This window comes from Schistocerca cancellata, chromosome 5, assembly GCF_023864275.1.
Source record: "Schistocerca cancellata isolate TAMUIC-IGC-003103 chromosome 5, iqSchCanc2.1, whole genome shotgun sequence".
In the NCBI taxonomy this organism is placed as follows: domain Eukaryota; kingdom Metazoa; phylum Arthropoda; class Insecta; order Orthoptera; family Acrididae; genus Schistocerca; species Schistocerca cancellata.
Window position 1 is genome coordinate 182,375,503 of NC_064630.1, and position 288,358 is coordinate 182,663,860.

Consider the following 288,358-nt stretch of genomic DNA (forward strand, 5'->3'; position numbering starts at 1 on the left):
AACTCTCTCCATCAAGTGCTGAATGGAAACGATTACGAGAATCGTGTTAACTGTTGTACGTGGGCGTAAAGACAGGATACCCCAGGTGCATACTGTATCTCGTTTAGTGATGAAGACGCATTTACCAATCATGGCCAGCTAAACCGCCGAAACATACACATTGGTCTCTTGACAGTCCCCATTGGCTTCGTCAGATGAAATGTCAGCGTCCATGGAGTGTGAGCAAGTGGTTTGGGGTAGTGATAGTGGACAATCAGCTCATAGGCCGGTTATCCATAGACGAAATGCTAAATGTGTGCCGGCCGCGGTGGTCTAGCGGTTCTGGCGCTGCAGTCCGGAACCGCGGGACTCCTACGGTCGCAGGTTCGAATCCTGCCTGGGGCATGGGTGTGTGTGTGTCCTTAGGTTAGTTAGGTTTAAGTAGTTCTAAGTTCTAGGGGACTTATGACCTAAGATGTTGAGTCCCATAGTGCTCAGAGCCATTTTGAGCTAAATGTGTAAGAGTATTGCGGCCCCAAAACAAACGATCTTGCAGGGATGATAGAAGACGTTCCTCTGCAGACTAGGAGGAACCTGTGGTACCAACATGAAGACTGTCTAGCCCATAGTACACCAAGTACTACAGCGTGTCTTCACGAATTGTTTCCAAAGCGTTGACATGGACACAGAGGACTTGTAACTTGGCCGGTCCGTTTTCCGAATTTGACACAAATATACTTGTTCCTGTGGGGAAGCTGAAACATGCTGTCAACGAGGACGTACCAACGACACTCGATAATAGGCAACGACGTATTACTGCAGCGTGCTCGGACATCTCTGCTGAAATGCTAGCACGTATGCAGCTGTCGCCCTATTCCAGACTGCCGGCGGTCAATTTGAATACAACCTTTGGTGGTCAGTTATCTCGTTACGGGCAGAACCCACACAACTAGCGTATGCAACTGTGTTGTTTAGCGTGTGCTACTACAGGTATTGTACAAGTGTCCGTGTGGGAACTTTGCGAAATACGATCTCTCGTAAACGACCAGCACTAGAATTCTGCAACAAACACCACCAACATTCTAATTTACCATACTCTTAGTTTGTTAATGTCAATAGGCATTGTTCCATTTAAAAAGTGTTTGTTTGCACAAAAAATACACTTCCTAAGTCTTATTATTAGGTCCACAACTTTGCTTCCGCCGTTTTGCAATAGACGGCAGTAGTGGAAATTATTGGTGCAAGTCGTTCGTCGTCAGTGTCGTACAGTAAGCTTGGGCATTTGAGAACATAACGCCATCAAAAATCAGTCGATTTTTGATTGAATCATAAAGTTATTCTCGACTGATTACGTCAACTGATGAGCCCAATTCTCGTCATCTGCGGGAGGTTTTAATTTTCTGCTTTGATATGAAGAAATCTGCGGCTGAGACTAATAAAAAGCTGGGTAAGACCTATGATGAGACGCCTGTTAGTGACAGAACTTCGTAGAAAATGGTTTCCATGCTTCAAGAGTGGTGATTTTGACGTTGAAGACCGGCATGGTTGTGAAAGAGAGAAAGCTTTCGATGTTACTGCAACCGACAGGAACAATCACAGAAGATCGTTATCGAAAGCAATTGATGTGTTTGAACCGAGCGCTGAAAGACAAACGGCCACACTACAGTGATAGACATGAAAAACTGATTTTGCAGCATTACAGTGCACGGCCCCATGTCGAAAATCCTGTCAAAACATACTTTGAAACGTTGAAATGGAAAGTTCTACCCCACCCGCTGTATTCTCCAGATATTCCTCCCTCTGACCGCCACCTTTCTCGATCTATGACACACGACCTAGCTCACTAGCACATGTGGTCATATGAACAAGTGCCAAATTGGATGAATACATGGCTCCCCTCAAAAGATGCCCAGTTTATACACTGCGGGATTCGTATGCTACCCTAAAGTTAGGAGAAAGCAGTGGCCAAAGATGGCCAGTACTTTCAATCGTAAATTTTTGTAAGTTTTTCGCAATAAAGTCTCGAACTTGGAGAAAAAACGGCGGAAGCAAAGTTGTAAACCTTGTACAATCTGTTGAATTTCTAACAATACAAGCTCCTGACTACCATCCATTCTGTGAAAACCGCATATGAGTAGCACCATAAAAAAAATATTTGCGTTGCAAGTTTCAGGTCATTCACCCTGTATACAGTATCTTTTCCTCGCTCAGTACGCGAATGCTAAAGTTAATCGACAGTATTAGACCTAACTGCTATGCGGAGTATTCATGTAGATCTAGATGTACACTGTAATTCCGATCCACGACCTCACTAAAGCGATGAACTTATGGATAAAATATGAGGTGCGACTATAAAGTAATGACACTGATTTTCTTCCGAAGATGTGGCAACCCTGCAGGCTTGCGTAAGCACAATATCTTTGACCTTGGTCTATAAGCTACTTCTAGTCCAAGCGGCATCGATGCAACTGCTCAGTCATGAGTTGTGCTGTAATAAGTTAACCCGTGTTTGTATTTCTCGTCACAGAAATGGAATTGCATAATATTGAGCTACGGTATGCCATTTCTTTTTGCGTTAAATTGGGTGAAAACGCGACGACAACTTACGGTAAACTTCAGAAGGCTTTTGGAGAGGAGGTTGTAACCTCCCCGCATGAAATTAAAAATGGAGCCAAATATCGTTAAATTGAAATGCAACCATGCGTGAACTTCCCACAAAATTGATAAATGAAAATTGACCATAAACCACACTAATATCGTTAATTAAATAATGAAGCATGAACTGAATGTAACATCTGAACAGAAATAATTAAACCTTATAAATTTTATAGGCACAGCAGCGCTGACCTACGGCCCTGTGAAATAATCAAACCTGATAAATTCTTACGTCAGTAAAACTGTATGTCTATCTGCTCTTATTTTTGGCACAGCTTCGTGCAATGCTGGCGTATATTTAATTCTGATTCTTGGAGGAAATGCATACGAAAAATTCTTGAAATTGAAATGAATGCTTTTTCTTCAAAAGGGTGGAAAAATTCTTTAAATTGAAATGATTACTTTTCTTTAAAAGATTTACTTTATAAAAATTATTATTGGGGCAATTCTTGAACAAATTAATTACAATTAACATATGTTATTAGCTGAGCGCAATGCTGCTTCATTACCTTCGATAACAATATACCTCGTCCTGAATCGTGACCAGAGATGGAGGGAGAGCAGGCCGCCGACCCATGTCGACGCTCGCTCAGTACAACCGTCCACTCGCTACAACTACTGCCGACAGAGTGCCACTCGCAACTGCACCATTCTCTCTGCCGACTCCACACACACTACTACTGTCGTCTTGCGCGAGCTACTACTACTGTCGTCTCGCGCGGTCAAGCGCAGACTAGCAACGATAAATAACTCTCTGGTCAGAGATTCTGTCAAGCCTCGCCATCGCTGGTAATGAATACATATGAAACGTACGCGTTTCAAGGTTATGTCAAGAGCTCAAGTTTCTCGTTGGCATAAAATGTTTAGTGATGGCAGAACGAATATTGAAGATGAAGACCGCAGTGGACGACCATCAACCTCACGGACGGATGTCAACTTGGCCAGGGTGCGAAAACTCGTACTATCTGATCGAAGATTATCCGTGAAAATGATTGCAGAACTGAACGTCAGTCGAGAAACGGTTCGTCTAATAATAACTGAAGATCTGGGTATGAGAATGATTTGTGAAAAAATGGTCCCCGAAATTCTCACACCACAACAGCGAGAAACACGGAAAAATGTGGCAGCCCATCTGTTCGAGAAAACGGAAATCAATCCAGAATTGTTGAGCCGTGTTATCACTGGTGAAGAAAATTGATTTTTTCAGTACGATCCAGAGACAAAACACCAAAGTTCTATATGGTGCTCAAAGGGATCACCCAGACCAAAAAAAGCTCGCATGTCAAAGTCAAAAGTGAAATGCTTGCTTGTGTGCTTCTTTGATTCCAGGGGAATTGTTCATAAAGAGTGGGTGCCTCCTGGACAAACAGTTAACCGATATAACTACAAAGAAATTTTAGAAAGACTTCGTAAAAGAGTTCTTCGTGTCCGTGCCAACATTGCTGACAACTGGATTCTGCGTCACGATAATACGCCATCCCATACTGCTCCTTCAGTGCAGCCATTTTTAACCTCAAAACAAATTTCAGTGCCGGCCGGAGTGGCCGAGCGGTTCTAGGCGCTACAGTCTGGAACCACGCGACCGCTACGGTCGCAGGTTCGATTCCTGCCTCGGGCGTCGATGTGTGTGATGTCCTTAGGTTAGTTAGGTTTAAGTAGTTCTAAGTTCTAGGGGACTGATGACCTCAGAATTTAAGTCCCATAGTGCTCAGAGCCATTTGAACCATTTGAACCAAATTTCAGTACTACCACAGCCACCTTATTCACCAGATATCGCTCCATGCGACTTTTTTCTATTTCTAAGAGTCAAAACGGCGGTCAAGGGACACCATTTTCAAACAACACAAGATGTTCAAAAAGCTGTGACGAGGGTCTTGGAGGATTCATAGAAGATGAGCTCCAGAAATGTTACCATCAATGGCAGAAGCCCAGGAAAAAGTGTGTGCAATCAGAAGTGAACTACTTTGCAGGAAACAACACTAAACTTGACTAAAACGGTAAGCAACATTTTTTTGTATCAGTCTCATTACTTTATTGTCACACCTCGTAGTTAAGGACGAACCGTCCTCGATGTCCTGTTTTATACAGAACTTACGTTCGTCTGATATGTTACGCTCACCGGATATGTTAAACAACCTCACTCGGCAACAGTGGATTACAAAACACAATCCGACTTTAATTATCTCGCAAAGATTTTGCAAAAGTGAAATTCAGGTTGCGTCTCTCAAAACCCAAGAGCCGTTACGGATGTGAATACGGATGTTTGGATTAATATCCCGTTACTTTGACCAAGAGACTCACTGAGTCGCAATAGTTGGCAAATCAAATGTGTCCCGGTGGCTGCCAAGACATGTTGCTCGTCTATAGCTTTTGTGTGCGTGTTGTTGTGGAACAGCTGTTTCGAGGAAGACGTAAAGTCAGAGCTCGACGACGTGGATAACGGGCCGTCGTCTGCTGTAATTGCCGAGTTGCGACATGCGGCAGTTACCCGCGTCTGCAAGTAGGCGTTTCACGACTTGACTGCACCAGCTATGAGCGCAGCGGTCGGTTTTCTTCAATGAAGCTCAAAACCGCCTTACGTAACGCTTGGCAAAATCCGTGCTTGGCTCCAAATGACATCCCTTGACGCAGTTTAGATTGCAGACGTAGTTAATGCGTGGTTAATAAAGATGTCGCCAGGCTTATTTCAACGGCATTAATGAAGGAACTCACATATTGTAAGCAAGTACATGAAATGAAGGAGACAGTTTAAAGTCCAGGCTGTAATTCTAATTTCATTAGGAAATGAGAAGGTTCTCAACAGAATCGACGAGGAAAGGAATACGTGGAAAACATTATTACAAGGAATAAGACGCCAGAACAGGTGAATAGCAATAATAATAATAATAATTATTATTATTATTATTATTATTTTTATTATTATTATTATTGCTATTCACCTGTTCTGGCGTATTATTATTATTATTATTATTATTTTATATATTTTTTTTCTCAGACGTTATGTCTGGTCAAAAATAGAAAGTGACGTGGACCTTGATCAAGCGTGACTTCCTTTTAACTGTACGGTATATGTTATATTGCATTTAGGAACTTTAGGGTGATTGAACATGTATCAATAATTACGGATTTCTGTAGTTGCATATATATAAGTTTGGGTGTAGCTGTATTGCATTGATGTACTGGTGGATATTGTGTGGTATGACTCCTGTAGTTGATAGTGTAATTGGTATAATGTCAACTTTATCCTGATGCCACATGTCCTTGACTTCCTCAGCCAGTTGGATGTATTTTTCAATTTTTTCTCCTGTTTTCTTTTGTATATTTGTTGTATTGGGTATGGATATTTCGATTAGTTGTTACTTTCTTCTTTTTGTTGGTGAGTATGATGTCAGGTTTGTTATGTGGTGGTGTTTTATCTGTTATAATGGTTCTGTTCCAGTAAAATTTGTATTCATCACTCTCCAGTACATTTTGTGGTGCATACTTGTATGTGGGAACGTGTTGTTTTATAAGTTTATGTTGTAGGGCAAGCTGTTGATGTATTATTTTTGCTACATTGTCATGTCTTCTGGGGTATTCTGTTTTTGCTAGTATTGTACATCCGCTTGTGATGTGATCTACTGTTTTCATTTGTTGTTTGCAAAGTCTGCATTTATCTGTTGTGGTATTGGGATCTTTAATATTATTATTATTATTATTACTGTAATTACTTCCATGGCACTAGAGCTACCTGTAATGGGAAAAAGTGGCAGAGGAAGACAGAATTTGAAACACAACAATTATTCAGGACATTGGGTTCAGTGAGACAGCAACTTCCTTAAAATTATCCAGCAATGTGGACGTGTAAATGTGACCATGGTTCTGATGCTTGTGGCTACGGAGAGTATTGCCGCGGAAGAGATGTCTGGTGTTTTTGGTATAAGTGGGATAGAGCCAGCATCGTTTCTATGTTTCCTGTAGAAGCAGTCTGTGGCAATGTATTTGGTAAGTAAGATTCCCCAGTGGCACTGAAGCAGGATTTGAAGCAGTTTGGGTTTAAGCACTTCACGTGTAACCAGTCGCGTCTCTGCTGATTAAGAATGTACCAGAACGGCACCTTTATAGTCAGTGAGAGCATGTCTTTTTTGTCAGAATGGTTTAACTTCCTGTCAGTTAAGCAACTTTTGTCTAAAGACCACTCCACTTGAAAGTGTTGTTTAATCTTAGATAAAACTAGATCGCTTGGTGGTATGCAATACCCGCATCAGGCTGTCTGTGGTAGGAAGGACAGGACCAAACGGAGATTGAACATCATTCGTGTTGAGAACTTTATCTTAACAGAGGACACTAAGTTAGCTTTGTTAAACAGCTGGTGGAAAAACGCTTCAAGTGGTATTGATTACTAAAAGACAGAATGATGTACAATCGTAAAACTATACCAGACTGATTAATAGCAAACAGATAAAATATAATAATAAAAACTGTAGCAGTACAATAAAAGAGATTAACAGCCCAAAAGACAAGTATACTTCGCAAATAAGCAGCATATAAGAAAATTACTATTACACCGGTTAGTGGAGATGCGCCAGACACGCCAGATAAATATACAGACAACATTGATGTTAAATATAGCGTCCTGAATGGCACAAAAATTCAGTGAGAACGTCCTTTAAGTGAGCAGATGTTAAATCTCCAAGCGTTTGGCGATTTCGGAAACCAACAGTACATACAAGAATAAGATCAATAACCATTCAGTTAGCCGAGCCACACTTCCATAAACACATTTAAGTAAATAAATCTAAAAAAATAAATGGTTCACATGGCTGTGAGCACTATGGGACTTAACGTCTGCGGTCATCAATCCCCTAGAGCTTACAACTATTTAAACCTAACTAACCTAAGGACATCACACATATCCATGCCCGAGGCTGGATTCGAACGTGCGACCGTAGCGGTCGAGCGGTTCCAGACTGAAGCGCCTAGAACCGCTCGACCACACCGGCCGGCTAAATAAATCTAATAATTATGGTTGCGTAAACTATCCCGGCGTAATAATTGGTTGTATTCATATCGGGCCTCCCGCTGGAACATATCGTCATCTGGACACACTATTTCAGCGGTCCACCTGGCCTTTCTTCAGGTGAGTAGGCCGTCACCGTTCCGCGCGAGATAGCGCGACGGCCTACACAACTGAAGATGGCGGCCCGATGGACCGCTGAAACAATGTGTCCAGATGACGGTATGTTCTGGTTAGAGATACGACATGAATACAACCAAATGTAGTAATTACTCAGTTGGCAAACTAGCCGGTTAACGCTTCAACAAGTTACGGGAGCTAGAAATAAAAAAATCTAAAAGGACTAAAAGGAGGGCAGTGATTGAGACACAAAGAAATACATAGACGTGTTATACAACCCTGTCTTGGCAAGGCGTAGTGGCCTCGGAAAAATTAAGTGGTGCAGGACCACCTGCACCGGCTGGCTGTTCAGTCGAGAGCGGATTTGGCTCCGTTTTCGGACATTGCACCTGTTCTATCAGCCAGGCAGATTTTACCCAAATCTCACCAGAAGAAACACAGATAGTGGTCTAATAAACAGACGAATACAGAATTTAGTACATGAATTGGGCCAGGCGTCTACCACCGAGCGAGGTGGCGCAGTGGCTAGCACACTGGACTCGCATTTGGGATGACGACGGTTCAATCCCGCGTCCGGCCATCCTGATTTAGGTTTTCCGTGATTTCCCTAAATCGCTCCAGGCAAATGCCGGGATGATTCCTTTGAAAGGGCACGGCCGACTTCCTTCCCTGTCCTTCCCTAATCCGATGAGAGCGATGACCTCGCTGTCTGGTCTCCTCCCCCACACATTCCAAATCCAGGCGTCTACCCTAGACCGAACGCCGCCGCACGACAGTCAAAAATTACGGCAACAAGAAAAATAAGTAAATAATTTTTCACTGAGTTAACGAAGTCAAATCTATGTAACTTGTAAGGCGGCCTAAATCTAAACACAATTACATATACAGTTACCGCTAAGGAAGTTCAATTGTCGGCCACAAATTGTACTAAACTCATGCCGCATGGGCGATGGGAAAACAACCGCCACGCGGAGCACTGAACCCAGCCACGCGGAGCACTAAACCCCAACGCGTCTGGTTGGCTAACGAAGCCCTGACTAACAGTAGACTGTATATAAGCTTTTGAATAACATTACAGCCACTTACAAGATAGTAGTAACAAACGCAAAATAAAGTCCTCACTGAGAGATATTTAATAATTAGGATAAAGAGTCCCCACTCTTAAAAATAGTAAAAAATACAGTCAAACATGGTAGTATAAACACCCAACGAGATAATAAATGAAATTGTGCGCACCAGTAACAGTACACGCAGAGCGCGGCACCTGAAATGAATCCACTTGATATATAAATGCGTGCCGCCACAAATTCGATGCCTCACAGCAGCCAAAGGTGAGACCGAACTTCGCAAGTAACGCTCAGATTGAAGAAATAAATTCAGTAGTCATACCTGTATAGGAGTACGCACGCAACTTCCCTGCCTTGAGTCCGAAGAGGGATCAATAACCAATCAATAACCGGACGTGAACCTCGAACAAACGACCAGAAACCTATCGAACTAAACAGTCACAGTGCTGGTACAAAAATGGCAATAATAACTGTGGTTACTGCCGATGGTCGGCTCACTCGCATCCGATAAACCTCATCGGACGCTCACCAGATACGGGGTTGCGACACTTGTGAGGAGCGACAGTTGTGAGGAGCGACATTTGTGAGGAGACCCGGCCGAACAGGTAGCGGGCGGTCTACAGGGACACCAAGCAGGTAGCACACCGCAGTTCAGTACTGCATCTTCACATCACTGCCATCAGACAGGAGTGCAAAACGATCGCTGCAACGCATCAGGCAAAAAGCATGGGATCTACACAAGATCCGACCGATGCTACAGGAATATTTCTGCAAACACATCATTTGCTAATGAATGATGGGAACAAATTTTTACTTGCAGATGACGACAGAGGACCAAATTATAGGATATTGGTGGTCGCCAGCGAAAGGGGAAAATCCTAACAGACTGCAATTCGTTCTTTGTCGATGGATCGTTCAAAAGCTCCAGCAAGCAGTTTGGATAGTTGTTTATTGTTCATGTCGATATTTCTAGTTCTAAGGAGGAAACAAGCACAGTTCCAACCGTGTACGCCTTGCTACGTAATAAAAAGCGAGAAACTTACGATCGCTTTTTCACAGCTGTTGAGAGAAACGTACCTGGATGGAATCCTACAGCTATCATGATAGATTTTGAAGCTGCAGTCATTCAATCAGTAACACATTTGTTTCCTGATGCAAAGATTAATGGCTGCAACTACCATTTCAATCAGTGCTTGTGGAGGCAAGTGCAAAATTGCGGCCTTGTTGCTGCCTACAAGGAAAACGAAGAAAGTCGTTTTCACATACGATTGTGTTCCGCTTTGGCTCACATTCTCCGGACATGTTAGATGATGGGTGGCTATGTATTCAGGCGAGCATGCCAGATAATGAAAAACTGCAGGATTTGTAGGACTATTTTGTTGAACAATGGCTGGATAATGAAGACATGCCAAGAGATTTATGGAACTGCGCAGGAAGGCGTTACCGCACCAACAATGTTTCAGAAGGATGGAATCGGAGGATAAATACATTAATTTCGATGGTTCATCCAAATTTTTACTCCTTAGTAAAAATTCTCAGAGAAGCCGCAGAATGCCATGGGTACCAACTAGTTATAAAACTAGGTGGGAAAAGAAGAAAGACGTCCGCAATTAAGAGAGATGAGATAGTTTCTAAGACCCTTACCAGTTGACGGCAATATAAAATCATTTCTTACTTGCGTGGCTTATGCATAGAAATTACAATGAAAAGGAAACGGCTGAAGCTACAGCAACTCTTGTAAATATTGAAAAGGGGTTAAGTTCACGCCGATAGCCCTATTGTAAAAATTGTAAATAAATAATCATCCCGTAAATATTGTAAATAAATATAATGCGGGACGAATAGAGACTACCTCCTCGTGGTGTTCCCTAGAAACAACAAAAAGTCGCCTAAATGTCTCTTGCAAATTGTAAAAGATTCACTAATGAAGTCTGAAAAGTCATAGCTCTTCTAACAATCAAAATCAGCATTTTTGTGTAGAGAATTTTAGAAACAATGTCTGTTTGACATATTGTTTCAATACATAAATTGCATTCCTTAGCGCTAATTGCTAGCAGGACTCACATTAGACCTCAGTACACTTCCCTGCGTGGTACGGAAAAATTTAGGTTTATTTCGAAATAATTAAAGAAAAAGTTTCTACCGAGAACCTAATTCTTTAGTTGGCTCCTCTTAATATATGATAAAAGGTTGCCACTCCTATCATATCAAATTTTGTGAGAGGGGTTGAAAGATAGAAAACATTTTCGGTTTCTATAGTTTCTGTAAAATACATCGTTAAGTATGAGGTCGAGCGAAAATTATGCCCTATGTAAGATCAGAACAAAAATTCCAATGAAAAAGGTCTTACGCGTAACTGTGCTGCAATTAATGGTTGACATGATATCGTGAGGGCAAAATAAGCTCCGATATCTGATATGACTAAGGCTACTCTTCCTTGCCCAAAATTCTGAAATAATGTAACCTGGCTGCACTGGAGGAGTGTGAACGTCCCTCGGCAGCTGCCCGGGCCGGCACAAGCCGAGCGCTCAGTCACCCTAAGCGGCAGCAGGTAGTGGCCGAGCAGGTAGTGGCGCAGCATTTGCGACACACCCTGTGGCGGTCCCTTACCATTCAGGATTTCTCACAAGTGTCGCTTCTCACAAGTGTCGCTTCTCACAAGTGTCGCTTCTCACAAGTGTCGCTTCTCACAAGTGTCGCTTCTCACAAGTGTCGCTTCTCACAAGTGTCGCTTCTCACAAGTGTCGCTTCTCACAAGTGTCGCTTCTCACAAGTGTCGCTTCTCACAAGTGTCGCTTCTCACAAGTGTCGCTTCTCACAAGTGTCGCTTCTCACAAGTGTCGCTTCTCACAAGTGTCGCTTCTCACAAGTGTCGCTTCTCACAAGTGTCGCTTCTCACAAGTGTCGCTTCTCACAAGTGTCGCTTCTCACAAGTGTCGCTTCTCACAAGTGTCGCTTCTCACAAGTGTCGCTTCTCACAAGTGTCTACAACTCACCAGATACATCTGCACAATGATCCAGGAAGGGCAGCGTGGAGCCGACACCTAATTTAAAGGCAGTGGGCGGACTGCCTCCCGCCTCCAAGTATGGTCGATCGCTAAAGCACACAATGTCCTCCTTCCTTCGACACTCGCCACACGTGTCCAAAGGTTTGTAGCCGGCCGCCAACGAAACAATAATGGTCCGCAATCCAGGAATACCTTGAGTGCGTCTTCCTGGTACTGCTGCTACATTCAGAACTGGTGACCGTTAAATGCCGAACTTGTACTAGCCATAAGCTGATGGCACATAATCGCCTGGCGCCAGTTTCCAGCTCGGCCACCTCAACACAAGCGAACTGTTTCATCTCCCCGGTCTCACTGTTACTCTCCCCTCCCGCGCCGCCGACCATCGCGGAAACCACGCCCACTTAAGGCAAAGATGTTCTACTAGAGACCGTGGCGCAACCTATCGATCTCGCAACGGTTCATGTGGTACAAGCTTTCCAATTAAATTGGAATGCAATAGAATATTTTCTACAGTGTCTTGGCTTATTAAATCTAATTCAAAGCATACGTCAGCAGAAGAATTAAAATTTTTATCCCTTTTTTTTTTTGGCACAACTTGACTAGAAGAAGGGATCGGTTGGTAGGACATGTTTCGAGGCATCAAGGGATCACCAGTTTAGTATTGGAGGGCAGCGTGGAGGGTAAAACTCGTAGAGGGAGACCAAGAGATGAATACACCAAGCAGATTCAGAAGGATGTAGGTTGCAGTAGGTGCTAGGAGATGAAGAATCTTGCACAGGATAGAGTAGCTTGGAGAGCTGCATCAAACCAGTTTCAGGACTGAAGACCACAACAACAGCATCCTGCGCTGCCGGCAGCAATGATAGCAAATCTGCATTTGCGTGTCGAGCTCACATGAAAATTATTTCGTTGTCATAGTTTGATACAAGCACAGCCCAACGCTGCAGTTGTTGAGCTGTCCGAGAAGAAACAGTATTATTTGGTCCAAATAGCCACCAAAGGCTTGTGGTCTGTAATTTGAGGTGAATCTTCACCTGTAAATGTATTTATGAGACTTCTACACAGTGAAGATCATTGCAAGAGCTCCCTTCTCAATCGGTAGTTCGTCTGAGCAACTTTGTGTTTCGGATTCGAGCGCGAAACCTGTTGTGCATGTTACGACATGGCTCCGATTCCATATTTGGAAACGTGTGCGCAGTTCTTAACATCTGATTTGGGTCATATGTTATGAGACATCTAGGATCAGTAAACTTTTAGTTTGTGAAGTACATGTTGGCATTCACTGCTTCAAATACACTTTGTGCCTTTCCTTAAAGTATGTGAAGCGGTTCCCTTAAGGATGCCGCTTATAGAATGAACTTTCTCTAATAATTATTTTGCTCTGGTACAGCACATAATTGCTTGGAGTCTTTAGAAGCCAGAAGGTTTTAGCTTCTTTCAGTATGTTGCAGTGTGAACCCGATGCGGTGTTCTGACAGGATGTCTCCTAAGTATCGCACCTTACGATGGAAGAAATGCACGTTTGTTCATTACATTTTTAATCTGCTGCTTGTAAAATTTGAAGAAATGATTCCAAATTATGTAACGGTTTTTTCTGGAGTTTACCTGAGAACGTCATTCACGTAGTTCACAGCGGTAGTAGTTTTCATAAGTAATCGTTCTAAGTTTCACTGAAACAAACTCCGTACTCTGGCAATGCGAAATGATGATCTCTTGAATCGGCAAATCAGAGCAAATGTGTAATGTGCCAATTCGATTTTTGTACTACCACGATTTGCGTTACCCATTGCCTACTGGTAATAGATTCGATAATGCCTTTCTCTTTAGGCAGTAAGTTCCTGTTTTAAAAAAATGATTCAAATGGCTCTGAGCACTATGGGACTTAACTTCTGAGGTCATCAGTCCCCTAGAACTTAGAACTACTTAAACCTAACTAACCTAAGGACATCACACACATCCATGCCCGAGGTAGGATTCGAACCCGCGACCATAGCGGTCTCGCGGCTCCACACTGTAGCACCTAGAACCGCTCGGCCACCCCGGCCGGCTCCTGTTTTAAGTTAACCTTTAACGCAAAGGGTATATTTCGGGCTTTGCAAAATTTTGTCACGGGTTTTGGCTTCAATTTGATCGTTGCTTGTAGTATTTAATACTAATTAATTGTTCTGAGAAAAATATTAGTATATTTTACGAGAGCTTTTGCAAAATTTTTATCGGAACATCAGTGTGAATCTTTTCGCTTCTTAATTATTCGTGAAGCTGAGCATATTTAAGATATCAAGGCCAGAAAAATTTGTTGCTTTCGATGAACTGACAACTTTAAATGTGGTCTGTTTGTAAATGGCGTGCATGCAACACCAGTTAGGAAGTGACCTTTGGCTAGATTTTATTTGTCGCTACTGCTAAAGGGCAACCTCTAAAAATCAGTTAATTTCGGCAGTTATAATTTCTTGCCTGCCTGTAAAGTAAAGAAATTGACGAACCTGTGTCAATTTGAAATTTCAGTGATCCTTCATTTACTCGGTCACAGATAATAGTCTTGCCATTTACTGAAAAGATAGCATTCGCTTTGCATATTGCCCAAGATATTTTATTGATTGATTTATGTTGATTGTGAACATCACTGGAATTTTCATTTTTTGTTATGAATCACTTTTGTGTGCATGATTGTCTTAATACGTTGCCTGATGTGCTTCGTATTGCACACTTCTCATTTGTGTGCTGATTATTTGCAGTAACTCCACTGTGCACTGTGAAATAAACAATCTTCGCATTAGTGGATAACGCCACAATGTGCACCATACCTAAAGTTTCACATAATCAAACTGCTTTTGAACTGTTAGTTCCATTTCTTGACGTGTGACGCATGCGAACGGCCACGCTGTTGACCGTGCTGTTTGCTTATGCAGCATAAACATAAGAGCATCGTCGTATTGAAGTGCATCTGCTGCCGCTAGCATTTATTCATGTGGCTAGATTAAAGGCAATCAGTCTTGCAATGTCGGATTAGGCAAACTAAACACGTCTTTCTTTAATTTATTATCATCCGAACAAAACACAGTTGCCATTTCTTACGTCAAATTTGTCATCATTGATAGGAGAGCTGAGGAGGAGTGGAGGTAGACAGAAATTCGAAGTCCTTCCTTAGCTCGTTCTTCTCGCCTCTCCATGGTATTCTCAGGGTTCTAGCTGGAGACAATGTCCTAACGACATTAAGGAGCCAGTGTACATTATATGTGACATTGCTGAAAAGTTCACCGAACACGAGTATGACATTCTTCATAGTGACCGATGACATTAAAATTCATGGAATCAGAAAATGCGATTATCTAGTAGTGTCCTCCTAGATATCGATGGTAGGCAGTGAAAACCTTGTAATTCCAGTTTGTTAAACTTTTCAGGTGAACCAAATACTGCAAGTGGTGTATTCAAGATCAAAAATGGCTCTGAGCACTATGGGACTCAACTGCTGAGGTCATTAGTCCCCTAGAACTTAGAACTAGTTAAACCGAACTAACCTAAGGACATCACAAACATCCATGCCCGAGGCAGGATTCGAACCTGCGACCGTAGCGGCCTTGCGGTTATTCAAGATCCCGTGTACGTGTGGTGAGGTCTACATTAGAACTAGAAAGAGCAGTGTCCATACACGGTTGAAGGAACATAAAAGTCTTTGCCGACTAGGGAAAACAGACAAGTCAGCCATGGCGGAACATGTTCTCCAGTCAGGTGATCACGTAGTGGAATTATCGGAAACTGAAGGTTTATGTACTATGACGAACTATTATCCACTGCTATATGGAGAAGCCATCGAAATATATAAACATGGGGATAATTTTAACAGCCGGCCGGGGTGGCCGAGCGGTTCTAGGCGCTACAGTCTGGAACCGCAGGTTCGAATCCTGCCTCGGGCATGTATGTGTGTGATGTCCTTAGGTTAGTTAGGTTCAACTAGTTCCAAGTTCTAGGGGACTGATGACCTCAGAGTTGAGTTGAGTTGAGTCCCATAGTGCTCAGAGCCATATGAACCAATTTTAATAATTTTAACAGAAAGGAAGAAGCCATGAAACTCAGCAATATATGGAGAGTGGCGCTACAGAATCGATGAGAAGTTTTTATCTTTGATGTACTATGATCGATAGTTATATTTTATCTTTGACAAGGTTTATCTCTGCTATCACGTGAAATCCAGACCACGCCCACTTTCCACGGTATTTAGGCCGCTCTTCGACGTCCGACTCGTCAGTCAGCAACACTCAGCACAACCAGGAGCACTTCCGAAGATGTCCAACGTAGCCTTGGACGAAACGTCAGGGACAGAAGAGTTCCATGGACCACGGCCGTAAAACCCGGAAGAATTCTCCCTCAGTTTTAGCTTCAAGATTTATGACCTTTTGTTGCAAAGCGTTAAACTGAGCTATTCCTACATTGACCTCTTTTAATCCCTTATCTATTTCCTCTATTTTATTGTGTGTTTTCCTTGATTCCTCTTTTAGTTCTTTTTGTGCTGTATCTAATTCTTTCTCTGTTTTATTGTGTGCTTTCCTTGATACCTCTTTTAGTTCTTTTTGTGGTTTCTTTAATTCTTTATTTTATTTTGTGTTTTTCTTGAACCCTCTTTTTGTTCTTCTAAAATTAGTTTTACTATTGACATTTTATCCTGAGTTGGCAAAGTGTCAGCTGATGCTGTACCGTGACTTCATGTACGTTGCTCTTCCGCACATTCCATTCCTGCTGTACACCGATACTACTATCATGGTAAGTCCCTTAGAAATTCACACACATTTGAACTACTTTCATTGTAACTGAAAATTTGATTTTGTGGCACCAGTTATTATACAGGGTGGTCGCTAGTTATTGCCACCGAGAATGACTCCGAAAGTATGATAGTAGCTGAAACGTCCTTGGGCCAAATGTTGCGTGGGACAACGGGGGCAGTAATATGACGTTGGTTTTTTATTGTTAGGTGGGGTGGCGTCAGAGATATGAAGGTCAACTTTGTTTTTAAAATTGGATGCTTTAGTTTCATACTTATTTTCTGATAGCGGCTATAGAGACAAATCCAGTGATGAGTAACAGTAAGGTCTCTGAAGGTCAACGAAGTTCAAAAAGGTAGTATGAACGAAACTGACAGAAGGTGTTCGAAGTGATGTCCATTGACATCAATACAGTGCTGCAATATTCTTATCAAGGATTGAGTGGTATTCCTTATCACTTCGGCACTTATTGAAGCATATGCTCTAACAATTCTCTCTCGTATATCGTGGGGATAGTAAATATTTGCCGAATACGGCGTATCATCTAACGTGCCATTGACATGTAAACACCATTCGACGGTTTCGCAGTACAACACTAATAGGAACGGTAAGACCAGTATCGTCGAATCAAGCGAATGTGAATCATGTATTCCTTCGAAGAACAAGTCGATATGCATCTCATTTACGGAGAATGCCAGCGAAATTCAATGAGACCTAGAGACTTACACGCTGAAAGATATCCTCAACGAAGTCACCTTCACGTCGTACATTTCAAAAAAAATGGTTCGGAGCACTATGGGACTTAACTGCTATGGTCATCAGTCCCCTAGAACTTAGAACTACTTAAACCTAACTAACCTAAGGACAGCACACAACACCCAGCCATCACGAGGCAGAGAAAATCCCTGACCCCGCCGGGAATCGAACCCGGGAACCCGGGCGTGGGAAGCGAGAACGCTACCGCACGACCACGAGATGCGGGCACGTCGTACATTTGAACAATTGTATGGTGAATTGACAACAGCTGGATCTTTAACGCATCGGAAACATTTCCGGCAAAGGAAATTTACTTACGACGAAACGGAAATTGGTACACTTGCCGCTGTGGTTCGAGATCCTTGTGTTAGTTCGCATCAAATCACAAGGGAATCTTGCATGAGACAGAGTAGTTTTGTTCTTGTTCTGCATCGCCATAAATATCATCCTTACTATATCTGTCTCCACCAAGAATTAACTGGTACGGATTGTATGCGTCGCATTGAATTCTGCCGATGGGCTCAACTTCAGATTCAGAGGAATGACACATTTATTAATTTGATCTTATATACTGACGAGGATCCATGGAAATGTTACATTGCATTACATGCATTATTGGGCAACTGAAAAGCCTTGTTGGCTGCAGCAAGTTGCACACCAATAACAGTGGTCGTTGCGTGTATGGTATGGGATTCTGGAGGACAGAATTATTGGCCCCTATCTCATCGAAGGAAATCTTAATGGTAGGAAATATACCACATTCCTGGAAGAAACATTTGGTCTGTTTTTGGAAGAAATACCTTTAGGAACATGGAATAGAATGTGGTATCAGCACGGTGGGTGTCCGGCACATTTTTCGCTGATGCCTAGAAATGAGTTGCAGAGATAATTCCCAAATCGTTGGATTGGACGCGGAGGACATGTGTCGTGGTCGGCTCGTTCGCCAGACTTGACGCCTCTGGATATTTCCTTGTGGGGATTCGTAAAAGACATTGTTTATAAAGGCGATCCAACTACACCTGAAAATATGCGAGAGGGAATCGTCAGAGCATATGCTTCGATAAGTGCCGAAGTGATAAAGAATACCACTCAATCCATGATAAGAAGGTTGCAGCACTGCGTTGATACCAATGGTCATCACTTGGAACACCTCCTGTCAATGGACGTTTATGCCACCGTTGTGACCTTTGTTGACCTTCAAAGACCTTACTGTTACACATCATTGGATTCTTCTCGATAGCCGCTATCAGAAAATAATTAGCAAACTATAGCATCCCATTAAAAAAAGAAATAAATAAGTTGACCTTCATATCTCTGACGCGACCCCACCTAGCAACAAAAAACCAACGTCATATTATGGCCCCCGTTGTCCCATGCAACTTTTTCCCACAAAACTTTCAGCTACTATCATACTTTCGGAGTTATTCTAGGTGGTAATAGTTAGTGACTCACCCTGTATAGTTCAACTAAACTTTAAACCAGTTCAAAAACAGTTTTAACTCCACTAATCACAGTCCTTACACACTTCGTTGGTCGGTTAAAGCTCACAGTTCTCGCTAATAAAATCTAGCCTCGTAATTTGCAAGCACTTCGACTTAAAATATTATCCCCACAAGGGATGCCATGTACGGCAAGTTAAAAAAAAGTGAGAGGGAGAGATATAGGACTTATGATAAATCCCTTCCTTCAAAATATTTCTCTCCTTCATACCTCATCTGTGTTACCACAGATGACGTGTCACTGATTCATTTGTACTAAGATTGCAGTACACGCGAGGTGCCTATTTGCCTCCGCCGCCCTAAGTGGAATGCATACGTTCTAATAAATGTTCACCAGCCTGCAGTTTTCTATAGTTGTTCTCCCCTGCGCAGATAACAGCACTTCGGTCGTGAATCCGCTTCGTCTGCCTTTCCGTTTCGCAGATACTTGTTATTCTGCTGATCATTAATACTTGTGAAATAATGGAATTTTAGCTGTAGTTTGGATTTCAAGTAAATACACTGTTTAATTTCTAAAACATTCATAATAGATCACCATTTTGGCCCGCAACTTCCGAATGCAGCAGCCCATCGCGGAGAAGGACCACAATTTGGGCGTTCTTTCTTACGCTACCCATACCTAACAAGCCATCTGTCATCGGTAACTCAAACCACATTACGTCATCTTTCCACTTCTGCCTTCTCAACTGCTCTAAGAAGAGCTTGTTTCACCTAAATATGATGGCTGCCAAGCCAGACGTATTACAATATACACAGCGAAAAGTGAAAAGAAACGTTTGTGACAGTGAAATACGAGGAAAAGAGAAGAAAAACTAGAGATGTTACTCAAAATAATTGTGAAACTCAAAAACGGCTGTAAATTTTCATCAAAACTTAAGCTGATTTTTATAAATATAAATAAAAATTTCGCTGAAATTTACCTACATTATATTATGTATTAAAACAGGGCACGTTTCGTCATTCTTTGTTGCTCACATCCTTTTGGATAGCACAGTAGGAAGTAAATCTAGAGTTCCGAACGTCACGACAACTTCGAGGTGATCAGAGTCGCAGCACCAGGTTGGACTCGATAAACAGTGCGAATATTTTCGTTTGTGGGTAAAAAAAAAAAAAAAAAAAAAAATTGAGGCGAGAAGAGAAAGAAGGAGACATTTTATTTTGCGAATTTCCTGATTGCAGTGCTTGTGGATCATACATAATTTGGTTTATAAATAAATTTTTTGCAGTCTGTTTTTGAGTTGTGAAAATGTCAGTGATTGCGCATAGGACGTTAACACCCTTTCTCGTTTTGTATTAGACCTTCATACATTATTTAGTGTACATAATTTTAGACGGACGTGTTCAATTTTGTTTTTGTTGCTTGTAAACAATTTTCACGCTGCAAAACTGGTCGCTCTGCACAGTTTTTCCCATCGCTCTCACCGCCTGCAGTGATTATTCATTAAACATTACTTTGAATAATTAACAAGTGTTATACAACGGTTCTAATTAATGTTGGAAACATACATATATTATGGTTTAACAATGAATAATTACAGACCCAATATACTGCATAAACCGACAACACTGTTTTCGTTATGTAAAGAATGGTCCGGGACAACACGTGTCTGAACAAATTTTTGCCTGATTACCAGATGCGTGTCCTTGTTTTGCCAAGTCGTCATACCTACTGGAAATGCAAAACACGATATCGAACAACGTTGTGGGTTGATTTCTTTCGTAATTATTCAGTGTGATTACTAAATTGTCACTTTTGATTAAGCTATTCTGACAGCCCGCTGAATTCTTGTATGTGTGTGTGAAATCTTATGGGACTTAACTGCTAAGGTCATCAGTCCCTAAGCTTACACACTACTTAACCGAAATTATCCTAAGGACAAACACACACACCCATGCCCGAGGGAGGACTCGAACCTCCGCCGTGACCAGCCGCACAGTCCATGACTGTAGCGCCCTAGATCGCTCGGCTAATCCCGCGCGGCCGAATTCTTTTATATCCACGCGATTTTTTTAAAAACCTGTGTGCATTCTTCAGGTTTCTTGAACTCCCTCGCTGGCGACAATGCCTGGTGTGATCAGTTCGTAATTCTGTTGCCTCAGGCGAACGTTATTCTAAACTTTTGTAGTATTTATGTATTTTTATTTTGTATAAACCTAAAAAGCTCATGTATGCATAAGTTATGTCGTATTTTTTCACATGTGACGTATATACAAGGGTAAACTAAGGAAACGATAGGGGCTCTTGAATGAAACTGTTGACAAGCAAACCACACACACACACATATATATATATATATATATATATATATATATATATATATATAAAAGAATACCGAGAGCTTCCTTTTTCACGAGGAAAAACAAAGGAGGAAAACTGGATGAGTCAAGATATATCACACGAAATAAACAAGAAATAGTTCTTCTTATAACGACAACGATGATGGTGATGATGACGCTAGTACGCAGTCGCGAATAACAGCTTCTGCTGCTTTTGCTGAGGAGAGCTTATATATACAGGGCTATTACAAATGATTGAAGCGATTTCATAAATTCACTGTAGCTCCATTCATTGACATATGGTCACGACACACTACAGATACGTAGAAAAACTAATAAAGTTTTGTTCGGCTGAAGCCGCACTTCAGGTTTCTGCTGCCAGAGCGCTCGAGAGCGCAGTGAGACAAAATGGCGACAGGAGCCGAGAAAGCGTATGTCGTGCTTGAAATGCACTCACATCAGTTAGTCATAACAGTCCAACGACACTTCAGGACGAAGTTCAACAAAGATCCACCAACTGCTAACTCAATTCGGCGATGGTATGCGCAGTTTAAAGCTTCTGGATGCCTCTGTAAGGGGAAATCAACGGGTCGGCCTGCAGTGAGCGAGGAAACGGTTGAACGCGTGCGGGCAAGTTTCACGCGTGTATCTGGACATGCTGGAAAATTGGCTCATGCAACTGGAGACCGACAGCGCCGACTTCATCTTTCAACAGGATGATGCTCCACCGCACTTCCATCATGATGTTCGGCATTTCTTAAACAGGTGATTGGAAAACCGATGGATCGGTCGTGGTGGAGATCATGATCAGCAATTCATGTCATGGCCTCCACGCTCTCCCGACTTAACCCCATGCGATTTCTTTCTGTGGGGTTATGTGAAAGATTCAGTGTTTAAATCTCCTCTACCAAGAAACGTGCCAGACCTGCGAGCTTGCATCAACGATGCTTTCGAACTCATTGATGGGGACATGCTGCGCCGAGTGTGAGAGGAACTTGATTATGTCTGCCGAATCACTAAAGGGGCACATATCGAACATTTGTGAATGCCTAAAAAAACGTTTTGAGTTTTTGTATGTGTGTGCAAAGCATTGTGAAAATATCTCAAATAATAAAGTTATTGTAGAGCTGTGAAATCGCTTCAATCATTTGTAATAACCCTATATATATATATATATATATATATATATATATATATATATATATATATATATACACCAGCGCCATCATCACCATCATCGTTGTCGTTATAAGAAGAACTATTTCTTGTTTATTTCGTGTGATATATCTTGGCTCATCCAGTTTTCTTCCTTTGTTTTTCCTCGTGAAAAAGGAAGTCCTCAGTATTCTTGTTCCGTTGAATCATACGGCGAATTCCATTTATTCTCATGTTTTTGTCCACTCATTCTTATGGTTTTGCTTGTTGTCGCGTGCAGTAGTGAGCATCATATCACTCCTGCAAATAATATTCTGTACTCGTTGTTCCTCTGATTTGTTATTTTGTAAGCGCCCAACATTCACATCCACAAAGTCGTGTTGGCAAGTCGTTCTTTGTACAGGAATTCAGACATTGTTTCATATCTGCTTCCTTTGGTATGTTCCTGGGAGATCCTGCACTGGGACAGTCGTTTGTGAGATCAAATTCCTATTTGACGGGATCCCACACTCTTGAACAATATTCTGTGTTGGAAAGTTGGCAACGCACAAGTCATTTATGAGCACTATCTTTTGTAGACTGTATTTTCACTGAACGAAGTCCCCCAGCTGGTTTACCTGCGACTGAGCCTATATGATAATTCCATTTCGTATCCCTACAAATCTGAAGAAAAAGTTATTCCCTGCAAATTGTTCCATTCAAGTATTTGTAAGGGTCGAATGATCTCCAATCTGACTGACTAAGTCGTAGTCATAGCATACTGTTTTCCTGTGCTTTGGGAAGTGCACAATTTCAAGTATCCCAGTCTGGACCACGCCGGAGCTCCTGCGTATAATAAATACATGGACTACACAGTTCCACGTGTGAGGGTGACGATTGTACCCTGACAGAGTAGATCTGTAGTAGAGGTTATGGTTTAGCGGCCTCGGCGATGCCCCGTCAGAAGGGGCAGGAATAATATGAGTAATACGGGCACTCTAGGACAACTACTATGGACATCGTGAGCAGTGGCTGAGATTTTGGCAGTGAACTGTTCCTTGTCGGCACAGGGCATTGGTTCTCGCTGCTACCCAGTGGCATTCGAAGGCTCAGACCATGTAAGAGTATGACCATTCTGCGCTAGTTTGCAAGACGGTGTGTGCAGTCCTCGCTATATACGCAGATATATGACTACCTACAGACTGACTACTACATCAAGATCTAGTCACCCTGGAGAGAACATCTCTGTCATACTAACCGGAACGTCAACATAATGTCACGTCGCGTAGCACGATACTGAACGGTGGATGCGAGTTCGTGAGATACCGCTAGTGATACAAAAGATCGGAATATACGAGGTGCATTCAAGTTCTAAGGCCTCCGATTTTTTTCTCCGGACTGGAAAGAGATAGAAACATGCACATTGTTTTAAAATGAGGCCGCGTTCATTGTCAAAACGTCCCAGAGATGGCAGCATCATACAGCAGATGGAAGTTTACTGCCAGTGGCGAGAATGAGAACTCTTTTAAATACTTAAAATGGCGACGTTTTCCTTACTTGAACAGCGTGCAATCATTCGTTTTCTGAATTTGCGTGGTGTGAAACCAATTGAAATTCATCGACAGTTGAAGGAGACATGTGGTGATGGAGTTATGGATGTGTCGAAAGTGCGTTCGTGGGTGCGACAATTTAATGAAGGCAGAACATCGTGTGACAACAAACCGAAACAACCTCGGGCTCGCACAAGCCGGTCTGACGACATGGTCGAGAAAGTGGAGAGAATTGTTTCGGGGGATCGCCGAATGACTGTTGAACAGATCGCCTCCAGAGTTGGCATTTCTGTGGGTTCTGTGCACACAATCCTGCATGACGACCTGAAAATTCGAAAAGTGTCATCCAAGTGGGTGCCACGAATGCTGACGGACGACTCATGGCTGCCTGTGTGGCATGTTGTTGAAACGTGGATGCCATTTTTCAGTCCATATACCAAGCGCCAGTTAGCTCAATGGAAGCACTCAGATTCACTGCCGCCAAAAAAATTTCTGGTAACCGCCAGTGCTGAAGAAATGATGGTGTCCATGTTCTGGGACAGCGAGGGCGTAATCCTTACCCATTGCGTTCCAAAGGGCACTACGGTAACAGGTGCATCCTACGAAAATGTTTTGAAGAACAAATTCCTTCCTGCACTGCAACAAAAACGTCCGGGAAGGGCTGTGCGTGTGCTGTTTCACCAAGACAGCGCACCCGCACCTCGAGCTATCGTTACGCTACAGTTTCTTCGTGATAACAACTTTGCAGTGATTCCTGATGTACCCTACTCACCTGACCTGGCTCGTAGGGACTTTTGGGCCCGCATCTCGTGGTCGTGCGGAAGCGTTCTCGCTTCCCACGCCCGGGTTCCCGGTTTCGATTCCCGGCGGGGTCAGGGATTTTCTCTGCCTCGTGATGGTTGGGTTGTGTGCTGTCCTTAGGATAGCATCTAACAATATGTGGAAGGCCACACAAAGCGCCTTTTTATTTCTTTTTCTGCGTCATGTTTTCTTTCTAAATGCTGAGCACCAGAGAAAAATTGTATTTTTCTCCTTCATTGGAGCTAACTTCTCGCAATTAAAATCATATTTTTAATGAAAATTGTGTCATGTTTAAATGTCCACATTTATGCACAGCGTAAAATTTTTCGTTCGTCCACGGATTTTGCACCCTAAACCATTTTCGCTTTCAGATAGGTGACATATTTTGTGGAAGATCGCTCATAAGAAAAAAAATGCAAGCTGTCGTGCGCTCTTCGCGATGTGTCACGAAAGCAAAGCAAGCAGTAAAAATGTATGTGAGCGCGACGAGAATGGGCTGACATCCCGTACCAGCAAGTGACGCCGCTGCCACTGCACCAACGTCAACGTCAGCACCTTCTTCCCGAGAGACCTTGACGGTGGGCTTCAGTCACGATTCGTCCGGTGGCGTTCTGTTGTCGAATGTGTAAGTGTTGTCATTTGAAATGTACTCTGGAATGTCGATCGAAGTTGTAAGGGTACAGATGCCGATCCGGCATTCGACGGATCGAATCCGCCCCTAACGCCTCTAGGTCACAGGACAGCGCGCATCTTTGCTACGACAAAGAGGTATCGCTGACTGGGATGCCCCATAGTTAGGGAAGGTTCGAGTGTTTGGTCGGAGGGATTCGGGAGGCAGTGTGTCAGTCACACCCCAGCCATACCCGGAGTCATCACGTGAGCAGGACGGGAATATGTATGAGAGCGCGGTAGCGGAAATTATGTTAAAATATTAATCTGTTGATTGTGAAACGTTTAATACGGAAAAGGCGACCGTAGAGAAAAAGAATGGAATGGCTAACTCATTTTATTGCGAATGATGCATGTACATAAGCGTGATGCCTGTGCGGTTAGAAACAGTGTTAGTGATTGCAAAGGATCGAATAAAACAGAGTTTTCCGTACAAGTGTGTTAGCTAATTTATAACCTAAATCAGGTTGATAACTTTTGGATTGGTTGTTTTGTAGCAGTGTGAACGGAGTATATCGCGCGTGTGTGTTAGGCGACATGGTTGAGATTGTAATTGCCGACGCATGTGCCATGGGAGTAAGGTGGCCCCTCAAGAAAGTGACTAACGTAGATGTCCGACGTCTTTAAAAGCATCAAACAGGCAGACCGAAACATTTCCACCAAAGTAGTGTAAAAAAGTGGACAGCTTATAAGAGACTACATTTCTGAAATGTATCCGGGAATGGAAACCACTGAGTCCATAGAAGCAAATTGCAGCAATATATATTTCTCATAGGAATTCCTGCGTACGCGCTAGCAGTAAATACTCTTGACCATGTAAAGGTGAAACAGCACATATCTCAGTATAATCAGCTTCAGGGTTTTACATCCCGGTATAGAGAGACGCATAGATTAATTAAGTGGCCGGCCGCTGTAGCAGAGCGGTTCTAGGCGCGTCAGTCCGAAACCGCGCTGCTGCTACGGTCGCGGTTTCGAATCCTGCGTCGGGCATGGATGTGTTTGATGTCCTTAGTTTAGCTAAGTTTAAGTAGTTCTAAGTCTAGGGGATTGTTGACTTCGGATGTTAAGTCCCATAGTGCTTGAGCCATTTGAACCATTTTTGAAGATTAGTTAATTAATTAATTAATGCGTTTTCATAAAACAACACCGTAACCATCAGTGACTTAATGAGACCGATGCCAAAATTGTTTAGTTAAACATTTACACAACTGCACTATGTTTAACATGGAAAGTTTAATCTTCACGTTTAAAATCCAGAAATCACAAGCATTATTACAAAGAGCACTGCGGGAAACTAGTTAATATCTCCTGAACAACGAAGGTGAACTATTTAAAAAAAATTAAAAAAAAAACAAACATCAAATATACGCCAGCCAAACAACAGGTCCGCCGTATCGAGGCCCATGTGGACCAGGTTACGCGTCCAGTACGTGCAAACAGGCCGTCGCCCTACGGAACGGGCGCGTAACAAGAAGAAAATACACTTTCTAAAAACAGAGAAACACCAATTTCAAGGATGATGACACTTCAAAGACACGACGCTAGAACACACAAGTACTGTCGCCACAACCCTGCCTTTTTACCAACAACTTTAGTTAACCAGGTCCTTTACTGCACAGTGTAAACTACAGCACAGTTACATTTAAAATTATGTAAAAGCAGTCTTGATCGTAGCCGATGTTAACTGCTGATCCGTTTCAGCCTTTTAATTACGGGTCATCACAAGAGTTTGCACCATCTGGTTGACGGCGATGGCGCCTGTCATCCAGATGGTGCAAACTCTGATGATGACGCGTAATTAAAAGGCTGAAACCGATCAGAAGTTAACATCAGCTGCGATCAAGACTGCTTTGAAATAATTTGGTCACAATAAGATCGCTCTTTCCGGCAATGTTATATAAAATTATGACCATTACATTTGCTAATGACCGGCGCTTTGCCATTGCGTTGTATGAGAACAGGAGTAAAACTATTGAGTGCACGAAAATAGATGTTGCACAATTAATTTTGATAGCGGCGAGCCTCTTGCCTTCAGAAAAGATGAGCATTTATTACCCCAAAAAACATTCACCGTAAAAAGGGTGCCGCGTAATTAAACTGATTACCGGCAAACAGGTTGCCTTAAAACTACCGTTAATTTTCTTTGAAAAAATCAACAGTGTTTAGTGACCCGATAAGAAGCGCTGCAGCTTTAAAAACTTAAGGAACGACGCCAGTAAACTGAAGTCGTCAGAGAACCGCCTTTAGGAGTGAGTCAAAAGCATTAAATAAGCTGCAATAGTTCGTAATCCCGGCTTAAGACACTTTAAGAACCGGCAAGGGCGGAATGACGGCAACGTCATGTAGCACAACTGCTCACAATCTCACAACATTTACGACCAGATATCACATGTCATAAAGTCTGAGCACAATTTAACACAGATATTCATCGTTTCTAAAACACAAGCCCATATATGGCTGGCGCTCCTGTAGGTGAGCATTAGGGAAAATACAGGCGCGCGCGCTCGCACACACACACACACACACACACACACACACACACACACACACACACACACACTCGCGCGCGCGCGCCCCCAGACACACCATCGTTGGCGACAGCCCTGTGTTCCTCTAGCAAGCCTTTCCCTTATTACATCAAGCCGCTCTTCCCACGTTGCCCTTTCCTGCCCGCTGCCTTCACATGACGTCCCTCCACTGGGGTCCACCTCCGTAGCAATTTCTGTACACGAAGTTTAGTTCTTAATGACAACCCGGAACGAACTAGGGCCCTCCGCGTATGGACTGCTAGTTTCTACCTTCTTTTTCTAGCCAGAAGTTGATTATGAAACTTTCTAATGTTATCATCTTGCATGTCTGTACTGTACTGCCGTCTGTACATTTTATTGGCATTTTCTGTTGTTTAGTTCTTAATACCTGTAACGGAAGGAAGTATTGAGAGACAAAAGAAAAGAGATCAGTGAAAAAAACTTACGAAAATTGGGGACTACTTACAAGGGAACCTCCCCATCGCACCCCCCTCAGATTTATTTATAAGTTGGCACAGTGGATAGGCCTTGAAAACCTGAACACAGATCAATCGAGAAAACAAGAAGAAATTGTACGGAACTATGAAAAAAATAGGCAAAATATACAAACTGAGTAGTCCATGTGCAAGATAGGCAACATCAAGGATAGTCTGATGTCAGGAGCGCTGTGGTCCCTCGAGCGAAAAGTTTACTTTCATTATTTTCGAAAAGTTATGATCTGTCCGTTCGTTCATTGACGTCTCTGTTCACTGTAATAAGTTTAGTGTCTGTGTTTTGCGACCGCACCGCAAAACCGTGTGATTAGTAGACGAAAGGACGTGCCTCTCCAATGGGAACCGAAAACATTTGATAGCAAGGTCATAGGTCAACCGATTCCTCCACAGGAAAACACGTCTGATATATTCTATACGACACTGGTGACGGCATGTGCGTCACATGACAGGAATATGTTGTCGACCCACCTAACTTTTACACTTGGCGAATGGGTAAAAAGATTCTTCTACCTTGCCCGATTTAGGTTTTCTTGTGGATGTGATAATCACTCCCAAAAGAAAGTGATGAAAACATAAGAGTTTGTCACGTAAACTGCAACAAATGAATGCAACAGTTCCACAGTCGCACAGTTTTCCATGTTCTCTGTCAAAACATATGTTTTTAATGTTTTCAAATTTTTCCGTGTGTAGACCGTCAAATCCTGCATATGTCCAAGCAAATCTGAAAATGTCCTGGAATTTTTGAGAGCCAAGTTAATTATGTGTGAGTGCCTGAACTTTGATAATTGTCTGAAAATAAAAAAAAAATAAACTTTTCACTCGAGGGAAGACTTGAACCACGGACCTCTCGTTCCACAGTTGCTCACGCTAACCACGGGACCACGGCGCTCCTGAGCTCACACTATACTTGATGTTGCCTATGTTACACATGGACTACTCAGTTTGTATATTTTGCCTATTTTTTCATTGTTCCACACAACTTCTTCCTGTTTTCTCGATTGATCTGTGTTCAGATTTTCAAGGCCTATCCACTGTGCCAACTTATAACTAAATCTGAGGGGGTGCGAAGGGGAGGTTCCCTTGTTAGTAGAGGAAGGTAAGTCTGTTAGCATGGAAATAGCATAATAAGAAGCAAGCTAGAGCAAGCAAAGACAGCATCCTTCGCCAAAAAGATGTTACTAATACTGACGGAATAATGTCAGTGTTTCTAGAGGGAGACGCAGTGAGAAAATATTGTAGATGAGACGAGACAGGCCGGCCGCTGTGGCCGAGCGGTTCTAGGCGTTGCAGTCGGGAACCGCGCTGCTGCTACGGTCGCAGGTTCGAATCCTGCCTCGGGCATGGATGTGTGTGATGTCCTTAGATTAGTTACGTTTAAGTAGTTCTAAGTCTAGGGGACTGATGACCTCAGATGTTAAGTGCCGTAGTGCTTAGAGCCATTTGACCATTTGAGATGAGACAGAGTGGAATATATACAAGAAGTTGTGGGTAAGTACTGTTCTAAGATGCAGAGACTGACGGACAAGGAAGAGTAAACAGTAGTGAGCGTCAGTAAGCAGGTTAAAAGGGTGACGGAGGAAAAACCGGATTTAGTTATGTCATGATTTCGGTATTTGTGGTAGAGCTACTCATATGCATGTTTCATAAGCCTCTCTAAGCCCATATTGAATTTCGTGCTGTGGTTAATTTAATTCGCCGTCTGCTCCATTTGATCATATTAACAGTAATGGTATCAACATCAAATTCTGCAGATACATTCTTCAGTTGTCGATATACATGTTTAAGAATGGAATTCGGGGATCATCGTTGTATGCAATCTTGTACTGGTTTTCAAAACTCTGACGTAAATTTTGTGGAATGTGCTTTGCTAAATTCTTACTTCACGGGAGACAGTGTGTGTCATCATCGGCTGCGATAGCGGTAGGCCCACCCAATCTATACGAGAGATAAGCTGACGCTGTAGCGCAGATGCAATAACACTACCAGATTGCACTAGCGAGACAAAATATGACGGACGCCGAAAGGAAGGGAAGTCAAAAGATAATCACACAGCATTACCTATTTTTGTTTCCACGAGCAACCATTTCCATATCATACTCGTGTTACATCTTTGCCAGTATCTGAACTACTGCATGTAATTTTGGAGGTTAATGAGGAATGCATTAAAACGAGTGAAATCACAGTCTATTACGTCTCAGTCGTAACCATACTTTACAAGTAAATGTACCCACTGTCGTAGCCGATGTAGCTAATGCATCCATTAATGATTTAGTCCGGCTCGGATGTTGACGGTACAAATCTTGGTGATGTAAGAAACTTTCGCTATCCTTACTTGTCCGTCTAGACGACGGTGATGTTGTGCGGCAATTCCTGTATTAAATATGAAACCTCTTAGCTGTTTCTTATAACATCAGGGCATGCGACACTGATAATGGTGTCTCTTTCGTGGAACGGAAACATTAAGCCCGGTGATCGCCATCACCTTGGTGTTATTACAGAGTAATTGGGCTACGCTTAGACACAGGGTTTCACCCTCTTTTTTACCTTTATGCATAAAAAAGGAATCGGAGGCAAATTATCTTCTCTAGGCCTTCGTCGAATGCTCGTTTCATGAACGTGGGGCGGACAAATGTGTTCTTTGGCATCTCCCATATACGAGTGTAAAGACCGATGTTTTCTCTGAAGAACAAGTACATATTTTCTATGACTTCTTTCATAAAGTGTGAGATTTTGTCGCCTATCATATTCAGAGAGACGAAGTGGCATAGAGTCAAAACGTTCTCTATGCACGACTGCATAGTCTCCCCATGATGTTGGGAATCCGTTTTTCGATTGTTCTTCCAGGAAACGGACTTGCTGCTAGTTGTCGCCGGACGTTTGTTTCAGTATAGCATGTCCATTGGTGTGCGCACGCCAGTGTAGACATTATGCCGTGTGCTCCTTGTACCGCGGTTTTGTTAGTGTGGCCCTTTCTTGCACTGGCGCGGTGGAACCAGCTGGTGTGCTCAAGGTAACAAACGATAACCGGGAAAAAATTTTCCGCTAAATACTTGATGATGATTGGTTTGTGGAGCACTCAACTGTGCGGTTATCAGCGCCCGTACAAATTCCCCATATCGCCTCTTTCTTGAATGATGATGAAATGGTGAGGACAACACAAACATTCAGTCATCTCGAGGCAGGTGAAAATCCCTGACCCTGCCGGGAATCGAACCCGGGACCCCGTGCTCGGGAAGCGAGAACGCGACCGCGAGACCACGAGCTGCGGACCGCTAAATACTTGTGCTTTCTTGACATTATTCTCGCTGTTTCTCTCCTTTCACTAGGTCCACTTCATGCTTCAGATGTTTCATGACGAATTATATATTAATTGGTTACCTTGGTGTCCATTTTACATTATGTGGGTCCCGTATCCAACTACTCTACGTAAGTTTTTATTATTTTTGGTTCACGTTGTCTGCATAGCCGTGCCCTTTTTCTCCATTTGTATGTAACTGAGTGATTTTTTGTTTTTGTAGATAATCCGGTAATGCCCCAAAAGGGTGAAACGTTTCATTGAATTGACATTCAATAATTTCGTAGCCGAGTCTGTTTTTGTTCTGAAACAAGATAAAGGGTTAACATGAAGTTGTATATGTCCATGATTGTTTTTGCGTTATTTGATGCTGACCAACAGTTTGTTCCGTCCGCGACCACAGTAAAGTCGACCTACACAGGCGTGTATATTATTTCTTGTTTTAAAAAATTTTTGTGTTGCAATGCGTGGGATAAAGTAAAGGGTGCATGGTGTCATCAGCAATATGAAACAGGATTTCAGTTCCCCCAATATCTCTTAACGACAAAGAAAATACGCTGATCGTCGTACAAAGAGAGGTACCCAGCGATCCATTGCGAATTCATTGAGGGTGTTGCACGCCATCAGCTACTTTTGCACAGTCGGGCGCGCACTCGTGGAGCGTAGTTTGGGCTGCGACGTCGTGCCCATCGAGTCATAGAACAGGGACTCAAACGGCCTTATCGGCCGCGTACAACAGCAGGTAGCGTCATTAGAGCATCACCTGAAACTGTACCAAGCCCAGGCGACGCGGTCGGCAGCGGGTGACAGGCTAGATGAGCCCGGGAGGAAACGCATCATGGGGCCGGGGGAAGCGGGATGGTCCTATCGCAGCACTACGTGCCACGCGGGTCGTACGGACGCCATCTTTGCTCGATTATGGCGATACTGAAAACAACATGGCACGCGTGCTCGACATGTAGCATGTAGACGTCCGACGCATACCTCAAGGAGAGAGGACAGACGGATTGTTCGCCACAGTCGAACAGATCCAGCGGCAACGATAAGGGCCATTCGGAGAGCTGCCGTGCCTTTTATGCAGCATCCTATAGTACCGTTGGCAACGGCCTTGCCGCAGTGGATACACCGATTCCCGTAAGATCACTGAAGTTAAGCGCTGTTGGGCGTGGCGGGCACTTGGATGGATGACCATCCAGGCCGCCATGCGCTGTTGCCATTTTTCGGGGTGCACTCAGCCTCGTGATGCCAAGTGAGGAGCTACTCGACCGAATAGTAGCGGCTCCGGTCACAGAAAACCATTGTAACGACCGGGAGAGCGGTGTGCTGACCACACGCTCCTTCTATCCACATACACAACTGAGGATGACACGGCAGTCGAATGGTTCCGGTGGGCCACTTGTGGCCTGAAGATAGAGTGCTATAGTACCGTTAGCAGGCGGCTGCATGATGCAGATCTCAACGTACGCGGACCATTAAGACGCCTGTCATTCACACCCGTGCAGGGCTGCGCCCGATGTCTTGTGCGGCAGGGTCCCTGCAGACTTTTAGCAGGTTATATTCAGTGACGAGTCTCGCTTCTGCTTTTGAGGCGACGATCACGTGGTCCGTATCTGGAGGCTCAGTGGGGAGCGCCACATGGAGAGGTTTGTCGTATCTCATTACATGTCCCGTCAACCTGGTGTGGTGGGATGAGGAGCGATATCCTATGGTGCCAGTTCACATTAATTGTTCCTAGCTCTGTGACAGCTCCACGGCACGTAGAGGAGAGCCTGCGACTGGTGGCTCTGCTGCTCGTGAACACCCACACTCACACCCAGACCCATGTCGTATTTCAATAGGAGAACGCTCGTCCTTACATCGTAACAATCTCCAGAGAGTGCTGTTGTTGGTTTAGGTTCTTATTTAGATTATCTTATTCCCAAAATTGATTTATCAATCAAAGGCTCTAAGCACTATGGGAGTTAAGATCTGAGGTCATCATTCCCGTAGACGTGTAACTACTTAAACCTAAGCAACCTAAGGACATCACACACATCCATGCGCGAGGCAGGATTCAAACCTACGACCGTTGCAGCAGCGCAGTTCCGGACTAAAGCTCCTAGAACCGCCTGGTCACAGCGGTCAGTATTGATTTATCTTTTGTTAGATTTGCAATTGTGGTTACTCTGATATTGCTTGTCGCATCGCCCGATCTCTTCCATATACAGAATGTGTGGGATGCCATAGATTGTGCTACCAGTCTACGGGAATTACGCGACCACTACATGACATGGGTTAGAGCATCGCAGTACAGAAAAAAAGTTCCTGGGGGGGGGGTTTGAAATTTAGAATTCTTAAAACATTATTTTAACGCTTTTCCGAGCATTTTAAAAGGATGAAATCAACATTTGTGTTGGTAAAAATGAAACTCTCATGTGCACCAATAATTTTTTGTTGCACGTTTTATTAATTAAGTTAAACATTATTTTATCAGTGTATGAATTGTTAAAAAAAAAGAAATTACATGAATATGAATACATACGAAATTGAAATACAACATACTGAACGAGGGAAAAATCTTAAATGTTTTAAATTACAGTTTATAGAACTGCCCAAAGCTTTGAATGGATTACGTTGTACCTACCTCCTGCCTCCCTTTTCTTGCTGTTGGTGTTGAAAGGGTCAAAACGAGTCAGTGGTGAGCCATTCTACTTCGAAAAAGTTGTGAAGGAGCAATTTTGGTAACAGAGAGCCTTTGCTATCCGTGATGATTAGATTCACGTTCACTAGAGGACAATGGAATTGTCTTGATGGTAGACGTCAACGGAAGCAAATTTGTAGGATTCTTTGCTTTGTTTTCACAATTTCCACCGAAGTTCTCGCAGTTGTCAAAAACATACGATTTGCTTTAAACGTATCTTGGTTGTTAAACTGAAAGCTTACTGCAAGTTTCTCCAAGATATTTTTCCTCAATTTCTCTCGTACCACACGTCAAAATCTACGGTTCTAATTTTTTTCGTCAGAGGTATATCGATACGCAACACTGGTGCATACTGTCACAAATGAAGCACTGTCTACAGCCATGGCGGTCCGATGCCGTACTAGCACTTACGTTTTGTGGCTGTGTAGAGCAATAAATATTGTTCCTTCAGAGTTGACAGTGTAATCTTTCCGTCTGTGAGGTACCACCCTCCTGACTGCCAATAACGATCACAATACTCCTTGTCCTTCTGCGTGCAGCTCTTTGTATAACAATCTGGTTGGTACAGATTCTAACTCTAAACCGGGAGATTCTGACAACACTGCTTTAGTGCCATGAAAATACGGTGGCGGTCAGAATGCGTGAGTGTCATGTCGGCACATGTCTTACCTGAGGTCAGTGGGTCGTCTTATACCGCAGTGTATCAACTCGGTTGTCGCTCTCCAGGGTACAGTAACGCCAGCTCCGCACTCCACAGTGTCGCTCCCAGGACACCGCTCTTTACACAGAGTAACTTCTTTTTACGGGGTCGCGTAAAAGATAAAGGTTACGTCCCACCGCTGAAGCACGATATAGCCAAAGTGTAAGAGGAGAGCGGCCGCTATCACGGGACCGTCGCAGCCCACAGTGCCGTATGAACATCAGTATCGCGTTGATGTACGCTCTACCAACATTCATCGTTACCTCCCAATGAGATGAATTTGGACCTCTTGAATGATGGTGGTGGTGCAGTGTTTAAGGCACCAGGTACCCGCGAGTAGCTAGTATCACTCTCTGTCAGTCGGTCAGATTCGGTCTGGCTTTGGGGGATCTTTTTTTGTGGGGGGGGGGGGGGGGGGGGGGGAGAGGTTAGAGGGATGACTGCCCCAACCACCAATTCCTCCGTATCTTTCCCGCTGAGCTAACAATGCTGTCTCTCAAGGCATCGATTTTAAATTGAGACTAGCCTTCAGATCCACATTGACTGAAAGCTGTTTTTTGTACCATACATATCTACTGTGGAGATTAAATGTGTTGATCTACATGTAAACATACATTAAACATTACTCATCTGTGTCGTATGTTCTCCATATTACTCTGACCTGTGCGAGGCTTTCGTCTCCAAATAACTACTTCAATCAAAATCCATTTGAACCTATTCACTGTATTCATCGCATGATCTCTATCTACAAATTTTGCCTCCGACACTTCCCTCCATTACCGAATTTACGATTCCTTCATTCCCAGAATGTGTCCTCTCTATCGATCCGTTCTTCTAATCAAGCTGTGTAAAAAAGTTATTTTTTCCCAACTCGATTCAGTACTTTATTATTAGTTACTCGATCTACCCATGTATAGACGCTATCCATTCCACTTAACTGATCTTCCAATTCTTAAGCTCTCTCAGACAGAATTCTAATGTCATAGGCAAACTTATATCTTCTCTCTTCAAATTTGTCGTTGATTTTCTTCACTGTTTACGAAACGTACAGATCGAATGGCATGGCGAATAGGCTGCAACCCTGTCTCACCTCTACCTCTGCTTCCCTTTCTTGTCCATCACTCTTGTTACCGTTATCGTTTCCTTCTCTGTTACCATCATCATCATCAGCATCATAATCTTCTCCCCCCCCCCCCTCCGCCCCTCGAAGTGTGTGTGAGAGCACGCAAGAGCGCTCGCTTGTGTGTGTGTGTGTGTGTGTGTGTGTGTGTGTGTGTGTGTGTGTGTGTGTGTCCTTCATACACAGAATAAAGCATCTATCTTTCTCTGCATCTCTACTCAGCATTAATAAATCCCTAAATAGGATTTTCTTGAAAGAACATTACTGATTACTTCCACCATCATTAACCGGTTCGAACTTGTGTGTGTGTGTCTCTAATGACCTCGTCGGCAATACTTACAATCCAAATCTTACTTTTTTTTCAGCGTTATCTTTTGCAAGTCGTTTACAATATAGCTGTATAGGCTAACTACAACATACTATAGTCAAGCTTATTGTGTACTTTATTTCCGGATTGCGTTTCATAGTACTTTTGAGAAACTATGCAGCTTTCCCTGTCATACTTTTCATCTTCCTTGTACTTTCATGTAGTACATATTTTAGAGTGGACACACTGGTTATAATTCAGAAAGTAATTGAAGTTGTTGACGCCTTACAGCTTGCAGGTTGTTGTTGTTGTTGTTGTTGTTGTAGTCCTCACTCCTCAGTCCACACTGGTTTGATGCAGCTCTCCATGCTGCCTGCTGCAACCTACATCCTTCTGAATCTGCTTAGTGTATTCATCTCTTGGTCTTCTTCTACGATTTTTACCCTCTACGCTGCCCTCCAGTACTAAATTGGTGAACCCTTGATGCCTCAGAATATGTCCTACCAACCGATCCCTTCTTCTGGTCAAGTTATGCCAGAAATTTCTCTTCTCCCCAATTCTATTCAATACCTCCTCATGTGATCTACTCATCCAATCTTCAGCATTCTTCTGTAGCACCACATTTCGGAAGCTTCTAGTCTCTTCTTCTCCAAACTATTTATCGTCCATGTTTCACTTCCATACATGGCCACACTGCATACAAATACTTTCAGAAACGACTTCCTGACACTTAAATCTATACTCGATGTCAACAAATTTCTCTTCTTCAGAAACGTTTTTTCTTCGACCATCATCAGTTATTTTGCTCCCCAGATAGCAAAATTCCTTTACTACTTTAAGTGTCTCAATCTAATTCCCTCAGCATCACCTCCCGACTTAATTCGACTACATTCCATTATCCTCGTTTTGCTTTTGTTGATGTTCACTTTATATCCTTCTTTCAAGACACTGTCCATTCCGTTCAACAGCTCTTCCAGGTCCTTTGCTGTCTCTGACAGAATTACAGTGTCGTCGGCAAACCTCAAAGTTTTTATTTCTTCTCGATGGATTTTACTTCCTAGTGCAAATTTTTCTTTTGTTTCCTTTACTGATTGCTCAGTATTCATCAGGAATAGGCTATAATTCTGCCTCACTCCCCTCCAGACCACTGCTTCCCTTTCATGCACCTTGACTCTTGTAACTGCCGTATGGTTTCCGTACAAATTGTAAATAGCCTTTCGCTCCATGTATTTGACCGCTGCCACTTTCAGCATTTGAAAGAGACTATTCCAGTCAACATTGTCAGAGACTTTCTCTAAGTCTACATGTACTAGAAACGTAGATTTGCCTTTCCTTAATCTGTCTTCTAAGATACGTCTTAGGGTTAGTATTGGATCACGTGTTCCAATATTTTTACGGAATCCAAACTGATCTTCCCCGAGGTCGGACAGCAACGCCTGACAGCAACGCCATCATGTTGAATAATGCTTTTCGTGCAGCCACAGGACGTCGTGTTACGACTCAAACTGTGCGCAATATGCAGCAAGATGCGCAACTTCACTCGCAACGTCCATGGCGAAGTTAATTTTGGCCACCACGACACTATGCAGCGCGGTACAGATGCGCCCAACAACATGCCGAATGGACCGTTGAGAACTGGCGTCACTTTCTCTTCACCGATGAATGTCGTATATGCCTTCAACGAGACAATCGTCTGAGACGTGTTTGGAGGCAACCCGGTCAGGCTAAACGCCTTAGACACACTGTCTAGCGAGTGCAACAAGGTGGAGGTTCCTTGCTGTTTTGGGATGGCATTATGTGGGGCCGACGTACGCCGCTGGTGGTCATGGAAAGCCCCGTAACGGCTGTACGATATGTGAATGCCATCCTCCGACCGATAGTGCAACCATATCGGCAGCATATTGGCGAGGCATTCGTCTTCATGGATGACAATTCGCGCCCCCATCGTGGCACATCTTCGGAATCACTTCCTTCAGTATAACGACATCGCTCTACTAGAGTGATCACCATGCTCTCTAGACATGAGCCCTATCGAACATGCCTGGGATAGATTGAAAAGGGCTGTTTATGGACGACATGACCCACCAACCACTCTTAGGGATCTGTGACGAATCGCCGTTGAGGATTGGGACAATCTGGACCAACAGTGCCTTGATGAACTTACGAACAGTATGCCACGACGAATACAGGCATGCATTAATGCAAGACGACGTGCTACTGGGTATCAGAGGTACCGGTGTGTACAGCAATCTGGACCACCGCCTCTGAAGGTCTCGCTGTATGGTGGTACAACACGCAATGTGTGGTTTTCATGAGCAATAAAAAGGGCGGAATTGATGTTTATGTCCATCTCTATTCCAGTTTTCTGTATAGGTACCGGAAGTCACGGAACCGAGGTGATGCAAAACTTTTTATGATGTGTGTATGAAGCAACGACGCACATTTTTCTAACCGGAGGCTGTACACACTTTTGGCATTGTTGCTGTCAAGCATTACACAGCGAGAAATACTCGTTCTTCATCTGCAAAACTTGCGTGTCCTAATATGTTTCCGAATTCACATTTTTTCATATAAAATTGAAAAAACTGGTCTTTTTGTTTAGTGCGAGAGACTAATTTACCGTTGCGTGACAAACATTAGAACAATTCAGTGCACTCCTTCACATTTCCTTACACGACTCAGCAACCGACTATTTTCGAAGCAGACTCTCCTAATACTTAGTAGCAAAATGACGCTGCACCTGTCTTTCCGCCACTGAAGAGTTCATCTCTCTCTGAAGTCTCTCAGATTCACCTGCGATTTCCCTGAGTTTTACAATAAATTCAATTTCCCTTTGAAGTCTAGACTTTCCTGACTTTTCACCACTACGACGTAGTGCCGATCTCAGGAATAGCTGTCTAACGCTGGTGTCGGCTTTAGACGCATTTGCATTTGTATTTAGTTCTCCATTTCAACATAAGCTACGAGTTTAGATCTGTAGCAACATATAGGAAAGCTTATATCTATAAGACTGTACGGTGATTTGAGGCCCGGTATGTGGTAATGCCCACTTCCGCCGCTAGTCGTCTGAAGGCAACATCCATGCTATGCAGTATGCGGCCAAAATATTTACGTAACGTTAGACCCAATAGTGGCCTGGCCGCACACCTTAAGATTGCGAGCCAGATTCTCCCGGCCAGCTTGAGTGTGACATTAGGTGGCTTTCCATGTTCATTTAGAAATATGTTGGTTCGGTCCCCAACCTCCGCCTCAGAAAATATAATTCCCGAGGAGTTAAAACAGAATAACATACACAATAAAGTTTATTCTATTCATAGCAAATGGTGCACAAGACTTCCGTTTGGTTAACCGACAACTTTCACGATAGGAAGTGTCCAAACTGTGAAACAAAGGTACCCTGTTTTGTGGGATACACGTTCCGAAAGAGGTGAATACTAAGACCGTTAGGAATTCAAAGCATCGAAGGAGTCCATATTACCAATCACTCCGCTACAGCGTTATCTAGCCTGTGTCAAGAGCCACGGGAGATAAACCCGGAGTTCAGTAGGCCACAAACTGTTACTTCTGACAACCAATCACGACGAAGAGACATACAGGGTGTTTCAAAAATGACCGGTATATTTGAAACGGCAATAAAAATTAAACGAGCAGCGATAGAAATACACCGTTTGTTGCAATATGCTTGGGACAACAGTACATTTTCAGGCAGACAAACTTTCGAAATTACAGTAGTTACAATTTTCAACAACAGATGGCGCTGCGGTCTGGGAAACTCTATAGTACGATATTTTCTACATATCCACCATGCGTAGCAATAATATGGCGTAGTCTCTGAATGAAATTACCCGAAACCTTTGACAACGTGTCTGGCGGAATGGTTTCACATGCAGATGAGATGTACTGCTTCAGCTGTTCAATTGTTTCGGGATTCTGGCGGTACACCTGGTCTTTCAAGTGTCCCCACAGAAAGAAGTCACAGGGGTTCATGTCTGGCGAATAGGGAGGCCAATCCACGCCGCCTCCTGTATGTTTCGGATAGCCCAAAGCAATCACACGATCATCGAAATATTCATTCAGGAAATTAAAGACGTCGGCTGTGCGATGTGGCCGGGCACCATCTTGCATAAACCACGAGGTGTTCGCAGTGTCGTCTAAGGCAGTTTGTACCGCCTCAATTTCACGAAGAATGTCCAGATAGCGTGATGCAGTAATCGTTTGGGATCTGAAAAATGGGCCAATGATTCCTTTGGAAGAAATGGCGGCCCAGACCGGTACTTTTTGAGGATGCAGGGACGATGGGACTGCAACATGGGGCTTTCCGGTTCCCCATATGCGCCAGTTCTGTTTATTGACGAAGCCGTCCAGGTAAAAATAAGCTTCGTCAGTAAACCAAATGCTGCCCACATGCATATCGCCGTCATCAATCCTGTGCACTATATCGTTAGCGAATGTCTCTCGTGCAGCAATGGTAGCGGCGCTGAGGGGTTGCCGCGTTTGAATTTTGTATGGATAGAGGTGTAAACTCTGGCGCATGAGACGATACGTGGACGTTGGCGTCATTTGGACCGCAGCTGCAACACGGCGAACGGAAACCCGAGGCCGCTGTTGGATCGCCTGCTGCACTAGCTGCGCATTGCCCTCTGTGGTTGCCGTACGCGGTCGCCCTACCTTTCCAGCACGTTCATCCGTCACGTTCCCAGTCCGTTGAAATTTTTCAAACAGATCCTTTATTGTATCGCTTTTCGGTCCTTTGGTTACATTAAACCTCCGTTGAAAACTTCGTCTTGTTGCAACAACACTGTGTTCTAGGCGGTGGAATTCCAACACCAGAAAAATCCTCTGTTCTAAGGAATAAACCATGTTGTCTACAGCACACTTGCACGTTGTGAACAGCACACGCTTACAGCAGAAAGACGACGTACAGAATGGCGCACCCACAGACTGCGTTGTCTTCTATATCTTTCACATCACTTGCAGCGCCATCTGTTGTTGAAAATTGTAACTACTGTAATTTCGAAAGTTTGTCCGCCTGAAAATGTACTGTTGTCCCAAGCATATTGCAACAAACGGTGTATTTCTATCGCTGCTCGTTTAGTTTTTATTGCCGTTTCAAATATACCGGTCATTTTTGAAACACCCTGTAGTTTCCTTCTAGTATAATCATTTATATTCACTTTATCGTTTAACCCTTGACTATATTCGTCACTCAATTGTTCAAAATTACGTTCTTAGTGCAATGCTGCCACTCCACTTCTATGTAACCTTAGTACCGGCTTTAATTTTGCATTGTTCGGGCACGTACTAACAGGCGACCTTTATTTCCGCAGGTACGTACGATTTGGGGTCGAAATATGCCCCTGGAAGCTACATAGTTACTTTTCTTATTTGCGCCAGAAACTGTTTTAATTGTTTTAAACTGAATACAGCGACGTTTGAATAATGATAAAATTTTGTAGGTATTGTTAGGTAGTGAAGCCTGTTGACTCACTGGACACACCAGTTCTTTTTAAGATGTATCCGAGTTTGGTACCAATGAATCAAAAACGTCAGGTCATGAAACTGACAATGAAATAGAGGACGATGAAGGGGCAGAAAGAGAGAGGATGTTTGCAAAGTGAACCAACAAATGGTAAGACAATCAATTTTATGGAAAAAATAGTTCCAAATAAGAATATCAAGGTGGACATTTTATATAAAAACTAAGCATGACATTGATCAGAGCAGATATCAAGGAGAACCATCTTGTGACGTATTGAGATGAGTGGACTTTCCTTTATGCACAGATTCTAATGCTGACTCTGTCTCTGTTTCTATCCAGGTGATACGAGATCCCAGGTTGTAGGTTACCCATGGAAAGACTGTACAGACGTTTCATGTTGCCCCTGCTGTCCTCCTAGAGTTTCTAGATGAATTTCTGCAATGTCTTGCTCTTCTCTTCCCGTATTTGGCCTTTCTTACTCTTCGTTGAATAGACTGACTGTAATTGTGCTAAATCACGGGAGACGAATACCAGAAGCTAGCAGCCAGGCCCTTTCTGTACCTTTTCCAATCTGATCTTTCTCACCGTCTGTAATGCCCTACAAAGAACTATCAAGCCTAATGTTCCTGATTTCTTTGCATTTCTCTTACTTCAGATGCCGTCCTGTATCTCTTTACGGAAGTGAATAACGTTTCGCGTTATCAGTGATGATATCGAATATCGGCAGAGGAATCTTGCTTCTGCCATAACTGCGTGTGACAACTGTTTCAACGGAACGCTATACCAAATAAAACTACATTAACAACGATTTTTTTATAAATTATACCACTATCAGGCTTAAAAATTAGGAAATCAGTTGCATTTGCTTGTCCATAACTGAAAGGAAAAGATTTTTATCTAACCCTAAACAACACTCGCGGTTTAGATTAACGTGAGTAATTTCGTGTGGTATTTTCCAATCCCAAAAACAAGAGCCATCTGAAAATTATAATTATTTACTTTTTTGTTTCTCTGAATCTGAAAATTATAATTATTTACTTTTTTGTTTCTCTGAATTTTTGTTAAAGAACCAGCAATAGAAACGCTTTTATTAATGAAAAACCCGTCTTTATTAAAAAGAAAACATAATCTTACCACAAATTAAGGCTCGTCTATTAACATTGGCCTCTTAAACAGTATTTGTGAAATTAAGTTCAACAATATTAATAAACATGTTTTGAGATAAAATAATGATCACTTAAGTACACTACAAAGAAAAAAATAAACATTGACTTTCAGTTTAAAAATGACGATAGGTACATGAACGAATAACTAATCACTAATTGTCGTTCATCAAAATTAACACATAAGTGTTTGTCAATGGAATGCATTTTGCAAACGTATCTTTGAGGTTTAGAACATGTTTTGGTAGTTTCTGTGTCTTTAAGGCATGTGACATTGTGACGCCTTTGCCTCTTTTTAACTGACACGGTTCCACTTGGAGTGACAGTGCAAATTGGTAATCGACGCTGCTGCCAATTTTCACAATTTTCGCATAGAAGTTCGTCCATCGCTCTCTACAGGTCTACAGAAAAATCCTTCCGCAGCGAGCCTTATTAAGTGGCGATGCAGTGAGCAGATACGCCCGGGAAGTGTTTATTTTTCATAGAATGAGTTAACATGACACAGAATACAGATATTACGGGTAGTTGCTAATGAAACTAACGCAAGAAATGAATACGGGCAGAATATACATCCATCTTCGCACATTGCTCTGCTATACAGGAAAAAAGCGATTCTTAGATATCCTGCAAGACACGTAACAAAATTTTAAGAAAAAGGCTCCGCCACAAGCGCGTTCACTCTTCATTTTACACACAGAGATTAGCTCCCCAGCATTCTCAGGCCAGGTCTCTTACGTGAGCTGGCAAATTTGCTTCATTGTACCCATTTTTCTTTAGTGGAGATACTTTCAGTTTATAAAGTGGGTACAGCTATTCATTTGGTTCAATGGCCATCCTTCTTTGTTAAAATGAATCCACTTCTCTGTAAGAATCATGTGAAGCTATAATGGTTGTAATTTTGGCAACATAGAACATTTTAAGAATAACTGCGGCGGCGCGGTTCTTTCCGCCCCTTTACGACGAACGTGCACTTTACCTGTGAACATTGTCTCCGCAGATCATCAGTAGGGAAGCCGAGCGAAACCTACTGTACTTCGAAGTGAGCCAGGCACAAATAAAGTCACTAATCTAAGTTTCGGGAGAAAGTTTTCACACGAAATGAAAGTTTGGAAATTTTGTACTTAATTAATATATTCTGAAACTTAGGTGAACAAGTATCACTGCCAAGCCCGTGCTAGCCTTAACACAGTCACTCACAATCCCTTTCACTCACGTTAGCAAGTTTATAGTGTTGCATTTCCCTAAAACGTAATAGCTACAAAAATACGGATTGTTTTTGATTGAGAATGCTCGCCAAATATTAAGTCTGTCGGTACCTAATGAAGTCACAGTCTTTAGCCACCGACCTGCTCAATACGCCACGCGGAATTTGTCTTTTCACGTCACAAAACTCACTTAAAAATTCCGAAATTTCTACACACCAATCGGAATAATTATGCCGTCACTTTACAACACTTTTGATGTAAGAAACACTGCTAGATCCGGCAACTTATCATTACCATCGGAACTAATACTACACACGTCCGAACTGTTTCATGGCTAGGCTCCGACTCCTCTCTAGAATACTCCTAGTCTTCTCTACCAGCAGAGAAAGGCGCGCGGAGAATATTGCTTTACCATTGGTCGGTTTACTCAACAGCCAATAGCAAAACAACACTCTCCAGCGTCAGTCCGCGCTTTTCATCAGTAACAAATCGCAAAATAGTAAACCTAACGACTTTACTTTTTACCGACGTAATTATCAAAAAAATGTTAAAATGTGTGTGAAATCTTATGGGACTTAACTGTTAAGGTCATCAGTCCATAAGTGTACACACTACGTAACCTAAACTATCCTAAGGACAAACACACACACTCATGCCCGAGGGAGGACTCGAACCTCCGCCGTGACCAGCCGCACTGTCCTTGATTGCAGCGCCCTAGACCGCTCGGCTAATCCCGCGCGGCAATTATCTAATATGCTGAAGTTTTGTTTATGCATAAAGCTATTTACTATACTTATTTATACCTGTATTAACTTTCCCTTTACCGTAAACTTACTTTACAGATCTATTCAACAAAAGTCCCCTTTGTCCACATCCATACTTCTTCGAAATGTTCCCACAATAAATCCCACTACATAACTCGTTAAACAATTATCTTCCTATTAACCTTAAACCACACTCACGCATCATTCATACTGCTAAAACACATTTATAACATTTTACATACACAAAAAGACATAACAACACTTTATGAAAATACTAGAACAGTTTATGAAAAACATTCTATTACTTTAGTGCACTCTAGTGGGCACAATCGAAACTAAATCACAGTCCCACTGTCCTCTATCCGCTGATACATAAACTACGCGCGCGTCCAGTCTCGCGCCACCATCTGTCACTATCCATCTCTGACAAGGGAACCTCCCCATCGCACCCCTCTCAGATTTATTTATAAGTTGGCACAGTGGATAGGCCTTGAAAAACTGATCAATCGAGAAAACAGGAAGAAGTTGTGTTGAACTAAGAAAAAAATTAGTAAAATATACGAAATGAGTAGTCCATGTGCAACACAGGCAACATCAAGGATAGTGCGAGTTCAGGAGCGCCGTGGTCCCGTGGTTAGCGTGAGCAGTTGCGGAACGAGAGGAACTAGGTTCAAGTCTTCCCTCGAGCGTGGTTAGCGTGAGTAACTGCGGAACGAGAGGTCCTTGGTTCAAGTCTTCTCGCGGCTGAAAATTTTACTTTCTTTATTTTCGCAAAGTTGTGATCTGTCCGTTCGTTCATTTACGTCTCCGTTCACTGTAATAAGTTTAGTGTCTGTGTTTTGCGATCGCACGGCAAAACCGTGCCATTGGTAAACGAAAGGACGTGCCTCTCCGATGGGAACCGAAAACATTTGATCGCAAGGTCATAGATCAACCGATTCCTCCACAGGAAAACACATCTGATATATTCTATACGACACTGGTGACGGCATGTGCGTCACATGACAGGAATATGTTGTCGACCCACCTTAACTTGTACACTTGGCGAATGGGTAAAAAGATTCTTCTACCTTGCCCGATTTAGGTCTTCTTGTGGATGTGATAATTACTCCCAAAAAATGATGAAAACATAAGAGTTTCACATAAACTGAAAATAAAAAATTAAACTTTTCACTCGAGGGAAGACTTGAGTTCCATTGTCCTTGATGTTGCATATCTTCGCATAGACTGCTCAATTTGTATATTTTACTAATTTTTTTCATAGTTCCACACAATTTCTTCCTGTTTTCTCGATTGATCTGTGTTCAGTTTTTCAAGGGCTATCCAATGTGCCAACTTACAACTAAATCTGAGGGGGGTGCGATGGGGAGGTTCCCTTGTAAGTATTAAGTCTTAGGCAAAAAACCAATAGGGCGATTTTGTAGGAAATTTTGTACGGGATTACATTTCCGCTAGAGGCTGTTACTCTCGTTATATTTAAGAAATATGTGAAAAGGTAACTTTTAGATACTCCCAAGCCCCACGCTCACCTGGTCAGCATTTTTAAAATGTTGTTCATGGCATTGACCGCTATCAGTGCACAAAAAGTTGCGACTACCGAATTATTTCCCGCTATTTTTCCTTCGTTGACTGGACTGCAAAACTGTTCCTCCAGAATAAGGTGCTCCATCACTCTGTTCGGTATAATATAAAATTTTAAAGTATTTAGTCATGCGTATCACGAATAATGTAGTCAGTATCTACTAACCAGTCACTAAATGTGGAAACAAAGAAATTCGAAAGTGGAGATACGGCCTATGCTCCGTCCTCCTGGGGCAGACGATAGGGATCGTGCGAAGCTGCGCATAGTTAAGGCATTTCACTCGCATCCAGAAAGATGGTAGATTAAATTCCTGTTCAGTCATCACGACTTAGATTTCGATAGTTGCCTTAAATCGCTTAAGGCGAATTCCACGATGGTACTCTAAAAAGAGCACGGCTGATTTCCTACTAGAAACCCAGTTTTTAGTCGACGGGGCATTAAACATGAAGCTCACTTTTTATTTAGATGACATGACAATGAATAAACAGTTTCATAGCGAGGTGAAACCCCTGCCTCCTAGAGTGCGTCAGCTCACAGTTTGTTTCCGTTCAGTGGCGACACAGCTCCTCGTTACCTTAAAAATGGCTGAGTGCTCACATTATATGTCAAACTTCAAGTATGCATTCCCTTCATGCGCAACCGACATGGGGTATAAGAAAGTTAAACAACTGAAGGTGAGCTTACTAACAAGTAGTCTAAATGTGTTGCACAGGAATATGGAAATAGCACGTTTACCTGCACACAAGGACACTTTCGCAGCTGTAGAGAGCTGGAACAATACGAACAACTGAATTTATAGAAAATCACGTTGTACCAACGTCAGCCGCTAAGGACATCTTTATTACTGTTACCGGTTTCGATTGTTGCTGATGAACAATAGAAACAAGAAATTTTTCAATTGCAGCATCTGTGTGGATACATACATGACGTCCCATCATACTTTACATAAAGTCATATTATCGTGACTAAGTTCTGCTGGCCAGTCTGTGTGCAGTGGGACGGTGCATTACGTGTATATCTACACAATGTAATTTAATAACTTCTTGTTTCTGATGACGGTTAGTAAGAATCGATACTGGTGACAATAATAAACATTGTTAAAGCAGCTAATAGTGATGCAACATGATTTTCTACAAATACAGGAAAATTGAAGAGACCTTTGGAGAAAAGAGAACAACTTGATGAATATCAAGAGCGCAGATGGAAACCCAGTTCTAAGCGAAGAAGGGAAAGCAGAAAGGTGGAAGGAGTATATAGAGTGGACGTGCGGATTCGACGATCTCCTTGTACCATTTCATTGTAGATCGGCTGGCTTTAAGATTGCCTCGCGGAGCGAATACTCTGCCATTTATTTATTTAGTCATTCATTAACGTCCACTTTTTTTATAACAACAGTCCAACGTTACATAGCAAATAAAATTCACGTGAATTATTACGGCAATGTTTTTTCTATATTAACGGAATAGATAAAAAGTACTTGCATCACTGAAAAGTTTTTTATTTCTCAATGTAGTCTCCTTGTAAATTAATGCACTTGGTCCAACGATGTTCCAGTGCCTTGACACCATCTCGAAAATGAGTTGGTTCCCGGGTTCGATTCCCGGCGGGGTCAGGGATTTTCACTGCCTCGTGATGACTGGGTGTTGTGTGCTGTCCTTAGGTTAGTTAGGTTTAAGTAGTTCTAAGTTCTAGGGGACTGATGACCATAGATGTTAAGTCCCATAGTGCTCAGAGCCATATGAAAATGAGTTTCCTCCAGGCCTGCAAAATAGTTGTCAAATCCGGCCATCAATTCTTCGTTTGAAATGAAACTTCGTCCACCAAGAAAAATTTCCAGTTTTGGGAAGAGATGGAAGTCTGATGGAGCCACATCAGGTGAAAAAGGCGGTGTGGCAACAGTTCATACCGTTGTTCGTGTAATTTTGTCATGGCGACGGCACGTGTGTGCGGGCGCGCATTGTCTTTTATGGCGTGTCTTTGGTTGCAATTTGTCCAGGAGGTTAGCATAGTATTCTCCAGTAATTGTTTGCCCAGTGGGGAGATAATCTACGAACAAAATCCCCTTCGCAACTCAGAACACAGGTGCCATGAGCTTTCCCGCCAAGCAACTGCCTTTGCTTTCTTTGGTGGCCGAGAATCAACTTGTTTCCACTGCTTTGACTGTTGTTCTGTCTCTGGGGTATAGTAGTGTACCCACGTTTCATCTGTGGTCACAAACCGGCGCAAAAGATCTTGTTCGTTTTTCCTAAAATTTCAAATGGCTCTGAGCACTTTGGGACTTAACATCTGAGGTCATCAGTCCCCTAGAACTTAGAACTACTTAAACCTAACTAACCTAAGGACATCCCACACATCTATGGCCGAGGCAGGATTCAAACCTGCGACCGTAGCGCTCGCGCGGTTCCAGACTGAAGCGCCTAGAACCGATCGGCCACACCGGGCGGCTGTTTTTCCTAAAACGGGGCAAACATTGTTCCGATATGACCATTCCCATGCGTTTTTGATCCAGCGTCAAGAGTCGCGGCACCCATCTCGCAGATAATTTTTTTCATTTCTAATTCTTCAGTTAAAATGTGATATACCCTTTCAGATGAAATCTGAAAAGCGTGAGTTATTTCACGCACTTTCAATGGCGATCCTCCATGACCATTTTGTGCGCTTTTGCAATGATTTCTGGAGTAGTGACACTTATTGGCCGACTACTGTGCAGATTATCATATAAGCTTTCCCGAACAAATTTAAATTCATTTGCCCACTTGGAAACAGTTGAATGTGAAGGAGCAGAGTCCCCCAGTGTATTCTGGAAATCGGCTAGACTGTCCGTTACTTTCATACCTTTCTTTACGAAGTACTTAATCACTGCTCGAAATCTCGATTTTTTCCATCTTCGCAAACCACTACGCAGGAACAACAACAGAACCACGTCACCGCCACCGCTCTTTACCAAGAGCACTGACGTGGCATATGTTCATAGGCAACAGTCCAATGAAAATCACGTGAACAACTCGTTGCGCTAACGCTGACCTCTCGTCATGATTCGGAGAACTTTTCAAACGACCGTCGTATTTTAGCACAAAATATTTCCAGGCTCTTTCATTTGTGAATGGCGTGGTGTACTACGTTCGTAAGTACAGGGTCGCTCAAAAAATGCTGTTTCAGTTTCAGAGAAAATGAATGTATAACTACACGTCACTTGAGAAAGGCTTAGAAAAATTTGTGCTCGACATAAATATCCTACGCACATTAAATCGTAGGACGGTATCATATTTACAACTCAGAGATCAATGTCTCAGGTCACACGGGAAAACACAGTTGAAACAAATTGCCCTCTACATCTCACTATAGGTGAAACCATGTGATATAAGATGATGAACAAGAAGTAAGCCTCGCCTAATCCGCGATAGAGCTCTGAGGAACTTCCACGCAACAAAGAACTGGCGTAACATGGTGTCGTGAAAAATATTTTTTGACTGCAAAGTTTGCTTACTGAAACGACCGAGAAGTTTTTATGTCTGAACCACTACCTTCACAAAGTGAGTAGGGTTTCGTACCCTAGACTACGGAGATGTTCCCTCAGAGAGTTAGGGACTACTACCGTGGAAATCTAATTATTAAAAAAATGCCGTTGTAGCCTGCAGCAATGCTAAGCAAAACATGTTTTTCAGGTATTGCATCTATAACTTCCGTGTATGTTCCTGCGTTGTCAAGACGACTTGAGGTATTTCTCAGGCTTCCATCTTTAATAGAGTATTCTGATTTTAGCGCTGTAGGTTTGCTTATAATCGGATATTGTATGCTGAAAGTGCGTGATAATTGTATTCCATTTCGGATCTATTGGATCATGTTTCGCAGACTTCAGTAATGAAATGACTTCGTAGTGTTAGTGCCGCAATTATCTTGGTGTGTAATACTGAATGAATAACTTATTGTACAATCCTCCAGTGGAACTTTACTGAGCTCTGTTATTCGCAGTGACCGTTTCCCCCATATCAATAACTCGACACCAAATATAAGTGTCAATAATATTGGTATATACCAACTCAACTTTTCCATTCGATGACCCGTTTTTCATCATGGCCGTCTCGTATTTTTCTCATTTTCGTCTCTGACATTAATCTTATTGGTTACATTTCTGAGCAACGTTAAATCCTTTACGGTATTGTGAAAACGACGGTAATTTTATTTGTCAGATCACTTCTTTAAAAAAAAGTAGCATTTAAATCATCTTTCAGGTCGTAGTACAAAAACGCTTCAGGTTCGTACAGCGTGTATTATCAGCTACGTGCAAAGCAGAACCTGAAATGTATTATGTGGTTTCGTGCTAACACAAGAGTATCTTTCACTGAGAGGAGAGAACGGTCTGCGTGCACGATACGATGTGCATTGACCAAGACAAATGGCTACGCTGTGGATCGCGCGATGAAAATGATAGGGAAAACTGTGTCATGTGCACCATGCTTACAACAGGAATCTTAATCTTGATGACTTTCTCCAGTAAACGCCGTCGTAAGTCGAAGGCAATCTCATAGAGAATTAGTTCACTTAGTTATTTGTCGATCATCATCATTTCCCGCTTTAAAATAATTCGTTTTACCTTATTCCTAACGGCTTTAGTTATTTCTGTGAGTAATAATATTGCATGGCATTCCTAGTTATCAAGAGGTGCAATTTTCTTTAATTTCTGTATGTCCTATCGTTGCGCCATGTATATTACACTTCATTGTCATAAGATTGTCATCTATGGCGTTATTTGTGCTGGCGTTTGCAGTACGTTCTGTCTGTGAATCTCTGTTAAGCATGAAGCAGTTGCATTGGTATTTAACGTTAATACTGTATCTTGCAGGGTCGCGTGAGTATTCATCATTTGCTCTGTTTTTTATTGATAAGCTTTGGTAATAAGTGGAATTTGTAGTTTATCTCCAGAATTTTCTCTCCTGTCTCTTTTATTTTATGGTTAGTTTTGTTCGGCTTGGTTCTGTTCCTCCTTTACAGGATTTCAATTTTTTTCTGTTTCGATACAGAGCTAGTTTGTGTTTTCATCTGTCATAGTGTCGTGGGCGTGCGAAAATTTCGTTACCCGTTGTCATGCCCTTGGTGATATAGGTTATTATTGAAATAGAAGTAGTAAATAGTGTATGTCGATCTGGCGTGTTATATTAGAAACTACTGTCCTCAGGCTGGAACGATATATGAATACATTTTTCTGTTGCTGCGTAGTTCCTTTCAATCGTAGAAAACTCAGTTTTCTCTCGCATTTGTTCCCTTCGAGAAACATGTTACGATACTTCCGAATCATCAAGAACACATTCTCCATTTAAATCATGTGATACGACTTGCATCTTTAAGTCACTTAGAAACTGAACTTCATTCTTTACTTGAAAAGCTTATGTTTTCCTTGTTCTAAGGCTTGTAATGTATGTAAACGGTCAGCGCCCTTGGAATAATCGCAATGTTCAGTCGGCATATGGTTCGGGGTTTGTGTTTAGTATGGCGGTTGCAGCTTTTTTGTAAATGCAGGAACACATAGGCGTGTATTTGTACACAAATAGGGAACTGCCTCATTATCCGTAAAGAAACTATAAGAAAGACCGACTCCCTGCTTTTAGCATTTGATGCAGTTTTGTACGCTGTCAGAAATCTCAGAGAAGTCTCATTGTATTTTGCAAACATTGTCATGTGAAGAAAGTATCATCATTGTGTCCTTCACTCGTTATGCTAGAACGCTCTTATCAACTGCGCGGTCCTTGATGGCTGGATGGAACCGGATTTTACTCTTCCATTATCGACGACGACAACAACATCATACGCGCTACAGAACGTCTCAGCAGCCTCTTACACGTCTGGTATGTGGAACACACAAGCAGCGCAGCCCATGAACCGCTCAGTCCGCCATGAGTTTTCGTGGCCAACGGTCTCTCGCCATGTCAGATGGACGACAATCATGCAGGGAGATTGTCAGCTGTCCGGCTAAACAACCCGCATGGACTTCCAAGCACCCGCAGCCGTCACCGCCAGGCGCACCAACCTATCACCCTCAACATTCCAGAACACACATGCACAGTGATTGCCTGACGAGGATGACTCCGTATGGAAGTAATTTCCCGGGTTAATATTCGACAGACCTATTGTCTTTTAGTTCGATGTTTCCTTCCGTTGTGTGATGTGTTTTCAGGATGACACCTCTCCATTCAGCCGGCTGCTGTGGCCGAGCGGTTCTAAGCGCTTCAGGCCCGAACCGCGCTGCTGCTACGGTCGCAGGTTCGAGTCGTGCCTTGAGCATGGATCTGTGTGATGTCTTAGATTAGTTAGGTTTAAGTAGTTCTAAGTTTAGGGGACTGATGACTTCAGATGTTAAGTCCCATAGTGCTTAAAGCCATTTTAACCATTTTGAACCTCTCCATGCAAACTTTGACTTGGGGCTCATCTTCGACTACTTAAAAGAATCAGATAAAGTCACACACATTGAAAAATAATGGCTTTTCAGACAAGACTTAACTAAGCGTAATGAAGTTATGGCTAGTGTTACATTGTACCTGCTCAAGCCTCAGCAATGTATAGAAGGCTCAGCCTCATTTCTAGGTCTACAGTAACCAGAAAAATCCTATCCTAGTAAACATCAATTTACGATGCGAAGTTAATGGATAGTACGAATGTGTCAGTGGGAAAGCCATAAACCACACAGCTGTTCTTTGGAAGTAAACTTTGTAGTTGCGAGATCTAGACGAAAGGAGTTGCTAACTATAAAGTTATTATTTACCAGTTCCGCCTACGGTTCTTATAAGGGACTGACGATTTCAGAGTAGCAAAATTACTAAAGGAGGGCTAAGCTTTGAAAATATTCTCAGCAATCTTCTGAGAAAAATTAGGCGGCTAAGATGACGCGAGTCATTTCTTCAGGCTTCAACAAAGGATCGCATTAACTTACTGCTGATTACAGACACAGGTATTCACAGGTGGTCGTTTATCACGCAGAATCCTGGACAATAACACTGTATTATCACTAATGAATAATGAAATTCAGTATGCTGGCATTATCTTGGAATGCCATATAGAAAGCAATGATGAAATCTGTGGGAACGTTACGTCAAAATTACTGCGTCATAATTTTCGGAATTCAAATAGAAGCCAAACAATACATACGATCGCCACTTGGTTGACGCAAAATTTTTCACTGTTTTCCAGAACTTTTTGCAGTGTATAAATATATCCAGTTAGGAGGGGAGCAGTGCATGAAGATAAGAAATGATAAAGCTGCTATCAACTGGAAGGCTTTTTTTTAACAACACAGTAATTGCTACTCTACATCTACATCTACATTTATACTTCGCAAGCCACCCAACGGTGTGTGGCGGAGGGCACTTTACGTGCCACTGTCATTACCTCCCTTTTCTGTTCCAGTCGCGTATGGTTCGCGGGAAGAACGACTGCCGGAAAGCCTCCGTGCGCGCTCGAATCTCTCTAATTATACATTTGTGATCTCCTCGGGAGGTATAAGTAGGGGGAATCATTATATTCGATACCTCATCCAGAAACGCACCCTCTCGAAACCTGGACAGCAAACTACACCGCGATGCAGAGCGCCTTTCTTGCAGAGTCTGCCACCTGAGTTTGCTAAACATCTCCGTAACGCTATCACGCTTACCAAATAACCCTGTGACGAAACGCGCCGCTCTTCTTTGGATCTTCTCTTATCTCCTCCGTGAACCCGACCTGGTACGGATCCCACACTGATGAGCAATACTCAAGTATAGGTCGAACAAGTGTTTTGTAAGCCACCTCCTTTGTTGATGGACTACATTTTCTAAGGACTCTCCCAATGAATCTCAACCTGGTACCCTTACCAACAATTAATTTTATATGATCATTCCACTTCAAATCGTTCCGCACGCATACTCCCAGATATTTTACAGAAGTAACTGCTACCAGTGTTTGTTCCGCTATCATATAATCATACAATAAAGGATCCTTCTTTCTATGTATTCGCAATACATTACATTTGTCTATGTTAAGGGTCAGTTGCCAGTCCCTGCACCAAGTGCCTATCCGCTGCAGATCTTCCTGCATTTCGCTGCAATTTTCTAATGCTGCAACTTCTCTGTATGCTACAGCATCATCCGCGAAAAGCCCGCATGGAACTTCCGACACTATCTACTAGGTCATTTATATATATATGAAAAGCAATGGTCCCATAACACTCCCCTTGATATTCCGTAGGCTCTTACTTTGTTTATCAGGCGACAGTGCGGAACTGTATCGAACGCCTTCCGGAAGTCAAGGAAGATAGCATTACCTGGGAGCCTGTATCTAATATTTTCTGGGTCTCATGAACAAATAAAGCGAGTTGGGTCTCACACGATCACTGTTTCCAGAATCCATGTTGATTCCTACAGAGTAGATTCTGGGCTTCCAGAAACGACATGATACTCGAGCAAAACACATCTTCTAAAATTCTACAACAGATCGACGTCAGAGATATAGGTCTATAGTTTTGCGCATCTACTCGACGACCCTTCTTGAAGACTGGGACTACCTGTGCTCTTTTCCAATCATTTGGAACCTTCCGTTCCTCTAGAGACTTGGCGGTACACGGCTGTTAGAAGGGGGGCGTGCGTATTTGAGGTGGTATGCATTTGCCTTCATCCGACTTTAGAAATGACTGATCCAGTTATCTGTGTGGGAGACGTACATTTTAACGTGGGCTAGAAACCGCGGTGAAACTGGGCGTATTTCACATTAGCAAACAGTTACAGAGAAAAATCCAAGAACACACCGAGGAACCCACACCTCTGGATGGATAGTAGGACACTTAAGTACCGAGCCACACTATAACAGAGGTTAGTCAGTGACAAGAAGGAAGACATGGCTGGAAATTCATGTTTTCTAAAAATATCGCTAGAATCTGCAGTCTTAACAGTCTGTTACATCCTTAATACGTTGTCATTACCGCCATAGTTGAAAAAGGCGTGGACCGTCCTCCCTTTTCTGTCCGCGAGGTGTTCAGTTCATTGCTGGTCTAATCTTTCAACTGGAAGGAATTTCTAGGGGCAGATGACTACTCTTACCATGATTTCTTTGTTTTGAATTTTATATTACAACTGAAGAAATTGCCAAAAGTTTAGACATTAAGGAGACGGTACCTGGATGAGTCGAAACAACGAGAGGTTGTTGGCAATTTAAAAGTCAGAATTAGACAACGATTGACTGAAACAGAGAAAAGGCTTACAGTAGAAGACGAGTGGGTGGATTTAAGAGTTTCGAAGGCAGCAGAATATCAAATAGGTAAAAAAACAAGGCTTAGTAGAAACGCTTGGTTATCACCGGAGATGCTGAATTTAAGTGATGATGTACAACTAGGGCAAAGACAGATACCGCTTGCAGAAAAATTAGAGAGCATTCAGAGATAAGACAAACTGCTGTATGACTAGCAGGAGCTCAGATGGAGAACCAGTGCTAAGCAGAGAAGGAAAAACAGAAAGTTGGAAGGAATATAAAGAGTGTCCGCACCAGGGAAACCAATTTAAAGGCAATATTATAAAAGGAAAGAGGAAGTAGATGAAAATGCGATGGAAGATATGATACAACGAGAAGAATTTGACGGAGAAGTCAGAGAGATCTAAGTTGAAACGAGGCCGTCGGAGAAGACGACATTGCCTCAGAACTTCCGAGATCCTTTGGAGAGCCAGTCATGATAAAACTATTCCACGTGATGTGCAAAATGTAACAGGGAAAATACCCTCAGACTTCAAGAAGAATGTAATAATGCCAATTCCAAAGAAAGCAGGTGCAGACACATGAAAATAATACCGAACTATCAATTTAATGAGTCATGGTTGCAAAATATTGACTCGATTGTAGCGGCAAAACTGGTAGACGCCGACCTTGGGGAAGAATGGGTTCCAGGGTTATGTAGGACACGCGAGCCAATACTGACCCTATGACTTATCTTAGAAGATGGATTAAAGAATGTCAAACATACAGTTACAGTATAGCTTACAAAGCATACAGTTTTGGCTGGGATACACTTTTTGAAATTCTGAAGGTAGTAGGGGTAAAATGCAGGGTGCTAAAGCTTTTACGCAAAATGTACAGAAACCGGGTGGCAGTTGTAAGAATCGAGGGGCATGAAAGTGAAGTAGTGGTTGAAAAGGGAGTGAGACAGTGTTGTAGCGTACCCCGATGTTATTCAATCTGCACATGGCAAAAACAGTAATGAAAACCAAAGAAAAATTTGCAGAAGGAGTGAAAGTTCAGGGAGAAGAAAAACTGGGATATCTACGACGGCACTGAAATTCTTTCAGAGACGGCAAAGGACTTGGAAGACCAGCTGAGAATGGAGCGTGTCTTGAATAGCAACGTAAGGATGATGGAAAGTAGTCAAGTGATGCTGAGGCGACTTGTTTAGAAAATGTGACACTAACAGTAGTTGAATTTTGCTATTTGGACAGCATAAAAATATGATGGCCGAAGCTTAGATGATACAAAATGCAGACTCGCAATGGAAAGTAAGGCGTCTCTGAAGACATAGAATTAACAACGAATATGAGCGTAAGTTCTGTCCGACATGACACCACTCAAATTTTTACATTTCTGTAAGAGCATGATGGCTCCTTGACGTTTGTATCAGTGCGGATGTACTAATATCGTCCGAACTCCTGCGGATAAATTCGTGAATAAGAGGTTAATGGACGAGGGACGCTACGTTGCAGCGTGCTATATGATGGAAATTTGAGTCGGTCACGGACTGCGTCCAGATGGGCGAAGTGGTTAAAGCAACAGCTCAGAAGAAGCGGTAAATCCGCTTTCGGGTCCTGGTCCGGCGCAAATTGTCAACTTTCCCATTGCATTACCACAGTGCCCTGTGCGGCTGGAAGTCACGAATTCCTACCTATCCCTTCCCTTTCTTTCCCCATTCTTTATTTCACACAAACTTTGTGAAAGTATCTGTCCGTAGTGTAGTCTTGTACGGAAGTGAAAAGTGGACGATAAGCAGTTCAGAAAGAAGACAATAGAGTCTTTCAACTGTCATACTACAGAAGAATGCTTAAGATGAAATGTCCGGATCGCGTAACTAATGATGTGTTGTAGAATTCCGAAAAAAAGAAATTTATGACATAACTTGACTAAAACAAGGGATCGGTTGATAGAAAACATTCAGAGACATCAAGCATTCGTCAGTTTAGCGTTGGAGTAAAGTGTGTTGCGGAGGAGAGGTGGGGGGGGGGGGGGAGGGAGGAGGGGCGGATTAAAAATTGTAGAAGGAGACCAAAACACAAATACAGTAAGCAGGTTGAAATGGATGTAGATTACAGTAGATTCGGAGATGAGGCTTCTATAGGACAGACTAGCGTGGAGAGCCCCACAAACGAGTCTTTAAAGTGAAGACCACAACGACAACAACAACAGTCTAATTTTCCATGCTGCTAGGAACTCCAGTTGCTCTTTGCGTCATACTAACATGATGCTCGGCCTAAACTGTATCCACCTCTTTGCCAAATCTGATGAAAGTTATATCTTTAGTTTTGCGTCAGCACTAGCGCTAGTGCACGTGCTTCCTTGCATGTTTTTTCTTGGTCCCATGCCATAAAACTTTTAAGAGTTATTTATTGTTTTGGATATCTGGAATCACCTATATGACTTTAGAGGCGGTTTCATGTAGTACAGATCGACACTGCCTCCCACATTAAAGCCTCCAGGGGCCCATCCTAAGCGGCTATTCTCTTTTTCCCCACAAATTTTAATTCTGAGGGTTTGTTCGTCAAATAGTGTTGCTGATCGTGCGGGGCCGATGCATAGATTTTAAAGGACGGTATCGTATTACATAATTTTCTAACGTTGCGCTGTCGTATACACTGAACTGACAAGCAATTTCACGGTCGAACACGTAACATTACGTGAAGCAACGACGCGTACCTGACTAAAATTGATGATCTTCGAAAGCGAACTGACCAGACTGTCTTTAACCACCTTCAAGATTGTAGCCGCACTGCGCACTGCATTGAACTCCATCACGCGGGTTGATAGCGATCCTAACTGACATGGTGAGCGGTTTCTAATCTACAAAATTTAACATACAAACACCAACAACGCACGATATGTGATCAAAATTTTTTACGAACACCGTTTGTGGAATAATATTACGATGGTTAAAAACAGAAAGCAATTATGGCACCAGAAACCTTGGGTGGAGAAGTCCACTTGACGTATGACTGGAGATTATACCCTCCAGGGCTGTAATAGAGTACCTAGGAATTGAAATAAATGCCGCTATATAACGCTGAAGTTCTTTCTTTGACTCACAGTGTCTGCGAGGGGATACACTACGGAGAAAAGGGGAGTCTATCAGTCATGTGCAAAACCTCCATTGCCTCTTTTACAAGGAACTTCCTCATCTCAAAGAAATAGAATGGGAATCAATTACAATGAGGCAAATATGCAGAGTGTATCAGAGATACTTTTAAATCTGTGGAGATAAATTTCTCAGCTAAAAGAAAGTCAGTGTCAGAGTGTGTCTCTGAATCGTTCGTTTTCAAGTTATTGCGAAACGAACATTTTAGAACATTTCCAAGTAAGAAACTGATAAAAAATGTTCTTTTGCTCCCACATTGTCAACGATTTCAGTCGAAATGTTTCTAAGCTTCCGTGACAAGTTGATGAATCGTGCCCGCATTAGCAATGTCTGCTGCATAAACAAGTCGTTCTTGGTGACCCCACAGATCAGAACTATGATCCTCCCCACTTATATGTCTCACGGTAGGTATCAACCAGTGCATCTCGCACAGTGTAGCAGAAATATGCTGGAGCTACATCATGCATGAATCACCTGCTCTCTCTTTTAGTGTGTCAAATGCTGCACCAAGTCTGGGAAAGTGTTTTGAATAACTTCCTCGCAGACAGCACCCGTTACACGATCTAGGAGAACAAATTTACCAAAGCAGACAATTATCTCATCCTTCAACAAAAGTTAGTTGCAATGGTTTGCTAATCCTTTTCTTCCAAGTGACGCGTCATGCACGGAGAAGACAGGACGTGCAACAGGGAACTCAGCTTCTACAGCAAACCGTCAGCATAGAACTCCTAAGTAGATGATGGTATGAAGAGAAAGCATGTACGCCGAGTACGTACAGTGACTGTGGAATATTATAAATTTTTACTGAGAACTGTTTACTACTGAAACTTCCTGCCAGATTAAAAACATCTGCCGGTCCGGGACTCGAACGTGGGGCCTTGCCTATCGCGGGCAACTTTGTCAGGCGGAAGCTGTGAGGGCAGGTTGTTAGTCGTATTTGGGTAGTTCAGTCGGTAGAGTACACACCCGTGCAACGCAAATGTCCGAAGTTCGAATCCTGGCCAGGCACATCATTCTAACCCGACAAGAAGTTACATACAATGACGGGAAAAAATCGCACTATCAAGGAGGTGTGCGGCATAAACGAAAGTTTAGATCAGAAAGATGATGGCTATTAAAATTTCGCGCCAGTCGCATAAGAAGGGTGCTAGTAGCGCCACTATGAAGATGCAAATCAGGTTTGCTTTAACCCTCCGTGCCCGCATCTCGTGGTCGTGCGGTAGCGTTCTCGCTTCCCACGCCCGGGTTCCCGGGTTCGATTCCCGGCGGGGTCAGGGATTTTCTCTGCCTCGTGATGGCTGGGTGTTGTGTGCTGTCCTTAGGTTAGTTAGGTTTAAGTAGTTCTAAGTTCTAGGGGACTTATGACCACAGCAGTTGAGTCCCATAGTGCTCAGAGCCATTTTAACCCTCCGTTACTCGCGCGAAAATTCGTGACATCGTCACTCGCGCGGATGACTGGTGTCATCCACAAAGCAAGCGGTCTATTTGTATATTTAGAACGGTCTTTATGACTGGTTTGGTGATTTTTTATTAAATCTTAATATAATACATTTAATATTTGTACACAGTATAATATATTCTAACGTTTGAAACAGTTTGACCAAACGAAGAACAATATCTTCAGCTGAATTACTGGCATTACATGGTCCCTCTCGTTGCTTGCCGACGTACGGTTCTAAATTAAAATCGGTTTTCACTTATGCATAAACGATTCAGGTTAGTTTCCCTTTGAGTTATCCCACAATTTCGATATACTCTTCCTAGAAAATCTCAAAGATCCACATAGATACAACAAACCAATGAAAGCTCTGATCTGTATCGCGTCTGTTTCTTTAGCGTCCCTTTCTCTAGAGAAATTACCACGAACTTCACTGATGTATATATTAGTGCATGTTGCGATAATGCTTATTATGTTTTCATCCAAGATCAAATTCAGAATTTCTATTCCTGTTATTCCTGTCTTTTTTTATACGAGTTTGACTTTTGGTCCAGGCAAATGCGTAATAAAATTACAAGATCTGCTTCTAACACTAGTAGGATATATATTATTCCTCCGTTGAGTTATTCCATCGTTCCCTAAAAAAAATACATCCTCTTGAGTTACTTCTTCCTGTGATTCATATTCATCATTTTCTGACACTTCTTCTTCTGTCCCTGAATCATGATCAGTTTCATGAACAGAATCCACAATCTCTGAGTCATTGCTATTACTGTGAGCATCTTCATCACTCAGCTCATTGAACCATTCCACCCACACATCAGGATCTCTACTAAACTCTGTCCGAGGTTTTTTGCCTTTGACATTTCTTCCACAATTCAAAAATAAAAAGAATGCTATGTAACATGGATGGTAACTACAATCAGTTTCAGTACGTCTCAATTTACGCACATGAAAGATCGGTTGAATCTAGGAAAGCAATAAAGTAATACAGACTTACTTTGTTTCAGATTGTGTCAGCAGAAATTGCGCGGATGACAAGTGTGCTCCAGACTATAATAATGTCTCATAAAGAATGTATCTTTCGTACCTGAAAGCCAACAATGATTGGAGCTAACAGGCGGAGAGTTAACAGAAAGGTACTGAAAACGGCGCGAACTCAGTCCAGCCCTGTCAGACAACACTGAGCAGGAAAGTCATGTGGATGACGAGTGTTATCCGCGCGAGCAACGGAGGGTTAAATACGCGCTGTAACGATCGTGAGCTGTAATTACCTTAGAGATTGGACGTGGTGAGTCGGTTAGTTCAGAATACCGTTAAGACAACAAAGACACCATTATCAACAACCGACGCGAGGTGGCGCAGTGGTTAGCACACTGGACTCGCATTCAGGGGGACGACGGTTCAATCCCGCGTCCAGCCATCCTGATTTAGATTTTCCGTGATTTCCCTAAATCGCTCCAGGCAAATGCCGGGATGGTTCCTTTGAAAGGTTCCGATGAGACAGATGACCTCGCTGTTTGGTCTCTTTCTCCCAAACAACCCAAACCCAACATTATCAACACCTCACTGAGTTTGAACGAGGACGTATAATAGGGCTACGAGAAGCTGGATGTTCCTTCCGCGATACTGCAGAAAGGCTGGCAGATATGTAGGCGCTGTACATGATTGGTGGCAGCGGTGGTCACGAGTATGTACAGTCGCAAGAAGACCGGGCTCCGGACTGCCAGGTGGCGCTATCAAGGGGGAAGACCGTCGTGTTCGGTGTACGGCTCTAGCGTCTTGTACTGCACCTGCAGCAGCAATTTGAGCAGCAAATGGTACCACTGTGACACAACGAACTGTTACAAATCGGCTGCTTCCGGACATCTTCGTGCCAGACGCCCTGTAGCGTGCATTCCACTGACTCCAAATTATCGCCATTTGCCACTTCAGTGGTCTCAAGCGAGAGCTCATTGGAGGGCAGGGTGAAGTACTGTTGTCTTTCCTGGTGAAGGCTGGTTCTGCCTAGGCGCCAGTAATAGCAGTGCGTTAGTTAGGAGGAGGCTAGATGAGGGCCTGCAATCAACTTCCTGCGTGCTAGACACAGTTTAGAGCTGCGATTTTGTATGACAGCAGGAGCGTCCTCGTGGGTATCCCACGCACCCTGACTGCAGTTTATGTACGTCTTTGGTGATTAGACCTGTTGTGCTACCATTCATGAACAGCACTCTAAGCGTTGTTTTTCACATACCGCTGTTGTAATCCAACAAGCCCTACAATGTGGCGATATATTTCTTGGCGTGCTAGTTCCCCAGATCTGTCTCCAGTCGAGCACATAGGGGATATCATCGGACGATAACTCCAGCGTCATCCGCAAACAGCATTAACCATCCCTGTATTGACCGACCAAGTGCAACGGGCGTGGAACTCCATCCCAAAAATTGACCTGTACAACACAATGCAAGCACGTTTGCATGCCTGCAATCAACATTCTGGCGGTTACACCGTTTATGTACCAGCATTTCACATTTTCCATAGCTTATCTCTCGTTTTCATTACCCTATGCTTTTGCATTCCTAATCACTTAAATAAGTTATCTAGACAGTTGTATTTCCGAAATTTCATTGCTATACAGTAATTGTTTCTTGGTGCTGCGATTTTTTTCCGTCAGAGTATTAGCGCACACTCTGCTGCAGAGTGAAAATCCATTTTGCGTACTACATTACTAATTTCATTTTACATGTAAACAAGGGCCACAGAAACATTTTACAAGTATATTTAATTCCGGCCTTTTTTTTAAGTTGAGCTGAACTGAAGTAAGTGATGTTGTGAAGGAATTTACGAACGTTAAAGATAGGAAAGCGCGTTTTTCGTCGACTTTTTGTTATTTTTAAAATTGAATGACTAATTTCTTGATTTAGTGTTTTGTGGAGATTGCGTAAAGTGTGTTTTGTGTAAAACCCCCCAAAAATCTCAATATTTTTAATCTACATCTATGTACATACACTGGTGCTTGATTAGGTAGTCAACCTGACTTAATCATCATTTGAGGATACTTTAGTAGTGCTCGCACCACGCCGACGGACTGACCCTCTCTGCGTGTTGCCTTCATGGACCGTATGTTGATTCGTGGATCATCATTGTGGTTCGAATGGCTGTGAGCACGATGGGACTTAACATCTGAGGTCATCAGTCGCCTACAACTTAGAACTACTTAAACCTAACTAACCTAAGGACATCACACACATACATGCCCGAGGCAGGATTCGAACCTGCGACCGTAGCGGTCGCGTGGTTCCAGACTCAAGCGTCTAGAATCGATCGGCCACAACGGCCGGCTGGATCATCCTAGACAGCCACAGATTCCTTTTTTTCCTTGACCAGACTTCCGAGCGAATAATGGCGTACCTCGATACATTGTTGGCTGTAATGAGCAAATCAATCTTAGCAATGCGACGATAAGTGGCTGCAAATACTGGATGGCTTGACACTCTTTTTGTCTGCAAACGCGTTTCGCGTACATCCTCGTGGCCTTGGGCACCCTGCCATTCGCGCGGCCTGCTTACGAAATTAACGTCTTGAAAGTCCGAGACTGATTAACGTCGGGTATACATAAAAGTGATATGTAAACATCGTAATCACAAATGCGTCAGCAGATAGAATTTTTTTTTTATAAAATCTCTGAAAGACCTAACATAATTAATTTTCAATAATAGTGACAGATTTCAATTGTTCGATTTTACCTCAAAACGAATAAAACGTAAATTTTATAACTAAAAACGAAGCCGTTTCGGACGTACGTTTTTATGGATTTGTTTTTTTTTTTTGCGTTGTTATTTGGAATCTGACCCCAATGTTTGTAAAAGTAGTTTGACGCTGTCCGCCTGTGCATGTAATGTCTGATGAAGAAGGTTCTAACAAGGGGTAGATGCAAACTTTAAGCCGGCCGCAGTGGCCGTGCGGTTCTAGGCGCTCCTGTCCGGAGCCGCGCTGCTGCTACGGTCGCGGGTTCGAATCCTGCCTCGGGCATGGGTGTATGTGATGTCCTTAGGTTAGTTAGGTTTAAGTAGTTCTAAGTTCTAGGGGACTGATGACCCCAGCAGTTGAGTCCCATAATGCTCAGAGCCAGTTTTTTGCAAACTTTAGCAGCACTTGTGCTATGAAACAAAACTAAAATACATAAAAAATTAGCTGGAGTTATGCGGACGCGGCCACGCCTAATATCAGTAAAGCTGCTGTCTATAGATGGACAGGAAAAAAAAAATGATAGGTCTTCCATGTTGTGTTAGTGGAAACGTCTGAAATAGTTTACCATTACGGGCTGCAGAAGTTGCTCACCAGAAGATGTGAGTGTAGGCCCAGGCATTCGAAGTGCCTGATCAATAAACTCTTCAGTTTGCTACTTACAGTCCGCAGCTCGTGGTCGTGCGGTAGCGTTCTCGCTTCCCACGCCCGGGTTCCCGGGTTCGATTCCCGGCGGGGTCAGGGATTTTCTCTGCCTCGTGATGACTGGGTGTTGTGTGATGGCCCTAGGTTAGTTAGGTTTAAGTAGTTCTAAGTTCTGGGGGACTGATGACCATAGATGTTAAGTCCCATAGTGCTCGGAGCCATTTGCTACTTAAATAAATTCAATCATGCGTCTTGATTCTCTTCGTTGTTTGTTCACTATTGACTGGAACAAAACTGACATTGTGATTTCCGTGTTGCAACTCTATCAAACATGGAAGATTTAAAAATTTCCATTCTTAAAGTTTCTTGTCTGATGAAAGGACTTCTCTCACTTGAGATGGTTGTTTGCGATGTTTCTCGAGGTTTCTTGTTTCCACTGGCAACTGCTACGTTGACAGATTACAAAACTGCTTATATCCGCATATTCACTGCATTCCTGTATAGAAGTCCTGTGACCTGTTACCGAAACCATAGGCAGCGGACGGGAGATAGAATAGCTATTGTTCACTGTGTCTGTCCTCAGAGGTAACCAGAGATTGCACCGTTTAACTGTTATCTGTCAGTGGCTTCGGGGGAACTACTGGACGTTTCGATTCAATAAAGGGGAAGTCGCTTTGCCTCTGTCGCAGATCAGATATAACAACGAATGGGAGACCTTAACAGACAGAGTTCGAAAGTGGGCCTGAAAATTAATTATCATTAAAGTCACAGAGCTCGAACTTTTCCCTCCGTCTCGGAGTGTGTGCTTTTTGGAGACCTCTTCAGACACGTCGTGTCCGTCATTTCCAAAACGGAATTTATGTTACCGACAGCTTTCGAGGCAATGTTTACTGTTACGTCGATTTCCTTTTATGTACGTCCGGCCGTTGCCTTCAACTACTCCAAATACAAAGACGAGTCAGTTGGTTCAGTCTTCTGACAGATTGAACTGGTCCGGGAAACGGAACTGAAACTTTTCACGGGCAGCGCTCTAGGTATGCATCGGAGCTTGTGTGAGGTTTGAAAAGTAAGAGGTAAATGCTGTTAGAACTGAAGCAGTGAGGGCAGGTCATCCGTCCTGCATGGATAACATTGCTGCTGAGAGCCTTACTCTCAGAAGACAGGGTTCCTAGTCCGAGTCCCGTTCTGGTACCAGGTTTTTGTGTCAGGAAGTTAAATTATGAAACCAGATAAGTGTTTCGTATATGGGGACAATAGGTCACCACCACTAGTGGAGAGCGAATGAAAGTGACAGGAGAGTAAAAATAACTGGGAATGCTTTCGATGAAACAAACGGGGCGTCTGTAAACTAAGTCTGAAACGGAAATTTTACAATTAATGGGAATTACTATTTTGACAGATGACAGTGAGACGTGGCCTTTCAGTGAGAAAACCAATGAATAGCTGACAGTTACTCTGAGAAAAATAATAGATGCAGTGTCGAAGCTATAGCTAGATACAAAAGACCACATTAATGTACCTTGGAACACATTTTAGAGCAAGAGGTAATTATAATTGTAAAGAAAATTAAAATCGCCAGGATATGTAGTTTAGTGAACGTATGGTCGGTGGTGCAAGGATTCTTTGCTAAAGTTCAAGAGCTAAGAAAAAAACTTTGATGAATACCTAATAGAAGGTGCAAAGAGGGCATAAAAAACATACTGTAGCGAATGGATGTATACAACTGAACGCTTTAATGCATGGAGAAATATGGAGATGGCGTTTATCGAGTGTTGGATGTTGAATGGTTGCCAATTAAGGTAGATACCCTATTCATGAAGTGTTCGTGCGTTTTTCTTCGTTTTCTGTCATGCGTTCGGCCCATCGCTAATTAGATTTTGCGCAGACATGCGCAACAACAGAGAACTTCATGGCCAGTATCAGTAAAAGGGGAATCTTGGTTGCTAGGCCCTATAATTTTAATTGTCTGGTTCTCCTTTGACTCAACTTTTCGGTCCCACTGCTGCTAAAATGTTCGAGAATTCTTAGGGCGGCTGAATTGCCGCGTCTTGTGAAAATCTGAAATTCTGACTTTTGACGAATTCTTGTAGAATATCCCACCCGCGGGATCGAAACTTTTGATTGATGTACGAGGAGAAAGTAAAGAAACCGAATGACCGAGACGGTGGTTTTTCATTAACATCATAGTATATCTCTGTACGACATCATTTAGTTATTTTTTGTGACGAAATATTATTTTTATCTGAGAACGGAGGTGATAGATGCTTGAGTTGTGTAATCAGGTAAAATCAATTGACAAGAAAATCTACCTCGTCTTTAAATTCGTATGATTGCTTTGCTGCATCTCTCACATGAACGTTGTCGTTCGCTTTTGGATTCCACGAATGTTGCACTATTTCTCGTCAGGAATCCTGCCTTACATGTTTTTTTTTTTGTTTTTTTTTATGCTCTTCTCGAAAAGCCTCTTGCAGTTTTATCGTCTACCAAACCTTACAGCATGACGGGGAAGAGAGTTTCGTGTCTCTGAAAGCATGCCCCTTCCAGATGTCTCTCCTCAGTCGTATCCCACGGCCATGACATTACTTCTGTCCTCAGAAGGAGCGTCATAGTTGTCTCCTTTTGATTATCGGATGTCTCTTCCATACCGTATTTGGCAGTTAGAAAGAGGGTAAACATGCAAAAATCGGATTCAGGTAAATGCTAAGTATTTTTTGCTGTCATCGCGACATGTTCGATCTTCAGTTATGAATCTACTGTTTGTCTAGTCATTGACATTGTCATTTACGAAACTGAATGTGCATTTACTAGCATTTCGCTTTTCGCATCCAAAAGCGTCATCAGGGAGATTTTTCCTAATTTCTACACTGCTGCCAGAAATTTCCCTGTTATTGTATTATAGGAGTTCTGTGCGAAAATCAAACTCTGTTAGCTATAACTAACTACTTTTAGCAATTGTACAAAAAAACTTAAAAGCACACGTTCGTATTACTTTTGCTAAATACGCTGAGAAATCTGCTAAAAATTGTCCGGCACTTGAAATATTGTGAAACGTAGATTTTATCGATTTTCTACTCAATACTCTGTACCATGTTATTGCTGGCTGCAGACGGACAGAAACTGTTGTCAAGAACACAAACATTCGTCTCTCTACACAAGTAAATGATGCAATTGACGCACAAACCCTCCTCTCTTCGCTCTAGGTCCCGTGTACTATACAAAAGTCGCAACGAATGTCAACAGTTTAGCGAACGGATTTACTATTTGGCGGAATTTTCAGTTGCAACGCTCAATTTGAACGACTGCTGTATGCGGACGAGAAGCATTTTGCTTACCTCGTTATCACAGCTGTAAGCACAGTGACTGTTGTGTGAGTCTGTGCAGAAATGTTCAATTTTCTCTCACTACTTCCCATGCATGCAACGTGGAGACGGAGGTTGCTTTCACTGCTGGCCGCGGGTACAGCATTACAGTGTCGGCAACCTGGTGCACATTTTATACACGGCGGTGTGAAACTCGTGAGAATCTGCAAGGATGAACTGTATTCTGAAGGTATAATAATCAAAGAAATTAAGAAAAAATTAACAAATTATGGCCAATGTGACTACTTCCGACAGGTGGCTGTAAACGCTTGAAAAGTGACTATGTCATCAAACAAATAAAAAATCTATCTTACACGTTTTTTGTTCACGTTAATTTAAACATAAATTTACAATGTAGCACCAGTTATAAACGTTTTAAAAGTAACCGAAAATCCATCTTTCGTAAGTAACTACAGTAATTATATAAATCTTGAAAATACTTTGTTTTAGAAATTCGCCTTTTTATTCACCTCTCCTTAAAATAAGATACGTCACGTCATTTGTCTTTAAAACAGTTGGCAACGTCAGTCATGGTTAATGTATGAAAGTATAGCAATCGCCTTGAATGTGAGGAAGCATTTGACGCATCACATTTTGTCTACGATGCAACCACAATATCTGTTATGTTATGTGAGATTCACTGCCCTTTTTTTAAAACTAATTTGTGCCTGATTTTATTCTGAGAAGCTCAGTAATGTATGTAAATACCGTAAATGTAAATTTGATTAAAAAAGTACTTGAAGTGAAGTGAAGCGCAGCTGAACAGCAACAAACTGTTCAGCGCGCAGTCCCCTCAACGTTATTAGTTGTGAATCTTTGGGTATGGACTCTAAAAAAAGACGACTTGTTCAAAAAAAGAAAAGAGGACTGTTAATCTGTATCTTGTGGAAAGAGGACGTGTTGCTAGGCCGTCGCTCAGAACGTTTTGTTACATTTAATGAAAATTGCTATTTCAGTGATAAAACCGAGTAAAGTATGTATAATAGTTGCCAAACATTTATGTATACAAATTTTCTGGAAGTGAAGAACAGAAATATCTTTTTTTTTTTTTTTTTTTGGAAAAAGAGGTGAACTTCATTGTCGTCGACTGCTATCAATCGACAGAACTGTTAAATGTTCGAAGTTCACTAAAATACAGGGAAGGAAATGCATTCTATAGTTTTCATTCAATGCGTAACAACCTCTCATAATTCCTTAATTGCATTAATTGGATTATGTTCTTGTATAATAGTATGGTGTTGAACTCCACAGACCAATTTTGATGCAGCAGGACGTATAGTTTGAAGGAAGTTTGTGTGCCAAGCAATCTCCTTTTCTCACGAAAAGCAGATTGCTGTTTGATGTAATTTACTTACAACAGTGGTCCCTTAGATATGAAAAGCTACGAAAACTTGGGCTCAGTGTGTTGGAACACACACTGATGACAATTGATAGCCGTATTAAATGATGAAATGTATTCACAAAATGTGAATATGACTGTACACCGTCTATACGTTTTACTACACTACTGGCCATTAAAATTGCTACACCAAGTGAAATGCAGATGATAAACGGGTATTCATTGGACAAATATATTATACTAGAACTGACATGTGATTACATTTTCACGCAATTTTGGTGCATAGATCCTGAGCAATCAGTACACAGAACAATCACGTCTGGCCGTAATAACGGCCTTGATACGCCTCGGCATTGAGTCAAACAGAGCTTGGACGGCGTGTACAGGTACAGCTGCCCAAGCAGCTTCAACACGATACCACAGTTCATCAAGAGTAGTGACCGGCGTATTGTGACGAGACAGTTGCTCGGCCACCATTGACCAGACGTTTTCAATTGGTGAGAGATCTGGAGAATGTGCTGGCCAGGGCAACAGTCGAACATTTTCTGTATCCAGAAAGGCCCGTACAGGACCAGCAACATGCGGTCGTGCATTATCCTGCTGAAATGTAGGGTTTCGCAGGGATCGAATGAGGGGTAGAGCCACGGGTCATAACACATCTGAAATGTTGCGTCCACTGTTCAAAGTGTCGTCATTGCGAACAAGGGGTGACCGAGACGTGTAATCAATGGCACACTATACCATAACGCCGGATGATAAGCCAGTATGGCGAAGACGAATACACGCTTCCAATGTGCGTTCACCGCGATGTCACCAAACAGGGATGCGACCATCATGATGCTGTAAACTAAACCCGAATTCATCCGAAAAAAATGACGTTTTGCCATTCGTTCACCCAGGTTCGTCGTTGAGTACACCATCGCAGGCGCTCATAACTGTGACGCAGCGTCAAGGGTAACCGCATCCATGGTCTCCGAGCTGATAGTCCCTGCTGCTGCAAACGTCGTCGAACTGTTCGTGCAGATGGTTGTTGTCTTGCGAACGTCCCCATCTGTTAAGTCATGGATCGAGACGTGGCTGCACGATCCGTTACAGCCATGCGGATAAGATGCTTGTCAGCTCGACTGCTAGTGATACGAGGCCGTTGGGATCCAGCACGGAATTCCGTATTACCCTCCTGAACCCACCGATTCCATATTCTGCTGACAGTCATTGGATCTCGACCAATGCGAGAAGCAATGTCGCGATACGATAAACCGGAATGGCGATAGGCTACAATCCGACCTTTATCAAAGTCGGAAACGTGATGGTACGCATTTCTCCTCCTTACACGAGGCATTACAACAACGTTTCACCAGGCAAAGTCGGTGAACTGCTGTTTGTGTATGAGAAATCGGTTGGAAATTTTCCTCATGTCAGCACGTTGTAGGTCTCGCCACCTGCGCCAACCTTGTGTGAATGCTCTGAAAAGCTAATGGTTTGGAAATCACAGCATCTTCTTCCTGTCGGTTAAATTTCGCGTCTGTAGCACGTCATCTTCGTGGGGTAGCAATTTTAATGGCCAGTAGTGTACTTCATACTGGTGTAATGGATGTCACACTGAGTTATGATTGATTAACTAAAACATGTGAACATGACGATGTATGAGTTTTGAAATTGGTGCAGTGTGAGACCTGGTTTTTGCTCGTCAGATTTGTATGCGTGCACTATGGGACGTGGACACCAGAACATACGGAACTTTAAGTTTGGCCATGAGTCGTGCGCGGAAAGCGAAAGTGGTTAAAGCGACAACTCGCGTGAGGCGGGAAATCCGGGTCTCTACACAATTTTAGTATGTAGCCTGTTTAGAACGGCACTCGCAAGTGGCGAAAACGGTTCATGATCTCGTAAGGGCTCCCTTTCTATCGATTGAAGAAGGAGACCCTAATGAATTGGCTTTCACGGCGATTAGCGATATGAGGTGCATTTTGTGCTGTTACAGATGGCCGAGTAGCGTTTGCCGTACACCATGGACGTGAACGTGACGCGGTGGCTGGTGGCGCTGCTGGTGGCTGCGGCGGCCGGGGGCGTCGCGTGGGCGGACGGCGGCGCGCTGCGGCGCGTGGCGCGCTCGGCGCGGCGCGACATCTCGACGTACCGCGCGTACCGCGACGTCACCGTGCTGCCGTACGCGGTGCCCGAGCGCGCGCGGCTCGCCGTCTTCTCGTTCACGGCCACGGAGGAGATCCGCACGGGCCTGGGCTCGTGCTCGCCGCGCAACGTCACCGTCGACCTGCGGCCCGGCAGCTTCCCCGTCGTCAGCCCCGACGGCGCGCTCTTCCCCGACGACTTCGCGCCCGTGCTCAGCGGGCCGTGGTACGCCGACACCGCGCTCAGCGACGGCCGCGCCTTCGCCGTCAACGTGACCTACCCGCTGGCCGGCGACTGGTACGTCATCGCCTACGTCAGCTACACAGACCCCGACGACGACAAGATCACGCAGCAGGGGCTGACCGCCTCGTGCACCACGTTCCTCGAGTCCACGCTGGACGTGCTGCAGGCGCCCGCTGACGACATCGCCGTCCTGTCGATTGGCCAGCCGCTGCCGCAGCAGGTGGAAGCCGCCGTGGGGCAGCCGCTGCTGAAGGAATACTCCGTCTACGTGCCGGCCGCCACCTGGGAGGTCACCGTCAACGTCACGGTAGAGCGCTGCCAATCGGGGTGTCCCTCGATCACGGTTCTGGTCCGGGCTGGCGGGCTCCCCACTAGCGACGATACGGGCGATAACAGCACACTGACGAAGACCTGCGACAGTGAAGATATCGTCTCGGCCGAAGACTGCCTCTTGAGCTTCGCCCCGTGGGAGGAGAGTTGGCACTATGTGGCGCTGGCACTCGACCTGCCCGAGAAATCGTCCAAGAGGAACGTCAGCGCGGTGTCGTTCTCCGTAGACGTGTCGACGGTGCAGACGGCGATTTCCCCATTCTTCCTATCGCTGAACACCAGCGACGTCGCGGCGCCGGCCGGCAACGCCTCCGCCACGCCGACTGCGCTGGCGGTCGGGGAGGCGGCGCGCTGCGACGAGTGCTGGCCGCAGGTGGCGACGATGAAGCAGTCGTACCCGCCGTTCTTCATGCTGAACTACGTGCTGGTGCCGGGCGCGGACGGGAAGTCGCCGCCGGCGCTGAACGTGACCACCGCCGGGCCGACGGTACTGGGCTTCGCGCTGCGCCCCGTCTCCGAGGTAGGCGGTACGCTGACGGTCCAGCTGCAGCTGCAGTTGGACGCGCAGCTGCGCAACGCCACGGCGCGCGGCGCCGGCTTCAACGTGTCGGTGGTGGCGTGCGTCACGCACGGCACGCGTGCCCTGCCGCTGGCCGACGATCTCTGCGTCGCACCGGGCTTCTCGTCGGGCATCCAGGCGCCGCTCGCCGTCAACTCGACGAGCAGCAAGGCGGCCGCCGCCAAGGTGCACATACCGTTCCCCGCGCCCGGCGCCTGGTACCTGTCGCTGCAGCCGCTCTGCTGGGCGCAGGCCAACGGCTCCGTCAGCTACTTCCAGTGCACCGGACTCACCCAGGTCGCCGTCTCCTTCGTCATCGACTCGGAGGTTAGTGAGTGTATTTAGGCTTGATGCACTCAAGCAGTTTACACTGGTGAACAAAAATTGAGGAGGAAAATAGCTTTCACATGACGTGTCACTGCCAAATAACATAGCTCTATGAATCTTGGACCATAAAGGGTGGTCCATTGATAGTTACCGGGCCAAATATCTCACGAAATAAGCATCAAACGAAAAAACTGCAAAAATCGAAACTCGTCTAGCTTGAAGGGGGAAACCAGATGGCGCTATGGTTGGCCCGCTAGATGGTGCTGCCTTAGGTCAAACGGATATCAACTGGTTTTTTTTTAAATAGGAACCCCCAGTTTTCATTACATATTCGTGTAGTACGTAAAGAAATATAAGTGTTGTTTTTGGACCACTTTTTTCGCTGGACGAAACGTCAGGAACAGAAGGTTTTCTTTCCCGAAAGATTTACCAGCAGCTATGTCATCCAGTCGTGAAACCCTTCATTCTATGATTATCAGTGAATGTTTCCAGCAGACAGGTAAGCTCAGATGGTCCAGGACACTATCCACCTCCTGCACTGGCAGAACAAAATGGTGGCCTTCTTCAGGGTCTCAGGACAATGGAAATTGAAAATTGAGGATAATCAGGAAACTGACAGAGTGGCGAAAGCAGCCTGTCAGGAAAATAGCACACTTCAACATCACATTTCCGTACAGGCTGTCATTTCGTGAATGACAAAGGGAGTGGTGACTGAGTGGGACAGTCAGTGACGGGAAGTGGCTAACAAGAAGCTGCGGATTGCCCCTGCCACTCTCAATGTTACCACGCTTGACTTTTCTATATGGTGAGTCAGTCCAACGATTTTTCTTCTTCAGATTCCTCAAATTTTCCCTACAGCCACTTCGCCCTGGCTGCCCAGCACTTCCTGTATATTTCATTCCTAAGTGATTTATATTACAGTATTCCTATCTTTCCCTGTATATGCTTGTGCATCCTTCTTTTGTGTTCGACTTTCCAACATCTGTGGTAGCCCCTTTTAGAGATATCCATGCATCTTCAAATGAACTGTTACTCTGGTTTTCCTTATGGCAATATCCACATCTTTAGCGAACTTCAAACGCGCCTCATCATTCCTTTCTCTTAAAATGCAATCCATCCTTTATCATTACTAGCCGGCCGAAGTGGCCGTGAGTTTAAAGGCCTGGAACCGCAAGACCGCTACAGTCCCAGGTTCGAATCCTGCCTCGGGCATGGATGTTTGTGATGTCCTTAGGTTAGTTAGGTTTAACTAGTTCTAAGTTCTAGGGGACTAATGACCTCAGCAGTTGAGTCCCATAGTGCTCAGAGCCATTTGAACCATCATCATTACTAGATTATGATCTAAGTCTGTATCTGTTCCTTTGCTCGCCTTACAGTCGAACTTACGATTTCGGAATCTCTGTCTGAGCATGATGTAGTCTCTCTCGAATCTGCCAGTGTCTCCGGGTCTTTTCCTAGTGTACCTCCTGCACTTTTGATTTTTGAACAGAATATTCGCTATTACTATCTGATATTTATTGCAGAACTCAATTAGTCTTTCTCCTCTCTCATTCCTACTACCAACACCACATTCTCCCGCAGCAGTTTCTTCAATTCTTTTCCCTACAACCGCGTTTCAATCCCCCATGACTATTACATTTTCATCCTTCAATACATACTCATTAACCCGTTCAATATCCTCTTTTACTTTCTCTAACTCTTGATCCTCTGCTTGCGACATCGTCACATGCACCAGAACTATCACTGTGGACGTTGGTTTGTTTTCGAATCTGACAATAACAACCCAGTCATTGAACTGTTTACGTTATCTATCTCACAATCTGTCCTACGTTCCTATCCATAACGAATCCTACTGTCATTATACCATTTTCTGCTGTTGCTGGCATTCTGTATTCGTCTAACCAGCACTATTTATTTTATTTTGATTTCGCTTAACTGATCTCGACTGTATCTATATTGAGCCTTTGCATTTTACTTTTCTGATTTTTTAATTTTTCTACTACGCTCAAACTTCTGACATTGACTGCTCCGACCCATAGAATGTTATCCCTTCGTTGACTCTTCTGCATTTTTTTAGTGATCACCTCCTCCTTGAGGGTCTCCTCTCGGAGGTCCGAATGGAAGACTAAACCGGTATCTCTTGCCAACGAAAAGATCATCATGACACTTTTTCAATTACTGGCCACATACCCTGTGGATACACATTATGTCTTTAGTTCAGTGGTTGCCATTGCGTTTTGCATCCTCATGCCGTTGAAGATGCTCATTCTTCGATCTTCTAGGGGCAGATTCCCTTCCCAAGGACAAATAGTTGTCTGAAACTCTCAGCCCGTCCGCTCTCTTTGAAAAAGCCGGTGGCAGAATGAGGGCGACTTCATACGTCGGAAGTCTTCGGCCATCATTGCTGATGATTTTTATTAAAAATTTAATCACTGGCTGGCTTCGAACTCAGGACGTTTTGGTTACTAGTAAAAGACGCAACACCTAGACCACGGGCATATTAGCGAAGGACACGGTTAGACTGAGTACAACTTTTGGTAATGGAAATGCCAACTGCGTCCGTGTTGGTTGTGAAGCCTTATACTGTAGTCAGGTGCAGTCTCGCAGATTCTAGACTCTTTCATTCATCATGTAATGCACGCTTTAAAATTCAACTGTCCATCTACTCGAGCGCAAAGGGACGAACATTTGATCCGTTTGTTATCATTGCTTGTTAAAGAACCATCTTGTGATTCATTTGATTTTTATGGGTAAACCTCAGCAACAAAAAAAAAAACGTATAGCTGCACAGCTGGACTTAGAAAAGCCAAAATTTAAAGAAGAAATGAAGATATATTACATACATCTGAAATTAAAATGTACGTGAAAACAGTGATATCAATCGAAAATTTCATTGGTAGCTAGTATTCTATCAGTTTACGAAGAATGATTGGCAGTTCATTTGCAACAACTGAAAACTATCATGTTTCCTTTGCAGCTGTGAACTTACAAGGTGACAACTGTTGAAATATATGAAATAAAGTCGTTATAACTTCTGAACGGTTTGCGTTAGGACGTTCAAACTGCACGGTTGGCCGCGGGGCATGATGGGAATTAGTATGCGCATTTGGTTTAGCGACGAAGCCCACTTTCATTTGGATGGGTTCGTCAATAAGCAAAACTGGCGCGTTTGGCGGACTGAGAATGCGCATTTCGGTATCGAGAAGTCTCTTCACCCCCAACGGTTGACTGTGTGATGTTCAGTGTCTAGTCACGGAATAATCGGTGCGGTATTCCGTGATGGCGCGGTGACTGCCGAACGGTACGTGAATGTTTTGAAAGATGATTGCATCCCCATTATCCAAAATGACCCTGATGTCGACAAGATGTGGTTTATGCAAGAGGAAGTTCGACCCCATCGAAGCATAAGAGTGTTTGATATCCTAGAGGAACACATTTGGAACCGCATTCTGGCTACCCAGGGGTCACAGGCATGGGACTCAATTGGCCGCCATATTCTCCGGATCTGAAAACATGCGACTTCTTTTTGTGTGGCTATATTAAAGACATGGTGTACAGCAATAGCCCCAAAACCATTGCTCAGATGAAAACAGCCATTCAGGTAGTCGCCGACAGCATAAACGTTCCGACACTTCCGCGGGCCATGCCGAATTTCGCTGTTCGTATGCGCCACATATCGCAGACATATCCAACATGTCATAACCTAAACCCTAATATCGGGAGTGACGTTCACATATTGAATAAAGTGTGTACACGCCGCGGTTTGTAATTAATTTACGTTTTTTTCATATAGTTCAATAATTGTCCTCTCTACACACCCTAAGAAAACATAGAATAGAAGGTGCGCACAGCTACATTGCATGGAACAGGTCAAGGGAGTAACCCCTCATAATGATGTGGTTTTCTTCACCAACAATTCGAAAAGAAACATAAAAAACATATTTATCATGAACATTAAGGTTGTAAATATTTGTAGATGTCACGAAATACACTACAATTGTCTTTCCGATGCACAATGTATGCTGGGGAAACGGATGCGACCATGAATGGACTGCAACAAACGAGACGCCATGTGAGAAACAAATAACAGGAACTTTTTCATAAAAATTTAAGCACTGTTTCTTTTTTGGTCCTCAATTATTTGTTGGCTATATCTCAGACTCGGTCTTCTCCTACGGATTTTACCGCCAACATCTCCTGCTAGCATCATGGATGTTATTAGCTGATGTCTTAACACGTCCTATCATCCAATCCTTTGTGTATGTTTTCCATATATTTCTCTGCCCTCTGAGTTTCAGTATTCTTCTATAGCACCACGTCTCAAACGTTTCGATTCTCTTCTGCTCAGCCACCACAGGCCATGATCCACTTCCATCCAGTGCAGTGCTCATATTTACATTGAAATTTCTTCCACAAATTAAGGCGAATGTGTGATAGTAGTAGTTTGCTCTTTCTCGGGAGTGCCCTCTGCATGGGATACTGTACCTATTATGTTATTCTTGCTTAGTCCATACTACCTTATTTTGCTTCCAAGGTAGCAGAATTCCTTCACTTCGTCTGTTTCATTGTCCCCAATTTAGATGTTAAGATTATCAGTAATCTGATCTGTGCTACTCCTCATCACTTTCGTGTTTTCTTTGTTTACGCTGTCCATGTTGTGTGCTCAGTAAATTGCTCATTTCGTTCAGTATGTCCTGTAATTCTTTCTCGCTCTCTCTGAGGATAACGGTGTCATCAGACATTCTTAACGTTGATATTCTTCCACCCAGAATTTTTTATCACACTTTTGAACCTTTCTTCGGTTTTCGTCGCTGCTTCTTCCACTTATAGAATGAACACTAGGGGCGAAATGTTGCACCCGCGTCTTACTCCCCCCCTCCCTTCTTTTTTTAATCTAAGTACTTCGTTATTGGTCTTCCAGTCTCACAGTCCCCTCTTGGTTCCCATACATTTAGCATATTACTCGTATTTCCCCAGACATTACTTCTGTTTTTCTCAGAATATCGAACATCTTAGACTGTGCTCAGCAAACACAACTATCAGAATTTGTCTCTGGAAGGGCAGGAAAATAACCATCTGAATACAGAACATGTGAGTAGCGTGACAAGTTTTTGGACTCTCCCTTTTTTTTCTTTATTGTTATTTCACTCCCCAAAATGGGGTGGGCTGGCAGTGGCACAATACGCCACTCTTCAGCCAAGAGAGTTACAGAGAAAATAACACATCAAATAGAATTTTATAAAGTGTTGCATAAACAAGAACAAAAATAGATAATTAGAAACGGTAGATTTAAAAACAACATAGACGAGAGCCATACACACATGCGGAGAATGAACACTGTGAGTCGGCACGAAAACAAAGTAACACCACAGTGGGAACACGAATGACGCTGGCGACACTGCTGGTGCTGGTGGAACGTATCACTACACACGGCATTGGAGTAACACTGACACCACAACGAAAACGTTGAAAATCACTGCACCAAAGGGGACCTACCACCTGGATGAAGGGAGGAGGGGGGGGGGAAGAAAAGGGGGGACAGGCAGTAGGGGGAAACCAGGAGGGAGGCAATGGAGGGGAGAAGGAAATGAGCTGGAAGGAGCCAGGAGGGGTGAAAAGGAGAAAGGTGTTCGGCAGGGGAATAGGAGGAAGAAGGAAAGGGGGAGAGGGAGGGAGAGAGGGAACCCTGAGGAGGGGGGGGGGAGAAGGAGGGATTAGATCTGGTAGGAGGGGTAGATGGAAGGCATGAGGACATCATCTGGGAGGGGGAGTTGGCGGAAGCTACCTCTGCCGAGGGTATCGAGTTTGTGGAGATGGAGACCAGGCAGGACACTGTGGTACAGGCGTGGCAGTGGGTTAGGGTGGGAGAGAATGGGGGAAACCAAAGGATGGGGGGAATCCAGTTTGTGGGAGACATATAGGATCCGCATTCGTTCTAGGAACAAGAGGAGATGGGGGAAGGGAATCAGGTCATAAAGGATCCGCGTGGGGGATGGGAGACAGATGCGATAAGCGAGGCGGGGTGCATGGCGCTCAAGGATTTGGAGGGATTTGTAGTAGGTGGGGGGCGGGGGCGGTGATCCAAGCGAGGTGGGCATAACATAGTATGGGGCGGATGAGGGACTTACAGGTATGTAGGATAGGGGAAGGGTCTAATCCCCATGTTTGACCAGAGAGGAGTTTGAGGAGATGGAGACGGTTACGTGCCTTGGCTTGGACTGTGAGGAGATGGGGGGGATGACTTCCCCTCCTGCAGAGTTCTCTTAGTTAAATATACGCCACAGCTGACCCACATAGAATACGCCCAGTATTCAGCTCCCTGGGCGACGACCGTTCCAATCACCACAGCTCACTATAACTCAAAAAGGTTTATAATCGGTACTATCCGCGGTGTCACCGATACCGACCAAAGGAGTATCCTGTCCGGAACACGTCGTGTAGCAGGTTCCCTCTAGCTTCCTGGTTGCAATCATTCTTCTCGTAGCTGGCTGGCTCCGGCCGTCCCTCATGGCGGTCGGCAGGGGGCGACACCTGAGTGGTGCTGGTCGCGCCACACTGTGGTACCGGCGCGGGAAGGTTGCGCACGGCATTCAAAGGCGTCGGACATGTGGCGATGATACCGTCGGCACACTAAAACTGAATTGATCATTATCCAACATACCCTCAATTTTTTTTCCATTCTTCTGTTTATTATTTTTGTCAGTAACTTCTGCGCGTGAGCTGTTGAAGAGGTAGTACTATAGCTTTCGCTCTTATCCGCCTTCCTATCTTCGGGACGGTGAGGATGATAATTTCCCGAAAGTCTGATGGTATGTCTCCAATCACATGTATTCTACACCTGAATCGTTGTTTTGTTGCCGCTAACGCCATTTATTTTATAAATTACGAATGAGTCTTATTTATGCCCTCCGCCTTATTTGATTGCAAGTTTTCCAAGGATCTATTGATATAGAAAACATAGGTGATCTACTACTACAGTCAAATATTGAATCTCAATTCTTCATCCATCACATTATCAGACAGTCCCTTACCCTCGTAGAAGTTTCCAGTGTACTCTTTCCATCAGTTCGCTCTCACCTTTGCGGCCATGGATGCCCTTGCTATTAATTTCTCCGAAGGGTGTTTCGACTTTTCTGTATGCCGAATCTGCCCTTACAACAACCATTTCTGTTTATTTAAGTTTTCCGTACAGCCATTTCACATTAGTTTCCCTGTACTTAGTATTTATTTCATTCATAAGTAATTTCTGTTGCTGTATTCTCGTCTTCTTCCGAGCATTTTAATACTTCCTTGTATCTTCGATCAGGTTTCATCGCTGTTATCTTTCTTGAACCTGTGTCTGTCCAGCTTCTGTTGTTGTCCGATTTAGTTAAGTCCATTCCTCTTCAACGACTCTGCATGCTGCTGCATCTGCAGTCTTAGAGGATTACCATCTCCCATTCCTGGTACCGGGTCCATATTCTCCCATACGCCGTTTTTCACTATTTCACACACGATCATTAGCTTTTGATCTCCTTTACGGAATGAATTACATGTTCATAATCCTCTTATACTTTCGTCGTCTTCTGCTTGTGTCGTCGGCATGTATACTTGAAATATTTATTGTTGTTGGTTTAGTGTCGATTCTGAGGAGAATAATCGTGTCATCGAATTGTTCAAAATTAAAAAGTCTCCACCATGAATGAAATTCCCAATCTGCAGCGCAATCTCCGCTGATACGAAACTTCCTGGTAAATAAAAACAGTGTGCCGGGCCGAGACTCGAACTCGAGATCTTTGCCTAGCGCGGGAAAGAGATCTACCGACTGAGCTACCCAAGCACGACTCACGATCCGTGCTGACAGATTTACTTCCGTAGTGGTAGCACACCTGCTCGCGTGAGGCAAAGGTCTCGATCTCGAGTCTCGGTCCGGTTCACAGTTTTAATCTGGCAGGAAGTATGAAGTCTCTGTCCTATTTCCTATTCATAACGAATCCTACACCAGTTTTCTGTTTCTATAAATACATTACTGGCCATTAAAATTGCTACACCAAGAAGAAATGCAGATGATAAACGGGTATTCATTGGACAAATATACTAGAACTGACATGTGACCACATTTTCACGCAAATTGGGTGCATAGATCCTGAGAAATCAATACCCAGAACAACTACCTCTGGCCGTAATAACGACCTTGAAACGCCTGGGCATTGAGTCAAACAGAGCTTGGGTGGCGTGTACAGGTACAGCTGACCATGCAGCTTCAACACGATACCACAGTTGATCAAGAGTAGTGACTGGCGTATTGTGACGAGCCAGTCGCTCGGCCACCGTTTACCAGACGCTTTCAGTTGGTGAGAGATCTGGCGAATGTGCTGGCCAGGGCAACAGTCGAACATTTTCTGTATCCAGAAAGGCCCGTAAAGGTCCGTAGAGGTTCGCAGGGATCTAATGAAGGGTAGAGCCACGGGTCGTAACACATCTGAAATGTAACGTCCACTGTTCAAAGTGCCGTCAATGCGGACAAGAGGTGACCGAGACTTGTAACCAATGGCACCCCATACCATCACGCCAGGTGAAACGCCAGTATGGCGATGACGAATACACGCTTCCAATGTGCGTTCACGGCGATGTCGCCAAACACGGATGCGACCATCATGATGCTGTAAACAGAGCCTGGACTCACCCGAAAAAATGACGTTTTGCCATTCGTACACCCAGGTTCGTCGTTGAGTACACCATCGCAGGCGCTCCTGTCTGTGATGCAGCGTCAAGGGTAACCGCTGCCATGGTCTCCGAGCTGATAGTCCGTGCTGCTGCAAACGTCGTCGAACTGTTAGTGCAGATGGTTGTTGTCTTGCAAACGTCCCCATCTGCTGATTCAGGGATCGAGACGTGACTGCACGATCCGTTACAGCCATGCCAATAAGATGTCTGTCATCTCGACTACTAGTGACACGAGGCCGTTGGGATCCAGCACGGCGTTCCGTATTACCCTCCTGAACCCAACGATTCTATATTCTGCTAACAGTCATTGGATCTCGAGCAACGCGAGCAGCAATGTCGCGATACGATAAACCGCAATCGCGATAGGCTACAATATGACCTTTATCAAAGTCGGAAACGTGATGGTACGCATTTCTTCTCCTTACACGAGGCATCACAACAACGTTTCACCAGACGTCGGTTGGAAACTTTCCTCATGTCAGCACGTTGTAGGTGTCGCCACCGGCGCCATCGTTGTGTGAATGCTCCGAAAAGCTAATCATTTGCATATCACAGCATCTTCCTCCTGTCTGTTAAATTTAGCGTCTGTAGCACGCCATCTTCGTGCTGTAGCAATTTTAATGGCCAGTAGTGTATTGACCTATATTAGTTTGATCAGAAATTATTATCCTCTTCCCGTTTCATTCAATGACTCCCACTATATCCAGATTGGGCATTTGGCATTTCTGTTCTTAGTTGTTATTGCTTCCGTACGATGTCCATAGTGGTATTCTATGCTCAGACATGTTGGATGTTATTCTTTCATTGGTTCTTCAGTCTTTTTCTCGTCTCCCTTGGAAGTTCGCTGCGGGTGATCCGAATGGAGGACTAATGCGGGATCTTTAGCCAGTGGAGAGATCATAACGACAAATTCTCAATTACAGGCCACTGTTGGTGTGGATAGACATTGTGTCGGTGATGCAGTGCTTTCCGTTACTTTCTGCTTCCTCATGCCGTTGCTGACTGATGATTCTTTCCGCCTTCTTCTATGGGCAGTTTCACACCCCAAGGGCAAAGAGCGCCCTGAGCATCTGTCCTCTCTTTTGCCCTCGTCGAGAAGATCGTTGGCAGAATGAGGGTCACTTCTGAAGCCGGAAGTCATCGGCTACTTTTGCTGACGATTTTTATCTAAAATTTGAGCAATGGATGGAATCGGAGACTTATGAATGGAATCGGAGACTTAAGTCGAAGCACAATTGTGTACTGATACACATTAGATTCTTGACGTAGAATGAAATTCCTCCTTTTCTATGAGCAGAAATACCGCCAAATATTAATTGTTGACTAGCAAGATAAGGATAGAATACACGTCTTTTTTATGCGCGTGTAGTAAATCTGACCGAATTAGATCTTAATACGCAGCAGTGGGACTTACTTAATAAAGGGCTTAAATATATGACGTCCAATGGCGGCTAGATGCTAGGACAATTACGTCTATGGTTATAGATTTAAAATCTGCGCTAGATGCGACAAGTCAGAAAAACTAAAAATTACATGTAAGGCCAATGATGTTATTGAAAAGGCTACCCATAAAAAAACTAGTACTAAACATCAGGTGCTTATAAATCCTATTAATAAGAAGTTGAAATCGGAAGAGGCATTAATTGTACTTGCTGATAAGGGCATCGTTTATAGGAAGGACTGTATCACTAAAATATTCCAGTTTTTTGAGGAGACGAACATCCAACGAAGAAATTATGATTCCACTAAAATGTAAGTGAAAGATCTCGACACGTGCATAGGCGGTTGTCCCGCTATTTTTTTTTCCTGATCTTGTACCAAAACTGAGAGTGATGAATCCTAAGACATCGGTCCTTCGTGTCCAAATTAGACTCATCAACCTGGTTGCCCAATACGTCCGATAATTAACGGTATAGGAACCCATGTGAACCTGCCTCTAAATACATGTTACTGTTACTACGGAAAAAAATTTGCAATCTCTAATAGAAAAGATTTGGTACAGCTACTCGCTGGTAAAACTTTCCCATCTGATTGCAGTTTGCTCCCATTTAACATTAAAAATCTGTGTACAAACGTACCTCTCGACGAAACGATCCTCATCATACAAGAAAATTTCCCCAAAACATCGGCATCTCAGTGCAGAGGAGTTAGCAGAATTAATCACTTTACTTAGGCTGCTTACGTAATACAATTACGTCCCTTTCAACGGTCTGTATTACAAACAGAATGAGGGGCCGGCCATGGGAACTGTTTAGTAGTGTGTCTCACGGATGTTTTTCTCAATCATCTACAGTGTAATTCTTGAGTTTCTCCCGGCGTAGTTGATAATCAAAATATCCACGGGTGTGCTGCCGGTCTATAGTTTCCAACGGGGACAATATTTCGGCGATCATACATGTCGCCATCATCAGGTGAACTGACGGACTGAGCTCATGTGAACGTGCCGGCACGGAGATCCGTACGCTATGGCTGCTCAGAGGGAACTGGGTTCGGTCGCGGCGGCGGTCGATTTAAATACCCGCGGCGCGCTCCCTCCGCCGTCCGCGCCCCGCGCCACGGTCGCGTGGTGGAACAGATTGCGACGGCGTCTGAGATGACGTCGGTGTGATAGCTCTGTCCGCCGTGGTCGTCACAACTATACGTTTGCTCGATTTACTCTTGATTAACCCAATCGCTGGTTCCCAAGCCTTGCTAAGATTATAGCCACAGTCACGGTTTATGAGGTCGTCATTGGTGCGAATTTCGATGGCCTCTCTAACAACGCTGTCCCAGTATCTCGACGTCTGTACCAGAATCCTCGTGCGGTCATACTCCATGGCGTGATTTTCCGACAAACAAAGTTCAGCGACCGCCGACTTGCTCGGATACATCAGTCGAGTGTGCCTCTGGTGTTCACGGCATCGATCCTCGACGGTACGCATCGTCTGACCAATATACGACTTGCCACATTGACACGGAATCTGGTACACGCCGGCCTTCCTCAAACCGAGGTCATCTTTGGCGCTCCCCACCAGTGCACGAGTTTTATTTGGAGGACAAAACACAGTTCCGACCTGGTGTTTCTTCAGAATGCGGGCGATTTTCCCCGAGAGTACGCCTGTGTATGGAATAAATGCAGTGCCTACCTCCTCCCTCGTGACTTCATCCATCTCAACAGGTTGTGCTGCAGTGGTTGGGCGGAGAGCACGTTGAATCTGCCACTCTGAGTACCCCTTCGAGAGTCACTAGAATTGATTAGTCAGAAGTCTGACGAGAAGACCACTGAACTTTTTAGGCATGCCTTGAATTCCACGTATTTTCTTTTTAATGGAGAATACTACGAAGAAAAGGAGGGAGTCGCCATGGGTAGCCCACTCTCACCAGTGGTAGTGAATTTGTACATGCAGAACTTCGAGGAGGAAGCCCTGTCGTCATCCGCATGGAAATCTACTTGCTTTTTCTGTCACGTGGACGACACGTTCGTCATCTGGCCACATGGTATGGATAAACTCCTTGACTTCCTTATACGTCTAAACTCCATACACCCCAACATCAAATTCACTATGGAGACTGAAACGGAGGGTAAATTACCTTTCCTTGACGTCTTGGTCAAGAGAAGGGCTGACGGCACCCTAGGTCATGGGGTGTATCGGAAGACAACGCACACTGATCTATATTTGCACGCAGACAGCTGCCACCATCCTTCACAGAGGAACGGGGTACTTAAAACTCTAGTACATAGGGCGCGCACTATCTGTGACGCAGAGAGTCTACCCCAGGAATTGGAACACCTGAGAACTGTATTTCGAAAAAATGGGTACTCAGAGTGGCAGATTCAACGTGCTCTCCGCCCAACCACTGCAGCACAACCTGTTGAGATGGATGATGTCACGAGGGAGGAGGTAGGCACTGCATTTATTCCATACACAGGCGTACTCTCGGGGAAAATCGCCCGCATTCTGAAAAAACACCAAGTCGGAACTGTGTTTTGTCCTCCAAATTAAACTCGTGCACTGGTGGGGAGCGCCAAAGATGACCTCGGTTTGAGGAAGGCCGGCGTGTACCAGATTCCGTGTCAATGTGGCAAGTCGTATATTGGTCAGACGATGCGTACCGTCGAGGATCGATGCCGTGAACACCAGAGGCACACTCGACTGATGTATCCGAGCAAGTCGGCGGTCGCTGAACTTTGTTTGTCGAAAAATCACGCCATGGAGTATGACCGCACGAGGATTCTGGTACAGACGTCGAGATACTGGGACAGCGTTGTTAGAGAGGCCATCGAAATTCGCACCAATGACGACCTCATAAACCGTGACTGTGGCTATAATCTTAGCAAGGCTTGGGAACCAGCGATTGGGTTAATCAAGAGTAAATCGAGCAAACGTATAGTTGTGACGACCACGGCGGACAGAGCTATCACACCGACGTCATCTCAGACGCCGTCGCAATCTGTTCCACCACGCGACCGTGGCGCGGGGCGCGGACGGCGGAGGGAGCGCGCCGCGGGTATTTAAATCGGCCGCCGCCGCGACCGAACCCAGTTCCCTCTGAGCAGCCATAGCGTACGGATCTCCGTGCCGGCACGTTCACATGAGCTCAGTCCGTCAGTTCACCTGATGGTGGCGACATGTATGATCGCCGAAATATTGTGCCCGTTGGACACTATAGACCGGCAGCACACCCGTGGATATTTTGATTATCTACAGTGTAAATATTTTAGACGGAACGCCGGTCACTGTCAATAAGCACTATTCTATCGCCGCTATCTACATGATATTATTATTGCCTTCCATGGCCCTGTTTCTGACATAACATTGCTACCTGTGCAATTGATGCCTTACTCGGAGAGATGGTATTCACTCACGAAGCGAAGAATGATAAAAGGACGCTTAATTACTTAGACTTGCAGCTTCAAATTGTTGGGGGTGTTAGTCGGTTTTATATCAATCGTACACCCACGACTAGCGATTCTATAATCCATGCTTACTCCTGCCGCACTCATCAGTACAATTTGAGCCTTTTTTCCAAATCTGTGGCACGCCGCATTAGTGGGATACCAGTCAGCCAGTCCTCCATAGAAAGAGTCGGTCTTATTTTATCGTAAGTCACTTTATTTTTTTATATTCTGTAACTTATATTTTTATTCCAGTGACCTGAAATTGGTCTTTGTCAGTAGTTTGCGGTGCTTTCTGATGCCTTGATGTTTGAGTTGTGGGTTTTGTATGCATACGCTGTACTAGCGCTCTAATATTTACCTGTTTTATTCCGTATGACAGTTTTAATGACATATTTTGACTAGCTGTTTATGTCATAGGTTTATCTAATTATACTGTTTTATACAGGGTGGTCGGAAATTTCCTTTACAGACTTCTAGGGTTTGTAGAGGGGAGTGAGTATATCGTATTTTGAATAGGAACCCATGTCCGGAAACGTCACCCAACGAGACTACAGAGCGTCAAAGTTATAGGCGCGGGCGTCTGTAAATGTACGTACACACGGGGTGATTCCGTGCTGATGTTACAGATTTTTTAGGATGATGGAGAACGATAAATGTATTAATTTGAAGTAAAGAGCCCTGTACCGGAAACGAACGAGTCGAAAGTCATAAACGAAAACCGTTCTGATAGCTCTGATAGTTGAATACATGTACCGGTTCTTGTGTTGCGAAGAGTGTAGGGTTGAAAACTTTAAGAGGTGGCAGTATGGACAAAAACAAGAAAAAAAGTCCAGTAAACGTGGGCTCTAAAATGCGTACCTGAGGAGCTATGACCATTCATTCATCTTGACTAACGTGAAACACATCTCCTCTATTTTGCAAGTGTTCATAGCTGTTAAGGTACGCACTTTAGAGCCCACATTAATTAGACATTTTTTCTTGTTTTTGTCCACACTGCCACCTCTGAAAGTTACCAACTCTACAATCTTCGCAACACAAGAACCGGTACATGTATTCAACTGCCAGAGGTATCAGAACGGTTTTCGTTTATGACTTTCGACTCGTCCGTTTCCGGTAAAGGGATCCTTACTTCAAATTAATACATTTACTGTTCTCCTTCTTCTGTAGTGGTCAATCCAAGGATTGGTTTGCAACAGCTACAATGGCAGCTTGTCTCCATTCTGTGCGTCTTTCAGCTTTTCTCTTCATTTCTTTATAGGTGTTACATCCCACATCTTTCACGATTTGATCCATTTACCTTAGTCGTGGTCTTCCTCTTGGTCTTTTTCCCTCGACACATCCCTCTATGATTGTGTTCAGGAGTCCTTTATGTCTTAATAGATGACCTGTAAATTGCACTCTTCTTTCAGCAATGAAACTCCAGAAGCTTCTATTCTCACCTGCTCTTTCCAGAACCACTTCGTTTGTGACCTTGTCGATACATTTTATTTTTAGCATGCGCCTATAGCACCACATTTCAAAAGAATTTAGCTTCTGGTCTTCCTCTGTCCCGAGAGTCCATGTTTCACACCCATAGCATGCCACACTCCACACATATGATTTCAAAAATCTTTTCCCGATTTCAAGGCTGATGCTCTTAGATGTTAATATGTTTTTCATCTTGTTAAAAGCAGCCTTTGCTTGAGCTGTTCTACTTCTCACTTCTGCCTTGCACCTTCCATCCCTGGTAATATTACTGCCCAGATAAGTAAATTTATCAACTTGTTCAAACAGTTCATTGCCTACATGGACTTGGACTTTCACTTGATCTTCTTTGTCGCATGCCATTACTTTTGTTTTTGCTTTATTAATTCTCATATTATATTCTTCACCAGTAACTTTATCCATTCTATTCAGTAGGACTACAAGATCTTCTTCACTTTCAGCCAGGACAGCTACATCATCGGCATATCTTATCATATCTATTCGTTGGCCATGAATTACTACACCTGTCTGTGAATTTTCCCTTACTTTTTTCAGCGCCTCTTCAATGTGTACGTTAAAGATAACAGGGGATAGTGCGCAACCTTGTCGGACACCTTTCCGTATCTGCACCTCTTCTTGTTTTGTCCGTCCACGGATAACTGCTGTCTCGTTTTTGTACAGGTTCCATATCATTTTTCTATCTTTATGGTCTATTCCTACTTTTTTGAGTACCTCAAACATCTTATCCCATTTAACATTATCAAAGGCTTTCTCTACATCTACGAAAGCTATGTATGTTTTCAGGTTCTTATCTAGTCGTTTATCTATTATTAGTTTTAGAGCAAATATTGCTTCTCTGGTTCCTCTATCTTGCCGGAATCCAAACTGGTCTTCGGAGAGTGTAGCTTCGACTTTTTGTTCTATGCGTTTCAGGATAATTGAGGTTAATATTTTAGAGGCGTGCGTAACTAGGCTGAGCGTCCTATAATTTTCACATCTTGTAGCATTTGCCTTCTTTGGAATGGAGATCATAATGTTTTTCTCAAAGTCTGTAGGAATTTTACCCTGCTCGTACATGTTGAAAACAAGATTATACAACTCCTGATTCAGTTTTGCTCCTCCAGATTTCAGAAGTTCGGCTGGGATATTGTCTATACCAGGCGATTTGTTGTTTTTCAATTTTTTCAGAGCTAGTTCAAACTCCTCCTTTAATATAGGTTCACCTGTGTTGTGTGCATCTGATTCTGTTTCTTCTTCCATAATGTTTTCAGACAGGTCTGGTCCGCTGTACAGTTTTCCTATATATTGTTTCCATCTTCTTGCAACTTCATCATCGTTATCCAACATATTGCCATTTTCATCCATCACAGCCCTACACTTGTTTCTTCTGTCTCCAAAGCAATGTCTCACACATTTATAGGCCTTGTCGATATTTCCCTTGCTCATGTTGTCCTCAACTGGAATGCAGAGATCATCTAGGTATTTTTCTCTTGCTTGTTTTGCCTCTCTGTTGATTCTGTTTTTCAGATTCTTATATTTCTCTTGGTCTTCCTTCTTCACAGAATTTTTTAATTTCCTTCTTTCTTCCATCATATTTAGTAGGTCATCAGTGATCCATTCCTTCCTTTTCTCTGTCCTTTCATTTCCTATTACTTCTTCTGCTGGTTCTAAAATACCAGTTTTTATTTTTTCCCAGCTGCTTTGGATGTCATTGGAGCCCTGTGTATTTGTTTTCTTGTCTGTTTCTAGTAGATAGTGCTTCAGTGTATTTTAGTTTTTCAGGTTTGTCAAATCCCATTTACATGTACTTCTTTTTTTAATGTTCTTGAATTTTAGTTCAGTCTTCATCATAACGAGTATGTGGTCACTTTCCACATCACAGCCTGGATATGAGCTGCTGTCCTTAACTTGGTTTTTAAATCTTTGCTTCACTAATGTGAAGTCAGTTTGATATCTGTTAATGTCACCAGGCATTTTCCAAGTATATCTTCTTCTTGGATGATGATTAAAGAAGGTATTTGTAATGCAAAGTTTATTTCTTTGGCAGAATTCTACAAGTTTATCCCCTCTTTCATTTCTTAATCCTAATCCAAAATTCCCTGCATCCTCTTCTTTACCTTCCCCAACAACGGCATTCATATCTCCCATTCATATCTCCATCATCCTAAAAAGTCTGTAACGTCATCACGGAATCACTCCGTGTATACGTACATTTACAGATACCCGGGCCTATAACTTTGGCGCTCTGTGGTCTCGTTGGGTGCCGTTTCCGGACATGGGTTCCTATTCAAAATACGATGTACTCACTCCCCTCTACAAGCCCTAGAAGTCTGTAACGGGATTTTCCGATCACCCTGTGTAGGGGTACCTCAATATATTTTTGGTTTGATGATGTGGCTGCAACGGTTTGCTTTAAGTACTTAATTTATTACGTTTACTTAATTTTTGTGTTTCTTAAATGTGGCTTACGCCGGTCATGCTCGCCACATGGACACCTCATGCCACACTAAATGCAGTGTTTGCATCGTGACCTGTCACAGTAGTATTTGGGCGCGCGCCAAAGGGACATTGCGCTGCGTGCGGCTCATGTAGCGTTTATTTTGGAAGCGTGACCCTATTTTGTTCTTCTATGGCGGAGTCAGCTGGTGTCATCCAGGTAATATGCGACAGTCGATGAAATTTTTCCGCCATCTTTCTATACCTCCTTGATGATATACTGGCGGTTTTCTTTTCTTTTAATTACATCCATCTTCCATTTTGTCTGTTTTTATGACAAAATGGTTCAAATGGGTCTGAGCACTATGGGACTTAACATCTGAGGTCATCAGTCCCCTAGAACTTAGAACTACTTAAACCTAACTAACCTAAGGACATCACACACACATCCATGCCCGAGGCAGGATTAGAACCTGCGACCGTAGCGGTCGCGCGGTTCCAGACTGGAGCGCCTAGAACCGCTCGGCCACATGGGCCAGCTGTTTTTATGACAGACTACATATCTAGTTACTGTTGTGTCCATTTTTCATTTTATACGGTTGTGTGACGGATGGGCTTCATATCCAGACATTTGTACGTAAGTTTCTATTACTTTCACTTCATTTTAGTTGTGTAGTCATGCTAGATAGGACCCGGCCCCTTCCTTTGTTAGTAATTATTGATTTCTTGTTTTTGTAAAGAATTTGATGATGCCTACAAAGTGTGAAACGCGTCATTGCCATAATTTCGCAACCAAGACAGGTTTTAATCTGAAATTTTGTATAACTCATTGGAGCATGATGCTCGATCCAGTCGAAATATTCTGTCTTCATGACATTAGGCTCTTCATTTACTCTTTAACCAACTCCCCCGTTATTTTACAAGAAGACTGTACCGATGTACGTAGACACTTACTTTAAAAACTAATTTCACTTTTTCATTGATTGAAGGAGTTATTTTATTGATCACAATCGGAAAAGATTGGAAAGGAGCGAAGTAGTGGAAAACATCATAATTAGGGGGGGGGGGTGGGGGGGGGGGGAATAGTGCGATCAGTCGACAAAGTCAGTTTCTTGCCACATTCTCTCAACTGCTTTCCCAAAGCAACAGACGGTGTTTTTATGCAGTTTTCTGTTGTAAGAGCCGTTCTAAAAGTAATGTACCAAAATGGAAACAAAATTATGTACCAATTGGAAAAGTGAGAAAATCTTAGACAAACAGCCAGTAAGTAGCAACAAAGAAATCATCAAACTTGGCAGCAGACGTTAGAACACAAAGATAAAAATTTTACGAACACGTTCAAAAGACGCTCAGCAGTGAGAATTACACACAGAATTACTATATATGTAGGAAAATTAGAGGATGTGCCGTGGATCCAACAAGCTGAAAAGGACCTCAAGAAAATTCAGTAATAGCAGTGGGAGTAGCAGAGAGGAATCTCTTACGTCGAAAGGTAAACTGTTGGGTAGTACAGCCAGAGAACGAGGTTCCAGAGTAGCCAGCAACAAAGTAAACTGAGGATAAATAACACACGGGGCCGGCCGCGCTGGTCTCGCGGTTCTAGGCGCTCAGTCCGGAACCGCGCGTCTGCTACGGTCGCAGGTTCGAATCCTGCCTCGGGCATGGATGTGTGTGATGTCCTTAGGTTAGTTAGGTTTAAGTAGTTCTAAGTTCTAGGGGACTGATGACCACAGATGTTAAGTCCCATAGTGCTCAGAGCCATTTGAACCATTTTTGAATAACACACAGAGTCAGAATGAGCCATATGGAAGATCAGGAAAACGGCTTTAAAAGCATTGCGTGATCCAACAGGGTCCATACGCAAATACTAGTAATATTAATAATTATAATAATAATTATTATTATTATAGTGAAAACTCGTGATTATCAACTTTTAATATCACTGCTTACAAACAACTGTTCTTACTGGAAGAGAACGCATGCCAGATTAGACACTGCTCCACCAAACCTGTATGTGTTGCCTGCGTCCTTTTGCTGTAAACAGGAATTGTCGTTATTCCGTAAACCCATTGGGTCGGTCTCATTCATTGTGTTAATTCTCTGCGAAAAAGTGTTCTGCCTTTGTGTACATCTACTAGAGGCGTAACGTAGTAATTATCTTGAGGACTTCATATGAATTGATCAGGGAAAACGTAGACTTCGTATCGTTGTATCCTGTCGGACGGCAGTGAACGGTTGATTCGGTCGCGAAATTCGGAGTCGTATAAAAATTGTGCGTCGGCCATAATAAATGCAGTAATAACGCCGCTATATTGCGTATGAATGTAAATTGCGTTCTCTTATAAATATGAATGTTATTTCGATCAGACGTTATGTTCTCTCTTAATTAAAGGTCGTTCGTTATTCATACAGTCTTGATGTGTTTTTGTTTGTTTCGGTAGTTGCCAAGTTACGCAGGTCTCTGTCCCCCTCCGCGCCGTCTACCCTGTAGTTCACAGTTGGCAAACAAACTTCTCGCAAACTAGAACTGGCGGAAACCAGGGGGACAAATTCCTCAACTACAGTATATACTGCGAAAAACACTGTCTGCCGTTTTTCTTTACTTCCTTTGAGTTCGTAAATAAAATCCACCGTCGTTTAGAGTAAGATGCTTCTAAGAAGTAAAGGAAAAAGTAGCGTTGCAAACAACTGCTCAGTTATCTGACTGCGATCATGTCTTACTGAGGTAGGGGCGTGTGCCGAAACGTAGTGCCACCGAAATTTTTATCCTTAAACCTTTTTAAACAAAACGAAAGTTACTAACATTCTATATCTTTACTCTTCGTGTGTACGTATTATTTCTCAACATATTCACCCTGCCGACTGACACATTTCTCCCGACGGGAGCCCACTTTGTTGATTCCATCACTGTAGAATGTTTGACTTTTTTACGGAGACACAACCTCACCTCTGCTTGCAGCAGTTCATCACTATCAAGTCCTCGAAGATGTTCTTTACGTTTTGTCAACAGATGGAAATCGGTTGGGGCCAAGTCGGTAGTGTATGAAGGATGATCGATGGCAGTGAAACCAAGGCGTCGGATTACTGAAGATGTGGCACCGCTCATGTGTGGCGTTGCCATGCTGGAGGAGAGGGTGCTGTACGTGTGGGCGAACTCTTCGAATTCGAAACTCGATTACAGCACGCTGTTCCTCACGCACCGAAGTAAATATTCCAGAATTCTTATCGAGAACAGCTGCCAACATAAGTAACGTAGAAGTAAATATCCTCAGAGTAGTGAAGCAACTCAAATCACTTAATAAAAGCAAATCTTCTGCTCCAGACTGTATACCAACTAGGTTCCTTTCGGAGTATGCTGATGCATTAGCTCCGTACTTAACAACCATATACAACCGTTCGCTCGACGAAAGATCCGTACCCAAAGACTGGAAAGTTGCACAGGTCGTACCAATATTCAAGAAAGGTAAGAGTAATCCACTAAATTACAGGCCCATATCGTTAACGTCGATATTCAGCAGGAGTTTAGAACATATATTGTGTTCGGACATTATGAAGTACCTCGAAGAAAACGGTCTATTGAGACACAGTCAGCATGGGTTTAGAAAACATCGTTCCTGTGAAACACAACTACCTCTTTATTCACACGAAGTGCTAAGTGCATTTGACAGGGGATTTCAGATCGATTCCGTATTCCTGGATTTCCGGAAGGCTTTTGACACTGTACCACACAAGCGGATCGTATTGAAATTGAATGCTTATGGAATATCGTCTCAGTTATGTGACTGGATTTGCGATTTCCTGTCAGAGAGGTCACAGTTTGTAGTAATTGACGGATAGTCATCGAGTGAAACAGAAGTGATTTCAGGCGTTCCCCAAGGTAGTGTTATAGGTCCTTTGCTGTTCCTTATCTATATAAACGATTTGGTAGACAATCTGAGCAGCCGTCGTCGGCTGTTTGCAGATGACGTTGTCGTTTATCGACTAATAAAGTCTTCAGAAGATCAAAACAAACTGCAAAATGATTTAGAAAAAATATCTGAATGGTGTGAAAAGTGGCAGTTGACCCTAAATAACGAAACATGTGAGGTCATCCACATCAGTGCTAAAAGGAACTCGTTAAACTTCGGTTACACGATATATCAGTTTAATCTAAAAGCCATAAATTCAACTAAATACCTAGGTGTTACAATTACGAACGACTTAAATTGGAAAGAACACATAGAAAATGTTGGGGGGAAAGCTAACAAAAGGCTGCGTTTTATTGGCAGCACACTTAGAAAATGTAACAGACCTACTAAGGAGACTGCCCACACTACACTTGTCCGTCCTCGTTTCGAATACTGCTGCGCGGTGTGGGATCCTTACCAGGTAGAACTGACGGAGCACATCGCAAACGTTCAGGGAAGGGCAGCACGTATTATCACGAAATATGGGAGAGTGTCACAGAAATGATACAGGATTTGGGCTGGAAATCATTAAAAGAAAGGCGTTTTTCGTTGCGACGGAATCTTCTCATTAAATTCCAATCACCAACTTTCTCCTCCGAATGCGAAAATATTTTGTTGACACCGACCTACATAGGGCGGAACGATCACCACGATAAAATAAGGGAAATCAGAGCTGGTACGAAAAGGTATAGGTGTTCATTCTTTCCGCGCGCTGTACGAGATTGGAATAATAGAGAAGTGTGAAGGTGGTTCGATGAACCCTCTGCCAGGCGCTTAAGTGTGATTTGCAGAGTATCCATGTAGATGTAGATGTAGTAGTTACGTAATACACCGCCTTCTTACACGCTACATTTCGGAGCCTTCTAACGGCAGAAGTTTGATTGTATCTAGACATGAGGAGCAAAATATAAAATGTTAATAACGCTAGTTTTATTTAAGAAGCTGTACGCGTTTTCACATACAAATATTCGGAGGCAATTCTTTTCAGCAAGCCATCGTATCTGGTTTATTATGTAACGCAGTAAGAAGAGTTGGAAGTGATTTCCGACACAAGCTAGACAAGGTTCGCCTGCTGACTGCAGGGGAAAAAAAAGAAGAAATTCGAAAACCGAACTCGCACCAAAAAGTCAACAGTCAGCCATATGAATTGACTGTGTTTGAAGAAAGCAGCGTGTAGTGGATATTGAAGGGTACCAAGTGTACCCAGAGTCGTGAATTCTCGTCATTGACGGCAAAACCAATTCTTCCTCTCCCCACCCCCTCCCCCTTCTCAGTCGCCCTCCACCGGCGACCATCCAACCAAATTCTGGTTCTCAGTTCGCTATTGCGTAAGTACCTGTGTAACAAGCGCTAGCCTCCCTATGATAGGTGTGTAGATGCTACTCGTACTGTAGGTAACACTACCCCTCCCGCTTCCATTTACAAATGGTGCAATGAAAGAACATGTGTAGGTTGCTTCCGTATTAACTCAAATTACTCAGATTTTTCCTGCATAATTTCCCGAAATATTCACATTTCGCTCGATTTGATATTTCACAAAATTATGATGAAGAGAAAATTGAAATAATTCGTGTTCATCTTCAAGAAAATTATTTATGCTGATGACATTTATTTGGTGATCCAGCGCTCCAAATTTTCTGATACTGAAACCACTGGCATGGAACCCTTGGATGTATACTTCAGTAATGGTGCCTCGACCTAAATCGTCAGAAAGATGTTGTTGCCGGCCGCGGTGGCCGAGTGGTTCTGGGCGCTTCAGTCTGGAACCGCACGACTGCTACGGTCACAGGTTCGAATCCTGCCTCGGGCATGGATGTGTTTGATGTCCGTAGGTTCGTTAGGTTTAAGTAGTTCTAAGTTCTAGGGGACTGATGACCTCAGACGTTAAGTCCCATAGCGCTCAGAGCCAAAGATGTGGTATTTACATTTCAACAGATAGGCAAGCTACAAACTTGAAGTCAGATTCAGAGGCCAAATCTTGTCTTACTGCGGTACGCCAAAATACAGAGTGGGGCAGAGCAACTTGCTTATTTGAATTTGGTGCCCTGAATTGACGGTTGTTCCGAGAAGGGTGGGAGTAGGTATATTTCAGAGGGCGAGGCGTAGAGCTTCTCTTGGTGTAGTTAGCATCGTGGACTGGGCGGTGATGGATCGCGCTTTCTCTGTCGGGGCGTAACGTTTCTAACGGTCGCTCAGTCATCGTCATGCACCGTGCACTCCGTATCCATTTCAATACTGCGCTCCGCGGTCGTGTTCCTGGCTGGCAGTCGACTGTTTCATGGGTAAACAGCTTCAAGGAAACTAGTGACGTGAAGAAGAAGACGAAGAAGATAAAAAAAAATACCTGGGCTCCCACGAACAGCAAGGTCAAAACATAGACATGGTAAGACTTTCTGTTTTGTGATCCCTTCAGCGTTCTGCACGCAAACATGCAGCTGTTATTGGGTTATCTACTCGTTCTGTGAGGCGAGTCCTTCATAAACAACTAAAATTTCATCCCTGTAAATTGTCTGTGGTGTGAGAACTTAATGCACCGCGATTGTGTTGCTCGATTGGGGATCTGTAATTAAGCAAAGCATGCGCTACTGGAGCCCTGGTAACCGCAGACAACTTCGGCAGCGTCTCTTATACCAGTATACTATCAAGAGGTCGAATAACTGGTCCCTGGTTACATGAAGAAAGGGAACGGGCAGTTTCGGTGATTTCTGACCGCTGTATCCACATGATTCAGGCGTTTTTCCTGCCAAATTCAAAGAGATGGATGTGGGAGATGTATGGTCCCAGCAGGACTGTGCCACAGTACACACAGCGCGAGTGTCAGTGACTGTTTTGCGGCAATACTTCCAAGAACGCCTCATCTCCTTGAGCGGCGATGTCCACTGGCCAGCACGGTCAGTATATTTTATGGAGTTGTTCTAAAATAACTTGTATACAGCGTTCGTCCTAGTTTCCTGGCTCACCTGAAGAACGACATTCGTTAAGCTGTCGTCAATATATCAGTCGACACGCTGGAAAGAGTTGAACGAAGCTTCAGAGTTCAATTAACATAGTCTGTTGAGATTATTGGACACAATCTACCTGATAGCTTTAAAACTTTGTAAAGTTCATATTTAGATGTTGTATTTGAAGCTGTTCAAAGAAGTAAATATGTATCTGCAATTTTTACTGAACTTCTGAAGCCGGCCTGTGTGGCCGTGCGGTTCTAGGCGCTACAGCCTGGAACCGTGTGACCGCTACGGTCGCAGGTTCGAATCCTGCCTCGGTCATGGATATGTGTGATGTCCTTAGGTTTAAGTACTTCTAAGCTCTAGGGGACTGATGACCACAGATGTTAAGTCCCATAGAGCTCAGAGCCATTTGAACCATTTTTTGAACTTCTGAAGTTGCTCTGCCCCAGCCTGTACCTAGGAATAACGCTAGGCAGAACTCTGTACTGGTACCTCAAGGAGAGCTAAGCCACGTTTTAACATTCACAGCCTTAGGCGTATCAAATTCTATCGTTGTTCGAAATGGATCAATAGTGCTTACACTAAGAAGGTAGATCTGAAACTCAGTCCCTTGCGAATAATTAAGAGATGTATTAGGAGTAAATACTCTATACCGCTTCCCGTTCTCTCAGAAATACACATCTGCCATATCGAGATCAGAAACTCTCGTGAAGGTTACGAACAACTTTCAGAATAACCTTCAGCTACCCATTCAAAAATATATTTCACAAGCAGAAGACTAACGCAAAATTCAGGGAAACTGTCGCGTTACACAGCAAACAACCTTGTTGTTGGGTCCTCTTTCAGTGTCAGCCATTCCTGGAAAATCCATTGAGAGCAGTCATCAGTAATCAACGAACATCTAGTTGAGAACCCTTCCATGCGGACCTCCCCAGGCGTCAGTGGAGGATCATGAACCGGACTCGAACCGGACAGGGCAGATGTGATTATCTACTGCACAATCGATGGGCTAGTCGTGCAAATTTGACTGTGGTTCCCCCTTAATTCACTCCACCATGTCGTTGCTGACTGTATTCCTCGAGCGTGCAGGACAACAATAATGGGCATACACCACGCATCAGACGAAGCGTTCGAATGGATCAGGGAAGTAAATCTGGAGCGGTAAGATTATACGCGCTTATGGTTGGGAAAGTCTGGCTACCATTAGTGCATATTTGTAATTTTCCCTCATATAACAAAAAAATAAATAAATTTCACGAAATGTGTAACCAGCAAAGTGTTATGTTGCCTGACTTTTCATGAGCCGTTGTATCCCACAGTTTCAAAAGTAAACCTCTCCGTGATACATAAGGTCTGTCTCGGAGCACTTAACTTTTTATCTCCGATTTATTAAATGACCTCATGGTGGAGCTTGCTGTTGTTATTTGGATCTCATCTCCTCTACAAAACTCAAGAATCGTCTTAACTATGGTTTCTATGAGCCACCTCTTCCATCGCAGGGTTCTTCCAATGATCCTTAGTACGTCATCGGAACTTGATCGGCCCGCCGGCCGCAGTGGCCGAGCGGTTCTAGGCCCTTCAGTCTGGAACCTCGCGACCGCTACGGTCGCAGGTTCGAATCCTGCATTGAGCATGGATGTGTGTGATGCCCTTAGGTTAGTTAGGTTTAAGTAATTCTAAGTTCTAGGGGACTGATGACGACAGATGTTAAGTCCTATAGTGCTCAGAGCGATTTGAACCATTTGATCGACCCCGTAGGACATGGAGCACACTCGACAGGATCCGAACTACCCATGGCAGATATGGCAACCTACAATACAGATGGGGAAAGAGTATCATTGCGGAGTGCACCTGTAGCTTTCCAAGAAGGCTGTCGTATCGTTCGAGAGTGGCCTCAAAATTCGTACCCAGGAAAAGCCCTCGGATTGCGTGGGTACTACAGCAGATGTCATCAGCTATATGAACGATTTGTCTTAAATTTGTAAATTATGTACATATTTCATTTGTATTTCTAAAATGATATGTAACTGCCAATGATTGCTAATAATAATTCATTGCAATTTTTGTAATGATACACAGTTTGGTTTTTACGTATGATACAATAGATTCGAAACTTCGATACCTAAGTTTTGCATAAATAAGACTACACTCCGTCTTGAGAAAACTTGCGTTTCCTCACATGTGGCCCACGCTGAGACAAACACTTGTTCCACTCCACTTAACGAAAATTCCACCACATACCCGCAACGAAATCTTTTGATCTAGTGGTGTTTTGACATTTTATTTTTCGTCATCTGAATGATGTGAAACACTTCACTGATCTGGCAGTAGCTTCAGATTTATAATGTGACATATATGACAATTTTCACTGTAAGAGGAGTCTGTTGGTTGGCCATTCCTTGTTTTCGTACGTAGGTGTTAGCATCATATGTTACCTCAAGTCAAGACCTGATTCGTGCTCTCTTCGAAACGGAAGTATTTTCACCTAATGCGTTAACCAAGTTTTACGAGGGGCATTCAAAAAGTGAAAGCATGTTGGTTTTATTCAGGATTCCAATACACCATATTAATCCCCATTCTTTTGGTTACAAAACCCTATTTTTCGATGTAATCTCCGTTCCTTGCGATAGTCTTACGCTGCCTTGTTGCGAAGGCCTGTATGCCGCCATGGTAACCCTCCCCATCATCCACGAACTGCTTCCTGTGGAGTGAATCCTCCACTGGGCCAAACAGATTCAGGTCGGAAGGCGTGAGGTCCGGGGTAAAGGATGATGTGGAGGAACAGTCCAGTGAAATTTTTTAGCATCCTCTCGGATGCGTACATCCGCGTGAGGCCTTTCATTGTCATGTAAATGGAGAATTTCGTTTGCATTTAAGTGCCGACGAACACGCCGAAGTCCTTTCGTCAACTTCCTGAGGATAGCACAGTGCACTTCAGAGCTTGATCGTTGCACCGTGAGGGAGGACATCAAACAGTGAAACGTCCCCTTAGAAAAATTATATATGACTGTGCTTAAACTGACACACAATATTTTTTTAGCGCAACGCAATCTGACTTTCAATAATCCCTACAAAAGAATGGCCCTGACTAACAATAACCTCTACCTTTCATGAATCACTTACCTCACAAAAACCTTCATTATTAGAACTACTGCAATACAGCGAGCGCCACTACTACCAGCTAAATAAAAGATTCAAACTACTGAAGGCACTAACTACTGATAGGCATAGTTAGCAAATGAAAGATTTTGATAGAGAGCAAACAATGTATTTACCTCAATAGGGTTCAAAAGTCATAATGTATATAGCAGTTCATGATATCCAGTATTACAAATTTCAAAACTCCGCAATCTCTTGGCCACTGCCCAAAACAATTTGTAAAATTTTTTGTGCGGAGCATGGGGGCTATGTAAGTAGGCTGTTTATGTTTTCTTATTGGCAACGTTACGTAGCACACTGTATGAAAATCACTGGCTGTGCTGTGTGCAGTCTGTGGCTAGTTTGCATTGTTGTCTGCCATTGTAGTGTTGGGCGGCTGGATGTGAACAGCGCGTAGCGTTGAGCAGTTGGAGGTGAGCCGCCAGCAGTGGTGGATGTGGGGAGAGAGATGACGGAGTTTTGAAATTTGTAATACTGGATATCATGAACTGCTATATACATTATGACTTTTGAACACTATTGAGGTAAATACATTGTTTGTTCCCTATCAAAATCTTTCATTTGCTAACTACGCCTATCAGTAGTTAGTGCCTTCAGTAGTTTGAATCTTTTATTTAGCTGGCAGTAGTGGCGCTCGCTGTATTGCAGTAGTTCTAATAATGAAGGTTTTTGTGAGGCAAGTGATTCATGAAAGGTAGAGGTTATTGTTAGTCAGGGTCATTCTTTTGTAGGGATTATTGAAAGTCAGATTGCGTTGCGCTAAAAAAAAATGTTGTGTGTCAGTTTAAGCACAGTCATATATAATATTTCTAAGGGGACGTTTCAACAGACTAAGCCCTTCAGAGTCTAAGAAGACCGTCGCCATGACATTACCGTCTGAACGTGCGGCTTTGAACTTTTCCTTCGGGGGGGCAATTGGTGCGGCGTCACTCCATGGATCCGGTTCGAAGTGATGAGATGAACCCATGTTTCATCGCCTGTGACGATGTTTGACAAAATATTGTCACGACCAGCCTCGTAACGCGTAGGCAGTTCCGCACAGCTGGTTCTTCGTTGCTGTTTATGGTCATCTGTTAGGCGGCGAGGAACCAAGAGGGCACACACCTTTACGTTCCTCAACTAGAGGACGAGTGTGTCAGCACTTCCAACAGGTACCTCCAGTTGTACAGCGAACTGTTTGATTGTGATCCATCGATCATTTCGAATGTGTGTCCGTACTTCGCAACATTGCAGGAGTCACAGCCTTGGGCGGCCGGGCGGCACGCAGGAAATCGGAAAAGTTTTCGCGCCCTTGTTGCTATGATGACAGACGCTTCGCTCAACAACTCACCGTGCTTTTATTCAGTACCAGTTCTCCGTAGACTTTCTGCAAGCGCCTATAAATGTCTGCGATGCTATGCCTTTTCCTCCATAACAATCTCAGCGACAACTCCCTGCTTGGGTCCGTTACAGACACCATTTTGAATACTCGGTATAGTGCCGCCACCTGTTGGAACTTAGTGAAACTGTAGGGACTGAAGCGGTAAAATTCCACGATGTTCCACAACAAATGCCGAATTCTTTAAAATGAAGTCAGCCGAGAAAAAAAAGTAACAGGATTTATAGAACGTCCCTGGTAACTATAGAGAGCAGAAGTTGATCCAAAGCCGAACGTATGCGCCGTTTCGAACTATACATGTCAAATATCACCCGAGTTGGTTCAAGTTTTTAGGCGGTTTTCAACGGCCGTGTTTGTGAGTAACTGTTTCGTCATTTTCGCTCAACAGAGAATCCGCACAAAATTTAGGCAACGTGAAACTATTTGCACATTTCAGATTCATTGTACGTGCACTACTTCTCTCCTTACCATCGCCTGAGAGTTACTCTGCGTTACGTGTTAACATCCGAGCCCGAGGTCAAGCTTGTTCAGAGTTGAAGTTCTCGTCACTAAGAAGTCAACTCTAGAACAGTTGAAGAAACATGCGAAAAAATTGGAAGGAAGTGTTAGAAATATCATTTTAGTCGATCTTATACTTTGCGCATATTTTAAACACCAAGTCGTATTGTTCATGTATCACGCGAGCAATTTCTAGCAACTAGTTGTAACGATATGATGAAGAGAAGATCGTAAACTGTAATAACGCGAATAACTGAAAATGGTTTAGAATTCACGAATCGTCTCGAAATCATTCTCTGCACGAAATAAATGACTTATTTTCCCTACCATACGAAGCACAAAAAAGACGCTGAAAGGAAGAGCTTTTGCACGATTACTTATTAATCTGACCACGCCCTACTCGTATGGAAGACTGCGGCACATTGACAATTTCCGGAGCAGGCTCGCCGGAAGTTGCAGGGATCCATGTTGTCCCGTTGCCTCGGGCAGGAAATAAATGATACCAAAAAAGTCATAAGTAAGAACAGTTTCATTTGCGCCATAAATATCTGAAATGAGCTACAAAATATTTTCCTGCGTCATGTTTACCAGTGAGACGGTCGTAAAACAAATTTCGTCCCTTTTGTTGAGGCGTTTCCGTGCGCTCTGTTGGGACGGGAAATGAGTTCCGTACAGAACTTCCCGCAGGGCAGAGATGGTGGCGAGGCGGTGTGGAACTTGGGCTTACGCTGACCATGAAATGACAGTAATGGCTCACTGCAGCAAAATGCGCGGAGAGCTCAAGACTAGGTGTCGCGCCGGTAATTACGGGGCCCCTGGCCACTCGCCTGCCGCTCTTTCTGTGCGCTCTTCCCTTGCGCTTTCTGTTCCACCTGGTACTTGTCTAAAGCCGTTGCTGGCAACCGCAACGTAACTTCGTGCCTCTCGTCGCTTCAGAATTACTGCTGCTGGACGTTAACGAGGGCAGTTCGTGATTTTTCAGCGCAGCAGAACCAAGTGAATTTCTGCGATTCTTTTGTCACTTCGAAGACATTCCTCAGCCGTTCATGACAATGAATTTGTCTTCCGTTGTGTTGACACTTGTTGCGCAGTAATGTAAGTGAAGTATAATCTGAATCTGTCGAATGATTCTGGCCGCGCGGGATTAGCCGAGCGGTCTAGCGCTGCAGTCATGGATTGTGCGGCTGATCCCGGCGGAGGTTCGAGTCCTCCCTCGAGCATGGGTGTGTGTGTTTGTCCTTAGGATACTTTAGGTTAAGTAGTGTGTAAGCTTAGGGACTGATGACCTTAGCAGTTAAGTTCCATGAGATTTCACACACATTTGAACATTTTGATTTTTGAATGATTCTGTTTCTTCTTATTGTTAAAGTCGTCATACAATAGGCACTTCGTGCAAATAGATAAAGTGTAGCACCGTATTGTTTTGCATTTTCGACTTTACGTGGGGTAATGAATAGTCTTTGGCACTACTGGCCATTAAAATTATTACACCAAGAAGAAATGCAGATCATAAACGGGTATTCATTGGACAAATATATTATACTGGAACTGACATGTGATTACATTTTCACGCAATTTTGGTGCATAGATCCTGAGAAATCAGTACCCAGAACAACCAACTCTGCCCGTAATAATGGCCTTGATACGCCTGGGCATTGAGTCACACAGAGCTTGGATGGCGTGTACAGGTATAGCTGCCCATGCAGCTTCAACACGATACCACAGTTCATCAAGAGTAGTACTGGCGTATTGTGACGAGCCAGTTGCTCGGCCACCATTGACCAGAAGTTTTCAATTGGTGAGAGATCTGGAGAATGTCCTGGCCAGGGCAGCAGTCGAACATTTTCTGTATCCAGAAAGTCCCGTATAGGACCTGCAACATGCGGTCGTGCATTATCCTGCTGAAATGTAGGGTTTCGCAGGGATCTAATGAAGGGTAGAGCCACGGGTCGTAACACATCTGAAATTAACGTCCACTGTTCAAAGTGCCGTCAATGCGAACAAGAGGTGACCGAGACGTGTAACCAATGGCACCACATACCATCACGCCGGGTAATACGCCAGTAAGGAGACGACGAATACACGCTTCCGGTGTGAATTCATCGCGATGTCTCCAAACACAGATGCGACCATCATGATGCTGTAAACAGAACCTGGGTTCGTCCGAAAAAATGACGTTTAGCCATTCGTACACCCAGGTTCGTCGTTGAGTACACCATCGCAGGCGTTCCTGTCTGTGATGCAGCGTCAAGGGTAACCACAGCAATGGCCTCCGAGCTGATAGTCCATTCTGCTGCAAACGTCGTCTAACTATTCGTGCAGATGGTTGTTGTCTTGCAAACGTCCCCATCTGTTGACTCAGGGATCGAGACGTGGCTGCACGATCCGTTACAGTCATGCCGATAAGATGTCATCTCGACTGCTAGTGATGCGAGGCCGTTGGGATCCAGCACGGCGTTCCGTATTACCCTCCTGAACCCTCCGATTCCATATTCTGCTAACAGTCATTGTATCTCGACCAAAGCGAGCAGCAATGTCGCGATACGATAAACCGCAATCGCGATAGGCTACAATCCGACCTTTATCAAAGTCGGAAACGTGATGGTACGCATTTCTCCTCCTTACACGAGGCGTCACAAGAACGTTTCACCAGGCAACGCCGGTCAACTGCTGTTTGTGTATGAGAAATCGGTTGGAAACTTTCCTCATGTCAGCACGTTGTAGGCGTCGCCAACCTTGTGTGAATGCTCTGAAAAGGTAATCATCTGCATATCACAGCATCTTCATCCCGTCGGTTAAATTTCGTGGTGTAGCAATTTTAATGGCCAGTAGTGTTTATTTCGGGCAAGCAGCCGCGCAAAGAATAACTCTTCCACCGATATTTCGACCGAAGATCGTCCGACTTCCTCAGAGAAAGTCGCGAAACTTACAAGGTGCCAAGCGCGGCGTTACATGCCTCACCGCGGCAATATGCGTCTGCGAGTCACAGACGCTGGTCGGCAGCAAAGAGATACGGTTTCACACGCGCCGCCTGTGCCGAAGGCGTACAGATATTCGATTCGCTTATCGATGTACTTTCGGCGGCGATGACACCATGACGACTTACTTGCAGTTTAATTATCCCAAGAGCCGGATTCAGTGCTTTGACCAAATTAAAACTATTATCTCTATTTATTAAAAAGTTAGCTAATCTAAGCTCTATAGCTTCCTTAAAGACAAAATCCCAAAAGGAAGAGGTGGATGTTAGAATCTCCACATCATTGTAGTTCATGGAATGCCCTGTATCAATACAAAGTTCGACCACAGCTGACTGGTCTGGCTGTGATAAGCGTGTGTATCTTCGATGTTCCACACATCTCGCATGAACGGTGTATGTTGTTTGACCTATGTATGACTTCTCCCAATTTCCGCTAGGAATCTGATACACACCCGCTTTACGAATCTGTAAATCGTCCTTCACAGAACCGAATAAAGCTGCGATCTTCCCCATCACATACCTGCATTCTAGGTTTTACATTGAATGCTCTACGAATTTGTTGCGGAGAAAATCCATTCGCTGTAAAAATGCTCTTGAGGTATGTGAGCTCTTCTTGCAAATTATCTTTATCGGATATACATTGCGCCCTGTGTGTCTTAAGGACACCTATGGTCTGTGAAGAGTGATGGCAGCTACTGGCATTTAGATACAGATTTGTATATGTAGCTGTACGATATACGGCATGTACTAATGTGCCATTAACTTCACGGCAACATCAAGAAACGGGAGGCAGCCGTCTTTTACTATTTCCATAGTAAATTTGATACTAGCATAGATGGAATTCAGATGCTCAAGAAATCGATGTAATTCATCCATCCCGTGCGGCCATACTACAAATGTGTCGTCCACGTACCTCCAGTAGTATCCGCGGTTTGTGAGTGCAGGAAAATCGTCTTATGATATCTGCTGTTCTTTACCAAGTGTTAAGAAATGTTTGTGCTTCATTTGAAATTGATTTACTTGGAGAACGATAGAAATCAAAACACAGGTGAGAACTTCAATAATGATCACAAAATAGTATTGTGTAATTGGAGTTTGAAGAGGTACGGAATAGCTGACGTAAGTATATACACTCCTGGAAATTGAAATAAGAACACCGTGAATTCATTGTCCCAGGAAGGGGAAACTTTATTGACACATTCCTGGGGTCAGATACATCACATGATCACACTGACTGAACCACAGGCATATAGACACAGGCAACAGAGCATGCACAATGTCGGCACTAGTACAGTACCTTTCGCAGCAATGCAGGCTGCTATTCTCCCATGGAGACGATCGTAGAGATGCTGGATGTAGTCCTGTGGAACGGCTTGCCATGCCATCTCCACCTGGCGCCTCAGTTGGACCAGCGTTCGTGCTGGACGTGCAGACCGCGTGAGACGACGCTTCATCCAGTCCCAAACATGCTCAATGGGGGACAGATGCGGAGATCTTGCTGGCCAGGGTAGTTGACTTACACCTTCTAGAGCACGTTGGGTGGCACGGGATACATGCGGACGTGCATTGTCCTGTTGGAACAGCAAGTTCCCTTGCCGGTCTAGGAATGGTAGAAGGATGGGTTCGATGACGGTTTGGATGTACCGTGCACTATTCAGTGTCCCCTCGACGATCACCAGTGGTGTACGGCCAGTGTAGGAGATCGCTCCCCACACCATGATGCCGGGTGTTGGCCCTGTGTGCCTCGGCCGTATGCAGTCCTGATTGTGGCGCTCACCTGCACGGCGCTAAACACGCATACGACCATCATTGGCACCAAGGCAGAAGCGACTCTCATCGCTGCAGACGACACGTCTCCATTCGTCCCTCCATTCACGCCTGTCGCGACACCACTGGAGGCGGGCTGCACGATGTTGGGGCGTGAGCGGAAGACGGCCTAACGGTGTGCGGGACCGTAGCCCAGCTTCATGGAGACGGTTGCGAATGGTCCTCGCCGATACCCCAGGAGCAACGGTGTCCCTAATTTGCTGGGAAGTGGCGGTGCGGTCCCCTACGGCACTGCGTAGGATCCTACGGTCTTGGCGTGCATCAGTGCGTCGCTGCGGTCCGGTCCCAGGTCGACGGGCACGTGCACCTTCCGCCGACCACTGGCGACAACATCGATGTACTGTGGAGACCTCACGCCCCACGTGTTGAGCAATTCGGCGGTACGTCCACCCGGCCTCCCGCATGCCCACTATACGCCCTCGCTCAAAGTCCGTCAACTGCACATACGGTTCACGTCCACGCTGTCGCGGCATGCTACCAGTGATAAAGACTGCGATGGAGCTCCGTATGCCACGGCAAACTGGCTGACACTGACGGCGGCGGTGCACAAATGCTGCGCAGCTAGCGCCATTCGACGGCCAACACCGCGGTTCCTGGTGTGTCCGCTGTGCCGTGCGTGTGATCATTGCTTGTACAGCCCTCTCGCAGTGTCCGGAGCAAGTATGGTGGGTCTGACACACCGGTGTCAATGTGTTCTTTTTTCCATTTCCAGGAGTGTAAGAATAGATACCCCGGTTTATTTTAAAAGAGGACGTAATAAGAATGCTTCGAAAAACAGTGGTATCAGAAGCGATACAGAAATCAAAGCAGTGGATGTAATGAGAGTAGTAACCGCTACCTTGCCTGCTTGCGAAGGTGGAAGCGCTACGATCGCAGGTTCGAATCCTGCCTCGGGCATGGATGTGTGTGATGTCCTTAGGTTAGTTAGATTTAAGTAGTTTTAAGTTCTAGGGGACTGATGACCTCAGAAGTTAAGTCCCATAGTGCTAAGAGCCATTTGAACCATTTTGAAGGTGGGAGGAAGACAGAGTGTAAAGAAATGAGTCGTAATCACCTACCACTTCCCAGCAGGAAGTCAACTCAACTCCGTAACTTTAAGTGAAATTAGCCGAGCACTGTTTGTTGATTCCTGTTGTGATTTCCTATTACTCCAGACTGGTTTTGGAGAGAAACGTAAAGTTACAGACTTGGTCCAACGTAATTTTGAAAAGGCGACTGGATAATGCAGTCGTTCAATCGCGCTATTCTGTGTAGTTAATTAATGTTGCACTTCGTTTCTGCGAGATCGCAGATTCATTGCTAAATGATAAGAGTTGATAATTTGCGGACGGTCTCCATGTCAGACCTTTAGCATTTCTTTCATGAATAGCTGCAAACAAAGCTGATAATTACAAGAGATTAATACAAAGTGATATGCTTGGGTTGTTAAATAAATAAATCTGAAATACATTAATTTATATACACGTAAATCATCCATGGTTCTTAAGAGCTACCAAGATAGATGCTTACGTAGCGAAAAGTCATCTGCTTGCTGGCCGCAGACCAAACGTGAAGGCTATGCCTTCCTCTATTATCACAGAGAGTATTACAAGTACTTGTTAGTATTGTGGACTCTCGGTTCATACGTTTCATATTTCATAAACATAAATACGGAAAAATGTTTTTGGGGTCTTACAGTAAGCAGGTGGCAAAGTTTGTCGGGAAGTGTTGTGGTTAGTGCTTTCTGGGGTGTAAGGAGAATTCATGTCTGGTTGTGTTGCTAATGGTAAAACAATGTCTTCTGGACCGAAGTGGTTGAAAAATAAACGAGATAAGAATGAAAGAAGGATAAATTGAAAAACCCCTTTTCTCAGGTCACTAAACGTGTAAGGTGCCAAAAAGAATTTTCAGTCTCAGTGGAGAGTGTTGAAATTTGAAACTTCCGGACAGGTCAAAAATGTGTGGCAGAACGCGACTTGAGCCCGGAACCGTTACATTTCCCCTTCTCTATGTATACACCCTGACAAGTCACCATCAGTAGTACAAACCGATATAAATAGTAGCATTAAACTAACAAATTTTGACGACGACGACGACGACGACTACGACGACGATGACGACGACGACGCTCTTAATCTCAGGAGACAGCCCTGTCTGTTTCCTTTGTTGCCCAGGTGAGGTATTTAGCACTTCACTTGCACTTCTTGACTGTGTGGATTTTTCATTTGCCCAACATTTTGTGCTGATCCTCTCTTTTGACACAACAGTTTCTCGTGAATATTTATTCGCCTGGTTTGATGCGAGGGTACTTTACTGTCGAAGCAGGTCGGGCTACCGAATGGTCCACCGTCTGTCTCTCGTTATTCCGATAAAAATTAGACTAAAGTATTTCCTGAACTGCTGCGACGTTCCGTAAAACTGTCGAGCGAACTCTGATTGCCCTCGATATACCTCGGAGGCAGCTAAAATACCCGCACAAGTCATCGAGTATTCGAGGACTTCATTTGCAAATGGAAAATTAGCTATCTTGCAGTTGCGACCGTCTCTATCCAACATATGGTGCACGAATAAAAACAACTTGTCCAGGCAACGCAGAGGTCTTCATGACACTGAACTACATACTGTTCAATAAATTGTGGGGTTGAATTTAATAATATAAGTATTTTTACATCGAATTATTGTACCAAACATGTGAGATATCTGCACTCATATCTGTTTGTTGTTAGTACCATTGTTTTATATCTAATGTAATGTATAAAGAATATAGTGTGTTCAGCCATAGACCAGATAAACAGTAAATAAATAAAAGCCTTAGGAAAAGACACTTTACAATGCTTGCATAAATTTTTAGTGGTTGTGCTTTCGTCAGGGACGAATTTTGTGAATATCAGCTAGAATCGATTATTATTCCAAAGAGCACTGGTGTTGTACGTAACATAATCAGAGAGGAGTGCGTGTGACTCTTCGTGAGAAAGAGGCATCATTAGGCATTTCAAAAACAGCCGTCCATTCTATTTTCTACATCTACATCTAATGCACACTTCGCAAATCACACTGAAGTACCTGTCAGAGGGGTCATCGAACCACCTTCGCAATAATCCTCTATTACTCCAATCTGGAACAGCGCGCGGAAAATACGGACAACTGTGTCTTTCCATGTGAGCTCTGAGTTTTCTTATCTTATTATGATCTTTTCTCTCTAAGAGGGGTGGCCTCAATAAAATATTTTCGTATTCGTAGGAGAAAGTTGATGATTAAAATTTCGTGAGAAGATTCCGCTGCAACGAAAAACTCCTTTGTTTTAATGGTGTCCACCCCAAATCCCGTATCATGTCAGTGATACTCTCTCCCCTATTTCCGGATAATACAAAACTTGCTGCTCTCCTCTGAACATTCTTGATGTATTCCGTCAATCCTATCTGGCAAGCATCCCAGACCGTGCAGCAGTGCTCTAAAAGTGGACGGACAAGCGTAGTGTGGGCAGTCTCTTTCGTAGATCTGTTATCTTTCCTGAGAGTGCTGCCAATAAAACTATCTTCAGGTTGCCTTCCCCACAACATTTTCTATACGTTATTTCCAATTTAAATTGTTCGTAAATTGTAATTCCCAGGTATTTAGTTGAATGTACGGCTTTAGATTTGACTGATTCATCGCGTAACCGAAGTTTAACGGATTCCTTTTAGCAATCATGTGGGTGACCTCACACTTCTCATTATTTAGGGTCAATAGCCAGTTTTGGCACCATACAGCTATCTTTTCTAAATTGTTTTGCAATTTGCTTTGATCTTTTGATGAGTTTACTAGACGATAAACTACAGCATCATCTGCAAACAACCTAAGATGGCTTCTCAAATTCTCTCCTAATCGTATATAGATTCTGAACAGCAGAGAGCGTAGAACACTACCTTGGCGAACGCCAGAAATCACTTCTATTCTACTCAATGACTTACTGTCAGTTACTACGAAGTGTCACCTCTCTAAAAGGGAATATCGAGTCCAGTCACATAACTGAGACGATATTCCATTAGCACGTAATTTCACTACAAACCATATGTGTGATACGGTGTCAAAATCCTTTTGGAAATCTAGAAATACGGAATCAATTTGAAATCCCTTGTCAATAGCAACCAGCACTACGTGTAAATAAAGATCTAATTGTGTTTCACAAGAATGATGTTTTCTGAATCGATGTTGACTGTATGTCAATAGACTACTCTCTTCAGGGTAATTCATAATGTTCGAACACAATATGCGTTCCAAAATCCTGCTGCATACCGACGTTAATGGAATGGGCCTGTAATTTAGTGGATTAGTCCTACTACCTTTCTTGAATATTTGTGTGACCTGTGCAACTTTGCAGTCTTTGGGTACGGATCTTACGTTGAGTGAGCAGTGTACGCGATTGTTAAGTACGGAACTGTTGCATTGACATTTCGCTGTGGAAAGGTGCTGTTCCTGATCGATTTAGTACAGTTTGATGGAAGTCAGAAATAGCCAGGTGTTAATTTTTGTAAATAAATATTCAAACAAATTTGACCTAGGAAATGTAAACTGTATGCAACATCGCATCAGCAGATGAAAATGTGATGTATTGTTATGAACTGAAAACTAAACAACTATCAACGGGTTGGGTGAGCCGATATAAACAGAGGCCGACAAAAGTCGTTCGCTTGCCTGCGGAGAAAGTTATGGAATTTTCCACTAAAGGTACGAGGGCTATTAGAAAAGTAAAGTCCGATCGGGCAATAAATGGAAAGCCCACTGAAAATGCGATTAAGCTTAGGACAGATGTGTTGGGCAGTGTCTCTAGTACCCCTGTCCATCGCGTCACGTCACTCTGTTCAGAGCGCACAGTGAGCACGTAAAGATGCCTAGAACAATAGTGTCTCCCACCAAGTGCGAGCGTCTGGTGCGAGATTGCGCCTGAAGCTATGCAGCCCGCATAACATAACTGTCATGCGTTTCCTTATTCAACGCAATTCTCAGCTACATTCTGCAGGGGCAATGAATCCTGTATGCATGCAGTTTCAGAACTTCTGAAATGATTTCATGCAGTGAACTTGGTGATAAGTTGTTGAGCTCATCGGCGAACCGATTTTGTGGGGCGTGTAGTCACATTGTCACACACGACAGCAATGTTTTCTTGTGTTCATACATAACGTGATAGTCCTGTTTCCTTAAGGTTTGAAGCTTCCGGATCAACTTCCAAACTGATGATTCAGTTGGAGCAGCAATACGTCAGAGCGCCACACGCAATTTACGAACGGTCGCCATCGGACTTCCATTGTTTTTGTAGTAACTTTTTATCACTTGGGTACGTTGCTCAGTTGTCATCTGCTCCACAGCTGCCAGTCATCATATGAAAAAATGGCGTGAAATTCAAATTCTTCCTTACTTTTTGGACACGCGTCGTTTTTCTCTCGCTCTGTATGCGAGTGGAACGTGAAAGGAAATGATAAGCAGTTTACACGGTAGTCTCCGCCACGAACCGTACGGTGACTTGCGGAGTATGTAGATGTAGATGTAGATGTAAAATATAATACTCCATCTACACTGAATGGCCAAAGAAACTGGTGTAGGCATGTGTATTCGAATACAGAGATATGTGAACAGGCAGAAAACGGCGCTGCGGTCAGCAACGCCTATATAAGACAACAAGTATCTGGTACAGTTGTTAGATCGGTTACTGCTGCTGCAATGGCAGGTTACCAAGATTTAATTGAGTTTGAATGTGGTATTATATTCGGCGCACGAGCGATGGACACAGCATCTCCGAGGTAGCGATGAAGACGAGATTTTTCCCGTACGACCTTTTGACGAGCGTACGGTGAATGTGAGGAATCCGGTAAAGCATCAAATCTCCGACATCGCTGTGGCCGGCAAAAGATCCTGCAAGAACAGGACCAACGACGACTGAAGAGAATCGTTCAACGTGACAGACGTGCAACCCTTTCGCAAATCGCTGCAGATTTCAACGCTGGACCATAACCAAGTGTCAGCGTGCGAACCATTCATCGAAACATCATCGATATGGGCTTTCGGAGCCGAGGGCCCACTCGTATACCCTTGATGCCTGCACGACGCAAAGCTTTGCGCCTCATCTGGGCCCGTCAACACCGACATTGGACTGTCGATGAATGGAATCATTTTGCCTGGTCGGTCGAGTCTCGTTTCAAATTATACCGAGGAGTGGGACGTGTACAGGTATGTAGACAACCGCATAAATCCATGGACCCTGCATGTCAGCAAGGGTCTGTTGAAGCTGAAGGAGGCTCTGTAATGTTGTGGGGTGTGCGCAGTTGAAGCGATATGGGACTACTAAAAAAAAGAAAGAAAAAAAAGAAAAGAAGGGCCTCCCGTCGGGTAGACATTTCGTCTGGTACAAGTCTTTAGATTGGACGCCACTTCGGCGACTTGCGCGTCGATGGGGATGAAATGATGATGATTAGGACAACACACCACCCAGTCCCTGAGCGGAGAAAATCTCCGACCCAGCCGGGAATCGAACCCGGGCCGTTAGGATTGACATTCTGTCGCGCTGACCACTTTTTTTTTTTAATTCTTTGTTCATCTCATTTTGTTCCATATTGATCGTTGTATTCCTTCGTGGTGGACGTCCCACAACACCCGGTCACTCAGTTTTTTTATTACGGAGGGTAGTTAACTCTCTGACCGAACACGCTGAGCTACCGTGCCGGCGTCCACTTAGCTACCGGGGGCGGACCTATGGGACTACTGATACATCTAGATGCGACACTGACACGTAAGCATCCTGCCTGATCACCCTGCATCCATTCATGTTCACTATGCATTCCGACGGACTTGGGCATTTCCACCAGGACTATGCAAGACCCCAAACGTCCAGAATTGCAACAGAGTGGCTCCAGGAACAAGGGACACTCTTGTGAGTTTAAACACTTCCGCTGGCCACCAAATTCCCCAGACATGAACATTACTGAGCATATATCTCGGATGCCTTGCAGTGTGCTGTTCAGAAGGGATCTCCACCTCCTCGTACTCCTGTGGATTTAGGGACACCCTTGCAGGATTCATGATGTGAATTCCCTCCAGCGTTACTTCAGACATTAGTCGAGTCCGTGCCACGTCGTGTTGCGTCACTTCCGCGTGTTCGCGGGAACGCTACACGGTATTAGGGAGGTGTACCAGTTTCTTTGGCTCTTCAGTGTAGCTCTAGCAACGAGGCACTGACAAGGGGAAGGCCTCAGACACGGCCAGCCGATTCGGCTCAGATTTGGCAGGTCGCTTGTGTACAACCTAAAACGAAGGAATCTAAGATATTTTGGATCAACACCCCCACGTTTTTGAGAAAATCACCCCTAAAGGTTCTGACGAGCGATCGACTCAAAATTGGCGGGAGCGATAGATAATTGTAATTAGAGCATTTTTCATCATCATGTATGGGGTCCGAAAACGCATACTTCTCCAGAAATCGAGGTAAGAAACATTTAAAACTGCCGCGTCTGTACCCACATGGTTAACTCCTGTCACCGACAGCGCCGATAGGCAGCCGGCACGGTAGCTCAGCGTGTTCGGTCAGAGAGCCGGTTGGTCTCTGTAATAAAAAAACTGAGTGGAAGGATCAACCACCGAACTTGAACAGGATGTCTTGCGACGTCCGCAACGACCAAACACAACGATCAATAACGAAAAAAAAAAAACAAATAAGGCAACGGCCAAGGTAACTGGCTGGGAATCGGAAAACCCGGGTTCGAATCTCGAAGAAGCCTAGCGGATGTTATTCTTCTCGTTTGTATTTTTCCATACCTCAATTGATAGGGATAGGAGGGTTAACAAGGTAAGTTAATCAATAAGGAATGATAATAATAGGGTAGGGAAGTAGGGAAATTAATTTTCCAAACGCCGTCAGTTAGTAGAGTATTAAACATGTCACATGAAAACAACTTCCGAGTAAACGTGCTGCCACTTCCTCACGAGGGATCACAGATAGCCAACCGTGCGACGCTTGTTTACAGCGAGGCACGGGATAGAATGCACGCGGGTAGAGTTATGTTGTCCCGGTTGCCTCTTCGTCATATCATAGGGAAGGAACAGTGTAGCTGTCGAAAGATTGCATTCATTAGATGCTCTTGGTGCCGTGAATATACACTCCTGGAAATTGAAATAAGAACACCGTGAATTCATTGTCCCAGGAAGGGGAAACTTTATTGACACATTCCTGGGGTCAGATACATCACATGATCACACTGACAGAACCACAGGCACATAGACACAGGCAACAGAGCATGCACAATGTCGGCACTAGTACAGTGTATATCCACCTTTCGCAGCAATGCAGGCTGCTATTCTCCCATGGAGACGATCGTAGAGATGCTGGATGTAGTCCTGTGGAACGGCTTGCCATGCCATTTCCACCTGGCGCCTCAGTTGGACCAGCGTTCGTGCTGGACGTGCAGACCGCGTGAGACGACGCTTCATCCAGTCCCAAACATGCTCAATGGGGGACAGATCCGGAGATCTTGCTGGCTAGGGTAGTTGACTTACACCTTCTAGAGCACGTTGCGTGGCACGGGATACATGCGGACGTGCATTGTCCTGTTGGAACAGCAAGTTCCCTTGCCGGTCTAGGAATGGTAGAACGATGGGTTCGATGACGGTTTGGATGTACCGTGCACTATTCAGTGTCCCCTCGACGATCACCAGTGGTGTACGGCCAGTGTAGGAGATCGCTCCCCACACCATGATGCCGGGTGTTGGCCCTGTGTGCCTCGGTCGTATGCAGTCCTGATTGTGGCGCTCACCTGCACGGCGCCAAACACGCATACGACCATCATTGGCACCAAGGCAGAAGCGACTCTCATCGCTGAAGACGACACGTCTCCATTCGTCCCTCCATTCACGCCTGTCGCGACACCACTGGAGGCGGGCTGCACGATGTTGGGGCGTGAGCGGAAGACGGCCTAACGGTGTGCGGGACCGTAGCCCAGCTTCATGGAGACGGTTGCGAATGGTTCTCGCCGATACCCCAGGAGCAACAGTGTCCCTAATTTGCTGGAAAGTGGCGGTGCGGTCCCCTACGGCACTGCGTAGGATCCTACGGTCTTGGCGTGCATCTGTACGTCGCTGCGGTCCGGTCCCAGATCGACGGGCACGTGCACCTTCCGCCGACCACTGGCGACAACATCGATGTACTGTGGAGACCTCACGCCCCACGTGTTGAGCAATTCGGCGGTACGTCCACCCGGCCTCCCGCATGCCCACTATACGCCCTCGCTCAAAGTCCGTCAACTGCACATACGGTTCACGTCCACGCTGTCGCGGCATGCTACCAGTGTTAAAGACTGCGATGGAGCTCCGTATGCCACGGCAAACTGGCTGACACTGACGGCGGCGGTGCACAAATGCTGCGCAGCTAGCGCCATTCGACGGCCAACACCGCGGTTCCTGGTGTGTCCGCTGTGCCGTGCGTGTGATCATTGCTTGTACAGCCCTCTCGCAGTGTCCGGAGCAAGTATGGTGGGTCTGACACACCGGTGTCAATGTGTTCTTTTTTCCATTTCCAGGAGTGTATTTGTTTCGAATGTTTATATGGCAAGTACCATCCATCCAGTTGTTCGAAGAAAAGTGAAGACACGTAACAATGACTGGAAGAGCCATTGTAAAGTGACCTGGAGTAACATTTTAGTTGTTTACTATCCCAAGAGGTTTGAGAAATTTATTTGCCTACCTTATTATCATTTCTTGTTGATTTACTTACCTTACTTACCCTCCTATCCAAATCAATTGAGATATGGAAAAATACAAACCAAAAGAATAACATCCACTACGTTTCTTCGAGATTCGCAGCCAGTTATCTAGGCCGTTGCGCTATCGGTGCTGTCGGTGAAAACCGTTGACTATGTGGGTACAGACGCGGCACTATTAAAAGCTTCTAACCTCGATTTCTGGAAAAGTATGCGATGCGTTTTCGGACCCCATACCTGGTGACGAACAATGCTCTATTTACAATTATCTCTCGATCCCGCCAACTTTGAGTCGATCGCTCGTCATAACCTTTAGGGGTGATTTTCTCAAAAACACGGGAATCTAAGATTCCTTCGTTTTAGGTTGTACACAAACGACCTGCCAAATCTGAGCCGAATCGGTTGGCCGTGTCTGAGGCCTTCCCCCTGTGAGAAGGGCAATGAGGGGCAAGGGACCACATGTACCACGCCACTTCGCAAACCGAAGTGCTTGCGTAGTCGCTCCAAACACCGAAGTATTACTTTGTTACCAGTTTCCAACAATCCAGAAGACGTAATGGATATTGACTAGTGGCAGGTGTACCCGAATCGTTTACCCCAGAGAAATAACGAGAGTTGCTCCTCCCTTCCCTTACCCCCCACCCCGTCCTCGCGTCCTCTCGGATACCGTTCTAATTTCGTATTTTCGTGACCGCAGTGGCTCTCGGCACATTTTCTCGGAACGGGGCCGCCCTTGCGATGTGGCGTGGCGGAGCCGTGTCGCCCATTTCCCGGGAAGAAGGAACGGCGCGCCGGCCGCAGCACACCGTCGCGGCTCCGGAAGTTAAGACGATAAGACGGCGCTGCGCTGCACGGTGCTGGCGGCCCCAGATAGCGGCGCCGCCGTACCTAACATACACGGGCGCGCGCGCGCACACACACATTCCTCCGAACAGATCCTGCGCGTCTCATCTTTCTCTTGACTGCGCATAACGACCCTGCGCTCCCGTCCGCTCCTTTCTCATCCTCCTCCTCCTCCTCCTCCTCCTCCTCCTTTTGTCTCGCGTTCCTGTAGCTCTTTTCGCCCTGCCACCGCCTTCCACATCGGGCGGCAGTAATATGGAGCCGCGTCGCCACGCGCTCTGGTCGTGTCCGACCTCATCGCCTTGTCAGAGTGCGCTGCTACCATCGCCAACCCCTCCTCCCCCCCTCTTTACCACTCCCCCGTCGACCTTGTTTGGCTGCGGCATACTCCCTTTTTCCCTTGCTCTTCCTGTGCTTCCTTTTTTTTTTCGGTCTCCATCTCTCTGCGCCACCTCCAAAGACGCGCTCTCGCGTTCCCTACGCCGCCTAACAGCATACATTACTGCGAGGCGGAGAGGCGTCAAGTGTGTTCTGCAGACGAGGCCTACAACGGAGCATCCCGCGTAATTCTAGCTGCAGCTGCTGTCTTCCTCCGGCAGGTATTGCCTCCATTCCGGCGGGACTTCTCACTACTCGCAATGCGACTCCGAGGAAGTTACGCAAATACACCCATGTCCATAAGTTAAGGGATCTTCCAGATCGAGGGAGCAACACCGATAATGTGTTGCCCCAAAATGTGCCCGAGCAACGGTGATACGGATAAGTCTATAGCTACAGTTCGTAAGGCACCTTACGGTGTATGGTGGAGACTGCTTTTTATGAACCACTGTCGAATCCCTTGTTTCCTTTTTTCAGTCGAAACTTGGCGCGAGAAGAAAGACTGATGCTAAGTCCCCGTATGTGATAGTGTCTCTTTATCTTCGAAGTCTAGCGAGATACAATCAGTTCCACAAGAAAGTGTACGCCGATTTCTGTGTGAAATAAGACACTATATATTTACTAAGATGCTATCTGTTATTTCGGACATGTCCGAAAGAACAGATACCATCTTTGTATAAATATGTAGTTAAGGCTCACCGGCCACTTGTCCATCTTCTTCTTCTGTGCGAATGCACAAACAGTGCCCGAACTCTTTACGGGAATCGGCAACGCGCCACGGGCACTACGAATGTAGTGCGGGAGAATACGTTGAGAATGTGGGTTTCGCGGGAGGCGTGCCAGAGATAAATCCCTGCAGTCGCGTTATCCTCTGCGTCCTCGGTGGCTCAGATGGCTCTCGAAAACACGCCCCGTTACCGAACATTATTTGCTAACTATCTTCGAGCGGTCTTTGTTAGACTTCCACTGAGTTGGGGGGTGCCTGGCTCAGAGGGCACCCACCCCTCCTCCCCCGGCGGTGTCTGAGTTTCAAGCGCCTACGATCTATTCTACTTCTGACCTCCGCGGATGGGAGAGCGCGTCGCTGATTGCGCGGATTTTATTTCTTTATGCTTTTCCTTTTTCCTTTCTTTTTCTTTAACCAGAATTTATATTTCTTTTCTCTTTCCCATATGTGTTCCCATAATTTCATGCTATTAGTAAATCTTACAAAAACACATGAAAATAAATAAATAAGAACGCCTTACACTACTGTTGCTTCCTGTGTCTCCCACTTCCCTAAGCACCACAGGCTCGGTGGTGGTGAGGGAGACACTGTGGCCAGGCCTCCGGTTTCGACCCCTGCCCACTTTGCCCCTCGAGCCCCCACCGGTCCACTACATAAACAAAAAACAAAAAAAAGATGGATAGAGCGGCTGCCATGTAAGCAGGAGATCCCGGGTTCGACTCCCGGTCGGGGCACACATTTTCACCTGTCCCCGTTGACGTATGTCAACGCCTGTGAGCAGCTAAGGGTGTTCATTTCTTTGTAATTTCAGTAAATAAGAAACTATTATAATTACCGGGTGATCAAAAAGTTAGTATAAATTTTAAAAAACTGAGTAAATCAGGGAATAATGTATGATGTTGTTGTTGTGGTCTTCAGTCCTGAGACTGGTTTGATGCAGCTCTCCATGCTAATCTATCCTGTGCAAGCTTCTTCATCTCCCAGTACCTACTGTAGCCTACATCCTTCTGAATCTGCTTAGTGTATTCATCTCTTGGTCTCCCTCTATGATTTTTACCCTCCACGCTGCCCTCCAATGCTAAAATTGTGATCCCTTGATGCCTCAGGACATGTCCTACCAACCGATCCCTTCTTCTAGTCAAGTTGTGCCATAAACTTCTCTTCTCCCCAATCCTATTCAATACCTCCTCAGCAGTTATGTGATCTACCCACCTAATCTTCAACATTCTTCTGTAGCACCACATTTCGAAAACTTCTATTCTCTTCTTGTCCAAACTATTTATTCTCCATGTTTCACTTCCATACATGGCTACACTCCATACAAATACTTTCAGAAACGACTTCCTGACACTTAAATCTATACTCGATGTTAACAAACTTCTCTTCTTCAGAAATGCTTTCCTTGCCATTGCCAGTCTACATTTTATATCCTCTCTACTTCGACCATCATCAGTTATTTTGCTCCCCAAATAGCAAAACTCCTTTACTACTTTAAGTGTCTCATTTCCTAATCTAATTCCCTCAGCGTCACCCGACTTAATTCGACTACATTCCATTATCCTCGTTTTGCTTTTGTTGATGTTCATCTTATATCCTCCTTTCAAGACACTGTCCATTCCGTTCAACTGCTCTTCCAAGTCCTTTGCTGTCTCTGACAGAATTACAATGTCATCGGCGAACTTCAAAGTTTTTATTTCTTCTCCGTGGATTTTAATACCTACTCCAAGTTTTTCTTTTGTTTCCTTTACTGCTTGCTCAATATACAGATTGAATAACATCGGGGAGAGGCTACAACCCTGTCTCACTCCCTTCCCAAGCACTGCTTCCCTTTCATGTCCCTCGACTCTTATAACTGCCATCTGGTTTCTGTACAAATTGTAAATAGCCTTTCGCTCCCTGTATTTTACCCCTGCCACCTTTAGAATTTGAAAGAGAGTATTCCAGTCAACTAGTAGAAGCCGACCTCGGGGAAGATCAGTTTGGATTCCGTAGAAATACTGGAACACGTGAGGCAATACTGACCTTACGACTTATCTTAGAAGAAAGATTAAGGAAAGGCAAACCTACGTTTCTAGCATTTGTAGACTTGGAGAAAGCTTTTGACAATGTTGACTGGAATACTCTCTTTCAAATTCTAAAGGTGGCAGGGGTAAAATACAGGGAGCGAAAGGCCATTTACAATTTGTACAGAAACCAGATGGCAGTTATAAGAGTCGAGGGACATGAAAGGGAAGCAGTGGTTGGGAAGGGAGTAAGACAGGATTGTAGCCTCTCCCCGATGTTATTCAATCTGTATATTGAGCAAGCAGTAAAGGAAACAAAAGAAAAATTCGGAGTAGGTATTAAAATCCATGGAGAAGAAATAAAAACTTTGAGGTTCGCCGTTGACATTGTAATTCTGTCAGAGGCAGCAAAGGACTTGAAAGAGCAGTTGAACGGAAAGGATGGTGTCTTGAAGGGAGGATATAAGATGAACATCAACAAAAGCAAAACGAGGATAATGGAATGTAGTCGAATTAAGTCGGGTGACGCCGAGGGAATTAGATTAGGAAATGAGATACTTAAAGTAGTATAGGAGTTTTGCTATTTGGGGAGCAAAATAACTGATGATGGTCGAAGTAGAGAGGATATAAAATGTAGACTGGCAATGGCAAGGAAAGCGTTTCTGAAGAAGAGAAATTTGTTAACATCGAGTATAGATTTAAGTGTCAGGAAGTCATTTCTGAAAGTATTTGTATGGAGTGTAGCCATGTATGGAAGTGAAACATGGACGGTAAATAGTTTGGACCAGAAGAGAATAGAAGCTTTGGAAATGTGGTGCTACAGAAGAATGCTGAAAATTAGATGGGTAGATCACATAACTAATGAGGAAGTATTGAATAGGATTGGGGAGAAGAGAAGTTTGTGGCACAACTTGACCAGAAGAAGGGATCGGTTCGTAAGACATGTTCTGAGGCATCAAGGGATCACCAATTTAGTATTGGAGGGCAGCGTGGAGGGTAAAAATCGTAGGGGGAGACCAAGAGATGAATACACTAAGCAGATTCAGAAGGATGTAGGTTGCAGTAGGTACTGGGAGATGAAGAAGCTTGCACAGGATAGAGTAGCATGGAGAGCTGCATCAAACCAGTCTCAGGACTGAAGACCACAACAACAACAACATTCCAGTCAACATTGTCAAAAGCTTTCTCTAAGTGTACAAATGTTAGGAACGTAGGTTTGCCTTTCCTTAATCTTTCTTTTAAGATAAGTCGTAAGGTCAGTATTGCCTCACGTGTTCCAACATTTCTACGGAATCCAAACTGATCTTCCCCGAGGTCGGCTTCTACCAGTTTTTCCATTCGTCTGTAAATAATTCGTGTTAGTATTTTGCAGCTGGGACTTATTAAACAGATAGTTCGGTAGTTTTCACATCTGTCAACACCTGCTTTCTTTGGGATTGGAATTATTATAATCTTCTTGAAGTCTGAGGGTATTTCGCCTGTCTCGTACATCTTGCTCACCAGATGGTAGAGTTTTGTCAGAACTGGCTCCCCCTAGGCCGTCAGTAGTTCTAATGGAATTTTGTCTACTCCCAGGGCCTTGTTTCGACTCAGGTCTTTCAGTGCTCTGTCAAACTCTTCTGTCAAACTCTTCACGATTATATAGAGAGGTAAAAATTGACACACATTCTTGGAATGACATGGGGTTTTATTGCAACCAAAAAAATGCAAAAGTTCAAAAAACGTCCGACAGATGGCGCTTCATCTGATCAGAATGGCAATAATTAGCATAACAAAGTAATACAAATCAAAGATGATGTTCTTTACAGAAAATGCTCAAATTGTCCACCATCATTCCTCAACAGCAGCTGTAGTCGAGAAATAATGTTGTGAACATCACTGCAAAGCATGACCGGAGTTATGGTGAGGCACTGGCGTCGCGTGTTGTCTTTCAGCATCCCTAGAAATGTCGGTCGATCACGATACACTTGCGACTTCAGATAACCCCAAAGCCAATAAACGCACGGACTGAGGTCTGGGGACCTGGGAGGCCAAGCATGATGAAAGCGGTTGCTGAGCACACGATCATCACCAAACGACGCGCGCAAGAGATCTTTCACGCGTCTAGCAATATGGGGTGGAGCCCCTCCCCCTCCCCCCTTCATAAACATCGTACGTTCCAGTAGGTGTTTATCAGCCAGGCTGGGGATGATGCGATTCTGTAACATATTGGCGTACCTCTCACCTGTCACGGTAGCAGTTGTGCTGTCCAGCGCCATCTGTCGGACATTTTGTGAACTTTGTTTTTTTTTTCCAAGCATATGTGTCAATTTTTACCTATCTATCTACATTATTCCGTGGTTTATTAGGTTATAAAATTTATACTGACTTTTTGATCACCTGGAATATGTTAACATAGAAATACATGTTGCTACAAAATGCACAATTACCTAACACTTACATCTATCGCCGCCATTAACGATTATATCTTGGCATCTTACCCTCTCTCCGGTAAATTATCCGGGTTTATAACTTATAAATATCGTTTGACCCACTTCGCAACGAATGTTTTTGACTTTCTAAGAATTTTAACAGCAGCTCCACATGAAAGCTTTAGGCCTTCAGAGCAGGGCTTCCCAACGTGTGGTCCGCGGACCCCAAGGGGTCCGCCGGCTCTGTCTAAGGGGTCCGCAGCCATCTTTCACCAAATCGTGTAAAATAATGAGTAAAATTATTGAATAAAAATGTGAAAATCAAATTCATCACTATTTCTTTTTCGAGTGAAAAACACGTGTACTTTTACTTCAGGTCGTATTGCCAAGCAGCCTTCGCGGTTCCTTAGTGAGAACGAATACACAGTTCAGTGCCGGAGAATGCGGCTTCTGTGATCGACTGTTTCGCAACAATACGGGGTCGTTTGCGCGCCGGCTCACGGCGCTAGATGCGCTGAAACCGTTTACGCATGCGCAGAGCGAGCTTTGTCGACCAATCACAGCGCTCGCTGGCACGTATGCGGCCCCAGGCCTCGTTAAATGTTAAACTTGCTTTGTCAGTGCACTACCTATTTCATAAGTCGATTTTTGACCAGTTTATTACTTCTAACATGGATCCGTGGCTGAAGTCAGGATCATTGAAAAAGGGTGCGATTTCTCCATCGCTTCACAACAAGGGAAGTTTCCAGTTGAAATGAATGAGGAGGGAGGACGACCAGAGGAAGAACAATCACAAGAAGCTCCAAAGACTATTGATACTTCGGGGGGGGGGGGGGGGGGGGAGAGGGGACATTGGGAACATGGCACTTGCATTAAGAAGCTTTCAGTTCCCGTGGGTTTCGCTCTGAAATTTAAAGTTACTGTGCTCTTGATTGACTAGTGGTCCGCCATGGATTTTCGACTGTAGAAGGGGTCCGCCAGCTGAAAAGGTTGGGAAGCCCTGCTTTAGAGTAATTTACAAGGTACACTGGCTCGTGACGCTTAATATATTTTGGACTCGTTTTAAAGTGCAACCGACAAAACAAAACATTCAAATCTCACGCTGATTATCTATACACTGTCGAACAGCGCATTGATTACAGATTAGAGACCACTACCAGAGATGCCGCTGCGGAAGTTACATTTAAAATTATGGCGTACACCATCTTGTGGAACTGACTGCATGAAGTAGACTGGAGGTGTCCGCCCCGGTAGCTGAATAGACAGCGTGACGGATTGTCAATCCTCTGGGCCCGGGTTCGATTCCCGACTGAGTCGGGGAATTTTCTCCGCCCAGGGACTGGGTCTAGTACTGTCCTCATCATCATCCTATCATCCTCATCGACTGCAGGTCGCCGAAGTGGCGTCAAATTGAAAGACCGGCCCCCGGCGAACGGTCTGCCCGAGGTGGGGCCCTAGCCATACGACTAAATAAATAAACTGGAGGAAGCTGACAGTGCTAAGAATGGATCTGTTAGTAAACCATGCCATGATTCACATCATCTCTATGATAGCGACTGCCACTGGACTTCAATGGCATCTTTGTGACGCCTTCACACTTAATACGCAAATGCACGACGAAATGCAAGGCTACCTCCGAAATTGATCTACATCGTGTAACAGAAATACAGGATCACCTTCCCGACACCCCGTAATTGTCTCCTATTACGACGCGTAAGTTTGAAATTGGTCTCAAAGGTGCCTACAACCTTCGCCTGTGATGGTGCGAAAGCGTATCGCCCTGTGACGTCACCACGGTCGCGGCAACGCTTCAGACAGAAAAGTGTCAACACACGCAAAAAAATGGCCAAAGTCTGGCAGTTAAAGCTAGCTGTAAGGTGGACAGGATGTGGGAAACTGACCAGTTAAATCTGATACCGGTATTTTAGTTTTGAATAACCGATATTTTTCGGCATTTATTTCATCTCCTTTATGATAGGTTTTTTTATTTTTTATTAAAAAGTGGGTAAAAAACCGAAATATAAGTTAGCCATAGCTGCAGTGCTAAAATGTTTGGTACTTAAACAAACCTTTCTTAAACAAGAGTAATTTTTACTCTTGAAATTTCCATTGCTTTGAAATACTGCGTTATTATAGAAAATGGCAACAGCGAATGCTCTCTTTTTTTAATAACAATGCCGACAGAAACGAGCAACAAGCACGCTACATAAGAATTGGTAACGGACTACTGAAACAGTAATGTCCCTGCTGCCATGTGGCGTAGCCTCTCGGCTGGTACACGTGTACATAAGGTAAAGTGTTCCACTTGCTTTAAAAGACTAAGAACAGGAGGAGCCACAGCAAGTCTGCGACATCATATCAGCAGAAAACTTAAAACGTAATTCATTTATTCATTTACAATAAAAATAGAAAGTACCTGACTAGCTGCCTGTGTCTACAGAATATGCCCGTCTCTTTTCGTAGCGCTAGAAAAAGGACAAGTTAACACGACAAATAGAGGTCTTTAACGCCGGTTTTCACCCTGTGGCATTGATTATTCGTAATGTCCAAGGGTTTTTATCAGAGTTTCGAAAATCAGGACGACTCTGAGAATACTCGTGTTTTTTTGTAGTAATCAACCACATGCCATTTTTCGAGAAAAACGGTGAATGGTAGACGGACGAAGTTTACTTTTTTTTGTCTATTTAATCTAATATCTTGATCCCATGTATCTTCAGATTGATAGTAAAAATTTTTCAGTCACGTTTCGGTTTCTGCTTTCCTTACAGAAAATAACACGAACGAAAAACCTAAAATCAGTTATTTCAGAAACCAGTTAGTTTGTGCAGTTTTAACAGTCAGATTAAACTGGCGTTGAAGAAAACCAATATAATCAAATACGGGTTGTTACAGCGATAACCGCCATCCCTAGAGGTGGATTATGTCACATTGGCACAGATTTCACCACAGCTTTGCTCAATGCCATCATGGACGTACCACACGGTGAGAATGTCGTCACAACCCATCTCACCCACATTTAACCTCTTCTTCTGACATCTCTGCGGTAGAGACCAAACGGCGATACCTAGCGTTAAAATCACGTGATTTTTCCCGTGGGTGGCCGAGAAAAACACCGCCGCTCAGAATCAACACGGTAAGGCCTCAGGGAATGGCATGACGGGCATTGTTAAAACAACCCCTGGGGTGTTGATTCCCACACAGTACGCGGTCGAGAACAACAGTTCGCAACAGGAAGACGTTATTCAAAACCTTTACCCTCTGAAATTCTCAGTCGTTTCAACACTTATCTAAGGACATTGTGGGGCTGCATTCCCATTGAGCATGATCGCGCCCCTTTGGAGTACAGTGCAATTTTTGCTCTGGTGTGCGGTCTGGAACCACTAAGGACCGTTCAAAACCATTCGACGGAATTTTAACGTTATCCGAAGCAGCAGAGGGTACTTAACGCTTTTTAAACCGCCCATCTGTGGCGTGATCACGCGCGAGTTCAGCATTAACATGTGCGTGAATAAAACGATGAACGTTCCATCTTGCCGCCCCCCCCCACCCCCACCCCTCAGTTCGGTATCAGCCTCGGTGCCACCCACGCACGGTTTTTGCTGAGCATGTCAGAAATGCACCCTCATAAATTTCGTCACCAAATCAGCCTGGGAGTTGCTGTAGTGCCTGACGTTTAGACAACACAGACATAATTTGGGGTCGTTGCCTAACTTAAAGGTTAGATCAGCCATTATGTTCAATTCGAGTCGAAGTTTCAACGCCCCAAGGAAAGGGATGGTTTCACTGACACCTTTATGCTACCTTCTCAGGGCTTTTCGCGTCGAATCTGAGAGGTGGAGTGTCTGAAATGATTTCCTCGGCCACCCGTAAGAAAAAATGGTTCAAATGGCTCTGAGCACTATGGGACTTAACTTCTGAGGTCATAAGTCCCCTAGAACTTAGAAATACTTAAACCTAACTAACCTAAGGACATCACACACATCCATGCCCGAGGCAGGATTCGAACCTGCGACCGTAGCGGTCGCATGGTTCCAGACTGTAGCGCCTAGAACCGCTCGGCCACCCTGGCCGGCCCCGTAAGCAAAATGTGTGATTTCATTGATGAGTGTCGTGGTTCTGACCTCCATCGCAGAGACGTAAAGAAGGGATGAAATGTGGGTAAGAAGACTGTGACGACGTTGTCATCGAGCCATACGTCCACTCTGGCATTAGGCAGAATTGTGAAACCTGGTGCGAATGTGGCATCATTAACTCATCTTACTCATCTCATGAACCTCTGACTTGTGGCCTTTTCTCGCATGTGTTTGTTGTTTGAAGCGACGTGGCTGACGTCTCAATGAGAACCAGTTACGGGGTGTCGGAAATGTGATGCTTTAATTCTGTCGCATAGTGTGTTTGTCAGTCCGACATGGTAAGTGGCTTAGGCTGAGGGACTTCATTGAAGTATGTGTTCCTTGGGGAACTGCAGCTCTTGAAGGTTCTTCCAGTGAATCTTGGGTGACATCTGCCTTTCCTATGCTTACTTTTAGGTTATCACACCGATTTATATCGCTCCGTACGCATAGTTTCGTATATTTGTCGCTTCTCACATGTTACCACCGTCAGCTGCTACAAAAATCTTTATTATTGCTACCTTTTACGTCCGTCACCAGCTGCGCCCGCTGGTTTTCATGCCAGGAGGGGCAAAACATATTTCCCAGAAGTGTGATTTAGAAGTGAATTTCGGATCGGAAAACTCGTGAGACTGATTGCTACGATAGCAGTGCAGCTGTACTCTGGAATTGCTAGCACAGACCTTACCAGATGAGATACAGCACTATTTATTTAATGTTGGCGGTTGGCGCGGAGTATGATGCAAGCCACATAAGACTACAGTATGTGAATATTACACTGTCGTCAACCGAAAGAGGAGGCGCAGTCATTAAAGCGTTGGAATGACATTCAAATTGAGGTTTTTTTGTGTTTTCTTTTAATCGACTTACACGCAGGTATGGTTTGTTTGAAGAGAACACGACCAGTTCCATATCTCATTCTTGTCCTACCGGGACGTGAGTTCTGCCTGCAGTGATATCAACAAAACTGAGATCCTGTGTGCTGGTTGTTATTTCATTTTATCGCCTTGATCACCTGTCTGCATTTGGTTAAGTACCAACGCAAAAAAGGCGTGTACCTCCGCCAGCCGTAAGCGTAATCTCTGAGATTAATGGCTATTGGACCGTCACGAACAGGGCTGATGAAAGTACGATTGGACAGTTGCTGTTGCTTCCATTTGACTGATGAAGTCTTCCATTATTGAGACATGCGATCATCCAGTCTTGGCGTGAAGTGATTCCATGGGTCAAGACATTTCCATGAAATTACTTCATGCCAAGACTTCCTGTTCCCCTACCGTAAAGCTAGAATCAAATTTCTTCCTTAACATTGAAATTTTATCTACTTTGGTGATCTTGTATTAAATAATTTGTGTCTGAGCCATTAATAATGTGACGATGACGATGTTGATTTACGAGAACAAAATAAATGCAAAATACGTACAATTAATGTTCGCAAAGCTCTATACGCGATGTCTCTCCTGACAGTCGTCAGGGGCATTTCGTCTGGTATTTCAGCAGACATTTGTAATTCCGCAGGAGTCATCACGAACTAATAGTGCTCATTACGTCTTTAATGCGAGGCCCATTGTAGACAGAAAGCGTCGGTTTGTTTCACGTTACAAAACAAACGAAGTGATTTTTAAAGCGGAATTTTACTTCACCGATAGGAAACAGCGTTTCCAAAATTAGTCACGTCCGATATTTGTTTTATCGATATATATTAACAGGGGCTGTAAAACACGAACAATAACCAGTCCTCCATCAGCGACAGCACTGCTCTGATCCGCGCTGACTGCTACTGCCAAGCTTGTGGCGCTAAAACGCCGCTGCTGGATTGCTCCTTATTTTCGTGGTTTACTACCTCTGTTAATACACTACTGGTCATTAAAATTGCTACACCACGAAGATAAACATGCTACAGACGCGAAATTTAACCGACAGGAAGAACGTGCTGTGATATCCAAACGATTAGCTTTTCAGAGCATTCGCACAAGGTTGGCGCCGGTGGCGACACCTACAAAGTGCTAACATGAGGAAAGTTTCCAACCGATTTCTCTTACACAAACAGCAGTTGACCAGCGTTGCCTGGTGAAACATTGTTGTGATGCTTCGTCTAAGGAGGAGAAATGCGTACCATCACGTTTCCGACTTTGATAAAGGTCGGATTGTAGCCTATCGCGATTGCGGTTTATCGTATCGCCACGTTGCTGCTCGCGTTGGTCGAGATCCAATGACTGTTAGCAGAATATGGAATCGGTGGGTTCAGGAGGGTAATACGGAACGCCGCGCTCGATCCCAACGGCCTCGTATCACTAGCAGTCGAGATGACAGGCATCTTATCCGCATGGCTGTAACGGATCGTGCAGCCACGGCTCGATCCCTTAGTCAACAGATGGGGACGTTTGAAAAACAACAACCATCTGCACGAACAGTTCGACGACGTTTGCAGCAGCATGGACTATCAGTTCAGAGACCATGGCTGCGGTTACCCTTGACGCTGCATCAAAGACAGGAGCGCCTGCGATGGTGTACTCAACGATGAACCTGAGTGCACGAATGGCAAAACGTCATTTTGTCGGATGAATCCAGGTTCTGTTTACAGCATCATGATGGTCGCATCCGTGTTTGATGACATCGCGGTGAACGCACATTGGAAGCGTGTATTCGTCATCGCCTTACTGGCGTATCACCCGGCGTGATGGTATGGGGTGCCATTGGTTACACGTCTCGGTCACCTCTTGTTCGCATTGACGGCACTTTGAACAGTGGACGTTACATTTCAGATGTTTTACGACCCGTGGCTCTACCCTTCATTCGATCCCTGTGAAACCCTACATTTCAGCAGGATAATGCACGACCGCATGTTGCAGGTCCTGTACGGGCCTTTCTGGATACAGAAAATTTTCGACTGCTGCCCTGGCCAGGACATTCTCCAGATGTCTCACCAATTGAAAACGTCTGGTCAATGGTGGCCAAGCAACTGGCTCGTCACAATACGCCAGTCACTACTCTTGATGAACTGTGGTATCGTGTTGAAGCTGCATGGGCAGCTGTACCTGTACACGCCACCCAAGCTCTGTTTGACTCAATGCCCAGGCGTATCAAGGCCGTTATTACGGCCAGAGGTGGTTGTTCTGGGTACTGATTTCTCTGGATCTATGCACCCAAACTGCGTGAAAATGTAATCACATGTCGTTTCTTGTATAATATGTTTGTCCAATGAATACCCGTTTATCATCTGCATTTCTTCTTGGTGTAGCAATTGTAATGTCCAGTAGTGTACACACTGATCAAACGAATGTCTGACTAGACTAATATGGGAACGATCTATCGTACTGGCACGTAAAAATCAGCTTTAAAAATCTGTTTTCTGTATGATGCGAAAACAGACATGCATTTTGCTGTCACTAGGGGTTGCATGAAAGACGCGACCAACCGTAATTGTTTTATCTGACAATGCATAAACGAAATTGCAAATATCTGCTGAAACACCAGAGGAGATGTGCCTGATGACGCTTAGGAGAGACAAGTGACAGTACAAGAGGGGTCTGGGCTATTACAGCTCTAAATGGGCAATGCTGGGTACCGACAGTGGCGTTGTTCCTGCATGTCCCCGCTGTAGTACAGATCGCTGCCGTCGCCGACGTCTCTCCCCTAAGGAATTATGAGCAACCCGCACTTGCTCGGGAGAAACAGGCGTGATCTGGACTGGTGAGGCAGACCATCGACGGCGGAATCTGCAACCTTTGCAGCCACTTCTTTCAGCCTGCCTCTACAGGTACCCCTATGAGCCGAAAGCCATCAGCCAATGTGTTGCTGAGGACACTTCGCGTTCTATTATTATGTCCACTCTTCCATTTGCTGTTCCAGTCTTGCAATACAGAGTCGACGGATTCCAAAAGTGAGTTCTTCTACAATGGAATGGTTAGGGTATCTGGCGACCAGGGCAACCTTCAACATTGCCCTCACTCTTCTCCCCTCCCCTCCCAACCCCTCATTACGACCGAGCGAGGTGGCGCAGTGGTTAGCACACTGGATTCGCATACGGGAGTATGACAGTTCAAACCCGTGCCCGGCCAACCTGATTTAGGTTTTCCGTGATTTCAGGCAAAAGCTGGAATGGTTCCTATGAAAGGGCATGGTCGATTTCCTTCCCCATCCTTCTCTAACCCGATGGGACCGATGACCTCGCTGTTTGGTCCCCTCTCCCCCTCCCCCAAATGAATCAACTCTTCATTACGCCGACTACTCACCATTTTTTAATTACTCAATGGTGCTGATATTACATCAATGTATACATCTGTGCCACAACGTGTAAAAAATTGCAAAGAATTGAAGTAATCGATAATTAGACAGTACTCTTGAAGAAGAAATTAAAAGTATTACAACAATAAGCAGAGTCATTACAAATAGTGTGTCACATACCAAGAGAAACTGTAGCGCATGCATCTTGCTCCCTTCCATTGGAAAGCTGACTCGCGAGTCTGCGAAAGATGGGGCCAGATGTGCTGCATTAAGCCGTCGTCAACTGGAGGAATGCGGCTGTTTGGCGGAGGGAACGCCTTAGAATACCTCTGCCCTCCTTTCCTTCCTGTAGTTTTTCGTCTTCCCAGACTTAAAATCCTGTTTCGCCCAGATCATAACGTGTACGATCCTTGTGTGTAAGTTCTGTGCTCTTATGTTAAGTAAGTTAAAGGATCAAAGCCCGTTGTCGAGACACTCAATGACCATAATGTTATTGAAATGGGGGATGAGAGCGAGAGAGAGAAGGCTGAGATACTAGATTCCTCTTTGTTAACATTGTTTCACTGATTTTCTTACTACCACGGCCGCGCGTAAAACAAAATGTGATGCGTCGAAATGAGTGACAGCGGAATAGCAAAATCATCAAAAATCGCTCGACAGAGAAAATGCTACTGGACATGATGGAATACCTACTTACAGTATGCGAAATGAGTGGCTACCACTCTATTAGAATTCTACTGTAGATCGCAGGGGGGACGAAACATCCGAGTAATTAGAAAATTACGCATGACATTCTCGTTTTCAATAAGGGTTCTCGAATAGCTGTACAAAACAGTAGCCCTTTGTGACTGACGTCACGTGTTTCAAGAATTTGGAGCATGTTTTATGATCGCATATTATGAAATATCAGGAGATCGAAGATCTGCTGTGTAGGAACCAAAGTGATTTCCGCAAACAACGATCTAGCGAATCATAGTTTGCTCTGTCCATATTCGAGACCCAGAAGGCAGTAGGTACCTACGCTCAGGTTGGTGGCTTGTACCCTGACTTCTGGAAACCGTAGGTTACAGTTCCGCACTATCACTCAATAAACAGAATGGTAACTTACGGAAAATCAGACCCGATGGACTAGGTGTGGTGTCACCACCAGACACCACACTTGCTAGGTGGTAGCTTTAAATCGGCTGCAGTCCATTAGTACATGTCGGACCCGCGTGTCGCCACTGTCAGTGATCGCAGACTGAGCGCCACCACACGGCAGGTCTTGAGAGACGTACTAGCACTCGCCCCAGTTGTACGTACGACTTTGCTAGCGACTACACTGACTTCTCTCATTTGCCGAGAGATAATTAGAATAGCCTTCAGCTAAGTCCATGGCTACGACCTAGCAAGGCGCCATTAACCATTACTAGAGAGAGTCTCACTTGTATCATCAAGAATGCTGTATACAAATGATGGATTAAAGTTAAGTATTCCAGCAGCTACGTACTTTTCTTTATAGCATTCATTACGTATCCTGTTTCAGACTTAACGCAAGCCTGCGTGAGTTGACGCGTGCATTTCGGCCTCCTGTATAAATTAGTGTACGTTGTGTTGGCTAATCTGCCGACACAACACTAGGAGATAGTGGCAAACAGAATACAGAATCTCATTCTCAGCAGCAATAGGCCTATTGTGCTTAAAATATTGGGAGAGATATCAGTAAAATGTTTTGTAAAATGACTTATCAATCAGTAAGACATAAAGTAGATTAGAGAACATTTCATGCACCTCATATGCAGTATATCATGTCGAGCATCTGTCAGAAGCACGTCACATGTTTCTCTTACTTGTTTTATTTTTTACTTTTAGACGAATGATTTCACAAAAAATTCGACCAAAAATATTGAATTATTCCTTATTTTCAAGTTTTGTTCAGAAAACATGATTTTACTAACACCTCACTTGCTTTTCTAATATCTTCTGTTTTTGAAATATCCTGTATTTATTACAATCTATTAGCCATGTCCTCACGCCCCCTCTTGCTGTCCAGCCCCTCCTGCCCCTGTCTCTGGCCAGTACCTCCTACTGCTCTCACTGTCCTGCACCTCCTGCTTCTCTCCCTCTGTCCAGCTATTCCTGTCCCTCTCTCTTCTCTCTCTGTCCAGCTTCTCCTGCCCCCTCAATCTGTCCAACTCCTCCTGCCCCTGTCTTTGTCCATGCAACTCCCACCCCTCTCTGTCTGTCCAGCTCCTTCTGCCACTCTCTCTCCCTCCCTCCCTCTCTCTCTCTCTCTCTCTCTCTCTCTCTCTCTCTCTCTCTCTCTCTATCTCTCTATCTCTCTCTCTCACTCTCACTCTCTCTTTCTCCCTCTTTCTCTCTCTCTCCCTCTTTCTCTCTCTCTCCCTCACTCTCTCCCTCCCTCTCTCTCTCTTTCTCTCTCTCTCCCTTTCTCTCTCTCTCCCTCTCTCTCTTTCTCTCCCTCCCTCCTCTCTCTCTCTCCCTCCCTCTCTCTCTCCCCCTCCTTCTCCCTCTCTCCCTCCTTCTCCCTCTCTCTCTCTCTCTCTCCCTCTTTCTCTCTCTCCCCCCTCCGTCTCCCTCCCTCCCTCTTTCTGTCTCCCTCCTCTCTCTCTCTCTCTCTCTCTCTCTCTCTCACTCTCTCTCTCTCTCTCTCTCTCTCTCTCTCTCCCTCTCTCTCTCCCTCCCCCTCTCCCTCTTCCTCTCCCTTCAACTCCTCCTGCCCCTCTCTCTCTGTCCAACGCCCCCTGCCCCTCTCTCTGTCCAGCTCCTCTTGCCCTCAATCTGTCCAACTCCTCATACCCCTGTCTCTGTCCAGTACCTCCTGCCCCTCTCTCTCTGTCCATTTCCTTCTGCCTCTCTCTTTCTCTCTGTCCAGCTCCTCCTGACCCTGTCTCTATCCAGCACCTCCTGCCCCTCTCTGTCTGTCCAGCTCCTTGTGCATCTCTCTCTGTACAGTTCCTCCTGCCTCTCTCTCTCTCTCTCTCTCTCTCTCTCTCTCTCTCTCTCTCTCTCTCTCTCTCTCTCTCTGTGTCCAGCTCCACCTGCCCCTCTCTCTGTCCATCTCCTCCTATTTCCTTTCTCTGTTCATTCCCCCTCCTCTGTTCATTCCCCCTCCTCTGTCTCTGCCCATTTCCTCCTCTTTCACTACAGTATAACTGGTGTTCCGCCAGTATTCCCCACACTGACTGTATTCTTGTAAATGTGCATTTCACGAGAAAGTTGGTGGTATTAGTGAATCTTCTCCTGCACGACATGGTAACAGCATTTAAATCTACTGTAGGAACATTAATACAGAACCTTCTTCAGCTTTTTCGTGAACGATCCAGGTGCCATACTATCCACAGATATGAAATTCTTCCAATTAGTATTCCACCTCTTGCAAAACTTGTTCTCTTCGTATTTATTCTACTTTCCAGAAACTACTTCCTACTGCACCATATATTAAAGGTATGTCTACTACTTTCTGTGACGAGTAATGCTCCAGTCATGAACAACAAATGTTGATAAATGCCGTAGTAGACAAACGCACATGTTTTTTGTTTTTCGAGGTAGCGCAACAAGTTGTCGATGCAGCAGGCAATTCACAAATACATATCTCATACCGGTTAATCACTCAATATCTCGTATCGCCAGAAATGTTGATTTCAGACCATTGATCCTTAGTTAACTATTTTCAGATTTTTTTTTCTTTGGGGCCCGCAGTGCAAAATATGTCTTCTAATGACATGATTATTGCGAGTATCAGCCGGCTACAATGCTCTTTAAATGGTTTTTATTGTATAAGTCATTCACGATGAACCCATTTCGGGATACTGCCGTCAATGTAATATGGTTGCTGTCATGTCTTGCCTTTATTTTTAGAATTATTTGTTTCTCCTTAGATGTACACTGGAGAGTTATATATGAGTTCAGTCACATACCAAGGGAAACTGTAGTGCAAGTATCCTCCTCCCTTCCACTGGAAAACTGACTCGCGAGTCTGTGAAAGATGTTGGCTGACCCACTGCCATCCAAGCTGTCAAGAGAAAAATAGCATACGTAAAAACCAACTGAAGTCAAATATACGTGTCCAGTTAGTTTCCATGTAGGCTCTTTTTCTCTTGAAAGCTTGGATGGCAGTGGGTCAGCGATATTACATTGCATTATTTGTGTATGGCGTCGATCGTAGTTGCGACTTCTCGGTATGTTGTGGCACGGGTCAGATTTACACCTATGTTACGTCTCAAAATATTCAGTTAAGGCCCTTTACCGACTTTATAAAATTGCCCCTAATCATTCATTGATTCATCTATCATGTTCTGTAGATCTCACCAAGGAGGAGAGCTTCCAGGTTTGCGGATCGGGTCAAGGTACGCATTAACACATGGCAAGAAAATCGTGGAAACTTGCAACGTGTAACCTATTAACGGTAAACTTCACTATATTGTTTAATGTTATTCATAGCTGCTACATTTACATATACGAGCTGACAGCCCGGATCGAGCAGTGAATTGCTCAACTTTTTGTTACCGACTGAGCAGTTAAGTGCGCTAAATACTCTGGCGATTTCTGATATTTGCGCACCGCCATAGTTACTTGTTCCCTTTAAGCGTTGTTTTGCAGCGTTTTGCTGAGTCTCTTAAATTACAGTTGAAATGGACCAGTCGATAAAAAAGCTGCATGCGACCCAAGAGATGGGTTACCTACTTTTTTATTAAAAGTTTACGGTCTGAGTGTCTTAAATCAGCGCAAGATACATGTTTCTTCGTGGTAAAGGCGCTTGGGTCATCGCAGTACAGGCGGCACGCACAATAGGCATAGATTTAGTCGAAGAACCGTAGTTTTTGCTGCAGTTTCATTAAGTATCTCTGCAACATCTACTAAAATGGAATGCACGGTAATTTTGATTTGGTTTCTGTCGAGAAGTGAAACGTCACCTCATTGTGCCGGATGCCATTCGGACACATTGCTTCATTGTAAAACGTTGAAACGTTGAACGCGTCCCCCTTTTTCCATTCGCTTTACCCATCTGTATATAGATGCAAGCAACTTCATGAAGGTGTGTTGCTCTTCACTGCTGGAGACTATGACGAAGACAACAGAGGCGAAAAAATTGTAAAGGGCAGCTCGTAACATGAAGAGCAATAAAAAAAGTGTGCAGTCTCGAAGAGGTAAGATTCACATTTCCAGGGCACATTCGGATTTACAACCAGGTGGGCCGTTCGAGGCTATCTGGTTGGAGATGTAGAAGATTATGTCAATCGATCCCTGAAAAAGGACGAAATACAGCACCAGGCACAAGGCATTTCAAATGGCTCTAAGCACTATGGGACTTAACATCTAAGGTCATTAGTCCCCTAGACATAGAACTACTTAAACCTAACTAACCTAAGGACATCGCACACATCAATGCCCGAGGCAGGATTCGAACATGCGACCGTAGCAGCAGCGCGGTTCAGGAGTGAAGCGCCTAAAACCGCTCGGCCACAGTGGCCGGTCACAAGGCATTTCCCGCGAAATTATCGTATGTCGGTAATATCAGCGAATGTACAGATAACGGTCCAATGATTGAACTATCGTACATAACGGAAAATTTGGACATAATAATCAACACTATTGACTTCAATCCAGGTTAACAAAGTGCGAGATGTGGCAACAAGTCATAAGACCAGTGTACAAAAGAGTCTCTTCCAAAAGTAAGCCCTATAAATTTTAATCAACAGAAATCGAGGTTGAAAATATTGTCGAGGCATCAAAATCAGGTAATGGTGCCTCTTGGGCTGCTGCGACTGTGACATTGTAGCTCAGGATAACAGCAGCAAATAACCTGTACCCTATAAATTTCCAGTACAGGACAGACTTTCATTTTTGAATGCACATACGAATGTACCGAGTGGTTATAATTGAAGTGCACCTACTCATCGAGGTCTAGTTTGGGCTGTAATTATCGTATGGCTGCGGAACTCGGTAGATATGCTAATGCGGAACTGATTTGCGCTGCAAAACGAGTTACTTCCAATTGTGGCCATCAGGTGCAAATCTGGTGCTGTACACTGTGTGACACTCAGGCTGTCGTTTGACAATTCGTAACAAGCGTGAGCAGTATGACTATCGAGAAGAGAGACCGTGCGCTGTTAGTGAAACGGTTTTATTATGTAAATGGAGGGTGGAGTGAGGAGAAAGGAGAGGAACGGAAGATATCTGCAGCATCGGGACGTAATGCGGAGTCTGCAGCGACGAGTGAAAATGTGTGCAGAACCGGGTCTCCAGCCAGGGGTATCCTGCTTAATAGGCAGTCGGGTTAACCACTGTCCTAAACGGACACGGTGTTTCTCGCAAATGTACCGATTATCTCGGCAGACTCGCATTCCCATCTAACGCCACCTGTCTGCAGTCCCCGTCCATATTCTCCATCCTTGCTAACTTTAGATTCCCGCTTGAGGCCGAACACTATTGTGTATCTGCACTGAAGGTTGTGAATTTATTGACCATCCACTGGACTCGCATTCGGGAGGACGACGGTTCAATCCCGTCTCCAGCCATCCTGATTTAGGTTTTCCGTGATTTCCCTAAATCGTTTCAGGCAAATGCCGGGATGGTTCCTTTGAAAGGGCACGGCCGATTTCCTTCCCAATCCTTCTGTAACCCGAGCTTGAGCTCCGTCTCTAATGACCTCGTTGTCGACGGGACGTTAAACACTAACCACCACCACTATTGACCATCGAAGCGAATCAATTACGCGAATATGTGGTGTCTGTCCTTTCGAACGATTCCTATAAAGCAGACACCATGCATTCATAAAAACTGTTTTACGTGATTGGCAGCATTTACAGTGCTGCACTGAGAGAGTATCGCCGACTGAAAGGTCTTAGGAGAAACCTGATGTCACAAAGTACTTTAAAGAAGATCATAATGGAATTAGGAAACACAGCAGGCTTCGTGTGTACTTGGAAGAGGTTCTATTAGGAGAAACCTGATGTCACAAAGTACTTTAAAGAAGATCATAATGGAATTAGGAAACACAGCAGGCTTCGTGTGTACTTGGAAGAGGTTCTATGAAATTCGGAATCACAGCTGGCCTTCGTATGGCACTTGAAAGACGTCCTATCCCGATGAAAGTTGCCAAGGTCGATGTTGCTTAACTGACCATGCAGCACATGCCCCATGTATTGCTAATGCTCCTGAAGTATCACAAGAATTGTCCATTCCATGGTCCACAGTATGGAAAGTTTAGCTGTCTGCTTCAACTGTATCATAGACACAGTCCCTCTGACTGTTCAGAGATGTCACTAAACCCGCCCAAAGGTGTAAACAGCCGTGCATGAACAGCGCCTATTAGAGGGAGGGGATCCGACATGCCTAAACGGTCAGTGCCGCGGTTCGATCGAGTCCGCATTGTTACTTTGTGCGAGGAAGGGCTCTCAGCAAGGGAAGTGTCCAGGTGTCTCGGAGTGAACCAAAGCGATGTTGTTCGGACATGGAGGAGATAGAGAGAGAGAGAGAGAGAGAGAGAGAGAGAGAGAGAGAGACAGGAACTGTCGATGACATGCCTCGCTCGGGCCGCCCAAGGGCTACTACTGCAGTGGATGACCGCTACCTACGGATAATGGGTCGGAGGAACCCTGACAGGCTTCCGGTGGGAACAACTGGTTTTTTGGCTTGTTTGAACAGATACTACTTTGAGTTTTGTGTCTGTTAGCCCCTCATAAGAAGTTATGATAGTGTATTTTATAGGAGCTGATGGTGTTCCGTGTACGTACCGTTATGATAGGCTACGTTTTTTGCTGAGTGTTTGGCTAGTTTGTCATATGGGCAGATAGGTTGGCATATGCGGATTTGTTCACCACCGTACCCTTTGGGTGGGCGTTGGTGACACAATGGTTTATTTTATTGATTTTAGACTTTTAAGTATTAACAATTTTAATGTTTTGTCTTTTGTTTCTTAAAAATCTAGAGCTCCCTAGTATCCGGATAGCATAGGTAGGACTCGGGCAATTGTCGTGCCACTAGTTTATATAAGGAATGTATGAGGTATAACCCAAGTGTGTGTTTTGGGATTTTATGAAAATGTTCTTCTGACAATTTAACTCTTTTTCCCTGTGGTAGAGCGGTGTAAGTTGTTGCTTGTAGGCTTCTATTTGGGCAATCGTGGCCCTTGAATATCACATGGCTGTAATTAGATAGGTGGATGGGCGCCGTCGACGTGGTTGCCGTTGGCTTTAACAGATGGCGCCGAAGGCGTTTGCGTACGCGACCTGATCACAGGGTTTTAGTTTATGATGGGTAATGTTGGTTATATTTAATTTGGAGGTTGAAAGGTTTATTCATGAAGGAACTCTCCCCCCCCCCCTATTATTTATTTTATGTTGACATATGTTTTGAGTTGTGCTTATTGCAACTACTGGCTATAGGTATAGTATGGCAATGAACAAATTTTGGAGTTAAAAAAAAATTCAAAAAATCCTCTAACGTGTACGGAAGTACCACTCCGGTTGCTAGTTGCAATTACGCCCTGTTAGATGTCATATGTTGAGTATATTGTTATTAAATTACATGTGAACGCATGAAGCACATGACCATGCAGCGCCCCCTACCGAGGGTGCTTCGCTGCTAGTTGACTTGTTTAGCGTCAGTATACGCTCTGGTTCAATACTGCTTTTGTGGCAGTTATATTCATATGTCATTAGACACTTTCTTTGAGTTGTCAAGGCTGTACACCTGGTCGGTTAGGTTAAAAGAAATGGCTCTGAGCACTATGGGACTTAACGTCTGAGGTCATGATTCCCCTAGAACTTAGAACCACTTAAACCTAGCTAATCTAAGGACATCACACACATCCATTTCCGAGGCAGGATTCGAACCAGAGACCGCAGCGGTCGGACGGCTCCAGACTGCAGCGCCCTGAACCGCTCGGCCACTCCGGCCGGCGGTTGGTTAGGAAGGAATTGAAGTTTGTGATATGTACCTCGTATGACCTGATCTCATTTTCTGTAACGTTGAGACTTGTTGAGTGTGCTGTTCACTTACGTTTTGTACTTTTTTCTAACAGATGTCTTAAGATGGGTGTAATCCAGAAATGCGTAACATTTTCTAATAAAAGAGTCAGTTGAACATCTCATAACTTTATTGCGATTTTACAGCATTGGTTGCCAATTACACTCCTGGAAATGGAAAAAAGAACACATTGACACCGGTGTGTCGGACCCACCATACTTGCTCCGGACACTGCGAGAGGGCTGTACAAGCAATGATCACACGCACGGCACAGCGGACACACCAGGAACCGCGGTGTTGGCCGTCGAATGGCGCTAGCTGCGCAGCATTTGTGCACCGCCGCCGTCAGTGTCAGCCAGTTTGCTGTGGCATACGGAGCTCCATCGCAGTCTTTAACACTGGTAGCATGCCGCGACAGCGTGGACGTGAACCGTATGTGCAGTTGACGGACTTTGAGCGAGGGCGTATAGTGGGCATGCGGGAGGCCGGGTGGACGTACCGCCGAATTGCTCAACACGTGGGGCGTGAGGTCTCCACAGTACATCGATGTTGTCGCCAGTGGTCGGCGGAAGGTGCACGTGCCCGTCGACCTGGGACCGGACCGCAGCGACGCACGGATGCACGCCAAGACCGTAGGATCCTACGCAGTGGCGTAGGGGACCGCACCGCCACTTCCCAGCAAATTAGGGATACTGTTGCTCCTGGGGTATCGGCGAGGACCATTCGCAACCGTCTCCATGAAGCTGGGCTACGGTCCCGCACACCGTTAGGCCGTCTTCCGCTCACGCCCCAACATCGTGCAGCCCGCCTCCAGTGGTGTCGCGACAGGCGTGAATGGAGGGACGAATGGAGACGTGTCGTCTTCAGCGATGAGAGTCGCTTCTGCCTTGGTGCCAATGATGGTCGTATGCGTGTTTGGCGCCGTGCAGGTGAGTGCCACAATCAGGACTGCATACGACCGAGGCACACAGGGCCAACACCCGGCATCATGGTGTGGGGAGCGATCTCCTACACTGGCCGTACACCACTGGTGATCATCGAGGGGACACTGAATAGTGCACGGTACATCCAAACCGTCATCGAACCCATCGTTCTACCATTCCTAGACCGTCAAGGGAACTTGCTGTTCCAACAGGACAATGCACGTCCGCATGTATCCCGTGCCACCCAACGTGCTCTAGAAGGTGTAAGTCAACGACCCTGGCCAGCAAGATCTCCGGATCTGTCCCCCATTGAGCATGTTTGGGACTGGATGAAGCGTCGTGTCACGCGGTCTGCACGTCCAGCACGAACGCTGGTCCAACTGAGGCGCCAGGTGGAAATGGCATGGCAAGCCGTTCCACAGGACTACATCCAGCATCTCTACGATCGTCTCCATGGGAGAATAGCAGCCTGCATTGCTGCGAAAGGTGGATATACACTGTACTAGTGCCGACATTGTGCATGCTCTGTTGCCTGTGTCTATGTGCCTGTCAGTGTGATCATGTGATGTATCTGACCCCAGGAATGTGTCAATAAAGTTTCCCCTTCCTGGGACAATGAATTCACGGTGTTCTTATTTCAATTTCCAGGAGTGTATTAACCTGACAGCAACGCCAACATGTTGAATAATGCTTTTCGTGCAGCCACAGGACGTCGTGTTACGGCTCAAACTGCGCGCAGTAGGCTGCATGATGTGCAACTTCACTCCCGGCGTCCATGGCGACACCGTGCAGCGTGGTACAGATGGGCCCAGTAACATCCCGGATGAACCGCTCAGGATTGGCATCACGTTCTCTTCACCGATGAGGGTCGCATATGCATTCAACCAGACAATCGTCGGCCGGCCTGTGTGGCCGTGCGGTTCTAGGCGCGTCAGTCTGGAACCGCGTGACCGCTACGGTCGCAGGTTCGAATCCTGCCTCGGGCATGGATGTGTGTGATGTCCTTAGGTTAGTTAGGTTTAAGTAGTTCTAAGTTCTAGGGGACTGATGACCACAGATGTTGAGTCCCATAGTGCTCAGAGCCATTTGAACCATTTAGACATTCGTCGGAGACGTGTTTGGAGGCAACCCGGTCAGGCTGAACGCCTTAGACACACTGTCCAGCGAGTGCAGCAAGGTGGAGGTTCCCTGTTGTTTTGGGGTGGCGTTATGTGGGGCCGACGTAGGCCGCTTGTGGTCATGGAAGGCGCCGTAAGGACTGTACGATACGTGAATGCCATCCTCCGACCGATAGTGCAACGATATCGGCAGCATATCGCCAGCATATTGGCGAGGCATTCGTCTTCATGGACGACAGTTCGCGCCCCCCATCGTGCCCATCTTGTGAACGACTTCCTTCAGGATAACGACATCGCTCGACTAGAGTGGCCAGCACGTTCTCCAGACAGGAACCCTATCGAACATGCCTTGGGTAGATGGCTGTTTATGGATGACGTGACCCACCAACCAGTCTGAGGGAACGACTTCGAACCGCCGTTAAGGAGTGGGACAATATGGACCAACAGTTCCTTGATGAACTTGCGGATAATGAGTCACGACAAATACACGTGTCCACCAATGCAAGAGGACGTGCTACTGGGTATTAGAGGTACCGATGTGTACAACAATCTGGACCACCACCGCTGTAGGTCTCGCTGTATGGTGGTACAACATGCAGAGTGTGGTTTTCATGTGTAGTAAAAAGAGTGGAAATGATGTTTATATTGATCTCTATTTCAATTTTCTGTAAAGGTTCCGGAACTCTCGGAACCGAGGTGATGCAAAACTTTTTTTGATATGTGTATGAATCCCATGTTACTTTTGACTGTGGGGATACCTAAAAGAACGCGTTTACCAGCGACACGTTCGGTCTGTACCTGATCTCCGGAGGCCAGTATACAGGAACATGTTGCTCAGATTCCATCGGAACTGCTGCAAGCAGCTGGTGATCACGTCGTGTTACAGAAGCAACGTCTCGTTGACGTCTCCGGTGTCGATATTGAACAACTTATATAATTGGTGGTTAATAATAAACTCATTATGTACAAAGTTCAGTATTATGTCTTTCACATTGTTTGACTTCTTCTGCTCACGTCCTATTCCTAATACTTCACATATGCGAACATTTCGATACGTCTTTCTAGCATTTACAGCGCGAGATATGCACCTGGTGGCCAAAATTGGAACAATGTTTTTTCCTGCATAAATCAGTTCCGCATTAACGCATTAGGATATCTACCAAATTTCACTTGTGCACAATAATTAAAGCCACGCTGGACGTCTGTGAGTAGCTGAACTTTAAGTGACAGCACCCACTATATGTGCTGTAGCATACATATCAAAATTGTTTAATGTAGCCTTTCAGTATGTATTGTACCTTTGATTTGTTTAATCCATTGGTCATTATCGTGATGTTGTTAGCTGCTCGTGAATTAAATATAGTTCGTTCATTGTATCTCATAATATTACAGTTCACCTAATTTCCATTTTTCCACTACTGCACTATGTTATGTTCCTAATTATTACTTGAGATAAGTATTGTAGAAAAGTTTTTTGTAACTCGAACTTCATGTAATTAAGACTGGGGCTCACCTCATTTAGTCCAGATGTAGTGAGGTTTCAGTGTAATTTATAGAAAGAGTGCCTGAGGGCAATGCTTTCTTTTTTAAATTTTATTTTGAATTTGTATTGATTCACAATTTCTTGCTATATGTTAGACGCGAGATTGTTGAATGTCTTGCCGCCAAAATATGTAACTCCATTGGGAACCCTGGTCAAGGAAGTAAAGTCCACCATGTATAAGCCGTTGTATTTTCCTGCTACGGGTTGGAATGGAGAGCGACGGCTGAATTTCCATTGTACAGTGTGTAAAATTTGGCGGTCGACTTTGGCAACATGTTCGCGGGCTGCATCATTAGCCGCCAGTGGCCGTGAATGGTTCGGCCTTCCCCAGCGGGTGCAAAAAAACAAGAACGCTGTTGCGCAGGCTGTTCTGGCCGAGCACGTAGTACTCTGACCTCTTTTTGTTTCACGGCGCATTGTTCTGTGTTCTGGACGAAGGCCTGCGTGGTGGCCAGCTTTCCATTTAGTCGCTGTGGCTGTTCGCGCTCCTACAGCTGATCAGTGCAGATGATGTCTCTGGTCGTCCCTGGTTCCATAAACTATTATAATTTCGGTGAATGAATTCGTTCCCTGACAGAGTATGTAAGTATTTGTCCTTAGCACTACTGGAGCAGAGTAGTGCAGGGTGAGGCACTGTGTTGACGATCAACAGCAGTACTCAGTTAAGAACGAACTCGCAGGTGACGTCTCTCTGCATCTGCTGTAGAATGTTTCGGAAGAAATGAAAATGTGCAGCGAACCGGACTCGAACCCGGATTTCCTGCTTGTCGTGAGCGGCCGCCGTAACAACTTCGGCTATCCGAGCACTCTTGTGGGAGCGGCCGAAATTTCCATTTGTCCTGGTGTCTTCAGTCCCTTACGCTCCCACTATATTACACTCAATCCCACATGGAGTTGAGACAGTTTTCTCTCGCCATTGCCTTGCTACGGCATGTAGTGCAGCTGTGCTACAGCTGATGGGGAACCATAATCGCAGTTTGCGTGTTTATTCTTGATACAATACCGCTGCCGATCGTCTCACACTGCACTACAGTATTTCATCCACAACAAGGCAATGACGAGAGACGACATTGTCTCACTCTGTGGGGGAATCTCGGTAATACAACGCGAGCACAAAGGAGGGAAGACACCAGGACAAATCGAGATCTCGGTCGGTCCTGGAAGCGTGCTCGGATATCCGCATTGGTTAAGACGACCACCCGGGACGATCAGGAGATCGGGGTTCGGGTCCCGGTTCCGCACAAATCTTCACTTGTCCTGAAATAATACAGCTGATGCGGAACCATAATCGCAGTTTGCGAGCTCATTCTTAAATACCAGATAGTTCAACTGAAATCGCTGACGTGAGTCGCTGGTTCCGGAAATGTTGCGGACACAACATCACAGTGACCACCATAAAAACTTGAAAAATCAAAATGAAGTATGCGAGGAAATAAGTCTTCATATGTGCCCTTAATTGCTGGGGTTTTGTTCGATCAAACAGCAGCAACGTGAGTTGCATTACATAGGGTGTTAAACAAAAAGTGTTGCGCGTTTTGAGAGACAGTAATACGTATCAAAACAAGAGAAAAACTTTCAGTAAACATAGATCTAAAATACATACGACCTATGAGCACTTGTTCATCGCCGGCCGCGGTGGTCTAGCGGTTCTAGCGCTGCAGTCCGGAACCGCGGGACTGCTACGGTCGCAGGTTCGAATCCTGCCTCGGGCATGGGTGTGTGTGAGTCCTTAGCTTAGTTAGGTTTAAGTAGTTCTAAGTTCTAGGGGACTTATGACCTAAGATGTTGAGTCCCATAGTGCTCAGAGCCATTTGAACCATTTTTGAACTTGTTCATCTTCGCTACTTGAAGCTCTTTGGTTTCCATATTTTGAGAGACGGTAATCCGGACCAAAACAAGATTAAAATGGCCGTAACCATAATCTTTAAAATGCGTACGTTAACAGCTATGAGCACTTGTTCAGAAAAGTAATTGTGTTTCACAGTAGAGAAGATGAACAGCCGGCCGGTGTGGCCGACCGGTTCTAGGCGCTTCAGTCTGGAACCGCGCGACCATACGGTCGCAGGTTCGCATCCTGCCTCGTGTATGGATGTGTGTGATGTCCTAAGATTAGTTATGTTTAAGTAATTCTAAGTTCTAGGGGACTGATGACCTCATATGTTAAGTCCCATAGTGCTCAGAGCCATTTTTGAAGATATACAAGTGCTCATAGCCGGCCGCTGTGGCCAATTGGTTCTAGGTGCTTCAGTCTGGAACCGCGTGGCCATTACAGTCGCAGGTTTGAATCCTGCCTCGGGCATGGATGTGTGTGATGTCCTTAGGTTAGTTAGGTTTAAGTAGTTCTAAGTTCTAGGCGACTGATGACCTCAGAAGTTAAGTCGCATAGTCCTCAGAGCCATTTGAACCATTTTTGTGTCCTTTCGGACATGTCCGAAAGAACAGACACCACATCCATATAAGTATATACGTCGGGCAATACCGGCCATGATCTTCCCCTTCTGTTCGGATGCACACATATTACCCGAACTCCTACGGGACTTGGTAAGAATGTCTTCCAGGAGTAATGAGTGTGTTGGGTAAAGACACCCTGAATGTAGTGTGCAGACATACGAGGTGCATTCAAGTTCTAAGGCCTCCGATTTTTTTTCTAATTAACTACTCACCCGAAATCGATGAAACTGGCGTCACTTCTCGACGTAATCGCCCTGCAGACGTACACATTTTTCACAACGCTGACGCCATGATTCCGTGGCAGCGGCGAAGGCTTAGGCAATAGCAGCACGGCTGGTGAATGTGCGGCCACGGAGAGTGTCTTTCATTGTTGGAAAAAGCCAAAAGTCACTAGGAGCCAGGTCAGGTGAGTAGGGACCATGACGAATCACTTCAAAGTTCTTATCACGAAGAAACTGTTGCGTAACGTTAGCTCGATGTGCGGTTGCATTGTCTTGGTGAAGCAGCACACGCGCAGCCCTTCCCGGACGTTTTTGTTGCAGTGCAGGAAGGAATTTGTTCTTCAAAAGATTTTTGTAGGATTCACCTGTTACCGTAATGCCCTTTGGAACGCAATGGGTAAGGATTACGCCCTCGCTGTCCCAGAACATGGACACCATCATTTTCTCAGCACTGGCGGTTACCCGAAATTTTTTTGGTGGCGGTGAGTCTGTGTGCTTCCATTGAGCTGACTGGCGCTTTGTTTCTGGATTGAAAAATGTCAACCACGTCTCATTCATTGTCACAACTGACGAAAAGAAAGTCCCATTCGTGCTGTCGTTGCGCGTCAACATTGCTTGGCAACATGCCACACAGGCAGCCATGTGGTCGTCTGTCAGCATTCGTGGCACCCACCTGGATGACACTTTTCGCATTTTCAGGTCGTCATGCAGGATTTTATGCACAGAACCCACAGAAATGCCAACTCTGGAGGCGATCTGTTCAACAGTCATTCAGCGATCCCCCAAAACAATTCTCTCCACTTTCTCGATCATGTCATCAAACCGGCTTGTGCGAGCCCGAGGTTGTTTCGGTTTGTTGTCACACGATGTTCTGCCTTCATTAAACTGTCGCACCCACGAACGCACTTTCGACACATCCATAACTCCATCACCACATGTCTCCTTTAACTGTCGATGAATTTAAATTGGTTTCACACCACGCAAATTCAGAAAACGAATGATTGCACGCTGTTCAAGTAAGGAAAACGTCGCCATTTTAAGTATTTAAAACAGTTCTCATTCTCGCCGCTGGCGGTAAACTTCCATCTGCTGTACGGTGCTGCCATCTCTGGGACGTATTGACAATGAACGCGGCCCCATTTTAAAACAATGTGCATGTTTCTATCTCTTTCCAGTCCGGAGAAAAAAAATCGGAGGCCTTAGAACTTGAATGCGCCTTGTATAAGGTGAGAATGTGGGTCTCGCTGGAGATAGTCCCTGCAGTCGCACTATACTCCATGTTTTCGGTGGCTCAGATGGATAGAGCGTCTGCCATGTAAGCAGGAGATCACGGATTCGAGTCCCGGTCGCGGCACACATTTTCACCTGTGTCCATTGATATACATTGGGTGATCAAAAAGTCAGTATAAATTCGAAAACTTAATAAACCACGGAATAATGTAGATAGAGAGTTAAAAATTGACACACATGCTTGGAATGACATGGGGTTTTATTAGAACAAAAAAGAGTTCACAAAATGTCCGATAGATGGCGCTGGACAGCAAAACGTCAGTGACTGCGCATGACAATCGTGTATAAAAGGAGCTGTAATGAGTGGGAGAATCGGGGTCTGGACCCCTCCACCATCCTCCACACCTATAAATCCCTCATCCACCCTATCCTTTGTTACGCCCATCCGGCCTGGACCTCCGCCCCCCCCCCTACCTTTTATAAATCCCTCCAAATCCTTGAACACCATGCTCTCCGCCTCGCCTATCACATCCGTCTTCCCTCCCCCACGCGCATCCTGTACGATCTCATTCCCTTCCCCCACCTCCTCCCCTCCATCTACCCCTCCTATCAACTTTGATCCTACCCCCCCCCCACTTCCTGTGTCCTTTCCTTTAGGCACCCTCCCTCCCTCCTCTCTCCTTTTCCCCCATCCCACATCCCCCTTCCTCCGCCCGTCTTCCCCTGAGCTTCCCCTCCCCCTTCCTCCCTCCCCCTATCTCCCCTGCCCATGGCATTTCTGCTCTCCCCTCTCCCTCTCCCATTCCCCCCCCCCTCCTCCTCCTCCTCCTCTCTTGGCAGGTCGCCGGACTCGTACACGCTCAGTTGACTTTCGCGCGCCGGAGATCATCGCCATCAGTGTCTCGTGTGTGTGCCTTCGTTTTGTGTTTAGTGTTCTTTCGCCATCACGCCACCACTGTTCACGTGTGCCGTCGCAGTCATCCGTGTTATGTGCGCCGTGTCAACAAGTGTTAGTGTTTTTTCTCGTCCAGCGTGAACGGCTTCATGTTTATTGTTTTTTGTATCTACATTTTTTGCCCGCCGTTTTTATTGTATTGTCTGTGCCATCTATATGTCATATTATTGTACCACTCAAGGCTGAAGAGCAGCGTAATATGCTGCTGCCAGCCCGCCTTGTATGAGGAGATTAAAATTACAATAAAGGAAAAAAAAGTGGGAGAATCAGATGCGCCAGCAATCGCGGCATGTTGGCGTTACCTTAAAAGGCGCTTATAGTGAAGCTGTATTATCAGAATTATCAGAATGTGCTACTCCAGCGTTACGATCCTATCGCCATAGGAAGGGGATTCGAACGGGTAAAGGTCCGTTGACAAATGCAGCAGTGGCGAGAATGATTTCGAAGTTGAAGCCACGGGTTGTTTAGACGATAGACCCCGTAGTGGCTGACCGAGCACAAGGCGTAATGCTGCTGAGACAGTTCAGGAAGAAATGGAGACTGTAGCGGGTTCGTCCATGCACGGGGAAGTCAGCGCTCGTGCAGTCGCACGTCGCACCGGCATTCCATACACTACTGTTTGGTTGACACTTAAGAGTACCCTCCGATGCTATCCGTCCAAAATCCATCCGCATCATGAACAGTTACCTGACGATGTAGTGAAGCGGAGGGCATTTGCGGTGTGGGTGTTTCAAAAGATGGCGGGAGATGACGATTGGTTGAGTAACGTGTTGTGGACCGACGAAGCTCATTTCACGCTCCGAGGGTCTGTCAACAGCCACAACTGCAGAATTTCGGCTACCGAAAATCCTAGAACTGTCGTGGAAACTCCATCGCACGACGAGAAAGTCACGGTATGGGTTGGATTTACCACATCTACAGTTATCGGGCCTTTTTTCTTCGAGGAAATGCGTGATTCTGGTTTTGTAACTGCTACTGTGACGGGTGAGAGGTACGCCGATATGTTACAGAATCGCATCATCCCCAGCCTGGCTGATAAACACCTGTTGAAACGTACGATGTTTATGCAGGATGGCGCTCCACCCCACATTGCTAGACTCGTGAAAGATCTCTTGCGCGCGTCGTTTGGTGACGATCGTGTGCTCAGCCACCACTTTCGTCATGCTTGGCCTCCCAGGTCCCCAGAACTCAGTCGGTACGATTATTGGCTTTGGGTTTACCTGAAGTCGCAAGTGTATCGTGATCGACCGACATCTCTAGGGATGCTGAAAGACAACATCCGACGCCAATGCCTCACCATAACTCCGGACATGCTTTACAGTGCTGTTCACAACATTATTCCTCGACTAAAGCTATTGTTGAGGAATGATGGTGGACATATTGAGCATTTCCTGTAAAGAACATCATCTTTGCTCTGTCTTACTTTGTTATGCTAATTATTGCTATTCTGATCAGATGAAGCGCCATCTGTCGGACATTTTTTTAACTTTTGTATTTTTTTTGGTTCTAATAAAACCCCATGTCATTCCAAGCATGTGTGTCAATTTGTACCTCTCTATCTACATTATTCCGTGATTTATTCAGTTTTCAAATTTATACTGACTTTTTGATCAACCGGTATATCAACGCCCGTCGGCAGCTGAAGGTACTAATTCTAATTTCGTTACCGACCTGATCGGAAGCATTGCAGCGCGCATGCATTGTCGTCCGTGATGGTCACAAACTGTATTAAGAAATATGTCCTGCCTTTTATAATGTCCAAGGGACCATCATGAATCGCGGTAAATTCAGTGTAATTATTGTCTTGGAATAAAAATGTCACTTCTGTTAGGTTCTTTGCGTATTCCTTCTAGTTACTCTCTGCACTATACCAGCTCTATCTACGTATGGTCCAAATTTCGTTCCAACTACGTTTCTTGACGGTGACACATCATGCGTAAATAGGTTTCGTCCTTCGCACTTCACACCTGAATTATTTGGAGGAAGGAAAATTTTTAAATATGTGGCAATGCTCTTAAGTTAATTTTTAGTGATCCTAGATGCAAGATTTATACAACAGTATGTACCCGTTTTCGAAACATACTTTGTACACTTGGCTTCATTTTGTGGACCAAAATAACTAATTACGAAATATTCTCTATGGTAATAAATCGTAAAATGATCATTCAGTAAATATCATGCAAAATTACAATAACAATATTCAGTTATACAGTGGAATGTAGTGAACCGATCATATCAATGTGTTCTGGAGGTCACGAACTGCTGCACATTGCTAAACTGACTTGCTGATATTTTCACAGAGGTGCCCAACAGTTGGCAGCACTTTCGCATGGTGAAACAGGTGAACATTCACAAACGTATACCTCAGGTCTCCATTGGGAAAAAAATTCTTGTCTTGCAACTAAGATACAGTGAAAGTTGACGTACACATTTGTAGCCAGATGGTCTGAATGGATTAAGTTTTCCACACCAGTATGTTGTTCGTGAGACTGCACCTTTCACTACATGTTGCACTTTACAGTAATACACGTCGACTATGTTACTACAGTGCTATTTCTGCAGTACGATACTTTTCAGCAAAGCTGATGTAGTACTGAACCTAAACATCACACACAATTCGCGTTAACTGAACTCGCGATGGATAGGAGTTCAGTGTTCCCCTAGCTTTGACTACTCAGCTGAAAGCATTACCTTCAGATAATGTAGTTAAAACCAGCGCTCCTTGGTATGTCCGGTATTATCTGGGTCAAACTACTTTTAATGCACACACACACACACACACACACACACACACACACACACACACACACACACAAACGCTAGCGAGAGTGCGCGCGCGCCCGTGCGTCGCTGATATTCTGTCGTTTCTGGCCTTAGTTCTACGAAGTCCGTTCTCAAACTGTGGTTGCTCTGCAAATTTTGCTTAATTCGACACCCATTACCCTGCTATGACAGTATTTTCTGGTTGTTTTCTCCACGCTGTGTAAAAAAACAATGCAGTGTCATTTGACTTTTTGGCAATTATTCTCCTCGCATTCAAACACCGCCGTCCGTTGACAACAGAGAATGAAGGTCAGTTTTTAATTTAGTAAGCTGTTTTTTTATGAATATTTATGACCGTCCTGCCGGACTATTATCGGGCACTACCCCCAGCTTCAGCGACGTGATAAAATAAATAACCATATCGCTAAAACGCTTTCCATCAAACGGATTTGTCATATTCCGTCAGCTATATACTGCAAACGTGTTGAGTGCTAAAAGTAACCTCGGTCACCTAGGGAACTTGTAACTTAAAACTACTGTATTACAAAACAAATAGTTCATATGACGTTAGAAAACTGGTATTGGTCATATGTCAATGAAAAGTCATTATTTGTCCGATTTTTCGTACACATAACACCAGGTATTGTCGACAAATAACTATTTTTAACAAAAACTTGATGGTAGTACTTCGCTCTGTCGTGTCCATAACTGCAGAAACACCAGAAATGTGAAAAAAGTACTAAGACCACCTGTTAAAGAAATTTGTTCCCTTCTTAGACTAGCCTCCTCCTTTGTAGACTGAGGACAAAGGTAGTATTGACACGCTTCCTTGCAACAACCCCAACATTACCTTATAATTCGCATCAAGGGAAACGTAAGGGTTGGTCACTGTAAGAAATCCTCTGGGTCAGCTGCACAAAGGGAAAGTCACTCCATGTCACCATTCCGATGTATTTTCGAGCTATATCATTTATAGATTTGCGGATATAAGGGCACCACATTTCGTAGGATGACCATAGAACCACTACAGGTTGTGCATATCTGACAGTTTCCATGCAGTCATATGACCATGAGTTTCGGTAGCTGACAACGTAGTTATTTCAGCAAAAATAGCTGCCAGATTCCGTTTGTGCCTCTGTTTCTTGACCTGATGATCACATTCGGAGCGTGTTGGTCGCGCATTTTTCTTTCAGACTGTCGTTCGGAAATCACATCGGTTAGCGTTACCATCCGTCCAGTTTTCGGCGGGGTTGCCCGGGATATGAAGGTCTGTCGGATACCGGTTAAGGGGACTCGGGACACACTTTTATGACAACTTCTGCTGAATTTGCGAATCATACGAACGGAGAGAAACAAGAGTGAGTTTCCTCCTCCAATCACTATACGTGTTTTGAAATACACATTTGTCTTTTAAATTAGGGTTATTGGGTTGTTAAGTTACCAGAGCGTTTGAATTCCAATTTGAGCATTTTAGAAATTAGAAAGGATTATCGTTCGAAAAGATGCTTCGTTCTTCCTTTAATAGTGAAAACAGTCTGTTCCGAAGGAGAAAGTTAAAAGGTATACGGCTTTCAACTGACTGGCTAGAAATCAAAGATTTTTTCCTTATGGTTGATGAAAGAAAACGACTTAACAGCAAAGTGTGTGATTATTTTCGATAACATTTGTAGGAAGAGAAACTGTAGTGGATCATCAGGAAACACAAAACACGTTCTGGCACAACAGCAGAATTTGCAAAAATAAAAGTTACAATTTTCTGAAATGGCATCTGTTTATCATGGCGTAAAACACGCCCTTAACTACAAGTCGCTGGGCTGACGAGCGAAATCACATCATTCCTTATTTACTGACAATATTATTGCTTCTAAAATATGGTGTGGAAGAGCTAAGCAACTGCTGTCTTGGCAAATGTTCTTGGCCCTTACAGACAAGATGTAGCCGTTCAGTAGTTTGATGTTAACGTCAGAGATTGCTATATTTTTTATGATAACTCCACAGAAACCCACAAAGACGTTTTCTTTACAATAAATAACATCACAGAATCTAACAGCTTACATCTGAATCAAGTAAGGGTATACGGTGCTGACAGTGCTTCAGTGAACTATGGCAAAAACGAAAGTCAGTCCATTTTTAGGATTAATTCCAGCTGAATGTCATAAATAATATCGTGAAACATGGTCTTAAAAACTTCATTATGAGGTAGAGGCATAAGACCTCGAAATTTACAGTAAATTTAGTTATTATGTTTCAAATGTTCATTTGCTGAGATAATTATCTGAGGTTGAAGAGACAGAGTTTAAGGAAATATTACGACATGTCCGTACAAGAGGCTGTCGCTGCTTTCTGCAAATGCCAGAATTGTAGGCTGCTGGCCTGCCATAAAGTCATATTTTATTTCAAAGCGGAAAGAAGTTTGTTAAAGACTGATTTGGCATTTGTTAACATCAAGAAAAAACTGAACATTTATTTCCTGCAAGCTATCTATGTTTCCTGCAGCATAGTTTACGCATATCTGAAATAGCTGTTAGAAAACTGTAGAACAGCTCGGTTACTTCTGTCGAGTAGAAAAGAATAGTAGGGGATGTTAAGAGCAAGGCAGAAAGCAGGAACGAGATAAACTCTTAGGGAAGAAAGTTCATGCCGGCTTATGTGACCGAGCGGTTCTAGGTGCTACAGTCTAGAACCGCGCGACAGCTACGGTCGCATGTTCGAATCCTGCCTTGGGCATGGATGTGTGTGATGTCCTTAGGTTAGTTACGTTTAAGTAGTTCTAAGTTCTAGGGGACTGATGACCTCAGCTGTTAAGTCCCATAGTGCTCAGAGCCATTTGAAGAAAGTTCTTGAAATCCTGAAAAAAATATCAAAATCACATAATTTGTGTTTTGAAAATTATGCGTAATCTATCTGGTCACGCTACGCTGATTATATGTCCCAAAACCGTGACTTTTGTCACAGCGCTGTGTTCAGTCTGCTTAAAAGTTTTTCGTTTAAAGAACAAGATTTTCGTCTGCAGTGGCAGTATTTTTAAAGGTTACTGACAAATTGGATCTGAGCCTGGATGAAGACCGGTTATACAGTGTATTATGTAATTTACGGAATACAGAAAGCAAATCTCGGTAGATTTCTCTAAGCAGCAGACCACAATTGACGTCTCCCATTCCCAACTGCTTAGGCTTATAGCATACATATTTTAAATTCCTACCAGCAACAAGTTTGCTGAAATAATTACCTATATGATGAAGAACCAATGCTCAGACGAAATAAATCTGATGTACATGGCCTTAATGAAAATAGAACTTCAAATAAAAGTGAACTTTCAGGAATTTTGTGGTGAAAGAGAGACAGTGAAGGACTACTGAAAGCAGCGAAGATCAACGCGAAATATGCATTCAGAAATACAGAAAGTTATGTTACTGAAACTTCCTGGCAGATTAAAACTGTGTGCCGGACCGAGACTCGAACTCGGGACCTTTGCCTTTCGCGGGCAAGTGTTCAACAAACTGAGCTACCCAAGCATGACTCACGCCTCGTCCTCACAGCTTTACTTCTGCCTGTATCTCGTCTCGAGTCTCGGTCCGGCACACAGTTTTAACCTGCTAGGAAGTTTCATATCAGCGCACACTCCGCTGCAGAGTGAAAAACTCATTCAGTGATGTTACTGTTGGACAGTTTCTTCAAGATTTTGTGTCTTTTTTTATCTGAACTTACACTACAATTCCTTTATATGTTCATTTAAACGTTATTTCATGTTTAAATGAGAATTCCATACATTGCAAATAAGACTGAAACGGAGAAGATTTTAATTTTAATTTTTGTCTTACCACAATATTAAAACTAAATTTTTATATATTTAGCTGTTATAGGTACAGCACATTTGATACATTGTTTATTGTATTTGTAGTAAGCTATTATCATTATCTTCGTTCTGTTTGATCGAGAACTAGTGCAGCCAAGCGTCTTTTGAAAGGGGATATCGCTGCTCACAGCACTCAGCCTGAAATGCTTCTTCTCGCATTCCATTTATCCTACTGTGTCATCAAGGACTATCCTCGCACAGTGAATGTTGGTACAGTTTCCAGTTTCTACGAAAGAAACACAAAGACTGGCTGCGTTCGGTAGGATAAGGCGAGTTCTATGCAGCTGCGAGAGGAACGTGGGACAGCGTAGTCAGCAAGGCGTCCCGTCCCGACACACGAGCCCCACAGGTATCCCTGGAAAACAAAGAGAACAAGCATCGTCTAGTGCTGACAAGCGAGCGTCGTCGGTGCTGTCTGCTGCTGTATCAGCGTGTGATAGCGTTAACAGTAGCTGCAAACAGTGGCTCGCTAGGGAGAAGTTGTTCTTGATGGCCGCATGTTCGTCCGTCTTGCGGTACAAGGGTACATATGCGATGAAGTGGCTAATCTCGCTTGTGGGAATTTCAGTTAGCGTGGCTTGTTTCACTTGTGGGAAGTCCCGGCAGCTTATCTGAATGTCATTCCCGAACACGTTGCCGCCCAGTCCAGCTGTTTACGAGGATGTTGACAGGAACATGTGGAAGACTGCGGCTGTTATCCCTGCCAGTGGCCAGTGAGACAATATCGTGCACGCCCCTGTGGATTTCGCCCGGTTGGACATAGCTGTATCTCGCTTACGGACAGCAGTAGCCTGATACTAAACATGGGAGCTGATATTGTAATCTTGCACTGAATTGACGTCACCGCTCATCGGAAGATTCAACTATGTACTGTCGAGTGTGTGTGTGTGTGTGTGTGTGTGTGTGTGTGTGTGTGTGTGTGTGTGTGTGTGTTTGCGAGAGAGAGAGAGAGAGAGAGAGAGAGAGAGAGAGAGAAATCGCGTCGAAGCCACGGTTCGCTAATCTGTCCCAGTCCTCGCTTAGCCCTTCAGTGCAGATCACGAAGTTATCCTATAGTGGGTTATACGTACGGAAGCGTGCGCTGGCACTTGACATACTAATGAAGACTTGGTAATTGAGTCCATACTGCACAGTAGTCGAGTAGTAAATGCTCAAGTTCTTATATGTCAGGAAATGTTTTGGAAGTCACACCGCCGCAGATGCGCAACAGATGAAAAAAGAATGGCAGGGTTTCATATGCAGTGAGAAACGGAGAGCTTTTTTTTAAAAATGTGCTCATGGCTCTAATCTACAGGGTGTCCATAATTAAAGTTTCAATTTAAAAACGCTGTAGTAAGAGAAACATTGCTCTGAATGACGTAAAATTTGAATAGCATTTTATCGACTCCGGGGAAAATGTCATGGAAAAAAACAAAATTTCACCAATAGATGATGTCTTAACCTAAATGGAATCCGTTACAAATGACAGATTAATCGCAATACGATGGTTATGGTTTGAGTTGCATATTACACCATGCGTACTACACGAATTCCATGCGTACTACACGAATTCGTAGGTACTGCACATGTTCGTCACAGCAAGAATTGCGGTAGTATTAGTTAGGTAAGCCCATCCACTACGGCAAGGTCGTTTTTAATTCTTCTGAAGTCTAAAAAAATGGTTCAAATGGCTCTGAGCACTATGGGACTTAATTTCTGAGGTCATCAGTCGCCTAGAACTTAGAACTAATTAAACCTAACTAACCTAAGGACATCACACACATCCATGCCCGAGGCAAGATTCGAACCTGCGACCGAAGCGGTCGCTCGGCTCCCGACTGTAGCGCCTAGAACCGCACGGCCACTCTGGCCGGCGAAGTCAAAAACTGTAGAAAAAGTAAAATGACATCGGTTTCCCTTTTGTCGTGAGACTGGCGCAAGACTTGTTCAGTATGCTGTCCACCGTTTTCTGCCACAAGTTGAAATCGACAAACAGCCTGTTCCACAACAGTTTGGAGTGTCTCGGGATCAGTTTCAGAATGCGTTGTGCTATGCGTTCTTTTAATTCAGCTACATTCGTTACTGGATCTCTGAATACAACATCTTTCAGACAACCCCACAGCCATAAGTGACACGGTTGAAGATCAGGTGATGTTGACGGCCAGGCTGTAGGGAAATGACGGCTGGTAAGTCTAGCATTTCGGAAATGCCTCTTAAACAGCCGCTTCACTGGCTGTGCAATGTGCGGACGAGTGCCATCTTGTATAAAAGTTATGCTACCCTCACATCCACGTTCTTGAGGCGTTGGAGGGACAGTTTCAAATTTTAGACGTATTGACGTACGTTGTACAACTGTGAAAGACCTATGTAAATATACGATGTGGAGAACATTTGAGTGCCGTACAGAAGGTTTTGATGTACATTTTTCTTGATAACTTCAGCTGTTAACTTAGGTACGCCCTTCTACGTGTTAATCTGTCCTACAAAGTTGTTTTTTATTATAATATATTTTTATGTAGAATTGAAAACTGTACTTCATACTTGAAGTAGTCAATAAAACTTTAGCCGGCCAGTGTGGCCGAGCTGTTCTAGGCTCTTCAGTCTGGAACGGCGCGACCGCTACGGTCGCAGGTTTGAATCCTGCCTCGGGCATGGATGTGTGTGATGTCCTTAGGTTAGTTAGGTTTAAGTAGTTCTAAGTTCTAGGGGACTGATGTCCAAAGAAGTTAAGTCCCATAGTGCTCAGAGCCATTTGAACCATTTTTGCGAATAAATCTTTATTCACTAACAACAACTTACGGTGGTAACATGGATTTCTTCAAAGAAATACAGGGTGAGTCACCTAACGTTACCGCTGGATATACACTCCTGGAAATTGAAATAAGAACACCGTGAATTCATTGTCCCAGGAAGGGGAAACTTTATTGACACATTCCTGGGGTCAGATACATCACATGATCACACTGACAGAACCACAGGCACATAGGCACAGAAAACAGAGCATGCACAATGTCGGCACTAGTACAGTGTATATCCACCTTTCGCAGCAATGCAGGCTGCTATTCTCCCATGAAGACGATCGTAGAGATGCTGGATGTAGTCCTGTGGAACGGCTTGCCATGCCATTTCCACCTGGCGCCTCAGTTGGACCAGCGTTCGTGCTGGACGTGCAGACCGCGTGAGACGACGCTTTATCCAGTCCCAAACATGCTCAATGGGTGACAGATCCGGAGATCTTGCTGGCCAGGGTAGTTGACTTACACCTTCTAGAGCACGTTGGGTGGCACGGGATACATGCGGACGTGCATTGTCCTGTTGGAACAGCAAGTTCCCTTGCCGGTCTAGGAATGGTAGAACGATGGGTTCGATGACGGTTTGGATGTACCGTGCACTATTCAGTGTCCCCTCGACGATCACCAGTGGTGTACGGCCAGTGTAGGAGATCGCTCCCCACACCATGATGCCGGGTGTTGGCCCTGTGTGCCTCGGTCGTATGCAGTCCTGATTGTGGCGCTCACCTGCACGGCGCCAAACACGCATACGACCATCATTGGCACCAAGGCAGAAGCGACTCTCATCGCTGAAGACGACACGTCTCCATTCGTCCCTCCATTCACGCCTGTCGCGACACCACTGGAGGTGGGCTGCACGATGTTGGGGCGTGAGCGGAAGACGGCCTAACGGTGTGCGGGACCGTAGCCCAGCTTCATGGAGACGGTTGCGAATGGTCCTCGCCGATACCCCAGGAGCAACAGTGTCCCTAATTTGCTGGGAAGTGGCGGTGTGGTCCCCTACGGCACTGCGTAGGATCCTACGGTCTTGGCGTGCATCCGTGCGTCGCTGCGGTCCGGTCCCAGGTGTACGGGCACGTGCACCTTCCGCCGACCACTGGCGACAACATCGATGTACTGTGGAGACCTCACGCCCCACGTGTTGAGCAATTCGGCGGTACGTCCACCCGGCCTCCCGCATGCCCACTATACGCCCTCGCTCAAAGTCCGTCAACTGCACATACGGTTCACGTCCACGCTGTCGCGGCATGCTACCAGTGTTAAAGACTGCGATGGAGCTCCGTATGCCACGGCAAACTGGCTGACACTGACGGCGGCGGTGCACAAATGCTGCGCAGCTAGCGCCATTCGACGGCCAACACCGCGGTTCCTGGTGTGTCCGCTGTGCCGTGCGTGTGGAATCGATTCGTCAGTATTTGATGTGGTTTACGAAATATATCCAGCGGTAATGTTAGGAGACTCACCCTGTATACAGCAAAGCAGTGCAATATGCCGCCTATCACATGTTTCGGCTTAGTTTGCTGCTCAATGCTTTCACCGAGTAGAACGATCTTCCCGCATTATAACCCATATCGAGCTATTGATAAAACGTGGTTAGTTATTTGAATTTTGGCTTCACTGTGTGTCTGTCTTAATATTTGGTTTCAACAGGTGCATATTATGAATCACGCACGTCATGACCACTTTCGGAGGACTGATGGGCTCATTAATAGCTGATACTGATCTTCGTAATTAAACACACACACACACACACACACACACACACACACACACACACACACACACACAGAAACTTGTAATGAAAAAGTAAAAACTACTCCGCAGTAGTAGGTGCAATAACAGCGGATAATACAGTTATCACATGTCTGGAAGAGACACGGAGTACTTCCGTTGTGGTAGTTTCTCTCGCACTTGCCTTACTAGACTATTGCACACACGTTTTCCTCACAGTGGAAACGATAATAAGGTTATTACTGACTACAATTTGCACAAACTAGCGCGCGACGTAATTGAGAGGAACCGGATTGAAATTTCTCACCGGCCATCATTAGTGACCCCCCATGAACCATGGACCTTGCCGTTGGTGGGGAGGCTTGCGTGCCTCAGCGATACAGATGGCCGTACCGTAGGTGCAACCACAACGGAGGGGTATCTGTTGAGAGTCCAGACAAACGCGTGGTTCCTGAAGAGGGGCAGCAGCCTTTTCAGTAGTTGCAGGGGCAACAGTCTGGATGATTGACTGATCTGGCCTTGTAACATTAACCAAAACGGCCTTGCTGTGCTGGTACTGCGAACGGCTGAAAGCAAGGGGAAACTACAGCCGTAATTTTTCCCGAGGACATGCAGCTCTACTGTATGATTAAATGATGATGGCGTCCTCTTGGGTAAAATATTCCGGAGGTAAAATAGTCCCCCATTCGGATCTCCGGGCGGGGACTACTCAGGAGGACGTCGTTATCAGGAGAAAGAAAACTGGCGTTCTACGGATCGGAGCGTGGAATGTCAGATCCCTTAATCGGGCTGGTAGGTTAGAAAATTTAAAAAGGGAAATGGATAGGTTAAAGTTAGATATAGTGGAGATTAGTGAAGTTCGGTGGCAGAAGGAACAAGACTTTTGGTCAGGTGATTACAGGGTTATAAATACAAAATCAATTAGGGGTAATGCAGGAGTAGGTTTAATAATGAATAAAAAAATAGGAGTGCGGGTTAGCTACTACAAACAGCATAGTGAACGCATTATTGTGGCCAAGATAGACACAAAGCCCATGCCTACTACAGTAGTACAAGTTTATATGCCAACTACCTCTGCAGATGATGAAGAAATAGATGAAATGTATGACGAGATAAAAGAAATTATTCAGGTAGTGAAGGGAGACGAAAATTTAATAGTCATGGGTGACTGGAATTCGTCAGTAGGAAAAGGGAGAGAAGGAAACATAGTAGGTGAATATGGATTGGGGGGAAGGAATGAAAGAGGAAGCCGCCTTGTAGAATTTTGCACAGAGCATAACTTAATCATAGCCAACACTTGGTTCAAGAATCATAAAAGAAGTTTGTATACCTGGAAGAATCCTGGAGATACTAGAAGGTATCAGATAGATTATATAATGGTAAGACAGAGATTTAGGAACCAGGTTTTAAATTGTAAGACATTTCCTGGGGCAGATGTGGATTCTGACCACAATCTATTGGTTATGAACTGCAGATTGAAACTGAAGAAACTGCAAAAAGGTGGGAATTTAAGGAGATGGGACCTGGATAAACTGAAAGAACCAGAGGTTGTAGAGAGTTTCAGGGAGAGCATAAGGGAACAATTGACAGGAATGGGGGAAAGAAATATAGTAGAAGAAGAATGGGTAGCTCTGAGGGATGAAGTAGTGAAAGCAGCAGAGGATCAAGTAGGTAAAAAGACGAGGGCTAATAGAAATCCTTGGGTAACAGAAGAAATATTGAATTTAATTGATGAAAGGAGAAAATATAAAAATGCAGTAAATGAAGCAGGCAAAAAGGAATACAAACGTCTCAAAAATGATATCGACAGGAAGTGCAAAATGGCTAAGCAGGGATGGCTAGAGGACAAATGTAAGGATGTAGAGGCTTGTCTCACTAGGGGTAAGATAGATACTGCCTACAGGAAAACTAAAGAGACCTTTGGAGAGAAGAGAAACACTTGTATGAATATCAAGAGCTCAGATGGCAACCCAGTTCTAAGCAAAGAAGGGAGGGCGGAAAGGTGGAAGGAGTATATAGAGGGTTTATACAAGGGCGATGTACTTGAGGACAATATTATGGAAATGGAAGAGGATGTAGATGAAGACGAAATGGGAGATAAGCTACTGCGTGAAGAGTTTGACAGAGCACTGAAAGACCTGAGTCGAAACAAGGCCCCGGGAGTAGACAACATTCCATTTGAACTACTGATGGCCTCGGGAGAGCCAGTCATGACCAAACTCTACCATCTGGTGAGCACGATGTATGAGACAGGAGAAATACCCTCAGACTTCAAGAAGAATATAATAATTCCAATCCCAAAGAAAGCAGGTGTTGACAGATGTGAAAATTACCGAACTATCAGTTTAATAAGTCACAGTTGCAAAATACTAACACGAATTCTTTACAGACGAATGGAAAAACTGGTAGAAGCCGACCTTGGGGAAGATCAGTTTGGATTCCGTAGAAATGTTGGAACACGTGAGGCAATACTGACCTTACGACTTATCTTAGAAGAAAGATTAAGGAAAGGCAAACCTACGTTTCTAGCATTTGTAGACTTAGAGAAAGCTTTTGACAATGTTAACTGGAATACTCTCTTTCAAATTCTGAAGGTGGCAGGGGTAAAATACAGGGAGCGAAAGGCTATTTACAGTTTGTACATAAACCAGATGGCAGTTGTAAGAGTCGAGGGGCATGAAAGGGAAGCAGTGGTTGGGAAAGGAGTAAGACAGGGTTGTAGCCTCTCCCCGATGTTATTCAATCTGTATATTGAGCAAGCAGTAAAGGAAACAAAAGAAAAATTCGGAGTAGGTATTAAAATTCATGGAGAAGAAGTAAAAACTTTGAGGTTCGCCGATGACATTGTAATTCTGTCAGAGACAGCAAAGGACTTGGAAGAGCAGTTGAACGGAATGGTCAGTGTCTTGAAAGGAGGACATAAGATGAACATCAGCAAAAGCAAAACGAGGATAATGGAATGTAGTCAAATTAAGTCGGGTGATGCCGAGGGAATTAGATTAGGAAATGAGACACTTAAAGTAGTAAAGGAGTTTTGTTATTTAGGGAGTAAAATAACCGATGATGGTCGAAGTAGAGAGGATATAAAATGTAGACTGGCAATGGCAAGGAAAGCGTTTCTCAAGAAGAGGAATTTGTTAACATCGAGAATAGATTTAAGTGTCAGGAAGTCATTTCTGAAAGTATTTGTATGGAGTGTAGCCATGTATGGAAGTGAAACATGGACGATAACTAGTTTGGACAAGAAGAGAATAGAAGCTTTCGAAATGTGGTGCTACAGAAGAATGCTGAAGATAAGGTGGGTAGATCACGTAACTAATGAGGAGGTATTGAATAGGATTGGGGAGAAGAGAAGTTTGTGGCACAACTTGACTAGAAGAAGGGATCGGTTGGTAGGACATGTTTTGAGGCATCAAGGGATCACAAATTTAGCATTGGAGGGCAGTGTGGAGGGTAAAAATCGTAGAGGGAGACCAAGAGATGAATACACTAAGCAGATTCAGAAGGATGTAGGTTGCAGTAGATACTGGGAGATGAAGAAGCTTGCACAGGATAGAGTAGCATGGAGAGCTGCATCAAACCAGTCTCAGGACTGAAGTCCACAACAAACAAATCATTAGTGAATTACATACGGTGTTTCAGATCTATCTTTTCAATTAAAATATGCGTATTTATTTTACTCAGTTTATACGCCGTCAGTGGTCTGGAACTGAACATATTTACAATTTTTATTTATTCTAGATCTAAAATCAGTACGTTTCTTAAGCTGTTGAGTTTGATTTTTACTTAATGCATTTCCATCTACTTTTTGTTTGCACCACAAAGTGTTATCTGCGTGTCCTTCAGGTGTTCTTGCGTTTGGCAGAGTTACTACGACTTGTAGCGCTACAAGTTTCATCCCACAAGTAGTATTAAAAGATACGTATACACCAAATAAAACAACGTATTACACTTACGAAAAAACAGATAAAAAGAACTTTTTAGTGAAAATGAAAACCTTATGTAGCAATTAAGTTGGCGACACTACACCCACAAAATGCCCAGACGTAACTCTCGGCAGAATAAGGTAACTATGTTAATGGTGTAGTATCTAGTTGTTTGTACGACAAGGAACGTATTGGGCTGTATGTATGAGTAAAACTAGGCCGTAAACACCGGCGCCAAGCGCAAAGTACCTGGAAAAAACATGTAGGTAGACGACACTTCGGGATGTAAACAATAATCAGTTGGAACTGCAATACGTAAAAATCACTCTTCAGGTAGCTTATGAAATCAACAGTTTTTGTTTTAACTAAATAAAACGAAACGCATATTGAAAAATAAATATCAAGTTTAGGTAGTTGCAAAGACTGATCTGAAATGCTTCAAGTAATCATGCATAAGCTATAGATTACATTGCCGTAAAAACGAATATAGTTCTTATTGAGGTTTACCGTTGCTTCCGAATGTCAGTTTCACCGAACATCGCAATAGTTCCTTGCATAAGTTCTGTCTTTGCCTTTCCACTACTAGCTCACAGGACTTTAATCTAACGTTCAAAATTCTTTCCATCGTCTGCCTTCTGTGTCGTTTCAGAGCGACTCGGAGGCTACCACCGTGCAACGAGACAGTGTTGAAGACTCAGGACTCCATTCGGTAGGAGCGGGATTCGAATCTCCGTCCAGCCATCCAGATTTATTTTTTCCGTGGTTTCCCTAAATCGCTAATGACAAGTTGCTGGGATGCTTCCCTAGAAGAGGATAAAGTCGATTTACATCCCCGAACTTCTTCAATCCGTGTTGGTGTCTTCCAGCTAAAGAGCTCTACTAGAACCAAATATTGATCTGCAATGAGGGAGGAAAACCCGTTTACTATCGCTGTGGCGGTGCGTAGTACAGGGTGTTTCAAAATGAACATAAAGGTTTTAAGGCGTTGTAGCATTTATTACGTTCAACTTACAATTGTAAATAATACACCAAATGAAAGAGCAACTCAAACAGTTTTGTTTGTATACATGTATTTCTATCTTGATGTGCTACAGCTATGGCCCGTGCCTCAATGGGAAGAAGCTGAACAACACATCTTTATTTGGGAGCAAGATGGTGCGCCTCCTTACTAGTGTAACTTAATACGCGACTGGTTAAATGACGTTGTATCTGACTGGATTGGGCGCAAGGGGCAGTTGACACAGCATTTTATGCATGACCACCAAGTTCACACACGATCTGACGTGATCACGTGTATGTTCCTCCGATACCAGTTGATCTATCCAACTTCAGAAATAGTGTTATTGCAACAGTTACTCCTGACACATTGATCAAGGTTTCGGAACAACTCGACTATCGACTCGATGTGTGATCGGTGTTCACACCGAATAATTGTAAGAAAAACTGTTTTTCTCTTTCATGTGGTGTATTATTTATAGTTGTAAGGTGAATGTAATACGTGTTACAAAGCCTTAAAATCCGAATATTCATTTTGAAGCTCCCTGTATTGAAGGCAATCATGTTTAGTGGAAAGTCGGAGGGAAGTAATCGGATAATTTGAAATATTGTGCTACAGTAACATGTTAAAAATTAACTAGGCTGATAGAATGCGAATGGAGACGTACTACAATGAATTAGAGTAGTAGTCTGTGAATACCGATATCTGAATAAGTGACGATTTTAGTGAGAATGTTCATAAGGCAACAGCAATAGTTGGCTAAGTACTGGAAGGAATAGACAGAAGAAGAAAGTGTAGTAATCGTTTAAGGACAGCGTATGAAATGACACTGAATGTGGAGTTCAAAAATTATCAATGCTTCGGAATAATTCGGTGACAGTACCAAATCATAGTTAATATGCTGTGTATTTGTGGAGTGAGCATAGCCTCAAAGCGGACTGGTCACGTGTTTTTGGGACGACACTGCTCGTTTACAATTTGCGACAATTGTAACTCGAATATTACACTAATAGTCGTGCTTTATATGTGTTTCAGCTCGTTTGAGTTATTGTAACAGCTGTGGAGCAGTATTGTCAAAAAAAAATGGTTCATATGGCTCTGAGCACTATGGGACTCAACATCTTAGGTTATAAGTCCCCTAGAACTTAGAACTACTTAAACCTAACTAACCTAAGGACATCACACACACGCATGCCCGAGGCAGGATTCGAACCTGCGACCGTAGCAGTCCCGCGGTTCCGGACTGCAGCGCCGGAACCGCTAGACCACCGCGGCCGGCGCAGTATTGTCGTTTCTACGGATGTAAAGAGAAGTGTTTGAAAGAAGGACCAGTTACTTTCCATAGGTATGAACAACAAATGACTGATTGTAGACCGAGCGAGGTGGCGCAGTGGTTGCCACACTGGACTCGCATTCGGGAGGGCGACGGTTCAATCCCGCGTCCGGCCCTCCTGATTTAGGTTCTCCGTGATTTCCCTAAATCGCTCCAGGCAAATGCCGGGATGGTTCCTTCGAAAGGGCACGGCCGACTTCCTTCCCCGTCCCTCCCTAATCCTGTGAGACTAAATTGCAAACGTCATATTGATAGGAGGCACTTACTATATTGAAAAATATCGAGCCAAGGTATTTTAGTCTTGTATTGTAGAGGCAATTTCTGTCATTTTATGGCATGTGTTAACGAGGCAAGTGCTTGATAAATTTGCAGGTGTGTTCGTCTAAACTGTAACTCAGTGTGAACGTGTTGGAGCTATGTTCATATGCAGATAAAATTTGTACATACCAGCCTGATTAATTTCCTCCGGTTTATGCAGGTTCTCAAACCCTTGTTTTTCTGCGTTAGACAGTTTCCTATACAGTGTCACTGTAATGCAGTTTATTAGAACTGATTCTAAAATATAATGAGGGCAATACAAAACGTAAAAAAATAAATTCGAGCATTGATTTTCTATTTTTTTATGATTAGTGTATGGTTTTAATTTTCTGATGAGACGGTGAAAAGATGTTATAGATATTTTACTTGTCTACAAAAGCCAGAACAGTAAATAAAGAAAATTTGAAATTAGTAATGGCCAAGCAGGAGGCGCAAATCACTTATCACATTTACTGTAACAGTTACATTGTCCCAAACGCGTTATTTTTTCGGGACACCTCGACGCCATCTACAGTGTAATTAATTACAAAAGGGATTCGGCAAAATGAGTAAGCGCAGTAAAGCGTTAAAATGTTGTTGGCTGTCAGTTCTTGTCCTGTTACCGAAAAAATGTAAATAAAGTGGAATCTGAGCTATGATACTGTGGTGAAAAAGCTGAATATTATTGCTCTTCACATCTTTAAGCCAACTTCAATTCCTGGTATCAAATTGTTACGATGTCTGCAAAACACATGGTACTTCTGAAATGATCTATCTGTAGCAACGAAGTAATGACACTCAAAATATGTTAAGCTGTACTGGCTAAAATGCGCCATCCAAAAATCACGTGACTTGAACTGCAGCAGATGTTGCAGACAGAATTATCGTTCTGCGCATCCGAATTCCCACTCCACAGGCACATTATACATACATACATACATACATACATACATACATAATGCATCAAACGAGTGTAAACACATGAAAGCAGTTGTCATTCAAGGGCTGCCAGATGGTCTACATATAAGGAAAGAGCACATTGAGGGCTTATTACCAAACAAGGAAGAATAGGTACGTGACATTCCTTCGGAATTTCTAAAATCATTTTTCAAGTTAGTGTGTAGAATCCACGAGACGGAGACACACCGTCGAACTTTCTGAATCGTATCATCCATATAATCCCGAAGCGGGAAAGGGCAGAGAAGTACGCGAACTATTCTGCAGTAAGCTGGGCAGTAAACCAAACAATAAAGAACGTGTTGAGGAGCAATAGAAAAGAGAGTAGCGACAGATTTGGCATCAGAACTAAGAACCACATGGAGGATCATCCGAAGGAATTTTGGTTCAAAATGGTTCAAATGGTTCTAAGCACTATGTGAATTAACATCTGAGGTCATCAGTCCCCTAGACTTAGAACTACTTAAACCTAACTAACCTAAGGACATCACACACATCCATGCCCGAGGCAGGATTCGAACCTGCGACCGTAGCAGCAACTCGGTTCCGGACTGAAGCGCCTAGAACTGCTCGGCCACAGCGGCCGGCAATTTTGGTTCCTAGGAAGCAAATCATGACAGACAATGCAAGGAGGAAGTAAGAAGTCGACTAGCAAAAACGTAGGAAGTATTCATCCCGAAACGAAGTCTACCGATATCAAATACTGGCCTTAATTTAAGAAAGAAATTTCTGATAATATACTCTCTAGCACAGCATTATATGGCGGTGAATCATGGGCTGGGGGGAAAATAGTGAAAGAAGAGAATCGAAGCGCTTAAGATGAAAAAGGTTCTCCGCTGAGGCGAAAGAAACAATATTTGGAAGACGCTAACTAGTATAAGGGATACGACGATAGCATATGTGTCAAGATATCAGGAATCACTTCCATCATGCCCTAGAAGAATGGTTCCCAACACATGGGCCAGTCGTGAGCCGTGGACAGCGCTGGTCGAGAGTAGAAGACGAGATAAAAGTCATCGGGAGCTTCAGGAATTCCACTTGACAGTCGTCAAGGTCAACGATTACGGAATGAAGTAAGACTAGAATTCCTCAGTCGCTATCCTGAACTTGTCACAAGTACAGGGCTGGTGCGCGGCCTTGTCTGGCTGCTGATGGAGTAAACACATAACATGCTACAATACAATCGTAATTCGTCGAGTTGGTAGTTGCTCACTATTCAGGAGGAGGACTCGCTTGAATTTTGCTCGTTTAATATCTTGACACAAGAAGGAAGGAAGGACGGTTGGTGTTTTACCTCAGCTAAGATTATGTGTGTGTGTGTGTGTGTGTGTGTGTGTGTGTGTGTGTGTGAGAGAGAGAGAGAGAGAGAGAGAGAGAGAGAGAGAGAGAGAGAGAGAGCTTTGCTCAGATATGTTACTATTTGAGGGGAAGAAAGTGGCCATGGCCCTTTTAAGCAACCATCCCATCATTTACATGGTGTGACCTGGGTGACGGAAGAAGACCGATATCTGAATGGCTGATCCGAGAACTGAACCCGGGTCTCTCGAATGCAAGTAAAGGCGTTCAGTCCCAGCGGTGATATTGCTGAATTACTATTCACTGAGACACTTGATGGGCTTCTTGACAAATTGTTGATGTCAACAAGTCTTTTGAACATTACTTTGAATGTAGGTAGCGAGGCTGTAAGTAACCAATTTTTATCCAGATGTTAATTCTCTCATGGGTGAAAAAAAATTCCATTGTTCTTTTTAACATTGACCACTCGATTTTGAGTTTTCATCTAGCGTGACCACTCGATTTTGAGTTTTCATCTAGCGGTGATAGTAATACAGGTTGTTCGCAAATTCCCGTTACAAACTTGTAAGACGTCTAGAGGGGACTGAATGCATAATATTCTGAGTAGGTTCACATGTCCGGAAATGTACCGTTTCCGTTCCACGATGTATTTAGTTACTTCTTTAAGTCTGCACAGCTAAAAAGATTGGGGGCCGGGCTCTGGAAAACGTAGAGGGCAGAAATTGTGAATGAAGACCGATATTGGATTATACGCAACAAATAACTGAAATTGTTGGGTCTAAGAGCTACTCTGAGGTGAAGATATTGGCGCAGGAGGGGAATTCGTGGCAGGCCGTAACAAACCAATTAGAAAATTGACCGATGACGCCAAAACAAGGTTAATCCACTTACCGCAGTTCCACCATCGTGTGCTGATTGCAGAAATACTTTCGTCTTTGAAGGCAGCGTAGAGAATTCATCCCATTACCTCACTGCTGATAAGCAGCGACTATTAGTGATAATTTCTTTCACCGTCGGATTCTGTATAAAATAACGATATCCCAAAAAACTCATTTAGACTGTTACACTCTGTAAAACGAGAATGTTGTTGTTGTTGTGGTCTTCAGTCGTGAGACTGGTTTGATGCAGCTCTCCATGCTACTCTATCCTGTGCAAGATTCTTCATCTCCCAGTACCTACTGCAGCCTACATCCTTCTGAATCTGCTTAGTGTATGCACCTCTTGGTCTCCCTCTACGATTTTTACCCGCCACGCTGCCCTCCAATGCTAAATTTGTGATCCCTTGATGCCTCAGAACATGTCCTACCAACGGGTCCCTTCTTCTAGTCAAGTTGTGCTACAAACTCCTCTTGTCCCCAATTCTATTCAATACCTCCTCATTAGTTACGTGATCTACCCATCGAATCTTCAGCATTCTTCTGTAGCACCACATTTCAAAAGCTTGTATTTTCTTCTGGTCCAAACTATTTATTGTCCATGTTTCACTTCCATACATGGCTACACTCCATACAAATACTTTCAGAAACGACTTCCTGACACTTAAATCTATACTCGATGTTAACAAATTTCTCTTCTTCAGAAACGCTTTCCTTGGCATTGCCAGTCTACTTTTTATATCCTTTCTACTTCGACCATCCTCAGTTATTTTGCTCCCCAAATAGCAAAACTCCTTTACTACTTTAAGTGTCTCATTTCCTAATCTAATTCCCTCAGCATCACCCGACTTAACTCGACTACATTCCATTATCCTCGTTTTGCTTTTGTTGATGTTCATCTTATACCTTCCTTTCAAGACACTGACCATTCCGTTCAACTGCTCTTCCAAGTCCTTTGCTGTCTCTGACAGAATTACGATGTCATCGGCGAACCTTAAAGTTTTTATTTCTTCTCCATGGATTCTAATACCTACTCTGAACTTTTCTTTTGTTTCCTTTATTGCTTGCTCAATATACAGATTGAATAACATCGGGGGTAGGCTACAAACCTGTCTCACTCCCTTCCGAACCGCTGCTTCCCTTTCATACCCCTCGACTCTTATAACTGCCATCTGGTTTCTGTACAAATTGTAAATAGCCTTTCGCTCCCTGTATTTTACCCCTGCCACCTTCAGAATTTGAAAGAGAGTATTCCATTCAACATTGTCAAAAGCTTTCTCTAAGTGTACAAATGCTAGGAACGTAGGTTTGCCTTTCCTTAATCTTTCTTCTAAGATAAGTCGTGGGGTCAGTGTTGCCTTACGTGTTCCAACATTTCTACGGAATCCAAACTGATCTTCCCCGAGGTCGGCTTCTATCAGTTTTTCCATTCGTCTGTAAAGAATTCGCGTCAGTATTTTGCAGCTGTGACTTATTAAACTGATAATTCTGTAATTTTCACATCTGTCAAAAGAGAATAGCGGCGCAAAAACGTGTGTGAAGTGTCATGTGTTATCGTTCGAGAAAATTGGTGCTCACTGTGCCGTAATTGGTTCCCCGTTGTGCGACCAGCTAAAGCAAACCGACTGTTGCAACTATCTGTTCAGAGTATGCAGTGTTCTCGGAAACATTTCGTACGGCTGTGTGTACCCTACTAGCAGGTCTCTCGTCAGCTGTGAAGCCTCAGACATACTGGAGCAGCTTCGAGCTCTGCTAGTCACGTTTTTCGTGTTACTGCGTTAAGTGCCTTAAATGCTCCCAGGGCCGAGGTGCTCTAATGAGTCCAGTTTACAAGCTTGGCAGGATGCAAGGTAACCTGCGGCTCAGCAGAGGATATCTGCCTTACAGTGCAGTGTGTGCGTACAGCTTTCTGATGTCAAATGGGCACACTTGAACACAAATGTATGCCCATCAGAACACAGACACATAATCAAAGGTAGACACGGGGGATGGGGGGGGGGGGGGGGAGTAGTTTGAACAAAAATATGGAAACACCGCGAGAAGTGCATGCTTGAACATAAATGCAGGTGCTAACCAAGCCTGCAGGTTGCGCTGTTGAATTGCACCTGTGCAATGTCTTCAATAGGTTGCAAGCGTCAGTCGTTTTCGGAACAGTGTCCTATGTAGCTGTGAGTGCGTTGTGCTGGAACTCAGTGCACTGGAACGTGGGAAAATTGTTGGTGCTCGTGTATGGTGCTCGCTTCCGTAACCAAGGAAGCCGGAGTGTTTAGTGTTTCAAAAGGCACCGTATCGAATATTTTTAGAGCATAAAGGTAAAGCGGAAAAACATCTCCTAAGTCATTAGCTGGACGAAAGTGCGTGTTTGAATGATTGCGACGGACGTTCATTGAGGAGGATTATGACGAAAAATAAGAGGACGGCAGCTGTTAGTGTCCCTGCAGAACTGAATGTCGCACTCGAAAATCCTGTCAGCGCCAAGTCAAGACGAAGGGAGCTCCATAAGTAGGGAACTGCAGGGCAAGCTGGAATTCCAAAGCTACTGATACATCGAACCATAACAGGAAAACGTGGTGCCGAAGCCGTGAAACCTGTACTGTGGAGCAGTGGAAGAATGACATTTGGTCGGATGAGTCTTGTTCCACAGTTTTCCAATTTCTGGTCGAGCTTACATCCAAAGAGTGAAACATTGCGTGGGTTCGGTATGTACTTGGGCAGCAAAATCGTGGTAATCTATGGGCCCCATGGTTACCCTGTAATGGCGCATTACTACCAAGGACTATGTGACCGTTTTGGCTGATCATGTCTCTCCAATCTTACAGTGTTCCCCAGTGGCGATCCTATGTACCAAGACGACAGCCCCCCCCCCCCCCCCGATTATGAACTATCACATCTCCCAGTATAATTGAGTCCTTTTGGTCTACTATGGAGAGAAGAGTACGTGATCACAATCCACCTTCATAATCGTTAGCCGAGCCTTCCACTATCTTGTAGGAAAAATCGTATAATGTTCCTTTGAAAACCAGACAGGCCCTGTGTTTATCTATTCCGAGACCAATGAAAGCTGTTTTGGATGTCACTGATTTCTCTACACCGTATTACACATGGTAACCTGATACAAAACTTTTCCGTCTCCATCAGGCTCGCTAATACAGCAACCGGGCAAGGATTGTTTTGAAGAAAAACAGTCATGGTTGCGAAAATTATTGTTTAATGACGCACGATTAGATATTATGCAACGAAGAAGAAAAGAAAATGTAAGTAGCTCGAAAAAATATCAAAGAAGCGTCCACGAACCATTAGCAAGAATCTTAATTTTTCTGTTACGCTGTGAAATAAGCACACCTCAAAATTGGCGCGAAACGAGCGTGTACCTGTCAATAAATAAGAGTAATCGGAAAACCCTTAAAAACGAAGTACTGCAACAGAGGCAAAATGTAAAGTCCACACAGATGGTAGACGCGCAGTGCAACAAAAGGACCACACATACGGAACTGCAGACATGTGGCTTCATTTAAAGAGTATGGTGATATTGGCCGCCACAGATGAAGACGTCAGTCATGATAACATATCAGCGTTGGACTACGCGAGTCGTGGGGCTTAGTGACGACAGCTCACACAGATGGCGAGCGTGAGTGGTTTTAAAATATAAATTTAAATGATACCATATAATTGTCGCGCCTTCCGTCATTTGTGTATTGAAGGTAATGTTTTTACTTTTCATTTTGCCTCTGCTGCAGTACTTCTATGTTTCTCAAGATTTTATTATTCCGGTTATTTATTGTATAGGTACACTCATTTAGCGCGAGCTTGACGCATGCTGATTTCACAGCGTAACAACAAACGTAAGTTTCTTTATAACGGTTCGTAGACACTTCTTTGATATTTTTATTGCGAACCCTGCATGACAGGACCATATAATTGGCCATTTATAAAAAAAAAATGTTCAAATGTGTGTGAAATCTTATGGGACTTAACTGCTAAGGTCATCAGTCCCTAAGCTTACACACTATTTAACCTAAATTATCCTAAGGACAAACACACACACACCCATGCCCGAGGGAGGACTCGAACCTCCGCCAGGACCAACCGCACAGTCCTTGACTGCAGCGCCTACGACCGCTCGGCTAATCCCGCGTGGCGGCCACTTATGTTTTCCTTTCTCGTTTGTTGCATAAATCTGAGGATGCGTCATTAATCAACCAAGACCGTTTTTCTTTAAAAATAATGGTAACGTGTTCGTTGGTTGATTCGGGGGTACGGGACTAAACAGCGAGATCATCTGTCCCATCGGATTAGGGGAGGATGCCGGTTGCACCCTTTCAACCGTCGTGACATTTGCCTGAAGCGATTTAGGAAAATCACGGAAAATCTAAATCTGAATGCCCGAACGCGGGTTTGAACCATCGTCCTCCCGCATGCGAGTCCACTGTTCTAACCACTATGCCGGTAACGTGTTATGTTTTTGGTGTTTCCATGTATTTTACCACGACCTCTATATACCTCATGCTGTTAGCGGGAGCAGGAAATGGTGTCATAAAATATCTGCATTATGCCCTTGATGTTGACTGCGTGCCGGCCAGTGTGGCCGAGCGTTCTAGGCGCTTCAGTCTGGAACCGCGCGACCGCTACGGTCGCACGTTCGAATCCTGCCTCGGGCATGGATGTGTGTGATGTCCTTAGGTTAGTTAGGTTTAAGTAGTTCTAAGTTCTAGGGGACTGATGACCTCAGAAGTTAAGTCCCATAGTGCTCAGAGCCATTTTGTGGAGCTGCATGGAGCTGGCGAGGTTGACGAGTCGTCGGAGCAGACCTTGCGATTTGTCGATCCTGTGTGACTGAGGTATTGTTTTGAGAGTGTTTTGTATACTCAGTCAGGAGTGCGGATGTAGAATTCAGATTAATCATATTCTTCTTAAGTTGGTTCGTGTTGCGGTTTAGTGAGCGGGCTCGCACTAAGTACACAGAGGCCTCATATCAGGTCGCGAAGCCTGTAGCTGTATGGAGATGGTGTTTGATGAAAGTGACGTATGTGGTGAGGTCTCATTGACACCAATAAAATGTATTTATCTGTGGCTGTCTGCTGCTTTTGTGTGCCATTTTCCCCCCTTTTTACTTTGAATTGTTATCCTGTTTTGTTATGGAAGAGATAATTGCTGGTAGGTGCTAGTAGCCAGCTAGAGGCGGTGTGGTAACTGATGCGATGTCCTTTTACCGATCTATTGATCGGTTCTAGGATTTTATATGAAAATAGGTAGCTACGGGACTTTCTTGAGTGGTACAGGAGTGATGGCAATTTTAACCTTGCCTCGCGAGCCAACTTATTTACACTGCTTTAGTAGTGTAGCAGAACACAGGGTTAGTCCGAATCCTGCAATAAACGCTTCCCAGTCAACCTGTGGAGCGGTACATCGCATAATTTGTTTCGTACGCCACACAGATCTAAGGCTGCTTGTTTGCTACCATTTGTTACAGGAGAGCAGACGTTTGTGCGACCTCTTATCCTGAGGTTGGAATAGTGGTTTGCGATGTTGCCATCTTGTTACTACTTGATAGACTTCCACATGTTGCGTCACAAATGGTTCAAATGGCTCTGAGCGCTATGGGACTTAACTGCAAGGGTCATCAGTCCCCTAGAATTTAGAACTACTTAAACCTAACCAACCTAAGGACATCACACATATCCATGCCCGAGGCAGGATTCGAACCTACGACCGTAGCGGTAGCGCGGTTCCAGACTGTAGCGCCTAGAACCGCTCGGCCACATAGGCTGGCTGTTGCGTCACACAGTTCGACTTCGTAGGTTCTTTCCTGGTGACTCGTTTCCGACTGCGGGAGGCATCCTTCGAGGTAAAGCCGCGAACTTTACCTCGGAAAATGTCTCCTACAGTCGGAGACGAAACGTTAGGGTAGAGTTTTGTACATCGACCACGGCCTATCAGCCCGGAAGTTTTAAGTGAAGACAATACCGGTCGTGAAGGCCTACATTGTATGATTTTTCTTGATGTGTCCCTTCGTGGGTGATGCTCGATACTAGTGATTGAACGTGTCAGGTAGCCAAAGAACAGTGGGACTTCATTAATCTTCTGAGCAAATACAGAAACAGCTTCTTAGTAGGCACGAGCAACATCGTTTATGATAACCATGGAAGTTAAGTATCTAGTCTGTCCTAATAGGGTATCATACCGGGTAATACCAATCGGTGAACATAGTCCATGGTTGGCGCACCCGCGGCCGACGAGGCAGCAGGCTCCGACTGGTGGGCATTGGTGTGGCTGGCGTAAGGCCTGGAGTGCACGCGCGCTCGGAGAATGAAACTCTGAGGAACTGCAAAGGAGTCGGCATTAAGCCCAAGAACCGAGGTGTCGAATGGCTGGAGAGAGGTAGGGAGATGTCCTACAACGCCGTCCATCGGAAGAACACTTGGAAAGCGTGGTGGCTGCGTACGACTTGATGAAGCGAGATGCTACCGACGATAGCAGCACCGCATATGGCGAGCATAGCGCTACCTGGTACCGAGGCGGCTGCTGGAAGAGTGAGCTCCCGTGGTTGTGTTGGTGGTGCACTGGCCGGGCGACCACCTACAGTTCACCTATGTGTGGTTGGAGGCTCGTTTGTAGGCGGCAGTTGAAGGTATAGCATTCCTCATTCCTACTGAGCAGTAGGGGAGACATCTCGCTGTGTGATCGGTGGTTGTGACAAGGCTACAGCCGAGTGTACTGTATTCCCAGTGCCACAGTGCTTTTTTCGAACAGTATTGTAATTCGGCAGCTATGAGCTTAAACAAATAGTTATTAAGGGCAGAACATTCGTCACATTGTTTGCCGTAGCAGCAAAAACCAGACTTCGATATATTTAATCGTTCTGGGTATGCACCAATAATCCAAAACGTTATGAACCATTGGCCAATGCGAGTTTCGCGAGTAGACGACAGGGTATTGGACTTCCACACCTCAAAGCAGGATGTGGAGGTGGGAGGCTGGCCCGTGCTGTGAAACAGGGTAGGAGGCGATCTGTGCGAGTGTCGGGTAAGTGGAGCACGGAGCACTGTAAAATGCGCCATTCCAAGAAGTTCTCGTTTTCTCTCTAGAACCAACCTCGGTTATAGGATTTAAATTCCTGTTTCTTCATTCTTATTGCTCGCTTCTTACTCCGTACTTCTTAGTCCTCATGTCTTTGTTCTTGCTTATCAGTTCATGAGCTTTACAGTTCTCACCCGTGTAACTTTTTTGGTTGATCAAAATGAGACATTTGTTTTCGGTTCTCAGATTTCTATTTGTTGTTAGTATGTGCCTCCTGCCTTTATCTAAGGAATTCGAGCAAATTCATCGAAGGAAATGATGATTAATTTGGTGTGTATGACATAACATCAGACAACCGGAAAAATGTCATACGTACTATCTCAAGAATAGCAAGGGCAGATAAGTGTGAGAACCATCGTATAGTCAGTTTAACAGCTTATATATTCAAGTTGCTGACAAGAGTAACACACAGAGAATGGGAAAGAATTCTGCGTGGAAAGGCGGGTGATACGCAATATGCACAGGACGGAACTATGCAAGCCTTCGCCCCCTACCGTACAGAAAAGTTGCGACAGACTTCTAGGAGGAACAAATCGAGGATAGGAACCCGCGTCCGGGAACATCATCCAACGGCGATACAGAGCGTCGAAGTTAGAGGCGCCGGGACTGTCACTAGGTTATCCCTTCGACAGCAAACGTGACTTTATAAGCTGACGGACCGTCTCTTCTCGCAATGTTGTGTGTTACTCAGTGATCGCGATTGACTGCCACGATCGCCAGTGGAGGAGATGGTGCTAGCTGCTTCATAGCAAAGCTTTGTTTACGATGCTCTGTTATCTCGGTGGATGACTATTTCGGACATATCTGCAGTTTATTTTTCTCCTGGAACCCTCTAAAAGCTCCATTGTCTTTCGTGTGTTTCGGTATATGTCTACGGCTGGGAATGTTGTGTTGTGTGTGTGTGTGTGTGTGTGTGTGTGTGTGTGTGTGTGTGTGTGTGTGTGCCGGGAGGTCCCATTCGGGTTCAGTCGGCAGGTGCAAGTCTTTATTTCAATCGGCGCTACATTGGGCGACTTGCGGCCGATGATGGGGATGAAATGGTGAGGACAACACAGCACCCAGTCCCCGAGCGGAGAAGGGTGTTGTGTTGTCCTCATCATCGGCCTCAAGTCGCCCAATGTAGCGCCGACTGAGAAGCAAAAATTTTAATATTAGGTACACAAAACGCAAACTATGCGTTACAAATGACAAGCAGTGTAAGAAAAACAGTTACAATACAAGATACAGAGAGCCACAGTAAAGGAAATAAAAGAAAAATTCGGAGTATGTATTAAAATCCATGGTGAAGAAATAATAACTTTGAGGTTCGCCGATGACATTGTAATTCTGTCAGAGACAGCAAAGGACTTGGAAGAGCAGTTGAATGGAATGGACAGTGTCTTGAAAGGAGGATATAAGATGAACATCAACAAAAGCAAAACGAGGATAATCGAATGTAGTCGAATTAAGTCGGGCGATGCTGAGGGAATTATATTAGGAAATGAGAAACTTAAAGTAGTAAAGGAGTTTTGCTATCTAGGGAGCAAAATAACTGATGATGGTCGAAGTAGAGAGGATATAAAATTTAGACTGGCAATGGCAAGGAAAGCGTTTCTGAAGACGAGAAATTTGTTAACATCGAGTATAGATTTAAGTGTCAGGAAGTCGTTTCTGAAAGTATTTGTGTGGAGTGTAGCCATGCATGGAAGTGAAACATGCACGATAAATAGTTTGGACAAGAAGAGAATAGAAGCTTTTGAAATGTGGTGGTACAGAAGAATGCTGAAGATTAGATGGGTAGATCACATAACTAATGAGGAGGTACTGAATAGGATTGGGGAGAAGAGGAGTTTGTGGCACAACTTGACTAGAAGAAGGGATCGGTTGGTAGGACATGTTCTGAGGCATCAAGGGATCACCAATTTAGAATTGGAGAGCAGCGTGGAGGGTAAAAATCGTAGAGGGAGACCAAGAGATGAATACACTAAGCAGATTCAGAAGGATGTAGGCTGCAGTACGTACTGGGAGATGAAGTAGCTTGCACAGGATAGAGTAGCATGGAGAGTTGCTTCAAACCAGTCTCAGGACTGAAGACCACAACAACCACAACAACAACAACAACTGAGAGCCACGAAAACCACAGCGTGGCATAACTGTATCTCTTTCAAATTTGTGAATACTGTTCCGAGAAACTGAAATTCTATATGTACATATCTGGGTAAAAAAGGGGAAATAATTGTTTGCTCGTAGCCAAAACTATCTAAAAACATATTCTGTGACTTTCCAGAGATGTCCATTTCTCTTCAACTGAGCTTCCTACTGTTGCATACATTATCGCAAGATCTACGGCCTTTGAGAACTTCAAGCGCAACTCATCTTCCAACTTCAGTATCCCACTTCTTTCCACAATCATTCTTCCGTGTGATTCTCTCAGAATTCAGACTTCTTTTCGTAGTAACTTAATTGTGATTCGAATTTATATCTTCTTCAAGATGGACTTTACTGTTTAATATTTGCTTCCTGTGTCTCTGTCTGACCATGAGATAATCCCCCTGCAATCCTCCTGGCGTCACCGGGCAATTTCCAAGGATTTGTTCTCTTCTTGTGATTTTGAACAGTGTGTTCGCTATTACTAGCTAAAATTTATTGCAAAATTCTGCCCTTTCCCTCAGTTCTCTACCACAATCGTGATGTAGTCTAACAAATTTGCAAAAAAAAAAAAAATGGTTCAAATGGCTCTGAGCACTATGGGACCCAACATCTGTCATCAGTCCCCTAGAACTTAGAACTACTTAAACCTACTTAACCTAAGGACATCACACACATCCATACCCGAGGCAGGATTCGAACCTGCGACCGTAGCGGTCGCGCGGTTCCAGACTGAAGCGCCTAGAACCGCTCGGCCACACCGGTCGGCGTAACAAATTCGCACCATCGCCGTGTATACTCTCCGCATACTAACACAAAATGAATCACTTCCGTGCTTTTCAAGGACGTTTTGTACATATTTTGCTGACAATGAGTAAGAACTATTCTCGAAATATGTGAATCCCAGGAAAGGTGATAATTTATGCTCATTACCTCATTCGGTAATCACGGCCACTACTTGCAAACGGATCACCGTACTGTATGCACTACTGAACAAAATTTATTCATATACTTGACTGGATGGCGAGAATTAAATAATCTGTGCCTGACAATCGGTGGTATTGCTGTTCATTTGTAGCACACAAATTAAGAAGAAAATTTTCACACACAGTTGTAGGGCTCCTGTTCTATTTAAAGATTTAAAAATAGTGTCTCGGCCTCGGTGTCATTAATTTTTACGTCCATTTCTTTTTAACTCCTTACCGCTGCAGACAACAGCTGAGGCGAAGTAGTAGTTAACTTAGAAAAATAAGCACTGGTCTTGAGATAATTAGTATTTTGCATTGTTTCATGTGCTAATGATAACATTACGCGTGATCTTGCACGGCTAAAAGTTTGTGTTCGTGCAGATATGCAGGGTAGGAAAATATCCATGTGGACGACAGTGGACGCTACTGCGATCTACAATCCGATCGATCTTTCCCACTCTCCCACGCCTTCCCTCGCTCCCCTCGTCCCATCGCTACTTCTCCACAGCTGTCAGACGCTGCCGGTGGTCCAGTTTCTCGCAGAGCTTCAAAACATTGCGGCACGTGGCTTTGTCGGCGTAGGTTGTTTGTGTATCCCCGGCGTCCGGGATTTGTAACAGCTGCCGGCGCAGATCGAATGTCCGCGGTCGACGCTCTCAGATAGCCAACAGAGCAAGAAAGTATTCAGCTCAAACACACGCAACCAAAGTGCTCCCACGTGCATGAGCAGCTGATGTACAGATAATTGATGGGTTACACGAAAGTATAAGGAAGTTTCAGGAATAGAATTCGAATAGAAGGAACCGCCTGAAGACCACAGAATGTCGACTAAGAAAAAAGTCAAAGAAAGGTGAAAGTAACGAGAAATGACAGTAATAAGATTACGCGATCATTGAGGACGCAGGAGTATACATGGTACTCAGAAATGAATAGTTACATGAGAGAGAAAAAAATTTAAAAAAAAGATTGGTGACCCAAGGAAGATACGGAAAGAACATTGACACAGACAAAAAGAGCACTGAATTTAAGAACGGACATGAACGTACGACAAGTGTTAAGATCCCAGGGAATAGTTTCCATGGTACTACACGAAGCCGTAGAGGTCGACAGCTGTAGGGGAAGAGAGAGATTGTAATATATCTAACAGGTAATTGCGATTTCATTTGAATGTAAAGTTCATGGCTTCCTTTACACCTGTTGGTAAAAATGCATGTGGTGATATTACTGTCAAAAACAACTACCATTCTCGAAGTGCATAGTAGTCATTCTGTCCCTGAGACTGTAACACCTGCACAGGATCTGCCATGTTTGTGCCCAGAAGCTTTCAAAATTGTGAACGATTACACAGTACCGGCTAACAAAAAACAAAATAGATCACGACTAAAGCGGGCCAGATCTACTTTGGAAAAGGGATGTGGACTGACTTTTGATGGTAAGACGCTGACCAAGATACAATCTGAAACGTGAAATTACTACTGGTTCACCAAAGGTTATTAATCTCAATCAGTACACAAAAGTAAAGTAGAAGTAGGTGCCAAGGGATAACTGGTGAAAGTACACACAATTTTCAGTAACACTCTTTATTCAAATTTGGTGCAAGACTTTACGATATTTAAAAAAAACAACAATCATTTATCAAATAAGTCTCATTTACGATAGGAAAGGACTATTAAATTATTATAAAAAATGTCACGCCACTAAAAGGCAAGTACATGCAAGCAATTTAAGTTATACAACGCGACGCTGTATAATATTTCAAGCTCAGCTAAATTACAAGTGAATTTCACTCCATTCATTAAATGGCGCAGAATCTAACTTGTCTCCAACATATAAAGACAACCGTGTTTACAAAGGTTCTCAAAATAGAAAAACCAAAATGCATGAGTCATGCACACGGGGGGACATTCACAGTTAATAACATTAACATTACCAAAATATATAAAAAAAAACATATTTTACAAATTTCTGCCGGTTAACTAACGGCAAACACACAGGCTCGCCAGGCAGGACTTGCGAACTTTTACAACGTTCTTCTTTCCAGGCAACAATTTGTACCCGTAATGAAATTGCAAATTTTTGTATGGCAAGAAAACACACTGATAACCAACTACCTGTATAAAACACATAAGCACGTTTAGTAAAAGCCTTAAAAGGTATTGCATTGGAAAAACACACAACAGGTTTTGCTGACTAGAAACAATATAAGAGAATCCACTACGGCGTACATTAACCTTGCTTGATTATAGCCAAATACACATAAACACAAATTCACGTAAGTTACAGCTTCCAGATGAGCAGGAATTGGTTATGCAATTGACTAGTTCCTACCACGAGGGTATGCCCGCATCTCGTGGTCGTGCGGTAGCGTTCTCGCTTCCCACGCCCGGGTTCCCGGGTTCGATTCCCGGCGGGGTCAGGGGTTTTCTCTGCCTCGTGATGGCTGGGTGTTGTGTGCTGTCCTTAGGTTAGTTAGGTTTAAGTAGTTCTAAGTTCTAGGGGACTTATGACCACAGCAGTTGAGTCCCATTGTGCTCAGAGCCTACCACGAGGCAAAAGGAATTTTTCTTCTTTCTTAGAGTACCTTTTACACGTAAGTCCAGTAATACTACTAATGGCAGGCGAGAGAATGGATCAGGTCTTAGTGCCTTGCATTTGAAACACTACAGTCATTGGTGCCTTAGACTTTCACAGACATGGCAGAGGCTAACAGTCGAATAAACCCGTAGGTAAGCTGGGAGGGGAAAGAAGCAATTCGAACCACAGATTCACTCTGACTACCCCCCTTTCGTCCTCAAAAGGGGACAAACGGACCACCCTTTCTAATATTACCACCTTCCCGCGGGTGGGCAGACGTGAATGAATGGCTGGAACACCCTCCCCCCCCAAAATAAATAAATAAATAAATAAAAAATACGGATAGTATAACTAACAAGAATAAGTAAATTAAATTCAATTAAACTTCGTAAAATCTGTTAACAATCAATACTCAACATCTTGTGCGTTACGACTCCCAGGATTGAACCAACGCAGCACCTCCAAATGCTCTGCCGAGCCGTCCGCTGCCAGCCGTTTCAACGGACTCAGGAAGGCGCGCCGATTTCCAGAACCACCTCGCCGGTCGACAGCATGCGGCCGAACTGCAGATTAGGCCCCTTGCGGACCCATGCTCAGGGAGACTCAGGGTGATTCCTGTCGCGACGAGCAGTTAACGCCCCATAGCACGGAGCCGCTGCTCGCGTCGCTTACGCTGATCCCGCGGTCTGCGTGCTGTCCCGCTAGCAGCGGCAGAGAAAGCGCTTCTTGATGCCCCGACTGCCAACTCTCCACCAGGGCCCATACGGCCACCTCTTAAACCCACGCGAACCGCCCACTTTTCCCCCTTCCCGCTAGAGGGAGACACCGAAGCCTTCAATTGCGATAAAGGCGTCACCGCCAGAGAACGGAGGCGCTGCTTAACGCTACGCGCTGCGGCGCGCTTTTTAAAGCTGACTTTACTACGGCTCACAATCCAGCTGGAATTTTACTTTGTCTCCGGGTATTTTCTTAGTAGGCCTAAACGTTCTCCTCTCGTGATTTTTTAAAAAGTGTATTCGCTTTTACTAGCTGAAATTTATTGCAGAACTAAATTAGACTTTCCCCGTTATCATTCCCATTACCTGGTCCTTATTCTCCCGCAGTTCTTTCTTCTGCTCCTTCTGGTCAATTTACTTATTGAAGTACCCATTTAATATCCTCATATTCTTTCTCCAACTTTATCTTCTGCTTTTGAAGCCGGCATGTATACCTGACCTATTGTTGTTGGCGTTGGTTTGCTGTCGAATCTGATGAACAATCCTATCACTGAACTGTTCACAGTAGCTCAATATTTCCCATTCATAACGATTATACTCCCGTTACCTCACTTTCTCCTGTTGTTGATATTATCCTGTGTTCATCTAACCAGAAATCGTGCTCCTCTTCACTTCACTGGCTCCAATTGTATGTAGGTAGAGACTTCGCTTTTCCCTTTTGAGATTTTCTAGCTTGCCTACCACGTTCAGACAACTAACGTTCCATGCCCCCACTCATCGTATGTTAATCTTTCCTTGGTCACTTCTCCCTTGGTAGTCGCGCTCCCGGAGATGCGCGTAGGCGACTAATGTGGAATCTTCGCGATGGAGAGATCATCGTGATACTTTTTCAACTAACAGTCCACATAGCTTGTTGATATAAATAATGTCTTTAATGAAATGGTTTCTACTTCGTTCTACATCCTCATGCAGTTGATCATTGCTGACCCTTCCGCATTGTAGGGGCAGTTTCGCAACTCATGTCCAAGAGCTCGCCCTTAAATTCTGTCCGCTCCTCCGCCTTCTCTGACAAGACCGCTTGCAGGAGGAGGATATCCCGTTACACCGGAAATCTTCGGCCTCTTTGCTGATGACTTTGTTCATATTCTAAGCAGAGGCTGGGTTCCAACCCTGGACAGAGGACGTGTTGACTACTAGTCAAACATGCTACGAATAGTCCACGGACTCACACACTTAGATGCTCCAAATTACATCAGATTCACATGTGTTGTAGTGCAAAATGCAGTATGTGAGGTTGGCTATCTCGTCCAGAAATTTACGTTAAAGCGTCCCACATGCTTTCAGTCAAGTCTTGTTATAAATGTACGCAATACATCCCAGTAACGCTATCTGAAAGCCTATAAAGCTGTCAGTCTCACTAGCAAAATGTCATAAGGCCTAATGTCAGTGGCAGGTGATAAATAAAAAAAAAACAGCGAGTAATTGAATATTAATTTATTCATATGGGAAGTCGATATTCATGTAAAATGTAAATCAATCTATAACGACCAATGTTCAAATACAAGGTAACTGTCTGTTCACTGGCTCACGGAGTTATCCCGTTGCTTGATACGAGTAATTAGGCCCTCTCAACGCAATCCTGAATCACTCCAAACCCTGTTAATTTTAAATCAACTGCACGGAATATAACAATAAATTAGTGACTGGACAGCTGCCGAATTATCGACAAAGCAGGTGCTTTCAACAGAGCTGCCGTGGATTTGAGACAGAAACTCGTCAATGACCTGCAACTCAGTGGATGTCTCAGAGTTTCCGTGTGCTGCGAGTTACACTCGTCGTATGCTGAAATGGCGCCACTGGCGCGCTCCTTTGTCTGCCGCAGAAGACGATGGTGCCGCCGCGGCTCGAACACTGATCGTTTATGTAGGGTCTAATTGCGAACCTCATCTCAAAACGATTTTCTAAAAACGCAAAATGTCTCCGAAAAGACACCGCGATAAGCACAAACCGAACTCTTTCCATGAAACCTCGAGGACGAATTCCCACTTCCCCGCGCACATTCGGGGGCTCTTACGGATTATGCCAACGTACAGAAGTCCACAAATTGGTAAAAAGTGAGGAGACGGATGTTGCGGTCGCCTGAAACCCTGTGTCGCCGAAAATCCCGCCAAGACATCGCCTCTCCGAACAAACCCAATGGACATTCGGAATCCATCCTAAGTTTTAAAAAAAATGAGTTTCAGTACCGTCACTTTCACGTCGCTACCAGTGAGGCCTTCTGGCGTTTTCCGCTAGCCTCACTACGGGACTGTTGAGAATTTATACGAACACAGGAGGCTGTGCCCTTCCACAAGAACAGCCGAACGCGACCCTCCCTGGCCGTTACAAAAACGAGCAGATTTGAGTTTCGGCCATTGGCCAGTGCCTTACTGTAAAATGTTCTACGTGCCTCCTCGCAAGATCTTCGCCAGACTTCGGTTACATAGAGCCTCTCGCAGGCCGGACTGAGCTCTTCACGCCGGCCGGAGTGGCCGTGCGGTTCTGGGCGCTACAGTGTGGAACCGAGCGACCGCTACGGTCGCAGGTTCGAATCCTGCCTCGGGCATGGATGTGTGTGATGTCCTTAGGTTAGTTAGGCTTAATTAGTTCCAAGTTCTAGGCGACTGATGTCCTCAGAAGTTAAGTCGCATAGTGCTCAGAGCCATTTGAACCATTTGAACTGAGCTCTTCACAAAGAACCGTATATTTATTGCTCCATTTTTCTGCGTGTCCTTCGCAAATCCAACGCGTTCTGCGTTTTCCACCAGAGACTTAGGAAATTAAGGTAGCCGTCATGGCGTTCTAGAGAAAATGGAATCGTGCTTTCTAGAGTAGTATGATCAGTCTCTGAAGTTACGAATTTGGACACCATGAATTGCTTACACCTCCTTCAATATTCTAATTACAAATATAATGACAAAAAGAAAGGCATGCGACAAGGTTTGCCACCCTTCAGTAGTGCGTCCAATAACGCCCTGTCTCTACACTCATGCTCATAAATTAAGGATAATGCTGATACATAGTGAAACAACGCTCTGGTGGGCCGTTTGGGGGGGTTTAAATCACCTCGGGGTATGAGCATGCGGTGCTTTTGACCTGCGGTCGTCGCACGGTGGCGCTGGCAGCAGTCCACACACGCAGAGGTGTGTTGGTGTATGTCAGAGTACGGTGCAGCGAGTAAGTGTGCAAACTTTTTCAGACGTGCTAATGGTGACTGTGTGTTGAAAATGGCTCAAAGAACACAGGTTGATGACTTTGAGGGGTAGAATACTAGTGCTACTGGAGGCTGGTCAAACACAGCAGGTCGTGGCATGGACCCTCCGTGTGCCACAAAGTGTGTTCTCAAGATTATGGCAATGATTCCAGGAAACGTGTCCAGGTACTACAGCATGTGACGTCCACAGTGTACAACACCACAAGAAGACCGATATCTCACCATCAGTGCCCGCAGACGGCCACGGAGTAGTGAAGGTAGCTTTGCTTGGGACCTTACCGCAGCCACTGGAACAGTTATCTCCAGACACACAGTCTACAGACAACTGAACAGACATGGCTTATTCGCCCGGAGACCTGCGAGCTGCGTTCCACTGACCCCTGGTCGCAGGAGAGCCCGTAAAGCCTGGTGTCAAGAACACAGTACATTGTCATTGGAACAGTGGTCCCAGGTTACGTTCAAGGACAAGTCCAGGTATAGTTTGAACAGTGATTCTCGCCGGGTTTTCATCTGGCGTGAACCAGGAACCATATACCAACCCCTTAATGTCGTTGAAAGGGACCTGTATGGAGGTCGTGGTTTGATAGTGTGGGGTGGGATTATGATTGGTGCACGTATACTCCTGCATGTCTTTGACAGAGGTACTGTAACAGGTCAGGTGCATCGGGACGTCATTTTGCACCAGTATGTCCGCCTTTTCAGGGGTGCAGTGGGTCCCATCTTCCTCCTGATGGATGATAATGCACGCCCCACCGAGCTGCCATCATGGAGGAGTACCTTGAAACAGAATATATCAGGTGAATGGAATGGCCTGCCTGTTCTCCAGACCTAAACCCCATCGAGCACGTCTGGGATGCTCTCGGACGACGTATGGCTGCACGTCTTCAAACCCCTAGGACACTTCAGGAGCTCCGACAGGCATTGGTGCAAGAATGGGAGGCTATACCCCAGCAGCTTCTCGACCACCTGATCCAGAGTTTGCCAACCCGTTGTGCGGCCTGTGTACATGTGCATGGTGATCGTATCCTATATTGATGTCCGGGTACATGCGCAGGACACAGTGGCATTTTGTAGCATACGTGTTTCGGGACGGTTTTCTCAACTTTTCACCAATACCGTGGACTTACAGATCTGTGTCGTGTGTGTTCCCTATGTGCCTATGCAATTAGCGCCAGTTTTGTGTAGTGCCACGTTGTGTTGCACCACATTCTGCAATACCCCTTAATTTATGAGCATGAGTGTACTTACTTACAAAAAGTAAACTACAGATACGTGTGCACATCATTATGCTTTACAAAGGGACCGGTGCGAAACAATCCGTCCATAAGGGGCATCTCGGAAGTTATACTTCGAAAGGGCTACCTTGATATCTGTACGCAATTCCTCGTAAGTCTTGTGGCGAAGTTCAGCAACTTCAGGTCAAATTATTCCCTGTAATGGGTTGCCTGGCGTGGTAATGCCAGTGATTCGTAATGGCCATTTCAGTGGGGCTGACAACGTTGCTAAACCACGTCCAGTCTAGCGGGCTAGAAATTGTTCGGGTATCTCACACACCTGAATACCAAAGTGTGCTGGAGCTCTGCCCTACTGTTGGCCTACCTACACGTGATCCATGATTCTATTGCCCCTTGAGCTGAGGTCTTCACCGCATTTGCGACGTCTCGAATAAGAATTTCCATTCACGTACCCTTAATAACATATAACCCGATTAGTTATCGCGGCGACATCCAGGACCATACCCTGAGAAGAGACGGATTGCAACTCTTGCAGTGGGAATCAGAATGAAAAATGCTCCAATCGTAGCACAAAAAGAAGGCGATTATATCATGGGCAGAGGTGTATGTTGCCTGAAGCAAAAGCACGTTTGTCCCAAACAAGCTGGATAGCTTTAAAAGGTTTTGCCTTGTCGAAGCGACGGCGTAACGCACTCGTTATTTCTGGCATTGCTTGTTCTACACTCCTGGAAATGGAAAAAAGAACACATTGACATCGGTGTGTCAGACCCACCATACTTGCTCCGGACACTGCGAGAGGGCTGTACAAGCAATGATCACACGCACGGCACAGCGGACACAACAGGAACCGCTGTGTTGGCCGTCGAATGGCGCTAGCTGCGCAGCATTTGTGCATCGCCGCCGTCAGTGTCAGCCAGTTTGCCGTGGCATACGGAGCTCCATCGCAGTCTTTAACACTGGTAGCATGCCGCGACAGCGTGGACGTGAACCGTATGTGCAGTTGACGGACTTTGAGCGAGGGCGTATAGTGGGCATGCGGGAGGCCGGGTGGACGTACCGCCGAATTGCTCAACACGTGGGGTGTGAGATCTCCACAGTACATCGATGTTGTCGCCAGTGGTCGGCGGAAGGTGCACGTGCCCGTCGACCTGGGACCGGACCGCAGCGACGCACGGATGCACGCCAAGACCGTAGGATCCTACGCAGTGCCGTAGGGGACCGCACCGCCACTTCCCAGCAAATTAGGGACACTGTTGCTCCTGGGGTATCGGCGAGGAACATTCTCAACCGTCTCCATGAGGCTGGGCTACGGTCCCGCACACCGTTAGGCCGTCTTCCGCTCACGCCCCAACATCGTGCAGCCCGCCTCCAGTGGTGTCACGACAGGCGTGAATGGAGGGACGAATGGAGACGTGTCGTCTTCATCGATGAGAGTCGCTTCTGCCTTGGTGCCAATGATGGTCGTATGCGTGTTTGGCGCCGTGCAGGTGAGCGCCACAATCAGGACTGCATACGACCGAGGGACACAGGGCCAACACCCGGCATCATGGTGTGGGGAGCGATCTCCTACACTGGCCGTACACCACTGGTGATCGTCGAGGGAACACTGAATAGTGCACGGTACATCCAAACCGTCATCGAACCCATCGTTCTACCATTCCTAGACCGGCAAGGGAACTTGCTGTTCCAACAGGACAATGCACGTCCGCATGTATCCCGTGCCACCCAACGTGCTCTAGAAGGTGTAAGTCAACTACCCTGGCCAGCAAGATCTCCGGATCTGTCCCCCATTGAGCATGTTTGGGACTGGATGAAGCGTCGTCTCACGCGGTCTGCACGTCCAGCACGAACGCTGGTGCAACTGAGGCGCCAGGTGGAAATGGCATGGCAAGCCGTTCCACAGGACTACATCCAGCATCTCTACGATCGTCTCCATGGGAGAATTGCAGCCTGCATTGCTGCGAAAGGTGGATATACACTGTACTAGTGCCGACATTGTGCATGCTCTGTTGCCTGTGTCTTATGTGCCTGTGGTTCTGTCAGTGTGATCATGTGATGTATCTGACCCCAGGATTGTGTCAATAAAGTTTCCCCTTCCTGGGACAATTAATTCACGGTGTTCTTATTTCAATTTCCAGGAGTGTATATGTGGACGTTGGTGCGCGTGCGCACACACACACACACACACACACACACACACACACACACAGACTCTACTCGTCGTACCTCACAGTGTACCAAAAATGGTTTTCGGCAGCTTCAGATCAGGGATACCAATAAGAAACAGAATGGTATTTATTTACCCAGTTGTTCAAAGTAGTGAGGGGAACTGGGACTTCTCGGATGCTCTGCATATCAAACTTATCAATGCTACAAAATGAGCATTTTAAAAAAATCTAAATTTCTGTCAATGTTGAGGATCTACCATAACCCTCTTAAACATTATTAACAAAGTAGAGTGACGCGTGGTTCATACTGAGGCTGTATGACAGAACACATTGGAGTGAAGGTCGCGCATCGCGACATTTATCGCTGCGACACACTGGGATGACACGATATGCTGTAGGATGCGCAATGCGACTCGCCATACGACAATCAACGAGACAGCACGGATCACTTTTCTCTTTCGGCTTCACTTGCAACCGTGACCTCTTGCGAAGAATACGTTATTGTGGCTGGTCATTATTTAAAGGTGAAGAAACTGTAAAAGTAAGAGAAATGTACTGGGTGCACCCTTACAATGCTCTAAATACCATCCGTGGTTTCTGGTGAGCTGTCTTAACACGAACACATTTTCCATGATTTCTATAGAATGGATGTAGACAGTTTCCACCTTTTGAAGCAACTACTGTCAGTTACTCTGACAAAGCAAGACATAAATTTTCTACTTGCTATTCCTTCCGCTGAGAAGCTAGTCATTACGGCAAGGTAAGTTGGTTAAAGTGAGTGAACAACGTTAAAAGTTCCACCCTGAAAAGTTAATTTTTGGTACGCCACTCTACATTGCTACTTTACCCGATGTGGCACATGCATAAATAATCGTTCCAAATTGAAAAAGCTAGGATAGTATTTCTACAACTGCTCAGTCTGGCAGAGTGGTATATAATTCACTTTGAGGAATATTCTGAAGAAACGTTGCTGGGTTTGAAGTGAATCGGCAATGCCGGCCGGAGTGGCCGAGCGGTTCTAGGCTCTCCAGTCTGGAACCGCGCGACCGCTACGGTAGCAGGTTCGAATCCTGCCTCGGGCATGGATGTGTGTGATGTCCTTAGGTTAGTTAGGTTTAAGTAGTTCTATGTTCTAGGGGACTGATGACCTCAGAAGTTAAGTCCCACAGTGCTGAGAGCCATTTGAACCATTTTTGAATCGGCAATCGATGGTGTAGCAGTGGACGGTGAACTCTCTGTAGTGGTACACAGTGGGTTTGAGGAAATGGAAGAAGCCCATGATGATTAGGAAAAAGGCGACGTGTCCTCTATGCAGCTGCTCATTCACAAGTAAACATAATTTCGCTGTCAATTCTCTTTTACGGTAGCCGTAAAATCTCCTGAGATCAGGGAAAAGTGTGGAAAAGAACATCCAGCCTGCTGCGTCAACTAATCACTCCCTGTGTCTTTTCTTTTCAGTAAGTTGTTCCATATTCAGCGTCGGCTTGCATGGGGAGCATACGAACAAGAGAACCACAAGGCAACTCAGTAGCGCGCAAATCAGCCGGCAGTAACCTCGCCTGCGTCGTACAGCGGCCAACCGCGCCGCGGACAACGATAGATATACAGTATCTCACGTACTTTCTCGAGAGTGGAAAGAGGTGTCTCTCTCCTCTCACCATTACAAATAATTTCGATGTGTTACCAGAATTTCGCACGCAGCAATACATGTTCTAATACGCACCACACGTAAACTGGGCGGTCAGTACAGTCTTCACTGCAAACTTTTCAAAATATGTGTTGTGTTTTTCTTTAATTCGAAGTATCACAATAACTATGGGCAATAACGAACAGAAAACCAATTCATGTTCAAGCTGTGACGTCAGACTATAAGTGCGGAAAAATCAGTTGCTTTTACCGAATAGTTTCCTCAAAATCGCATTAGAAAGACTGCATAGCGGAGGACACAGGCGAATCCCAGAACAGTGTGATTTTTAAATTTCTTACACTGGAAGTTTTACTGACAAAGTAAGTACAGAGACTAATGTATCTTTGCTTCATAGGATGACTTGAAATTTCCCTACCTGTGTACCGTACGGCACAAATTGCGTGGAGCGACCAGCACTCCGTGTTACGCTGGGTAATACGACAGACGTTAAGTGCCGGTGTCGTACTGCTGTCGTCCCAGTGTGAACCAGTTAAGCCGCTTCCAACAATGTTTCTATGCGCCCCGCTAATGCGGACTGCTCCTCCGCCGCATCGCCAGTCGCATCGCATATCGTATCGCACTTGGTAAGGCCTCAGTGTGAACTGCCCTTAGGGGTGTTCTTTTACAACTCTTGGGAGCAGGACGGGCTGTAGTTGAACTTCGTGTTTTCCAGCCTTGTATCCCAACAGGCTGCGAGTGGGAATCCCAATTGGGAATTTTTGGAAGAGGATTAAAGTTCCGGAAATGACCAGGAAGGGAGACATCTCGAAAACCTTGGACAGACTGCGAGATTAGATCTATTTTATCCATCATATGGTCTTGAAGCTCTTGCTGTAGCCGTACTTCCGACAAAATCACTGAATGTAAGGCCCGTCTACTATGCGAACATTTATTTTTTATATGAATCCAGACATACTCCAGCACGTTTGTGCCATTATCAGCGGGTATTTACTCACTTCTTAATTATTATTCATTATTGCGTTATTCAGAACACTCTGTACATTATTGAATAATTGTAATTTCGAAAATCTACGTCAGTTGCATATTGATCTGTTGTTAGAATAAACGCACAAACACTCCACATGTAGCCGGCCGGGGTGGCCAAGCGGTTAAAGGCGCTACAGTCTGGAACCGCGCGACCGCGACGGTCGCAGGTTCGAATCCTGCCTCTGGCATGGATGTCTTTGATGTCCTTAGGGTAGTTAGGTTTAAGTAGTTCTAAGTTCTAGGGGACTGATGACCTTAGAAGTTAAGTCCCATAGTGCTCAGAACCATTTGAACTCCACATGTATTGGAGCACTTCACTCGCGAATAACACTGTTCCTTTCAAAACACAGTGTTAGTGTAGCTGCTGTGTGCAGTCGCAGTTATTTACGAGTGAAATTCTGCAAAATATGTGTAGTTTATTGGGTATGAATTTCAGTAACAGATGAAGGCTTATCGAAAGCTAATGAGAAGCTAAGCTACCATTATCCAAGTATCTGCAGAAGGTCCCACATAACCCAGTAATGCAGAATGAGAAGTGAGTGGAGAATACCAATTGACGAAGGCACAGAGGTGCTGAAACATATTTGGGTTTGCATGAGGAAACAGATGTTTGCATAAGATACCTTATATCAGAAACATTTTGTTGTATATGTGGGACTATGCTGTCCATTGTTCGAGTCAAAAGTAAAAAAATCCTTAGCGCAGGTGGCACTGTTCATGTTTAATGAAGGTTAAGAACGGCATAATAAAATAAACAGTTGTGTAAGTATTTTTATTAAAGACGGTCGATTCCGGTTCAGGATCCGACCATCATCGGGTACAAAAACTATGGTTATAAGCAGTTGGAACAACAGTTACAAGTTGTATACTGTTCCATTATAAAAATTAGTTGTGCTTGCATCACATACACGTTGTATCAGCCTCAAATTCTTGTGTGCGCTTGTCATCACCTTGTAATGTTGCTTATAACTGTTGTTTAGATTGTTTAGAAGAATAGCTGAAACTGTTTTTTGACTCGATGAGGGTCTGGTCCTAGACCGAAACCGATCGTGTTTAATATAAAAAAACCTATTGCTGCTGTGTATTTCATTATGTAAGTTAAAAAAAAGAATTTTGCGTGTGTGTGGTTGTGGAAGTCTGAGTAGGATAATGATGAGCCACACCGACTGCGATCTTCTCTCTCTGGCATGTCTCTGTCTGACCTCCACTTGTTTTCCAGTAATACACTACTGGCTATTAAAATTGCTACACCTAGAAGATGACGTACTACAGACGCGAAATTTAACAGACAGGAAGAAGATGCTGTGGTACGCAAATAATTAGCTTTCCAGAGCATTCAAACAAGGTTGGCGCCGGTGGCTACAGCTACAACGTGCTGACATGACGAACGTTTCCAACCGATTTCTCATACACAACCAGCAATTGACCGGCGTTCCCTGGTGAAACGTTGTTGTAATGCCTCGTGAAAGGAGGAGAAATGAGTACCATCACGTTTCCGACTTTGATAAAGGACGGATTGTAGCCTATCGCGATTACGGTTTATCATATCGCGACATTGCTGCTCGCGTTAGCCGATATCCAATGACTGTTGGCAGAATATGGAATCGGTGGGTTCAGGAGGGTAATACGGAACGCCGTGCTGGATCCCAACGGCCTAGTATCACTAGCAGTCGAGATGACAGGCATCTTATCCGCATGGCTGTAACGGATCGTGCAGCCACATCTCGACCCCTGAGTCAACAGATGGGGACGTTTGCAAGACAAAAAAAAAAAAAAAAAAATTGTTCAAATGGCTCTGAGCACTATGGGACCTAACTTCTGAGGTCATCAATCCCCTAGAACTTAGAACTACTTAAACCTAACTAACCTAAGGGCATCACACACATCCATGCCCGAGGCAGGATTCGAACCTGCGAAAGTAGCGGTCGCGCGGTTCCAGACTATAGCGCCTAGAACCGCTCGGCCCCTCCGGCCGGCGCAAGACAACAACCATCTGCAGGAATAGTTCGACGAGGTTTGCAGCAGCATGGTCCACCAGCTCGTAGACCACGGCTGCGGTTACACTTAACGCTGCATCACAGACAGGAGCGCCTGCGATGGTGTACTCAACGACGAACCTGGGTGCACGAATGGCAGAACGTGATGTCTTCGGATGAATTCAGGTTCTGTTTACAGCATCATGATGGTCGTATCCGTGTTTGGCGTCATCGCGGTGAACGCACATTGGAAGCGTGTATTCGTCATCGCCATACTGGCGTAGCACCCGGCGTGATGGTATGGGGTGCCATAGGTTACAGGTCTCGGTCACCTCTTGTTCGCATTGACGGCACTTTGAACAGTGGACGCTACATTTTAGATGTGTTACGACCCGTGGCTCTACCCCCATTTGATGCCTGCGAAACCCTACATTTCAGCACGATAATGCAGGACCGCATGTTGCAGGTCCTGTACGGGCCTTTCTGGATACAGAAAATGTTCGACTGCTGCCCTGGCCAGCACATTCTCCAGATCTCTCACCAACTGAAAACGTCTGGTCAATGGTGGCCGAGCAACTGGCTCGTCACAATACGCCAGTCACTACTCTTGATGTATTGTGGTATCGTGTTGAAGCTGCGTGGGCAGCTGTACCTGTACACGCCATCCTAACTTTGTTTGAGTCAACGCTCAGGCGTATCAAGGCCGTTATTACGGCCAGATGTGGTTGTTGTGGGTACTGATTTGTCAGGATCTATGCAACCAAATTGCGTGAAAATATAATCACATGTCGGTTCTAGTATAATATATTTGTCGAATGAATACCCGTTTATCATCTGCATTTCTTCTTGGTGTACCAGTAGTGTACTATCGGGGTCTTGGCTTGTTACTGACTTTTGCTCTCGACTGTCTGTTCAGGCGTGCGGCCCGGACATGTGCGGCGAGTACGGCCGTTGCAACAACTACCTGAGCGGCGGCGTCATCTTCTCGTCGTGCGCGTGCGTGCACGGCTACCGCGGATGGGGCTGCACCGACGCCTCGGCCATGACGTCGACGAGCGAGCTGCTGGTGGCGGCGCTGCTGCTGACGCTGTCCAACCTGTTCTTCGCGCCGGCCGTCGTGGTGGCGTGCCGGCACCGCTACTGGACCGAGGCGCTCGTCTACACGGCCACCATGTTCTTCTCGACCTTCTACCACGCGTGCGAGGCGGGCGAGGACGTGTACTCGTGGTGCATGATGCCGCTGGGCGTGCTGCAGTTCTGCGACTTCTACACGGCCATCCTGGCCGTCTGGGTGACGCTGGTGGCCATGGCGGACGTGCACCCCACCTTCCGCAGCCTGTGCCACGTGGCGGGCGCCATCGGCATCGCACTCGGCACCGAGTACGACCGCACCTCGCTCGCCGTCTTCATGTTCCCCGTCCTCGTAGGCGTCGCCATACTCGGTGAGTTCGCTAGGCAGGCGTCGCACATCCTGCCATTGCATCAGAATACATAGCCGTCGTCAAAAATGTATGCAACAAGGGGCGAGATTCAAAAGTTATCTTACTACACGTTATAAATTAAAGACGTCTGCCGCGTTTTATGCCTTTATGTAATCGCACCATTGGAACTACTATAGGAATTTTGATACAGATTTAAGATACACTACTGGCCACTAAAATTGCTACACCAAGAAGAAATGCAGATGATAATCGGGTATTCATTGGACAAATATATTATTCTAGAACTGACATGTGATTACATTTTCGCGCAATTTGGGTGCATAGATCCTGAGAAATCAGTACCCACAACAACCACCGCTGGCCGTAATAGCAGCCTTGATACGCCTGGGCATTGAGTCAAACAGAGCTAGAATGCCGTGTTCAGGTACAGCTGCCCATGCATCTTCAACACGATACCACAGTTCATCAAGAGTAGTAACTGGCGTATTGTGTCGAGCCAGTTGCTCGGCCACCATTGACCAGACGTTTCCAATTGGTGAGAGATCTTGAGAATGTTCTGGCCAGGGCAGCAGTCGAACATTTCCTGTATCCAGAAGGCCCGTACAGTACCTGCAACAGGCGGCTGTGCATTATCCTGCTGAAATGTAGGGTTTCGCAGGGATCGAATGAAGGGTAGAGCCACGGGTCGTAACACATCTGAAATGTAAAGTCCACTGTTCAAAGTGCCGTCAATGCGAACAATAGGTGACCGAGACGTGTAACCAATGGCACCCCATACCATCACGCCGGGTAATACACCAGTAAGGAGATGACGAATACACGCTTCCAGTGTGAATTGACCGCGATGTCGCCAAACACGGATGCAACCATCATGATGCTGTAAACAGAACATGGATTCATCCGAAAAAATGACGTTTTGCCATTCGTGCACCCAGGTTCGTCATTGAGTACAGCATCGCAGGCGCTCCTGTCTGTGACGCAGCGTCAAGGGTAACCGCAGCCATGGTCTACAAGCTGATAGTCCATGCTGCTGGAAACGCCGTCGAATTGTTCATGCAGATGGTTGTTGTCTTGCAAACATCCCCATCTGTTGACTCAGGGATCGAGACTTGGCTGCACGATCCGTTACAGCCATGTGGATAGAATGTCATCTCGACTGCTAGTGATACGAAGCCGTTGGGATCCGGCACGGCGTACCCTCCTGAACCCACCGATTCCATAATCTGCTAACAGTAATTGGATCTCGACCAACGCGAGCAGCAATGTCGCGATGTGATAAACCGCAATCGCGATAGGCTACAATCCGACCTTTATCAAAGTCGGAAACATGATGGTACGCATTTCTCCTCCTTACACGAGGCATCACAACAATGTTTCACCAGGAAACGCCGGTCAACTGCTGTTTGTGTATGAGAAATCGGTTGGAAACTTTCCTCATGTCAGCACGTTGTAGCTGTAGCCACCGGCGCCAACCTTGTGTGAATGCTCTGGAAAGCTAATCGTTTGCATATCAGAGCAACTTCTTCCTGTCGTTAAATTTCGCGTCTGTAGCACGTCATCTTCGTGGTGTATAATAGACCGATGCACGAGGAAGATTTGTGTACAGTATGTACATAATTTACGGTACTATTGCTACACCAGAGAAGTCGTCCTACTGTAGACACTTACAAGGAAACGTCACCAACTTGATTTCATTTTTTGAGGGAAAAAAAACACACTTGCAAGATATCAACCCCAGCAATCAGTCTCGAGGGAAAATTTGGATGATAATTCTGATAGCGCGCAGTTATGGCGTTCTGAAAATACAGCTTTTCAACTTCGCACGCACCAGTTGTTCGTCACTCGCTCTGCCCCACTGCAACCGCTTAATGTCCGAGCGCGAAGTACTGCAGAGTGGAGTGACAACTAGAGCTCTCCTACTCGCGTGCTGTTGAAGGATAGAAGAAATAAAGGAATGAAGGTTGGGTTTAACGTCCCGTAGACATCAAGTTCATTAGAGACGGAGCACGAGATCGAAAGGTCGAATTGCTTAAGGACAGGGAAGGAAATCGGCCGTGCCCTTTCAAAGGAACCATCCCGGCATCTGCCTGGAGCGATTTAGGGAAATCACGGAAAACCTAAATCTGCATGGCCGGAGATAGGTTTGAGCCGTTTTCATCCCGAATGTGAGTCGAGTATTTTTACCACTGTGCCACGTTGCTCGGTTGAAGGTTAGAGAACAGGATGGGGAAAGTGGACACATTAGACCAGCTTGTTTTGAATTTTTTTTTTTCTTGATTGTATTTCAATTCCCCTTGGGGCGGGCTGGGAGCAGCATATGTGCTGCTCTTCTGCCGTAAGACATAAAACATACAATTGAAGACATTTAAAAATAACATAAAAGAGAAAACATGGTGGACATAGATATAAAAAAGGGGGTAACATTATGGAAGACAATAGACAAAAAGGAGTGACAGTAAAACGGAGATTAAAACCGTAAAAAAGTAGCGCACACAAAAAACCACACAGTGGGACAATTAAAAGAACACAAGGCGAAGTATGACCGGAGCACAAAAGTATCGACGGACGACGTAGCACATGACAATCACTGACAGTAACACGATGTACAAGTCCAGCACATAGTTGAAAACACACCTTTCGATGCACAGGAGAACAGCTCTAAACACAACACGGATGTAGCACACTGATGACGAGCAAAACACACGATCTGCCTGGGGCATGGAGATGAGGGGGGAGGGAGGGAGGGTTGAAATGTTGTTCGAGAATACATGTAATTTTACGCAAAAAATAATAAATAGTATGGCATATAATACGTCAACCTCATAGACATAAATGTTCAATAGTATTTTCACGATATTCTCATATTGGCATTCTGGAGCTATACAGGAGTGAACATTAATAAAATCGACAAACTCCTGGGACGGATTCCTGACTCGAAATGGAATGTTCTACGAACATGTGTCTGGAAATGTATCGTTACCACGATAGATGGCGCTAACTAGTGAAAGTTATTCTGACCACGTGGCAGTGCGCTGTAGGCGGTGTGATTGACGCAGCGTATAGTAAGCAACATTATGGTCCGGTATGCACGTCGGGAACAAGCAAAGGTGGTGTTTATGTAAGCCAAGTAGCTGGAAACTGTTGATAGGCAGCACGGCTATACCACAACAAGTACTCTTACAGACACCAACCGCATCACACAACATTTCGAGCCTCTTTTGGATCCTTTGTCAGACGAAAGTACAGGGAAGCGGCGGACTGTAGTTTCTACAGGATACTGAGATGAACCCTAGTACAAGCTCCAGGTAAGTAGCTCGCCAACATGGTGTAAGCCAACGTACGATTAAGTGTATCCTGCATAAGAACTATCCCTATCACCTACAACGATTGCAAGGTTTATCAGCAGCGCATTTCCCTCTACGGGAAGGATGTTGTAGATGGTTTCTGCACCACAGCATCACAGTTAAGGGATTTCTGACATCGTCCTCTTTACCGACAAGCAACCTTTACCAGAAGCCATGGAGGCCACTGTGAACATCTGTTGTGACGTAGATCCGATGCAGCTCTGCGCTGTGTTCCACGGCGATTTGTTGTCGTTGCACGCACACCATCCATTTCCGAATACGTGTTCGTAGGATCTTTTTTCCTCCATTTCCAGTCAGGAAACGATCCCTGCAGTTTATCGGTTTTGTTAATATGCACCCTGTAGAGATACCTCAAAGTCGAAAAGAAAAAAAAAAAAAAAATGGTTCAAATGGCTCTGAGCACTATGGGACTTAACATCTGTGGTCATCAGTCCCCTAGAACTTAGAACTCCTTAAACCTAACTAACTTAAGGACATCACACACATCCATGCCCGTGGCAGTATTCGAACCTGCGACCGTACCAGTCGCGCGGTTCCGGATTGCGCGCCTAGAACCGCTAGCGAAATGAACAAACTTAAGTAACTGAAGAATTATTATGAAATGAGGTTAATGATTTTCGACTTACAGTTAAAGCATGTCAGTCACGTTTCCGCAGAGCATCTCCTAAAGATGTGCACAACTTTAATAATGCCAGCTTTAAAATCCAAAAGAAACACAACAGCTACGCGAAGTTTAAAAGCTGTACTTTCAGTAGGTCATAATGCAAACTATCAGGATGATTATGGCCCAAATTTTGGGGGCGGAATCGATATCTGGGTCTGATACTGGCATGAGTGTTTTTTTTCTCCATGAAATATGAGGTCACGTTGGTAAAATTTCCTTGTTAGTGCTACCTGTGCGAAGCCGGGGTGGGTGGCTAGCATTTTCATATCACTGATTTTGAAAATGTATCGTGTCCAAGAACTAAATGTCAATACGGCCAGAATTTTAAAAAATGCACTAAACGTCTAACGCAGTAAGTCAAGTACTGAAATTAGAAACTATGTGTCTTGAGACAGCCTAAGTCGTGGTGCGGAAAATGCCCAGACTATGCTACTAAATTTCGGGTGCGCTTCCGCATAAATTCGACTTCTGCTAGTATTTCGGCTGTGTATCGTTCAGCCATCTTTAGAGTGAGGTGAAAGACTAACGTTCCAACATGTGCTCCGTCCTTTTAAACTCGCGGACCACGCCACTACGCTTACCGCCACAGATATGCGACAGAGACGTTGATCGGCCGCAAAGAAGTACAGTGTGGCTGCGAATTCGATTCACGCTGGCATAGCGATGTATCACTGAGTTGGACTGTCGCTACATCTTTGCAAGTTGTAACCTCAACGTCGCTGTGGAAATCCCTGTTACGCAGTCGTCTTCCTGCTCCAAGCAGAGAGCCACTGGGTGCCATGTCTGGAGAATACGGAGATTGAGACAAAAATTTCCTAGACCAAAGAAGCAGAATGTATGTGTGTACGCCCTCTATAGTTGAGTGGGGGAGTTGTTTCGGACTTCCTATTGACAGCGTTCTGCTTTTGTGTCTGTCCCTGGTACGAACACGTAATCGGTAACCAAAGTCAAGTTCGTATTGAGCTGGCCACTGGAGGACTGCCAGTACCGGTAACCAGAAATTCCAAAGTCAGTGTCGGTATCCTTACAGACGCTGTGCGTGATTAATGAGTATACATTCTGCTTTACTGTGGGATACTGGGCGATGGCGGCTTGTTTAGCGTATTGGCTGTGAGTGGGTGAGCCCGTGTACAAGCCTTCAGCAGTTCCGGTGGTCCGGGTTGCCAGGTGCTCAGTTTCTTACCGAAATTTTCGGTATTTCACCACTATGTTCCATGATATGTACCAAAGTACACATATTACGGTACGGTTAGTATTCAATTCATATCACTGTCAGAGTTCATGGATTTGCAATGTGAAATCAATGAAGATGTGATTTGCCGTTGTCAGCCAATTACAAAATCGAGTTTCTACGTCCATAAGCTTGTTTCGTGGAAGTATTTTAAACGGAGAAGAAACGCCTAACACAAAAAAATCATCAAAAGACAATGGCTTTTCCATGCAGCAATAAAGATATGGAAAGTGTCTTGTGTACGTAAATCATTCGTTGTTGAGTGTCGATTTGGCAAAAACAGCGTTCTTTTTAATTTTAAGTTTGGAATATGCCGCGGCTTGTATATTGTTGAAAGCTTTTCTAGCAATATACAGTGTGGTTGGGAATATTTCGAAAACAACGCATCGTACGAAAAAAAAATATAGCTGAAAAGTTAACGTTAGTAAAGGGGACATCTGTCTGTGCTGTAATTTGCCACTCCTAACCACCTCTCCAACTGTGTGTTTTCAAATGAGACCCCCCCCCATTTTTATTATATATTCAGATTCTACTCAAAGTGATGTTTCCCATAGTCGACAAATACCAAATATGCCTGGTTTTGCAATTAAGAAATGACTCATTTGATTCTGCATTTTATTTGCGATGTAAACGTACACGTTTGTGTCCTAACATTAGATATTTACATTCGAAATTTACTTGAGTGTTGCAAATTTGATTGAACAGTACACTACGGTTAGCAGTTTCCGTGTGTGGTTAGAAACTACGTTTGGTATCATGGATAGTAACAACAACATGGATGTAATAGTTTCCTCTTCCTATCGGAATGCTTTATTTCGGTGAGTCCCCTTGCGTCTCACCATTTGAGTGCTTGATTTCTGTGCGTATCCGTGGCAGCTGCGCCTGCCACAGTCACGTCATGGACATTTTACCTTATTACAAGGGGTTTATGTTCCGGTAGCCGCGTAGCGGTTTCCGCAAGAGTTACGTCGGATGGATGGAAACACACCGATATCTGTCACCCTGATGGCAGGGTTCGAGGACAGCCATTATGGTTTTGGTACTCACTACAATCAATCGCGCGGGGAACAGAAAACTTAAGTTACCTTGCAGGCAGTGTATTTGCCACAAATGTCAATATCCAGCCATATTATTTGTACGGTACAATCCCATTTGCAGCACTCAAGTAACGTTTGAACGTCAGTATCTACCATTGGAACACAAAGGTTTACAAATGGCTCTGAGCACTATGGGACTTAACATCTGAGGTTATCGGTCCCCTAGAACTTAGAACTACTTAAACCTAACTAACCTAAGAACATCACACACATCCATGCCCGAGACGGGATTCGAACCTGCGACCGTAGCAGTCGCGCGGTTCCGTACTGAAGTGCATAGAACCGCTCGGCCACAGCGGCCGGCTGAAAGGTTTACATTTATGACGTAAATTAAGTGTGGAATCAAATACGTCATATATTAATTGCAAAAACAAGCACGTTTGATATCTGTCGATTACAGCGCCATCGACCACGAATCGAAAATAGTGATTTCTGTAAATATTACGTAGTTTTTGGCGTAGTGGTGGATTTGGGGGGGGGGGGGGGGGGGAGATCGGGGGAGACCGATGGTAGCAAAAAAGAAGGGGCGTCATTTCTCAGTTCTTGCCTAGAGCGGTGAAACACCTAGCAATGGCTCACGTAATGTTGACAACTGCTGTGTTTACAGTACGCGAGCAATGTTTGTAAATTATGACACAGATTATTTCGCGGAAGCAATGTGAGGCATGTATACTCTTCGGAATCTCTAACGTTAGTGTTTATCATTGATTGCAACATACCCGCATGAATATGACTTAAAAGTCGTAATCGCGACTGTAGAAATTATAGGAAGCGTGTTTTTTAAGTAAGTACCGTTTTGAAATTAAAAAAAAGACTTGCTAATATATCTCAATAATTTTATTTTTACATGAAAGTCTGTACCTTAATCTACGCACTGACGCCATTACAGTCTGATTTTTCCTTGTTTACGTTGTGTTCTGAGTGTTTAAGATGCCTCCAATAATCGTGAGTCCCGCCGACTGTGAAGTACGGGCTGGTATAAGATTTCTTAGTGCTAAATGCCTAAAAGCGATCGATATTAATCGTTAGATCTGTGCAGTTTACGGAGGAAACATTATGAGTGATGGAATGGTAAGAAAGTGGGTGAGAGCATTTAAAGGTGGACGCACAATTATGCATGATGAGTGGGCGTCCTTCGGTCGTTAATGAAAGTTTGGTGCAGGAAGTGGACAATAAGGTGAGAGAAAACAGACGCTTTACGATTTCCTCCTTGCGGGATGACTTTCCTAATGTTTCTCGTAGTGTTTTGTATGGCATTGTGACGGAGGACTTGAATTACCGAAAATTGTGCGCACGTTGCGTACCGAAAATGTTGACGGATGTGCACAAAACCAAACGTTTAGACAGTGCATTGACTTTCCTGGAGCGGCACCACAACTACGGTAATGATTTCTTAAGCCAACTTGTTACGGTTGATGAAACATGGGTGGCCTACGTCACACCAGAATCAAAGCAACAGTCCATGGAAGTTGAGCAAGGGCATCGTTTTGCTGCAAGACAACGCCCGTCCACATGTGGCGAATCAAACCAAAGATCTCATCACATCTTTTCGATGGGAAACTCTAGATCACCCTCCGTACAGCCCCGATCTTGCGCCCAGTGACTACTGCACTTGAGGAAAAACCTGGGCGGTCAGCGCCTTCAAGACGATGACGAAGTCAAAACAGTGGTGATGCAGTGGTTAAAAAGTCAGGCGGCAGACTTCTATGAGGAGGGTATTCAAAAACTGGTACAACGTTCTACATCTACATCTACATACATACTCCGCAATCCACCATGCGGTGCGTGGCGGAGGTTACCTCGTACCACAACTAGCATCTTCTCTCCCTGTTCCGTTGTAGCCGTGCGGTTCTAGGCGCTTCAGTCTGGAACCACCTGACCGCTACGGTCGCGGGTTCGAATCCTGCCCGGGCATGGATGTGTGTGATGTCCTTAGGTTAGTTAGGTTTAAGGAGTTCTAAGTTCTAGGGGACTGATGGCCACAGATGTTAAGTCCCATAGTGCTCAGAGCCTTTTTTTCTCCCTGTTCCACTCCCAAACAGAACGAGGGAAAAATGACTGCCTATATGCCTCTGTACGAGCCCTAATCTCTCTTATCTTATCTTTGTGGTCTTTCCGCGAAGTATAAGTTGGCGGCAGTAAAATTGTACTGCAGTCAGCCTCAAATGCTGTTTCTCTAAATTTCCTCAGTAGCGATTCACGAAAAGAACGCCTCCTTTCCTCCGGAGACTCCCATCCGAGTTCCTGAAGTATTTCCGTAACACTCGCGTGATGTTCAAACCTACCAGTAACAAATCTAGCAGCCCGCCTCTGAATTGCTTCTATGTCCTCCCTCAGTCCGACCTGATAGGGATCCCAAACGCTCGAGCAGTACTCATGAATAGGTCGTATTAGTGTTTTATAAGCGGTCTCGTTTACAGATGAACCACATCTTCCCAAAATTCTACCAATGAACCGAAGACGACTATCCGCCTTCCCCACAACTGCCATTACATGATTGTCCCACTTCATATCGCTCTGCAATGTTACGCTCAAATATTTAATCGACGTTACTGTCAAGCGCTACACTACTAATGGAGTATTAAGACATTACGGGATTCTTTTTCCTATTCATCTGCATTAACTTACGTTTTCCTATACTTCGAGTTAGCTGCCATTCTTTACGCCAATCACAAATCCTATCCAAGTCATCTTGTATCCTCCTACAGTCACTCAACGACGACGCCTTCCCGTGCACCACAATATCATCAGCAAACAGCCGCACATTGCTATCCACCCTATCGAAATGATCATTTATGTAGATAGAAAACAACAGCGGACCTACCACACTTCCCTGGGGCACTCCAGATGATACCCTCACCTCCGATGAACACTCACCATCGAGGACAACGTACTGGGTTCTATTACTTAAGAAGTCTTCGAGCCACTCACATATTTGGGAACCAAACCCATATGCTCGTACCCTAGATAGGAGTCTGCAGTGGGGCACCGAGTCAAACGCTTTCCGGAAGTCAAGGAATATGGCATCCGTCTGATACCCTTCATCCATGGTTCGCAAGATATGTGAAAAAAGGGCGAGTTGCGGTTCGCAGGGGCGATGCTTTCTAAAGCCGTGTTGATGCATGGACAGCAACTTCTCTGTCTCAAGGAAATTCATTATATTCGAACTAAGAATATGTTCGAGAACCCTGCAACAAACCGATGTTAAGGATATTGTTCTGTAATTTTGAGGATCTGTCCTTCTACCCTTCTTATATACAGGCGTCACCTGCGCTTTTTTTCAGTCGCTCGGGACTTTACGTTGGGCAAGAGATTCGCGATAAATGCAAGCTAAGTAAGGAGCCAATGCAGTAGAGTACTCTCTGTAAAACCGAATTGGAATCCCATCAGGACCTGGCGATTTATTTATTTTCAACCCATTCAGCTGCTTCACAACCCCAGGGATGTCTATCACTACGTCCTCCATACGGGAATCTGTACGATACTCATCTACATCTACATCCATACTCCACAAGCTACCTGACGCTGTGTGGCGGAGGGTACCTAGAGTACCTCTATCGGTTCTCCCTTCTATTCCAGTCTCGTATTGCTCGCGGAAAGAAGGATTGTCGGTATGCCTCTGTGTGGGCTCTGAGCTCTCTGATTTTATCCTCATGGTCTCTTCGCGAGATATACGTAGGAGGGAGCAATATACTGCTTGACTCGTCGGTGAAGGTATGTTCTCGAAACTTCAACAAAAGCCCGTACCGAGCTACTGAGCGTCTCTCCTGCAGAGTCTTCCACTTGATTTGCGATTGCTAAATGATCCTGTAACGAAGCGCGCTGCTCCCCGTTGGATCTTCTCTATCTCTTCTATCAACCCTATCTGGTACGGATCCGACACTGCTGAGCAGTATTCAAGCAGTGGGCGAACAAGCGCACTGTGACAAACTTCCATTGTTTTCGGATTGCATTTCCTTAGGAAATACAATTCCTTAGGAAATACTTAGAGAGACTTAGAGATAGCTTTAGACTTAGAGGTAGCTTTTGACAATGTTGACTGGAAAACTCTCTTTCAAATTCTGAAGTTGGCAGGGGTGGTTGGGAAGGGAGTGAGACAGGGTGGTAGCCTATCCCCGATGTTGTTCAATCTGTATTTTCGGCAAGCAGTGAAGGAAACAAAAGAAAAATTTGGAGTAGGTATTAAAATCCATGGAGAAGAAATAAAAACTTTAAGGTTCGCCGATGACATTGTAATTCGGTCAGAGACAGCAAAGGACTGGGAAGAGCAGTTGAATGGAATGGATAGTGTCTTGAAAGGAGGATATAAGATGAACATCAACAAAAGCAAAACGAGGATAATGGAATGCAGTCGAATTAAGTCGGGTGACGCTGAGGGAATTAGATTAGGAAATGAGACACTTAAAGTAGTAAAGGAGTTTTGCTATTTGGGGAGCAAAATAACTGATGATGCTCGAAGTAGAGAGGATATCAAATCTAGACTGGCAATGGCAAGGAAAGCGTTTCTGAAGAAGAGAAATTTGTTAACATCGAGTATAGATTTAAGTGTCAGGAAGTCATTTCTGAAAGTATTTGTATGGAGTGTAGCCATGTATGGAAATGAAACATTGACGATAAATAGTTTGGACAAGAAGAGAATAGAAGTTTTCGAAATGTGGTGCTACAGAAGAATGCTGAAGATTAGATGGGTAGATCATATAACTAATGAGGAGGTATTGAATAGGATTGGAGAGAAGAGAAGTTTGTGGCACAACTTGACTAGAAGAAGGGCTCGGTTGGTAGGACATGTTCTGAGGCATCAAGGGATCACCAATTTAGTATTGTAGGGCAGCGTGGAGGGTAAAAAACGTAGAGGGAGACCAAGAGATGAATACACCAAGCAGATTCAGAAGGATGTAGGTTGCAGTAGGTACTGGGTTGGCTGGCTCTGAGCACTATGGGACTCAACATCTTAGGTCATAAGTCCCCTAGAACTTAGAACTACTTAAACCTAACTAACCTAAGGACATCACACACACCCATGCCCGAGGCAGGATTCGAACCTGCGACCGTAGCAGTCCCGCGGTTCCGGACTGCAGCGCCAGAACCGCTAGACCACCGCGGCCGGCAGTAGGTACTGGGAGATGAAGAAGCTTGCACAGGATAGAGTAGCATGGAGGGCTGCATCAAACCAGTCTCAGGGCTGAAGACCACAACAACAACAACAACATCTTAGCATGTCTTTTTTTTTAAATTTCAAAACTGCACTTACTTAAAAAGCACGCCTCGTAGTAAATAATGCTTTGGGTTGCGAACGTTTTGTCATTTAATAAAGACGGGAAGGCTTAAATTAGTGACCACAAGCCATTTCCCACTCATCTTGGACTCCCCAATGATGTATACAACTTGTGAGTCTCGACTGCAAGGCGGTGCCCGTCGTGTTGCAGGCGCGTCGTGGGGGTCGCGGTGCCGGCGGCGGCGCCGCTGCTACCCCACGGCCTCGTACTGGCGGTGGCGCGCGCCGCCCGGCCTCGCGCTCGTGCTGGTGGGCGTCGTCTGCTACGCCTTCCTGCAGACGCGCCAGAACTACAAGTACGTGCACAGCGCGTGGCACGCCGTCATGGCGCTCGCAGTCGTCTTCCTGCTGCCCCGCAAGCCGGGCCGCCAGTCGGCCGCCCTCCGGGTCGACGACACGCCCGACGAGGAAGCCACGCCCACCGACCGCAGGCCCTTCTGGAACAAGTCGGTCCGCGGCTGGCGCAAGCGCAGCGTGTGACTGCTGCGTCGCTTCGGGTGGCCGGAGCCGCCGGTGCGGTGCGCGGGCCTGCCGATCGCTGCGGCATGACGTAGGAAGGCTGTCCTACTCCTGCCTCCTTCCTGTAACAGCTCCGTAGGCAACTGAAGGCGCCGCTGTGTGAGCTTCTCGCTGCAGGATAGTAACGGCACAATGAGAAGTAGATGAAAAGTAGCACACTTTTCGCATAAATTACTCGAAAACACTGCCTCTCCGTACGTCTACATACAGGGATAGACGAAAATGTTAAATTGTTTCAACTGCCTCCGTTATTTTTCTATTGTGTGCATGTGTGTGTGTATGTGTCGCATTTCAGCCACTTGCTGCAGTTTACAGTGCTGTGATAAAATGAAAATATCAGCTCCCCCTCTTTTGTATGTACAATATTCTGAATACATCCTCAAATCCGTTCCTACAACGAATTTCTCACTTCTGGTTTGCAGCCTCATTGTGATGGGTTTATAAATCGGAATCGTGCACAGGTCACCTTCAGTTTCTGTTAAAATTTTACGACGTCTTTAATTTTTGTTTATCGGAAATTTAACTCACAATATGTATTACAGGCCGAAAGCTTAATGGTGTAAAAAGAATTTGAAGCTCCCCCCCCAGTATTTCATTTTATTTAATTTTTACAGAGTAAAGCATTTAATTTGTGTTTTATATTCCAGAAAACATGGCTTGATTCATTGGATTTTCTGGGTAATGGTACGCTTTGTACCTACCAATAACTGTGCACAAAAACATCCATATGCTATATGTAACAAATGTCAAATGATATACAAACACCAGTTATACAACTCAAAATGACGTTATGTCAGTTACACAATTCAAGACTTCTTCTCATTGTTACTATTGCTTCAGATTTCGCATGAAATGTCCAAGACAGTTATGATTTTGGCTGTACTTGACAGTCTGAAAAGCCTTATAAATTGCCTGCTTTATAATATGACAGTGAGCAATACACTCAGACTCAAACCAGAATGCTAGTGGCACGTGTCTGTTGTTCTTTGCTACCAGTTTTCAGCCATGTTGGTATCCATACTGAGTATAGAATGTAAAATATGGTTTAGTAACACATTGTATGAGATAAAATATCTATGGAGGTATTCGTCTTGAACCAGGAAATAAATTATATCCTATTGTTGCTAGTTTATATTTGAGAGGATAAGCAGTGGAAGTATAAATGAAAGAGAAACTTATTTTACAAAGATTTGATGCTCCTCTTGATGTTCTTTTGATACAACCCAATTTCGAAACAGTAATTGTTTGTTAGTTAAATAAACTGTATCCTTCTATAAAAAGCAAGTAAATTACTGTACTTGTAATACTTCCAGTTCATTGAAATATGACCAAGCAAAGTGTGTGCCTGGAGGACAACAGTGTGTTTGGAATTGCTTGGTATGCAGAATTTTCAAAATTTCACCATTTTGTACACTTTTATATGTTTTCACTGGGGAGCACATGAAACGGAGTGTGAAATATCGTATCGTATCTCTGTGGTTCAAGTTCCCTTTTCCTATATAGGTACCTAAGACCATCTATATCTCTATGAAGTCCAATACCACTGTCTCTCTCTCTCTCTCTCTCTCTCTCCCTCCCTCCCTCTCTCCCTCCCTCTCTCTCCCCCCCCCCCTCTCCCCCCCCCCCCTCTCTCTCTCTCTCTCTCTCTCTCTCTCTCTCTCTCTCTCTCTCTCTCTCTCTCTCTGTGTGTGTGTGTGTGTGTGTGTGTGTGTGTGTGTGTGTGTGTGTGTGTGTGTGTGTGTCTATCAGTCTCTTGCACGTTAGTGCATGCACAAGAGCAAAGTGCGCATGCGCATGCGCATGCGTACACACACACACACACACACACACACACACACACACACACACACACACACACACCTTCTTTTGTTTAAGCACAGAATACATCACATAAGGAAATTTGCCTGGAGGGTTGTTATTTTTTTACAGATCGAGTTTCAAAGGACAAAAAAATTATAATTTGCATAGAAAAGAAACCATCATAACACACAAACAAAGTTTCCCAATATGGGAATCGACTCGTCCACTGTAACCTCTTGCACCTCTCTTATTATTCCCATCTCCCTCCCACTGTCTCTTTAATTTCTTATTGTTGGTCTTCAGATTTATCTATTTACCCCTAGCACTTACATATCTGCTGCTTGCATTTCTTCTTCAGTTTCAAAGAGGATAAGTTTCTGTAAACTTTTTATATTTTGTGAATCTGTTGCTTACACAAACACTCACATGTATACATTCAAAGCAGTATCAAGAGTTAATGGCACTGCTATTTGCTCTTAAGAATTATTCTTGCATAGTATCAAAGCACTAATGTGTAATAATCATTTTCAACCATTTCACAGCTACTGCCACAAGAAGGCAGTTTTTCCTTCATTTTGATTTGCTGATATATACATCTCTGTTGTCCATATATGTTGTTGAACGTCATGTACTGACCTTCCATTAAATTATCGCTCAATCTTTTGTTACCTCAAGGAATCGACCAAATGTGTTCCTTGGTCCATCTATTCCCCAGTGTACATGTTTTGCTCCATATACACCTTACCATTGCTCACTAACAGCTGTGAGATTTTGAGTGGTTTCTTATTAAAACAGTAACACTTTATTAATTTATTTGTTGCTGTTTTTTGTCATCATAGTTCGTTTGTAATACAGCTGGCTGACACATACAGTGTCATTGCGTTGAGTGTAAATGAAGCAGCAGAAGGACACTTCTTTGCTTTATGTACATGCCCTCCTCATTCACTTGATTGTTTGCAAATGTCATTCTCAGAGTGTTTCATAATTGGACTTAAATCATGAATATGGTAGTCACTACCCAGATAACTGTAGTAGGCATTCTCACTTCATAAAGATATGTGTGTTCTAATTTAAATTTCTTCCCACATTAATTCTATCTGATTTTAATCAACTGCATTAACATCTGGGAAATTAAGGGCTTTATGCTGATTTCAAGGGTCCCATTTCTGTACTGTCAAAATCACCACACTGAAGATTATAGCTACACAAAGAACTGTGCAGAACCTTTGACTTTGAGAAACAGAATGATGTAAAGAGAAAGTAAATGAAAGAAAGCAGCTCATGAAGAAGAGGAAGACAAAGGTGGACATAATAGTATTGACATTCTAGTCACAAAAATACTAAACAGTAAGGACAGCAAAGATCAATAGGTAGGAATCAAACATGGACAATTAAAATTCCATAAAAATTATACAAAAATTAAAATAAAGAGAAGGAGGAATAGGTATAAATGTCGAAATGAAGAATGTGTGGTGCAAAGGAACAAATCAAATGGCAAAGAATATTGTTAAATTGTTCTGCCTAAGAAAATGTAGTATTTTTGAACAGATCTGTATCAAACTGAGGTTGATAAATTTAATTTTTTAATTGATTTGTTATTTTAATATATATCAAAAAGAAAATATGAATGAACCATTGTAAAGCCACAGATGCACAATTCTTAGTAACTTTGAGTATGATTTACAATAACTAAGTAATTTGCAAATGACATATTGACTTTTATGGTTCGGTATTTTCGTACTGATACTGCAGTAGCCACCTTGAAGCTGGTGACTCAGGGATGTATATTCAGTGAACTTGCTCATAATCTTTGGGAATGCAAGAGGCATTGGTGCCACAGTTGTAGGAAAGACAGATCACTATGGGTTTTTTAGCTGTTCCAGGTTTCACGAACTACAAACTTCCACTCATAAAGAGTATGAAAGAAAGAAGAAAGAAATAAAACAATAAAATGAATGAAAAGAAGAGTACTGGTATGGAACAATCAAATGACAAAGGTAATAGATTCACTGACGATGAACAAAGGATATATGTGACAAGTAAAGTAAATTACAATCAAACAGAAAAAATGGGAGGAGGCAAATAAGGGTAAAATACAAACAGTACACATCACAACATTTTGAACAAGAAAATAAGAGTTTATTGATTGTTAATGTTTTAATAGGACCTCCTGAATCCATCTATATCAGTTACTTAACCTACATATATGTTTTACGGCTATCTTATCATATACTGGAATGAGTAAAGGCAACTACTTCACTGTGCTGGATGCTTTAAGCACTATGTAGAAATGTAAAACATTTCTACATAGTGCTTAAAGTTGAATATAGCATATCAACACATGAATTTATTTGATTTTATATTCATTTGAAAGTTTTTGCATACCTACCTCAAACTGGGTGTCTTCTGAGCTTGAAGACTAAGTGAAATTTCTGCCCAAAGCTGATGAAAAACATTGAAATTACTATGAGAATGTATTATCTTAAAATGAAGAGGAAATTGTTATGTTGAGATGGTGCTGAATGGTAAACAAGCAGATGGTATTACATAGATCACTCAAACTCAAACAGAGAATTAAGAGTTACTTATTGTTGTAACTCAATAATTATTGCATAATCAGCATGAATTAGTGAAGAAATTTTTATGCATCTGATGTATAATAGTAAAAACATCAAATAAACTGAGTCACACCTTCACAACTGATAATTATTATGATTATGATAATCATTTTCTGCACATATTATATCTTTTGTTGCAGTATCACTTGCATTAATTGAAATACAGGTAACTTTATAATGTATAATAGTGCAGCGGCCTGAACACATCATAGTTTGACATCATCTTTATATTTACAAGATTCTGCAGGATGCTGTGTAAACTTCCATATCAAATTAATTCTAACTGAACCATTGAACATTTAAACATTGAAAACAGAGCATCTCTTCATCTTTACTGAAAATGGGAGTGAAGTATGCTTATGTAATGAACCAGTACTATACATGTAACATAATCTGACATGTAACAGAAGTATGCACAAAAATTAAAACAAAACAGTGGTAGCATTACCAGCCACACTAAAAATGGAAAAAAGTCTGAAACATTGAGTGTTCTGTCTGATATACCATGCATCTAGTGTACAGAATTTCTTCCTTGCAGAAACTGGTCATGTATATTATGTTATCAAATAACTGATAAAAAATTTTAATACCCTTCCTCCTAGGATAGTTGTTCAATTGTTTTAGAGATCCTGCACTTGAACTTACACTCAGTATGAATATATAGCTGTCCAGCTGAAAATATTCACTGTAGAAAGGTTTGGAAAATGAGAAATGCTATCTGATAATGTTAAAGAACTCATAATATGAGTAACATAACATTTCTGATCAATTAGAGGATTGCATTATTCCAGCTAATAAATGTTAAATATGAGATGTTATACACAGAAAATGTATGTACTATGCAGTTCATATGTGTTAGTAGCACACAAGAAGGTGCCACCATTACTATGTTTTGCACTATGTTAATTTTACAGTCAACAATGCAACGAACAATTGGACGCAGTTTCCTTTGCTGATCTATCTTGAACAAATCTTCTCATATATGCATAGCTTCTGCACCATACATCCATTTGAATCTGGTTGGCATATTCAAGCCTTTGTTTCAATACAACATTTACGAACCTCACACTTCCCTCCACTTCCATATTAACTATCTCTTGATACTCAAGATGTGCTGTATCAATCTCTCTCTCCTTTCAGTCCATTGTACCACAAAGCTTTCTCCCTAGATTGATACAGTATGTCTTTGTCAGTGGCAGTCTATCCATCTAATCCTCAGCATTCTAATTTAGTGCCATATTTCAAAAGCATGTGTTACTTACTCATATCTACAGGTTATCATTCATATTTTACTTCCATATAATACTGAACTCCAAACAAATACTTTAAAAAAATACTTTGAACACTTAAATATATTTTTGACATCAACATATTTATCCTTTCTTTTGTCTACAAGATATATACTCATTGGTTCTCCCATTATCATTTAGTTCGCTCACATGGCAAAATTCTTCAACTAGTTTCAGCATCTCATTCCTAATCCAGTTCAATCAGTATCACTTGATTTAACATCTGTTTGACTTTTATTTTCATCTTTTAACCTCTTCGCAAGACACTACCCATTCCATTGTCTGATCTTCCATGTCCTTTGCCACCTGTGACAGAATCACAATGTGATCAGCAAACCTGAAATTTCTTATTTCTTCTCCCTGAACTTGGAGCCCCTTTCCAAAATTGCCCATAATTCACTATACTGCTTGCTCAGTGTAGAGATCAAGTAACATTGGGAGAGGATGTGCTACAGTACTGCCTCACTTTTGTCTCAAGTATTGCATCTGTTTCATGTTCAACTCATTATCAGCAGTCTGGCTTCTGTAAAAGTTAGAGATATTGCTTCTGGCTGTATGGTTTCTACCTGATAATTATGTATACCAATGTTTTTCTGGATTATTGATTCGTGTGAGACAGTTTATTGCCACTTTTATATCTTTTATGCACAAGTTTATTAGATACAAAAGAAATGCTGTACACTTCTAGACAAGCAGTTTAAACCAAGTTATAAATACCAGTCTTTTTCTGTTTAGTCACATGGAGGTTAAGTTAATCTCACATATTCCCCTAAAATGTTTCAGCACTCATAACATATGAATGCCTTTTATTGGACAGTAGATGAAAGTGTTCTCTGATACGTGCAGAAATTTTCAGATCTGTCAAACTTGGTGTTATTAATTCTTGTACCATTACTGGTTTAAACAAAACTTCAATGAAGTATTTCTTTTGAGATTCCATAAGTATTGCTACAGATTTTGTGTTCATACTTAATATAGCTGTACTCCAGCTCTGTAAGGTGCCTTGTAAGTCACGAAAGGAACAATCATTGGTGTTGCTTGTCAGGTGTTATACATATGGCATGTATCTGTGATAACTATTAGATTCTACTGTGCATGAACTTCAAATATGTGTATGCGTGAAAGTGATTGTCATTTGTTTCCTTACTCTGCATGCAATACTGAACTATTTTCAAGTGCAATTAATGCATATTTTTTGAAACCAGGTACTCTGAATTAAGTTGTTTGTTTACTTTTGAGATTATTATACACAGTGGTGTTATTTGAAGTTTTTGTGTGATAATACAGCAGATTGCCTTTTAAAAAACACAATTTTTTTGACATGTAATGGGTTACTGACAGTATAATTTAACTAACTTATGCTTGTAATATTCGTTTATATTGTGATATAAATATAGCTTATATTTTATATATTGTTAGAAAATACAGACTGGCACTGTTACATTATCACATTGTGGTCTTGAGGTATCTGTGTTGAAACAACAATATTTTTTCTGTTGGGAATGTATGCTCATTCATTACAGATTTTCCTAAATTTCCAAATATGTTATAAAGTGTTAGTTCTGTTTGTGTACGTGAGGGAATGTTGTGTTAAGAATCAGAAATAAGTGCTGTGTTACTATTTTTCTATCTCCTGTGTAAAAAATTATTGTTGTTTATAGTATTTATGGTGCTGGAACACGTTAATTCAGGTATCCAAGGGCTAGAAAATGTCCAAGAGTTTATTTACAAGAAATTTTCACTGTGTTCTCTATTGTATGTTCAATGTCAGTGCTCATTTTACAGTTTCAGCAAGACATTTTGAAGACTGTTATCTTGGCTTTAATGTTAAATGTTTCAACGTTCACAACTGTTTTATAGTTCATAAGTTTTATTAGAAGTATATATTCATCAGAGAAATTATCCTAATAAAGTGTTTTGTGACAACAGAAGTGATATTTGGGGACATTTTTTTCATATAAAGCACCTTCCCTTCGGCTATAGTCCATTTAGTACTTTGCTGTCCATGTCAATCAATACTGATAGCAGAAAATGTGGTTACCATGTTGGATATTGGTGTTGTATTACTCATTTTAAAAGCTGATATTCATGTCCTTTCTGATTACAGATGTCTGTGGCATGTTAATTCAGACTACTGCAATATAAAATAATAATATTGACTGCTAAAGCACTGCCTTCTGATAAGCTTAGTGGTTTTTGACATTTTAGAATACCTGATCCTACTTTGTATGGATGTCTCCTACATCTGGAAGATAATCATGTTAACTTGTTCAGTTAGGATTAGATCCCTTAATTTGGCAACAAAAATACTGAAATAGTATTAACAAAATACAGTGGCATTAGATGCCCTAACAAGTTGACTCTTTTGTGCATTGGATTCATATATTTTATTACAATAGAACTCTATAGATATGTCACTTGGATGGATGTATGTTTTATGATAGAGAACAATACAAATACTCAGAACTAAAACACAGTCTTTTAATTGAAAAGTTTTGTGAATTTGCATTTATCACATACAGTCTGTATTATAAATTTCTGACAGAAAGTGGCTTCTTCCAGAAAACTGTGATGTAATATTAAGGAATATTCACTCTTTGGAAATTTCATGCAGTTCTGTGAATACAATGTCAAAATTGTGCCATATTATCAGCTAAAAGTTTCTTGTAGAACACACAACCTGTTCATTCTCCTTCTTATTATTAACACAGTCAAGGTAAAGTATACGTCATTTTTTTCCAACAGAACAGGGTTTTAGTATCAGCCATTTGTGTCTGTTATTTACATTTAGGAAAATTAACAGTTTGTACATTTATACAGCAGATACATGGACATAATAATGTTCGAGAAATGGAACATGGAATAATGTTGAAAATTTAATAACCAGCTCAATGTAACTCGACAGAAAATACATAATCTAAGAAAATGTCATTAATTATGTGTGGGAATAACAATACTGGTGATTTACTTAACCAGATATTCAAACATAGCAACTGCCCTAGGAATGACTACCTGCAGTTATATTCTTCAGTGAAGAGCACTGTTGTTGAAATTGCAGTTTTATCCAGGTTTGTTATACATTGAGTTAAAAATTCCAACATTTTTAAGTTTAGCCAGTAGAAGACGGATTTAAAATCTTTTGCAGGAATAAACACTACCTACAAATCATGACTATATAATATAATTTTTTGTAGCCTAATTTGAAGATATCTGATGCAAACACTTGATTTCTCTTTTCACATTATGCCTAACATTACTGCAAGATGTCTAAAGAATGAATTCGCTTGTGGGGTTGAGTATTAATATAACTATTAACTATCTATTACTGAGAGTGAAAAACCTATAATTTTTAGAAATATCTCCAAAGTTTTAAACATGTTTTTCCATTCTCATAATGAAGAATCAATGTTAGGTATGCAATTAAGTCAAGAGAATGCTGCATTAAAAAGCAATACAAAGATTATGTATTTGTTTTTTAATGCATGCCTCTTCAGAGTCTATGCAGTTCTGACAACACAATAAATGTGGTTTTTGCGTACTGGGTACACCATTTTTGTTTCTTGCATATAAGACAAGAAATGGAACTTAATTTTTACTTAAAGAATGAGAGGAGGAAAGGCTATGCAAAGTGTAATGGACAGTTATTTTATTTCTTAATGGATATTGTTATTGACAGAACATCCCAGTCAATACTTATTTGTTAATGACACTGTTGAACATTGCTTGACAGGGTGGAGTGACTGAGGAAATATGTATCACTAGCAAATTGGTCAAATAGTTGTGGGAAGGTGGTTGTAATCTACAGTTGTTTATCATCCCCCTGTGTACCATTGTTCTGGGCTAAGCCTCTTAAATGGAGACTCCCTCCAAAATCCCATCCTAACACACCTCAGAAGGTCCAACTATACTGACTATCTACTGTGTCATCCTCAGCCAGCAGGCACCACTGGATGCAGATGTGGAGGGCACGTGGTCAGCACACGGCTCTCTGATTCATTGCAGTTTTAGTGACCGGAGCAGCTACTTCTCTATCAGGTAGGTTCTCAATTGGCTGCACAAAGACTGAGTGCACCCCACTTGCCAACAGTGCTTGGCAGACTTGGACGGTCACCCATCCAAACCTTAGCCAAGCCCAACAGTGCTTAACTTTGGTGATCTGACAGGAACTGATGTTACCACTGCAGCAAGGCTGTTGGCTTCTTAAGTGGAAAGAGGGTATTTACTGTTATTATTTGTGATATGTGAAACGGTAATGTTGTGCTTGATAGCCAATATTAGTGCTACTCAAGAAATGTAGGCTCTGTACTTTCAATCATCTCTCTCCATTCCATTTCATACTTTTATAGATGAACAGAAACTACGCAAGCATTTGTAAGTCATACAAACAACAGAAGCACACACCTGAAAATGTATAGTAAGACAGAGGAATATAAAACTAACCTGTGTTCACTGGTGTCTCATGTAGAACAGTATTATAAGATTCAGAGATTGATGCTACTGAATAGCAAATCTATTAGGCTCTTACTGAATAGTACTTGTATGACTTTCTTGTGAAACTACTACTAATGATTAAACAAGTGCAGTACACACACTTTAGGATAATTTACAGTGAAGGTAGGTGGCATAGTTGATGTGTTTTTCATAAAATATGCACTCCCTAAAAATGTTCCTTTGAGAGAGAGCTTGGATTTGATAAGTGGATTTTAGCATTCTACAGTTCTATGTGTGGCAGCAAACACATGTGTACTAGACTTAAGGCTTCTTTGCAGCATGGCTAATTGAGGACACACATTTCTGATTATTTCATTTGTGGAGGCCTTTTAAGTCTTTATTGGAAACAGCATTTGCTGGTATGCCTGTGTCATGACTTACTAAACATACATCAGTTCATACAACTGTTTGCTTTTGAACACCAGTTTTTAACTATTGCCATAACCAATGTGCTTTACACACGTGCTTTTCATACACCATTAATGGCAGTTGCATGTACTAACAGTGTACATATGCCCAGAAAATGCAAATGTGTGCAGTATGAAGCTGAGAGGAATTTCCAGCAGTTACTTTCCTTTTTTTTCCTTTGGTCATTCAGGGCTGTGTGTTGTGTATGTGCTACTACTAAGTATATGGTGGTGTCTAGTTGCAAACCCAGAATACAGTGCTTGCTTACAACTTAGGATGAGTTTACCAGACAATGACCTCCTTGTTGTCTTTCTGTGATTTATCTAATTTTATTTCATCCATATATGAATCTGTATAACTCCACAATATTTAAAATATGTATGACCATCTTGTTGCTAGATACCTTATACCAGTACCCATCTATGTACCAAACACTAATGCATTACACTTGATGAAAGAATAAACTGAATAAACTTCATTATAGACATACAGTATGCTGAAAGGGGAAACAGCAAAATTTCTCTAAAATTAATGGTTTCTCACTGTGTTGTCGAGTAGTGTAGTACTTGACGTGTGGAACAATTGGGTCTACTGCCGGATGTTTGTGTCGCTCTGGCACAATATTTCGGCCACGTAACTCGTTGCTTTCTTCAGGTGCTACCTGAGACTGCCATGTTGGAGGATCTAGTCCAGTATTTACGCCCAGAGGGCGCTAGGCGCTCTCTTTGCCATCCGCGCCCACCTGACGCTGCTTGTAATGTGTTATCTCTTCCCTGGTGTTCCCTCGGAAGTCCGCGCCCGACATGGGCGCCATCTGTGGCCGCTCTCTGAGGCCTGTCCTGTGTCGGGCGTTCCGTTCGCGGTCCTCGCCCGCCAGGTGCTGCTCCTGAGGTTTTTGCCCCTCCCTGCTGCTCCCACGGACGGCCGCGCCCGGCTCGTCCACCATCTGTGGTCGTGGCAGTTGTCTGGGGCCGGACCCACATGTGGCGTTCCATTCGTGGTCCGCGCCCGCTTGGCGCTACTCCCGAGGTGTTGGCACTTCCCTGGTGCTCCAACAGACGTTCGCGCCCGCCTAGTCCACCATCTGCAGTTGTGGCAGCTGCCCGAGGCCCGCCTCGCGTCAGGGGCTCTGTTCGCGGTCCCTGCCCGCCTGGCGCTGCTTGTAAGGTGTTGTTTCTTCCCTGGTGCTCCCTCGGACGTCCGCGCCCGACTTGGTCTCCATCTGTGGCAGCTCTCTAAGGCCTGTCCTTTGTTGGGCGCTCCATTCGCGGTCCGCGCCCGCCTGGCGCTGATCCTGCGGTGTTGGCACTTCCCCTGGTGCTCCGACGGTCATCCGTGCTCGACTCGTCCATCATCTGCGGTCGTGGCGGCTGTCAGAGGCCCATCCTGTGTCGGGAGTTGCGTTCGCGGTCTGCACTCGCCTGGCGCTACTCCTTCAGTGTTACTACTTCTAGAGGAGTTTGTTGGTTCATTTCGTTGAGCCCTGATAAGCTCCAGAGCCGGACTCCACGCTGAGCTGAGCTGGTAACCGCTGTCTTGGTTTATTGGATTGTCTGTGACCTTGATCTCGATGGCCTCCTTTATGACACTGTCCCAAAATCTTGGCGTCTGTGTCACAATTTTGGTGTTGTTATAGTCCATTGAGTGGCCGAGCTCCAGACAGTGCTCCGCTTTGGCAGATTTTTTTGCCTGTCCGAGTCTGGTGTGCCTCTGGTGTACTTTGCACCTGACGTCCACCGTCCTGGTTGTCTGGCCAATGTATGACTTTCCACACTGGCACAGGATGTTGTAAATGCCTGGTTTACGTAGCCCCAGATTGTCCTTCACACTCCCTAGCATGGCCCCAATTTTGGAGGGTGGACAAAAGATACTCTTTATATCATATTTTGAAAGAATTCTGCTGATCTTTGCAGAAATAGGTCCAGCATACAGCAAGTATGCCACCTTCTTCGCCTCCTCTGGCTGCTCTTGTGTACCCTGTGGTTGACTGGTAGTACGAAGTGCCCTTTGGATGTCTGTGGAGGGCCGGCCGGAGTGGCCGAGTGGTTAAAGGCGCTACAGTCTGGAGCTGCACGACCGCTACGGTCGCAGATTCGAATCCTGCCTCGGGCATGGATGTGTGTGATGTCCTTAGGTTAGTTAGGTTTAAGTAGTTCTAAGTTCTAGGGGACTTATGACCACAGCAGTTGAGTCCCATAGTGCTCAGAGCCATTTGAACCATTTTGTCTGTGGAGGAGTATCCATTTCTGCTGAACTCCAGCTGTAGATGTTCTATCTCTGTGGCCAGACTTTCCATATCTGATAGAGCTCGAGCCTTTTGAACTAATGTTTTCAAGACTCCATTCTTCTGTGCCAGGTGGTGGCAGCTACTGGCTTGAAGGTATACGTCAGTGTGGGTGGGCTTACAATACACACTGTGCCCCAAAGTGCCATCTGCCTTCCTCTTGACCAGGACATCCAGGAATGGGAGTTGTCCATCCTTCTCTAGCTCCATAGTAAATTTTATACTTGGGTTGCGTGAATTTAGATGTTCCAAAAAGTCATCTAGGTTCTCCCTACCATGGGGCCAAATGACAAAAGTGTCATCAACATACCTAAGAAAGCACTAGGGTTGGTAAGTGGCTGATGCAAGTGCCTCCACGGACGTCCGTGGGAGCACCAGGGAAGGGTAAAAACCTCAGGAGCAGCACCTGACGGGCGCGGACCGCGAACGGAACGCCCGACACAGGACAGGCCTCAGAGAGCTGCCACAGATGGCGCCCAAGTCGGGCGCGGACGTCCGAGGGAACACCGGGGAAGAGAAAACACATTACAAGCAGCGCCAGGCGGGCGCGGACGGCAAAGAGAGCACCTAGCGCCCTCTGGGCATAAATACTGGACAAGATCCTCCAACACGGCAGTCTCAGGTAGCACCTGAAGAAGGCAACGAGTTACGTGGCCGAAATATTGTGCCAGAGCGACACAAACATCCGGCAGTAGACCCGATTGTTCCACATGTCAAGATCTCACTGGGAAAGCCTGAAGAGTTACATCAGTGTAGTACTTAATTCCATTTGTGTGTGTGTGTGTGTGTGTGTGTGTGTGTGTGTGCGCGCGCATGCAGTGGTATTTTTTTTTTTAGCTTTTGGCCATTTCCATTACTGCTTAGAGGGGACACGCATGAAATAACTCTGAACATCTAAGGCATTGAGCAAGTTGCTGCCCGAAAGTGAAAGTTACCTAGAGGAATGAGTTGGAGATCAAAATATACAGCACTGCTCATAAACAAAATTAAACTGAAAACATTTCTCTCTATGTACTGGTATGCTCAAGGAGGCAAATCTGATACTTCAAAAATAGATATTAAAAGAAGCAAGGTACTGAATGTATTATACTATGTAGTTTCTGTGCTCATTATTTATGCACCTGCATTTTTATATTTAATGGAAGTCATTATTTTCAACTTTTATGTATTTAATACCAACTGTCAGTAAGTCAGTTGACAATGAAATCCTACCGATAGTATGACCTCTTGTCATAAATAACTGTGTGATTTTGGTCGCTTACTGGATATGTGCAGTTACAAATGATACAAATGCAAATTGTTCTGGAAAATATTTGTGAATTAAGAGTGACTTAATATGCATCTATGCACCGCAAGCCAATTTATAATTTGTAACTGATAGAATTTTTGGCACCTCTGTGTTTTTCCCCATTCACTGTTCCATCCACAAACATTATGTGGAAAAAATGAATGTTTATAAACCTCCATATGATCTCTATTTTTCCTGGCTTCCTTATTGTAGTCATTTCATGAGAAATATGTGGAAGGAAGTAATATGTTACCCGTCTCTTGGTGGAACATATGCTGTCATAAATTTGACAGTAAATATCTCTGTAATACCCAGCTCATTTGCTGCTAAGGTTTATTGAAGATCTCCGTAAATCTCTTGTGCCTATTAAATGATTTGGTGACAAAATTGGATCTCTCCTATATCTCATATTTATCCAACCTGGTAAGGGTTCTAGGCTGATGTACAGTTCTCAAAAATTTGTCCAACAACTGCTTTGTAAGCTACTTCTTTCATGGATGAATTATAAATCCTTAAGATTTCCCCAATGAATCTGAACATTAAACCTGCATGTAGTTTGTTTTGTGTAGTCATTCCAATGACTTGTCAGTAAGGATAATCAAACAGTAATGGACCTGTATACCCATTTATGCACAAACTTTTTATTTAGGTATGATCAGGAACAAATGTCAGCCCCTGTATCAGTCATTGTTGCTCTGTAGGTCTTCCTGCATTTTGCAGATCTTCTGATATTACAACCTTCTATAGAGGACGGAACCACCCATGAATTTTCTTCATGGAGGCTCCCTATACTGTCTGTCAGATCATTAATACAATTTGTGAACAGTAATGGCTCATTCCTCCTAGTATAGGGTGACCAAATCTTTCTCAGAGAAAACTAGGACACAACCGGCTTGGCTCCAATAGACCTCCCCACCCCCACTTCCAGCCTATCCCAAATGTCTCCTTGATTTTAAATCGTTTACATTAATGTTTTATTAATACATTCTGGTAACCTGATGATGGCCAATTTACTACTAGTAACAAGAATAAAAACAGATATACTCTGATTCATTTTTACTCTATCTTTTTAATTAATGATATTTAATATAAATAATAAAACAAGTTATTTATTATTTTTCAAAATATTATAGCTATGGAATTTTTAATAGTGTAAAATTAACTTAAGCTTTAAATATCACCTTGAACTTGTAGATGGGGTTGACTGTCGGACAAAAAGATGTTTTTTCACTATTTCCAGCAATTCTTGTTATTTTTTCGTTCTTTGAAATGTGATGGTAAAATTCTACACAGTAAGTTTCGTGTTGTAGAGGATTTGTATATTTGCTTCAAGAGAGTCCACTTCCATTCTGTTCCATTCATCAGTTCACTGGATTTTAACGAACGAAAACATTTTTTCTACATTGACGATATGGACTGATATTGCAAACAAAATGATTCCCTCCTTTGTTAAAGGTTGCAATGTTGCTGTTATTACCATTCTGAGAGTACTACTGAAAATCATCACAGCTTTTAAAACAATATCGCTCACTTCTCATGACACTATAATGGTGCACAGTTTTCATTGTACCACTTGTGAAGGTTTTCCTTAACGACGCTTCTCATTATCCCTATTTGATTAAAGAGAATGGAGTCATTGATCTCAATTTTTTCATCTTCTAATAATGAACTCCCTCTTCAACACATTCCTAGCTTGGTGCTCTACAGCCGACACTGCAAGAATAATTTTTTTTTGGTGTATTAATATTGAAACTGTGAAAAACTACCATTCTGCGATTTTTTCTATACAGATTCGACAAATTTTGTTAAGAGGGTTTATAAAAATGAACGGGGTAGCCACACAATCTCGGGCATCTTGTCACGGATTGCGCGGCTCGGAGGTTCGATTCCTCCATCGGGCATGGGTGTGTGTGCTATCCTTAGCGTTAAGTTACTTTAAGTTAGGTTAAGTAGTGCGTAAGCTTAGAGAGTGATGACCTCAGCAGTTTGGCCCCATAAGACCTTACCACAAATTTCCAAATAAAAATGAAGGACAATGAGACCAATGGTCAAGTGAAATTTGATTCAAGAAGTACACTGACTAAACGTTAGGCGCTGTAACTTGAGACCACGTAATGTGTCACAGTTTTATTTATTTATTTTTTTTATTTACCGCTTGAAACATGTATTTAACGTGCATGGGCTTTGTTATAATAATTACATTTAGATTATTGATACAAAATATAAATAGATTACATGCTATTAAGTAAAATATCATTTAAGTATATTTAACATAGCATTCCTGAGGTCAAATCATGTCAGCACCATACTGTATGGGCACTTCAATATAAGCCATTTTTAACTCGTTTTTAAAAATTCTACCAGACAGCTGTTTCAGGTTGTTTGGCCGAGAATTATAAAATATTGCTCCCTTATTGAATGGGGTATTTGTTGTTAGATTCAATCGTCTGCTCACCATATGAAAGTCTGATTTTTGTCTTGTATTGTAATCATGGATTTCCATATTCCTGTTTGTCACTTTTTTGTCTTTTTTCACTAATAATATTGATTGAAACGTATATACTGCATAGAAACCATAGAAAGTCATAATATTAAACTTAATAAACAGGTTTTTACATGACGTTCTGGGTCTTACTTTTGCCATAGTTCTTATTACTCTTTTCTGCAATACAAATACCCTTTTTATATTGTATTGGTTATACCCACCCCACAATACAATTCCATAAGATAGATCGGGATACACCAACCCAAAATACGCTATTTTTATTGCTTCGATATCTAAATATTGAACTAATCTCCTTGGTAAATACATACTAGATGTTATTTTTGCGATAGAATAACAACAAAATACTTAATAGACGAGTAAAGCCAGTTTCCAATGGTCTTAATGACAGAAGATGCTGGAGAAATGCAGCTGTTGGCCAATGACAGAGCATAATTTTTCTGTTGTGAGAATTCAGCTCATTGTTTTTTCACAGCTACATGAACTAATTTGCTGGATGGTGTAGGGAACGGAGTAAGCAAGCCCCTCCTAACGCCTCCCCGGTAGCTTGTGATATCTGGCAGCGATACATCGATATCTCGATACATCGGAATCAGGACCGCAGTATTCTTAATCGGTATTTGTTCAGGCGATATGTCGGTAGTGTCGATAATATTTATGGCGATACAATCGGAAAATATTATTGTCATTGTAATCACCTAATTCCTAACAGAGGAAACTCATCTCTTCTTTCTTTTTGGCACTAAAATATTTACAACATAAGAACGATACCTATTGTTTCTTACTCTGAAGTTCTTACAGAAACTTTCGGTCGAAAGTAAGGTATGTAAATGTATGAAATGTAATTCTAGAAAGCTCCGCTGTTTGTGTTGTTCGTTGATCGTTGTATGTTTATATTACTGATTTTGAAATGTGAAGAAGAGGGGGAAAAATAAAAACAAAGCAGAAGTGGCTTTTAGAAATGAGTTGTGTAAGCATGTTAAGTCAAATGATAGTAAACATGAGAAGTGTAATTATTGTAGGAAAGTATTACTAACCTCTGGTAACACCACAACCTTAAAAGCTCATTTAAAGCCTGTACATCCGAAAACATTTTGGCTCATTGACGGAAAGCTACGGTTTCTTCGAGAAAAGTTGCGTCAAAATCAAACGCTGACAATGCTGATATAGACAGCGTGCCTCTCCGTGTCGCTTCCAGTCCAGCAGTAACTTCGATTTCGACAACCGGTTATTCAACTTGTACGCAAGGAGGTATCACAGCTACTTTAAAAAATGTTGTTTCATCTGCAGACGAAGGATGACACAAAATAAATGAAGCGATTTTGATTTATATTTGCAAAGATTGTGTCGTATTTTGTATTTTGGAGAAAAAAGCTTTCATCAGTCTTATGAAAGTTTTATATCCATTGTATGATATATCAGCCAGAAAAACTTTTGTAAAATTTGTAAGCAAAAATGTGAAATCCTTCGTCTCCATTTCGGCAACAAATACGTGAGGTAACAACAGCAACATTAGCTCTTCATTTATAGACTGAGAACTAACGGAATACCATACTTCAGACTATATTTCTCATGAACAGTTCGAAACACATGATCAGGTCATAGCTGTAGTTACAGACATCGGCGTAAATATGGTCAAGGCATCACTGCATACATTTTCTCTATAAGCGCATTTGTGTTATCTGTATTTTGAGTTATTTTGCTTATCTGTTTTTTCTGTATATTTCTTCATACACTGTAGAATTTTCTTTCATTTTTTTCTTAAGATTTCTCATTTCATATTTAAAAAAACATATAATTAATTTAATTTTTTCATTTTTTTAATTCGTAATACCGACTCCTCATAGTGTCAAATAACACGCACAACCTGAAGCTATAAAATGAATTTTAAGACCAAATTTTTGACACTGATATTTCTAAATACCAATGTCTGCCTTTCGATTAATCGTCTGTATCGATATTTAGAGGGCCGACATTCGATCACATCGAATACCGCCGTTTATCTTTCGATGTCAAATCCCTACTCCACACACATGCATAGTGGAGGGGGAGCGTTGATATGGAGGGAGCAAGTCGGATTTCGTCAGCCTGTGCTGGCACTACAAATGTTCGTATTGGTTTGGGACCAGTGTCGCCAATTTTCAAAAACGAAGTAAGCTAAATGTGTCCACGGAAAAAACTAGGAAAAAGCTAAAACAGTCTTATTTCTGCAATGCTTACTATGTAAAGTACTTACAGGGTAGGGACGTTTATGGAAGTGCAATAAGGTAGATATGGTTAGATAAGATCAACAGACGTCCAATTTAATCAAGTTTTACACAGAGAGAAGCCAAACTGTACTCAATACTGATACTACTTTGATGGAATTTTTGTTTTACATTGGAATGAAGTTCTTGAAATAGAATTTACTCAGACTTACTCATATCAGGTATGCAGTTAAGGTCAGAACAGTTTCAGAAAATAACTGTTCCACAGTATTTTGCATTATATCTTAAACGTGTGTAGGACGTTTCATTTTAATGACTTCAGTAGCTAGAAAGAAAATGTTTAATGTTAAAAAATGTAAAGCTTTCCGAAAGAAGAAAAGAACAAAGAATTTAAAGATGTGCCTTATGCACCTCATTAGAGGAATAGTGCACTCTTACTTTACATGCAGATGTAACAATTTGAGATTTTATTTATTGATATAGGAATATTCATGTCAGTTTCTTTTGATTAATTTATTTCTTACGAAATATATAGGGTGATTATAATTATAGTTAAACTTTCAAACCGCTGTAGAAATAACACCACTGGTCAGAATCACGTCAAATTGCAGCGGAATATCATCGGAGAAGGGGGAAGAAGAAAAATAAATAGTTACAAAATGTAGCAATAGATGGCACTGTAAGCATCATAATTTAATAGTGGTCGACTACAAATGACAAATGAATCATACAACAATGCCTAAGGTGTATGTTTGACATTAAACAAACTGTGTTACTCAGTGTGCATGGGTGTACAGGTGTGATACCGTTAGTTACGCAAGCCAGTCCACCTTGGCAAGGTCATATCGCATCGGATGGGAAAAATCAGTTTTTAATTGTCCTGAGACCAAAAACCGCCTAAAAAGCATCAATCACATCGGTTTTTAATTGTCTAGAGGCCATAAAACGCATCAATCAAAATCAAATCGGATTATTAATTTCCATGTGACTGGCGCAAAACATGTTCAATATTCTCTCCGCCGTTTTCTGGAACAAGTTGAAATCGAGAAACAGCATGTTCCACAACTGATCAAAGTGTTTCTGGGGTCACGTTCAGAATGTGTTGCGCAATGTGTGCCTTCATTGCAGCTAAGATTGGAATCGGAACACTGAACACAACATGCTTCAGATAGCCCCTCAGCCAGAAGTCACACAGATTAAGGTCAGTTGATCGGGACGGCCAGGCTGTAGGGAAATGGCGGCTGAAAATTCTAGCTTTACCGAAATGGCGTTCCAGCAGCTGCTTAACAGGATTGGCAACGTGCGGCGGTGCGCCATCTTGCAACGCCACGCTGTTGGAGAGCTGGAATGACGTAGTTGCGCAAAAGACACTCACTCATAGTTCTTACCACTGACGATATCGGTAACAGGACCCGAAGCACCTGTCTCTCCGAAAAAATATGGCCCTATGATGAATGACGCCGTAAACCCACACCACACAGTGACCTTTTGAGGATGAAGTGGTAGTGGTTCATTTGCGTATGAATTTTCCGTTGCCCATATTCGACAATTCGTTGTATTGAGTGTCCTGACAGATGGAAGTGGACTTCGTCTGTCCACAAAATCGTCCACAGTCGATTATTGTTCACTTCCATGCGAGCAAGAAATTTTAAAGTAACGGTCTCTCTTGCTGGCAGGTCAACAGGAAGCTACTCGTGCACGTGGGTAATTTTGAATGGATAGCAAAGAATTTGGCAATACTGTTTGGTACGGCACAGAACGACTATCACTTCGTAACGGCTACGTATACACGGGTACAGTGTTGTTGGATCACTAGTGTTGGCAGGTGCCGGACACAAAACAGTTGCGGCATGAAGTCAGCTGACTTCTGCCAGTTTAAGTGGATCCAGAACTAGGGAACCTTAGCTCAAGATGTAACACCATAGCTTAGACACTACATACCTTTTGTTGATTCATTTACCTTTCTATTTTCTTCAACATCCCATCGTTGAACTGCTGTAATTAGTGTATGATTAATTCGATACTGTAATTAAATGTAATCTCTGTAATATGCACAATACGAACAAATGATATTTTGTCTTTCTCATATAATCTCTTTCGTTATCTTTGAGGCTGAATAATTATGTTCAAATATTTTTTTAGAAATGTCAGTATGTACAAATGTTCTGTTTTATTTCATGTGATTGGTTGTTGTTATGTAAACTGCTGATCCTCACTTAGGGTTCTTAGTTATTTTGTATGTAAAAGGTGTTGTGGTTCCCCTCGGGAACGGAAGCATGCAGCGCACTCAAATTGTGGTTGGCCTAGGTGGAAAAGGTGGAACCAAGAGTCAGTCGGGGACGAGCTACCAAACTGTCAACTGCTCATGTAAAAGTTGTATATTGTGCTGGTGCCGAGAGAGGCTTTCCAATGCCTCGGATGGATGGATAAAGAGCTGAAACTATTCTGTAAATGATATCTATCATCGCCACCAAGAAATAACAGAGTCCATCACTTCTACCTGCAAATCCACCTACCAACATGCAATCGCCACCACATTGCGCAATCACTGAAAAGGAACCAAGGAATAGTAGAAATGTATGATGGAGGATCAGCTCATTGGATGTTTTAGTGTACTCAAATATAAGGTAATTTTTAACTCTTGTACCTACCACATATCCACTTAGGGTCCCTCCCACGCTAAAGTGCTTACCGAGTGTCCTTTATTGAAAGCATATTAAAATTAATATGGCAATAGAGTGTGCTAAAAATTAATACTGTTTGTTGAAAGGATCTTACAAATATCTCAAATTTTGTGTTTAACTGCAGCAAAAGTTCAGAACTGCAACTGTTGAGAGTTATATGTTCATGCTTGCTAAGGGCTTATTTCTTTAGTGTATTGAAAGTCTGTTGAGTTTGCTCTGCTACAGTGGTCAAGATTAAGGGCTCCCTGCTTTAAAGTACTTAAAAATGCATACAGTTACTTCATTATAGAAAGTTTCAATTACTCTTGCTATTCAAGTCAAATTTCGTACAATATTGGGTTCCTCTTGTATATTAAAAGTGCGTAATAATGGTGTAACAGGATCCACAGTTTGTCTATTGTGCTCATACTAGATAAGGATTAATAGAAAGACTACTATCTATGAAAACAGCAATTTGTTTATTCAAAAGACAGTAAGAAGTAATTTGTTAGTGAAATCCATTTTATTTTCATTCTAAATAGAATCGTGTTTAGTTGTGAGAGATTTAAACTATGCATAATAATTAATTTTGCCGTGAACCATATCCATACTTCAAGTCAGATAGGAATATGTTTGAAAAGTAATATTGAATTTTTGATTCTAAAGTGCACTGTAATAGTAATATTATTGAAACCACTCAGTTTGACCAAGCCTCGAAAGCAAAACAGTGGATGTCATTATCTGTTGTCCTTATGCAAAAAGCCTTGTTCTCCTATTACTGTTATCACTTTCTTTAATGTCAATATCAGCTAGTGACGGAGTTCATTGCACTCTCAGGTGATAAAGTATAGGCTGTGTCTGTCCATTAAAGTCACTCATATCTATTTTCTTGAACAAGAATGCTAATCATTCTCTTGCCTAATTAGGCTGGCGACCGTTTTCTTTATCCTTTGAACAGTGTGGGTAGGTAAAATATTGTTTGTTACTGTTTAAATATTTACGTAATTCTGACTTTCACTTCCGATAAGCCATCTCCGTCAGGTACAACATGGTCAACACAACTAAAATACTTTCAGAGGGTAACAATACTCTGCTTCTTTATATTAAAATTGCTTGAATAAAAATAATACGAACTGCCTCCAGCTTTGAGGTTATGGTATAACAGTAGCAGATGGGAGCGTTATAAGGACGTTGGCAAGACAGTTTTCAAGTCCCAGTAACCTTTAAATCAGTCAAAACTCCGCTGCAGGGTGAAAATGAATCCTGGAAGAACTCAAATTGATGAACAAGAGCGAGGTGTGTAAGCGGCACGCTTTCGACACACTATATGTGCTATGGACGTCTCTTCGGTGATAGTCGTTTCTTTATCGTGCTACTTGACAATGTGATAAACGTGCACGTTTACCGTCACCTGCCGAGGGAGAAAGGCTTTTTGTCGTAGGCAGGAAAGGTATACAAGAATTACGAGAACTCACAGTCGTCTCCCATTCCGCTGTTGGCGGCGACCTGTGTCGACACTGCCTCGGTCATGGGAGACCACACAAATTTTTCTAGGGGTGGTGTGTGTGTGTGTGTGTGTGTGTGTGTGTGTGTGTGTGTGTGTGTGTGTGTATGTGAGGGGGAGGGGGGACAAGACTCTAAAATTGTCTGTTTTGATATGAATTACTCGATCAATTTGGAAAGGTGTCATGCCCAAGAACCATATCTAGTAAGTGACACAAAAATTTCTTTCTTTGATACTTGAAAGGTAAGCATGATTCATGATTAATTCCAAAGGAAACCTTTTCGTACTCTCAAGTGGTTATGAATGTGGCACGTTTTTTAAGTTAATGGTTTAAAATTATATCTTTTTACAATTACATTTGACATGTATCGAACAAAATGATCACTAAGTTAAGAAATAAAGCAGTATAATATTTACAAAAGACGATGTTATTCATATACCAATAGTTCTAATTTGATGCTGAATATGAAAACTCGAAAGTAGTAAATAATTATAAATGAGAATAGCGTTGTTTATAAACAAAATTAACTAATTATAAAGAGCCTTTGACCAATCTTCCTCCAAAATGATAATCCAGAAAAGAAATTTTAAGGTGTATCGCACACACATGGGTCATTCTCTGAAACCGAAGAACGCTCCAGAAGCGCCATTTTTATCTATTGCTGATTATTTTAAGAAGACTGTGACGGGGAATTTAATTCCAAAATAGATTGGAAACGCCTCGTTTGGAACTTGCCGACAAGACTTTGAAAAAAGCAACGAAGGAAGTCGCTACGACACACAAGAGCGGCTTTTCTCCGCATTCTTTCGATCTACGGCACAGCAGCCTGCTCATTGTTATGCAAGGCAGAGCAACTTACGAACGAAGGAAGCCACTGCTCCATAATCAAATGTCTGGTATTACATTTTCCAAAAAGAAAATGATAACTGCAATAGGAGTATCTCACTGTGATCAACCATATAATTGTACCAGTGGCTGAACGAGAAGTTTTCGTAGTTATCAGCTGTAGGAACATGTCCCTGCGCGTAAGGAACCATTGGTACTTTTTTCCAAAAATATAGCCATTTAAGGACAGTTTTCCGATCCCTCTGGAAAACATAGGGACTTTTTGTCCAAGAACGGAAAATTACAAAATAAGAACTGAAAGAAGAAAAAGTTGCCAGACTGTATAAATTTTAAACACTGTATATGTCTGTCACAACTGCGTACGGAGAGTGACCTACATGGGCCCACTTCAGGAACGAAACGAGGAAGAGAAGCGAAGTATTTTAGTCACTGTCTGGAGAGGCCACGTGACGGAGGAAATACTGACGTGTGTGTTGTTTAGTGCTCCTTGTGCGGACAGGCAGCAGTCACCTAAGGCACAAATTTCGCACGGAAGTAAGCAAAAAATGTTTAAATGTGTGTGAAATCTGATGGTACTTAACTGCTAAGGTCATCAGTCCCTCAGCTTACACACTACTTAACCTAAATTATCCTAAGGACAAACACACACACCCATGCCCGAGGGAGGACTCGAACCTCCGCCTGGATCAGCCAGACAGACGATGACTGCAGCGTCCGAGACCGCTCGGCTAATCCCGCGCGCCACGGAAGTAAGCCTTATCGTCACCGTTACCTAAGCAGAAATTCTTAAATCTCGCTGTGACCAAATTTCCCGGAAATATGCAAACAAAACGTCAGAGTCACTGTATTTCTGGTACCTCTGCTGTTCAGATATTATTTTACCCACAATCGTCTTGTGTTTAGGTTTTCTGTCGCCTTTCATCGCAATAAGCCAACGGCCTTGCTGCAGTGGTAAACCGGGTCCCGTCAGGTGACTGAAGCAAAGCGCTGTCAGGCTTGCCCTAGCACTTGGATGGGTTACTGTCCGGGTCTGCCGAGAGCTTTTGACGAGCGGGGTGCACTCAACCCTTGTGAAGTCGATCGAGGAGCTATTTGACTGAGAAGAAGCGGCATAGATCACGAAAACTGACAGCGGCCAGGAGAGCGGTATGCTGACCACATAGCTCCTCCGCATCCGCATCTGGTGACACCTAAGGGCTGGGGATGACACGGCGGCCGGTCGGTACCGATGGGCCTCCGAGGCCTGCTTGGGCGGTGTTTGTTGGTGTCTTCACCGCTACACACGAAGCACATATTGCTGGGTAAAGTAATAGACGCATAGCAGACCGTTTGTACAGTAAAGCAACGTCTGGTCACGAAAACGAGCAAGCCTAAGTGTGTACTCCCTACTAATTTCAGTGCACGCCCTTTTGTTCCTGTACACGATGCATCATGTGGACAGACCTTTACATTATCAAGTCTCTGCTGCTTTACCACAAACTGCTCGCTAGTGCGTAAGATGCGCAATGGGACTCAAAACCCATGGTGTGAGAAAATAGAATAGTCTACAAGAAGCACCTGTTCAGCTGATATTTGCCTCACGTAATGACAAATGGGCTACCACAGATGTGCACGAATGCCTCTGTAACGCGCATTTATGAAATATTGGTACCTGTGTGTTTCATTTCAGTCACACCACGTTTCCTGAAGAATCACAAGTTGCATACGTTATCAGGATTTCGGAATATCTTGAGAATCTTGATAGTGGTACTAATTTCAGCGCTTATCTTGCAATTATTTCGTTTTACTGACCTAGAGCTTCCAGATGATAGTTTTTATTTTTCCGAGTACGCGGTATACCTGAAGACTGGGACTTTGTGAAACGCTGAAACTAGTCATTTGAAGACATAAAAATCTGCATCTGGAAGCTAACTTTCTTTCTTTGTACGATGTGGAACATCTGTCCTTCGCCGCACCCCTACTCACATCCCTCCGACTTCCAAGCACCCTGTGGCTGACAGCCTTAGATAACGGGAAATATAAAATTAAAAATTTATACATAAAAATTAAAACTAAAAAATGCGTCTCTTCTTTTTAGACATCTCCAATGGAGAATAACAGGAAATAGTGCGTCATTTCCAAAAGAAACACTTTCCATTTCGCTGAGTCTGTTGGCGCCTTTAATAGGAGGCACAAAATTGTGTACAGCCGCTCGTGGTGTAGAGACTAACAGCAGCAAGCTTCCCAAATAAGCCCTTTTCTGGTCATCGGTTTAGAATGTTTACGACCATAGGGACTTTCAAGGTGAACGTAGGGACTTTTCTCATGTCGAGTAGGGGACATGGTCGAAAATGATTCGGCAACGCTGGAGGTTTTCCGGAGTCACGGAAATGACTTCTAGAAGCTTTTGAGAATTCTGTAATGAATAAAAACTCTGTTCTCCGTATTCCTCGGTGACGTGGACAATTGCCCCCTCTTGTACTCCCCTCGTTCTGCCCCCACCCCCCTCCATGCTACCCCTCCCCCAATTGCCCATCCTGGGGACGCCAGTGTTCTGCTTTGGGTACTCCCGAAATAATCAGGTGAAAACTCATCACCCTGCATGGTGTATTGTCTTCTTCCATTCGATAAGTCCTCATTTCTGTCTCCGAACTGAAGCCCGCATCTCGTGGTCGTGCGGTAGCGTTCTCGCTTCCCACGCCCGGGTTCCCCGGTTCGATTCCCGGCGGGGTCAGGGATTTTCTCTGCCTCGTGATGGCTGGGTGTTGTGTGCTGTCCTTAGGTTAGTTAGGTTTAAGTAGTTCTAAGTTCTAGGGGACTGATGACCATAGAAGTTAAGTCCCATAGTGCTCAGAGCCATTTGAACCATTTGAACCTCCGAACTGAATGTCATATGTAAAGGTTTATTCTCGAACGTGTGTATATGTAATATTGAACTGCATTTCATAAAATATCTGTAAAAACAGATTCCATTTGGTTGCCTTAGGTTCATACAAGGATGTTTTTTCAATCTGTGTTGGATGTCATCAATATTTCTATTCTCAGTTCCACTGAAGAAAGCCTTGTTTGTTCAGAGTACACCATTCCGCCGTAGTCCTGTTCAGCACAAACTTGAAAGGGAGAATCAAATAATTTAAAGAAACTATTACCATACGATTTTCGCGGAAATCCGCAGAAAGGCTTGAGTGTAATTTGGCTTCAGCAACGGAAAAAAATTGAAATGGTGATTCAGTTGTTTTAGTAGAAAATATTGGGATGAAGTATGTTTCACGCTTGGGGGTATCTACGGTTTCATTAAATATATAAGTGCGTCTTGTCAGTACGTAAGACGTTCAGTTCGAACAACTTCTCCTGACTGGCAAATAGTAAGTCTGTTCAAATGCTAACAAAATTTTCGCAACTACTTCCTTCAAGCAAGGTGGGAAATGTACGAAGATATCTTTGCTTGAGAAGCCGGAACCGGTTTTGAAACGAAATAAGAGCTTAAATAAACATTCTCCTGAGTGAGAAAAATGCCTAATTCATCCAATAATTATATGACTGTAGTACCATCAATGAAGAAAATACTTTTCCTAGAAAATGCTCCTTATTCCTCCATATGGCTTCGCTACCGATGCGGAAATAACAGAGAGATGCAGACCTGGTCTCAGTTCAGCTAATCTCTCATGTGTCCAACTTGTTGTCTCTCATACCAGCTAACATTAATTGACATGCAGTGGATCTAGTATTTGTACTCTTCGATTCTTTGGTTTACCAGACTTCAGTGGCAATATGGATTTTGTGTGGTCTCAATTCTTTTGATCACGATCCTGCTACCTAACGAAGTGTACCACCTTCTTGTCAGGGGATTAAAGGCAGTCACACAATGCCTACCTGTTGCTGTGAATATTTCATCGTTTATCCTCGATCCCCCAAAACAGTCGCTTAGTGAGATAATTCCATCAGTGTTACAGCTCACCATTTACCTCACGTCATCGCTCTAAAATTATTCTCCAGATTTTTGATGAAATGCCCTCCTCCGTTCAATAACAAAATATTAAGACCTCCTTGAGAGTAAGTCGTGTATCTCTATCAGTTTAGAATTAAACTTCAAGCAACTAAAGCGCAGCGTCAGGGGATCATAAATTAAACACAAGAGGAAGGATAAATTACGTTCAAACTAGGGAGTGCTAGGAGCATAACCCAGAGGTAACGAAGTCTTCAATTCAAAGCACTTTATTACAAAGGCCTTAAGTTAACTAAACAGCTGTAAGCGAAAGCATAATTAATTAAAAGACTGTTCAGTCACCTGTTACAAGGGACTGGCACAACACTCCTGCAGGTCCCATAGCAGGTCGACAGCAGCCCCCTTCAGTAATATCAACAGGGTGCTTGTAGAGTGCTACAGGTGACTTCTGAAACAAGAAACGAACTTACATCTAACAACTAGAACGTAATTGTTATTTTCAAGCCCATAGTGTCAAGGATAAGAACCGCCGGAACTCGAGAACTGGAATGAATAAATAATTGGCCTGATTCTAGCCGTTGTTAGTAACGAATATCTTGTCCACGACAAGAACGTCTACATCTCTTTAAAACAAAGGTTGAAATTACAGTAGACGGCATCGACCGAATGGTGTTGCAACAATTACTCACCTGTCAACTTGAGTTTAAGAAATCAAACACGAGCGATAACAGTTCGCGTCCAGCCATCCTGATTTAGGTTTTCCGTGATTTCCCTAGATCACTTCAGGCAAATGCCGGGATGGTTCCTTCGAAAGGGCACGGCCGATTTCCTTCCCCATCCTTCCCTAATCCGAGCTTGTGCTCCGTCTCTAACGACCTCGTTGTCGACGGGACGTTAAACACTAATCTCCTCCTCCTCCTCCTCCTCGATAACAGTTCAGTACCAGAGCAGTTTACAAACGATATCTGTCGTGATTTAATAAGCCGATGATTCCATGTTGCAGTAACTAACTGACGGCAGCTTTTAATAAATCACAGCAACGCTTCAATACTTTGTGAAATATAAATCACTAAAAGACAGTTTTAACAAACCTTAAAAACAGCATGCAGTCAGACAATCAGCTATTAAATGTAGCACACGGTAAATGGACACAGTATGAGGACACATTCAATCAGTCAAACCCCGGTCAAGGAACAGAGTTTATTTCATGTACTTATATTTGCGTCGTGAAGCTTGCCTTTATCCAACCTTTGACACTAGTACTTACATTACCTATATTTATTTCACATAACTTCTTTATCTGCTTCAACTTAAGGTGACATCTATATCATCAATGTTTTTGATATAATGTCTAGGTATATGTTATGTTAATAATTTTTGGCGATATAATTAATGTATGTATGCAATTTCTAAAATAATGTTGTGCAAAAATTCTGGAATATTAAACCCATACTTGTGGTATTGGCTCATGCATAGTGAAGGTAGATTTTTAATAATGTAAAACCTGAGGAAGTCCCTCCACAACGAAACTGGCTAGGCGGGAACAGAAAAGATGGATTTGACGGTCGAACTACAAAGCTCTTCTGTGGTACGGCGGAGTGGGTGGCTAGCATGCAAACGTCTCTCATATGTGCCGAATGAAGCAACAAGAGTGGCACGATTATTCATTATAGCCTCCGATGAGGAATAATTTTAGGTTGTTAGTCATGGCATACATGGGTTTACTATGAACAACGAAACTCCGACCGACTTTGCTTCCTTTTTTAATAGCCACAGAAGATCGCCACAGCCACCTCCTGCGTCTCAAATAATCAGCTAAGTACTGTAAAATTGCTTGTGCCAGTTATTTGGCTTCTTGTCCAAATGACAATGATGTTTTTTTCAAACATTGTTGGGACCTATATTTTATCCTGAGTCATTCACCTAGATATGGTGCATGGGGGCTTAATTAAAAAAAAATGCAAATATTTTTAGTAGCTGTATGTCCGATTACGCAAGTCTCGTAAACGGCTGGCCCTGACTAGTTTTTGTACGCAATCTGACTGCATGTAACAACCACAAAGAATGAAATGAACATTTCAGTTAATACAATTAATTAATTAAGTCCCCAGCAACTATAAAACCTACGAAACAACAAACACAAGTGGAGCTGTTCTGTATGTGGTAGTATGACTCAACGCACATCTGGCACGGTTCTTCTTCAACAAGACAAGAAATTTTAAATACCATTTATACTGACGTGATAAAAGAAAATTAGAAATACTATAATTGTGCAAGAAACCCAGAATTACACTCTAATACAAGAACACACGCCAGATGCTTTGTTGACTGAACCTGTAATGAAGCATTATTCAGGACACACAAATAATAAGAAAATAAAGAACAGTAGGTAGTTACCTTAATTTATATTGACGAAAAGCACTCAGATCATTACAATATCTCCATTGGAACAACATCTGCTATCTCTCCCATCAAATAACTGCATAAACATGGAACAACACTCTCCACTACCGCATCTCACTCTGACTTCAGCCACAATCAGTGTCCACCACAACTTCTCGGCAAGCACTGGCTGTCGCGGCGTCTCAATAATCACTGCCAGTGGAGGCGGCGGAACAATACTCTCTGGCGCGATTTCTGGCGCTGTGGCTCAGTGTAGCCACCTTTCATATGCCCTTCCTCCACGGGCTAGAATTTGATGGTATTTTTGCCAGCATTGGTGGTGAAAATACCACCAAATTAGTCAAAAAAATACAGACAAAAATAAAAGATAATATTACTACGTAAGTATCATATAACTAGATAAAATTTTGGCTTTGCACTGACCTTACAATAGCCTAATATATAAAATACAGTAAGGAATACAAATTCTTTCTTACATATGACTTTACATAATAGTTTACAGAAATATCATGTGGTTAAACAATTCAATCGATAGCGTCAGCAATGACGAATATGAGCAGGTAAGAGTCTTATAACTTTTCACAAACAGTAATACACAAAAAATCAGTTTATACAAATATTCACATAAAATGTTTTCATAACAAGTGGTTGACAGTTCCAGCAGTAGCACCCAGAAATGTTGAGTAGGTGCAGACACCATCAGGTGACATCATTTCAGTAGAAGCAGTCCATCAGTGGCACCCAGCATTGTGGAACAGGTGCAGACTCCAACAGGTGACATCATTTCAGTAGAAGCAGTCCATCAGTGGCACCCAGCATTGTGGAACAGGTGCAGACTCCAACAGGTGACATCATTTCAGTAGAAGCAGTCCATCAGTGGCACCCAGCAATGTTGAAGAGGTACAGGCAGCAAGGAGTAACATCATTTCAGTAGAAGCAGTTCCATTTGTGGTACCCAGCAATGTTGAAGAGGTACAGACAGCAAGAAGTAACATCATTTCAGTAGAAGCAGTTCCATTTGTGGTACCCAGCAATGTTGAAGAGGTACACACAGCAACAAGTCACATTTCTCAGTAGAAGCAGTTCATCAATGGCACCCAGCATTGTTGAGTAGGTGCAGACACCGACAGATGACATCATTTCCATAGAAGTAGCTCCATCTGTGGCACCCAGCATTGTGGAGTAGGTGCAGACTCCAACAGGTGACATCATTTTAGTAGAAGCAGTCCATCAGTGGCACCCAGCAATGTTGAGTAGGTGCAGACAGCAGTCCATAATATTCACTATCACTGATCACCCAGTTCATCAGCAGAAATTAAACATGTCCTAGTGGCACCAATCATGTAGAAAAAGTACAAGTAACAGTCCATAATATTTACTATCACTAATCAGACAGTTCAAGCATGAACAATAGTTTGAATGCACATACAAATGCTTTTACAATGCTCTTACACTAAACATACAAATCATAACAAACACACAAATGATATCAGATAATTGTCATATTACTATTACAAATACACAAACATCAGTAAACCTATAATATTTATGGGTGTCAGTGCAAGCCACTACAAATAAAATAATATTTAGGAGATAGGTGGGTAGGATTAGGAAAGGAAAACACACAAAACACACTCACTCATCTTTCATCCACATTAAGTACTACTGTGTAATTGAATAGTGTTAACTGTGTGAATCCACTTCTGTCAAAATTTCATGTTCATCATGTGTATCAAGTAGTAGTGACAGCAATGTATAACAGTCAATAATAGTTAAGTCAACGTCATAGTCATCATGTCAAGACCAATGTTTGCCAAGCCAGATCAAAATGTACAGTTGCTGAACAACTGTCAGTGTGCCAAGATATGCAACTTCCTCTCTCCAAAAAAAAAAGTACATACTGCTTAGTGATTTAACAAAGTGTGTGTAGACAATCTTCCTTCCATTTTAGTGTTCTAGTTTGCTATCTTCATCCTTCTTGTTCCATATAGACCAACAAAAAAAAAAAAAAAAAAAAAAAAAATATGCACCTCACTTATTTTACCTCTTATACACTATAACTTCATATAATCTCAATACCTCCATAATACCTGTTCAATACGTCGATACATATAAACCTTATTGCCAGTATCATTTCACTTCCATAACAACTCTTTCCTCTAGTCAGTCTCCTCGATCGAGTACAGATAAAATCCTAATGCAAACCTCCTCATCCCATACAATCCGAAGACACACTGTCAACACACAACCTCTGTGTAATCCATCTGACCAAAATCTTCTACTCATTATGAATTATAAACAAAGAATGCATACATGACCTCTAACAGACTTAGTTCGAATAACTCTCAGTAATTAAGTACGATTACGGAGTGTGAATGATCCTAATATTTCACAGTGTGTACACCACTTCAAGAATTATGGCAAACAGAAGCAAACATGTGGAGTATTTCTTGTGTCAAGTGTCACTTCCTATTTCAGTTGCTCACGAAAAAAATGCAGTGTAATAACTGTGTTGGTATGTCATGTCGTTAGCTTCCTTCCTATTGGCATACATTTATACAGCTTTCATAAAACCTCCAGCTCATGTGACTTCTATGAAGTTTCTTGTACTAATGTCTTTCGTCGAATTATAGCAGTTCATTTTCTTATCTTAAAAATATAAGGCACTGAGCGTAAGAAAGGCAAGCAATAGCGAGTAAATATACCAGTAGTGAACAGAATGTCAACAAGTGGATGCAGCACAATTCTTACAACGAGGCTCTGCCAAGCGAACAATCTGTAACTAGTACCATAGTGTAACCTAAACTCTATGTTTGTACACTGTACATCAGCATTGCTATATACCAAATTAAAGTATAGTTATGACAACAAGCAGAAATGTGTAAATGTGCAATCCATACGCATAGCAGTAAACATATATCTTACGTACTAAACAGGTCATTAGCATCGTATCTTAATAAGTAAACATGAAGGCGCAAGCAGATAAATCACAAAGTATAACTTACATACCTAACCACATCAGCACAATTAATCAGGTGACAATTATAATTTAAATAAATAGGCACAGCAGGCACATAATTAAAAATATGACATCAGTGAAAAAGCAGTGCAGCCAAGCGATGCATAATATACACAAGTAACAATCCAGTTCATTAATAATCATTGTCAAAATCAGTTAACGTACGCAAGCCCGTCGCTTCACAAGTAATTTCATTGAACATGTAATTAGCACAAAGTATGAATCACGTAATCGCGAGCAGCAAATTACGTCTAAAGTACGTACCTAAGTGGAAATATGTTACCTGAAAAATAAACTCAATTAATAATTACCTTTTTAGTTTATTACTTTCCTCTTCGAAATGACATTTTTCCTGAAATTTTCTCGATAGCAAGTCGTCTTAACGTCGGACACGCACAGAATTTACCTGAAGTTCTTAAATATTTTATAGAACCGTATCCTGAAAAATACTGAATGTTAATAACAGAATTCATCAAGTCACTATAGCTTTATACTGAATTTAGTCGGAGAAATTAGACTGTGTACTTATTTACGGCTGTCAGTGCATTCGCACTGAGCGCTCGATCAGCTGTAGGCGCGTGACGTAGGAAGTGATTGTTTGCGGTCAACGACTGCCTTGGGCGGCGCGCAGACTTGACTGTTGCTTTGAGTATATGCCGCCGCCAAAACACAGCGCGGTATCCTTGTACTCTCCGTGTGTTTACATACAACTGTTAGTTTCTCAAAAGTATGTCATTCTACAAAAAATTTTTCAAAAGTATATCATTCCACAAAAATTTTAACGTTAGATATATGATGTATTCCCTTAGAGCGTCGTGATTTAAGAGTTTCTACTTCGACAGTGTTATCATGAATAATTTTGCGAATTCTATATGGACCGTTATAAAGCAGAAAAAATTTCCGACACAAGCCTTTTCCTTTGTGAGACAAACGATGAGCCTTGATTAACACCTTTTGACCAACTGACAAGATTTTTAAACGACCAGGACGCTTAGCTGATTTCTCTCTTCTAGCAGCCGCAGATGCAATATTTTGTAGAGCCAGGTTGACAACTTCAGAATGCCGCAGTTTCCGTGTAGGCGGAAAAGGAACGATTTCAGAAATGCGATTTGTCGGTGCTTTGTTTTTTTATATCAGTATAGGTGGTAAAGAAGTTGAGTCGTTAGGAAGTTCATTCAGAATATTTTGAAAAATATGAAGATACTGATCCCAAGTTCTGTGATTCTGATGACAATAAAGACGACACAATTTATTGATTTCCTTCATCCATCTCTCTGAAGCGTTAGATTGAGGGTGAAAGAGTGAAATGAAAATTGGTTTAATTTTACGATGCCGTAGAGTACGAAGCCAAATTTTAGAACGAAACTGTGATCCATTATCTGATATAACCTTATCAACATGACCCACTTCTTTAAGAAAATGTTTGATGAAAGCATTAGAAACTGAACGAGCTGTTGCTTTGTGTAACGGTGTAAAACACACATATTTTGATGTCAACTCCACTGCTACGAAAATGTACGCAAAACCATTAGTAGATCGAACCACTGGACCGAACAAATCAACTGCAGCCATGTCCTTTAATTTTGCTGGAATGATAGGAAACAACGGTGCTCTGTGAGAAACTGTCGGCGGCTTAGCCTTTTGACATAATTTGCATTTGGCAAGAACAAATCGAATACGTTTTTCCATATTATTGAAGTAACAATTTTCTCGTAATTTATGAAAGCATTTTCTGGGACCAAAGTGTGCATAACTGAAATGCGTATACCAAATCAGCTTATTAACCCACTCATCAGGAATACAAACTAACCAAACAGAGTTGTCGACCGATTTTCGTTTAAAAAGAACTTTCCAGATAGATCGCAAAAACGAGGTGTGGCCAAATTGTCCAATCTAACAAAGCGTCTAAGAAAATTACAGACACCAAGGAAACTACGAACATCACGTTTTGTGGTAGGAACAGCATAGTTACGAATAGCGTCTAATTTCTCTGGATCAGGAAGAATACCTTCTGTAGAAATAATGTGACCGAGAAATTTCACCTGTGAACGACCAAATTCAGATTTCTCCAAGTTCACAGTAATGGCAACTCTTGCAAAGATACGTAACAATGAATCCAAAATTTTGTTGTGCTCACTCCAAGAATGTTTAGCAATAAGAATGTCGTCGACATAAGAAGTAATATTGTCACGAAGATAAACAGGTAAAATTTCATTTAAACTACGAATGAATGCTGCTGAAAATACAGAAAGTCCAAACGGTAATTTCCAAAGTCACTTTTGGGTAAAATAGTCATATCCGGTTATTTTTTATCTACTCTCTAGATAGATTGATAGTCGAAGAGTTGTTTCGATAGATGCAAAGAATAGTAAAAGAGTAGGCAGCGGTGCAGAAAACTAAAAGAGAAATAGCACCACTACAGCTCGGGGCCCTATGCTCGCTACGGCACATATTCACTTAAGAGTAGTGAATCCCCTGAGGACTTTAATAGCTGCACATAAATTCTAGTTTGTGACTTAATGGCAAATTTGGCGGAAGTGCGTACAGAAATTGAGCTAACCATGGGATGTATGTCATTCTTAGATTTGCGAAAGATCTTAAATTTCCGAACAGTTAAGAAGTGTTTATAGTCAAAGTTTTCTCCTCGTGGCGACAAAGACCTACCGCGTCTGTCCCAGTCCGAATGTCTAATATTGTCAAGTTCGCGCGCCTGGCGCTCACTTGTTGCATCTCGTAAATGAAATAAATTGCTTTCTTCAAAACCCGCTGCTATCGGTGATTCCAAATTTCTTCTACCGTCCTTTCCTACGATTTTGCTTTCAATTTGTTTGACTTGCTTTTCTAATGCCTCCACTTCCCTTTTAACGCGTTCATTAAATTTTCCCTGATTTTCAACATGCTTATTTATGTTCTGGTACTCTTCGGTTTCTGCAAATGGCAATGGAGTTGTATCATCTTAATCTGTGTCCCCATTTAAACTAAGATTTGACAATTTATCTGAAATCTCCTCCACTCTTTCCGATAAGTTTACGTCTTCCGTAAGTGTCACGACTCGGGTTTCGGTATTGTCACATTTAGTAGTTAACTGTTCACACTGTTGCGTTAAGTTATTTATTCTGTCATTTGGTACGGATTCCTCGGTTCTTTCAATTATTTCTTCCTTATCGTTCGCACGTTGTAAATTTAACTCTGAAAATTTCTGTACTATCATGCGATCTCTTTCTTCCTGTTCTCTATCCTGTTCCCTTTGTCTAATCTCTACTGCAATTAATCTATTATTGTGAGAATTCAAAATCGGTTGTACTTCTTCTCTGATTTCTTTCTTTAATTCATCTTTCATATTTTTGAAACATGTCCCTATTCGTGAGTCTAACCGTGTTTCCATTGTTTCCATCTCTGTTTCTAAACGTGTTGCCACTGTTTTTAATTCAGATCCTAACCGTGTTTCCATTGTTCCCATATCAGTTTTAATTTCAGATCGTAACTGTGATCCCATATTTAATATAGCACTCATCAACCGCTCCATAGTAACTGGTTCGAAATTCCTTTCGCCCATAACGTTTCCCGCAAAACCAGCTTCCTATGTCATAGCTGTAAGACTATCTGTGTTCGATACTATTCCAGAATCTTCTGTCGTTAATCTCGAATTCTGAAAATTTTCTAGTTGTGAAAAGTTTTGAATTGGTTCCGGACTATTCTCCCGACTTACTAAATTGTTTTCAACTTCATTATTCATCACACTGTTGTCCAGTGTTGGCGAGTTCGCCATGTTAACAATTTCGTCATTCTCACTATTCATCATTTTTGCCTTTTTCATTGATCGCGTAATCATTTACTAAATGTACAAAACTCGTCACTATATGAAATTTATACACAATGACACTTTATCACCAACAATATCAATCACACGAAATGCTTCCTTCAAACACGATTAACGAACAATAGAAGAATGACAATCACCAAATCTACACATGCAATACAAACTACAATTACTAAACTACAAATTACTACAACAATACTACTGTCTACTATTTTTCCAATCAGAAGAATTCCAAGGGACGATCCTGGCAGGGTCGCCACGTGCATGGGGGCTTAATTAAAAAAAATGCAAATATTTTTAGTAGCTGTTTGTCCGATTACGCAAGTCTCGTAAACGGCTGGCCCTGACTAGTTTTTGTACGCAATCTGACTGCATGTAACAACCACAAAGAATGAAATGAACATTTCAGTTAATACAATTAATTAATTAAGTCCCCAGCAACTATAAAACCTACGAAACAACAAACACAAGTGTAGCTGTTCTGTATGTGGTAGTATGACTCAACGCACATCTGGCACGGTTCTTCTTCAACAAGACAAGAAATTTTAAATACCATTTATACTGACGTGATAAAAGAAAATTAGAAATACTATAATTGTGCAAGAAACCCAGAATTACACTCTAATACAAGAACACACGCCAGATGCTTTGTTGACTGAACCTGTAATGAAGCATTATTCAGGACACACAAATAATAAGAAAATAAAGAACAGTAGGTAGTTACCTTAATTTATATTGACGAAAAGCACTCAGATCATTACAATATCTCCATTGGAACAACATCTGCTATCTCTCCCATCAAATAACTGCATAAACATGGAACAACACTCTCCACTACCGCATCTCACTCTGACTTCAGCCACAAGCAGTGTCCACCACAACTTCTCGGCAAGCACTGGCTGTCGCTGCGTCTCAATAATCACTGCCAGTGGAGGCGGCGGAACAATACTCTCTGGCGCGATTTCTGGCGCTGTGGCTCAGTGTAGCCACCTTTCAATGGTCCTTTTCCAAGTGCTGCAATGTTTCCAAGTATCCTATTTTTTTGAACAGAAACGTAATCGATTTCTGTAACTTTTAATGACTTTTGTGGAACAGTGGACGAGCACGGAAGGTGGCTCCCTCACATGTATGGATTTTTTGGAAATGTGTGGCATGCATTTACAAAACTTATCTATCAGAACACTTCAGAGGAAGTCATTGGTTGGTTATTTTGCGGGAGGGGACCAAACAGCGTGGTCATTGCTCCCATCGGATTGGGGAAGATGGGGAAGGAAGTCGGCCGTGCCCTTTCAAAGGAACCATCCCTGCATTTGCCTGAAGCGATGTAGAGGAATCACGGAAAAGCTAAATTAGGACGCGGGTTTGAAGCGACGTCCTTCTAAATGTGAGTTCAATATGCTAACCACTGCGCCACCTCACTCGGTGAAGAAGTAATTGTTACTAATTTCGTTTGTGTTGTGCTTCAGTATGCAGAATTTATAGTACATCGTTACCGTCACTGCCTGACAGAGAAGTACGTGAATATTTGTTCTTATATGTGCACCCCACAGTGTTAACTCAAATTAAAAAGAGTGACAACCATTGAGTATATATCTCGCTGAACAGTGTTTCATTTCATCAAAAACTTCAGACATGTTGAATAAAAGATAAAGTTAAGACTACTGAAGTAAAAATGGCAATTAGAATGATTTACATGCTAAGTAATTAAGGTAACGAGGCAGTCGAGACATATCTTGAGTAGGAACTGAAAACATTTACCTATGAACAGGAGTACGTAGAGGAACTGTAACTCAAGTGTAATTGAATGGCTGTCCATGTCCATGCACAGGATACACACATTTCTAAAAGAGTGGTTCTTAATGTGAGGAGCCATGACTCTACAATCCCAGTTACTGCTAGGTTGAAGAGACAGCTTATTTTTCCATGAGATGAAACTTAATAATTCAGTTGTTGCAGTGTCAGAGAGTGTGTGTGAGAGAGAGATAACAGTTGATACAAAAAATGCTCTATGTTACAGTAAATGCCCCATTTTACAGCAGAAATTGTAACGAAATACCTCCGTGTACACATAAACGTAATACAGCTTTACGTAGAGAACTCTCAAAACCGACAACTTCAAAATGGCTCTGAGCACTATGCGACTTAACTTCTGAGGTCATCAGTCGCCTAGAACTTAGAAGTAATTAAACCTAACTAACCTAAGGACATCACACACATCCATGCCCGAGGCAGGACTCGAACCTGCGACCGTAGCGGTCGCTCGGTTCCAGACTGCAGCGCCCAGAACCGCACGGCCACTTCGGCCGGCTCGACAACTTCAGACATCCACTGTATAACAGGTGTAGAAGTATAGAGGATAGCTAGATAGTCGAAGTTCTTGCTATATAGATAGAACCTAGCATTTAGACAAGTTGAAATTTAACAGCTCAGTTTCTGAATGTCAGAGAGAGGTTTAGCAGGTCATACATTTTCAATTGTTGTCACTGTCTTAGAGAAACGTAGTAACCGTGCACTTTCAGCTGTTGTTGGACTTATCAGTTCATTATCGGAAGAGACAGAATGTGTGTGGAAGAATTAAAGTATGTGCAGGTGAGCCATGCAAGATATCAGTGGTAGAGAGCCCATCTTCCTCCCCTTGCAGCATGAATGTCACTCTATTCTGTGAAACGCCAAGTTCACGTCCACATATGATGCCGTGCATTGCAGAATTTGGGTACTGCGTCTAGTGTTTCGCACCACATGCTGTATATTGTGGGTGTGGTATTTGGATATTCACACCGCACACTGCATAATCTGGACAGTACGCTGGTTACCATGTCGTGCTGTCCCACATATTAATCCAGGGTTGTGTTCGTGTACAGTGTCACATCATAATATCACATCCAGGTATCAATCATTACGATCCTGTTCGTGAGGGTGGCACTTACATGGGAATCTGCCTCCCACCCAAGACATCGTGCATGATTCTGTGCATACACTTTAATTTTTGAGCAGTTACATTCTATACACATTTTATCCCTCCTAATAATGGACAACTAACTCCAACAACAGCTGAAAGTGCATGAACTGTTCAGTTGCTGTAACACAGTGACAATAACTGAAACTGTATGATTCTCTCTCTCTCTGACGTTGTGACAGTTAAACTGTTAAGTTTCACTTCCTATAAACCGTGTTTTTCTGTAAATATAGCAAGAACTTGGACTGTGAAGTCCCTCCGTACAGTCATCTGCTTATGCAGCTATTACGCAGTGGTGCCTAAGGCTGTCTATTTTGAGAGTTTTCTATACAAATCTATATGGCATTTATGTGTACTGAGAGACATTTTGTCACAATTTCTACTGTAACATGGAGCAGTCAGCTACAACTTTACTGTAATGTAGAGTATTTTTTGTAACAACTGTTGCGTCTTTCTCACTCTATGACATTGCAACAGCTAAGCTATTCAATTTCATCTGACTTAAAAAAAAATGCTATATCTGTTCGACATAGCAGTAACTGGACTGTAAAGTCATGATTCCTCACATCAAAAACTGTTCTGCTAGGTATGTATGTATCCTGCGCATGGACATCTATTCGTTTAAACTTTACCTACAGTCCTTCTGCATGATGCTGCCCATAGGTAAATATTTTCCAGTTCCTCCTTGAGACGTGTCTCGACTGCCTCTTTATCTAGATCACTGAACATGTAAATCGTGCTAGTTGCTATGTATTCTATAGTAGTCTTAACTGAATACAGCAGACTCTCGACCAACATCTCACGATTGTATGCCTGTGCATTAATCACGCCTACTTAATTAATATCGTAATTATACTTCTCCATAATGTAAAGATGATTAAATGTTTGTATGTACTGTACCTTTCCAAAGCTTTGGCAAGCGGGTGCCTTCTACAATACAGTATGTCCTTTCGAAACGTTTTATGAGTCTTTCATGCTTGCAACAAATCTGGAGTCACAGTTATAAGGTACATAATGTATTGCTAATACTGAATAAATTACTGGAACCGCTCTTCAACAAACGATTCTTAAAAGCTCTGTTCCAGCACTCACTAACGACAACGGACACACGTAGAGAACAGCTCTGTTGGCAGCTCTGTGGTCTTTGTTACTTCAGTTGCATTTCAAATTTCCAAAGTGCGTGCGATGTTAAATCGTTCTTCTGTGCAGTCCTTTGTTTTCTAATTAAAGATTCTGAAGTAGGTGATAAACGAAAAAAAACTACTTGTGACTGTAGATCAGAAACTACATGCTGTAATACGACTGGATTTTGGGGTAGCAGTCAAAACTAGTTTTAGAGTTAGGGGCAGGGAAAAGCGCTATTGGTGACTGGAAGAAAAATCGAGCAGAAACTGAAAAGTGGTGTACTTCTCTAGCTAATGGGAGTGGAATAAAAGTAATGAACAAAATGCTGAAAGGTAACCAAAAGAAGATGTTTTGTTTTTGTGGCATAAAAATTTACGAGGAGCAGGTTTGACCGCTATTGAGCCGATATTGCAGGAAAAAGCATTGCAATTTCAGCGGCCGATAGAAGAAGAAGATTTACAATTTATTACTGGTGTTGGACGGTTGAATCGGCCGAAAAAATGATTCGGTTTTCGCCACATTACCGTTAGTAGAGAGGCTGTATCCTCCAATAAAGAGGCTGTGTCACTGTTTACAGATTATCTTTGGATGTTGATTGACGAGGAGGAAATTTCTGTCTAACAGATACAAGAAAAGTAAGGGACGAGTTACTACATTGGCTTGCAGTAATGCAATTGGCAACCACAAGCTCAGGCTTACTTTAATAAGGAGATCATGGAGACCTGCAGCTTCCTAAAATGTGAAAAAACAGGAACCATTGCCCCTACACTGCACTCTTCAAAAGGAAGCATTGATGAATTCAGAAATTTTTAAAATCTTGTTCTGAAATGAATACGTACCAGCTGTAAGAAATATTTGAAAGACAACAATTTACTGTTGGAAGCTCTAGTGCTTCTTGATCACGTGCCTTCGCATCCTGCCAGTGACGAACTCACGGATAGAGATACCAAAGTATTGTTTTTACCGTCAAATGTGATTGTTCTTCGTCAGCTGATGGACTAGGCTATCACTGAAATGCTAAAGAAGAACTATCGCCGCTGTCTTCTAAGATCGTTGATATCAACGAATGATAATGATGAAGAAGAGGAAAGTCTAACCATTCTCTGGAGGATTGACAGGCTAGATGTCCTAAGGTGGTTTACTGGAGCAGAATCCAAACATATCAAATGTAAGATCTTTGAAAATTCTTTTACACCATGATGACGGACATTTTAACTTTGAATCCATGCGTGGAACCGGTGTCAGAAATGGAAACAATAATATCGTAGCTGAAAAATGTACCAGTTGTGAGGATGTCGATGCAGAAAACATTATAGAGTGGTTGGCAAATGGTGAAGTTGATGAACTAACTGACAACGATATTGCGGAAATGCTGGTACAGGGGGAAATAACACAAGAGGCGGAGGTAAACATGGATGACAGGAGGAATCTCATCTCACATTCGGAAGGATTCATAACAACTGAGGCAGCGCAGCAATACATTACTGGGCAGGAGAAAGCAACGCCAGCTGATATCATGTCTGTCTAAGTGGACGGATACTGCTTCACGGAAGAGGCCAAAGGATTATCTATCAAAGTCTTTTTTAAGATCTCCAAGCTGTAAGTTTCATCTCTTTTGTTAGGCCTTTACAGTGCAAATCGTATTGCGTTTCCTGTAATAACTTTTGAAGGGTGCTGTATGTACATAACAAACACTTATAACTATCATGTATTACGTGAGAAATCAGAAAATGTTAAAAATTCCTGTTTTGGAATAAAAATGAATGTTTTTAAAAGTAATGTTGGGATTGGAAGAGATCCCCTCTACATGTCAGACCGGATATTCCAGAGTCTGCTATATTTTACTCAACATTTTATGAGGTTCTTGATGAAATGAAACACAGTTTATAGATACATATCTATTTTCACTCTCTTTAATGTGAAATAACATTGTAGGTTATACAATTAAGTACCAATAGACATGTATTTATGTAGCATTGCCGGGTAGTATTGATATTGATGCCTGATACACACTGCATACTGAAGCGCAACATGCACAGGAATTAGTAGTGAAGACGTCTGCTAAAGTGTTCTTACCGGTAAGTTTTATAATTGTATTGTACGTTCCAAAAAGACCGATACAAGTGGAGGTGCTAGTGACACTCTTGTCCACAGCAAACTTATTGACTAGGTTGGCACAAACCCTGTTTATGAATGTAGATTGTCTCTTATAAACCACGGAATTATTTTACTGAAGGAGACAACCATTTATGCCATCTGGTTAAGTTCCATTCGGAAAACGGTTGCACCATCTGTGCAATGTAAAATTTACAAATTTAGAATACACTTAATTCTGCACCAACGTTGGGCACTGTAGTTGGTGCATCGTCAATAACCGTGTGTGGTGCTGCATGACAGCCATTGACATTTGTAGCAATGAATTCTTCTTCTTCCAAATTGGTCTTGTGGTGGGCAAGATCAAAATGACTGCACCGAACAGTTCCTTAAAATATATACACATGAGGGCGCTACTGAATTTGCTTATCTACGATACAGTGGATGTCTGTGCTTGCATACATTAAATTTATAAATGTAGGGTCCTGAAAGAGGGTGTACTATGTGCAATTCTTGATGTTGTATATTTTCAGTGTTCATTGATAGTCCCCACATCTACATCTACATCTACATCCATACTCCGCAAGCCACCTGACGGAGTGTGGCGGAGGGTACCTTCAGTACCTCTATCGGTTCTCCCTTCTATTCCAGTCTCGTATTGTTCGTGGAAAGAAGGATTGTCGGTATGCCTCTGTGTGGGCTCTAACCTCTATGATTTTATCCTCACGGTCTCTTCGCGAGATATACGTAGGAGGGAGCAATATACTGCTTGACTCTTCGGTGAAGGTATGTTCTCGAAACTGTGACAAAAGCCTGTACCGAGCTACTGAGCGTCTCTCCTGCAGAGTCTTCCACTGGAGTTTATCTATCATCTCCGTAACGCTTTCGCGATTACTAAATGATCCTGTAACGAAGCGCGCTGCTCTCCGTTGGATCTTCTCTATGTCTTGTATCAACCCTATCTGGTACGGATCCCCCACTGCTGAGCAGTATTCAAGCAGTGGGCGAACAAGCGTACTGTAACCTACTTCCTTTGTTTTCGGATTGCATTTCCTTAGGATTCTTCCAATGAATCAGTCTGGCATCTGCTTTACCGACAATCAACATTATATGATCATTCCATTTTAAATCACTCCTAATGCGTACTCCCAGATAATTTATGGTATTAACTGCTCCCAGTTGCTGACCTGCTATTTTGTAGCTAAATGATAAAGGATCTATCTTTCTGTGTATTCGCAGCACATTACACTTGTCTACATTGAGATTCAATTGCCATTCCCTGCACCATGCGTCAATTCGCTGCAGATCTTCCTGCATTTCAGTACAATTTTCCATTGTTACAACCTCTCGATACACCACAGCATCATCTGCAAAAAGCCTCATTGAACTTCCGATGTCATCCACCAGGTCATTTATGTATATTGTGACAGTTCAGTAACAGTGCTGGCATTTGAGCATTGAACATTGAAACACGTATGTATGCAGGATATTCATTACCAGCGATGGCGAGCCATGAGAGAATCTCTGACCAGAGAGTTATTTATCGTTGCTAGTCTGCGCCTGACCGCGCGAGAGTGCAGTTGCATGTAGGGAGTCGGTAGTTGCAGTTGCGAAAGAGAGCGAGGCAGTAGTGGTACGTAGTGAGTCGCGAGAGCATGTAGTACAGTTGCGAGTTGGCAGTAGTGTGTGAGTAGTCGGCGGCGGTCGACATGGGTCTCTGGTCACGATTCAGGACGAGGTATATTGTTAAATAAGGTAATGAAGCAGCATTGCGCTCATCTGATAATGTAATGGATCTTAAGTGTAATTAATTTGTTCAAGAATCGCCCCAATAATAATTTTGTTTTCAAACCAAGCATTTTAACAAAACAAACATTTTATTGAAAGAAAATTTCCCATGCATTTCCTTAAAAAAAATTACTTAAGTTCAAAGAATTTTTGCGATGCATTTCCTCCAAGCTATTGCGAAAAAATAAGAGCAGATGCAATTTTACTGAGGTAAGAATAGGGCCTAAGATCGACATTTCGGTCTATTTGCGTTTTCATTGTCACTGAGATTTCATTTATTTTTTATTGAATTGACTTTACATTTTTTGCTGGTAGGTTAGATTAGGTTCTATTCTCGTTACCATTTAAATATTGTCTTTCAAAATTCTCCGGGGAGGTTACACTTGGCTCCATTTATATTAAACAATTGTCCTTAGAAATTTTGTGGGGCGGTTACAACATAGCAGTTCTTTATGTTGAATTCTGGCATTACTGGTACCATTCACAGTCTGACAACACAACTTTCCTGTCACTATATTGTTGATTTTCGAGAATTACCACTATGTTGAACTCCCATTCTGGTGACATGTCTACAGCAACATACTAACTGTCACTCATATTCACGCTCGTTGTTGTTCAGAATAACCACACATCATTCTGCGATTCACTATGCAAAGCTTGACGACCAGTGCAGATGTCATATATAGTGGAAATTCGAAGTCTGGAAACAGTTCTGCATGCTGGCTTGTTTTTTACTGTTGCTGCTCAAATATATCAAGTACTGGACCTTCTATATCACGAAGCTGTTAACTGAGCGAAAAATACACGAAAACCACGAAAGCACAGACATAATACATAATAATAAAAAAGCTTTGAGAGCGAAAGGAATGGGTTAATATTTACATCTAACTGTACAAGTAAGATTTTTCTGTCTGCGGATGGTATCTCTGATGACAATACATGACGAGAACTAGTCTTTCTTAGTGGTGTACAGAGCGCGTCTGACAAGTCCACTTGATCACTAGTACGCCTGAACAGTAGGGATGAGTGGTGGAACCAGACACCTGCAGTCCATCGAAATTGGAATAACTATTTTGGACTGGCAATCTTGTAGGCCGTGCCCAGATCCCCAGGTCCACCATCCTGGATTCAAAATGGATTCAGACATCATTGATGACATCATGGATCATTACATGGAATGCCATCTCGAATTCTAAACATAGGACCATGTAGACTCCACTAGTGTCCTCAAGAATGCCATCTTGCGTTGCTCGACATGTCAGCTGCACTAAGGTCAGTCGTCCTGTTAACAGCCTGGGGCATTTTTTTACAGTTTTGGGGCCATTTTATTACAATTTTTGCTGGAACATATAGGTGTATGGGGCGATCTGTTACGTACTCTCCACTGTAAAGCACACGAAGTGCTGATTTTTCCACCACTTACCATTTTATGTGGAATGCTCAAAGTTCAAACTGCAGCCGAAATGTTTCAGAGTGGCCTTCATAAAATCAGACTTCTCACAACCTCGAGTAACTTTAAGTGCAACAGTTGTCGGAACTGTTACACTGTGCCGGAACATATTTCAATGTCCTAGCAGGCTTGAAGAATTTCTCCAAGACCAAATGCATGCACACCGCCTCTCCTGAGAACGTCTATTGTGACCAGCAGAAAGAACTCCTGCCAAAGTTCAGGTATCATAAAGGCATTCATCAGTAAACGGTTTAGAACTCTTGTGGAAACGTGTAAAGTCCCACTACCCCACCAATCTATTACGAACGTGTTACACATATTCCTCACTTCTTGAGATTTCTTAACAGTCATCATTCAGGAATCTGCTGCGAATTTTGAATGCTTTATGAATAACATAAAACATTTACTATTTATGCGAGGAACTGCATAAAAATCCCTTAAAGAATCAATCCTAGCCTGGACATAAAATCACTTTTTAGTTTTATTTTTGTCAGCATTGTAATCCATATACATAACGTTAGAATTTGTTCATCCCAGGGAAACTGTTGCAGTAGAACAAATTTAATTTATTCAGTTAAGTTTTCCTCACCTATTCTGAACTAGACGTCAATGTACATGTTCGCTAGACAACTGGATAATGTAGTTTCTTAAGTTTAGGATAAAATTACTTACTTCTTGTTGTCTTCACTTCTGTTGTTCCTAATTAACACGTTTTTCACTGCAGAGAAATTTTTCATGAAATTTCAATCACGAACTTTCTTCACTAAATACAAATATATTTTATTGATGCCAAACTACAAAGCGGGAAATGATCTACAGCTAGACATACATTCCGCAAACCACCTCAAGGATTCCTCAAGCAGATATCTTGAGAAACTCTCAGCTCGCTCTGTTCCTCCATGAGATCCATAGCACTGTAGATATCGGCGCTTAGGTTGATGTGTTCTTAGACTTCAGGGAGATGTGTGACGCAGGCCCTCACTGCCATTTAGTGAAATATGTACGAGCTTACCGAGTATCGGACCAGATTTACATCGGCATTCAATACTTTCTTGCAGAGAGAACTCAACACGTCGCTCATAACGGAACAAAATTGACAGGTGCAAATTTAATTTCAGGAGTACCACAAGGAAGTGTTATAGGACCGTTAGTGTTTACAATACATATAAATGATCTAGTAGAAAATTTCAGGAACTCTATAAGGATATTCGCACATGATGCGGTTGTCCACAAGATGACAGCAGCGCAAGACGATTGGAGAGATTTGCATAAGGACCAGCAGAGGACTGATGGTTGTTTGTGGAATGGCAGTTGACCATGAAAGCAAGTAAATGTAACATATTGCGCATACATAGAAAAAGAAATCCACTACTGTACAACTACACCATTGACGACAAATTGATGGGAACAGTATCTACAATAAAATATGTACGAGTGACCATCCAGAGCGCCCTTAAGTGGAATGATCATATGAAACAAACGGTAGGGTTAGCAGATGCTACACTCAGATTCACAGGAAGAACATTAAGGAAATAAAACTCATCGGCAAAATAAGTGTCCAACAAAACAGTTGTTCGACGGATTCTTGAGTATTGCTTATCACTCTGGGATCCATACCAGATAGGACTAATAAAACTGCTAGAGAAGATCAGATAAAGAGCAGTGCATTTCATCACAGGGACGTTTAGTTGACACGAGAGCGTTGCAGAGATGCTCAGCTAACTCCATTGCCAGACACTACAAAAGTGACGTTGTGCATTACGGAGTGGTTTATCACTGAAATTCCGGGGAAGTATGTTCCGGGAAGAGTCGGACTACATGTTACTTCCTCCCACGAACGTCTCGTGAAATGATCACTACGGTAAAATTCGAGAAATTCGAGCTAATACGGAGGTTTACCGACCACCGTTATTACCATACCACATTTGCGAATGGAACAGGAAGGAGGGATATCAGGTAGTGGTGCTAGAAGAATCGTCTTCTACACAGAAACAGGTGGCTAGCATACTATTGATGTAGACATTAGCTGTCTTTTAGTCTTTGTGCTCATCGAACTATTACTATTCTTCCAATACCTTGCAGGTCCTGTTTTCCTCCTCTAGATGACAACCTTTAAAAGATTAATTATGTCGTCCATTTTTTCATATGCCTAAAACTGTTGACTGAAATTTAGAGTTAAATCTGACTGATTTGTAGATGTCCTGGTTAATGAAGTCCTATTGAGGACTACTTGTAACGAATATAAAAGTTACCAGTTGTTTTCTACATGAAATATGCCTCTAGAAAACAGCTGCACATTTTGATTCCAATTTGGGTTTTACACTAGGCAGTTTTTGACATGCGACCCATTAAGCAGTAGTCGAACAAAAGATTGGGTCAGCTGCTCGTTCCATATTGGAAAAATTTCGTTGGGCTGCAGAGAATGCACTGTAGAAGGTAACACCAGAACATGTGCAGGTTAAGTGCTATAGTGAGGGGTGACTGATATTGCTCTGACTGTTTTGGTAATGAGAGGGGCGGGGGGTGGGAATTTGGGCCGTGTAGGGTGTCGGTTGTGGTAGGGTATGCCCCTAGGATGTGCAGGACCAGACTCTGGTGATCAACAGCGTGAGGAACCGCATGAAATGATCATGCAAATTAAATTAAAAAGGATAGTGTCACGCAACGGGAAACGTCTTATGCTGCAGAGCCAAAGAATCTGGTATACGTACCTAATACCTTGTAGGGCCCCGCGAACACGCAGAAGTGCCGCAACACGACGTGGCATGGACTCGACTGATGTCTGGCGCAGTTCTGGAGGGAAGTGACACCTTGAATCCTGCAGGGTTGTCTGTAAATCTGTAAGAGTACGAGGGGGTGGAGATCTCTTCTGAACAGCACGTAGCAAGACATCTCAGATATGCTCCATAGTGTTCACGTCTGGGGAGGTTGGTGGCCAGCAGATGCGTTTAAGCTCAGAAGAGTGTTCCTGGAGCCACTTCTGACACTCCACTTCTTTTTTTCTATCGTCAGACATCAGCAAAAACACCCTTTGAGTCCGTTAGCGTCTATAGAATAAATGACTGGGGTAAGAAGTGGACCTTTGTTCTATGACAGAGCACAATGGAGTTTAGCTGTACACAAATTGTTTTTAATTCAGGATTATTGTCAAAGAAATACACGAATTTACATATGTTGTAACATGACAATGTTAGGACAGCTCTCTGTATAATGCTTTACGCCCTATTTAATCGAAATAATCCTGAACACAGCAATATTAAATTTTAACCACGAGGTTCTCTACAAAATTATTCTTACTACTACATCGTGACGTTGGCCATTATTACGAAAACTCATCCGATTCCGTTCTAAGTTCGATACTATTTAGGACGATAATCAAGTCTATGGAGGATGGTAAGTTGTGACAAGCTGAGCAAAAGATTACTCAAGGTTGATCGAGGTCACAGCGGACACAAGCTGGTGAACCAACAAGTTTACACCTCTGCTAGTGGGATTTACCTTAGCTGTGATGAGCTGCCAGATGCATGGCTGCTCTCGTCCTCTGAAAGTCCTATAAAAGCTAATCAAAATCTTTGCTGATCCTATCAGCAGAAACTGTCCTATGTTTCTCTTTAGGCAAGAAAACATGCACTCATCCCCAGTCTTAAAATATGGCGATATGCACGTGCATGGATGAAGCAGCGTGCATATTACAATGCCCCCTCTGTTCTCGCAAGAACAATTAACTATGTGGCTGTTTCGTTTCTCCACTGTTGGAGCTCAACGACGCTACAGATAATATCTAGCTGAATGTCAGCCGAAGTGAACGCAGTGTTCACACAAAATTCCTCCTTTGTGTTGTCTGCTCCAAAAGCCCTTGTTGGTGATGTTTTGTTTGAAGGCTTCTCCCACTCCATGACATGATTCTAAAATTGACGAACATAAAACTCTGCATGCAGACACATCGTGGGGGCTCTCCAGAAAAATACAATGTGTCCCACAGGTCAGGCGGCAGTCCGGAAGTTTAAATACAGTGTTATTCCGAGGCTTTGTGACAAAGGTACATAAGCCTCACGCCAAAGCCATACCTGGTTAGTGATCTCTTATTTTTCTGTAAAGCCTCTTGTAAAGAATTGGGTGTTTGCTTTGACAGTCACTGGTGATGTTGATTGCGGGCTGCAATTACAGGGAGGTGTAGCTGAACGACTATTTGATCAATGGAATTTGCATATTGGGCTCTGAAACACGTTAGTCGACAGTTTCATAGAAAAATGGCCGCGTAATAGCGGCACGCCACGACTTCCTCTCTTTTGTGTAACCCTTCACCTCAGAGTGAATTCCGTCCTCAGTTTATTTGTTGTACGGGGGACATTTAATAAATAATGCACGGATTGGTATTACTGTGGATTGTTTGATGTAACAACAACGAAAATTACTTCAGATGCAGCGGGGAGCTTGGGGAAAAAGTACATGTTTTCGTTTTTTATCTGTGGGTAACATAAAATTGGCGAGAGGTTGAAACGGCCTCTGCAGGGGTCTCCGGTACTGTTGAAGACCAGAGGTCGTACATCAAGTTCGAAACTTTAGGCAGCAAAACCCTACATAAAACCACAGTGCGTTAAGTGAAATTTGTGGTGAGTTTACAGTGGGCCTTAGCGCAGTTTCACGTTGGGTTAATGGTTTCCATGGTGGCCTCATGAGCATAGACAGTAATCCAAGACCAGGAAGGCAAAAAACGTCAACAGATGAACGGAGCGTGAAACTTACGGCAGATACTCTCTAGGACGATCGTAGTGCGACTTCTGAGGAACTATCTGAAGCCTCGGGAATACCCCCGACATTAGTATTCTGGATTCTGACAAATGATCTGAAGAAGAGACAAATTTCTGCGAGATGGGTCCCACATTGTGTGACTGCTGAAGGGAAGGAGAAACGCCTGCAAGTTGCAATCTTCCTCAAACATCGATTCGACCGTGAAAGTCAAGGATTCTTGTGTCCAATTGTTGCTATTGATGAAACGTGGATTCGTGACATAGAACTGGAGTTGATATCACAGTTCAGTGAGTGGCGCGAACTTCAGACTCTCAAGTCCAAAAAAAATTCGACGCGCTCAATCAAAGTTCAAATGATTTTTGCTTATAATTACCAAAGAACCGTCATGACAGAGCCCAAGTGAAACAAGTGTCACAGAAGTGTATTATTTATTTATTTACGCATTTTACGCCCACATTGGAGAACTTTATTCAATCCATATACATTTAAGTCTTAGTACTAGTTGTAGAGTTGGCTTTCTCCTTTTGCTCCCAAAACTTCTTCATCCTTTCCGACCTGGCTGCCCTTTCTTCATTAGTTATGGTGTATTTCTTGTGTGTAAATGTCTTTAGTTTAAATCTCTTGTCACTGTGTTTCAGGATCTTCTTCTCTTCTCTGCCTTCAATTTGTTGCATTTTCAAGCCTAACTCGTCTAAGTCATCTTGAACTTCTTTGAACCAGTTGTTCTTGTTCTTACTTTTCCAAAAGTAGGTGAACAGTTCTTTCAATAGCCTGTGTTCTGGTAGTCTGGCAATGCGGCAGAAAAAAAACAACCCTTCTTTTCCGCATTGTGTCAATTATTGACTCAGTTTCTTGGCATACAAGTTCATTAGGTAATAGTCGCCCCTGTCCCTCTACTTGGTATTTTTTGTTTATAATTCTTCTAAGGATTCTTCTATCTGCCTTCTGTAGTTTTTCTGTTGTTCATTTGATGTTCATCTCGAGCAGTGTTTCACTAGCATAGTTGCTTCAGGTTTAATAGCAGAGCGGTAGTGTCTTAGTTTTGCGTTTATCGAGAGATATTTCTTCTTGTATGTTGGCCAGGTGATGCGTTGCGCTTGTTTCAGTTTAGTTGTTCTGCTTTCTACTGACATTACCTCGTCTGAATTCCAACTTGAAACCTACCCAAGATATTTGAATTTATTTACAATTTTAATTTTTGAGTTATCACTCAGTGTAAGGGCTGGTGTTTTGTCTTTTCAAACTAGATCCGTACTCCGACTTTTGCTGCTAATTGTTAGTGTTCTTCAATTTGGTTTTAGCCTCTTCCACGCTATTTGCGAGCAGCGCTAGATCATCAGCAAAGGCCAGGCAATTGAGTTTGATATTTATCCCAATCTCGATGTTTGGTTGGCATTTCTTATTCCGCTCTCGCATGACTTTCTCCAGTGCGCAGTTAAATCGTAGTGGTGAGAGACCATCCCCCTGTCGAAGTCCTGATCAGATTTCAAATGATTCAGATAGTTACCCTCTGAATTTAACTTTTGATTTAGTATTCTTAAGGGCGAGTCCAATAAAATTAACGAGTTTCGGGTGCAGGCCAAATTCCGCGAGGATTTTAAGTAATGACTCACGATGGACACTGTCATATGCTTTCTTGAAGTCAACAAAGTGGTGACCGACTTCTAGTTTCTCACTCTTTGATGTTTCAAGATCCACGCTAGGCTGTTCATTTGATATGGACAAATTCTTCCAGAACGAAATCCTCCTTGATATTCTCCGTGTTCTTGGTCGAGTTTCTTCTGAATTCTTGTAAAGATAATTCCAGATAAGATCTTATATGTGACACCAAGCAGAGGAATCGGTCGATAATTGTTTGGATCCGATCTATCACCCTTTTTGTGTATTGGGTGGATTATAGGTGTGTTACCCTCTTCTGGTATTTTTTCAGAATTCCAGATGTCCACTATATGCTTATGGAGGTTCTGAAGTGTTTGTTTATTTGCGTTCAGCCACAGCTTTGCGACCAGTTGATTCTCCCATGCTGCTTTGAAGTTCTTGAGCCACCTAGTTGCTTCCATCACTTTACTGAGATCTTGTGACGTAATCGTCTCTGGATGTGTTTTGTTTTTTGGATGTGGTTCGATATCTAGCTATTCTTTTGCTTCCTCAGCATTTAGTAATTCTTTGAAGTGATCAGCTAGAATGTTGGCATTGCCTTGAGTATTGTGCACTAATTTCCCATTTTTATTTTTTTACCATGAGTGTGGGTGGAGTATACTTTGATTGATATTTTCTGAATGTCCTAATATAGTCCCTTATTTTATGTTGTTAGAATGATTCCTCTATGAAGTTTAGGGTTTCTTTTTGATAGTCTCTTCTGATTCTTCAGATTTCCTTGGCCGTTTGTCTTCCGGCAATGGTTAGCTCTTCTCGATATTTTTCAGTTTTCTTTCGCTGGTCATTCAGTCATGCATTATGGCTTTTCTGTATTGCTTTATCACATTCTTCATTCCGCCAGGCATATTTCTTTCTTCTTCTGACAGGGGCAATTTCTTCGGCGATGTTTTTCAGTTTATCAATAATTGTTCCCAGTTCGTCGCTTGGAAGTGTTTTGGATCTCTCTGAATACAACACATTATTTATTATATAGCTGGGGTCATATTTTCTCCTCCTAGTGGATTTTGATGGTTTGTTTTTTCTTTCTTGGGACTAACTTAATTTTTGTCTTTGAAATATAATGATCTGAATCGATGTCCACCCCACGAAGGACTTTGACGTTAGAGATTTCCTTGTGGTACTTTTTATCCATTGCGACATGGTCTATTTGAAACTCCCCCATTTTAACAATAGGGCATTTCCAGCTCATTAACTTGTGCGGTCTTCTCTTAAATCGTGTAGTTTCGAGAATAAGTCCATGATCTATGCAAAGTTCAGTTAGTCTTTGACCATTCTTGTTGTCAGTTTATGAGATGGCCATTTATCAACAAAAGTGTGTTATTTTCTTTCTTTTCCAATTTTTCGATTGAAATCCTCAAGCAAGATTTAAATATGCGTGTCAGGGATGTTTGATATCAGTTGGACCAGTTCTTCCCAAAATATTTCCGTTCCTTCCTCATCTTTCAGTTTTTGTCATTTCTGTACCTTGATTGTTAAAGTTGCCGTTCTTGGGGAGTTGGACGAGAAGTCCTCCACTGAGTCTAATATGAACCAGAAATCCCATTCCAAACTGCGGGGCACTTTTTATTACTCTTTTTTCCGGAGGTCCTTTGTGGAGACGGTATTCAAATGGGTCCTGATCTACGTTTTGAAGTACCATGAAGAGATCTCATTAGAATTTTGTGTTGATTCATTACGTCTGTTATGTGTTTCAGTTTAGCAGTTTTAATTATTGAATTTATGTTTAATCTTGCAAAGAAAGAGAATTTTCCGGGTTTGATGAATTGAAGTCTCTTTCTACCTTTTGTCTGTTGGGCTGTCAGGTGTTCCGATTCACTACAGTCTTCTAAGTGACACCCCACCACATCCGAGTGGTGTATTTTCTTGGACCCACGATACTGTGTCTCCAAGACGGTGGGTTTTTTCGTTTGAAGAATCTCCATTTCGGGTTGATTGTCTGATCAATGATCAGTGTTCTGACCGTGGTCAGTATTTACGATTCCAGATGTGATGTGGAAAAGCGATAAATGAAATATGGTGGGATGACGAATGATATTATGGAGTATGTTTGGTCCTTTAGAGCTATTTTATTTCGTTGAAGTCCGCCAGCAATGCTGGTTAAGACCCCTCTATCCGCCACTTGGGCTGCACCACGTCGGAGTATCATCTCTCCGCCTGCTACGACAATGTAGTAGGTTCGTGGACAGCAGTGTATTACGGTAACTTCGTGCAAAACACATGCAAAAAAAAAAAACACATAACCCGATCACCGTTATCTCTATTGGGCCACTCACTTCCACGACAATGCTCGTTCGCATATCGGCAATGTTGTAGCTCAAAAACTGCCCAAATACTGATGGGAAGCGCTTCCGCATCCTCCCTACAGCCCTGACATGAGTCCACCAAATTTCGACTTTGTCCCGGAGTTGAAAAAATCTGGAGTTGGAAAAACCTATGCATGGACGTCGTTCTCTTTCTCTGAAGGAGATTTCTACTACCGTTACCCGAGCCATTCGACAGATGAACAGAGGTGGTTTCCTGGATGGAACAACAGAGCTTCCGAGACGTTGGGATTCATTCACGGAGAAGCGGGGACACTATACTGAAGGACTATAAAGAGATATTGAAAAAAAGTGTAAGCAAAAAATAGTGTGCACCTTTTATGATATGCCTCTCATATACAGAGTGGTCCATTGATAGCGACCGGACCAAATATCTCACGAAATAAGTATCAAACGAAAAAACTACAAAGAACGAAACTCGTCTAGCTTGAAGGGGGAAACCAGATGGCTCTATGGTTGGCCCGTTAGATGGCGCTGCCATAGGTAAAACGGATATCAACTGCGTTTTGTAAAAATAGGAACCCCCATTTTTTATTACATATTCGTGTAGTACGTAAAGAAATATGAATGTTTTAGTTAAACTACTTTTTACGCTTTGTGATAGATGGCGCTGTATTAGTCACAGACGCTATTAGCTTCGTGATACATTACCCGTGTTAAAATAAACCGTTTACCAATTGCGGAAAAGGTCGATATCGTGTTAATGTATGGCTGTTGTGATCAAAATGCCCAACGGGCGTGTGCTATGTATGCTGCTCGGTTTCCTGGGCGACATCATCCAAGTGTCCGGACCATTTGCCGGATGGTTACGTTATTTAAGGAAACAGGAAGTGTTCAGCCACATGGGAAACCACGACCTGCAACAAATGGTGATGCCTAAGTAGGTGTTTTAGCTGTTGTCGCGGCTAATCCACACATCAGTAGCAGACAAATTGCGCGAGAATCGGGAATCTCAAAAACGTCGGTGTTGAGAATGCTACATCAACATCGATTGCACCCGCACCATATTTCTATGCACCAGGAATTGCATGGCGACGACTTTGAACGTCGTGTATAGTTCTGCCACTGGGCACAAGATAAATTTCGGGACAATGACAGATTTTTTGCACGCGTTTCATTTAGCGACGAATCGTCATTCACCAAGAGCGGTAATGTAAACCGGCATAATATGCACTATTGGGCAACGGAAAATCCACGATGGCTGCGACAAGTGGAACATCAGCGACCTTGACGTGTTAATGTATAGTGCGGCATTATGGGAGGAAGGATAATTGGCCCCCATTTTATCGATGGGAATCTAAATGGTGCAACGTATGCTGATTTCCTAAGTAATGTTCTACCGATGGTACTACAAGATTATTCACTGCATGACAGAATGGCGATGTACTTCCAACACGATGGATGTCCGGCACATAGCTCGCGTGCGTTTGAAATGGTATTGAATAGCATATTTCACGACAGGTGGATTGGTCGTCGAAGCATCATACCATGGCCCGCAGGTTCACCGGATCTGACGTCCCCGTATATCTTTCTGTGGTGAAAGTTGAAGGATATTTGCTATCGAGATCCACCGACAACGCCTGTTCGCGCATTTTCAATGCATGTGCGAACATTACGGAAGGCGAACTACTCGCTGTTGAGAGGAATGTCGTTGCACGTATTGCCAAACGCATTGAGGTTGACGGACATCATTTTGAGCACGTATTGCATTATTGTGGTATTTACAGGTAATCTCGCAGTAACAGCATGCGTTCACAGAAATGGTAAGTTCACAAAGGTACATGTATCACAATGGAACAACCGAAATAAAATGTTCAAACGTACCTACGTTCTGTATTTTAATTGAAGAAAACCTACCTGTTACCAACTGTTCGTCTAAAATTGTGAGCCATATGTTTGTGACTATTACAGGGCCATCTATCACAAAGCGAAAAAAGTGGTCCACCTAAAACATTCATATTTCTTTACGTACTACACGAATTTGTAATAAAAAAATGGGGGTTCCTGTTTAAAAAAAACGCAGTTGATATCCGTTTGAGCTATGGCAGCGCCATCTAGCGGGCCAACCATAGCGCCATCTGGTTTCCCCCTTCAAGCTAGACGAGTTTCGTTCTTTGTAGTTTTTTCGTTTGGTGCTTATTTCGTGAGATATTTGGCCTGGTCACTATCAATGGACCACCCTGTATATTATTATCTCCGTGTTCCCCTTCATTCTTTGCCATCGTCATTGACAGTGATGGACAGTTTGCTGGTTGATCGCTTATTCCAATATAACGTCACGTGGTTACAGAACCATTACGGCATCTCAAGAAAGAACATGAGGTGCCACGACTTAAAGAACGTTCAGATCTCAACGTAAGGACTGTCTGCGCCAGTCTCGTGTCGGTCTCGAGGAATGTGGTGTGTTGTCGCCTTGAAACATTCCAATGCCGTCTACTAAAAGATGCAACATTACTAGAAACGGAAACGGAAGGTAGAATGTAAAGCATCCTCGACCTATAGTTTACCGACACTTTATTTCCGTCTTTACTGTGCCATTCCAAGACGTCACTGAACCGCATCTATACAAAAGCATGTCGGCGGCTCAGGGGCCACCCTCGAGCGACTTACTGGGGACCGCTGTCGTCGGGCGCGCCGCAGCACGAGCGCCAACAGGAGGCGCCGTCTACATCAGCTCGAGTGAAAACGGACAGAAACAACAAGAAGGAACCGCCCGAGATGCGGGCCTTACACTGAAGTGACAAAAGTCATGCGATACCTCCTAGTATCGTGTTGGACCTCCGTTTGCCCAGCGTAGAACAGCAGTTCGATGTGGCATGATCTCAATAGGTCGTTGGAAGTCCCATGCCGAATCGAGCCAGTCTCTGCAGCGAAAGCGTTGCCAGTGCAGGATTTTGTGCACGAACTTACCTCTCGATTATGTCCCACAAATGTTCGATGAGATTCATGTCGGGCAATCTGGATGGCCAAATCTTCGCTCGTATTGTAGAGAGTGTCCTTCAAACTAGTCGCGAACAACTGTGGGTCGGTGACATTGCGCATTGTCGTCTATAAAAACTGCAAGGTTGTTTGGGAACATAAAGGTCGTCAATGGTCCCACGTGGTCTCCAGGCAGCCGAACATAACCATTTCCAATCAATAATCGGCTCAGTTCGACTAGAGGACCCAGTCCATTCATGTAAACACAACCCACACAATAATGGACCCACGACTTATCCTATGTAAGTGTATGATCAGTCAGGGACATTTTAACTTTCCTTGGCAGGTGGTGGCTGGCTCTCTCCCTGAAGTAATCAGTAATGTCTTCAGCTGGAGAGAGCGAAGTGATTTCTTAGTGCCACATTTCCTGCCGTAATTAGACCGATCTCGAATTACTGTGTATTTCGCAGATTTGTAATGAAATTATGTTGCCTCTGCGCAAGATATAATAGCCAGTGCAACAGCGCTGTAATATTCGTTGCACTGTAACAATATACGTTTTGTGTTTGTTATCTCTACATGTGCGCACTTGTAGTGGCAACATACCCATAGCATATTGGTTTCGTGGTCCACTTGGCTTGATTGGGCTCTATCTCACTTAAGTGTGGTTTAAGACTGTTTCTTTCTCTGCTCCGAATATAAATTCTAAGTTATGCTAGAAGTTTTAAATTTCTTGGCCAACTGTGTGTGTCCGCAGCTCGTGGTCGTGCGGTAGCGTTCTCGCTTCCCACGCCCGGGATCCCCGGTTCGATTCCCGGCGGGATCAGGGATTTTCTCTGCCTCGTGATGACTGGGTGTTGTGTGCTGTCCTAAGGTTAGTTAGGTTTAAGTAGTTCTAAGTTCTAGGGGACTGATGACCATAGATGTTAAGTCCCATAGTGCTCAGAGCCATTTGAACCAACTGTGTGTGATACCTGGAGGTATGATCCGTCGATTGAAGTTGCTTTAGTGGCCAGACGGTGTGTATAGTTTTTGAACTAAATTCTCGAGTAATCCCAAAAGTAAGGTCTCCTATTATTTTACAAGTACATAGACCTGTTTATTTCTATAATGGTTTACATCAGTTTACAGCTTGAACATTTAGCTATTTTTCGACATAATCACCATTTCTGTCGACGCATCTTTGTAGATGCTGTGGCAGTTTTTGTATGCCCATGTCATACCAGCTCGCCGCCATGCTTTTCTGAAAGTTCGGAACCTCTTCTTTCACCTCGTCGTCGGAGCTGAATCGCTTTCCGGCCAAATGTTCTTTTAACTTAGGGAACAGGTGATAGTCACTGGGCGCCAAGTCAGAACTATAGGGTGGGTGGGTGATTATGTTCCTCTGAAACTGTAGCGGGAGAGCAACGGGCGAGCGTTGTCATAGAGAGTGTGTAGCCCTTGCTCAACATTCCTCTTCTCCGGTTCTGAATTGCCCGTTTGAGTGTTTTCAGAGTCTCACAGTACCTGTTAGTGTCAATTGTGGTCCCAGTGGGCATTAAGTCGACCAACACTACCCCTTTCCGGTTCCAAAAAACGGATGTCATGACTTTACCGGCAGACTGTGTTTGTTTGATTTTCCGTGGCTTTGGCGAAGAAGGATGCCCCCACTGGCATGATTGTTGCTTGGTCTCAGGTGTAAAGTGGTATGCCCAGGTTTCGTCACCCGTGACAATCGAGTCCAGAAAGTTGTCCTGTCCGGCTGCAAGGCGGTGAAGAAATGCGCGGGAAGCATCAACTCGTTGCCGTATGTAGTTCTCAGTCAGCATGCGTGGCACCCATCTTGCGCACACCTTCCGGTAGTTCGATGTTTCCGTTAAAATTCTGTGAACCGTACCTTCGGGAAACCTCAGGAACCAACGTGCAGAGATAATCCAGGGTGATCTACCGACTTCACGCATGCTTTGCTCAACCTTCAACACTGTCTCCTCAGAAACTGACGGTCTCCCGCTCCTTTGTTAGTCGTGAATTTCGGTCCGACCAGCTGCAAACTCTCTACACCACTTACGAACATTTTTGACATCCATGCACGACTCATCATACACTTCCGTCAATTGGCGATGGATATCAATCGGTGCAGTGCCCTTAGCGTTCAAAAACCGAATAACTGCACGCATTTCGCACTTGGCGCTAACATCCAACGGAAGCTCCATTCTCAACGGCTGCCAAGCCAAGACTGAGCGCCTCAGCGCGGCGTGCACTTGTTTACACACAGCGCGTGAAGCACTCTTCATAACAGTGTGACCAACTGCCACACGAATAGAGTTCTGCACTTATAAAAAAATAGGAGACCTTACTTTTGGTATTACCCTCGTATCTTATTGTCTTCAGCGCTTCGCTCTTTGCACGACTGGACTTCAGTTGTATTTCAAAGGGTTTTACTAAGTGTATTTTTTTTTTTACTGCCGTTGGGTAATTTTCTTGATACGGAAACTTGCAGAATTATTAATGGCATTTAGTTTATAACTTCGTGTTCTGCCCTCTTTGGTAGCACACCACGCCTTGTACACGTCCACCGCGACGCTCTGGGGCCACAGCACCAAGTTACGACACCTGAAGATGGGCTTATAAGAGCCCGAAACCGGTCGTGTGATAATAAAAGAACTTTAGAACGGAAGCGGTATTTTCAACCTCTGGTATAATGCTCAGTTGCGGATGTTCCACCAACAGGATTGTTTTGTAATTTATTTTATTGCTTTTGTCTTTTAAAATTATTTTGCGACATCAGTGGTGCATTACCTGCCTTTTTTTTAAAATGTGAAATTTGATCTTGTATTTTAAATTGTGAAATTCGATCGTGGCTCTCCTCGGTGTTGTAAACAAATGTAAACAAATTTGCTAAATTTGGTTGTAAAACTAGTTTTGAGAATCTGTTGAATAAAATTTTTAAGGTTAACAGGTCATTGGCAGCTCAGCTAGTCCTACCACTCCCTCTAGCGACACATGAACAGTGGTGCGAGAAGGACAGAAGAACATGACTTTCGGATCAAATTGTAAGGCTGACCAGCCAATTGCATGATCGTGTCTTCTGCAGCTACTCCAATCTATGAATATAAACTGATAACTGTAATATTTGTTATTTCGAGAACAGATAATGGTATAAAAGTTCTTTGCACACTACCTATGTACTAATGAGTCACATTGTAGGATTAGGTACAAACAGAGCCTATTGTTATTTATCTTTTATCATAAATGGGATACCTTAAGTCTATATTTCGCTTCAACCACATTCATATTGTTACTGATTTTAAAATCTCATTATATTATAACTGACCTATTTCGGAAGAGCAAACTGCCATCTCCAAATCCACATCATCGCAAGAATCTCAATAAGCAATAGCTATCCACAAAGAAGTCTAATTACTTTGGATTCATGTATTCGAAGCGTAGATAAACCTCTACCGCAAAGTGCCTACACGTAGGCGTGATACTGTTAGCTGTACGACATGGTTAGTAGGTATCAAGGATTATTGTGCGGGATAAATACGTACGACTGCACAGTTTCTGAGCTTTGGAGACATATTTCGTATGCGTATGTGTGTGTGTGTGTGTGTGTGAGTGTATGTGTGTGTGTGTGTGTGTGTGTGTGTGTGTGTAAGAGAGAGAGAGAGAGAGAGAGAGAGAGAGAGAGAGTTTGTACAGCGGAATATATGTCACCAATTCCATAAAAATGAACCATCAGCAAGTCTAATTCAGTTCGTATCTTAGAAAGTTGTTTTTGGTCATCATTAGGTGTAGTTAAAATAAAATAGCGCCTTTTCTAATATCGGTTCCCGATACGTGGCGTCTCCACCGTAAGGAACTTTCGGCATAGCCAGAAAGAGCCTACACGTTGTGTGTATCATAATTTAAGTGCCAAAAATAAGCATGAACAGGCTTTCAGTGACGAACCTGTCTGTTCGAGACCCGTAATGGCGTTATTTATGAACGAATGGTTTTATTAAAACGGCTGGCGCTTTTCTTTTACTCTGCATAAAAATGAATCAGCGTGAATGTACAAGTAAAATGTTACTTCTAAATATTTCTTCCAATTGACTCTCGTCATTTTTCACATTGAAAACTTCTGCTCTGTCTGTGACAGAGGTTGCTTTGGTTCCTTCAGGAACTTCGGCATCAAATAACTCGATTCCTTTTGTTTATTTCCTAATCAATCGACAAGTATGGTGCCTGCATTTAACTACTGGTGCTGTGTCAACCAGTAAAGCAGCTTTGGTCTCTGTTTCTCTCGCAGCTCTTACGGCGGATTTTACGTCGCGCTGTCCGTTAATTGGTGTCTCTTTTTCCCGGCGATGAAAAGGAAAAATGAGCCCCGGGGAAACAAGTGTTCTTTCCACAGCGCCCCAGTCTCTCCGGCAGTGGAAAAAGAGCGGAACGAGAGAGGGCGTGCCACCGCCGGCCGCCGCCGCCGCTGCGGCTGTTTGGAGAAGCGGCGACGCGCCGCAAAAGTCCGCCGGCCGCCCTTGTAGACCGAACCACTCTCAATTCATTAGCAGATTTTGCGGCGCGCATATGAAGCAGTCTAATGAGCAAATGCGGCCGTGCCGGAGCGGCGTGCACAAAGAGCGCGGCGACGGTGGCGCCCCAGCGGCTGTTTGCGGCCGCTGCCGAAATACGTTTACGCGCTGCGGGCAGCCGAAATTTCAAACGAACCAACAGGGCGCCGCGGATGAAAGAGGGTGCGCCGCTGCCGAAGGCGCGGTCGATAGCCGCGGCGGTGTCCGGCGGTCTTGAACCGCCAGCTGTTCATCCGGGCGGCGATAATCCGCTCTCCGCCCAAGTCCTGTGTGTTCCGGAGCAGTTTTCGAAACAACGTCCCGTTTCCGCACGCACTTTTGCTTGTCTCTCACTCGCTCTCTCTGTAGAAGCTATCCTCTTGCCGAGGCACCCAAAGAATTTTTCTCGCTACTGTATTTTACCAATAGCGGACACTCGCTAGCCTGTAGGTCAATGGATTTTGTCTTTGATGTTTTAACGCACGCAGAATCGGCGACTAACAGAGAACTGCGGGCATTGTTTCGTAAATCAAAGCAAACAGTCACAAAGTTGCAGCACGCGGTACACCAGCAAGTTTTTCTATGTTTTTTTTTACTGACATATAGAATTTTATATTTTTATAAGAAATATAGTCCATGTAAACGCCATGTAACATCGCACTGTGGTCTGTAGTTGCAGTTCACAGGAACATTAAAAGATTTTTAGTTTGTTTTACTGGCGAAGTGACCTTTACATATGTGTATAGAATATAAATCAGGTAATAACAGAGAAGAAACAAGTGTGCTGGCTTGTTACTTCCTCATCCCGTTCGTAATCCATTCAGTTTCGTATACTTATTAACAACATTTTTACGTGTCACCCTCTTCTCATACCTGCCCTCAAAAGGAATGAAATGTCATCGAGACTGCCACCAGTCATCTATATCCCTTCTGGATGAGTCACTCTCAGTTATCTTTCCATGTTAGTTTTGCACATCTTTCTATACCTATTGTGCAGAAATCTTGAGGACGAAAGTAACTTCCGCTGCCTGCGTCACTGGCAAGTAACGTAGCTCGATGAAACTTGGACAGACATAGAAAGAACTGCTACAAGGTAATCGAGCCATGGTTTAGACACTATCGATACCTGTCTCTGTGACTGGCTGTCCGCTATTTGGAGCACTGACGTCACCCGAGGCGGCAACGACGTGCGAATCGGTTGCATAAAGACGTCAGCATGCGCTCCTTAAGCCGTCGGCACACGGACCGTGCATCCGAACGTTGAGCGTTGAGCGTGCCAAGTTTCTGACGTCATAGCGTGGAATAGCACGTTCGGGAGTCTTTCCGATATACCTGGCATGTCAGACATTTTGAGCGTGCGTCTGAGCGTTGACCAATGAGATGGCACAACGCCGCTACGTCACACCCACGCCGTCTCCCTTCAGTACAGAGTTGTAAGGCGCCATATTGGCATTCATTTCAAGCCTATATGTGTATATGCCGTTTCTGAGCACCAGCAAATTGAGAATCACTGGAAAACCCGTTGGTATCTGTGTGATTCGTTCCAATAAAATAATGAGAAACATCATACTCGTGGCAAAAGAATTATTGTAACTTGCGTGTTATGAGAGTAGGCTATTTGAAGGCAACGACACACTGAAGATCCACCCAAAACGCATTGTTCTTGGTCAATTTGTTATAATTAAATTTCAATTAGTAACACAGCTGTGAGTAAGGTTTTTCAGCAAGTGGTAAAATAATATGATTAGATACTAGGACTGGGTTGTTGGTTTAGCGCAATGGCGAGCATCACTGTACTGAACTGTGAGATAGGGCAGTGGTTCGCATCTTGCCACTTCCAATTTTTTCCTAACATTCTTGTTTTTATTAGGTTCTGATACTTTATTATTTGTTTAATATAAGTATATACTATAATATTTGATGTTACGTAAATATAAGTTCACCTTTTTTTGAGGGGTGACTTTGTTCGATTGGCTTAATCTACAAGACAGCTTGCGCTACTCGCATAAAGATATTTTGCTCCTTTTTCTTTTACGCTTCGTAATTCACATGTTCCAAAGATTCTGCTACTGGGTAGGAACAGTGATCAAGTAAGACTGACCTTGGGGTTTTACTAAAATGTGGGAATTATGAAATAATGTTTATCTTATGCGGAGAAGTATTCCAAATTTTCACCGCACTGTTTGTAAAGCAACTTTTACAACCCTGCGTCCTTATTGATTGGACATGGTACTTTCCTTTTCGTGAACGATGGAGGAAATGTGCGTTTTAATAGAGCTAACGCGGGAATTTTACGCGCGCCCGTTGAGTAAACAGTGTGATTTACGAATTAGAAACATCCCTCAACTGCCGCTGGAGTGCGTTGCGATCGCGTATACCACATCGGGGTCCACGTACCGTATGCACAAGTCACATCGTTCCTGAGCGTTCAGCAGCACGTTGAACCTGGCACGCTCAACTTTGGCGTTCGACAGCACGGTCCGTGTGCCGACGGCTTTAGGCTGTGTCCTACGTGGGAGACAGAAGCGAGCGACAGCGCGCGACGGCTTCAGACGACAAAACACAACCGCAGTTGTAGTTACGGAGGTGTCCAACGTGAGCGGCATCTGTGTCGCTGCCCGTCTCCCGCTGCAACTGGCGACGTTTGAATTCAAACGTATTTGAATCTTGTCGCTGCAGAACGCGCCACACAGAGCGACAGCCACGTGTCTTCTTGGCAAAGCAGCGGAGCGGAAGCGACGGCAGCTATGAATTACTTAACATCCGATTTTAAGAAAACTATTCGGTGAAAAATTTGATTCTTCCGCATCCTATAGCTTGATATCCTTAAATGATGAAGGTCAGAATTTATTTTCGTTATTCGTCATAGTTACTGTGCTGCACGAAATTGAGAACATTGCTGCACGATACTTTTAAGAATTTTCAGAGGTAAAATCACGTTGCGTAGACTTCCCGTATAGTTCATTTAAGGCCATACATTATTGCGTATGAAATGTAACCAATATATCTAAATTGTGTTTAAAGTTGAGACCGGAATGATATTTCTTTTCATTCTTGAGATATTGGTTGTTAGCCTACATCCGCGGTCGGGTCGCTCGTGGCGCGTCCAAACCTTTCCTGCGCTTGGGGAATCAAGTGGTCGTAAAACGTCGTATCTCATAAAAGGTTCCAGATATAGAAACGACGAATTTTGAAAATGACAGCACGCAGAAAGGACTATTTTTTCATATGATTAACACTTGATACGTTTTTATAAACGCGTGAGCAGAGTGAAAACAAGACTCCCTATAACTTACACCATGAAGTTTTGTCCAAATTTTCATGACCAAACAAAGGGAGAGAAACAGGTAAACGGGGTATGAAAGTGATCAGCATGAGGTCTAGTTTGGCATGAAAATATTTAACTGCTTGAAAATAATCAGGGTAATGAACGAAAACTTAATTAATAAGTTGAGGAAAAATTGAAATATTTTACGAAAAGCTTATGTAAATGAAGTGTCGAAAATGTCATCTGTTCAAGACCTAGCTATTTTGCACATAAAAAGATACATTGGTGCGGTATTTAAATGTCAAAAAGGCTTCCTTCGAGTCAAGTACGTTAGGAAGGCAAACGATGGGTCAGTAAGATCATGCTTTCCGAATAAAACTTGAAATTCAAAAATGGAAGAAATCAGTCAAATATTTTATGAAATGATTTGTGTAAAAGAAATAAGTAGTTCAGAGAAACGTTCTATGTGCTTTTGAATGATGCTCGAAATCATGAACAGAAAATGAGGTGCACCAAACCTTTCCCTAATATTTTTTATTTCATACTTTTAGACAAATCATTACATAAAACGTTCGACTTTCTTTTCAATAATTTTGTAAGCTTTACTTTTACAGACTATTTAGAGTTATTGAAACGGTTGGCCTTAACATTGACTACTGATGAATTATGTTCACAACATCAAATATCTGTAAAATTTCACGGTTCATTGTAATTTATTAGGAATTAAATGTGTGTCATATACTGGGATAGGTGTGAAGATCAAGTTATTTGGCAAGACCTTAAAAATATACTTAGCGATGCAGTGTAAACAGTATACATAAAACTTAGTTTACAGTATCGTAACTGTCAGTAAAAATATATGAACAGCCGTGTATCGAATGCAGGACCTTTCCTTCACACAAAATTATAAATCGAATACATTACCCCTACACCACAACTAGCGACTATCTATACACTTATTTAGCATAGTTAGTCGTGTAATAGTCATTCCTCTGCATTTATTGACTGTTAAAAGTTCTTGATCATGTAAAAAAAAATTCGTATTCAATTTATTCATGAGATAGTCGAATGCTCCTCTGCTCATTCACGTGTATTCGAAGAACTTGTCTGGTGATCTTCGTAGTTGACGATACTTATGAAATATTCAACGGAGATTCCTCCCTTCGTAAATTTCATGCAGAGCATTCCTTTTCGCTTTATTTTCTTAAGTAAACCTAATTCTGTAGCCTTACTCTCCAGCTACAGTATTCTACAGGTTAAGGACGCCGTTTTATAGAAACAGCTGGTTGGCTCTAAGCAGCCATCTTGTAGCATGACATGGTCGCTTTCATGCAGGACACCCACAGTTGTCGCCCGATGCTGCTGCTTGCGCTGGACTGTCCCATATCCAGAATTCGCTCGCTTCTCTCGCTCATGCAGGACACGGCCGAGTGAGGGTTTTGCTTGTCCTCATTGGCGGAAGTTGAAACGTCCCCTTTGAAAAATTTCTGAATTACTTTGCTGATAAACCTCTTACATTATTTGCTTTTCAAACAGCTGAGCAAAACTGAACGTACTCAAACATTCACTAAAGTGACACACAATATTTTTAGCGCAACGCAATCTGACTTTCATTAATCGCTACAAAGAATGGCCCTGACTAACATTAACCTATACCTTTCATAAATCACTTACCTCACAAAGATCTTCGTTACTCAAGCTACTGCAATACAGCAAGCGCCACTACTGGCAGCTAAATAAAAGATTCAAACTACTGAAGGCACTAACTACTAATAGGCATAGTTAGGAAATGAAAGATTTTGATAGAGAACAAACAATGTATTTACCTTAGTAGTGTTCAAAAGTCATAATACACATAGCAGTTCATGACATCCAGTCTTACAAATTTCAAAACTCCACCATTTCTCTCCCCACATCCACCACTGCTGGCGGCTCACCTCCAACTGCGCAACGCTACGCGCTGTTAACAGCCAACTGCCCAACACTACAATAGCCAACAACAATGCAAACTAGCCACAGACTGCACACAGCACAGCCAGTGATTTTCATACAGAGCGCTATGTGGCGTTACCAATAAAAAAAACCTATACAGTCTACGTACACAGTGACTTGTGGTGTGATGAGGCATTTTGGTTTTTGGTGGGCAGAGGTGCACATAGTGGTTCAGCGTTACGGTTGAGGAACTGATTCACTGAGAAGGTTCACTTGTTGGTGTGCAGCCGACCTTTTTACTTCTGATGTGGTTGCTGCCCCTTGGTAGGAGGCGTTGCTTGGTATCTTTACTGGCGGGAGACCACAGTGCTGAAGCTGAGACTCCAATTACTCAGTGGGCTGTAAGGATTCAATTGTCACAGTCTGACCTTGCCCTGTTTTTGCGCAGATGTATGCGCTTTATTTTGTGAGCCTCTGATTTATCATTATCCTGTGCTAGTGACAGTTTTTACCCCTGTGGTGTAGCGTCAGGTTCAACCATCTTGTTTTTCAGTAAACTGCACAGCGATTCGAAACTTTCACTCGTTGCGAGTGCAGTCTGATTATGTTATGTTCAGATACTGTGAAGTAGGGAATTAGCCACGCAGGATTAGCCGAGCGCTGCAGTCATGGACTATGCGGCTGGTCCCGGCAGAGGTTCGAGTCCTCTCTCGGGCATGGGTGTGTGAGTTTGTCCTTAGTATAATTTACGTTAAGTAGTGTGTAAGCTTAGGGACTGATGACCTTAGCAGTTAAGTCCCATAAGATTTCACACACATTTGAAGGAGGGAATTATTGCTTAGCCATGCTCGATGTTATCACGCAACTGGGTTTAATTGCGAACTTATTACCTTCTGTCAAATCTTTATGGGCTAATGCTTGAGTAAGCTAACAACTCCGTAAGTTACGTTCTGGTTTTGATCAGTGCAAATGTATTCAAGTTTCCCAGAACAGCCATTTAGTTATCTTGGTGTGACTTCGTTGGGCACTTCAAATATTGGCCGATTGATTCCAGTTTTAAAGTTCTGAGTGATAAAATGAGCTCTCGTACTGATGTTAGAATTAGTTCTATTTAATGTGACTATTATGTATTTCTCTTGTCATTAAAGATTTTGGTATGTTGCAGGCAGGTTTGCTGTATTGCACATACGAACAGTTGAAATTAAAAGTGGTTGTGCAGAGGCCATTGCTTTTCAGTGGTGCTGTCTGCAAGCGGTTCGCCGTCGCCACATTCAAACCTGACCTTCACGGTTTGAAATCTGACTTGCCTAAGAAGCTTTAATATGAGTCTCGTGTAACTGTTGTAATTTATTTTGCCGTTTTGAAGGCAATTATTTTATTTATTTATTCGAATAACTCTTTTGAAGCTTACGATAAACCAACTTTGATTTTGCATTTTTGTGCTTGATTTTCGTTGGTCCCGGACTTCCTTCATCCTTTGTAAGCGCCTTTCTTTTTTTTCTTGGGTCCACTTTTTTCTTATGCAGACCTCTTTCTTTCGTGAAATCATATCTTCTGTGTTCCTTCTCTAAAAAGTGTTCTGTTATTTGGTATGCCCACTTTTATTCCTGTATTTTTCGCATCTTTGGCAATTTCGGTGAATCGTCTGAGTTTGGATTACTAGCTGTTTAGTAAATTGGAGATCTGCTTGGTTGGTCTATTACTATCCATTCGATACACTCGTATGTGGCCATAAAACTGCAGACTTCTTTCCCTCATTACACCAATTAGCTTTTCCACTTTCAAATAAAGCTTTCTGTTTCACCTTAATTTGTATTCAACATTGCTGTTACTTTGAGACTCCAGTATTTTCCTTAGAATACTTGTTTCGACTTTTTCCAGTCTTTCAAGATCCCCATATCTTGTTAGTTTAAGTGTTACAGCTGCTACCACTGTTTCATAGCGTCTTAGTTTTGTATTCCAGGACAAAGTTCCTCCCATTTTATGCACTCTAATTTCCATGGCTACTTTTTCGTTTTGACTGCGTGTTATCCAGTCTTCTAGGTTTTTAAAACAGTTTCTTTTAGATATTGAGTCGTTATGAATTTTAAGATTTGGATGGGCATCAGTGACATTTGTCACGAAGTGCGTTTTTTCAAATGATATTTTTAGTCTTATTTTTTCCGTTTTTTGTTCTTTGGCACTATTGAGTGAGTCAGTAATTAATGCCATGTCATCTGCTAAAGCTAGAAAATCTGTAGTGATTTTATTTGGGTTTCTTCCTAATTGAACACACTTAGTATTAATGGATTTTCTCCACTCTCTTATTACCTTCTCTAATATGCAGTTAAAAAGTGATGGTTATAAACTATTTCCCTATCTCACTCCTAATTTTATTTCAAAAGGTTTTGATGAGGTGTTTGTTAAACTTCCTTTAATTACTTCTGTTGTTTCATTATCGGGTGTGAATTCCTTTAAAATGTTGATTAGTGCATTTCTCTCAAATTAGTCATATGGAGTTTTAAAATCTACCAAAGTTAACGTGTATTTCAAGTTTATGATTTTCCTCATTTCTGTTATGTTCTTTAGATTTAGTACTCAACCTGCACAAGACCTTCCACTCCTAAATCCTGCTTGATACTCTCCTAGTTGTGAGCTGCTCTCTTTAAAAGTCCCATGGACTAGATCTTATATATCACTGGTAAGAGGGAGATCCCTCTATAACTGTTAACATCAGTTTCTTTCCTTTTTACATAATGGATGTATTAATGCCAATGTCCATTCATACTGTAAGCTGTTCAATGATCTGATTTCATTAACGATTTCTGTTAGACACAGCATAATGTTGTCACTAGATCGTTTCCACAATTCAGCAACTGTATTGTCTTCTCCTGATGCTTTGTAATTTTTAAATTCTGTTACGATTTATCTGATTTCCTCTGTTGTTGGTGGTTTTGAATCTGTTTTTAATTAGATGACATTACCAAAATGAAAGTCTTCTTTTGGTGGATGGTAGTTGTGTAGCTGTTTATAGTAATCCGCAAGTATTCTGCAGTTCTCTGTGTTGTTATGTGCAGTCTTTCGTGTTTTTAGATCCGTAAACTGTAAACTTGCTGGTGTGCACTTCTTTAAACTGATCAAAAACTAAAAAATAAAAAGTCTGTAGGCTTAGATGAAGTACCAGTGTGTGTACTGAAACAATGCACAGGGATTATACAATAAATGAATAAATGAATCCTTCATATCAGGGACATTTCCAGAGCAGTTATAACAGGCAAGAGTTCTATCTTTGCTTAAGAAAGGTAATGCCGAAGACAGAAAATTACCTGCCCATTTTCCTGTTGTCACCATTCTCATCAATAGTAGAAGCAATTATGAAAGACACATTAATGAATTACCTGAATAAAAACAATCTTTTAAGTCAATCACAATTTGATTTCCAAAGTGGCAAAAATATGGAGCCAGCCAGAGTAGAATTCACAAAAGTTGTACTTGATGATCCTGATAAAGATGAGTGTGTCACAGGCATAGTTTTGGATCTTCCTAAGGCCTTTGATACAGTTGACCACAATATTCTATTAAATAAATTAGAAGCATTCGGAATAAGAGGGGTAGCTAATGACTGGTTTCAATCATACCTAGCAGATAGGGTACAAAGAGTAGAGATAACAGATACTTCAGATAGATGTAAACATTTAGTAAAACACTTATCAGAACTAAAATTCATAAATATAGGGTCTCCTCAAGGTAGCATATTAGGACCAATACTATTCCTGATGTACATCAATGACTTTCCCAGTAGTGTTGCTCATGGGGAAAAAATTCTCTTCACTCATGACAGCAGTATTATAGTCACTGAGAAAACAAGAGATCCCTTGCTGAGAAAGCAAATGAAACTCTCAAGGAAGTTTATGATAGGTCAATACGCAATAAAGTGACATTGAACATAAAGAAAACTAATGCCATGAATTTCGGTTTGAAGAGGAAATATGGCAATGTTAAATTAAATGTAGATGGCACCTCTATAGACTGTGTAACAAATGCAAAATTTCTAGGAATGAATATTGATTCTCAGTTGAAGTGATGTGGACACACAAAGGTACCTTCAAAGAGAATGTCATCAGCATGTTATGCCCTAAGAATCCTATCATCAGTGTGTAACATGCAGTGTCTTTTAGTTACATATTATTCATATGTACACTCAGTTCTTAGCTATGGCATTCTTTTTTGGGAACAAATGCACAAAATTTGATCACAATTTTCCAACTCCAGAAAAGAGCCATAAGAATAACAACCAAAAATATTACTCGAGCTCATTGTAAAGATCTGTTCAAAACACTGGCGATTTTAACTGCTCCATCTGAATACATTTACCAGTCAGTTGTACACATCTAAAACACCATTGGTAATTACTGAACAAACGGCTCTGACCATGACCAAGCAACAAGAGATAGACTCAACTTACATTTACCATGAAAAAATAAACATAAAACTCAAAACAGCATTTTCTACCAAGGAATAAAACTGTACAATAAATTACCAAAAGAGATTAAAGAAATTGCAAAAATACACTAATTTAAAAAGGCAACTAAAAAGTACTTGTAATGCAATACATTTCATAATTGAAGGATTACTTTGATAAAACAGAGTAGGGGTTTGATTAAAAATGTTATACAAATAAATAATAATAATAATGATTATAAAACATCCAACATTTCACATAACACCTTCACTTTATGTTTTTTTCCTTCTTTTTCCCTTTTTAGATATACTTACCCCCAAGCTATGCATAGCACAATACTAACACCTCTTCCACTTTCTGAGCTCAACATCTCACTCTTTATGGAGGGATGCTGACTCAGCTTTTCAGCATAGCAAATGGGAAGTTGCGGTACAGAAAATGGCCCAGAGATCACCTGTGTGTGTGTGTGTGTGTGTGTGTGTGTGTGTGTGTGTGTGTGTGTGTCAGTAGTGAGTGAAGTGTTACGAAACAATGTGCATATAGTGTGTACAGTGACTGATAGTGAGATATGAGTGAACAGTGTGTCATTATATTATTTAATAAGTTATCTGTAAAAAAGAGTATTGTACAGCAGGAGTAAATTAATGATTTTCTCTAACTAAAAGTCTGTAAATACATGTGTATACCAATTAGTGTATTTTAAATTGATCTCAACTTGTAAATACTTTGACATGTCATATATCCTTGTAAAACAAGATCTACAGATGAATAAAGCTACTACTATTACTAACTATTTTTAATTTTTTATAGAAGTTCCTTGTCTTGTTCTGCTGAAAATGTGACTCTGTTGACATTAATTGACCTTTTATATGTTGTACTCTGATGCTTGTTTCCTTGCTTCTATCAAATTTATCCGATTCTTATCATTTTTATTTGCATTCCAGATATTCCATCTTTGTTGTCTCTTTATAATTAATTCATCACAGTTGTGACACCACCAAACATGTTTCCCTTTCTTTTTAAGAGGGATAGTTTCTCATACAGCCTCAGTAATGATTTTTTGAAGCTGTTACCAACATTTATGTACTTTTTTTCCAACTGAATTTTGTACTCATTTTCTGTAGGTAACTTCTATATGTCAAACTTTCTGGTTTGCAATTGGTGCTTCTTTCCAAATATTAGTCTAACTTTGAATTTAATGATGGACAGGTATGACTCTAAAATGGCGCTCTTGGCAGTTTTTATATCTAGTACCACCAATGTAGAGTGCCCACTTCTAGCAATATGATGGAGTTGTTTTTCATCACAAATTTGGTCTGGTGATATCCATGGAGGTTGTTTTCCAGGAAGTTTTTTTGAATAATCTAGAATTTATTACTGTTTTATGCTGCATGCATAGGCTCAATAGTCTTTCTCTGTTTGCGTTGATTCTTTATGTGTAGGGTATGTTCCTAATATTGATCTGTGCAGAAGTTCTTTGCCAATTTGTGCATTAAAGTCTCGAAGTAGTAACATTGCGTTTTTCGGTGTAATGTGATGTAGGGTGTTTGACACAGTCTGCCAAGAGTTTTCTGTTTGCTACTTGTGTGTTATTTTCTTCTCATTTCTTGGTGCGAGTTGTGTTTAAAATAGTGTAAACTTTGTTTGATGATTTAATTGTTAGTGTGTAAGATCTTCCATTAATTGAGTTAAATTTTGTTATTTCGTATAATATGTTTTGTTTTCAAAGAAAATTGTTCAAAATTGGTTTACCTTTTTCATAACTATTTTTCCTGGTTTTTCCCTTAACTATCCTGAGTCCTCCTGAATCGAAAGGATGTTTATCAGAATGTCTTGTATCCTGCAGTGCTGTTATCATTGTATTTTTCCTTTAGGAAGTTTATTAAAGTTTTAAGTTTTCCTGTTCTTGAGAGTGAATTTATATTAAAATTGACCAGGTAATGTATGTCTCCATGTTTGATTGTATGGGTTTACCGTTTAAAAGAGATATCAGACTGCTCTGACTCATTGTCTGCACGAATCCGTAGGCTCCCAGAATCTGAATTTCCTTGGAAATAGGAGATTCAGTGTTCCCTGGGGTAAAACCACTTACAAAGTGCATCTTTGTTGTTGCTCGCTCGTTGAGCTAGGGAAACAAGTCCTCTAAAATACTATTCAGAGTGCTTAGCAGTGAGGAATATGTTTCCAGCCGCAATTCTGGTGAATAGACGCTGACCACTTTGCTGCTTGTTGCAAGTTAGACACATTGTGGATTTTTTTTTGTGTTGCTTTTTCCACTAGTTTTGCCTTTCCTAGATCCATTCTTTCTGCCATCGCTACCATTATTACATGTTCTATTAATTCATCAATGTTCATTTTCTCTATTCTAAAATTTTGGTATTCCTGAAAACAAATTTTAAGAAAGTTTTACTAGTTTTTTGTTTTTAATTTAATATTCAGGCTTCATTGGTCACTAACTATAAGTCTGAGCGCTCTTTGTTGTTCTTTGGGTAGGTTCCGCTAAAGCCACTAAACAGGCTACCAAGTTATTGCTTATTTACCATAAATAACTAGACATTGACAGTATACTTCTATTGAAATAGTGTCCTGAACCGTACCACTCCACCACTTCTCTTCCAGATGATCTCACAGCTGTCGCTGACATTCTTCTTTCTCTTCTTGTTGGGACTCTGTGTGTAAGTTTTTACTATTGCTGTGTCCTGAATTACATTTGCTTCCTCCAGCAGTGGGAGTTCTGCTCAGTGTCAAGCAGTTGCACGTTTTGCTAGAGTCTGTTTCCGTTCCTACTGCTAGCGAACCTGTCCTTTGAAGTTGGCTGTAAATTTTATATGACTCCTCGTATCTTCTTTGCCTACTTTAGTGTATCGTTTTCGGCTTGCTCTGGAACACAAGAAGCATCTGCGCTTCCTGGAATTCTGCTATAAATATTGAGTTAGTAACATCTGAGCCCCTGCCCGCTTTTCGTATTTTCTTTTCGATCACCTCACTTGCTCCTCGGTCTTGTCTACTCACTTCTCTACTTTTCTCTGCCTCTTGTGCAACTTCATTCGATCTTGTTGCGATCTCGATTCTAGTGGTTAATTTCCTCATCTCTTCCCATAACTCCTTCGAGTGTTCTTTCGTTTCGGTGGTCGATTCTTATGCTATTTTCTTGTCTCCTTGCGCATTTCTCAATGACTTCCTTGCATTAGCCTAGACTTCTCTACATCTCTCGTTTCTTTCCTAGCTTCTTGTACTTACCTCTGTATTTCATCTGGTGGTTTCTGCTTTTCTCTACGTCCAGTTGTGTTTCATTTGTTCATCACTGCATTTCTTTTATGTCCTTCAGTATCTCGTCTGTTCATCTCTGCATTTATTTTATGTCCTTCAGTATCTCATCTGTCCTCGTTTGTGAATCCTTCTCCATTTCCTTTAAGAATTCAATCAAATGTTCTGAAATTACTTTCATTTTTACGATCTGTCTAGTAGGAGAGGAGGATAGTGAAGCTGGCGTCGCTGGCCTGCTGCTCTCTTCTACCTCATAATTTCGAATAATAGGTTCAGGTTCGATATGTCTTGAAGTGACCTCGTGTTCCTCATTTTTCTTGCCTTCCTTTCCTAAATCACCACCTACCCTAACTTGATTGTGTTCCATGATACTAATCGTCTATTTTTCGCGTGTTCTTGTTCCATTCGTGCCTTACTCAATGTAATCATTCAAGTGATGTACTTCACTGTGTCATTAACACAAACAAGAAATAAACTTTATTACAGCTAGTATCTTAATCTGTCACCTTATTTACCAAATCCCTTGTACGTATGTCCGCAGCTCGTGGTCGTGCGGTAGCGTTCTCGCTTCCCACGCCCGGGTTCTCGGGTTCGATTCCCGGCGGGGTCAGGGATTTTCTCTGCCTCGTGATGAGTCGGTGTTGTATGATGTCCTTAGGTTAGTTAGGTTTAAGTAGTTCTAAGTTCTAGGGGACTGATGACCATAGATGTTAAGTCCCATAGTGCTCAGAGCCATTTGAACCACTTGAACCGTGTACGTATATCAACATAAATCCCACTTGCTGTACCAAGGTAGGGCGCGCCTTACTGACAGCTGCTTCTCATTTACAATGTCCTCTTTATTTTACCCAGTTTTGCTTCTCTCTCTCTCGCCCGCCTACATACACACACAAACACACACACACACACACACACACACACACACACACACACACCGCGTTGAACAGGTGTGTATAGGTACGCCGGTATAAAAAGACATTGTCCTCAGGTCATCACTTTGAAGTGTAACAGACTTTATAATACGTGTCAAATCTCTCAATATTACTGAAGAGTGATTATCGACAACAAAGTTGTTACGGAATGTATTGTCCGCCCCCGGTAGCTGAGTGGTCAGCGCGACAGAATGTCAGTCCTAAGGGCCCGGGTTCGATTCCCGTCTGGGCTGGAGATTTTCTCCGCTCAGGGACTGGCTGTTGTGTTGTCATCATCATCATTTCATCCCCATCGACGCGCAAGTCACCGAAGTGGCGTTAAATCGAATGACTTACACCAGGCGAACGGTCTACCCGACGGGAGGCCCTAGTCACACGACATTCTTTTACTGAATGTGTTGAACAGCTGACAGGTGTTTCTTGAAAATAATTATATTCTTAAATATTAAAAAGTTTCAATAAAAAAATGCTTCATTGGCAGATGTAGCGACTTTTGAGACAGACTACAGTTTTCTATTCTGCTCCTTCGTTTATCCACTTTCGTATGACTGCACTGATGTGAAGTTAAAATATGAACACTAACATAAAAAAGATTGAATAACGAAGAATCGATGCGCCGAAAGCTGGAATCATTCGATTCCAGTACTAGCTGATTAAATTAAGATCATAATGGATGAACTTCTTTTACTCTGTTTTTGGGAGGAGTGTAATATAAGTAGAAATACTACCTACAGGATAGAACTAAATACGAACTACACTTTATTTAAGAATTTCTTTTAAAATTGAGTTCTGTTTTCTTTTTTATTATGTACTACCCCAAGAACTGACCTCGTTAAAAATGTATAGTTATGTTTACAGTCTAATTTATTTCCCCTGATAACTCTTCCCTAACTCTCAAGCAGCTTTATCAACATGGTTACCCAATTGCTACAGCAGCAATTTTGCAAACCATCTGTTCCAATACAAAATATCAGTTGAAAATTTTTTATAAGTGCTGCTTATCAAATAATCTTTATAATGCATTAATGCCCGATCATTTATGAATTTTGGGCATTTCCTCAGGCATTTATCCTTATAAATGCGCAGGCATTTTACATCACTACGTGATACACAGAGAAAAATTTAATGTGGCAATGGAATTACAAACACTTAAAGTGGTTGGCTCGTAGCAGTGAATACGAAAGTGGGGAACTGACGTAATATTACCATTTAAAGGAAATGGTTTTATTAAGGAACTTACGATTTAAATAACACTGTGGTTAATTATGAAAGACATATGAATGTTAATGCAGTAAAACACAATTGTATTGACAAGAACTTTATAGAAATGTTCCTTGACTGCACATATTGCTAACTTACTGAAAGAGCTGGAGGTGAGTCAGATCTCGTATCTACAAGCTCAGTAGCCCTACTATGACGATCACAGTGACTGATTGTCTGGTACCAACATCCAAGAATCCTGCTGATCTGAGGAAGTGCTGATAAATGAACCAGTGTTAGCTATCTTGCAAGGGAGCTGCTGTTCTCCCTGTTTCCCTAATACGCCGGAGCTGTAAGCAATGCTTACCGTGATCTTCAGTGAAACGTGAGCCGAGTGGAGAGACTGTGACTCCCTATCCTGAGAATGCAGCAGCACTCCAGCCTCCGTCTCCTGTCCGTGACTTTGGCTGCATCAGCCTCTGCATCTCTCTCGTTTGCAATTGAATATAAACAGACACAAGCGCAATAATTTTTTTCTTATACAAGATTACCGGTTTCGATCTGTTTTAGATTATCTGCAGATCCACACCATGATGGTAGATGGTGGCTGTGAATGGAGCTGGCGCTACACCTCCATGAACGCTAACTGCTGAGCAGGAGTGCTAAAGTGGGGCTCACCTCCGCTACTGTAGTTCACTTTTGAAACCCATTAATCACTTTCCTCTTCAGATTCACTCGACATTTGTTGTCCAATGCTATTCACAGATGGAGTAAACGTCACACCACAGTCGCAGCAACAGTCTTCTACATCGGACATGTCACCATCGATGTGCAAAGATGCTCCCATGTCTTTCAGTATTCCTTCTCATGATACTGAAAGAAAATAATGAAAGTGTTACTAACATAGAACACAAGTTTTTAACACAAAATAACGCAAAAAGTTACACATACTTGAAGAAGAAATGCATCCACACAGTCCGACTCAGGCGCACGCGAGAAATGATGTTTCAGTATGTAAAAAACAAACAAACAAAAAAAAAACAACTTGGCAAATGTTATTCCAGATTTCATATGTACGAGGGGCATTCATTAAGCTGTGCAACACATTCTTTCCCTCCCAATATCGGCTGAAAAAAATGCGGGCTTCGTTAAGGAACATCGTTAAATGTTCCCGCTTCGGCCCATCTACATTTATACCTACGTGATTACGCTGCTACTCACAATTAATTGCCTGGCAGCGGGTTCAATGAATAACCTTCGAGCTGTCTCTCTACCGTTGCACTCTCGAACAGCGCGCGGGAAAAAAGAGCACTTAAATTTTTCTGCGCGAGCTCTGATTTCTGTTATTTTATTTGTGATCATCATTTCTCCCTGTGTAGGTGGGTGCCAATGGAATGTTATCGCAATCCGAAAAGAAAACTGGTGATTGAAATTTCATGAGAAGGTCCCGTCGCAACGAGAAACGCCTTTGCTTTAATGACTGCCACTCCAGTTAATGTATCATGTATGTGGCACTATCTACCCTATTTCGTGATAACACAAAACGAGCCGGCCTTCTTTAAACTTTTTCAATATCATCCGTCAGTACCACCTGATATGGATCCCACACCGCACAGGAATACTCCAGAACAGGGCGAACAAGTGTTGTCTAAGCAGTGTGTTTAGTAGATCTGTTACACATTCTAAGTGTTCTGCCAATGAATCGCAGTCTTTGGCTTGCTCTACCCACAACATTATCTATGTGATCGTTCCAATTTAGGTTATTTGTAATTGTAACCCCTAAGTGTTTAGTTGATTTTACAGCCTTCAGAGTTGTATGACTTATCGCGTAATCGAAATTTAGCGGATTTCTTATATTACTCACGTGAATAACCTCACAATTTTCTTTAATCAGGGTCAATTGCATCTTTCCGCACCACAAAGATGTTGTTGTATTGGTCTTCAGTCCTGAGACAGGTTTGATGCAGCTCTCCATGCTACGGTATCCTGTGCAAGCTTCTCCATCTCCCAGTACCTACTGCAATCTACATCCTTCTGAATCTGTTTAGTGTATTCATCTCTTGGTTTCCCTCTACAATTTTTATCCTCCACTCTGCCCTTCAATACTAAATTGTTGATCCCTTGATGCCTCAGAATATGCCCCACCAACCAATCCCTTCTCCTAGTCAAGTTGTGCCACAAATTTCTCTTCTCTCCAATTCTATTCAATACCTCCTCATTAGTTATGTGACATACCCATCTAATCTTCAGCATTGTTCTGTAGCACCACATTTCGAAAGCTTCTATCTCTTCTTGTCTAAACTATTTATCGTCCACGTTTCACTTCCATACATGGCTACACTCCAAACAAATACTTTCAGAAACGACTTCCTGACACTTAAATCTATACTCGATGTTAACAAATTTCTCTTCTTCAGAAACGCTTTCC

The 288,358-nt window shown here is 43.2% G+C and overlaps 1 protein-coding gene across 1 annotated transcript; it reads left to right on the forward strand.

Annotated features, from left to right (window-relative positions):
- The first annotated feature begins 71,446 nt into the window (after positions 1–71,446).
- Positions 71,447–208,186, forward strand: LOC126188428 (post-GPI attachment to proteins factor 6). Its single transcript, XM_049930031.1, has 3 exons — positions 71,447–73,027; positions 195,549–196,074; positions 207,858–208,186. The coding sequence occupies exons 1-3, from the start codon at positions 71,447–71,449 to the stop codon at positions 208,184–208,186; spliced, it is 2,436 nt and encodes an 811-aa protein (XP_049785988.1).
- The last annotated feature ends 80,172 nt before the right edge of the window (positions 208,187–288,358 follow it).

Coding starts and splice junctions, on each gene's coding strand:
- LOC126188428 (XM_049930031.1), top strand. CDS start 71,447: ATGGACGTGAACGTGACGCGGTGGCTGGTGGCGCTGCTGGTGGCTGCG. Junction 73,028..195,548: donor CCTTCGTCATCGACTCGGAG/GTTAGTGAGTGT, acceptor CTGTCTGTTCAG/GCGTGCGGCCCGGACATGTG. Junction 196,075..207,857: donor CGTAGGCGTCGCCATACTCG/GTGAGTTCGCTA, acceptor GTCGTGTTGCAG/GCGCGTCGTGGGGGTCGCGG.